Genomic DNA, 288358 nt, shown 5'->3' on the forward strand with positions numbered 1-288358 from the left:
GAGCCTGCAGCAACAGGGCAAACCTCACACCAGCAGGGTGGAGGCTCGGTAGGCAAATAGTGACTAGACTGCCTCCTAGCTGGGCAGGATAGCGCAATGGACACTCAGAAAGAAAGCCCCAACCCCCCTGAGACAGAGCATCTAAGAAAAAAAGGGTTTTTTTTAATGAGTTCTGCTGCAGCAGAATTAAACATAGCAGCCTAACATCCCTGAATGAAGAACAGAGCTCACAGATCAGCACTTGAGCTCCTATAAAGTACAGACTGTCTCCTCAAGCAGCTCCCTGACCCCTCTATATCCAGAAGACTGACATTTGGCAGGCATCATTCTGGGACAAAGATAGCAGAAAAAGAAACTGGTAGCATCCCTCACTGTTCCACAGCTGCTATAGGTGCACCCCAGACAAGCAGGGCCTGGAGTGGATCTCAGCAGTCATACAGTGGAGGGGCTAGACTGGTAGAAGAAAAACTAAATAACAGAAATACTTCATCATCAACAATCTGGCCATCCACTCAGAGACCCAATCGGAAAATCAGCAACCACTCAGAAGACAGGTGGATAAATCCACAAAGATGGGAAGAAACCAGCGCAAAAAGGAGGAAAACACCCGAAACCAGAACACCTCGCCTCCTACAAAGGACCAAAACTCCTCACCAGCAAGGGAACAAAGCTGGACAGAGAATGACTGTGATGAAATGATGGAATTAGACTTCAGAAGGTGGATAATGAGAAACTTTTGTGAGCTAAAAGAACACGTTTTAAATCAATGCAAAGAAACTAAGAACTTTGAAAAAAGATTCGAGGAAATGATAAAAAGAATGGATAACTTAGAGAGGAATATGAAAGAATTAAAGGAGCTGAAAAACACAATACGAGAACTTCGCGAAGCATGCACAAGTTTCAACAGCCGAATTGACCAAGCAGAAGAAAGAATATCAGAAGTTGAAGATCAACTCAATGAAATAAAATGAGAAACCAAGATCAGAGAAAAAAGCGCAAAAAGGAATGAACAAAGTCTCCAAGAAATGTGCGACTATGTGAAGAGACCTAACCTACGTTTGATAGGTGTACCAGAATGTGACGAAGAGAATGAATCCAAGCTGGAAAATACTCCTCAGGATATTATCCAGGAAAATTTCCCCCACTTAGCAAGACAGGCCAACACTCAAATGCAGGAAATACAGAGAACACCACAAAGATATTCTGCAAGAAGAGCAACCCCAAGGCACATAATCGTCAGATTCACCAGAGTTGAAATAAAGGAGAAAATACTAAGGGTAGCCAGAGAGAAAGGTCGGGTCACTCACAAAGGGAAGCCCATCAGACTCACAGCAGATCTCTCGGCAGAAACCCTACAAGCCAGACGAGAGTGGGGGCCAATATTCAACATCCTTAAAGAAAAGAACTTTCAACCCAGAATTTCATATCCAGCCAAACTGAGCTGCATAAGTGAAGGAAAAATAAAATCCTTTGCAAACAAGCAAGTACTCAGATATTTTGTCACCACCAGGCCTGCTTTACAAGAGTTCCTGAAAGAGGCACTACACATAGAAAGGAACAACCAGTACCAGCCATTCCCAAATCACACTAAATGCTAAAGAGCATCAACATAATAAAGAATCTACATCAACTAATGGACAAAACAGCCAGCTAGCATCAAAATGGCAGTGTCAAATTCACACATAACAATATTAACCCTAAATGTAAATGGGCTAAATGCACCAATCAAAAGACACAGACTGGCAAATTGGATAAAAAACCAAAACCCATCAGTGTGCTGTATCCAGGAAACCCATCTCACATGCAAGGATACACAAAGGCTCAAAATAAAGGGATGGAGGAAGATTTACCAAGCAAATGGAGAGCAAAAAAAAAGCAGGAGTTGCAATTCTCATCTCTGATAAAATAGACTTTAAAGCAACAAAGATCAAAAGAGACAAATAAGGCCATTACATAATGATAAAAGTATCAATACAACAAGAAGAGCTAACAATCCTAAACATATATGGACCTAATACAGGAGCACCCAGATACATAAGACAAGTTCTTAATGACTTACAAAGAGACTTAGACTCCCACACAATAATAGTGGGAGACTTTAACACTCCTCTGTCAATATTAGACAGATCAACCAGACAGAAAATCAACAAGGATATCCAGGGCTTGAACTCAGACCTGGAGGAAGCAAACCTGATAGACATCTACAGAACTCTCCACCCCAAATCCACAGAATACACATTCTTCTCAGCACCACATCACACCTACTCTAAAATTGACCACATAATTGGAAGTAAAGCACTGCTCAGAAAATGCAAAACAACTGAAATCATAACAAACAGTCTCTCAGACCACAGTGCAATCAAGTTAGAACTCAGAATTCAGAAACCAACCCAGAACCGCACAGCTTCATGGAAACTGAACAACCGGCTCTTGAATGTTGACTGGATAAACAATGAAATGAAGGCAGAAATAAAGAAGTTCTTTGAAACCAATGAGAACAAAGACACAACATGCCAGAATCTCAGGGACACATTTAAAGCAGTCTCTAGAGGAAAATATATAGCGATAAGCGCCCATATGAGAATGGAGAGATCCAAAATTGACACCCTATCGTCAAAATTGAAAGAGCTAGAGGAGCAAGATCAAAAAAACTCAAAACCCAGAAGAAGACAAGAAATAACTAAGATCAGAGCTGAGCTGAAGGAGATTGAGACACGAAAAACCCTTCAAAAAATCAATAAATCCAAGAGCTGGTTTTTTGAAAAGATCAACAAAATAGGCAGACCACTAGCCAGACTGATAAAAAAGAAAAGAGAGAATAACCAAATAGATGCAATAAAAAATGATAAAGGGGAAATCACCACAGATTCCACAGAAATTCAAATCATCATCAGGGAATATTACAAACCACTCTATGCACATAAACTAGTAAACCTGGAAGAAATGGATAAATTCCTGGACTCCTGTGTCCTCCCAAGCCTAAACCAGGAGGAAGCTGAAATAAAAAACTTCAGGCCAATATCCATGATGAACATAGATGAAAAAATCTTCAATAAAATATTGGCAAGCCGATTGCAACAGCAAATCAAAAAACTTATTTATCATGATCAAGTAGGATTCATCCCGGGAATGCAAGGCTGGTTCAACATACGCAAGTCTATAAACGTCATTCACCACATAAACAGAACCAAAAACAAAAACCACAGGATTATCTCAATTGACACAGAGAAGGCATTTGACAAAATTCAACAGCCCTTTATGCTGAAAACCCTCAATAAACTCGGTATCGATGGAACGTATCTCAAAGTAATAAAAGCTATTTATGACAAACCAACAGCCAATATCATACTGAATGGGCAAAAACTGGAAGCATTCCCTTTGAAATCCGGCACTAGACAAGGATGCCCTCTCTCACCACTCCTATTCAATATAGTACTGGAAGTTCTAGCCAGAGCAATCAGGCAAGAAAAAGAAATAAAGGGTATTCAAATAGGAAAGGTGGAAGCCAAATTGTCTCTATTTGCAGATGACATGATAGTATACCTAGAAGACCCCATCACCTCAGCCCAAAAACTCCTGAAACTGATAAGCAACTTCAGCAAAGTCTCAGGATATATAATCAATGTGCAAAAATCACAAGCATTCATCTACACCAATAACAGACTTAAAGAAAGCCAAATCAAGAACGAACTGCCATTCACAATTGCTACAAAAAGAATAAAATACCTTGGAATACAACTCACAAGGAACGTAAGGGACCTCTTCAAGGAAAACTACAAACCACTGCTCAACGAAATCAGAGAGGACACAAACAGATGGAGAAACATTCCATGTTCATGGTTAGGAAGAATTAATATCGTGAAAATGGCTATACTGCCCAAAGTAATTTACAGAATCAATGCTATACCCATCAAGCTACCATTGACTTTCTTCACAGAACTGGAAAAAACCACCATGAACTTCATATGGAACCAAAAGAGAGCCCGCATAGCCAAGTCAATTCTAAGCAAAAAGAACTCAGCGGGGGGCATCACACTACCGGATTTCAAACTATACTACAAGGCTACAGTAATCAAAACAGCATGGTACTGGTACCAAAACAGAGATATAGACCAATGGAACAAAACAGAGACATCAGAGGCAACACAACATATCTACAACCATACAATCTTTGATAAACCTGACAAAAGCAAGCAATGGGGAAAGGATTCCCTGTTTAACAAATGGTGTTGGGAAAACTGGCTAGCCATGTGCAGAAAGCAGAAACTGGACCCCTTCCTGACACCTTACACTAAAATTAACTCCAGATGGATTAAAGACTTAAACATAAGACCTGGCACCATAAAAACCCTAGAAGGAAATCTAGGCAAAACCATCCAAGACATAGGAGTAGGCAAGGACTTCATGAACAAAACACCAAAAGCATTGGCAACAAAAGCCAAAATAGACAAATGGGACCTAATGAAACTCCACAGCTTCTGCACGGCAAAAGAAACAGTCACTAGAGTGGATCGGCAACCAACAGAATGGGAAAAAATTTTTGCAATTTACCCATCTGACAAAGGGCTGATATCCAGAATTTACAAAGAACTCAAACAGATTTACAGGAAAAAAACAACAAGCCCATTCAAAAATGGGCAAAGGATATGAACAGACACTTTACAAAAGAAGACATATATGAGGCCAACAATCATATGAAAAAATGCTCATCATCACTGGTCATTAGAGAGATGCAAATCAAAACCACATTGAGATACTATCTCACGCCAGTTAGAATGGCGATTATTAAAAAATCTGGAGACAACAGATGCTGGAGAGGATGTGGAGAAAAAGGAACACTTTTACACTGTTGGTGGGAGTGTAAAATTGTGGAAGACAGTGTGGCAATTCCTCAAGGCCTTAGAAATAGAAATTCCATTTGACCCAGCAATCCCATTACTGGGTATATATCCAAAAGACTATAAATCGTTCTACTATAAGGACACATGCACACGAATGTTCATTGCAGCACTGTTTACAATAGCAAAGACCTGGAACCAACCCAAATGCCCATTGATGATAGACTGGATTGGGAAAATGTGGCACATATACACCATGGAATATTATGCAGCAATCAGAAATGATGAGTTCGTGTCATTTGTAGGGACATGGATGAATCTGGAGAACATCATTCTCAGCAAACTGACACTAGAACAGAAAATGAAATACCGCATATTCTCACTCATAGGTGGGTGATGAATAATGAGAACACATGGACACAGGGAGGAGAGTACTAAACACTGGGGTCTATTGGGGGGAAAAGGGGAGGGCCAGCGGGGGGTGGGGGAGCTGGGGAGGGATAGCCTGGGGAGAAATGCCAAATGTGGGTGAAGGGGAGAAAGGAAGCAAAACACACTGCCATGTGTGTACCTATGCAACTGTCTTGCATGTTCTGCACATGTACCCCAAAACCTAAAATGCAATAAAAAATTAAAAACAAAAGAAAAGTACAATAACTACAAAGAAAAACTGCTAGAGGGACTCAATGGTAGATTTGAGCTGGCAGAAGAAAGAATCAGCAAACATAGACAGATCAACAGAGTACACAATCTGAAGAGCAGGGTGAATGAAGAATGAAGAAAAGTGAGCAGAACCTCAGAGAAATGTGGGACACCATTATTCGCAGAAACATATGTGTAAGGGTACTGCCAGGAAAGTATAGGAGAGAAAGAAGAAGAAGAAAATATATTTGAAGAAATAATAGCTGAAAAGTCAAAAATCTGATGGAAAGCATCAATCTATATACCCAAAAATGTCAACTAACTGCAAGTAAGATAACACACAGGGATACATACCCAGAAACAACATAGAATATTCAAGCTAAATACAAAAAGAAAAACTTGAAAGCAGCAAAAGAAAAATTAATCTGATGAGATTAATAGTTGACTTGTAGACCATTATAGGAAGTCCCAAAAGACTAACAGTTTATTTCTTATCAGAAGTAATGGAGGCCAGAAGGCCATGAAATGAAAAATTCAAAATGCTGAAGGAAAAATCCTGACAAATCATATTCCCATATCCAGCAAAACTATCTCTCAAAAATTAAAGAGAAATAAATACATTTCAGCTACCCCAAAATGAAGAGAATTTGTTGGTGGCAAACCAGCTTTAAAAGAGATACTGTAGAAAGTTCTTTCCTCTGAAAAAAATGTGATGCCACACAGTAATTTAAATCCACACAGAAAAACAGAGAGTTCCAGTAAAGTAACTATGTAAGTAATTAATTACAAAAGACAGTATAACTGTAGAGTCCTTCTCCTTCATTCTCTGAACTGATTTATAAAGCAATTACATAAAACAATATATATATAATTGTGTTATTGGGTTTATAACATATAGAAATAAAATATATTTGAGAAAACAGTAGTCCCCCCATATCAGGAGGGAGGGGATACATTCCAAGACTACCAGTGGATGCCTGAAATCAGACATAGCACCAACCCATATGTCATGTTTTTTGATGTGATAACCAAGATGGCTACTAAGTGACTAATGGGTGTCTTGCCTATACAACATGGATATGCTAGACAAAGGGATGATGTGAGTTTTCATTACACTGTTGAGAATTGAATTGTTTATTTCTAGAATTTTCCATTTAATATTTTTGGACCATGTTTGACCATGGGTAACCATGGGTAACCAAAAACACAGAAAGCAAAATTGCAGATATTGAGGGACTTCTGTAGTATCACAAAGGTGTGTGGGAACAGAACTTTATTGGAATAAGGAAATAACACTAGTTGGTAATTTGAAGTCAAAAGAAGAAATAAGGAGAACCAAAATTTAAAAATAAATAGGTTGATTTTTAAAAACCCTCCATAATACCTGTGCTTTTTTTTCCCTTGAGCTTATTTAAAAGGCATAAAATTATACGAAGTAAGGATTATAACTGTGTATTTCTGAGTTTTAACATAAATACTACACACACACACACACACACACACACACACACATATATATATATATATATATATACATACAGGGAAGGGCAAAGAGTTATATAGGGGTAGCATTTCTATAAGTCATTAGAATTTAGTGAAAACATGAAGTAAATTCTAATAAATTAAAACATATACTGTAAGCCCTAGAGCAACCACTAAGGAAATAGCTTTTAAAATATCACATAAAAATTAGGTGAATTAACATGTTAACTAGAAAGTATTCACTTACTGCAAACAACAACAACAACAAAGGAGGAACACAGGGAAAACAAACATGAGATATGTAGAAAACAAAATATTAGATAGCAGAGGTAAATCTAACATCAATAATATTAAGTGTAAACACAAATCAAACAATTTAATCAAAAGGCAGAGACAGACTGAGTGTGATAAAATGATCCATCTATATGCTATCTACTGAATACACTTTAGATTTTAAAATGTAATAGATTGGCCAAGGCAGGTGGACTACCTGTGGTCAGGAGTTTGAGACCAGCCTGGCCAACATGGCAAAATCCCATCTCTACTAAAAATGCAAAAAATTAGTTAGGTGTGGTGGCAGGCACCTGTAATCCCAGCTACTCTGGAAGCTGAGGCAGGAGAATGGCTTGAACCCAGGAGGCAGAGATGCAGTGAGCTGAGATCGTGCCACTGCACTCCAACCTAGGCAACAAAAGCGAAACTCTGTCTCAAAAAATATATATATATAAAATAATATATATGTAACATTGTGTATATATATATATATATATGTTGAGAATGAAGGCAAAAAGACTGAAATAATATATTATGCAAAGAGCAACCATCACAGAACTTGAATAACTGTAAAATATCAGACAACATAGACATTAAAACAAAAAATGCTACCAGAGGCCAAGAGAGAAATTTTATAATTATAAAGGAATTATAAACATATACACACCCCCCAAGAATGGAGCCCTAAAATATATAAGGCAGAAACTGATGGATGTGGAGTGAGAAATGCACAATTCAATAATAATAGTTGGAGACTTCAATATTCCACTTTCAATAATGGATAGAACAAGTGGCAGTAGACAAGGAAACACAAAATCTGAATAACACTATAAATCAAGAAGACATAACTGACATCTATAGAACACTCCACACAAAAGCAGTTTAATACACAGTGTCTTCAAGTGCACACGGAAGATAATTCAGGATAGACAAAGTGTTGGGCCATGACACAAACCTCGATCGATTATTTATTTATTTAGTTTTCTTTTTTATTATATTTTAAGTTCTGAGGTACATGTGCAGATCGTGCAGGATTGTTACATAGGTATACACATGCCACGGTGCTTTGCTGCATCCATCCCCCTGTCATCTACATTAGGTATCTCTCCTAATGTTATCCCTCCCCAATCCCCGCCCCCCAGATTTTTTAAAGGTTTAAATTGTATAAAGTATGTTCTCTACCCACAATGAAAATAAATTAGAGATTAGTAATAGAAGGAAGTTTAGGAAATTCAAAACTATGTGAAAATTAAATATGATTATTTATTGATTACTCCTGAATAATCAATAGGGCAAAGAAGAAATCACAAGGGAAATTAGAAAATGTCTGGAGATAAATGTAAGAGAAAACACAATATATTAAAATTTGTGATATGCAGCTAAGGCAATAAAGGGAATTTTAAAAATTTATTTAGTAGAGGAAAATTTACAGCTACAGGCATTTAGATTTAAGTAAAAAAAAAACTTAAATAAATACCATAATATTTCATTTTAAGAAACTGTAAAAGGGGAGAGAAAACTAAATCCAAAGTGAGCAGAATGAAGGAACTAATAAAGATCACAATGGAAATAAATGAAATAGAGAATAGAACAACAGTAGAGAAAAGCAACAAAATCAAAAGTTGGTTCTTACAAATATCAACGAAATTGGCATAATTGCAGCTTGACCCCATTGTCTTCAGAGAAATTAACTGATCACAGCATAGTTATAACTATTCTTAAAATGAGCATTTTACTTCTACTTTAATAAGCCATAGCATTAACTTTTTTTGCATTAATTTTTAAGGAGTCACATTTGTACTGGCTTTTATTAACTTGTCATCTATTGGAATGTCTAGGTCATTTTTCCCTTTGAATGTTAACCTCTGTTACTTACTTGAGGTTAAGCTATGTAAGCAAAAATAAGCTTAAATATTGTATATTTATTGAAAGCAAAAAGGAATCACATTTATGTATATTTATAGGTGTGTGTATATATACATACAAATACACATTGTGTGTATATATAATTATATATGCATTTCTGCTGTTACCTATAATTATTAGTCCTCCAAAGCTCCTTATCTCATATGCATGGGGAATCTCTCCTCAGGTTCCCCTAACCAGCCTCTTGTACTCTCCACTTTTGCAAATGCAAAGGACTCTGGGCTGCAACTGGGACCCAGTGCCCCCTTCCTTCTCAGTTGGCCTCAAAATCCCTGGATTATATCTGAAAATGTTAAACAAAATGCTTCCAATCTGGAGAGAGCTTGTACTGATTTTGAGAGGGACACATTAATTTCATGGTATTATTTATTTATTTATTTAATTTATACAGAAGAGTACATACAGATTCAGTAATAATAGACCAAACCATTACACCATAAGAAAATTCACTGAAGGAAATGATGAGCAGACTATTAAAAAAGTAGGGCTATGAAGAAAATGTCAATCCATATTAAAACAGCACATTACAGTCTGACTTACCTCTCAGCATGTCTGAGTTTCAGCATTATATCATTTTAACGATGATATCATTTCAGGAAATAATATTTCACATGCTGTGCTTACAAGTACCAATCTGGATAAACCTCCCTTACTTAACAAATGCTGTGGTACTGAGCCAAGAAACATAGACAAGCACAGTAAAGAGATAATAGTAATAAGTAAGAATTTTGCTCAAAACTATTGGCCTTTCTACTGTAAGAGTTTTTTTTTTTTTTTTTTTTTTTTTGAGATGGAGTTTCGCTCTTGTTTCCCAGGCTGGAGTGCAATGGTGCGATCTCGGCTCACCGCAACCTCCGCCTCCTGGGTTCAGGCAATTCCCCTGCCTCAGCTTCCTGAGTAGCTGGGATTACAGGCACGCACCACCATGCCCAGCTAATTTTTTTTTGTATTTTTAGTAGAGACGGGGTTTCACCATGTTGACCACGATGGTTCCAATCTCTTGACCTCGTGATGCACCTGCCTCGGCCTCCCAAAGTGCTGGGATTACAGGCGTGAGAGAGATTTTATTTTATAAGGCTGCATGCTTTACAAAAGAGCAAACCAAGATTCACTAACTTGTTTCCAAAGTTATCACCATAGCTAGCACACAAAGGTGCATAATTCACTTCAGTAACAAACTAGAAAAGACCATTTATAGTAATGTGTAAAACCAAAGTAATGCTACAAATTCGGAAAATAGATAAGAGTGTTAGAGGACCCAGCCTATGATCCTAGGGAATCAAAGCAAGCAGCATAATAAAAATGCACAAACTCTACCAGGGGAAAAAAAAACAAAACAGCTGGGCACAGTGGCTCACACCTGTAATCCCAGCACTTTGGGAGGCTGAGGTAGGAGGACTGCTTGAACCTAGGAGTTTGAGACCAGACTGGGCGACATAGGAAGACCCCATCTGTACAAAAATTTTTAAAAATTAGCTGAGCATAATGGCATGCACCTATGGTCCCAGTTACTGAGGAGGCTGAGGAGGGAAGACAGCTTGAGCCCAGGAGGTCAAGGCTACAGTGAGCCATGATCGCACCACTGCACTCCAGGCTGGGTGACACAGTGAGACCCTGTCTCAAAAAAATAATTAAAAAGAACATTGAAATGCATTTGAAAGGGACCAGTATAAAATAATTTGATAGAGTAGTATAATAATCATATATTTAAATTAGGTTCACAAAACTCAGAAGAACGATTTGTTAGTCTTCAGAATTGGGTCACAAACTCATACCTATTACACAAGAAATGCAACTTTGAGCATAGCCTTTAGGGAGCTAAGGAGACTTCATTAAAGACCATAGCAAGGATTTATAAGAAAATAGAAAGACAGGAAAGAGAAAAGTAGCAGATTCTTATGATAGTGTTATTGTAAAATATTAATATATTTCAAGTACCTGAATTCATCATTTCAAATAATTTTTGAAGAAATAACTGTTTAGGAATCATAATTGACTTCAAAGCCAGTAGCTTCCACTTATATTCCTTTTTTCTTCTTTTACTGTTCCAGGGTGAATCACTTATAGTCACTGTAGCCAATATTTGTAGAGTGTCAGCTGGAAGTTTTCTTTATATCATTAACACTTTCAGTTGATTCCAATCTGTTTTAGTAGCTGATATTATTATCAGAACATATTTAATTAATTCATTATGCCCACTGGTTGCTAAACTGTAATAGGGGAGAGGAACTCTAACCGTAATATACTAAAGATCAAAAAGATAACACCTGCTTCTTTTGAAACTATAGCTTATGAACTTCAGAACGGATCCTCATGTCAATTCCCTGCTCCTACTTCCAACAGAAAGTTGTGTGATGTCTCAGATGAACCAAAGAAAAGACAGAGTTCTGGTGGTGCTTGGAATTTCAAAATAGGATTTATATACAAGAAATTTTAGATTTAAATTACTCAGAGGGTTAACAATTCTTTTTTCACAAACACCCTTACTTTAGCAGGAGTAGGTGTTTTATATTAAACATCATATTTGAAAGCTGAGAACTCTTTTTCAGGAGATTTCCTTGTCATCCAAGGAAGAATATGGTTGGTATAGATTCATATATTGTGTTTACATTAGACAATCTCTACCATAGCAACAGGCTATTAAATATTTATATCAAGCAATTAGAATCTCATTTAATACAACAAATGTTCTTGAATATTACCAAAACAAAAATCTTTTCTTTGAAATTTTAATATAGGATGCAGATGCTTTCTCCTTCCTTTACATAATGATGGTCCCATTATACTTACCATATAATTGTCCCTTTAAATGTTCTGTAATTAATGGTAAAAGGCAAGTATAGCATACCTTTAGTCAAACATGGAAATATTGTATTACATACTTCATTCCTGCTTCTCTCATGCTCCCTTCTCACATACTGCCCTCCACACATAACATGTGTTAAGTGCATATAACAGTAACACTCAGCTCTTTGTCAGCTCTTCTAGGTGAATAAAGTTAACATGATGACCTCGTGCTAATAAGGTCATTGAGTCACCTAACAAAGATAAATTTTTCATGTTCATGAAAAAGGACAATTTTTTGCATATTAATCTTTAAAATACTTATAAAAGTATTTTACTTTAAGTTATTAATTTTTAACCAATCCTTAATGTCTTAAACTAGATGAATGAAACTGAAGGCTTTAAAAATCAAACTAAAGTGAATATATAGCATGAAATTATAGCAAAATATCAGTGTGCTACTGATTAAACAAAACCTAAATCAGAGCACTTTCCTATATCACTGTAGTCATACTGAATAGTGACTACATAAAATGAGAAACTGTCTACATCATATGAATACTATTAATGACAAGCCTTTTTTATTAAAATGGCAAGAACACAAATAGCTTATATCAGTAAAATACAGTCATATTCAGGCTCTAATATGAACATTACACCAAAGCCTATGGATAGATAAGGTAAAAGATTTAGGGAATTGGGGGAGGAAAGAAACATCACTTGTCTTGTTACACCACATTACAGACAGCTGCCACAGACCATAAAATAAAATGGCAATTAAGTTGATTGCAGTACTTGAAGGGACACTTATTAAAAATACAGATTTTAAAAAAAATCTTACATTCTTGACAGATATATCATCACCTACCTTTCTAAAAATAGTAGTAGTAAACACAATTGTAGAAAATGTATGTTACTTAGTCTTTGAGTGGTACAATACTATAGATTTTAAAACCCTGACAACACTCCTACTTTCTGCTGCTTCAATATCAGATTATGGCATGGAATTTATGTAAGGTTGGTTCTGAAATGGAATATCAGATCCCAGGCCAGTATCAGTAAATTGTTGTACAAACTTTCCAGCCATGAAAGCACAAATCACAAAGAAAAATATTAACCAACCAATTATTTGAGATACCAAGAAAGGAAAGGAAATCAGTTTTGTAAAAACACTTTGCCCTGTTTTAATAAACTTCTTTATTTACTCCGGATAGTGAACATAACAGTGTTCAATAGTGACGTAAGCAGATTTTACACTCACCATTACTGCATGGATAGAAAGAGCCATGTGCATTTTTGTTTTTATAAGTTTTCTCAGATCATTGCAACATGGCACATCAGAACAGAGATTCAGACACACAAAGTTAATAAATACATTTAACATCGCCAAGCATTTAAAAGATAAATGCAATCATGTAGCACAAAAAAAAATCAGTTTGTTACTTTGACCTTTCTCAGGGATGTGAAGAATCATTTCACGTCAGAAATCTCTGTAGCAAAGATTCCTATAAGAGAACAAATTATGCTGATTAATATTTTCAATTCAACTTTTTCAATATATGTAACAAATGTATTCTCATAAGTGTATCACTTTTGCTACATATAAGAGTTTTCTTCAGTTTCTATGAAGGAAAACAAAACACAATGTATTTTTTTCACTCAGTTTTCACAAACTGTGGTATATTCATACTATAGAATACTATTCAACAATTAAAAGGGATGAACGATTGATACTTACAGCAGCTTAGACGGATCTCATGGGCATTATGCTAAATGAGAAAAGTCAATCGCAAAAAGTTACCTCAAAATGACAGAATTATAGAGATGAAGAAGAAAGTAGGAGACAGGGAGATGAAGTGTGGGCATACAACTATAAATAGGCATAATGAGGGAGCAAATTCTTTGGTGCTGATGGAACAATTTTGCATCTTTATCATACTGGTGCTGTGTGTGGAGTGTAAAAAAAAGTACACATATAAACATTGTGTACAGTGCACCTAAAACTAGGGAAATCTGAATAAGGCCTGTAGACTAGCTAATCACATTGTGCCAATGTCAGTATCCCAGTTTGCAAGACATTTCATTATAGAAACTGGGGCAAGGATATGTGGAACTGTCTGTACTATTTTTGCAACTACTTATAAGACTATAGTCATTTTGCTTTTTATGTTTTAATTATTATTATCTTTTCAGACAGAGTCACTCTGTCACCCAGGCTGGAGTTCAATGGTCCAATCTCAGCTTGCTGCATCTTCTGCCTTCCAGGTTCAAGCAAATCTCATGCCTCACCCTCCTGAGTAGCTGGGACTACAGGCATATGCCACCACACCCAGCTAATTTCTGCATTTTTAGTACAGATGGGTTTTATCATGTTGGCCAGGCTGGTCTCAAACTCCTGGCCCCAAATGATCCACCTGCCTCAGCCTCCCGAAGTGCTGGGATGCAATCAGGAGCCACTGCATTCAGCCATGACAGTGCATCTAAAACTAGTGAAATCTGAATAAGGCCTGTAGACTAGTTAATCACATTGTGCCAATGTCAATATCCCAGTTTGCAAGATATTTCATTATAGAAACTGGGGTAAGGATATGTGGAACTGTCTGTACTATTTTTGCAACTACTTATAAGACTATAGTCATTTTGTTTTTTATGTTTTAATTATTATTACCTTTTGAGACAGAGTCACTCTGTCACCCAGAATGGAGTTCAATGGTCATAATCATTTTTTAGAAGTACCTGCGGTACATATATATTATGGAATACCACTCAGCAGTTAAAAGGAATATGTGACAACTACGAATACATGCAACAACCTGGATAAATTTGAAATATATTGTGCTGGGTAAGGTCAACCACTAGAGGCTGCATACTGTATGATTCTATTTATATGACAGCTTGGGAAAGGCAAAACTAGAGGGATGGGGAACAGAGCAGTGATTAGATGAAAGTAAATTCAGTGTGACATCTGTTGTCTAGACAATAAGTGGCAGTCAAAGGACACCATTTGAAACTGAAAGTAAAAGGTTAAGTAAGAAGAAATGTGATTAAGAGCACTGTTAAAAGTATTAATTGAAGGTAACAACTGAAATAAAATAAAATCTTCCTAAATGCCAAAAGAAATTGGTTAAGAAGCAAAGAAGACTGACCAAATGAAGAAATACAACAAATATCACATAATACAGACAGTAATTATAAGATAACTGGGTTGAGACCATTACTATTGATGTGACATAACAGTCATATCAATAACATAAAAGAGTTTAACTCATCTATTTTGTTTATACTATTCTATTCTATTTTTAAGACAGGGTTTCACCCTGTTGCCCAGGCTAGAGTGCAGTGGCATGATCATGGCTCACTGCAGCCACAACCTTCCAGGCTCAGGCGATCCTCTCACCTCAGCCTACCAAGTAGCTGGAAATATAGGCCCATGCCACCAAATCTGGCCAATTGTTTTTGTATTTTTTTATAGAGATGGGGTTTCACCATTGCCCAGGCTGGTCTCTAACTCCTGGGCTCCAGCGATCTGTCTGCCTCAGCCTCCCAAAGTGCTAGCATTACAGGAGTGAGCAACCATGCCCAGTTTAACTCACCTGTTTTTAAAAAAGATTTTCAAAATGGCTGGGTGCAGTGGCTCATGCCTATAATCCCAGCATTTTGGGAGGCTGATACAGGTGGATCACCTGAGGTCAGGAGTTTGAGACCAGCCTGACCAACATGGTAAAACCCTGTCTCTACTAAAAATAGAAAAACTAGGCTAGGCATGGTGGTTCACACCTGTAATCCCAGTACTTTGGGAGGCCCAGGCAGGTGGATCACCTGAGGTCTGGAGTTCAAGAACACTCTGCCCAACATGGCGAAACCCTGTCTCTACTAAAAAAACAAAAATTAGCTGGGTATGGTCACGGACACCTCTAATACCAGCTACTTGGTAGTCTGAGGCAGGAGAATCATTTGAACTTGGGAGGCAAAGGTTGCAGTGAGCCAAGATCGCACTATTACACTCCAGTCTGGGCAGCAAGAGTGAAACTCTGACTCAAAAAAAAAAAAAAAAATCACAATGACTCATGAAGCAAAACTCAAATCCACACTGTATATAAGAGATATACTTAAAATGTAGTTACTCAAAAAAGCTAAAAATAAAAATATTTACAAGGTAAATAGAAACAATAAGAAAATAGAAGTTGCAACTCTTATACCAAAGTAGAGTCAAGCAAAAGAAAAACATCTAAATGCATCTGAAAAGGATATGTTATAAAAGCCACATTCCATGATGAAGAGTGACAGTTCAGAATATCAATGCAACAAATAAAACAGCAAACCACCTATATAAAGCAAAATTTAGAGGATATGCAAAAATAAATAAAAACATACTAATAACCGGAGACTTTAGAACACCACTGTCAATATAAAAACAGATCAGATACCTTCTTCATGAACTAGAAAAAAGCACCTTAAACATCATATGGAACCAAAAAAGAGACCACATAGCCAAGACAATCCTAAGCAAAAGGAACAAAGCTGGAAGCATCATGCTACCTGACTTCAAACTATACTACAAGGCTACAGTAATCAAAACAGCATGGTGCTGGTACCAAAATAGAGATAGAGACCAATGGAACAGAACAGAGGCCTCAGAAGTAATGCGACACATCTACAACCATCTGATCTTTGACAAACCTGACAAAAACCAGCAATGGGGAAAGGATTCCCTGTTTAATAAATGGTGTTGGGAAAACTGGCTAGCCATGTGCAGAAAGCAGAAACTGGACCCCTTCTTTACACCTTGTGCAAAAATGAACTCCAGATGGATTAAAGATTTAAACATAAGACCTAACACCATAAAAACCCTAGAAGAAAACCTAGGCAATACAATTCAGGACATAGACATAGGCAGGGACTTCATGACTAAAACACCAAAAGCAATGGCAACAAAAGCCAAAATAGACAAACGGGATCTATTTACACTAAAGAGCTTCTGCACAACAAAAGAAACAATAATCAGAGTGAACTGGCAACCAACAGAATGGGAAAAAATTTTTAAGAGCTACCCATCTGACAATGGGCTAATATCCAGAATTTACAAAGAACTAAAACAAATTTACAAGAAAAAAATAACCCCATCAAAAAGTGGGTGAAGGATATGAACAGACACTTTTCAAAAGAAGACATTTATGCGGTCAACAAACATATGAAAAAATGCTTATCATCACTGGTCATTAGAGAAATGCAAATCAAAACCACATTGAGATAACAGCTCATGCCAGTTAGAATGGCAATCATTAAAAAATCTAGAGACAACAGATGCTGGAGAGGATGTGGAGAAATAGGAACACTTTTACACTGTTGGTGTGAGTGTAAATTAGTTCAACCATTGTGGAAGACAGTGTGGCAATTCCTCAAGGATCTAGAAATAGAAATACCATTTGACCCAGCAATCCCATTACTGGGTATATATCCAAAGGATTATAAATAATTCCATTATAAAGATATAACAATAGCCCTTAAACCTATGAAAAGATATTCAACCTTACTCATAATATGAGAAATGCAAATTAAAACCACAGTGAAACACCATTTCTTATCTGCTATAGTGGCACAAATTCAAAAGCTTGACAGTGTGTTCTGTTAGTCAGGCAGCTGTGGGGAAACAGTACTTTCACACATTGCTGAAGGGATTGCGGAATGGAGGGGAAAGTGGCACTGTCCAACAAAACTACATGTGTATTTACCCACTGACCCAGCAATCCCACTTCTAGGAATTCATTCTGAAGATACACCAACAACATGAAAATATATCTGGACAAGATTATTCATTACAGCCTTGTTTGTATTTGCAAATTATTGGAAACTACCTAAATGTCCAAGTTTAGGTGGTGGGTTACATAACTATGGTACATCCATATACTGGAGTAGCATGCACCTGAAAAAAGGAATAAGGAGAATCTCTATGAATCAGTATGGAGAGATTTCCAGGAGATAGTGTTAAGTGAGAAAAGCAAAGTACAGAGAAGCATGCTATTTTTTGCATAAACAAAAAAAGACACATATTCTGTGTATCATTAGCATAAAACCACAAAGAAAGGGGGTGGAGGCATGATGATGGGATGGAAGACATAAAGAGAAAGTGACACTTCTCTAAGTATTAGCTTTTGCAGAGTTTTGACCTTGACAAGCATACTAACCTAGATATTCAAAAATAAAATCAAGTTGGAAAAAAACTAGGAAGTGGAAAAATGAAAAATGAAAGCAAACTGAAACAAATGAATCCAATATTATTTCAAATGAATAGTATGACCAAAGTAAAAGATGTAAAAAAAAAATTAATCCAAGTAAGTTACAAACTCAGTGTTTAACTGTATGCCCTTAAGACTTAGGCAAGGTAGCGTAACAGGTGTAAGAAGGAAGAACTACAGATTCTGAATTTTTAAAAAGTTGGCCTGTTTACTGTGGTGACATTGGTGAAGAAATTTTTAAACCACTGTAGATGCATTCTGGGATTGACCAAATTAGTAACTACATTGATATTGTTGAGTAAACATGTTAATGTTGAGCCAGGGTTCTCACTGTAGAAAGAACATATATATCAGGAATGGAAGAAAGCATGCATGAAACCTGTGGGCATCGTTTGGACCTGGAGTTTTGGTTATATTTTTAAATGTGCCTCTATGAGTGTGTGAGAGTGTGCAAGTGTGTGTATGTGTGTGAGTGCGTGTGCAGTGAGGGAGAAGAAAGATGCAAGTGTGTGAGCACATGAGCCACCACATGTGTATATAAGAAAACAAATGGGGTAAAATTTTTAAAATAGTGGATACGGGTAAAAGGCATGTAGATGTTCTTTGTATTCTTATCTTTGTAACTTTTTGTAAAGTTGAAATTGTTTCCAAATAAAAAGTTTTTTTATAAAATTTGTGACATATAGAAATATATCTAAAATATTTCCCTCTGAAAAACTAGTTGATTACTTTCCTAGAACATATAAATTTTATGGTGCTATGATAACCAACATTTTGTAATTAAACGAAAGCAGTTTATGTTGTAGAAATAAAGAGAAAATCAAACTTTCAAAATACAATTTATGGGGCAGAGAGGAGAGGGGGCTAATGTGCAGCTCCATGTGGAAGGACAGAACAGTGTTAGAGACCGCAGGAATCTCCCAGGAAAACCAAAAGAATTCACAGATCCTTTGAAAGAAGTGGTATGCTGCTGCCAATTCCATGAAACAGGTGAAAAACTGTGAGTTCTCAAACTGTGAGAGCGAAGAAAACCTACCTCTGAACACAGGTCCCCATTAGGGAATCTGAAAATCCAGATTATGGGGGAAAAACAGAACCTTACCTACAGATGAAAGGGATTTATGGAGTCATGCAAAATATAAAAGTAGAAGCAGCAGCAGGAAGTGCCTTGCATGCACTCCCAGTCTCCAGCTCAAGCCCAGGGAAGCCAGCAAAGACTATCTCACAGGGGTCCTTGGGAAGGCAACCAGTGGAATTGGGAGGTGTCAGAGTGAAAGAAGCTCCCAAATGAAATTGGTAGTGGTTTTGACTGGGCACAGATTTTCCTGAGCAGAGTGCAGGAGATGACCATAAGCCACTGCAGATAGGAGCCAGAGCAGGATAGCTAGACAAGGAAGGTTCAAATGCTGTGCTTGCTTTTTCAGCAGGGTACCTCATGGCCTGGGGCAAAATCTGAGCAAGGCACTGCAGGAGTGAGGCCAGCCTTGCCAACTGAATGGGAGTTGGGTGAGGCCTCTTGTTACTGGCTATCCCCCACTTCTCTGACGAACTATATGATGCAGGAGAGGTGGTCAAGATCCCCTCTATAACATAACCCCATTGGCCTGAGAACAATCTTCCATCCCCCAAGGTGGCTGTGGCAAGCCTTGCCCAAGGAGAGTCTGAGCCCAGACCCACCTAACACTGCCCCCACCTAATGGTGTTATATTATCCTACCCACCCTGGTTGTCGAATGCAAAACACAGAAACTCTTGAAAGCTTTATGGCCCTGCTCACCCCTTGAAAAACCAAAATATTTACCCTGGCCATCTTAGGGCAAGTTTAGAGCCCCCTGCTACTACCACAGCTGGTGATCTCTTAAAACACCACCTCCTGTCTGGAGGCCAATCAATGCAGGCCATTACGACAACTCATGAGAGAATAACCCTGATCTCAGGAAGAAGACAATGCCTAATTCCACTGCCTGCAAGGTCCTGGCTGACCAGAGGTCCTGAGTCTGTTTACATGACAACTTCATCACTAGTATAACCAGCATTCAAGAAAGCAAGTGCACTAAATGTCTACAACCAAGGACTCTTACAGAGTCTGTGTCACTATCCCATCACCTCTATTACTGCAGGTACTGGTATCCATGCTGGGAGGCCTGAGGACAGATCACATCACCAGACTCTTTGCAGACATTCCCCCAGCACCAGCCTGGAGCCTGGTAGCTCCGCTGGGTGGCAAGACCCAGAAGAGCAATAACAATCTACTGCAGTGAGGTGCAGTCTGGCTCTCAGGAAGCCCCATCCCTAGGAAAAGGGGGAGAACACCACATCAAGAGATCACTCCATGGGACACAACTTAAAGAAATTTTTAAAATACAGAGTATGGATGAAAAAATCCCTAGAGAAATAGATAACATGAATAAAAAACAATAATAACTTCTGGAAATGAAATATACACTTAGAGAAATACAAAATGCAGTGGAAAGTTTCAACAGACTAGAACAAGTAGAAGAAAGAACTTCAGAGCTTGAAGACAAGTCTTTTTTTTTTTTTTTTTTGAGATGGAGTCTTGCTCTATTGCCCAGGCTGGAGTACACTGGCATGATCTCGACTCAATGCAACCTCTGCTACCCAGGTTCAAGGAATTCTCCTGCCTCAGCCTCTTGACGTTATAGGCTGGGGTTACAGTCATGTGCCACCACACCTGGATAATTTTTGTATTTTTAGTAGAGACAAGGTTTTGCCATGTTGGCCAGGCTGGTCTTGAACTCCTGACTTCAAGTGATCCACTCACCTTAGCCTCCCAAAGTGTTGGATCACAGACACAAGCCACTATGCCTAGCCAAAGACAAGTATTTAGAATTAGCCCAATCAGGCTGGGTGTGGTGGCTCATGCCTGTAACCTCAGCACTTTGGGAGGTCGAGGTGGGTGGATCACAAGGTCAGGAGTTCAAGACCAGCCTGACCAACATGGTGAAACCCTGTTTTTAGTAAAAATACAAAAAATTAACCAGGGTGGTGGCGCATGCCTGTAGTCCCAGCTACTTGGGAGGCTGAGGCAGGAGAATCACTTGAACCTGGGAGGCAGAGGTTGTAGTGAGCCAAGATTGAGTCATCATACTTCAGCCTGGCCAACAGAGCAAGACTCTGTCTCAAAATAAATAAATAAATAAATAAAAATTTAAAAACAGCCCAATCAGACAAAGATAAAGAAAAAAGAATTTTAAAAAATAAGCAAACCCTTCAAGAAATTTGAGATTATGTTAAATGGCCAAACCCAAGAATAATTGGTTTCCCTGAGGAAGGGGTGAAATCTAAAAGTTTAAAAAACTTATTTGAGGGAATAATTGAAGAAGACTTCTCTCACCTTGCTAGAGATCTAGACATCCAAACACAAGAAGCTCAGAGAACACCTGGGAAATTCATTGTAATAAGATCATCTCCTAGGCACACAGTAATCAGGATATCTAAAATCAAGATGAAGGAAAGAATCTTAAAGACTTATGAGACAAAAGCATCAGATAACCTATAAAGGAAAATCTACCACATTAGTGGCAGATTTCTCAGCAGAAACCCTACAGCCAGAAGAAATTGGAGTCCCATCTTTAGCCTCTTGAAACAAAATAATTGTCAGCCAAGAATTTTGTATCCAGCAAAACTAAGCTATGTAAATGAAGGAAATATCAAGTCATTTTCAGACAAACAAATGCTGAGAGAAGTTGCCACTACTAAGCCAGCACTACAAGAAATGTTTAAATGAGCTCTAAGTCTTGAAACAAAACCTTAATACATCAAAATAGAAGCTCCTTACAACATAAATCTCACAGGGCCCATAAAACAATAACAAAATGGGGGAAAACCCACTAAAACAAGGTATTAAGGCAACAACTAATGTGATAAATAGAACAGTACCTAACATCATTTTTTGTAGTTGCCATTGTTCTTTTGGAGACAGAGTCTCACTCTGTCACCCAGGCTGGTGTGCAGTGATGCAATCCCGACTCACTGTGACCTCCAACTCCCAAGTTCAAGTGATTCTCCTGCCTCAGCCTCCTGAGTAGCTAGGGCTACAGGTGTATGCCACCACACCTCGCTAATTTTTTGTATTTTTAGTAGAGATGAGGTTTCACTGTGTTAGCCAGGATGGTCTCAATCTCCTGACCTTGTGATCTGCCTGCCTAGGCCTTCCAAAATGCTGGGATTACAGGCATGCACCACTGTGCCTGGCCTTACCCAACATCTTAATACTAATGTTGAACATTCCACTTAAAATTTTCCACTTAAAAGATACAGAATGGCAGAAGGAATAAAAATTCACTGACTAAGTATCGGCTATCTTCAATAGACTCACCTAACACCATGAGGACTCACATAAACTTAAGGTTAAGAGACGGAAAAAGATATTCCATGCAAATGTAAAGTGAGCAAGAGTAGCTATTCTTATATCAGACAAAACAGACTTTAAAGTAAAAACAGTAAAAAAAAAAGAGAGAGAGAGAAAGAAATTATACAATGATAAAAGGAATAATACAGAAGGAAAAGATCACAATTCCAAATATATATGCACCTAACACTGGAGCTCCAAAATTTAGAAAACAATTACCATTAGACCTAAGAAATGAGACAGACAGCAACACAATAATAGTGGGGGACTTCAATACTCCACTGACAGTACTAGACAGGTAATCAATACAGAAAGTCAAGAATGAAACAATGAACTGAAACTACACTGTAGAACAAATGGACTTAACAGGTATCTACAGAACATTCTACCCAACAACTGCAGAATATACATTCTTTTATTCAGCACATGGAACAATCCCCAAGATAGAACATATGATAGGACACAAAACACATCTCAATAAATTTAAGAAAGTCAGATTTATATGAAGTATCTTCAAACTACAGTGGAATAAAACTGGAAATTACCTCCAAAAGAAACCCTCAAAACTATAAAAATACATGGGTCTGCTCTTGAGGCTGAGTGTGGTGGTTCATGCCTGTAATCCCAGCACTTTGGAGGCAAAGACTGGCAGATCACTTGAGGTCAGAAGTTCAAAATCAGCCTGGCCAATATGTTGAAATCCTGTCTCTACTAAAAATACAAAAATTAAGACTGGGTGCAGTGTCTCGAGCCTGTTTGAGGCTGGGCAGATCACCTGAGGTCAGGAGTTCAAAACCAGCCTGGACAACACAGTGAAACCCTATCTTTACTACAAATACAAAAACAACTAGCTGGGCATGGTAGAGCACATCTGTAATCCCAGCTACTTGGGAGCCTGAAGCACAAGAATCACTTGAACCTGAGAGGTGGGGGTTGCAGTGAACCGAGATTGTGCCATTGCACCCAAGCCTGGGCGACACAGCAAGATCCCATCTCAAAAAGAAAAAACGAGCCTGACATTGCAGCACATGCCTCTATTCCCAGCTACTTGGGAGGTTGAGGCAGGAGAATCATTTGAACCCAGAGGGCAGAAGTTGCAGTGAGCCAATATCATGCCACTGTACTCCATCTCAAATCATCACCATCATCATCATCATCATCATCTTCATCTGATCTTGAATGATCTTTGGGTCCACAGTGAAATCAAGATGGAAATTTAAAACTTCTTTGAACTGAGATATAATAGTAAAACAACTTATCAAAACCTCTGGGATACAGCAAAAGTGGTGCTAAGAGAAAAGTTTATAACATTAAATACCTACATCAGAAAGTTTAAAATAGCACAAACAGACAACCTAAGGTCACACCTCAAGGAACTAGAGAAACAAGAACAAATGAAACCTAAATCCAGCAGAAGAAAAGAAATAACAAAGATCAGAGTGGAACTAAATAAAAATGAAACTAAAAATTACAAAAGATAAATCAACCAAAAAGCTGGTTCTTTGAAAAGATAAACAAAATTGATAGACCACTAGTGACATAAACCAAAAAGAGAGATCCAAATAAGCTCAATGAGAAATGAAACGGGAGATACTACAACCAATACCACAGAAATACAAAAGATCACTTAAGGCTACTATGAACACGTTTACACATACAAACTGGAAAATCTAGAGGAGATGGATAAATTCCTGGAAAAATACAACCCTCCCAGATTAAATCAGGAAGACATAGAAACTCTGAACAGACCAGTAAGAAGTAGAGAGATTAAAACAGCAATAAAAAAAATTGCCAACAAAAAAAGCTCATGACCAGATGGATTCACAGCTGAATTCCATTAGACATATGCAAGTCAACAAATGTGATAGACCATATAAACAAAAATTTCTAAAAATCATGTGATTATGTCAACAGATGCAGAAAAAGCATTTGACAAAATCCAGCATCTCTTTATGGTTAAAACCCTCAGCAAAATTGGCATAGGAAGGACACACACTTCAAAATAATAAAAGCTATCTATGACAAACCCACAGCCAACCTTACACTGAATGGGGACAGTTGAAAGCATTCCTCCTGAGAACTGGAACAAGACAAGGATGCCCACTTTCATCACTTCTATTCAACATAATACCTGAAGTCCTAGCCAGAGCAATCAGACAAGAGAAAGAAGTTAATGGCATTTAAATCAGTAAAAAGAAAGTCAGACTGTCAAGGTTCACTGATGATATGATCATATACCTAGAAAACCCTAAAGACTCATCCAAAAAGCTCCCAGATCTGACTAATAAATTCAGTAAAGTTTCAGGATACAAAATTAATGTACCCAAATCAGTAGTGCTGCTATACATGAATAGCAAGCAAGCTGAGAAACAAATCAAGAACTCAACTCCTTTTACAACAGTGGAAAAAACCAAACAAACAAAAAACTTAGTACTATACCGAACCAGAGTGGTGAAAGAGCTCTACAAGGAAAACTACAAAACACTGCTGAAAGAAGTCATTGATGACACAAACAAATGGAAACACATCCTAAGCTCGTGGAGAATCAATACTGTAAAAATGACTATACTGTCAAAAGCAATATAAAAATTCAATGCTGTTCCAATCAAAGTACCAGAATCATCCTTCACAGAACTAGAAAAAACAATCCTAAAATTCATATGGAACCTCAAAAGACCCCACATAACAAGATTAAGCAAAAATAACAAATCTGGGAAGAGCTGGCAAGATGGTGAAACAGGAACAGTTCCAGTTGCAGCTCCCAGCGAGACAGACGCAGAAGGCGGGTGATTCCTGTTTCCAACTGAGGCACCTGGTTCATCTCATTGGGACTGGTTGGACAGTGGGTACAGACCATGGAGAGGGAGCTAAGCAGGGTGGGGGCATCGCCCTGCTTGGGAAGTGCAAGGGGTTGGGGGATTTCCCTTTCATAGTTAAGGGAAGCCTTGAGAGATTGTACTGGGAGAAATGGTGCATTCTGGCCCAGATATTGTGCTTTTACTATGGTTTTCACAACCAGCAGACCAGGAGATACTCTCCAGTGCCTGGCTCAGTGTGTCCCACTCCCACAGAGCCCAGCAAGCTAAGATCCACTGGCTTGAAATTCTTGCTGCTAGCACAGCAGTCTGAGGTCAACCTGGGACACTCAAATTTGGTGGGGGGAGGGGCATTTGGCATTTTTCAGGCTTGAGTAGGTGGTTTCACCCTCAGTGCAAACAAATCCACCAGGAAGTTTGAAGTGGGCACAATTCCCTGGGACAGAGCACCTGGGGGAAAGGGTAACTGTGAGCGCAGTTTCAGCTGACATAACCATCCCTGCCTGACAGCTCTGAAGAGAGCAGTGGTTCTCCCAGCATAGTGTTTAAGCTCTGATAAAGGACAGACTGCCTCTTCGAGTAGATCCCTGACCCCTACCTGCCATGTATCCAGACTGGGAGACATTTCCCAATAGGGGCCAACAGACACTTCATATAGGAGAGCTCTTACTGGCATCTGGTGGGTACCCCTCTGGGACAAAGCTTCCAGAGATAGGAACAGGCAGCAGTCTTTGTTGTTCTGCAGCCCCTGCTGGTGATATCCAAGCAAACAGGGTCTGGAGTGGACCTCTAGCAAACTCCACCAGACCTGCAGCAGAAGGGTCTGACTGCCAGAAGGAAAACTAACTAAGGAAAACAAAAAGGAATAGTATCAACATCACCAACATCAAAGACCAGAGGTAGATAAATCCACAAAGAGAAACCAGTGCAAAAAGACTGAAAATTCTAAACACCAGAATGACTCTTCTTCTCCAAAGGATCACAACTCCTCACCAGCAAGGGAACAAAACTGGATGAAGAATGAATTTGATGAAGTGACAAAAGTAGGCTTCAGAAGGTGGGTAATAACAACTTATTCTGAGCTAAAGGAGCATGCTCTAACCCAAGGCAAGGAAACTAAGAACATTGAAAAAAAAGTGAGAGGAATTGCTAACTAGAATAACCAGTTTAAAGAAGAACATAAATGACCTGATAGAACTGAAAAACACAGCACAAGAACTTCATGAAGCATAGACAACTATCAATAGCTGAATCAATAACTTCATGAAGCACACACAACTATCAATAGCCAAATCAATCAAGCAGAAGAAAAGATACCAGAGATTGAAAATCAACTCAATGAAATGAAGAAAACAAGTTTAGAGAAAAACAGAGTGAAAAGAAATGAACAAAGTCTCTAAGAAAATAGGACTATGTGAAAAGACCAAATCTACGTTTGATTGGTGTACCTGAAAGTGACAAGGGGAATGGAACCAAATTGGAAAACACTCTTCAGAATATTATCCAGGAGAACTTCCCCAACCTAGCAAATGTTAAGGGCACTCAGAAAGAGGGGTCAGGTTACCCACAAAGGGAAGCCCATCAGACTAACAGCAGATCTCTCTGCAGAAACCCTACAAGCCAGAAGACAGTGGGGGCCAATATTCAACATTCTTAAAGAAAAGAATTTTCAACCAAGAATTTCATATCCAGCCAAACTAAGCTTCATAAGTGAGGGAGAAATAAAATCCTTTACACACAAGCAAATGCTGAGAGATTTTGTCACCATCAGGCCTGCCTTACAAGAGCTCCTGAAGGAAGCACTAAACATGGAAACCAGTACCAGTCACTGCAAAAACATTCCAAATTGTAAAGACCATTGATGCCATGAAGAAACTTTATCAACTAACAGGCAAAATAGCCAGCTAGCATCATAATGACAGGATCAAATTCACACATAACAATATTAACCTTAAATGTAAATGGGCCAAATGCCCCAATTGAAAGACACAGGGTGGAAAATTGGATAAAGAGTCAAGACCAATTAGTATGCTGTATTCAGGAGACCCATATCATGTGCAAAGACACAGGCTTAAAATAAAGGGATGGAGGAATATTTACCAAGAAAAAAAACAGGGGTTGCAATCTTAGTCTCTGATAAAACAGACTTTAAACCACAAAGATCAAAAGAGAAAAAGAAGGGCATTAAATAATGGTAAATGGATCAATGCAACAAGAGGAGCTAACTATCCTAAATATATATGCACCCAATACAGGATAACCCAGATTTATAAAGCAATTTCAAAAAGACCTACAAAGAGACTTAGACTTCCACTCAATAATAGTGGGAGACTTTAATACCCCACTGTTGATATCAGACAGATAAACGAGACAGAAAATTAACAAGGATATCCAGGACGTGAACTCAGCTCTGGACCAAGCAGACCTAATATCTACAGAACTCTCCACCCCAAATCCACAGACTATACATTCTTCTCAGCACCACATCACATTTATTCTAAAACTGACTACATAATTGGAAGTCAAACACTCCTCTGCAAGTGCAAAAGAAAGGAAATCATAACAAACAGTCCTAGAAAACAGTGCAATCAAATTAGAACTCAGGATTAAGAAACTCACTAAAAATCACACAACTACATGGAAACTAAACCACTTGCTCCTGAATGACTACTGGCTAAATAACAAAATGAAGGCAGAAATAATGATGTTCTTTGAAACCAATGAGAACAAAGACACAACATACCAGAATCTCTGGGACACACTTAAAGCAGTGTTTAGAGGGAAATTTATAGCACTAAAGGCCCACAAGAGAAAGCAAGAATGATCTGAAATAGACACCCTAACATCACAATGAGAAGAACTAGAGACACAAGAGCAAACAAATTCAAAAGCTAGCAGAAGGTAAGAAATAACGAAGATTAGAGCAGAACTGAAGGTGACAGAGACAGGAAAAACCCTTCAAAAACTCAATGAATCCAGGAGCTGGTTTTTGTTTTTGAAAAGATCAACAAAATAGACCACTAGCCAGATTAATAAAGAAAAAAAGAGAGAAGAATCAAATAGACACAATAAAAAATGATAAAGGAAATACTGCCACTGATCCCACAGAAATACAAACTACCATCAGAGAATACTGCAAACACCTCTATGCAAATAAACCACTAAATCTAGAAGAAATGGATTAATTCCTGGACACATATGCCCTCCCAAGACTAAACCAGAAAGAGTTGAATCCCTGAATAGACCAATAACAAGTTCTGAAATTGAGGCAGCAACTAATAGCCTACCAACCAAGTCCAGGACTGGACAGATTCACAGCCGAATTCTACCAGATGTACAAAGAGGAGCCGGTACCATTCCTTCTGAAACTATTCCAAATGATACAAAAAGAGGCAATCCTCCCTAACTCATTTTACAAGGCCAGCATTATTCTGATACCAAAACTAGGCAGAGACACAATAAAAAGAAAATTTTAGGCCAATATCCCTGGTGAACATTGATGCGAAAATCCTCAATAAAATACTGGCAAACAATCCAGCAGCACATCAAAAAGCTTGTCCAAACCAACACCAAAACAGATATATAAATGAATGGAACAGAACAGAGGCCTCAGAAATAATACCACACATCTACAACCATCTGATCTTTGACAAACCTAACAAAAACAAGCAATGGAGAAAAGATACCTTATTTAATAAATAGTGTTGGGAAAACTGGCTAGCCATATGCAGAAAGCTAAAACTGAATCCCTTCCTTACACCCACTTTGTGTAAGGAAGTGGGTGAAGGATATTAACATATACTTCTCAAAAGAAGACATTATCAGTGGTCATTAGAGAAATGCAAATCAAAACCACATTGAGATACCATCTCATGCCCATTAGAATGGTGGTCATTAAAAAAAAAAATCAGGAAACAACAGATGCTAGAGAGGATGTGGAGAAATAGGAATGCTTTTACACTGAATGGGAGTGTAAATTAGGTCAACCATTGTGGAAGACATTGTGGTGATTCCTCAAGGATCTAGAACTAGAAATACATTTGACCCAGCAATCCCATTACTGGGTATATATCCAAAGGATTATAAATCATTTTAATATAAAGACGCATGCACACATATGTTTATTGTAGCACTGTTCACAATAGCAAAGATTTGGAACCAACCCAAACGCCCATCAATGATAGACTGGATTAAAAAAATGTGGTACATATACACCATGGAATACTATGCAGCCATAAAAAAGATGAGTTCGTGTCCTTTGCAGGGACATGGATGAAGCTGGAAACCATCATTCTTAGCAAACTAACACAAGAACAGAAAACCAAACACTACATATTCTCACTTATAAGTGGGAGCTGAACAATGAGAATACATGGACACAGGGAGGGGAACATCACACACCAGGGCCTGCTGGTGGGTGGGGAGATAGGGGAGAGATAGAATTAGGAGAAATACCGAATGTAGATGATGGGTTGATGGGTGCAGCAAACCACCATGGCACATGTAACAAACTTGCACATACTGCACATGTACCCCAGAACTTAAAGTATAATAATAATAATAATAAAAGAACAAATCTGGAGGCATCACATTACCTGACTTCAAACCATGCTACAAAACTATAGTTATCAAAACAGCATGGTACTCAATAAAAATAGGCATATAGACTAAGGGAACATAATGAAACAGAATAGATAACCCAGAAATAAAGCCAAATAATCACAGCCAACTCATCTTTTACAAAGTAAACAAACACTAAAGTGGGGAAAGGACACCTTAGTCAACAAATAGTGCTGGGATAATTGGCAAGTCACATGTAGAAGAATGAAACTGGATCTTCATCTCTCACCTTATGATCAAATACTTAGAAATCTAACACCTGAAACTGTAAAAGTTCTAGAAGATAACATTGGTAAAGCTCTTCTGGACACTAGCTTAGGCAAAGACTTCATGACCAAGAATCCAAAAGCAAATGAAACAAAAACAAATTATATTACATATATTATCTATTTATGATGGAACTTAATTAAACTAAAAAGCTTCTGCACAGCAAAAGAAATAATCAGCATAGTAAACAGACAACCCAGAGAGTGGGAGAAAATCTTTCCAAACATGCATCCAACAAAAGACTAATATCCAGAATATACAAGGAAGTCAAAGAAATCAGCAAGGAAAAAAACATAATCCCATCAAAAAGTGGGCTAAGAACATGAACAATTCTCAAAAGAATATATACAAATTGCCAATGAAAAAATGCTCAACATCACTAATTATCAGAGAAATGCAAATTAATACCACAATGGGATACCTACCTTACTCCTGCAAGAATGGCCATAATTAAAAAATAAAAAAATCATAGATGTTGGTGTGGATGTGGTGAAAGGGAATGTTTTCTTTTATACTGCTGGTGGGAATGTAAACTAGTACAACCACTAAGGAAAATAGTATAGAGATTCCTTTTAGAACTAAAAGTATAACTACCATTTGACCCAGCAATCCAACTACTGGGTATCTACTCAGAGGAAAAGAAGTCATTATATGAAAAAGATATTTGCACACGTGTTTGTAGCAGCACAAGTTGCATTTGCAAAAACATGGAACCAGCCTAAATGCCCATCAACCAACAAGTGGTTAAAGAAAATGTAGTATAAATAAACCAGGGAATACTACTCAGCCATAAAAAGGCATAAAATGATGCCATTCATAGCAACCTGGATGGAGTTGGAGACCATTATTCTAAGGGGAGTAACTCAGGAATGGAAAACCAAATATCACATGTTCTTCATGTTAAGTGAGAGCTAAGGTATGAGGATGAAAGGCCTAAGAATGATACAATGAATTCTGGGGATTCAGGGGGAAGGATCCCAAAGTTCCTTCCCCAGTGGGACAAGGGTAAGGAATATAGGAGTACACATTGGGTGCAGTGCACACTGCTTGGGTATTGAATGCACCAAAATCTCAGAAATTACCACTAAAAGACTCGTCTGTGCAACAAAAAACCACCTGTTCCCCCTAAACTATGGAAATAAAAAATGTATAATTTATGGAAACAGATAAACTATTAGACCTTTTTCTTTAGTATAATACATAATTCTAATTTAATTATCAAAATCCTTTATTTTTATATCACTATATCTTGGTAATCATGTTTATATATCACTATTGAAGATAGACTATTGAGTTTCCTTATTACCCTAAATATTCACTATACTAGATATTGCTGTTTGGTCTCAAGAGAATGGATCCTTAAACAGACTCACTCTTCTAATGATCGATCTAGTCCTCGGTCAGGAGATCGATGGTGAGCACGTTCTGGTGAATGACATTTTGTATTTGGCTTCATTGTAGAACTCATATGATAAGCAGTACTTGAGTAATTTTGGCGGCGAAGTTCTTGCACGGCCCTCTCCCTAAAGCAAAATAGTGATGCTTTAAAATTTTATATCCAGCAAAATTATTAAAAGTATAATAAAACTGTAGCTCAATTTATACTTTAAAATCTAACATCACAATTAAACTAAAACCTAAGAAATAATGCTTTCCATGCTGGAAAGGATTGTTTTTGAGCTTGCATCAAGATAAATTTACCTTTCAAAGCGCTCTGTTCCTAGTTGTCTTTTGGTAATGTCTAAATCAGCTTCCAATTGTGTGACAGCATTTCTGAACTGGGCCACATCTCTACTCTGGATGGCCCTATTTAAAAGAAGACAAGAGTTACAGTTGACTAAACTTAAAGTGTGGCTATGATTCCTGGGGTACACGAAACCATATTTACAGTGGTTTCTCAGCTGGTTCCAAATCACAATGTGATTTTCATGGCCAGATTTATTAGTGCATCTAAAATATGCCAATGTTAGAGATATGGTAAGTATGCAAAGTAGACTACTTGAAAAGCCTAAGCAATCCCAGTCTCATGCAATTAAACCTTCTCTGTTTCAGTTTCCCTGTGGGATCACATTATATATCATCTATCTATACTATTTACTATAAATAGCTTTTATCACATTATATATCATCTATCTATACTATTTACTATAAATAGCTTTTTATGTAAGTACTTAGAGGTATTATATAAAGTAGTAGTATGATCGAATAATTAACACTGGAATTCACTAGCTCCATGATTAATATGATGTGTTTTATATATATCTATTCAACCAAGTGCCTTATAATAAAATCTGATATACATACACAATATTCAATTTAATAGGAACTTCCTTAAGGCTAAACAATGGCTCAAAAACCCTTTGATAAGGCACAATATCATAAGAGAGATAAACATTGATGAATGTCATTCACACAGAACATTCTATCCTCTTTGCTTGCTTTCAGGATAGTATCATAGGCTGCTGAAATCTAAACTTTAAAGATTAATAACATAAACATTTCTCATGTTAATTCTACATGTTAGTATTTACCAATCAGTCTAAAACAGAGCATAGCTGTTAGGGTGGAAGTTTTGGCACATTTCACTAAGGTAGATTTCCACCTACCACCTTGAGAAAGTAATCCTGCAAAACCAGTTGAAGTAATCATAATAGTCTAGCTGTCATAATGGAAAAGAATGACTCAGTCACTGCCACCATAACCTGAAAAAGAGGAAACTGGCCCTGGCTCTGAGGCCCTTGCCTAGTCAGCGGTTCCTAGGAATGGCTGACTGCAGAGACCATGTTTCTTATCCTTCCCCATATCCTGAGCTCTTATGCGAAGACAAAGTGGAGGCTGGATGGAAAGTGTTATAGATGGGATAGGTAAGGACAGATGTTAAGGGTCCCCTATCAGTTTTTGTGAGAGGTGACCAAGTTTAATAGAAAAAAAATCACTATAAAGGCAGGCATTTCAACCCAATTCTCCAGCCAAAGGTCTTCTATAAGGTGCTAGGAGTGCTAGAGATCCAAAAAAAAGAAGCCAAAATCAATGTCCTGGGAAGTCTTCTGTATTTTGTGAATGCAGGTGTTCTTCTAGGTACCCAGTACACATTATAGGTACAAAAGAAAATATGGCACAGCAAATGCAAACATTGGCTTGCAATATCTTGGTCTAAATATGAACATTCTTCTGGTTTCAGACTGCTTATTTTTTTCTTATTTTGTTATATTTCCTAAAGGCAATATTTTAGATCAGATGTTCTATTATACTCAAAACTCTGTTGGAAAGAATAGAGATCATTAAATTTAGATAAGAAAAATACAATAGCAAAAGCACTAACTCTTAGGCAAATCATAATATTTCTGATCCTCTGTTTAATTAATGGCATATGAGAGGCAAATTCTCTAAATTCTAGTTTTAAAAATCTACTAATCTATAAAGACCAGAAATTTAAGATGTATAATTTTACATTGCTAAACAACTCACATTTTATTTTCTGCAAAACAAAGGTGTTCCTTAAGAAGCTGAATTTCAGATTCTTTTTCTTGAAGTGCTATCTGAGACTGATATTCTTTGTCTCGATTGGCCACCAGCAAAGCTTCTAGATTCTGCATGGAGATTCTCTCATTTGTCATCTGACTCCTCAGGAGTTCAATTTCAGAACGAGCAGAATCTAACTCATTCTCCATCTGTACAATAATAAAAAGATATCTATACTTGTTCCCATTACTTTACTTAACTATTATATTATCAGGGACTCACAAAATTTTCATAATCTGTTATAAACTGGCAAATACTTTTAATGTGATTCGAAATTGTGTCCCTCCTTCTCACCAAATAAACACACCACACATGTATGTATAGTATCACTTTCTCCATCTCTTTGATCACATCAGAAAATTCCTTAAGAAAAGGCTTATTAATTTCAAACTGCAACCAGTTTCTACTACCAGCTTTGATATTTCTTTATATACTCCTGCAAGACTGACAGGATGATGTCTATGAGTACTGCTTTGTCCTGAGTCAGGTGAGCTACATGCTTATTAGAATGTCATTGGACTCCATAATTAAGGAATATAAGGAGTAATTATACATTCCTTCCTTGTATAAACTTGTGGAAAGCTTCCTTTTTTGAAAGTTATCTTGATAGTCCCAGCTACTTAGGAGGCTGACACAGGAGAATTGCTTGAACCAGGGAGGCAGAGGTTGCAGTGGGCTGAGATCGTGCCACTGCACTCTTGCCAGGGTGACAGAGTGAGACTTCGTCTCAAAAAAAAAAAGAAAGTTATGTTGAGCCTTAAAATATTCCTTGTGACACAATTGGTTTTTCAAAAGGAGGAAGAACAATCACTAGTAAAAAAAATATTCCTTATCTTGTAATGTACATAATAAATCTTATATGCATTTAAAAAGTTAAATGTGAAAAGGTAAACTTTAAATTCCAGTAAAAGAAATAAAAGTGAAATTACAGGGAAAGGAGATAGGCAAGCAGGGAAATAATTTTCTAAGCTAGATACAATGCAAAAAAAAAGTGTGGTCACATTAAAAAAAAAACCAACACATTTTGATAGTCAATATGAACTTAACGAAAATTTGAAAGGAAACAACTGGAAGACAAATAAACTTAGTAAATAAGGTTAATTGTTTATATCTCTACTAACGTAAAGAACTCATATGAACTGATGAGAAATATGAGCTAAATGATAATGATCAGAAAATTTACTAAAGAAGAAATAAAATTGAATTGTAAACATATGGGGAAATTTTACCCTTAATAGTAATAAAATAAATTAGAACAAGATGCCATTACTAGTTCGGGGTTCACCTCCTCCCAGCCCCTGCCCAGGGACGGAGTCTTGCCCTGTCGCCTAGGCTGGAGTGCAGTGGTGCGATCTTGGCTCACTGTAACCTCTACCTCCTGAGTTCAAGCAATTCTGCCTCAGCCTCCTGAGTAGCTGGGATTAGAGGCATGCACCACTACACCCAGCTAATTTTTATATTTTTAGTAGACGGGGTTTCACTGGGTTAGCCAGGATGGTCTGGAACTCCTGATCTCGAGATCCACCCATCTCAGCCTCCCAAAGTGCTGTGATTACAGCGTGAGCAACTGAGCCCGGCCCAGGGTTTTTTTTACCTTGACATTACTGATCTTTTGGGTTGGATCATTACTTGGAGTGGGGGCAGCACTATGCGTTACAGGATGCTTAGCAGTATTCCTGGCCTCTGCCCAATCGATGCCACCAGCATTCCCTACTCTAGTCATGACCATTAAAAAGGTCATTATTAAATGCACACTGGGAGCAAAATCTCTTTCAGCTGAACCAGAAAAAACTCTACCAAAGACACTGTTCTAATCTATCTAGTGGAAAAATGTGTTAGTTTGTGTTAACGAACATTACATTGGGCAATGGCAATCTCATATACTTTGCTGGCAGGAGTAGAAAATGAACCATGATTTTTTTTTGATAATAGCTTTTTTGATGTAATTCACATGGCATCAATTATTTTTAGCATATTAACACAGTTGTACAATCATTACCACAATCTAATGTTAGAACTTTTTCATCATCTCAAAAAGAAACTCAGTGTCAAGCATGGTGGCTAAAACCTGTAATCCCAGCACTCTGGGAGGCCAATGTAGGCAAATTGCTTCAGTTCAGGAGTTCGAGACCAGTCTGGGCAACATGGTGAAACCCCATCACTACAAAAAATACAAAAACTTAGCCAGCCATGGTGACATAGGCCTGTAGTCCCAACTAGTCAGGAGGCTGAGGTGAGAAATCACCTGAGCCCGGGAGGTCGAGGCTACAGTGAGCCAAGATAGCACCACTGCATTCCAGCCAGGGCTACTGGAGGAGACCATTATCTCAAAAAAACAAAAACTAAAACAAAACAAAAAAACAACACAGAACACTCTGTGGCCCTAGGCAACCCCTAAACTATTTTCTACTATTTGCCTCATTCTGGATATTTCATATACACAGAAACAAACAATGTGTATGTGGTCATTTGTGACTGGATTCCTTTATTAGCATAATGTTTTTAAGAATTGTCAATGTTTTAGCAAGTATCAAAATTTCGTTACTTGTATTGCCTAGTAACACTCCATTGCATAGATAAACCACAGATCTATTCATGAGTTAAACATATTTGGCTTATTATACCTTGGGACTAATATAAATAATATTGCCATAAAGATTTGTATACAAGTTTTTGCATGGACATGTTTTCCATTACTCTTTAACACACAGAAGTGACATTTATGAGCTGTATGGTAATCTAATTTTTAACATTTTGAGGAACTGCCAAAATGATTTCCAAAGTTGCCTCAATATTTTACATTTCCACCAGCAATATATGAAGGTTTCACTTTTTCCACATTTTTGTCAACATTTTTTATCTTCTCTGTGACTATAGCCATCCTAGTTGTTGTGAAATAGTATGATTTTGATTTGCATTTTTCTATTAATGATGTTCAGCATCTTTTCATTGTTAAGATGGCGTTACTCCCAAAATTGATCCACACATTTAAGGCAGTGCTTTATCAGAATCCCAGGTGTCTTCTTTGTAGAAACTGTTAAACTGATCTAAAACTCATATGGAAGTGCAAGTGACCCAGAATTGCCAAAATCTTGAAAAAGAAAAACTTGAGAGAATCACACTTCCTGATTTCAAAGCTGGCTGCAAAACTAAAGTAATCAGCATGATACTAGTATAAGGAAAGACATAGAGTTTGATGGAACAGAATTCAGAGTCCAGAAATGGTTTATACATTCGTGTTCTGACCCACGAACATGGGATGTGTTTCCATTTATTTAGGTCTCCTTTAATCTCTGTTAAAATGTTCTGTAGTTTTGTAACTTCTTTTGTTAAATTAATTCCTAAGTGTTTGTCCCTTTTTTCTTTTTTCTTGGAGACAGAGTCTTATTCAGTCACCAGGCTGGAGTGCCGTGGAATGATCTCTGCTCACTGCAACCTCCGATTTCCTGGTTCAAGCAATTCTCCTGCCTCGGCTTCCTGAGTAGCTGGGATTATAGGCATCCACGCCCAACTAATTTTTGCATTTTTAGTAGAGACAGTTTCGCCATGTTGGCCACAATGGTCTCAATCTCCTGACCTCGTGATCTGCCCGCCTTGGCCTCCCAAAGTGTTGGGTTTACAGTGAGCCACAGCACCCGGCTGTATTTATTCTTTTTTAATGCTACCCTTTTTGATGCAATTCAATTTGATAGAATTGTTTTCTTATTTTCATTTTCAGATTGTTCATTGTTATTGTATAGAAATAAAAAATACAATAATTGGATATTGATCTTGTATCCTACAACCCTGATGCTCATTTATTATTTCTAGTAGTTTTTTCATTGATTCTTAGGATTTTCTGTATTTCAGATCATGTCACCTGCAAACAGAGATAGTTTTACTTATTTTCCATTCTGGATGCCTTTTATTTCTTTTTCTTGCCTAATTGCCCTGCCTAGAACCTCTGCTACAATGTTAAATAGAAAAGGCAAGGTTGGTATTCTTGTCTTGAAACTGATCTTAGGGCAAAAGCATTCTACCAGGCTTGCTGTGCGGTTTTCACAGGTGCCCTTTATGAGGTCAAGAAAGTTTCTTTCAATTCATAGTTTGTTTATACACTGTTTTTATAAAGGCAAGAATGTTGGATTTTACCAAATGCTTTTTCTGCATCCATTGAGGCCGTGTGGTTTTCATTCTTGATTCTATTGATATGATGATATATTAATTGATTTTCAGGTATTACACTAACCCAGCATTCATGGAATAAACCCTACTTGAGGGTGTAGATTTCTTTTTTTTTTTTTTTTTTTTTGCATTTTAGGTTTTGGGGTACATGTGCAGAACAGGCAAGATAGTTGCATAGGTACACACATGGCAGTGTATTTTGCTGCCTTCCTCCCCTTCACCCACATTTGGCATTTCTCCCCAGGCTATCCCTCCCCAGCTTCCCGCCCCCACTGTCCCTCCCCTATTCCCCCCAATAGACCCCAGTGTGTAGTACCCCCTTCCCTGTGTACATGTGTTCTCATTTTTCCTCACCCGCCTATGAGTGAGAATATGCGGTATTTGTCAGTTTGTTGAGAATGATGTTCTCCAGATTCATCCATGTCCCTACAAAGGACACAAACTCATCATTTTTGATTGCTGCATAATATTCCATGGTGTATATGAGGGTGTAGACTTCATTTTATGTGTTGTTGGATTCAGTTTTATAGTATTTTCTTGAGAATTTTTCATCTGTATTCATAAGAGATACTGGTCTGCAGTTTTATTTTTCCTGTGAGGTCTTTGTCTGGTTTTGGCCTCACGGCAATAATGGCTTCATAGAATGCATTGGGAAATGTTCTCTGCTACTTTTGGAAGTTTGCAAAAATTTTGGATAAATGCATCTTGAATCATTTGGAAGAATTCACAACTGAAGCCATCTGGGCCTTGATATTACTTTATGGAAATTTAAAATTTTCTATTTTGACCTCTTAAGTTGTAGGTTTATTCAGATTTTCTACTTTTCTTTCAGTCAGATTTAATAGTCTGTGTTTTTTTGGAAACTTGTGGATTTCATCCAAGCATTTAATTTTTGGCATTCAATTCTTCATAATATTCCCCTATGACACTTTTTTACTAGGATAGTAGTGATGTCTCTTCTCTTATTCCCGATTTTAGTAATTTGACTCTGTCACTTTGCTAAAGATTTGTCAATTGTGTTGATATTCTGAAAGAACAAGCTTGTGACTTCTTTGATTATCAGTTGTTCTCTCAACTTAGTTTTTGTTCTAATCTTGATTATTATTTTCATTCTTCTTACTGTGGGTTTAGTTTGTTCCCTTTTTTCAGTGTTCTGAGTGGAAGGCTAGGTAAGTGACTTAAGATCTTTCTTCTTCTTTTTTTTTAATATAGATAGGAATTTATAGCTATAAATTTCCCTGTAAGTACTGCTTTAACTGCATCCTGTATGTTTTGACACAATACATACTCATTTTCGCTAATCTCAGAGTATTTTCTATTTTTCCTTTGTGATTTCTTCTTTGACTCACCACTGCTTGGGAATGTACTGCTCAATTTTTATATACTTGTAAATTTACAAAATTTCCTTCTTTTATCAATCCCTAACAATTCCATTGTGGTGGGAGAACATACTTTGCATAAGTTCAATCCTTTTAAATCTATTAAGGCTTGTTTTATGGCCTAATGTATGATCAGTTCTGGAGGATCTTCCATGTTGAGAAGACTATGTATTCCACTGTTGTTGAAAGAGTGTTTTATATGTTTATGTTAATGCAAATTTGGTTTCAGTGTTGTTGAAATCCTGTATTTCCTTGTTGATGCTCTGCCTAGCTGCTCTCTTCATTATTGAAAGTGAGGTACTGATGTCTGCAATTATTACTGTTGAATTATTTCCAGCTCAACACAGAAATGCTATTTCTACATAGCTGTATTTACTCCTTCTCTCATTAGGGATATTACTGCTTACATTTACATCTCTATATGTCACAAGTCCAATGATATATTATTACAATTATTACTTTTAAATTTTATAGCTTTTAAAGAAATTGTTAGAAGGACAGCAAACATACATAGTCAGACTTAGCAAATACCTCAAAGCAGCCCTTTTAAATATGTTCAAAGAAACAAAGGAAATCATACTTAAGGAAGTAAAGTAAGGCCATAAATAGATGAATGGATAAAGAAAATGTGGTATATATACAAAATAGAATACTATGCAGCAACAATCTCCAACCTTTTTGTCACCATGGACTGGTTTCATGGAAGAAAATTTTTCCATGGACAGCAGTGGGGGTGGGGATGGTTTGGGGATGAAACTGTTCTACCTCAGATCATCAGGCATTAGTTAGATTCTCACAAGGAGTGTGCAACCTAGATCCCTCACATGTGCAGTTCACAATATGGTGCATGCTCCTATGACAATCTAATGCCACTTATGATCTGACAGGAGGCAGAGCTCAGGCAGTAATGCTCACTAACCCACCTACCGCTCACCTCCTCCTGCTGTGCGGGTGAGACTGGTACCAGTTTGTGGTAACAGGCCATGGACCCATGCAGGTCTGTGGCCCAGGGGTAGAAACAGAGAGTAGAATGGTGAAAGGAGGAAGGACTGAAAAAGGGAAGATGTTGATCAAAGAGTTCAAAGTTTTAGTTTGACTGGAGAAATAAGTTTTGGTGATTTATTACACTGCATGGTGACCACAGTTAATAATAATCTACTGTATAATTCAAAATTTCAAAAAGAATAAAATTTTAATATCACTCCAAAAAATAATTTGATAATTTGATATGTTAATTAGCTTAATTAAACCTGTCTACCATACATACATCAAATCTTTCTACACACATAGACCAAAACATCACACTGTACTCCATAAATATACACAATTATTTGTCAATTAAAAAGATAAGAAAAAGTAAAAGAAGGCATAATAACAATGTCTCATCAAATAACTAATAATAAAGAAATAATAAGCTGCTCTAAAAAGCAGTTTCTTTTGTTTGCTTTATTTTCCTATGGATGGGTGGCATTTTCTTGGATTTTTGAAGGTAAAATTTTTTTGTTGTTGAAAATTAGAAATTTTAAAAAATACATTGTAGCACCTCTAAATACTGATCCTCCCCATCTTGGGTCTTGTTATGGTTGGTTTGTTTTCTTATTATTTCTCTGGACTGTTTCTCTGATGTCTATTTCCCTTGCAGTACATAGCCTCTGATGTTGCTCCTCAGGGTATACACATAGTTACTCTGATCCCCTTCCATGGGCATGCACAGTCACCCTAGTTCCTACCCCTAGGATGACAATGGATTTACTCAGGCTCTCTTTGACTGTCTCTTAAGCGTCTGGCTGGTCTGGCCCTACTGGTATCAAATCCAACTATTAGCCTCTATTAATTGTTAGCTGAATGTTCTATTGATTTTGACAATCACTGTGGGTTAACTTGCTTCACAGTCTGATCCAATTACATTTGATCCCTTTGCAGGGGTACTACTTCCCAACGCAAGCATTGTTGAGGTATGATTGACAAATAAAAATTATATATACTTAAGGTATATAACATGATGTTTTGATACACACATACATTGTAAAATGATTACCACAATTAAGCTAACTAACATATTCATCACCTCTCTCTCATCTAGTTACTACTGTATGTGTGTGATAAGAACACAAGATCTATTCACAGCAAATTTCAACTATACAGTATATTAACTATAGTTACCATGCTGTACATTAGATCTCCCAAACTTACTCACTTTGTAACTGAAAATTTGTACACCCTGACCAATGTCTCTCTTCTTACCCTACTCCCTTCACCCTCAGCCCCTCATCACCACCATCCACTCTCAGTCAAACTCACAGAAGAAGGGGTAGTTTTGAGGCAAGTTATTGAGGCTTGCTCTGACCCCAGAAGGGCTCGTGTTAGCTGCCGCTGTCCATGGTTCTCTATTCAACTTCTAAGTGTTTTCATGAAGTTTCCTCTTAATTGTGAAGCAGTGGCTTTTTGAAAGCTCATTGGCTGTATGTGCCAAAATTTCCACTTGTGGGAATCGATCTTAAGGATATAATGCAAAATGTGATAAAAGTTTTATGTAAAAAAAAAGTTCATGTTAAAAATTTTTAAATTTTTATACAGAAATGGTAAAAAGTAGAATAATCCATTTAATACATTATATTACAAATATGCAAAAGAACACAAAAATCTGGCTAGGAAAAGAAAAGGGCCAGAAGGAAATGTAACAAAACGTCTATAGTGGGAGAAAGTACCTTATTCTAGTTTTAGGTTCTGAAATTCATTTTGGCCTAAGATGATGACCACACTTTAAAAATCCTTTGCTTTCTTCAAAAATTATTTGAGATTCTCCAAAGCACTTCTTATGCCTAAAGAAATCATCTATAACATAAGTATTAATTAAAGGACATTAAAGGAAGAATATTTGGAATTCATGTTCTCAAAATTCCTCTTGAGAAGAGTTAGTTCATAGATATATGATTATTTTAGAAATAGAAAATCAAGACCCGAGTGTACTGTACATTATGTGAATTATATCCCAATAAATATATCTCAGTAAATATTATTTTTTTAAAAAGAAAAGCAAAGAAAACTAAGACTGAAAAAAGGTCCAGACAGTGCTTTAAACTATTTTTGTAGGAGAATGAAGGTAGTAATATAGATATTTTTGACCCTAACTTCTCCTTTCTTATTTAAAATTATGAGTGATCTCAGGGATGGAAGGTTAATTCAATATTCAAAAACAATCAACATGATCTATCATATTAATAGGTTAAAGAAGAAAGATAATTGGATCTGATAATTAGATGCTGAAAAAGCAGTTGACAAAATTCAACATCTATCTATGATAAAAAAAAAAACTCTTAGAAATATGGGAATAGAGGGGAACTCTCTCTACTTCATAAGAGCAACTAGAAAATACTACAGATAACAGTAAACTTAGTCGTGAAACACTGAATGCTTTCTGCCTAATACTGGAAAGAAGGCAACATGCCTTATTTGCACCACTCTTATTTGACAGTGCTTAATTATGAAAGAGTGCGAAAAGGTACACAGATCAGAAAGAATTAAAACTGTTCTTATTTTCAGATACAATGGTTGTTTACCTAGAAAACCCCAGGGAATCTGCAGGAAAACTCCTAGAAGTAATAACTAGATTTGGCAAGTTCACAGGAGACAAGATAAACATTCAGAAATTAAAATTGTTGACCAGGCAAAGTGGCTCATGCCTTTAATCCCAGGAGGCCTTGGAAGGTGGATAACATGAGGTCAGAAGTTCAAGACCAGCCTGGCAAACATGATGAAACCCTGTCCCTACTAAAAATACAAAAATTAGCTGGGTGTGGTGGTGTGTGCTGGTAATCCCAGCTTCTCGGGAGGCTAAGGCAGGAGAATCGCTTGAACCCAGGAGGTGGAGGTTACAGTGAGCCAAGATCATGCCACTGTACTCCAACCTGGACAACAGAGCGAGACTCCATGATAAAAAAAAATTAAAAGTGTTAGCTGGGCATGCTGGCTAATGCCTGTAATCCCAGCACTTTGGGAGGCTGAGGCAGGAGGATTGATTGAGGCCAGAAGTTCGAGACCAGCCTGGGCAACCTAGCAAGACCCCATCTCTACAAAAATTAAAATGTTAGCCAGGCACGGTAGCACATGCCTGTAGTGTCGCCCAGCTACTTGGGAGGCTTAGGTGAAAGGATCACTTGAGCCCAGGGGCTCAAGGCTGCACTAATCTATGTGCCACTGCACTCCAGCCTGGGTGACAGAGTGAAATCTAATTTCTAAAACCAAACCAAAAGAAAACAGAAGAATAAAAATCAACTGTACTTCTACATACTAGCAAGAAACACATTGACAATGACATTAAAACTAAATTACCATTTATAATAGCTCAAAAAATAATACTTTTTATTTTATAGGTAGAAATCTAAACATGTGCAGAACTTGCATGCTGAAAACTACACAAAGTTAACAAAAGAAATCAAGGAAGATCTAAGTAAGACATATCACATTCACGAACTGAAAGCTTTAGCATAGTAAACATGTTAATTCTCCTCAAGATAATGGAATTTTAATGCAATTCCTATCAAAATCCAAATAGGATTTTTGTTGATATAAAAAGATTATTCTTAAAACATATGTGAAAAATCAAAGAGACTAGAATACCTAAAATAATTTTGAAAAAAAAGAGAATAAAGCAGATAAACCTGAATTAAAGACAATATATAACTAGACTAATCAAAATTGTGTGGTATTGGTGAAAAGACAGCTATATAGGTCAATGTGAAAGAAGAGAAAACCAAGAAATAGGCCCACACAAATATGCCCAACTGATTTTTCATGAAATCTTTTCAGTGGCAGAAAGAAAGGTTTTTAAGCAAATAGTACTGAAGCAGTTGGATAATCACAGAGAGAGAGAGAGAGAGAGAGAGAGAGAGAGAGAGAGAGAGACCTCTATGTAAACCTCATACTTCATGCAGAATTAACTCAAAATAGGTCATGGAACTACATGTGAAAAATAAAATTATAAAACATTTAGAATAAGAAGTAGGAAAATCTTTGGGATTTAGAGCTATAGCAAATAATATTTAGACTTAAGCCAAAAGCACAATCCATAAAGGGAAAATTTATAAATGTGACTTCATCAAAACTGAAAACTTTTTATCTGAGAAAGACCCTGTTAAGAGGATAAAAACCACAAGCCACATACTTAGTGAAAGAACATATTTGCAAACCACATGTCTGATGAAGGAGTCCCCAGCCCCCAGGCCACAGACTGCTACCAGTCCGTGGTCTGTTAGGAACTGGGCTACACAGCAGGAGGTGAGTGCAGGCAAGCCAGTAAAGCTTCATCTGTATTTACAGCTGCTCCCCATCACTTGCATTACTGCCTGAGCTCTGCCTCCTGTCAGATCAGCAGCAGCATTAGATTCTCATAGGAGCAGAACCCTATTGTGAACTGCACAGGCAAGGGATCTCAGTTGCGCACTCTTTAAAAGAATCTAATACCTGATGATCTGAGGTGGAGATGAGGCACTGATGTTAGCTCTGGGGGAGCAGCTGCAAATATAGATTAACATTAGCAGAAAGGTTTGACAGCACAGAGACCATAATAAATCAATTACTTGCAGACTAATATCAAAACCCTATCACTGAGTGGCAAGTGACAATTAAGATGCATTTGGTGGTAGGCTTTATAGTGGCAAGTGAGTTGATGTGCTTCAATTGTATAGCCCGCCCATTCTTTTATTTACCACTTCCATTCAGGTCTCTTTCCTGCATTTGAGTACTTATCTCATTCACAGTTTTGGTAAGCCCACAAGCTAACCCTAGCCAAAATGAGTAAAAAACAAACATCCTTAGAAAACTTCTTTGAAAAGGGCAAAAGACCCAATGATGAGACAGCCGAAGACTCTAAGACTGCCAAAAAAGGAAAGCTGCATTTAAAAGAAAATACCAAGCCCTACTTAAATTACGGGTTCACTGCAACAGGTGACTCACATTCTCCAAGTCTGCTTTGTATATCCAATGAAATCATGAAACCTTCAAAACTGCTTTGCCATATGGTGACCAAGCACCCTGCATTAAAAGACAAGCCTTCGGAGTTTTTCAAAAGAAAAAAAAATGTGAACACAAAGAACAGAAGCCATTATTAAAGACTACCACTTCATCAAATGCATTTCCACTAAGAGCATCATTCTTAGTGGCTAAACGCATTGCTAATGCTAGGAAGCCCTTTGCTATTGTGAAGAGTTGCTCCTGCCTACTGATAAGGATATCTGTCATAAAATTTTAGGAGAGGCTGAAGTTCAAAAGGTGGCACATGTTCCTCTTTCAGCTAGTATCATAACTAGATGAATAACTAGATGAAATAACAGACAATATTTAGAAACAATTGTTAGAGAGGATTAATGAGTCACTGTGGTATGCAATCCAGGTTGATGAGTCTACCGATGTTGACAGCAAGGCAACAATGCTTGTTTCTATGTCATATTTTGCAGGAGCAAGTGCATGAGGATATATTTTTTTGTTTTGTACTTTTTCTTTTTTTTTATTGTACTTTAGGTTCCGGGGTACATGTGCAGATCATGCAAGATTGTTGCATCGTTACACACATGGCAAGGTGGTTTGCTGCCTTCATCCCCCCATCACCTACATCTGGCATTTCTCCCCCTGTTATCCCTCTCTGATCTCCCCATCTCCCTCCCCACTGTCCCTCCCTTGTCACCCCCAACAGACCCCAGTGTGTGATGCTCTCTCTCTGTGTCCATGTGTTCTCATTGTTCAATACCCACCTATGAGTGAGAACATGCAGTGTTTTATTTTCTGTTCTTGTGTCAGTTTGCTGAGAATTATGGTTTCCAGATTCATCCATATCCCTACAAAGGACATGAACTCATCGTGTCTTATGGCTGCATAGTATTCCATGTGAATATGTGCCATATTTTCCCAGTCCAGTCTATCGTCGATGGGCATTTGGGTTGGTTCCAGGTCTTTGATATTGTAAACAGTGCCACAATGAACATACATGTGCATGTGTCCTTATAATAGAATGATTTATAATCCTTTGGGTATATCAGTAATGGGATTGCTGGGTCAAATGGAATTTCTATTTCTAGGTCCTTGAGGAAGTGCCACACTGTCTTCCACAATGGTTGAACTAGTTTACACTCCCACCAACAGTGTAAAAAATGTTCCTGTTTCTCCACATTCTCTCCAGCATCTGGTATCTCCAGATTTTTTAATGATCGCCATTCAAACTGGACTGAGATGGTATCTCCATATGGTTTTGATCTGCATTTCTCTAATAATCAGTGATGGTGAGCATTTTTTCATGTGTTTTTTGGCCTCATATATGTATTCTTTTGTTTTTTTTTTTAATTTTTTATTGCATTTTAGGTTTTGGGGTACATGAGCAGAGCATGCAAGACAGTTGCGTAGGTACACACATGGCAGTGTGTTTTGCTTCCTTTCTCCCCTTCACCCACATTTGGCATTTCTCCCCAGGTTATCTCTCCCCACCTCCACCTCCCACTGGCCCTCCCCTTTTCCCCCCTATAGACCCCAGTGTTTACTACTCCCCTCCCTGTGTCCATGTGTTCTCATTTTTCATCACCCGCCTATGAGTGAGAATATGCGGTGTTTCATTTTCTGTTCTTGTGTCAGTTTGCTGACAATGATGTTCTCCAGATTCATCCATGTCCCTACAAAGGACACAAACTCATCATTTCTGATTGCTGCATAATATTCCATGGTGTATATGTGCCACATTTTCCCAATCCAGTCTATCATCAGTGGGCATTTGGGTTGATTCCAGGTCTTTGCTATTGTAAACAGTGCTGCAATGAACATTCGTGTGCATGTGTCCTTATAGTAGAACGATTTACAGTCTTTTGGATATATACCCAGTGATGGGATTGCTGGGTCAAATGGAATTTCTATTTCTAAGGCCTTGAGGAATCGCCACACTGTCTTCCACAATGGTTGAACTAATTTACACTCCCACCAACAGTGTAAAAGTGTTCCTTTTTCTCCACATCCTCTCCAGCATCTGTTGTCTCCAGATTTTTTAATGATCGCCATTCTAACTGGTGTCAGATGGTATCTCAATGTGGTTTTGATTTGCATCTCTGATGACTAGTGACGATGAGCATTTTTTCATATGATTGTTGGCCTCATATATGTCTTCTTTAGTAAAGTGTCTGCTCATATACTTTTCCCACTTTTGAATGGGCTTGTTTGCTTTTTTCCTGTAAATCTGTTTGAGTTCTTTGTAAATTCTGGATATCAGCCCTTTGTCAGATGGGTAAACTGCAAAAATTTTTTCCCATTCTGTTGGTTGCAGATTCACTCTAGTGACTGTTTCTTTTGCCGTGCAGAAGCTGTGGAGTTTCATTAGGTCCCATTTGTCTATTTTGGCTTTTGTTGCCAATGCTTTTGGTGTTTTGTTCATGAAGTCCTTGCCTACTCCTATGTCTTGGATAGTTTTGCCTAGGTTTCCTTCCAGGGTTTTTATCGTGCCAGGTCTTATGTTTAAGTCTTTAATCCATCTGGAGTTAATTTTAGTGTAAGGTGTCAAGAAGGGGTCCAGTTTCTGCTTTCTGCACATGGCTAGCCAGTTTTCCCAACACCATTTGTTAAACAGGGAATTCTTTCCCCATTGCTTGTTTTTGTCAGGTTTATCAAAGATTCTATGGTTGTAGATATGTTGTGTTGCCCCTGATGTCTCTGTTTTGTTCCATTGGTCTATATCTCTGTTTTGGTACCAGTACCATGCTGTTTTGATTACTGTAGCCTTGTAGTATAGTTTGAAATCTGGTAGTGTGAGCCCCCCGTTGTGTTTTTTTTGCTTAGAATTGACTTGGCTATGCGGGCTCTCTTTTGGTTCCATATGAAGTTCATGGTGGTTTTTTCCAGTTCTGTGAAGAAAGTCAATGGTAGCTTGATGGGTATAGCATTGATTCTGTAAATTACTTTGGGCAGTATAGCCATTTTCACGATATTAATTCTTCCTAACCATGAACATGGAATGTTTATCCATCTGTTTGTGTCCTCTCTGATTTCATTGAGCAGTGGTTTGTAGTTCTCCTTGAAGAGGTCCCTTACGTTCCTTGTGAGTTGTATTCCAAGGTATTTTATTCTTTTTGTAGCAATTGTGAATGGCAGTTTGTTCTTGATTTGGCTTTAAGTCTGTTATTGGTGTAGATGAATGCTTGTGATTTTTGCACATTGATTTTATATCCTGAGACTTTGCTGAAGTTGCTTATCAGTTTCAGGAGTTTTTGGGCTGAGGCAATGGGGTCTTCTAGGTATACTATCATGTCGTCTGCAAATAGAGACAATTTGGCTTCCACCTTTCCTATTTGAATACCCTTTATTTCTTTTTTTTTTTTTTTAAATCCATTTATTATACTTTAAGTTCTGGGGTACATGCGCAGAACGTGCAGACTTGTTCCATAGGTATACACATGCCATGGTGATTTGCTGCCTTTATTTCTTTTTCTTGCCTGATTGCTCTGGCTAGAACTTCCAGTACTATATTGAATAGGAGTGGTGAGAGAGGGCATCCTTGTCTAGTGCTGGATTTCAAAGGGAATGCTTCCAGTTTTTGCCCATTCAGTATGATATTGGCTGTTGGTTTGTCATAAATAGCTTTTATTACTTTGAGATACGTTCCATCGATACCTAGTTTATTGAGGGTTTTTAGCATAAGGGCTGTTGAATTTTGTCAATGCCTTCTCTGCGTCAATTGAGATAATCATGTGGTTTTTGTTTTTGGTTCTGTTTATGTGGTGAATTACGTTGATAGACTTGCATATGTTGAACCAGCCTTGCATCCCTGGGATGAATCCTACTTGGTCATGATGAATAAGTTTTTTGATTTGCGGTTGCAATCGGTTTGCCAATATTTTATTGAAGATTTTTTCATCTATGTTCATCATGGATATTGGTCTGAAGTTTTCTTTTCTTGTTGGGTCTCTGCCAGGTTCTGGTATCAGGATGATGTTGGTCTCATAAAATGATTTGGGAAGGATTCCCTCTTTTTGGATTATTTGGAATAGTTTTAGAAGGAATGGTACCAGCTCCTCTTTGTGTGTCTGGTAGAATTCGGCTGTGAACCCATCTGGACCTGGGCTTTTTTTGTGTGGTAGGCTCTTAATTGCTGCCTCGACTTCTGCTCTTGTTATTGGTCTATTCATAGTTTCAGCTTCCTCCTGGTTTAGGCTTGGGAGGACACAGGAGTCCAGGAATTTATCCATTTCTTTCAGGTTTACTAGTTTATGTGCATATAGTTGTTTGTAATATTCTCTGATGATGGTTTGAATTTCTGTGGAATCTGTGGTGATTTCCCCTTTATCATTTTTTATTGCATCTATTTGGTTGTTCTCTCTTTTCTTTTTTATCAGTCTGGCTAGTGGTCTGTCTATTTTGTTGATCTTTTCAAAAAACCAGCTCTTGGATTTATTGATTTTTTGAAGGATTTTTCGTGTCTCAATCTGCTTCAGCTCAGCTCTGATCTTAGTTATTTCTTGTCTTCTGCTGGGTTTTGAGTTTTTTTGATCTTGCTCCTCTAGCTCTTTCAATTTTGACGATAGGGTGTCAATTTTGGATCTCTCCATTCTCCTCATATGGGCACTTATTGCTATATACTTTCCTCTAGAGACTGCTTTAAATGTGTCCCAGAGGAAGATCGATCCAAGATGGCCGACCACTAACAGCTCAGGATTGTAGCTCCCAGTGAAAGCCCAGAGAACGAGACGATGCCACACTTTTAGACGAATTTTCGTCACTCACCGATCAGCCGATTCCCAGTGGAGGAGCCCCACGGGTCGCCAGCGCGACTCTTGTGGCCGCCGCAGTGGTTTTGCCGGCATCTCGGCGCAGCAGCTCTTCACGCAGAGCCAACGGGACTGCTTCCCCTACTGACCGGAGTTTGGAGCTCCGGGAAGTCAGAGCCGCTTGTTGCGGACTCAAGAAGGAAACCAGACCAGAGATTCCCGGGCAGAAGAGCACCATCAGTCTTACCGCTGCTATTTAGGCTGCCACAGTGGGTTGCTCGGATCCCAACACTGGGAATCAATAAGTCGGACGTCGACTCAGAAAACTAATTAGAAAGGCGGTTCATCTACAATGAAGGGGAAAAAACAGCCTAAGAAGGCCGAGTATACTCAAAATCAGAACCCATCAGCAACAGAACAAGCCCTGATGGAAAAGGACTCATCAGCAGCAGAACAAGCCCTGATGGAAAAGGACTCATCAGTAACGGAACAAGCCCTGATGGAAAAGGACTGTGTTCCATTATCTGAAGTAGGCTTTAAAAGGTGGATGATAAGAAACTTCTGGGAGTTAAAGGAACTTGTTCTAACCCAATGTAAAGAAACTAAGAACTTGGAAAAAAGATTAGATGAAATGTTGAAAAGAATAGACAATATAGAGAGGAATACAAATGAACTTATGGAGTTGAAAAATACAACACGAGAACTTAGTGAAACATGTACAAGCTTAAACAGCCGAATGGATCAAGCAGAAGAAAGGGTATCAGAGGTCGAAGATCAACTTAATGAAACAACACAACAAGACAAGAATAGAGAAAAAAGGATAAAAAGGAATGAGCAAAGTCTCCAAGCAATATGGGACTATGTGAAAAGACCTAATATACGCTTGATTGGTGTACCTGAATGTGACGGAGAGAATGAATTCAAGCTGGAAAATACTCTCCAGGACATTATCCAGGAAAATTTTCCTAATTTAGCAAAGCAGGACATTATTCAACCCCAGGCAATACAGAGAACACCACAAAGATATTCCTCAAGAAGACCAACCCCAAGGCACATAATCGTTAGATTCACCAAGATCGAAACGAAGGAGAAAATATTAAGGGCAGCCAGAGAGAAAGATCAAGTTACCCATAAAGGTAAGCCTATTAGGCTTACAGCAGATCTCTCAACGGAAACCCTACAAGCTAGAAGAGAGTGGGGGCCAATATTCAATATACTTAATCAACAGAACTTTCAGCCCAGAATTTCATATCCTGCCAATTTAGGCTTTACATTTGAAGGAAAAATAAAATTTTTTAGGAACAAGCAAGTACTCAGAGATTTTATTACCACCAGGCCTGCTTTACAAGAACTTCTAAAAGAAGCACTATACACAGAAAGGAACAACCAGTATGACCCTTTCTAAAAATACACCAAAAAGTAAAGAGCATTAACATAAAGAAGAATTTTTATCAATGAAAGGACAAAATAGCCAGTTAATATCAAACGGCAGCAACCCTAAATTTAAATCGACCAAATCTCCCAATCAAAAGATACAGACAAAATCTAACGGTATATCCAAAGATATACATAGACTCAAAATAAAGGGTTGGAAAAAAAAAAAAAACGTACCAACCAAATGGAGAGCAAAAATAAATAAATAAGCAGGAGTTGCAATTTTCACATTTGACAAAATAGATTTCAAAGCTACAAGGATACAAGGATAAAAGGATTAATGTAATAATAAGAGATCTTAACACCCAGATACATAAGACCCATAATGAGATTTAGATTCAACGAGACAGAAAATTGATAACGAAAGCCGGGACTGGAACTAAGATCCAGAACAAATAAACTCAATAGGGCTCTCCATTTTAAACACACAAAATATTCATTATCCACAAAATCTAATGATATATCTAAAGATATACAAAGACTCAAAACAAGGGGATGGAAAAAAGCTCACCAACCAAATGGAGAGCAAAAATAAATAAATAAAAAGCAGGAGTTGCAATTCTCACACTTAATAAAATAGATTTCAAAGCTACAAGGATGCAAGGGTAAAAGGATTAATACAACAATAAGAGATCTTAACACCCAGATACATAAGACACATAATGAGATTTAGATTCAACGAGACAACAAATTGATAAGATATCCAGGACTTGAACTCAGAACCAGAACAAATAAACACAACAGAGGTCTCCATTTTAAACACATGAAATATGCATTAACCACTTTAAACACTCAAAATATTGATCGGCCATTATTGAAACCCATTTTAGGAATGAAGTAATATTCCTTTTTCCCTCTTTTTCTTTTTTTCCCCTTCTTTTTCTCTTTTTCCCTAAAAAAAAAAAAAAAAAAAAAAAAAAAAAATACTTCCACACACATACAAAAAGATTCCAGATCCAGATGGCTTCACTGGAGGATTATACCAAACATTTAAGGAAAAAAAATAACACCAATGTTATACAAAAAAATAAATAAATAAAAAATAAAAATAAAAAAATAAATGTGTCCCAGAGATTCTGGCATGTTGTGTTTTCGTTCTCACTGGTTTCGAAGAACTTCTTTATTTCTGTCTTCATTTCATTGTTGACCCAGTCAACATTCAAGAGCAAGTTGTTCAGTTTCCATGAAGCTGTGCGGTTCTAGGTTGGTTTCTGAATTCTGAGTTCTAACTTGATTGCACTATGGTCTGAGAGGCTGTTTGTTATGATTTCAGTTGTTTTGAAGTTTCTGAGCAGTGCTTTACTTCCAATTATGTGGTCAATTTTAGAGTAGGTGTGATGTGGTGTTGAGAAGAATGTGTATTCTTTGGATTTGGGGTGGAGAGTTCTGTAAATGTCTATCAGGTTTGCTTGCTCCAGGTCTGAGTTCAAGCCCTGGATATCCTTGTTGATTTTCTGTCTGGTTGATCTGTCTAATATTGACAGTGGAGTGTTAAAGTCTCCCACTATTATTGTGTGGGAGTCTAAGTCTCTTTGTAAGTCATTAAGAGCTTGCCTTATGTATCTGGGTGCTCCTGCATTGGGTCCATATATGTACAGGATCGTTAGCTCTTCTTGTTGTATCGATCCTTTTACCATTATGTAATGGCCTTCTTTGTCTCTTTTGATCTTTGTTGCTTTAAAGTCTATTTTATTGGAGATGAGAATTGCAACTCCTGCTTTTTTTTGCTCTCCATTTGCTTGGTAAATCTTCCTCTATCCCTTTATTTTGAGCCTTTGTGTATCCTTGCATGTGAGATGGGTTTCCTGGATACAGCACACTGATGGGTTTTGGATTTTTATCCAATTTGCCAGTCTGTGTCTTTTGATTGGTGCATTTAGTCCATTTACATTTAGGGTTAATATTGTTATGTGTGAATTTGATACTGCCATTTTGATGCTAAGTGGCTGTTTTGCCTGTTAGTTGTTGTAGATTCTTCATTATGTCGATGCTCTTTAGCATTTAGTGTGATTTTGGAATGGCTGGTACTGATTGTTCCTTTCTATGTGTAGTGCCTCTTTTAGGAGCTCTTATAAAGCAGGCCTGGTGGTGACAAAATCTCTGAGTACTTGCTTGTTCGCAAAGGATTTTATTTTTCCTTCACTTCTGAAGCTCAGTTTGGCTGGATATGAAATTCTGGGTTGAAAGTTCTTTTCTTTAAGAATGTTGAATATTGGCCCCCACTCTCTTCTGGCTTGTAGTGTTTCTGCCGAGAGATCTGCTGTGAGTCTGATGGGCTTCCCTTTGTGGGTGACCCGACCTTTCTCTCTGGCTGCCCTTAGTATTTTCTCCTTTATTTCAACCTTGTTGAATCTGACGATTATGTGCCTTGGGGTTGCTCTTCTTGCGGAATATCTTTGTGGTGTTCTCTGTATTTCCTGCATTTGAGTGTTGGCCTGTCTTGCTAGGTGGGGGAAATTTTCCTGGATGATGTCCTGAAGAGTGTTTTCCAGCTTGGATTCATTCTCTTCATCCCCTTCTGGTACACCTATGAAATGTAGGTTAGGTCTTTTCACATAGTTCCACATTTCTTGGAGACTTTGTTCATTCCTTTTTGTGCTTTTTTCTCTAATCTTGGTTTCTCATTTTATTTCATTGAGTTGATCTTCGACTTCAGATATTCTTTCTTCTGCTTGGTCAATTCGGCTATTGAAACTTGTGCATGCTTCACGAAGTTCTCGTATTGTGTTTTTCAGCTCCTTTAATTCACTCATATTCCTCTCTAAGTTATCCATTCTTTTTATCATTTCCTCGAATCTTTTTTCAAAGTTCTTAGTTTCTTTGCATTGATTTAATACATGTTCTTTTAGCTCACAAAAGTTTCTCATTATCCACTTTCTGAAGTCTAATTCCATCATTTCATCACAGTCATTCTCTGTCCAGCTTTGTTCCCTTGCTGCTGAGGAGTTTTGGTCCTTTCTAGGAGGCGAGGTGTTCTGGTTTCGGGTGTTTTCCTCCTTTTCACGCTGGTTTCTTCCCATCTTTGTGGATTTATCCACTTGTCGTCTGCGTAGTTGCTGACTTTTCGATTGGGTCTCTGAGTGGACACCCAGATTGTTGGTGATGAAGTATTTCTGTTACTTGGTTTTCCTTCTACCAGTCTAGCCCCTTCGCTGTACAACTGCTGAGGTCCACTCCAGGCCCTGCTTGTCTGGGGTGCACCTATAGCAGCTGCAGAACAGTGAGGGATGCTACCAGTTTCTTTTTCTGCTATCTTTGTCCCAGGATGATCCTTGCCAAATGTCAGTCTTTTGGATATAGAGGGGTCAGGGAACTGCTTGAGGAGACAGTCTGTACCTTATAGGAGCTCAATAGCTGAGCTGTGAGCTCTGTTGTTCATTCAGGGGTGTTAGGCTGCTATGTTTGGTTTTGCTGCAACAGAGCTCATTAAAAACACCCTTTTTTTCTCAAATGCTCTGTCTTGGGGGGTTTGGGCTTTATATTTGGATGTCCGTTGAGGTGTCCTGCCCAGCTAGGAGGCAGTCTAGTCACTATTTTCCTGCCGAGGCTCCGCCCTGCTGTCGTATGGTTCGCCCTGTTGCTGCAGACTCTGCTCTTCTGCTGTGGTCTCTGCCACCGGCTGCACCCTGTGGCGGAGTCTCTCTGTTGTAGCAGGTTGCCTCGGCAACAGCAGGCTGCGTCAGCAGTGGGCGTGTATCTCAGTTGTGGCGGGTTGCCTCGGCAACGGCAGGCCGCGTCAGCAGTGGGCGTGTATCTCAGTAGGGGCAGGTTGCCTCGGTAATGGTGGACGCCCCTCCCCCACAGAGCATCTCAGGGACCGTCTGCATGGGGAGTGTTTGGAATCGTGGTTTTGTCCGTCCCACTGGGCTACCGCAAACGCTGTGTTCCTGCAATCCCCTGGGCTGGCCCACTGTCCAAGTCCCATTCAGTCTCAAGTCCAGCCCTCTCAAGTCTCAGGTTGCCAGTTCAACAGGGCACCTAGACAAGCGCACCCTGTGGGGAGCGCTGGGTAGGGCCGGCCGCCACCACCCCGGCTGCCGGCTTCGCCGGGCAGTACCTCTGCCTGGTGTCCCGTGTCTCCTTTATACTTGGGAATTTCCCCGTTCTGTGGGCAACAAAGATCAGTCTGGAAATGCAGCTGTGACTCACCTCTCCGCGGATTCACCGAGAGCTTCAATCCTGGGTTGTTCTCACAGCGCCATCTTGAGTCCTCCCCCCATATGTATTCTTTTGAAAAGTGTCTATTCATATCCTTCTCTCACTTTTGGATGGGTTTGTTTTTTTCTTGTAAATCTGTTTTAGTTCTTCGTAGATTCTGAATACTAGCCCTTTGTCAGATAGGTAGATTGCAAAAACTTTTCTCATTCTGTTGGTTGCTGCTTCACACTAATGATTGTTTCTTTTGCTGTACAAAAGCGCTGGAGTTTAATTGAGTCCCATTGTCTATTTTGGCTTTTGTTGCCAATGCTCTTGGTGTTTTGGTCATGAAGTCCTTGCCTATGCCTATGTCCTGAATGGTTTTGCCTAGGTTTTCTTCTAGGGTTTTTATGGTGTTAGGTCTTATGTTTAAGTCTTTTATCCATCTGGAGTTAATTTTAGTGTAAGGTGTCAGAAAGGGGTCCAGTTTCTGCCTTCTGCACACTGCTAGCCAGTTTTCCCAACACCATTTATTAAACAGGGAATCATTTCCCTATTGCTTGTTTTTATCAGGTTTGTAGATGTGTGGCATTGCCTCCAAGGCCTCTGTTCTGTTCCATTGGTCTATATCTCTGTTTTGGTACCAGTACCATGCTGTTTTGATTACTGTAGCCTTGTAGTATAGTTTGAAGTCAGGTAGCATGATACCTCCATCTTTGTTCTTTTTGATTAGGATTTTCTTGGCTATGCAGGCTCTCTTTTGGTTCCAATATGAAGTTTAAGGTGGTTTTTTTCCAGTTCTGTGAAGGTCATTGGTAGCTTGATGGGGATAGTGTTAAATCTATAGATTACTTCGGGCAGTGTGGCCATTTTCACGGTATTGATTCTTCCTAACCATAAGCATAAAAACCCTAGACGAAAATCTAGGTAAAACCATTCAGGACATAGGAGTAGGCAAGGTCTTCATGAACAAAACACCAAAAGCATTGGCAACAAAAGCCAAAATAGACAAATGGGACCTAATGAAACTCCACAGCTTCTGCACAGCAAAAGAAACAGTCATTAGAGTGAATCGGCAACCAACAGAATGGGAAAAAATTTTTGCAGTTTACCCATCTGACAAAGGGCTGATATCCAGAATTTACAAAGAACTAAAACCGATTTACAAGAAAAAAACAAACAAGCCAATTCAAAAGTGGGAGAAGGATATGAACAGACACTTTCCAAAAGAAGACATACATGAGGCCAACAAACATATGAAAAAATGCTCATCATCACTGGTCATTAGAGAAATGCAAATCAAAACTACATTGAGGTACCATCTGACGCCAGTTAGAATGGCGATCATTAAAAAATCTGGAGACAACAGATGCTGAAGAGGATGTGGAGAATAGGAACACTTTTACACTGCTGGGGGGAGTGTAAATTAGTTCAACCATTGTGTAAGACAGTGTGGTTATTCCTCAAGGCCTTAGAAATAGAAATTCCATTTGACCCAGCAATCCCATTACTGGGTATATATCCAAAGGACTATAAATCATTCTACTATAAGGGCACATGCACAGGAATGTTCATTGTAGCACTGTTTACACTAGCAAAGACCTGGAATCAACCCAAATGCCCATCGATGATAGACTGGACAGGGAAAATGTGGCACATATCTACCATGGAATATTATGCAGCAATCAGAAATGATGAGTTCGTGTCGTTTGTAGGGACAGGGATGAACCTGGAGAACATCACTCTCAGCAAACTGACACAAGAACAGAAAATGAAATACCGCATATTCTCACTCATCGGCGGGTGATGAACATTGACAACACATGGACACAGGGAGGAGAGCACTAGACACTGGGGTCTGTTGGGGGGGAATAGGGGAGGGACAGCAGGGGGTGGGGAGTTGGGGAGAGATAGCATGGGGAGAAATGCCAAATATAGGTGAAGGGGAAGAAGGCAGAAAATCACTGCCACGAGTATACCTATGCAACCATCTTGCATGTTCTTCACATGTACCCCAAAACCTAAAATGCAATAAAAATAAATAAATAAATAAAATACAAAAATCAGCCAGGTGTGGCAGCAGCATCTGTAATCTCAGCTACTCGGGAGGCTGAGGAATCACTTGAACTCAGGAGGTAGAAGTTGCAGTGAGCCGAGATCGCGCCACTGCACTCCAGCCTGGGCAACAAAGCGAAAACAAAACAAAAACAAAGCCAAGCTGGAATTTTGGGGGTGACTGGGATTTTTAACATGTTTCAAACATTAGCAGAGATTTTGAAAGAGGCTGAGCCAGGGCCTTCTTTCTCCCAGCTGGTGCATGATCAACTATCTCAGCTTTCAAAAGAGTTTGAGCATTACTTCCTAATCACAAAAGACCCCAAACTTGGAAAGAATGGATCCCCAATCCATTTGTGAGTATGTCAGGTGAATTGATTTTTGTCCATGCTAGAAGAGGATGAACTGCCTGAGATGCAAATGATGACAGCTTTAAAAGTATATTTGAGATAACTTCAAATCTCCAGACGTTCTGGATTAAAGTCAAGCCTGACTATCCTGATATTGCCACAAAAGCACTGAAAAGGCTTCTTCCATTTCCAGCATCCTACCTTTGTGAAGCAGAGTTTTCTTCAGTGACAGCAACCAAGGTAAGATTATAGACTGGACATAAGCAACAGCTTTCGGGTGTCACTGTTTCCCAACACCTGCAGATGGGACTGTCTAGTTGCAGGAAAACAATCTTAGGGTTCCCAGTAATTTTACATTATGGTGAGTTGCAAAATGATTTCATTATATATCATAATGTAATAATAACAGAAATCAAGTGCACAATATATGTAATGCTCTTGAATCATCCCAAAACCATCCCCTGCCTGCCCCCACACCCAGTCTGTAGAAAAACTGTCTTCCATGAAACTGGTCCCTGGTGCCAATAAAGTTGAGGGCCACTGTGATAAAGAACTAGTATCTAGAATATATAAAGAACTCTCCATACTGTACATCAAGAAAAACATCTATCCAATGAGAACATGGACAAAAGACAAAGAGATGTTTCACTGTAGAAGATACAGAGATGACAACCACACAAAGAGAATTTCAAGTTCATTAGTCATTAAGGAAATTACATATTAAAACTACCACAGTAAAGTATTATACACATTTCAGAATGGCTAAATTAAAAAATAGTGGCAACAACAAATGCTGGAGAAACTAGGTCATTCATACACTTGGTGAAAATGCAAAATGGTATAGACACTTGGGAAGACAGGTTGGCACTTGGTTAAAATATTAATCATGCACCTAATATAAGAACCCAAAATTATGCTCTTGGACAGTTACAGAGAAATGAAAACTTATGCTCATACAAAAACCTAAACACAAATGTTTATAATAGCTTTATTTGTACTATCCAAAAACTGGAAATAACTCCAACATTCTTCAGTGGGCAAATGGTTAAACCAACTGTGTTACACCAATAGGATGAACATTACTCTGTAATAAAAAGGAATTATTGTAATACTCTGTACATTACTCTGTAATAAAAAGGAACTATTGATACATTAAACAACCTAGATTAATCTTTAGAGAACTATGCTGAGTGGAAAAAGTCAATTCCCAAAAGGTTACATATTGTATTATTTCATTTATATAATATTCATGAAATGGCAAAATTATAGAAATGGAAAACAGATTAATGGTTGCTGGGGATTATGGAGGGTTTGGGAATAGGAGAGAAGTAGATAGGGCTACAAAAGGGCATCACAATGGTTCCTGTGATGGAAATGGTCTGCATCTTCCTGAATCAATGTCAAATATCCAATATATTATAGTCTTGCAACATATATAATTCTGCAAGATATTACCATTGGGCAAAACCAGGTAAAGGTTACACAGGATCTCTCTATATTGTTTCTTATGATTGCATGCAAATCTACCATTATCTCAAAATCAAGAGTTTAATGTAGAAAAAAATTATGAGTGCCTCCTATATACAAAATATAGCTTAAGAAATACAAAAATAAATAGGATGGCTGAGATTGTTGCTTTGAGGAGATAAAGATACAAACATAAATAACCAAATTCCAAAGTAAAAAAAAAAATATTAACGTCAGGGTAACTTAAAGCCCTTTGGGAACAGGAAATAAGCCACAAAACTTGGAGTAAACATCTTTAATTTTTTTAATTAATATAAATCATTATCAAGATTTATATACTAAGGGCAATGATTTCAAAACTTTAAGAGGATTACCAGAATATACCCTACCTGGTCTTAGTGTATTTTTAAATAAGCTTTGGTGTATGTTCTGATATTTCTACTTCATATTGTGTCAGTTTGAGTAACATGTAAGACTTCCAATTTAAATACATCAGTAAAAATGTTTACAGGATGTATTGTTTGAATTTTTATAGAGACCACCTATTCTTGGGTTACTTTCATCATTAAAAGGTTCTTATTTAAATAAAAAATAATTTGAAGAGTGAGAATTCCAGCACACACCACTTCATTAAAACATTAACAGTGGTTCTGACAGAAACAAATTAGACACATGATTCTCAGATGCGTCATCCAACTGCAGACTAACAGAAGGTTTGGCCGGGCACGGTGGCTCATGTCTGTAATCCCAGCACTTTGGGAGGCTGAGGTGGGTGGATAACAAAGTCAGGAGATTGAGACCATGGTCAAACCCCTGGCCAACATGGTGATAACCCGTCTCTACTGAAAATACAAAAATTAGCTAGGCGTGGTGGTGCAAGCCTGTAATCCCAGCTACTTGGGAGACTGAGGCAGTGAGCTGAGATCATGCCACTGCACTCCAGCCTGGCGACAGAAAGAGACTCCATCTCTAAACAAATAGATAAAATAAAAGGTTCAATAGGGTTTGGTAATAATAGAAATTTAAACATGACCAAAATTTGCCACTATTTCAAATAGACTATCCATCTTCTATACATGCCCCTTTAGGATTCCAGCTCTATCTCTCCAGTCACTTCCTCCCGTGCACGCTACACTAGCCATTACAAAGTACTTGTTATTCACTCAAGAATCTATATATACTTCCATACCCTTGCCTATGTTGTTCTTCCTGATTGGGATGCCTCATTCCCTTAGAGCTCAGCAGTACCTCCTTGTGTACTCCTCCCTGATATTCCTGGGCTGAATAGAAATTTCCTCTATAAAGCTTTTAGTATCTCTTATTAACATATCATTCATTACAAATTATTTGCATGTCAATGAGAAATCCCTGAGGACAGAAACTTGTATCTTTTGAAAATTATACTCCCAGTGGCAAGTACAGTGTCAGGCACAAAGTAGATGCAATCAACTGAATTACAGTTAAAAGAATCTGGCCCATTAGTAAATAAATTTAGTGTAAAAGAGTATCATTAAAATTAAAGTTTAGCTGAATAAACCTCAACCTCATGGTTCTTTGCTGATTGCTATGTCAATGTATTTTATGATATTTCTGGCTAAAAGTAAATGCAAATTACATGCTAAAAGGAAGGGTTTCTGTTACAGTCTTAAGTTGTTTGGAATACAGCTGTCATAAACTAATCTCTTAGACTTCTAAAACAAAATCTAAGTTCAAAGAGATGGCTTGATGTAATATTACATAAAAAAGAATTTATTTTCCCAAAATTTTGCTAACTTCACAGTAATAGCAATTTTTAAAAAATGTATTACATACCATTTCTATTTCTTGATCTTTAGCAACCAGCTGTCGATTAAGAAGTTCTTTGCTTGAGTCAAGTTTAATGCAAAGTTCCCTAGTAGAAGACAAATCTGCAAGAGCAGACACTTTTTCAAACTGAACCTTCTGAAGCTCCTCTTCCATTTTTACAACAGACTTATGTAAGGTAGAAATCTGGGACTTGTAAGACCTTTCTGCATTTAAGTGCTACAAAAATAAAATTATATATTTTATAGATATATAATTTAAATTTAATCTAATTAAAATTATATATAGATATGTATACATATATATTAAACTGGAAGAAAACTACAACATGGAAAACAAAATGGGGCAAATCCCAGAGTAGTGCACTCGAGATTGTATGAAGTTTTGCACTTTGGGAGGCCTAGGCGGGTGGATCACGAGGTCAAGAGATCGAGACCATCCTGGTCAACATGGTGAAACCCCGTCTCTACTAAAAATACAAAAAATTAGCTGGGCATGGTGGCACGTGCCTGTAATCCCAGCTACTCAGGAGGCTGAGGTGGGAGAATTGCTTGAACCCAGGAGGCGGAGGTTGCGGTGAACCGAGACCACGCCATTGCACTCCAGCCTGGGTAACAAGAGCGAAACTCCGTCTCAAAAAAAAAAAAAAAGATTGTATGAAGTTTTTAGATAATATAGGTGGTAACAATATATACAAAACACTCTAAGAAAGATAAATTCAAGTTTCAATTTTTTTGGTTTACATAAAATCCATGAGCGGGGTGGTCAACTGGTCATTCTTTTTAACGTCCTCAGGAAAAAAAAACGAAAACAAAAACAAAAAACAACTTTTCCACTTAAAAGTCTCCAGTCCCAAAGCTTTTGAGATATATCGTTTGACCAACAGTTCTACCTATATTAGCCACAGTTTCAGTCATTCTATAATACAAATGCTATCGTTGTTGTTAAAAACAAAAATGCTAGCCACTGTTTTATTCACAACACCTGTTTCCAAATTCTTGACAGGCATGTCAATTTCAATCATAATGTTATAAAATGAGAACTGATAACTGTTTAACACTTACTAATACCTCAGAGAGAAAAAGACTAAGGGCAAGTATAAATTATGTATACATCCACATTATAGGAAATAAGAGCATGGTTCTTAAAACTATGAGATACAAGTTACATAAATGCTTTCAAATGTTCAAGATAATTCCACCCCCACCCTTTTCTTTCAGAAAAAAATGTCTTATATAAGTACACTGCCACCTACAGAGAAGTATTTGTTTACTATAATGTGAAGACAAGGAGAACTGAGAAGCAAAGAAATTTATGTGTTTTTACAAGTTATTTTATAAGTGTAAAGTACTACAATTTGCTCCCATTCTAAGTTATTTGACCATAATTCACTCCTACTTTTTCTCTACCTCTTCTCTTCCTTCCTCACTCACTCTTTCTTACTTATTCTTCAAGCCAACTTTTTATCCATCTTTCCATCTACCCACCCATTCATCACCTATTTATTGAAATATACTCTATGTTCCAGTCACTAAGCCTAGGTACACATTCAATGGTAAGTGGTATCTGCTCTAATAAAACCCCTAGACTACTAGAGGAGTCATATATTAATCATATAATGATACAGATAACTATATAAATACATATAAAGAAAATATTTCAGGAGAAAAAGTTATAACAAAGGAAACTGAACCAGACACAGTGGTTTATGCCTGTAATGCCAACACTTTGCAAGCCTGAAGTTAGAGGATCACTTAGGGTCAGGAGTTCGAGACCAGCCTGGGTAACACAGCAAGACCCATCTCTAAAAAAAAGCAAAAAATTAGTCACAGAGGGTCGCACATGCCTGTAGTCCTACCGATTCAGGAGGCTAAGGCAAAAGGATTGCTTGAGCCCAGGAGTTCAAGACTGCAGTGAGCAATGATGGCACTACCACACTCCAGCCTGGGCAACAAAGCAAGACCTTGTCTCGATGAAAGAAAGAAAGAAAGAGAGAGAAAAGAAAGAAAGAAAGAAAGAAAGAAAGAAAGAAAGAAAGAAAGAAAGAAAGAAAGAAAGAAAGAGGAAAGAAAGAAAGAAAGAGAAAGAAAGAAAGAAAAAAGGAAGGAAAGAAAGAGAAAGAAAGAAAGAAAAACAAACTGACCTAAACTGTGTCTTGGAAGTCAGGAAAGGCTTCCCTGAGTAAATAACACTTGAGTTGAAATCTGAACAGTAAGTGGATATATAGTCTGGTAGGAGCGGAGCTTCTCAAATCAAAGGAATGCTAAGTGCAAGGGTCCTAGGGAGGCAGGAAGAATGACATGCTCCAAGAACTGAGAGAAGGCTAGTGTGGCTGGAGCTCAGAGTCTAAATAGAAGAGTGAAAAAAGACGCAGTTGAAAAGATACACAAAACTTACAAGACAGGGCCTAGTGAGGCATGTTAAAATTTTGGTCTTTATCCTGTGTATTCTTTCTTTTTTTTTTTTTTTTTTTTTTTTTTTTCAAAACAAGTTCTTGCTTTGTTGCCCAGGCTGGAGGGCGGTGGCACCATCATTGCTCACTGCAGCCTTGAACTCCTAGGCTCAAGCAATTCTCTTGCCTTAGCCTCCTACAGGCATGTGTGACCCTCTGTGGCTAATTTTTTGGTGTTTTTAGAGATGGGTCTTTCTATGTGCAATGAAGACCCACTGAAAGATCTTAAATAGGAAGGTGATATGGTCAGGTTTGCTTTGAAATAATCACTCTGGATGTTTAAGGTTCTAGTAAGATGGATGCTTACGCTAAGGGGAAAATCACCTGGATAAAATAGAATTTTTTTTTGGTTTTGTTTTTGCAATTCAAAGCTGAGCTTGCAGGGAAGTAAAAGAAATTCTCACTGCCCAAAACAGGGGAAATAAAACCAGAGCAGGAAGCAAATAAGCAGCCCTGAAGCTAAGGCTGAGGATAGGAAGACCTAGTATCAATGAATGGCTTCTGCTTCAACATTCAAGCAAGGATAAGAGATAAGAATTTAGGACTAATGGAGAGCTAGAAATGAGACCTTTACATAATCTGGGATCCTTGAAGGCTATATACTAAATGAATGGAGGCTCTAGTAGAAAAATTCACTTACCCCCACAGAGAGACTGCAAAAACTTATCTTCACCCAGACTCTAGATAGGAAAAAAATTTCTTCTGTAAGAAACTGAAACCTTAGGTGTGACTTCACTCAATTTTAGAGTCTGACTTTACACTACCTATTCTCAATTCTAAACTTTAACATGAGGTTTGACCCGAGTCCATGAGAATACTTAGTAGAAATAACCCATCCTCCTGGAGGGACATTACCACACCCAGGCCACACAAGATCCCCCCAGAAGGAGAAAACATTTGCTTAAGAAGAGCTCATAATCAGCTGGGCGTGATGGCTCACACCTATAATTTCAGCACTTTAGGAGGCTGAGGCATGCGGATCACTAGGTTACGAGTGGGAGACCAGCCTGACCAACATAGTGAAACCCTGTCTACTAAAAATACAAAAATTAGCTGGGTGTGGTGGTGTGCACCTGTAATCCCAGCTACTCAGACGGCTGAGGCAGGAGAATCGCTTGAACCCAGGAGGCAGAGGTTGTGGTGAGCTGAGATTATGCCACTGCACTCCAGCCTGGGCAACAGAGTGAGACTCTGTCTCAAGAAAAAAAAAAAAAAAAAAAGAAGAGCTTATAATCAAAAACATTTTCTATTAAGTGATAAATTTGATCCATTTGAATTTGTACTACTGGTACATTTCTTTATGTACACATGGAACACAGAGAACACAGAGCAAGATGACCATATGCTGGCCATAACACAAGTTTCAGTAAAGGTAAAAGACTGGCAAATCAATAACTATGAAGAGCCATTTTCAAAATGCTCCAAATATTGACAATTAAGCAATAGTAGCATTTAAAAGTATTTTGACATAAAATAAAATGAAAACACAACATATCAAATGTGTAGAATGGGAATTCCATTTCTGGTATGGCAATATGAGAAACTCCATGAAACCATTCCCTAATGAAGCTAGTGTAACAGAAATAAAGAATGCCTTAGGTGAGCTCATCAGCAGACTGAATACGGCCTATGAAACAATCAGTGAGTTTGAAAATAAGTCAACAGAAACTACAAACTTACCAAACTGAAAAGCAGAAGAAAAAAAATGGTGTTATCTTGCTCTCTTCACAGTCTTTGTGAGCCAAGACAGGTTTTTGAGTTAAGGTGTGCTGGTGCGTGGGGCTTATGTGAAACCACATTCTAGAATAGAAATAACTGGGTGCATTTTGTGGGCCCTGGGACATCCTAAAATGGCCCCTTGGTAGGGGAGGAAGCCCTGTAGACAGGACGGACGTAAGACGACATGGCCAGGTTATCCAGCAAAGAGAGCCCAGCAGGCAGCCCAGAGAAGGCTGGTCAGCTGTCTGGGACTCCAACCAGACTTGAGATTTGCCTCATCTCGGTCAGGCTGCTCTTTGGCCACTGTGCTACATGGCCTGAGACCAGCTGCTTCAGTAACGGTCTCTACCATCAAGCCTGGGGGTGGAACAGGAGCGGATCTCTTACAACATTTGGGGCATAGACTTCCAAACTTCTGTCTGTGCTATACTGACTATACATACATACGTATATGTGCAAAAGTACGTATTTACCCAAAAAAGGTAGTATCTGCATTGTTTTGTGAGCTTTATTTATTTAAGTTCTGGGATACATGTGCAGAACATGCAGGTTTTTTTCATATGTATACACATTGTCAGGGTGGTTTGCTGTACCCATCAACCTGTCATTTACATTATGTATTTCTCCTAATGCTATCCCCCTCCCCTAGCCCCCCTGCCCACTGCCTGACAGGCCCCAGTGTGTGATGTTCCCCTCGCTGTGTCCATGTGTTCTCATTGTTCAACTCCCACTTATGAGTGAGAACACATATGGTGTTTGGTTTTCTGCTCTTGTGTTAGTTTGCTAAGAATGACAGTTTCCAGCTTCATCCATGTCCCTGCAAAGGACATGAACTCATCCTTTTTTATGGCTGCACAGTATTCCATGGTGTATATGTGCCACATTTTCTTTATCTAGTCTATAAAGAGGGTGGGCATTTGAGTTGGTTCCAAGTCTTTGCTATTGTAAATAATGCTTAAATAAACATGTGTGTGCATATGTCTTTATATTAGAATGGTTTATAATCCTTTGGGTATATATCCAGTAATGGGATTGGTGGGTCAAATGGTATTTCTAGTTCTAGATCTTTGAGGAATCACCAGATTGTATTCCACAATGGTTGAACTAATTTACACTCACACCAACAGTGTAAAAACGTTCCTATTTCTCCACATCCTCTCCTGCATCTGTTTCCTGACTTTTTAATAATTGCCATTCCAACTGGCATGAGATGGTATCTCATTGTGGTTTTGATTTGCATTTCTCTAATGACCAGTAATGATGAGCATTTTTTTTGTATGTTTGTTGGCAGCATAAATGTCCTCTTTTGAGAAGTGTGTTCATATCCTTTGCCCAATTTTTGATGTTTTTTTTTTCTTGTAAATCTGCTTAAATTCCTTGTAGATTCTGGATATTAGCCCTTTGTCAGATGGATAGATTGCAAAATTTTTCTCCTACTCTGAGGTTACCTGTTCATTCTGATGTTGTTTCTTTGCTATGTAGAAGCTCTTTAGGTTAATTAGATCCCATTTGTCAATTTTGGCTTTTGTTGCCATTGCTTTTGGTGTTTTAGTCATAAAATCTTTGTCCATGACTATGTCTTAGGATTGTCTTGGCTATATGGGCTCTTTTTTGGTTCCATATGAAATTTAAAGTAGTTTTTTCTAATTCTGTGAAGAAACTCAATGATAGCTTGATGGAGATAGCACTGAATCTATAAATTACTTTGGGCACTACGTCCATTTTCATGATTTGATTCTTCCTATCCATGAGCATGGAATGTTTTTCCATTTGTTTGTGTCCTTATTGCCTTGAGCAGTGGTTTGTAGCTCTCCTTGAAGAGGTCCTTCACATCCCTTGTTATTTGTATTCCTACATATTTTATTCTCTTTGTAGCAATTTTGAATGGTAGTTAACTCATGATTTGGCTCTCTGTCATTGGTGTAGAAATGCTTGTGATTTTTGCACACTGATTTTGTATCCTGAGACTTTGCTGAAGTTGCTTATCAGCTTAAGATTTTGGGCTGGGATGATGGGGTTTTCTAAATATATAAGCATGTCATCTGCAAAAAGAGACAATCTCTCTTCCTCCCTTCCTATTTGAATATCCTTTTTTTCTTCTCTTGCTTGATTACCCTGGCCAGAACTTCCAATACTATGTTGAATAGGAGTGGTGAGAGAGGGCATCCTTGGCTAGTGCCAGTTTTCAAAGGGAATACTTCCAGCTTTTGCCCATCCAGTATGATCATTGGCTGTGGGTTTGTCATAAATAGCTCTTATTATTTTGAGATATGTTCCATCAATACCTAGTTTGTTGACAATTTTTAGCATGAAGGGGTGCTGAATTATATCAAAGGCTTTTTCTGCATCTATTGAGATAATCATGTGGTTTTTGTCATTGGTTCTGTTTATATGATGGATTACATTTATTGATTTGCAAATGTTGAACCAGCCTTACATCCCAGGGATGAAGCTCACTTGATTGTGATGAATAAGCTTTTTGGTGTGCTGCTGGATTCGGTTTCCCGGTATTTTATTGAGGATTTTCACATCGATGTTCATCAGGGATATTGGCCTAAAATTTTTTGTTGTGTCTCTGCCAGGTTTTGGTATCGGGATGATGCTGACATCATAAAATAAGCTAGGGAGGAGTCCTTCTTTTTCTGCTGTCTGGAATAGTTTCAGAAGGAACAGTATCAGCTCCTCTTTGTACCTCTGGTAGAATTCAGCTGTGAATCATCTGGTCCTGGGCTTATTTTGGATGGTAGGCTATTAATTACTGCCTCAATTTCAGAACTTGTTATTGGTCTATTCAAGGATGTGACTACTGCCTGCTTTAGTCTTGGGAGGCTGTATGTGTCCAGGAATTTATCCATTTCTTCTAGATTTTCTAGTTTATTTGCCTAGAGGTGTTTACAGTATTCTCTGAAGGGAGTTTGTATTCCTGGGGGATAAATGGTGATATTCCCTTTATCATTTTTATTGTGTCTATTTGATTCTTCTCTCTTTTCTTCATTAATCTGGCTAGCAGCCTATTTTATTAATCTTTTCCAAAAAACAGCTCATGGATACATTGACTTTTTTGAAAGGTTTTTCATGTCTCTATCTCCTTCAGTTCCACTCTGATCTTAGTTATTAGTTCTACTAGCTTTTGAATGTGTTTTCTCTTGCTTCTCTAGTTCTTTTCATTTTGATGCTAGGGTGTTGATTTTAGTTCTTTCCCACTTTCTCTTGTGGGAATTTAGTGCTATCAATTTCCTTCTAAACACTGCTTTAATTGTGTCCCAGAGATTCTGGTCTGTTGTGTTTTTGTTATCATTGGTTTCAAAGAACTTATTTATTTCTGCCTTAATTTCATTATTTATCCAGTAGTCTTCAGGAGCAGGTTGTTTAGTTTCTATGTAGGTGTGCAGTTTTGAGTGGATTTCTTAATCCTGAGTTCTAATTTGATTGCACTGTGGTCCGAGAGACTGTTTGTTATGGTTTCCATTTTTTTACATTTCCTTAGAAGTGTTTAACTTGCAATTATGTAATCAATTTTAGAATAAGCGCCATGTGGTGCTGAAAAGAATGTATATGCTGTTGATTAGAAGTACAGAATTCTGTAGATGTCTATTAGATCTGTTTGGTCCAGGGCTGACTTCAAGTCCTGGATATCCTTATTACTTTTCTGTCTCATTGATCTATCTAATATTGACAGTGGGGTGTTAAAATCTCCCACTATTATTGTGTGGGAGTCTCAGTCTCTTTAGTAGGTCTCCAAGAAGTTCCTTTATGAACCTGGATGCTCCTATATTGAATACATATATGTTTAGGATAGTTAGCTCTTCTTGTTGCATTGATCCCTTTACCATTATGTAATGTCCTTCTTTGTCTCTTCTTATCTTTGTTGGTTTAAAGTCTGTTTTATCAGAACTAGGACTGCAACCCCTGTTTTTTTTTTTTTTTTCGGTTTTTTGGCTTTCCAGTTGCTTGGTAAATATTCCTCCATCCCTTCATTTTGAGCCTATGTGTGTGTTTGCACATGAGAAGCATCTCCTGAATACAGAATACTAATTGGTCTTGACTCTTTATCCAATTTGCCAGCCTGTGTCTTTTAATTGGGGCATTTAGCCCATTTGCATTTAAGTTTAATACTGTTATGTATAAATTTGATCCTGCCATTAAGATGCTGGTTGGTTATTTTTCCTGTCAGTTGATGCAGTTCCTTCGTAGTGTCAATGGTCTTTACAATTTTGTATGTTTTTGCAGTGGCTGGTACCAGTTGTTCCTTTCCATATTTAGTGCTTCCTTTAGGAGCTCTTGTAAGGCAGGCCTGGTGATGACAAAATCTCTAAGCATTTGCTTGTGTGTAAAGGATTTTATTTCTCCTTTACTTATGAAGTTTAGTTTGGCTGGATATGAAATTCTGGGTTGAAAATTCTTTTCTTTAAGAATGTTAAATATTGGCCACCACTCTCTTCTGGCTTATATATAGCATTTCTGCAGAGAGACCCACTGTTAGTTTGATGGCTCTCCTTTGTGGGTAATCCGACCTTTCTCTCTGGCTGCCTTTAACATATTTTCCTTCATTTCAATCTTGGTGAATCTGATGATTATGTGTCTTGGGGTTGCTCTTCTCAAGAAGTATCTTCGTAGTGTTCTCTGTATTTCCTGAATTTGAATGTTGACCTGTCTTGCTAGGTTGGCGAAGTTTTGTTGGATAATATCCTGGAGACTGTTTTCCAACTTGGTTCCATTCTCCCTGTCACTTTCATGTACACCAATCAAACGTAGGTTTATTCTTTTCATAGTTTCATATTTCTTGGAGGCTTTGTTCATTCCTTTTCATTCTTTTTTCTCTATTCTTGTCTGCTCTCTTTATTTCATTAAGTTGATCTTCAACCTCTGATATCCTTTCTTCCACTTGATTGATTCAGCTATTGATACTTGTGTATGCTTCACGAAGTTCTTGTGCTATGTTTTTCAGCTCCATCAGGTAATTCATGTTCTTCTCTAAACTGGTTATTCTAGTTAGCAATTCCTCTAACCTTTTTTCAAGGTTCTTTGCTTCCTTGCATTGTGTTAGAACATGCTCCTTTAGCTCAGAGGAGTTTATGATCCACCTTCTGAAGCCTACTTCTGTCACTTCATCAAACTCATTCTCCATCCAGTTTTGTTCCCTTGCTGGTGAGTTATGATCCTTTGGAGGAAAAGAGGCATTCTGTTTTTTGGAATTTTCAGCCTTTTTGTGCTGGTTTGTCCTCATCTTCATTGATTTAGCTACCTTTGGTCTTTGATGTTGGTGACCTTCAGATGTGGTTTATGTGTGGATGTCCTTTTAGTTGATGTTGATGTCATTTCTTTCTGTTTGTTTTCCTTCTATCCCTTCCTTTGTTAGTTTTCCTTCTATCCCTATTTCCTTCTATATTCCTCTGCTGCAGGTCTGTGGGAGTTTACTGGAGTTCCACTCCAAACCAAGTTTGCCTGGTTATCACCAGTGGAGGCTGCAGAATAGCAAGACTGGTGCCTGTTCCTACCTCTGGAAGCTTCATCCCATAGGGGCACCTGCCAAGTGCCAGCTGCAGTCCTCCTGTATGACATCTCTGCTGTCCCCTGCTGGAAGGTGTCTCCCAGGCAGGAGGAACGGGGGTCAGGGACCCAACTGAGTAGGTAGTCTGTCCCTTAGAAGAGCTCACACACTATGCTGGGAAACCCACTGCTCTCTTCAGAGCTGGCATGCAGGAACATTAAAGACTGCTAAAGCTGCACCCACAGCTGCTCCTTCCCCCAGGTGCTCTGTCCCAGGAAGATGGGAATTTGATTTATAAACCCCTGACTAGGGCTGCTGCCTTTCTTTCAGAGATGTCCTGCCCAGAGAGGAGGAATTTAGAGAGGCAGTCTGGCTACAGCAGCTTTGTGGAGCTGAGGTAGGCTCTGTCCAGTTCCAACTTCCCTGTGGCTTTGTTTACATACTGAGGGAAAAACCACCTACTCAAGCCTCAGTAATTATGGATGCCCCTTCCCCCACCAAGCTTTAGCATCCCAGGTTGACTTCAGACAGCTGTCCTGGAAGCAATTATTTCAAGCCGGTGGATCTTAGCTTGCTGGGCTCTGTGGGGGTGGGATCTGCTGAGCTAGACCACTTGGCTCCCTGGCTTCAGCCCCTTTTCTGGAGGAATGAACAGTTCTATCTCTCTCTGGCATTCCAGACACCACTGGGGTATGAAGAAACTCCTGCAGCTAGCTCCATGTCTGCCCAAACAGCCACCCAGTTATGTGCTTGAAACCCAGGGCCCTGGTGGTGTAGACACCCAAGGTGGAATCTCCTGGTCTGCAGGTTGTGAAGACCATGGGAAAAGCATAGTATCTGGGCTGGAGTGCACGGATCCTCATGGCACAGTCTCTCACAGCTTTTCTTGGCTAGGGGAGGGAGTTCCCTGACTCATTTCACTTCCCAGGTGAAGAGATCCCCCAGCGTACTTCTGCTCACCCTCCGTGGGCTGCACCCACTGTCTAACCAGTCCCAGTGAGATGAGCTGGGTACCTCAGTTGGAAATGCAAAAATCACTCACCTCCTGCATTGATCTTGCTGGGACGTGCAGACTGGAGCTGTTCTTATTCGGCCATCTTGCCAGACACCTTTCTTTTCTTTTCTTTTTTTTTTTTTTTGGAGACAGAGTCTTGCTTTGTCACCCAGGCTGAAGTGCAGAGGCACAATCTCAGCTCATTGCAACCTCCACCTCCCAAGTTCAAGTGATTCTCCTGCCTCAGCCTCTTGAGTAGCTGGGATTACAGACATGCACCACCATGCCCAGCTAATTTTTTTTTTTTTTGTATTTTTAGTAGAGACAGGGCTTCACCATGTTGGCCAGGCTGGTCTTAAACTCCTGACCTCAGGTGATCCACCCTCCTTGGCCTCCCAAAGTGCTGGGATTACAGGCATGAGCCACTATGCCTGGCTACATTCTTTACTTTGGAAGATTGAGAATAACACATTTTCTAGCATCCAGATGTCATATTTAACAACTAAAACTTCAAAGTAGGCATTAAAAATATGTTCAAGGACCTAAATGATACATGGTTAATTAAGTAAAGAAAGACATAATGACAATGTCTCATCAAATAAAGACTATAAAAAAGATACAGAAACCATTTTTTAAAAATTGAATGTCTAAAACTTGAAATTACAATAATTGAAATGAAAAAATTTCCCAGAGGGTCTCAGCAGTAGATTCTGAACTGGCAGAGGAAACACTCTGTAAATCTGAAAAAGATTGATGGAGATTATGCAATTTGATGAAGAAAGAAGAGCAGAATGAAGAAAAATGAACAAACCTCGGAAAAATGTAGGACACCAACTTACATATAATGATAGTACTAGAAGTAGAGGATATATATAGAGAAAGGGGTAGAAGAAATAATTGAAAAAATAGTGGCTGGAAATTTCATGGAAAATTCGAATCTTCACATTTAGGATGCTAAATAAATAAGTAGGATAAAGGCTAAGAGAGCTACAATCAGATATGTAATTATAATAATGCTGAAAGCAAGAAAATATCTTGAAAGAAGCAGGGGAAAATGCCTTGTCAATTGTACAGGAACTCCAATAATATTAACAGCTGACTTCCAAGCGGAAACAGTGGAATCCAGAAAGCAGTGATCTAACATATTCAGAGAGTCCAAAAAATAAAACAATCCAATATACCAAGAATTCTTGTCAACCAAGAAGCCTACACCCAGGAAAGCTACCTTTCAGAATGAAGGAAAAATACATTCCTAGAGAAACAAAAAGTGAGAGCATACCTTGTTAGTAGATCCACCATATAAGAAACACTAAAGGAAGTTCTTCAAACTGATCACAGATGATAATTCAAAACCACACAGAAAAAGCAAAGAGCAATAATAAAATAATTATGTAATTATAAAAGACAGTATAAATGCATATCTCTTTTCCATCTGATTTTAAAATCAATTATATAATATTATATAAGAGAATACAAATATAATTGTACTATTGATCCTATAGCATATAAAATATAATATATTTCCCAAAAAAAGCACAAAGAATGTGGGTGAGAGCAAAGCTTTATTGTACTAAGGAAATGAAAAGAGACTAATGCAAAGCCAAAGTAACAATGAAGACTCCCAGAAACAAGAGGGCAGAGGAAAGCTAACATAACAAAAATCTATAAATATATAGTTGCTCTCATTTTCCCTCTCAGCTTTTTAAAAAGATACACAATTGTATAAAGTTAGAATAGCAACAATGCATTGTTGTGTAGTAAACAGAAGTACAGGTTGAGCATCCTAATATGAAAATCCAAAATAATCCAAAATCTGAAACTTTTTGAGTACTGACATGATATTAAAAGGAAATGCTCATTAAAGCATTTCAAATTTCAGATTTTCATATGTATTTGGAAATGCCCAACTAGTAAGTAAAATCCAAATATTCTATAATCAGAAAAAAAACCAAAATCTGAAATATTTCTGGTCCCTAGCATTCTGGATAAGGGATACTCACCTTGTAAAATGTATAACAGTAATAAAACAAGATGGAGGAAAACGGAATAGAACTATATAAGAGTAATAGTTCCATATTTCATCAGAATTAGATTCTGGTAAGTTAAATGCATATGGCAAACAAAAATAATTCACAAAATGTGGGGATAAGAAAAATCACAATTTTTTTTTAGCTAGAGTCTCACTCTGTTGCCCAGGCTGGAGTGTAGTGGCATGATCTCAGCTCACCACAACCTCTGCCTCCTGGGTTCAAGCAATTCTCGTGCCTCAGCCACCTGAGTATCTGGGACTACAGGTGCATGCCACCATGCCCAGCTAATTTTTGTATTTTTAGTATAGATGGGGTTTCACCATGCTGGCCAGGCTGGTCTTGAACTCTTGACCTTGTGATTCACCCATCTTAGCCTCCCAAAGTGCTGGGATTATAGGCATGAGCCACCGTGCCTGGCCAAAAGAATTTTTCTAATGTTTTATTAGACAATATACACTTAATGCAAAAGAAAACAGTAAATGAAGAACAGAGGAACAAAAAGGCATAAGTCATATAGAAAAAGTAAAATGGCAGATGTAAATTCAACTACAGTCTTGTGACACATATAGCATTTTGGTCAATGATGAACCAGCACACATGATGGTGGGCCCATAGATTATATCATATTTTTACTGTACCTTTTCTATGTTTAGATACACAAACACGTATCATTGTATTACTATTGCCTATGTATTCAGTACAGTAACATGCTGTACAGGTTTGTAGCCTAGGCACAAGGGGCTATTCCATACCTTTAATATATCATATAGGTTTCCTATTATACCATCTAGGTTTCCGGAAGTACACTCTATGATGTTCATAATTGCCTAATGTCACATTTCTCAGAATATATTCCCATCATTAAGAGACACATGACTGTATATCAATAATATTAAATGTAAACTGATGAAGCAATTTAATCACAGAAAGTGAAGGACTAAGTAAATAAACAAGGTTCAACTATGTGCTGTCTACAAGAGGCATACTTTAGTTTTCAAAGTCAAATAGATTGACACTAAAAGGATAAAAAATATATCATGCAAAGAACAACATAGGAAAGCTGAAGTGGTTGTGATAATATCAGAGAAAACAGACTTTTGAAAAATGTTACTAAAGATAAAGAAGGACATTTTACCGTGATAAAGGGTCAATCCATCAGAAGTGCATAACAATATATGTATATATGAACTCAGTAACAAAGCACTAAGTAAACAAACAAAAAACTGACAGAAATGAAGAGAAAATGATAAAATTCAAAGCTAATATTCAGATTTTAATACCTCATTTACAATAATGTTACCAAAATAGGCAGAAGAGAACAGGTAAGTAGAAGACTTAAACAATGTTATAAAGCAATTAAACCTAGAAAACATCTATATATCACTTCATCAAACAAAGTAGAATACACATTTTTTTTTTCAAGTATACATGAAACATTCTCTAGAATAGACACCACATTGGGCTACAACACAAAATTAAGAAATTTTTTTAAAACTAAAAATATAAACTATGTTTTCCAACCATAATAATAGAATAAAATTATAAACAAGTAACAGAAAAGGCAACTCACAAATAGGTAGAAATAAAAAATATAGTCTGAAATAACCATGGGACAAAGAAGAAATCAAAAGGAAAATTGGAAAATACTTTGAGATAACTTAAAATGAACATACAACATATCTAAACTTATGAGATGCCTCTAAAGCAGTGCTTAGAAGAAAAGATACAGGTAAGTATCTATCTTTAAAAAGAACAAAAATCTTAAATAAAAAACCTAACGTCTTAAGACACTAAAAAAGAAATGCAAACAAAATCTAAAGCAAGTGGAAAGAAGAAAAATAAAAATATAAAGTTTAGAGCAGAAATTATAATAACAGACTAGAAAAATAGTAGAAAATATCAATGAAAATGAGTTGATTTCTGAAAAGATAAACAAAACTAACAAAACTTTAGCAAGACTAAGAAAAAAAGTCTCAAATAAATACAATTATAAATGAAAGAAGAGATACTATAAGAAATGCAAAGGATCATAAGTGACTATTTTGAATAATTATATGTCAACAAATTTGCTATCCTAAAAGAAATGGATAATTCCTAGAAATATACAACCTACCAAGACTGAATCATAATTTTTTTTTTTTTAGTCTGAAGAGACCAAAGCAAGTAAGGAGATTTAATCAGTAAGATAAATCTGGCCAGATGCAGTGGCTCATACATTTAATCCCAACACTTTGGGAGGCTGAGGCAGGTGGATCTTTTGAGCTCAGGAGTTCAAGACCAGCCTTGGCAACATGGCCATCAAAAATTAGCTGAGCATGGTGGCACACACTTGTAGTCCCAGCTACCTGAGAGGCTGAGGTGGGAAAATGGTTTGAGCCTGAGCGGTGGAGATTGCAGTGAGCCTCAATGGCGCCACTGCACTCCAGCCTGGGTGACAGAACCAGACCTTGTCTCAAAGATTAAATAAATAAATAACGAAGTACATTCCTGATAGTTTTTTAAAATAAAAAAATCTTACATCAAAGAAAATCTCAAGACCAGATGGCTTAATGGGTGAATTCTACTACACATTTAAAGAATTACTATCAATCCTCAAATTCTTCAAAAAAATTAAAAAGAAGGGAAGCCTTCCAAATTCATTTTACAGGTTAGCATTATCATGATACCAAAGCAAGATGATATTTTCTACAAGAAAACTACATGCCTATATTCTTTCTAAATACAAATTCAAAAATTTGCAAAAAAAAAAAAATACTAGCAAACAAAATTAAACAACACATTAAAAGGATCATACACCAGCTGCGCACAGTGGCTCATGCCTATAACCCCAGCACTTAGGGAAGCCAAGGTAAGTGGACACAGGTCAGGAGTTCAAGACCAGCCTGGCCAACATGGTGAAACCCCATCTCTACTAAAAATACAAAAATTAGCTGGGTGTGGTGGTGGGCGCCTATAATACTAGCTACTTGGGAAGGAGTACCTAGTGGGAACCCACTTCCTGGGTTCAATCAATACTAGCTGAGGCAGGAGAATTGATTGAACCCAGGAAGTGGAGGTTGCAGTGAGCTGAGATCTCACCACTGCACTCCAGCCTAGATAACAGAACAAGAGTCCATCTTGGACCATAATGTAGGATTTATCCCTGAGATACAAGGATGATTCAACATACGTAAATCAATCCACGTGAAAGACCACATTGACAGAATGAAGGATAAAAGTCATATAATAATCTCAACACATGCAGAAAATACATTTGACAAACATAAACATTCTTTCATAATAAACATTTAAAAACTCTAAAGAAAGTACGTATAGAAAGTATTTGCCTCAACACGATAAAGACCATATACAACAAGCCCACAGCTAATGTCATACTCAGTGGTGAAAAGCTCCAACAAAAAACAGTTAAAACTAAAAAATTTGGTAAATTTTAGGATACAAAATTAACATACAAAGATTGATAATGTTTACTGACAGAATGGGAATCAGTAAAACAATCCTATTTATAATAGCATAAAAAGATGATACTTGTTCACTGTAAAGTATAAAACATTGATAAAAAAATTGAAGAAGACACAAATAAATGGAAACATTTCATGCTTACAGATCAAAGGAATTAATATTGTATTATAATATTGTATTCTATACCATATTATTTTACTACACAATAATATTGTAACATTGTATAGTATGAACATTAGTTCATACTACCCAAAGCAATCTACAGATTCAATGTAATCCCTATCAAAATTCCAAGACCATTTTTACCAAAATCGAAAAAACAATCCTAAAATCCATTTGGAACCAGAATACATCCTTAATAGACAAAGCAATCTTGAGAAAACAGAATAAATTTGGAGGTATCACACTACCTGATTTCAAAATGTACTACAAAACAATAATAATCAAAACAGAATGGTAGTGCCATAAAAAAACAGACATAGAGACGAATGGAACCAGAATAGAGAGCCCAGAAATAAATCCATTCATTTACAATCAATTGACCTTTGATAAAGGGGAAAACAACATGCAGTGGAGAAAGGGCAGTCTCCACAAATGATACTGGGGATGCTGCCTATGGACGAGAATGAGATTGGACCCTTATCTCACCATATATAAAAATCAACTCATAATGGATTAAAGACTTAAATTTAAGACCTAAAATGGTAAAACTGCTAGAAGAAAATGGAGAGGAAGTGCTTCTTGACATTGACCAGTGTGGTGATTTTTTTGGATATGATGCCAAAAGCATAGGCTTCAAAAGAGAAAACAGAGAAATGGGGTTGGATCAAAGTAAAAAGCTTCTGCACAACAAAGGAAAAGTGTGAAGAGAAAATCTACAAAATGAGAAAAAAATTATAAATGATACATCTGATAAGGGCTTACTATTCAAAATATACAAGGAACTCAATAGCAAGAAAACAAATAACCCAAATTAAAAATGGGCAAAGAGCTTAAATTGACAGTTCTCAAAAGAAGTCATACAACTGGCCATCAGGTATGTGAAAAAACACTCGACATTGGTAGTCATTAGGGAAGCACTGCTAATTATTAGAGAAATGCAAAGTAAAACCACCACAAAAGACAAATGTTGGTAAGGATATGGAGAAAAGGAACCCCTTGTACACCATTGGTAAGAAAGTAAATTAGTATAGCCATTATGGAAAACAGTATAAAAGTGTCTTTTAAAATTAAAAACAGAACTACTATATAATCCAGCAATCGTACTTCTGAGTGCACATTCAAAGGAAATAAAATCAGTATGTCAAAGAGATAGCTGCATTCCGATGTTCACTGCATTATTTTGAGTATGACTTCTTTTAAGCCTATGCAACTGTATTGCATGCTCTGCATATGTACCTCAAAACCTAAAATGCAATAAAAAATAAAAATAAAAATAAATAAATAAATAAAAAGAAATGTCTATTCAGGCTCTTTGCCTATTTTTAAATTGCCAAGATTCGGAATCAACCTAAGTGTTCATCAATGGCTGAATGGATAGCAAACTTGTGGCATAGAGATATAAAATGAAATGCTATTCAGCCTTAAATATAAGGAAGTCATGCCATTTGTGACTACATGGATGACCCTATAGTTTCATTATGCTAAGTGAAATAAGCCAGGCACAGTAAGACAAACACTGTTTGATCTCACATATATGTGCAATCTAAAAAAGTTGAACTCATAGAAGCAGAGAGTAGAATGGTGATTACCTGGAGCTGATAGGGTAAGGTGAGGTGGGAGAAAATTATAGTTAGACAGAAAGAATAAATTTTGGGGATAATAGTTAATAATAATGTACTGTACATTTAAAAATTAGTAAGAGGGTAGATCTTAAATGTTCTTACCACAAAATAATGACAAGCACATGAAATGCTGGATATGTTAATTAGCTTGATTTAATCATTTCACAATTTATACATATATTAAAATATCACATTGTACACTGCAAATACATACGGTTTTTTATTTGGTACATTATACCTCAATTATACCTTAATAGAACTGGCAGGGGAATAAAGCCAGGCAGAGTTCCTACTGCCAGAAAGAGAGAAAGAGAGAGAGAGAGAGAAGGAAATCAATGAAATAGTCAGGCATAGTAGTTCACACCTGTAATCCGAACACTTTGAAAGGCTGAGGTGGGAAGACACTTGAGCCCAGGAGGTCAAGGCTGCAGTGAGCCATTACTGCCCACTGCGTTCCGGCCTGGACAACAGCCAAGACCCTGTCTACAATTACCAAAAATAAAAAAAGAAAGAAAAGAAATTACTGAAAAAAATAACAATAGTCAACACAACCAAGTTAGTTTTTTAAAAGATCAACTAAATTGACAAGTCTGTAGCTAGACTGATCTAGAAAAAAGTCAATTAATAGAATGAGAAATGAAATAATGTAGTAATGCAATGCTTACATACTGCATTAGTAGTAGTGTGACCTTACTGAAATGAAAAGATCATAAAAATATACTATAAACAACTGTATGTCAATAAATTAAGTATCTTAAATGGACAAATTCCTAGAAAGCACAAAATAGCAAAACTGTCTCATGAAATATAGATTATCGGTATTAACAACAAAGAAAGTGATTAGTAATTTTAACACTTCCCATAAAGTAATTTTAAAACTTCCTGGCCAGGCCTAGGGGTTCACAGCTATAATCCCAGCACTTTAGGAGGCTGAGGCGGGTGGCTCACAAGGTCAAGAGATCTAGACCAACAAGGTCAAGAGATCTAGACCATCCTGGCCAAAATGGTGAAACCCTGTCTCTACTAAAAATATAAAAATTAGCTGGGTGTGGTGGCGCGCACCTGTAGTCCCAGCTACTTGGGAGGCTGAGGTGGAAGAATCACTTGAACCAGGGAGGCGGAGGTTGCAGTGAGCTGAGATCGTACCACTGCACTCCAGCCTAGTGACAGCCAGACTCCATCTCAAACAAAAACAAAAACAAAGAAATCTTCCCATAAATCTTCTCTACCAGATGGCTTTACTGGTAAAATTTTACCAAACCTTTAAAAAAGAATCAATGCCAATTATATACAAACTCTTGTGAGAAACAGAAGAGGAGGAAACATTTCCTAACTCATTCTATGAGGCCCATCTCACTCAGATATCAAAAACAGACATGTTATATGAAAAGAAAATTACAGACACTCCTAAAAATACATACACAAACTCCTTCACAAAAAAACTAGAAAACCAAATTCAGCAACATAAAAAATAATGATGTACCGTGACCAAGTGGGATTTATCTAAAAATGCAGAGTTGACTTAGCATATGAAGGTCAGTTAAGATAATATACCACATCAATAAAATAAAGAAAAACTACCTGATCATCTCAATAGACACAGAAAAAGTATTTGACAAATTTCAACACCCTTTTTGATAAATACACTCTCCAAAGTAGAAATAGAAGGGAATTTCTTCAAACTCATAAAGGTTATCTCTTTAAAAACTAACAGGTAACATCATACTTGATGGTAAAAGATGAAATGTTTTCCCTCTAAAATCAGGAACAAGATAAAAATGCTCCTTCTGGTCCTTTCTATTCAACACTGTACTAGAAGTTCTTGCCTAGGGTAATTAGGCAAGAAAATACAATAAAAGCCATCCAGATTGGAAAAGAAAAAGTAAAAACTATCTCTATTCACAGATGACATGATCTTAGATATAGAAACCCCTAAAGCATTTGCTAAAATTGTTTAGAATTAATAAATAAATTAAGCAAGGTTGCAGGATAGAAGATCAATATACAAAAATCATTGTAACTTTAAACACTTGCAATGGATAATCTGAAAATAAAAATAAGAAAACAATTCCATTTACAGTTGCATTAAAAATAATAAAATACTTAAGAATAAAATTAACACAAGAAGACCTAACTTACACTCTGAAAACAACAAAATATTGTTGAAAGAAATTAAAGATCTAATGAATGAAACTACACCTTTGTTCATGGATCAGAATAATTAATATTGTTAAAAGACAACTATATTTCCCAAATTGATCTACCAGTTCAGCATAGTCTCTATCCGAATTCCAGTTGGCTTCTTTGTAGAAATTGACAAGTTTATCCTAAAATGTATATGAAAATTCAAGAGACTCAGAATAGCCAAACAATCTTGAAAAATGAAAACAAAGCAGGAGAACTTTCACTTTTCCATTTCAAAACCTACTAGAAAGCAATAGTAATTATGCCAGTGTGGTACTGACATAAGGATAGACATATAGATCAATGAAATAGAATTAAGAGTCTAGAAGAAGCCCATGTTTCTATGATCTATTGATTTTTGATAGAGGTGCCAAGACCATTCAAAGGGGAGGTGGGGGCTGGAGGAGAAACAGTCTTTTCAACAAATGTTACTAAAATAACTAGATAGACACATGCAAAAGAATGAATTTGGACACTTACTTCACACCATGCGAAAGAAAATAAACTAAAAATGCATCAAAGATCTAAAGGGAGGATTTGGTGGTGATAAAGGGTACAGTGATTCTTTTCAAAGTGATGAAAAAAATTTTTAATTGTATTTTAAGCTCTGGGGTACATGTGCACATCCCATAAGGTTTTTGCATAGGTACACACATGCCATGGTGGTTTGCAGTCTCCGTCCCCCAACGGCTACATCAGGCATTTCTCCCAGTGTTTTCCATCCCCAGCCTCCCTGCCTCACACTATCCCTCCCCTAGGCCCCCACCCCCTAACCTACCCCAGTGTGTGATATTCCCCTCCCTATGCCCACATGTTCTCATTGTTCAACACCTGCCCATGAGTGAGAAAATGCGGTGCTTGGTTTTCAGTTCTTGTGTCAGTTTGCTGAGAATGATGATTTCCAGATTCATCCATGTCCCTACAAAGACACAGACTTGTCATTTTTAATGGCTGCATAGTATTCCATGGTGTATATGTACCATATTTTCTTTGTCCAGTCTAACACTGATGGGCATTTGGGTTGTTCCAGATATTTGCTATTGTAAACAGCACCTCAATGAACATACGTATGCATGTGTCTTTATAATATAAAGATTTACAATCCTTTGAGTATATACCCAGTAATGGGATTGTTGGGTCAAATGGCATTTCTATTTCTGGATCCTTGAGGAATGGCCACGTTGTCTTCCATGATGGTTGAAATAATTTACACTCCCACCAACAGTGTAAAAGTGTTCCTTTTTCTCCACGTCCTCTCCAGCATCTGTTGTCTCCAGGTTTTTAAATGAACATCATTCTAACTGGTGTGAGATGGTATCTCAATGCTGTTTTAATTTGCATTTCTCTAATCACCAGTGATGATAAGCAATTTTTCATATGTTTGTTAACTGCATAAATGTCTTCTTTTCAAAAGTGTTCATATCCTTCGCCCACTTTTTGATGGGGTTGTGTGTTTTTTTCTTGTAAATCTGCTTTACTTCTTTGTAGATTCCGGATAGTAGCCCTTTGTCTGATGGATAGATTAAAAAAATTTTTCCCATTCTCTTGGTTGCCAGTTCACTCTAATGATTTGTTTCTTTTGCTGTGCAGAAGCTCTTAAGTTTAATTAGATCCCATTTGTCTATTTTGGCTTTTGTTGCCATTGCTTTTGTGTTTTCATCATGAAGTCCTTGCCTATGCCTATGTCCTGAATGGTATTATGGTATTGCCTAGGTTTTCTTCTAGGGTTTTTATGGGGTTAGGTCTTATGTTTAAATCTTTAATCCATTTGGAGTTAACTTTAGTGGAAGGGGTAAGGAAGGGGTCCAGTTTCTGCTTTCTGCACATGGCTAGCCAGTTTTCCCAACACCATTCATTGAACAGGGAATTCTTTCCCCATTGCTTGTTTTTCTCAGTTTTATCAGAGACATAAATAAAAAAGAAAACTTCAGGCCAATACTCATGATGAACATCGATGCAAAAATCTTCAAAAAATACTGGCAAACCAAATGCAACAGCACATCAAAAAGCTTACCCAACACATTCAAGTAGGCTTCATCCCGGGGATGCAAGCCTGGTTCAACATACACAAATCTATAAATGTAATCCATCACATAAACAGAACCAAAGAAAAAATACCAAATGATTATCTCAATAGATGCAGAGAAGGCTTTGAACAAAATTCAACAGCCCTTTATGCTAAATCCCTCAATAAACTATGTATTGATATAATGTATCTCAAATGATAAAAGTTATTTATGACAAACCCATAGCCAATATCATATTGAACAGGCAAAAATTGGAAGTATTTCCTTTGAAAACTGGCATTAGACAAGGATGTCCTCTCTCACCACTACTATTCAATATAGTATTGGAAGTTCTAGCCAGAGCAATTAGGCAAGAAAAAGAAAGTCAAATTGTCTCTATTTGCATATGATGTGATAATACATTTAGAGGACCCCATCATCTCAGCCCAAAACCTCCTTAAGGTGATAAGCAACTTCAGCAGAGTCTCAGGATACAAAATCAATGTGCAAAAATCACAAGCATTCCTATACATTAATAATAGACAAACAGAGAGCCAAATCAAGAGCAATTCACAACTCCTACAAAGAGAATAAAATACCTAGGAATACAACTAACAAAGGTTGTAAAAGACCTCTTCAGAAGGAGAATAAAATACCTAAGAATACAACTAACAAAGGTTGTAAAAGACCTCTTCGAGAAGAGCTACAAACCACTGCTCAAGGAAATGAGAGGATATAAACAGATGGAAAAACATGGCATGCTCATGGTTAGGAAGAATCAGCATCATGAAAATGGCCATACTGTCCAAAGTAATTTACAGATTCAATGCTATCCCCTCAAGCTACCATTGATCTTCTTCACAGAACTTAAAAAAAAATTAAACTTCATATGGAACCAAAAGAGAGCCTGCATAGCCAAGACAATCCTAAGCAAAAGGAACAAGGCTGGAGGCAACATGCTACCAGACTTCAAATTACACTACAAGGCTACAATAATCAAAACAGCATGGTACTGGTACCAAAACAGAGATACAGACCAATGGAACAGAACAGAGGTCCTGGAAGTAATGCCACACATCTACAACCATCTGATCTTTGAAAATGTTTTAAAATGTATTGTGGTGTTCATTGCACAACTCCATGAACAGACTAAATACTATTACGCACTTTAAGTAGATAAACTGTATGGCATGTTAATTGTTATCAATAAAGTTGTTACAAAAAAATAGTAACACAAAAATATGTAGGATACAGTGAAAGCCCTGCATCCTACACAATTGATACAGAAAAATCAATGATATTAATACTCCTTCTTTGGAAAGATAAACAAATTATAAACTTCCAGCTAGACTGATGAAGAGAATAGAAAAATGCTACAAATTACCAATAACAAGTATGCAAAAAGAATGAATCTACAAAGTAAGAACAAATTTCCTTACAAATTTGACAACTTAGATGAAATGAACAAATCCTAGCAAAACACAAATTACCAAAATGACTTAAGAAATCAGAAATCCAAATAGCTCTATACCAATTTTTAATTCTTAATTAAAATTTTCCCATAAAAATTCCAGATACATAGGGCTTTACTTGTGAATTCTGTCAATATTTAAAAAGATAATATTAACATACAAACTAATATAAAATACACAGAAGGGAATAATTCCAAACTCATTCTATGAGGCCAGCATTAACCTTATTTTTTAAAAATCTGACAATCAATAGATGCAGAGAAGGCCATCAACAAAATTCAACAGCCCTTTATGCTAAAAATTCTCAATAAACAAGGTATCAATGAAACACATCTCAAAATAATAAAAACTATCTATGACAAACCCACAGTCAATAGCATACTGAATAGGCAAAAACTGGAAGCATTCCCTTTGAAAACTGGCACTAGACAAGGGTGCTCTCTCTCACCATTCCTATCCAACATAGTATTGGAAGTTCTAGCCAGAGCAATCAGGCAAGAAAATGAAATAAAGGGTGTTCAATTAGGAAAAGAGGAAGTCAAAATTGTCTCTATTTGCAGATGACATGATTGTATATTTAGAAGACCCCCTCGTCTCAGCCCAAAATCTCCTTAAGATGATAAGCAACTTTGGCAAAGTCTCAGTATACAAAATCACTGTGCAAAACTCACAAGCATTCCTATACACCAATAACAGACAAACAGAGAGGCAAATCATGAGCAAACTCCTATTCACAATTGCTACAAAAATAAAATACCTAGGAATACAAATAACAAGGGATATGAAGGACCTCTTCAAGGACAACTACAAACCACTGCTCAAGGAAATAAGAGAGGCCACAAACAGATGGGAAAACATGCCATGCTCATGGTTAGGAAGAATCAATATTTTGAAAATGGCCATACTGCCCAAAGTGATTTATAGATTCAATGCTATAAATGCTATAGATTCAATTGGTAGCCCCATCAAGCTACCAATGACCTTATTCACAGAAATGAAAAAAACCACCTTAAACTTCATATGGAACCAAAAAAGAGACCGCATAACCAAGACAATCCCAAGCAAAAAGAACAAAGTTGGAGGCATCACGCTACCTGACTTCAAACTATACTACAAGGCTACAGTAATCAAAACAGCATAGTACTGGTACCAAAACAGAGATATAGAACAATGGAACAGAGCAGAGGCCTTGGAAGTAATGCCACACATCTACAACCATCTGATCTCTGACAAACTGACAAAAATAAGCAATGGGGAAAGGATTTCCTGTTTAATAAATGGTGTTGGGAAAACTGGCTAGCCATGTGCAGAAAGCTGAAATTGGACCCCTTCCTTACACCTTATACAAAAATTAACTCCAGATGGATTAAAGATTTAAACACAAGACGTAACTTCATAAAAACCCTAGAAGAAAACCTAGGCAATACCATTCAGGACATAGGCATAGGCAAGGACTTCATGTCTAAAACACCAAAAGCAATAGCAACAAAAGTGAAAATTGATAAGAAAAAAACACACAACCCCATCAAAAAGTGGGCAAAGGATATGAACAGACACTTTCAAAAGAAGACATATATGAGGCCAACAATATGGAAAAATGCTCATCATCACTGGTCATTAGAGAAATTAAAATCAAAACCACATTAAGATACCATCTCAGGCCAGTCAGAATGGCGATCATTAAAAAACCTGGAGACAACAGATGCTGGAGAGGATGTGGAGAAACAGGAACACTTTTACACTGTTGGTGGGAGTGTAAATTGGTGCAATCGTTGTGGAAGACAGTGTGGCGATTCCTCAAGGATCTAGAAATAGAAATTCCATTTGACTCAGCAATCCCATTACTGAGTATATACCCAAAGGATTATAAATCTTTCTATTATAAAAACACATGCATATGTATGCTCATTGTGGCACTGTACACAATAGCAAAGATTTGGAACCAACCCAAATGCCCATCAATGACAGACTGGATAAGGAAAATGTGGCACATATACACCATAGAATACTATGCAGCCATAAAAAAGGATGAGTTCATGTCCTTTGCAGGAACACAGATAAAGGAAGAAACCTTCATTCTCAGCAAGCTGACACAGAAAAGAAAACCAAACACTGCCTGTTCTCACTCATAAGTGGGTATTGAACAATGAGAATACATGGACACATGGAGGGGAACATTACACACTGGGACTGTTGGTGGGTAGGGGGCTAAGGGAGGGATAGCAGGGGGTGGGGAGGTTGGAGAGGGATAGCATTAGGAGAAATACCTAATGTAGGTGACAGGGGGATGGAGGCAGCAAACGACCACAGCATGTGTATACCAATAACAATCCTGCAAAATCTGCACATGTACCCTAGAACTTAAAGTATAATTTTTTAAAAATTATATATTTTTAAAATTATATTAAGTTCTAGGGTACATGTGCAGATCTGACAATCACTTTATAAGACAACTATATACTTCATAAATATAGAAGCAATAATTCTCAAAAAAAAGATTAGCAATCTATTTATTTAAAAATATTATCAATCTAGGCCAGGTGTGGTGGCTCAGGTGTGTAATCCCAGCACTTTGGGAGGCCCAGGTGGGCAGATCATAAGGTCAGGAGTTCGAGACCAGCCTGACCAACATGGTGAAATCCTGTCTGTATTAAAATTACAAAAATTAGCTGGGCATGGTGGCTACTTCCAGCTACTCGGGAGGCTAAGGCAGGAGAATTACTTGAACCCAGGAGACAGAGGTTGCAGTGAGCCATAATCACCAGTGCACTCCAGCCTGGGTGACAGAGTGAGACTCCATCTCAAAAAAAAAAAAATATATATATATATATACACACACGTGTGTGAATATATATATACACACAAACATATATGCAATCCAATAATATATTTTTAAAAATACATTATTAGATTGCTAATATATATTTCTAAATCTGTTATATATTTTAAATGTATATTATATATATTTCTATAAATATATATATATATATTAGCAATCTAATAATGTATTTTTAAAAATACATTGTGACCTTGCACCACTGCACTCCAGCCTGGGCAACAGAGCTAGAACCTGTCTCAACAAAAACAAAACCACCATGACCTACTAGGAAAACCAGCATGACCTACTAGAGTTATTACAGGAATATATATATATATTTATGGTTTTTTTTTTTTTTTGAGACGGAGTTTTGCTCTTGTTACCCAGGATGGAGTGCAATGGCGCAATCTCGGCTCACTGCAATCTCCGCCTCCTGGGTTCAGGCAATTCTCCTGCCTCAGCCTCCCGAGTAGCTGGGATTACAGGCACGCGCCACCATACCCAGCTAATTTTTTGTATTTTTAGTAGAGATGGAGTTTCACCATGTTGACCAGGATGGTCTCGATCTCCTGACCTCGTGATCCACCTGCCTCGGCCTCCCAAAGTGCTGGGATTACAGGCTTGAGCCACCACGCCCGGCCAAGGGAATATATTTTTTAAGCAATATATTAACCAGTTTAACAAACTGAAAAATGAAAGTGATATGACCATCTCAATAGCTCAGAAAGCATTTGCTAGAATTTTATACCCATTCACGATACAAACTCAAAGTAAACCCAGGCCGGGCACAGTGGCTCACACCTGTAATCTCAGCATTTTGGGAGGCTGAGGTGTGGGGACTACCTGAGGTGAGGAGTTCAAGACCAGCCTGGCCAACATGGTGAAACACTGTCTCTATTAAAAATACAAAAAATTAGCTGGGCATGGTGGCGGGGGGCTGTAACCCCAGCTACTTGGAAGGCTGAGGCAGGAGAATTGCTTGAACCCAGGAGGCAGAGGTTACAGTGAGCCAAGATCGTGCCACTGCACTCCAGCCTGGGTGACAGAGCAAGACTCTATCTTGGGGACAAACACACACACACACACAGACACACACAGACACACCCCTAAGTAAACATGTAAGAAAAGGGAATGTTTCAACCTGAAAAAATGCTCCTACAAGCCTGGCCAACATGATGAAACCCTGTCTCTACAAAAATGCAAAAATTAGCCCAGTGTGGTGGCACACCCTTGCAAATCCCAGCTACTCAGGAAGCTGAAGTGGGAGAATCCCTTGAACCCAGGAGGTGGAGGCTGCAGTGAGCCAAGATCATGCCACTGCACTCCAGCCTGGGTGACAGTGAGACCGCATCTCAAAAAAAAAAAAAAAATTAAAAAGCCACTACCAAAAAACCTGCAGCTAATATCATATTCAAAGATGAAACACTGAGTCCTATTCCCTTATGGCTATAAATGAAGCAAAAACATCCACTCTCAACACTTTTATTCAATACTGGTATTTGAAGTACTAGGCAGAAGTAAAGGACATTCTGAGAAGAATAAAAGAGAAGTAAAACTATACATTTAAGTCATAATTGCATATGCAGAAAATCCTTTTAAAATCTACAAAAACCTACTGGGACTGAAAAGTTGAATTTAAGCAATGTTACAGAATAAAAGGTCACAAAATTCTATTCTACTTTTGTGTATAGGCTATCAAAACCCGTAATGTAAAATTCAAGAATAAAGTGTTTTCACAATGGCATTGTAAAAATCCATGAGATATTCTACAAGGGTCATTAAAAAAACCTCGTTAAATAATATGGCATATATTTAACAAAATATATTTAATATCTGCATACTGAAAAGTACAAAACATTGTTGAGAGAAATAAAAGACCTATACCTAAAATAAATAAATGGGTGAATACACCATGTTTATGGATGGGAAGACTCAATATTGTTAAAATCTCAACTCTTTCCAGACTGATCTGTATTTTCAAAATGATGCTAATCAAACTCCAAGAAGGTTTTTTTTCTATAGAAAATGATATGCTCATTCTAAATTTATGTGGAAATACAGAGGACCCATAGCAGCCAAACATTTGGGGAAAGAACACATTTAGAGAACTTACACTAACTCATTTCAAGATCTACCATAAAGATATATTAATCAAGTCACTGGGTTACTGGCTAAGAATAGATGTATACACAGAAGAGAGTACAGAAACAGAACCAAACATATATGATCATTTGATTTTTGGAAAAAATTCTTAGATAATTCGTTGATGAAATAAGTCTTTTCAATAAATGGTGCTGAGTAACTTCAAATCCACATGGGAAAAAAATGAACCTTGACCCTTATCTTATATACTAGTATTAGTTCAATTGCAGCACAGATCTAAATATAAAATCTAAAAGTATACAATTCCTAAAAGAAAGTCTATGCATCTTGGTGCATGCAAAGATTTATAAGTATAAAAGAAAATGAGTAAACTGGACTTAATAAAAAATGTAAGACTTCTGCTCTTAGAATGATTTTATCATGCACATGAATGTTCACTGCAGCACTGTTTACAATAGCAAAGACCTGGAACCAACCCAAATGCCCATTGATGATAGACTGGACAGGGAAAATGTGGCACATATACACCATGGAATATTATGCAGCCATCAAAAACGATGAGTTTGTGTCCTTTGTAGGGACATGGATGAACCTGGAAACCATAATTCTCAGCAAACAGAAAATGAAATACCGCATGTTCTCACTCATAGGCGGGTGTTGAACAATGAGAACACATGGACACAGGGAGGGGAGCATCATACACTGGGGTCTGTTGGGGGGAAAGAGGGGAGGGACAATGGGGGTGGGGAGTTGGGGAGAGATGGCATAGGGAGAAATGCCAGATATAGGTGATGGGGAACAAGGCAGCAAATCACACTGCCATGTGTGTAGCTATGCAATTATATTGCATGTTCTTCACATATACCCCAAAACCTAAAATGCAATTTAAAAAAAGAAGCCTTTTTCCAAAAATAAATGTTGGTTTTTAATGTTTGCCAAGAAGCAAACAGGAAGAATAAATTCATGTTTAATGTGAAAAACATAAAATAAAATAAAGAGCTTTGACAATCAAAAAAAAAGAAAGAAAAAAGAAAACTGAAAGGTAAGATAATGACTGGGAGAAAGTATCCAAACCCCAAAATGTTCAAAAATTGTCTACAACTTAATAACAAGAAGATAAACATGCCAACAAAAAGATGACAACAGATTTGAATAGATACTTCCCAAAGAAGACAGATTAATGACCAATAAGCCAATGAAAAGGTGTTCAACATCATTGATCATGAGGGAAATGTCAACTAAAATACTAATGTGATAACCTTACCCATTTGATAACAACACCAAGTGTGGGAAAAGAAGATTTAGAGCAACTACAACTATCACCCAGTATAAGAGAGTGTAAAGTGATACAACCATTTTGGTTTTTTGTTTGTCTCCAACTATTTTGCTTTTGTGTTACAAACAATACAATTATACTCTTCTAGTTATTTTCAAATGTACAATAAATTACTGTTGATTACAGTCACCTTGTTGTACTATCAAATACCAGATATTATTTATTCCATTTGTCAGGTTTTTACACAGTTAAGCATACTTACCATATAATCCAGCAATTCCACTCCTAGTTATTTATCCAAGAAAAATGAAAACTTACATGCACACAAAGACTTGAACACAATGTTCACAAAAATTATAATCCTAATGGCCAAAAACTAGAAACAACCTGTTATAGACTAAACTGTGTCCCCTCCAAATTTGCATGTTGAACCCTAACCTCCCAGAGTGACTGTGTTTGGAAACAGGACCTTTAAAGAGATAATAAAGATTAAATGGAGTTATAAGGGTAGGGTCCTAACTCAAAATGACTGGTGTCCTTGTAAGAATAGGGAGAAGCACCAGGAATGTGCATGCACAGAAAAAAAACCACGTGAGGATGTAGCAAGAAGGCAGATGTTTGCAGACCAAGAACACAGGCCCCAGAAGAAACCATACCTTCTGACACTGCGATCTTAGACTTCCAGTCTCCAGAACTGTGAGAAAATCATTCAGAGGAAAATAAAAAAGTCCACAATTACAGAGGAAGACCTCAACATGTCTTTCAATAATGAGAGATCAAGAATACAAATTTAGTAAGGATGTATAAGACTTGACTGACACTATTAACAAGCATAATCTAATATGTAAATATATATACTATATAACACATATATATGCTTCCACCAAGAAGTGAGCACAGATGCTTTTCAAGCTCATGTAGGATATTATCAAATATTGATTACATACTCTGCTACTAAGCAATTCATAGCAGATAGCAAAGAATTAATGTCACAAGCCATTTTTTCTGATCACAACATTAGAAATATTAGACAATAAGATATTAGACACAACAAAGTAAAAACAGAAAACTCAAGTCTCCTGTATATTGGAAAGTTTCTTAAAACTTCAAGCCAAGTGCGGTGGCTCATGCCTCTAATCCCAGCACTTTGGGAGTTTGAGGTGGGAGGATCACTTGAGGCCAGGAGTTCAAGACCAGCCTGGGCAATATAGTAAGACTCCACTGCTACCAAAAAAAAAAAAAAATTGAAAGTTAGCTGGGTGTGGTGGCTTACACTTGTAGTGTTAGCCACTTGGAGGCTGAGACAGGTGGATCACTTGTGCCCAGGAACTGGAGGCTGTGGTGAGCTATAATTGTACCACCGCACTCCAGCCTGGGAACAGAGTGAGACTCTGTCTCAAACAAACAAAAAACTTTAGTAATTAAAAATAAATCATAATGAAACTAGATGATATAAAAACCTGAATGGCAATGAAAGCATTACCTCAAAACTTGTGGCTGCACCCAAAAAAAAACAGAAATTTCCAGTCTTAAATGCATAAAAAAGAAAAAAGACGTAAAATCATGAAATGTGATACATTTATTCAAAAATTCATTTAAGACAGTTTAATAAAGACTAAGTCCAGTCAAAACAATTTGAGGGAACATTAATTCTCCTAGATATCAAGACTCAACATAAAATTAGAGTAGCTAAAAGAGTGTATTACTGGCAAGGGGATAGATCAATGGAACAGAATGTATGGGAACTTATTTTTATGACAAAGTAGACTTGACTTATATTTCAGAGAAGAAAGAAGAATGGATATCTATTCACAAAAATAAAAATCATATGTCTACTTCAAATTACACAAAATCAATCTAAAGTAGGTTAAAGTCCTAAATGTAAAGGGCAAGATTTCACATACTTTCAAACATTTAGAAGAACTTTTAAATGAAAATATAGGAAAATATCTCTCTGGCCTTGGGATTGTAAAGGATCTCTTAAAGAAGACATAAAAGTACAAAACTATATAGGAAAAGATCAATAATTCCGAGTACATCAGAATTTAACATGTCTGCTTATATTGCAAGGAAAGTGAAAAAACAAGCCACAGATAAGAACAAGATAATTGTAATATCTTTAAAGGATTATTATCAAGAATATATAGAGAATACCTTTAAAAATCCATATGAAAAAGATAAGCTACTCAATTGAAAAATGGGCAAAGTTTACAAAACTTTCATTCAAGAGAAACTCAAGAAAACATTGATAGAGTAAGAATTCTACATGGAGAGGGACTCAAGATGGCGCTGTGAGAACAACCCAGGATTGGAGCCCGCGTTGAATCCGCAAACGGTGAGTCAGTGCTGCATTTCCAGACTGATCTTTGTTGCCCACAGAACGGGGAAACTCCCAAGTATAAAAAGACACGGGACGCCAGGCAGTAGGTCTGCCCGGCGAAGCCGGCAGCCGGGGCGGCGGCGGCCGGCCCTACCCAGCAATCCACACAGGGCGCGCTTGTCCGGGTGCCTTGTTGAACCGGCAACCTGAGACTTGAGAGGGCTGGACTTGAGACTGAACGAGACTTGCACAGTAGCCCAGCCCAGGGGATTGCAGGGACAGATCGTTTGGGATACCCAGTGGGACGAACAAAACCGTGATTTCAAACTATCCCGGGCAGACGGTCCGAGACGCTCTGTGGGGGAGGGGCGTCCACCACTACGGAGGCAACCTGCCCCAACTGATATACACGCCCACTGCTGAGGCAGCCAGCCGTTGCCGAGGCAACCCGCCCCAACTGAGATACACGCCCACTGCTGACGCAGCCAGCTGTTGCCGAGGCAACCCGTCCCTACTGAGATACACGCCCACTGCTGATGCAGCCAGCTGTTGCCGAGGCAACCCGTCCCTACTGAGATACACGCCCACTGCTGACGCAGCCTGCCGTTGCTGAGGCAACACGCTACAACGAAGAGACTCCGCCGCACGGCGTGGCGGAGACCACAGCAGAGCCGGCAGGAACAGCGCGAATCACACAACAGCAGGGCGGAGCCTCGGCAGCCAAACAGTGGCTAGTCTGCCTTTGAGCTGGGCAGGACACCTGATCGGACATCCAAAAATAAAGCCCAAACCCCTCAACACAGAGCATTTGAGAAAAAAAAAAGGGTTGTTTAATGAGCTGTGTTGCAGCAGAATCAAACATAGCAGCCTAACAGCCCTGAATGAACAACAGAGTGCACAGCTCAGCAATTAAACCCCTATAAAGTACAAACTGTATCCTCAAGCAGCTCCCTGACCCCTCTATATCCAAAAGACTGTCATTAGGCAGGCATCATCCTGGGACAAAGAGAGCAGAAAAAGAAACTGGTAGCATCCCTCGCTGTGCCACGGCTACTAGAGGTGCACCCCAGACAAGCAGGGTCTGGAGCGGACCTCAACAGTCGTACAGCGAAGGGGCTAGACTGGTAGAAGGAAAACCAAGCAACAGAAATACTTCATCATCAACATTCTGGGTGTCCACTCAGAGACCCAAACGAAAAGTCAGCAACTACGCAGACGACCAGCGGACAAATCCACAAAGATGGGAAGAAACCAGCGCAAAAAGGAGGAAAACACCCGAAACCAGAACACATCGCCTCCTAGAAAGGACCAAAACTCCTCACCAGCAAGGGAACAAAGCTGGACGGAGAATGACTGTGACGAAATGACGGAATTAGACTTCAGAAGATGGATAATGAGAAACTTTTGTGAGCTAAAAGATCATGTATTAAATCAATGCAAAGAAACTAAGAACCTTGAAAAAAGATTTGAAAAAAGATTCGAGGAAATGATAACAAGAATGGATACCTTAGAGAGGAATATGAATGAATTAAAGGAGCTGAAAAACACAATACGAGAACTTCGCGAAGCAAACGCAAGTTTCAATAGCCGAATTGACCAAGCAGAAGAAAGAATATCTGAAGTCGAAGACCAACTCAATGAAATAAAACGAGAAACCAAGATCAGAGAAAAAAGCGCAAAAAGGAATGAACAAAGTCTCCAAGAAATGTGGGACTATGTGAAAAGACCTAACCTACGTTTGATAGGTGTACCAGAAGGGGACGAAGAGAATGAATCCCAGCTGGAAAATACTCTTCAGGACATCATCCAGGAAAATTTCCCCCACCTAGCAAGACAAGCCAACACTCAATTGCAGGAAATACAGAGAACACCACAAAGATATTCCGCAAGAAGAGCAACCCCAAGGCACATAATCGTCAGATTCAACAGGGTTGAAATAAAGGAGAGAATACTAAGGGCAGCCAGAGAGAAAGGTCGGGTCACCCACAAAGGGAAGCCCATCAGACTCACAGCAGATCTCTCGGCAGAAACACTACAAGCCAGAAGAGAGTGGGGGCCAATATTCAACATTCTTAAAGAAAAGAACTTTCAACCCAGAATTTCATATCCAGCCAAACTGAGCTTCAGAAGTGAAGGAAGAATAAAATCCTTTGCGAACAAGCAAGTACTCAGAGATTTTGTCACCACCAGGCCTGCTTTACAAGAGCTCCTAAAAGAGGCACTACACATAGAAAGGATCAATCAGTACCAGCCATTCCAAAATCACACTGAATGCTAAAGAGCTTCAACATAATGAAAAATCTACAACAACTAACAGGCAAAACAGCCACTTAGAATCAAAATGGCAGTATCAAATTCACACATAACAATATTAACCCTAAATGTAAATGGACTAAATGCACCAATCAAAAGACACAGACTGGCAAATTGGATAAAAATCCAAAACCCATCAGTGTGCTGTATCCAGGAAACCCATCTCACATGCAAGGATACACAAAGGCTCAAAATAAAGGGATGGAGGAAGATTTACCAAGCTAATGGAAAGCAAAAAAAAGCAGGAGTTGCAATTCTCATCTCTGATAAAATAGACTTTAAAGCAACAAAGATCAAAAGAGACAAAGAAGGCCATTACATAATGGTAAAAGGATCGATACAACAAGAAGAGCTAACGATCCTAAACATATATGGACCCAACACAGGAGCACCCAGATACATAAGGCAAGTTCTTAATGACTTACAAAAGGACTTAGACTCCCACACAATAATAGTGGGAGACTTTAACACTCCACTGTCAATACTAGACAGATCAACCAGACAGAAAATCAACAAGGATATCCAGGGCTTGAACTCAGACCTGGAGCAAGCAAACCTGGTGGACATTTACAGAACTCTCCACCCCAAATCCACAGAATATACATTCTTCTCAGCACCACATCACACCTACTCTAAAATTGACCACATAATTGGAAGTAAAGCACTGCTCAACAAATGCAAAACAACTGAAATCATAACAAACAGCCTCTCAGACCATAGTGCAATCAAGTTAGAACTCAGAATTCAGAAACCGACCCAGAACCGCACAGCTTCATGGAAACTGAACAACTGGCTCTCGAATGTTGACTGGGTAAACAACGAAATGAAGGCAGAAATAAAGAAGTTCTTCGAAACCAATGAGAATGAAGACACAACGTGCCAGAACCTCTGGGACACATTTAAAGCAGTCTCTAGAGGAAAGTATATAGCAATAAGTGCCCATATGAGGAGAATGGAGAGATCCAAAATTGACACCCTATCGTCAAAATTGAAAGAGCTAGAGGAGCAAGATCAAAAAAACTCAAAACCCAGCAGAAGACAAGAAATTACTAAGATCAGAGCTGAGCTGAAGGAGATTGAGACACGAAAAACCCTTCAAAAAATCAATAAATCCAAGAGCTGGTTTTTTGAAAAGATCAACAAAATAGACAGACCACTAGCCAGATTGATTAAAAATAAAAGAGAGAACAACCAAATAGATGCAATAAAAAATGATAAAGGGGAAATCACCACAGATGCCACAGAAATTCAAACCATCATCAGAGAATATTACAAACAACTCTATGCACATAAACTAGTAAACCTGGAAGAAATGGATAAATTCCTGGACTCCTGTGTCCTCCCAAGCCTAAACCAGGAGGAAGCTGAAACTATGAATAGACCAATAACAAGGTCTGAAGTTGAGGCAGCAATTAAGAGCCTACCTCACAAAAAAAGCCCAGGTCCAGATGGGTTCACAGCCGAATTCTACCAGACACACAAGGAGGAGCTGGTACCATTCCTTCTAAAACTATTTCAAACAATCCAAAAAGAGGGAATCCTTCCCAAATCATTTTATGAGACCAACATCATCCTGATACCAAAACCCGGCAGAGACCCAACGAGAAAAGAAAACTTCAGGCCAATATCCATGATGAACATAGATGCAAAAATCTTCAATAAAATATTGGCAAGCCGATTGCAACAGCAAATCAAAAAACTTATTCATCATGATCAAGTAGGATTCATCCCAGGGATGCAAGGCTGGTTCAACATACGCAAGTCTATCAACGTAATTCACCACATAAACAGAACCAAAAACAAAAACCACATGATTATCTCAATTGACGCAGAGAAGGCATTTGACAAAATTCAACAGCCCTTTATGCTAAAAACCCTCAATAAACTCGGTATCGATGGAACGTATCTCAAAGTAATAAAAGCTATTTATGACAAACCAACAGCCAATATCATACTGAATGGGCAAAAACTGGAAGCATTCCCTTTGAAATCTGGCACTAGACAAGGATGCCCTCTCTCACCACTCCTATTCAATATAGTACTGGAAGTTCTAGCCAGAGCAATCAGGCAAGAAAAAGAAATAAAGGGTATTCAAATAGGAAAGGTGGAAGCCAAATTGTCTCTATTTGCAGACGACATGATAGTATACCTAGAAGACCCCATCGCCTCAGCCCAAAAACTCCTGAAACTGATAAACAAGTTCAGCAAAGTCTCAGGATATAAAATCAATGTGCAAAAATCACAAGCATTCATCTACACCAATAACAGACTTAAAGAAAGCCAAATCAAGAGCGAACTGCCATTCGCAATTGCTACAAAAAGAATAAAATACCTTGGAATACAACTCACAAGGAACGTAAGGGACCTCTTCAAGGAGAACTACAAACCACTGCTCAACGAAATCAGAGAGGACACAAACAGATGGAGAAACATTCCATGTTCATGGTTAGGAAGAATTAATATCGTGAAAATGGCTATACTGCCCAAAGTAATTTACAGAATCAACGCTATCCCCATCAAGCTACCATTGACTTTCTTCACAGAACTGGAAAAAACCACCATGAACTTCATATGGAACCAAAAGAGAGCCCGCATAGCCAAGTCAATTCTAAGCAAAAAGAACACAGCGGGGGGCATCACACTACCGGATTTCAAACTATACTACAAGGCTACAGTAATCAAAACAGCATGGTACTGGTACCAAAACAGAGATATAGACCAATGGAACAAAACAGAGGCACCGGAGGCAACACAACATACATACAACTATACAATCTTTGATAAACCTGACAAAAACAAGCAATGGGGCAAGGATTCCATGTTTAACAAATGGTGTTGGGAAAATTGGCTAGCCACGTGCAGAAAGCAGAAACTGGACCCCTTCCTGACACCTTACACTAAAATTAACTCCAGATGGATTAAAGACTTAAACATAAGACCTGGCACCATAAAAACCCTAGAAGGAAATCTAGGCAAAACTATCCAGGACATAGGAGTAGGCAAGGACTTCATGAACAAAACACCAAGAGCATTGGCAACAAAAGCCAAAATAGACAAATGGGACCTAATGAAACTCCACAGCTTCTGCACGGCAAAAGAAACAGTCACTAGAGTGGATTGGCAACCAACAGAATGGGAAAAAATTTTCGCAGTCTACCCATCTGACAAAGGGCTGATATCCAGAATTTACAAACAACTCAAGCAGATTTACAGGAAAAAAACAAACAAGCCCATTCAAAAGTGGGCAAAGGATATGAACAGATACTTTACGAAAGAAGACATATATGAGGCCAACAATCATATGAAAAAATGCTCATCGTCACTGGTCATCAGAGAGATGCAAATCAAAACCACATTGAGATACCATCTCACGCCAGTTAGAATGGCGATCATTAAAAAATCTGGAGACAACAGATGCTGGAGAGGATGTGGAGAAAAAGGAACACTTTTACACTGTTGGTGGGAGTGTAAATTAGTTCAACCATTGTGGAAGACAGTGTGGCGATTCCTCAAGGCCTTAGAAATAGAAATTCCATTTGACCCAGCAATCCCATTACTGGGTATATATCCAAAAGACTATAAATCGTTCTACTATAAGGACACATGTACACGAATGTTCATTGCAGCACTGTTTACAATAGCAAAGACCTGGAATCAACCCAAATGCCCATTGATAATAGACTGGATTGGAAAAATGTGGCACATATACACCATGGAATATTATGCAGCAATCAGAAATGATGAGTTCGTGTCGTTTGTAGGGACATGGATGAATCTGGAAAACATCATCCTCAGCAAACTGACACAAGAACAGAAAATGAAACACCGCATATTCTCACTCATAGGTGGGTGATGAAAAATGAGAACACATGGACACAGAAAGGGGAGTACTAAACACTGGGGTCTATTGGGGGGAAAAGGGGAGGGCCAGTGGGAGGGGGAGGTGGGGAGGGATAGCCTGGGGAGAAATGCCAAATGTGGGTGAAGGGGAGAAGAAAAGCAAAGCACACTGCCATGTGTGTACCTACGCAACTGTCTTGCATGCTCTGCTCATGTACCCCAAAACCTATAATCCAATAAAAAATTAAAAAAAAAAAAAAAAAGAATTCTACATGGCTAAGAAACATGAAAAGATCCTCAATTTCACTTGTAATCAAGGAAGCACAAGACAAAAAGCATGAAAATAATTGTCTGACAATAGCAAATGCTGATTCGTGTTTGAGAAAATAACACATGACTTCTAATGGGAGAATGACACTTTAGAGAGCAATTTGACAATACTTAGAAGAGTTGAAATTGCACATATCTTGGATCTATTCCAGGCATATAGCTTTTTAAAATTAATTTCCAGGCATAAACCTAGGGAAATATGTAGTCAAGGAGAAATGTAAAAGGTTCATTGCAGTGTTTTATCACAGAAAAAAGTGAAAAAAAAATAAATTTCCTTCAACATGGGAATGAATTTAAACAAGAAAATATATATACAATGAATGTATGCAACTGTTTGAGTAAAGCAGTACACTATACATATCAAAATAGATGTGTCAAAATTGTAATATTGAGCAAAGAGGGAAAGTTGCAAATGAACATCTCCAAGTATGTTATCACTTAAATAAAAACCAAAACATACAAAACAACATTATACATTATTTGTGGGTGATGGGATTTAAAAAAAAAACAAAACTATAAACACATGCAAAAGAGTTACTTACACACACTGACAGGAACGTTATGCACACCAGCAATTAGGGAAGCAGGAGGGAAAAGGATAAGAGAAGTTGTATCTGTAATGTTTTATTTCTTTAAACAAGGAGACATTTGAAGCCAATATGGCAAAATGTTAGTATCCTTACATGTGAGAGGTGGGGATATGTTTATCTGTTTTGTTACTTTTTTTTTTTTTACCACTTTTTTGGGTATGTTTGAAATAGTTTCTAATTTTAACAAATGCTAATGATTGTTCTGGATGTTGGGTAGATAAGAAATTATAGAAGAATCAAAGTATGGAGAATGATCCAAGATGGCCGATCGCTAACAGCCCAGGATTGCAGCTCTCAGTGAAGGCACGGAGAACTAGAGGACGCCACACTTTCAGACAAATTCTGGTCGCTCACGGCGCAAAGATCCCCAGTGGAGGAAACACATGGGTCGCCAGCGCGACTCTTGTGGCCGGCGCAGCGGTTCTGCCAGCACCTCAGTGCGGCAGCTCTGGGAGCAGAGTAAACAGGTTTAGAGGACCCGCATGGGCCCCCAGCACAACACCAGAGCCCGGCACAGCGGCTGTGACGGCACCTCGGTACGGCAGCGCTCAGCGCAGAGTAAAGGGGACCGGTTCCCCTTCTGACCGAGGTTTGGAGCCCCGGGAAGGCAGAGTAGCCTACTACAGACACAAGAAGGAAGCCTGACAGGAGAATCCTGGGAAGGAAAGCACCATCAGTTTTAACGAGGCTGCTTTGGCCCTGGGAACTAACAATGTGGACGCCCACTCAAGAGACCTAATCTGAAAGTTGGTAAATTCAAAGACGACAGGAGGATAAATTTACAATGACGGGAAGAAACCAGCGTAAAAAAGCTGAGAATACTCAAAGTCAGAATGCCTCTCCCTCTAAAGATGATCACAGTTCCACATCAACAATGGAACAAGGCTTGATGGAGAACGAGTGCATCCCAATGACAGAAGTACTCTTCAAGGAATGGATAATAACAAACTTCGGTGAGTTAGAACATGTTGTAGCCCAACGTAAAAAAACTAGGAACTTTGAAAAAAGGTTTGATGAAATCCTATTGAGAATAGACAACTTAGAGAGGAGTATGAGTGAATTAATGGAACTGAAGAATACAATACAGGAACTCCGAGAAGTATGCACAGGTTTAAACACTCAAATTGTTCAAGCAGAAGAAGGGATATCAGAGGTCAAAGTCCAACTTAATGAAATAAAATGTGAAGAAAATATTAGAGAAAAAAGGATAAAAATGAATGAGCAAAGTCTCCAAGAAATGTGGGACTATGTGAAAAGACCAAATTTACGTTTGATAGGTATACCTGAATGCAATGGAGAGAATGAATCCAAGCTGGAAAATACTCTTCAGGATATTATTCAGGAAAATTTTCCTGAACTAGCAAAGCAGTTCAATATTCAACCCCAGGTAATACAGAGAACACCACAAAGATATTCCTCAAGAAGAGCAACCCCAAGGCACATAATCGTTAGATTCACCAGGGTTGAAACGAAGGAGAAAATACTAAAGGCAGCCAGAGAGAAAGGTCAGGTTACCCACAAAGGCAAGCCTATCAGACTTACAGCAGATCTCTCGGCAGAAACTCTACAAGCCAGAAGAGAGTGGGGGCCAATATTCAACATCCTCAAAGAACAGAACCTTCAGCCCAGAATTTCATATCCAGCCAAACTAAACTTCACAACTGAAGGAAAAATAAAACCTTTTATGAACAAGCAAGAACTCAGAGATTTTATTACCACCAGGCCTGCTTTACAAGAGCTTCGGAAAGAAGCATTACACACAGAAAGAAACAACCAGTATTAGCCTTTCTAAAAATATACCAAAAAGTAAAGAGCACCAACATAAAGAAGAATTTACACCAACAAATGGATAAAACAGCCAGTTAACATCAAATGGCAGTAACCCTAAATTTAAATTGACTAAATCCCCCAATCAAAAGACACAGCCAAAACCCAACAGCATGTTACATCCAGACCTGTTTCACATGCAAGGATACACAAAGACTCAAAACAAAGGGATGGAGAAAGATTTACCAACCAAATGGAGAGCAAAAATAAATAATAAATAAATAAAAAGGAGTTGCAAATCTCGTATCGGATAAAATGGATTTTAAAGCAACAAAGATACAGTGGTAAAAGGATCAATGCAACAACAAGAGCTAACGATCCTAACACCCAGATACATAAAGACTTAGACTCAATGAGACAGAAAATTAATAAGGATATCAAGGACTCGAACTCAGATCCAGAACAAGTAAACATAATAAATATTTATAGAGCTCTCCACTTCAAATACACAAAATATACATTCTTGTCAATACCTACTCATAAGTTTAAATGAAACATTGATTGGCCATTATTAATACCCAATTTTTTTCAGAATAAAGCAATATTTCCATTTACTCTCCCTCTTTCTTTTCCTCTTTCTTCCTCTCCTTTACTTATTTTTTTTTTCTTTCCTTCTCTCAAAAAAAGAAATCAACTTGTAAACCTCTAGATCCAGGTCAGCAATGTCTCTCTCATTACTTGATTTCCTTCCTTCCCTTCCCTCCCTCCCCCCTTCTTCCCTTCCTTCCTTCCTTCATCCCTTCCTTCCTCCCAAAGTATAAGGAGAATGGTTAGCATGCTACAATTCAGTGTATTTAAATAAGTGTTTGTTCATACATTTAATTTAATTGATGGAAGGCCAAACAAAACTCTTTTAAATATAATGCAGAATGTATTATAAGATATTTTCCCAAACTTACTTGCTCAACCTCTCTGTTGAGGGAATCTACTTTTTCTTTTAATCTGTTACCCTCTCCCTCAGCAGTGATAAGTTCCAATTTTAGGGTATTGTTATCTGCCTCTGATTGACGGGCTTTACTTTCCCAGTTTTCAGCATCTTCATTGGCTTTTCGTAGTTGTTCCATCATTTGCCGGTTCTCAGATTCCTGAAAAGCAAACTTTAGCTATTATTTTAAAACGTTTAAAATGTTCAATATATAATAAAAATTAAACATTATTTTCCAGGTCATTGGGAATTCACTTGCCATGAGAAGCATTTATAATAGAACACTGAGGAAATGTATCTATAATCTTAGTTTAGAAAACAGGTCATCCTGTAATTAACAAAAACAGAGCAATCAGGATCTGCCCTGGATCCTGAGTAACACTCAGTGAACACTAATAAACAGTAAAATTAAGTAAATTACTCTTTTCTTCAAGATCTGAATGAATTTGTTTTTATATTTAATTTTGTTCAAAGTCCTCCACAGCCTGCTTTTCCCATATGTCTGCTTACTGACTACTTGCTGGGCTGGCTTCTGAGCCTCTGACCTTTTGTATTGCTGTATTCTCTTCTTCCTGACCAATTTACTGTGTAGTGCTGGCTATAGAGCTTCTGAGTACTTGCATATTTTAAGTGTCAACTTCTGATAATTTCTTGTCTGGCTTTACATCCATACCTAGCACCACAAAGCCATAAGGCAGTTTTAATTGAATGACATGGACAGTAAGCCTCCCCTTTTTATATTAAATTTAGTTTTGTGACCAGGGAGTACATTGTTCAAAGTGAAAAACGATTCCTTAGAATGTCTCTCCTGTACTCCAGCCATGCAGTAGTGCTCCCTCCTTCTTGGCAAACAGAAACCTATTTTACCACTTTTCATATCCTCCCATAGAGGCCAGAGCAGTGTTGAGCCTGAGAGGCAACACTATAAAGAAAGTGAGACTGTTCTTTGGTATTCTCTATTTCCTGCTTTCGGGATCTCTGCACTTCTATATGGTGCCTCCCCTGTATCCACAGCTCCCTCTGGCCACCCACAAGGCTCACTGCAACATTCCATAGGCCTCAGCTGGAATCCTTTGCATTTCTTGTCTAAATTATGGTTACAACCTCTTCTAGCTGTTATCTCCACTTCTGATTTTGTTACCCTTCTGGTTTATTCTTGACATCTCCAAAATAAACTTCCTAAAAGGCAATCCTTAAATAACTTCTATGCTTTAGTTCTAACAAAAGCTTCTAAAAATAGGGTTCAAAGAAAGTCCTTCTTACCTGTCATCTACTTGTACACTCTATCTACTGGACCTATTTTTCTCCCCTACACCTCTGCTCATGTTGTTCCCACTGCCCAGGAGCCATTCTGTTTCCTCTCCGTTTTTCATCTCTGGCACTCCATCACCTAGCACACTGCATGAATGCATGAGTGAATGAAGTACTCCACACTTCTTGATGGTCTATCCCTATCAAAATGGATCCATGGTGCATTCTCTCAGCACCTGCATTCACCCGGTGTTATGCAATCTCATAAACAAACTCATACTAGGATGCTAAAATCCCCAGCACTTTAGAAAGCCAAAGTGAGAGGATCACTTGAGCCTAAGAAGTATGATGAGTGATGTCTGAAAATATCATTCTAGAATCTAAAAGTTCTAATCCCTAAAGGTGGAATTTCAGGTAATGTGACTTTACAGAATAGGGAGATAAAAGGAAGTTTGAAACAGTGGCTAAAAGCTTACTATGTTAAATGTTGCTCTGGGCTGGGTACGGTGGCTCATGCCTGTAATCCCAGCACTTTGGGAGGCCAAGGCAGGCAGATCACTTGAGGTCAGGAGTTTGAGATCAGCCAGGGCAACATGGTGAAACCCCAGTCTCTACTAAAAATACAGAAATTAGCCAGGCATGGTGGCATGCACCTGTAATCCCAGCTACTCAGGAGACAAGAAAATCACTTGAACCTGGGAAGCAAAGGTCGCAGTGAGCTGAGATTGTACCACTGCACTCCAACCTGGCAACACAGTGAGCCTGTCTCAAAAAAAAAAAATGTTGCTCTAGATATTCATTTATTTATTTCTGCCCTATTCCAGAATAGATGCAGATGGCTCACTGTGCTCGGTGTTTTAAATTATCTCACTTACTTGGGTGTTGTTCCCATATACAGATGGGAAGAATCAGAGAGGTTGAGTAGCCTGCATAAATAAAAAGCCTTCTGCTCATTTATGGTATTACACTGCTGGAACCTTAAAATCAAGAAGTGTAGGAAACCACATTCTTTTCCTACACAGGCTGCTTGCTGCCCAAAAGCAGGGATTGCAATTTAGGAATCCTTAGAATCTCTTCTGTGTCAAAGTCCTTAAGAATATTATGCATACGGTAAATAAATGTTCAAGATATATTTGTGAACTGATATAAGATGATAAAATAGTGTAGGTGGATTGATTATTATAATAGGTATGGTGTTACAAACATACCACTCAAACCATTAATGGGAACATCCTCCCTCAGTATCAGATAATATTTTACCTAATAGACGTATCTAAAATCCTCAGTCAAGCTGCTTGTTTATTCCTGAGTTGACACACGTGCGCCACATTTATTTGGCGTCATCTGATCTCACATACAAGTGCCTGGTCAAATGACTGCTAACAGAGAAGTGTGAGGAGAACCATCTGTCCTGAGGTCCTAAAAAATAGATGGCCCCATAACAGGGTAATCAATTCTGATGTGATACATAATTAGGTGGAACCTCTTTTGTCAGAGGTTTGTAATTGAAAACCCCACCACTTTCAATTAATTATAAGTGAGGTCAAGTTGATTCTGGCCCTTTATCTATCATTCAGTCAGGAAGATTCTGTTGTCTAGAGTGGATGAGTCACAAAACAAGAAGGGCATATTCTTGAGGCATCTTTCGGACCATTCTAAATATGTAGTTAATCCACGATTGTCACAACTAAAGAAGAATCCGATTCACCTATCCCTCTGAGTATACTCAATTCTAAATTAACTCTAGTGAAAACTAAGTATAATGAGCAAAAAGAAAAAAACATACATACTTCAGACTTTAATATATTCTTCAGCTTGTTAACCTCCAAATTAGTGTCCTGAACCTTCTGTTTTATGTCATTAAGTTCATTATGAGTGTCATTCAATTTTTTGGACAGTGCCTATGAAAAAAGATAGGTATATTTGACTATGAAAAAAAATTTCTACATCTCAAAAATACCATAAATTTTTAGATACTTGGAACAAATAAAATTAACATACCTAATACGTAAACTCATATAAAAACAGAAAACACATGAGCCCGACAGCAAGTGGGCAAATGACCCAAACAAGCAATTCAAAAAAAGGAAGCATAAGTAGGTAAGACCTGAAAAAAACTAAACTAGCAATCAAAGATATGCTACTTTGAAACAATGAATTACTATTCTGCTTATCAAATTCATAAAGATTTAAAGCTATTCAGCTATGGCAAAGAATGGGCGTTTCCATGTACTGTTGGAGTAAATGTAGATTCGCAGAGAGCAAATCTGTGATCATGTATCTGGTGTATCAAGAGACCATTTTTAAATGCTTATAAAAACAAAGACAAAAATGTTAACTATTGTTGAGGGTGGGAGATGGCACATGGGGATTCAATATATTTGAAAATGTCCATTTACTTTTTTTTTAATTTAAATTAGAAACCTCAGCTGGGTGTGGTGGCTCATTCCTGGCCACCTGGCACTTTGAGAGGATCACTTGAGCCTAAGAATTTGAGACCAGCCTGAGCAACATAGTGGGAACCCATTTCTACAAAAAGAATAATAATAATTAAAAAGAAAACTCACATGCTGTGATTCAGTCTGAAATGAAATCTAATAAAATTTAATGAGATACTGTCATTAAAGCATTTTGTTACACTGACAATATTTATTCCCATTAAGGAATCGTGCACTAAATAATAGTATATCTACATAGTGGCATAACCACATAATGAAATATTACATTATTTATGAGAAACATTTGGAATGGATTTTTAATAATACAAGAAAATGTTCACCTATGTTAAGTGAAAAAAATCATGCTAAAACACAAAAATACCTCATTATCCCAATTTGTTAAAAATTGTGGTATCAAGGATAAAAATTTTTAAAGTTTCCACTTTCTAGTTTTCTGCTATACTAGTTCTTAACCTATGGTCCAGAGAGAGAGACCTCTCTTCTACCTTGGGCCTATGACCATAATGAAGGAAAAAAACTACTCTTGAACATATGTAAATTGTTATGACAATAGTTTTCTTCTGTTTATTAAAGAAAGATTACAAAGTTTGAACAAGGCAGGAAAGTGCTTGTAATATTACAGTAAGCTAACAATAGCTAGAAAATATTTATTGAGTGATGTATTGGACAGTATGTAAGTATTTTCCAGGTATAGTCTCATTTACTATCCATTTTTACAGATGATACACTGAGATTCAAAGAGGTTGGTTTATATGATCACACAGCAGACAGCGAGATTCAACCTATATGAATCTTACTCAACTCTACTGCCACTTCACATAGAAAAATGCATGATATAAAGTGATACGTGATTTTATCCTACTACATTAGAAAGTGTGTATAAAAATAGTGTTAAAAATTTTAAGTGCACTGAATAGCAATAAAAAAACATGTCAAATGTAACAGTGACCAACTGGGTGTTAAAAACTTGAGGGCTTTTTAAAACTTTCTTAACTTTTTGTTTACAAAAGGACTTTCTATAATAAGCTTCTATTTCTAAAACAGAAACTAAATTTCTAGGTTTTCATAAGTAAGATATATTCACCTTTAGCCCATATGCTCTAACTGTAAAGAGTACACAAAGGCAGACCCTATAAATTCTCATCTTTTGGTTTTTATTGCTATTCGTTAATTTTTTAAATAAACTTTATTTTAGAATAGTATTAGATTTACAGAAAAGTTGTAAACACAGTACAAAGAGCACTTCTATTGTTAACATTTTACATTAGTATGGTACATATATCACAATTAATAAACCTATAGTGATACATTATCTAAAGTTCACACTTTATTCAAATTTCCTTCATTTTAAAATAATGTCCTTTTTTTATTCCAGGATTCCATTATTAATTAACTTTTAAACAGAGTACTTTAACATCCCAGATAACTTTTTATGATTAACAAAGCATTACATCTTTATAGCTGTTTAAGCAAATTAATAATCTAACAGTTAAAGAATATAGACTTTCATGATGCAAACTAAATGCACTATAAGTGATATCAAAGTGGGGAAAATCATTTGGACTAAAAAATTCTGAGAAGGGATGGAATTTTCCAAATAGGATTTTTAAATGTTCAAGTTAAAATAAATATTATTGAAAATGAGAACTGTGGGTTAGACTTAAATATATTGCCTTAGGGAAAAGAGTAATTATAAGAGGAATTTTCCTAAAGACAATCACAGTGCTAATGAGGACCAAAACACAAGTCACAGTCCATACAGTCATACTTAAAACAGAATAATACGTAGTCCATTAAAAAATATATATTCTTCTAAGGTTTATCAAGGTTTTTATTCTCGTTTGTTGATTTATTCAAATATTTATCCTTCAGTAAAGAAGTACTAACGTTTAATACAAATATAGCCCTGTTCTCTCTTTTCTTTAATATTTAATCCTTTATGCCTAAGAATTCCATTTAAAAATTATGTGGCCGGCCGGGCACGGTGGCTCACGCCTGTAATCCCAGGAGTTTGGGAGGCTGAGACGGGTGGATCACAAGGTCAAGAGATCGAGACCGTCCTGGTCAACATGGTGAAACCCCGTCTCTATTAAAAGTACAAAAAAAATTAGCTGGGCACGGTGGCACGTGCCTGTAATCTTAGCTACTCAGGGGGCTGAGGCAGGAGAATTGCCTGAACCCAGGAGGAGGAGGTTGCGGTGAGCCGAGATCGCGCCATTGCACTCCAGCCTGGGTAACAAGAGCGAAACTCAGTCTCAAATAATAATAATAATAATAATAATAATAATAATAATAATAAAATAAATAAAATAAAAATTATGTGGCCTATTTTGTTATATTTTTTTAAAAAGTCTAGTTCCAGTGTCTGAACTCTTTACAAAATGAAATAAGGGCTGTTCCTCAGAAGAAATTCATATTTTTTTCCTTGGAGAAAATGATTCTAGGAACAAGTGTACCTGGTTTTCTTGTTTAGCTTTACCAAACTGTTCTTGGAGATTGTCATTGTCATGAGCCAAGATATCTCTTTCACTGGCGATCTGGGCCAGTTCATCATTTTTCTCATCCAATTGCCGACGCATTCTGGAAATGTCTTGTTCACACATAATTAGGGCCTCAGTAGACTGTCTATTTCACAAATCAAAGAGTACATAAGAAGAGACATTTTACTGAAACAGAGCAACCAATTCTCACAAGACATAAGATGGACAGTTAGTATGAAAACATTTGGAGAGATTTGAAACACGTTTGAATTTATAGGAATAAATACTGGAAAGACAGTGCATTAGAGTTACTCTATGTTGCCATCATTTCACTATGAAAAGGATACTAAATATACATAATAGTCAATGATCTGCCAAGTATTTCAAAACTTCTGACATTAAGTATTAGGAAGGCTTTCATCCTACCTCTTTTTGTTAGGGTTGTCTCCTTTACATATTCTTCTTCTTCTGCATGCTTAAAAATTAATGCTTTCCAGGGCTCAAGTCCTAGCCTCCCAATTCTTCTCCCTCTAGCCCTTCTCTTAGACAAACAATATTCATATCCACAGTTCCCAACCCCATCTATACCCAATGACTCCAAAATAATTATCTGCAGCCTTAGCTCCTATTATACCCCAGGCTTATATTTCACTGCTTACTAGACATGTCTACAATAAGGTCCCAAAGGTTCTTCAAATTCAGAGGTAAAATCACCTTTTCTCCTCATACTTTCTTCATGTTCAGTATTTGTCCCTGGCCAGAAACTTGGAGTTTTCCTATTGTCTCCCCTTAATATAAAAGCACCTCACTCCTTCTGTCCCACAACTCTTAAACCCCAGATTTATCATCACCTCTTCTGCTTGGTTATCTTTCTGACACAAAAATCTCCTCAGAATTCTTTAATGACTTCTTAATGCCAAAAGGATATAACTAATACTCATTTGTCTATAACACAAGCCTCTGCCTGCTTATTTAGCCTCCTCCCTTCACTTCTCCCCTCACTGTCTAGATTTCAACAACACTCACCTACTTGTAGATCAAGAGGCTTGTGAACATGATCTGTGGTACTTTGCTATTCTTTCTACTTTGAATGCCCTTCCCTTCTCCTTATTTTACATGGCAAACACCATCCCCTCTTTTAGTTCCCTAGACAGACTCAGGCCCCTCTTTGATGAGAGCGTTAGCACCTTATACATATCACTAAGCCCCTTGTTTCTTACTATCTTTGGACCCAACATGGTATTTGCCCCCTCCATAAGTGCTCAAATATTTGTTGAATGACTGATTTACCTTGATGCCTGTTCCATCTCAGCAATGATATTCTTCATGCCTGAAATGGTCTTTTCCTTGAAAAGTAATATAAGTATTAAATAAAAAATTATCTTAAGTTGTTATTTCTGTTAAAACTGAATTAACAAAAAAAATCTGCTTCCCTTTAGGTTTCCATTTGGTTTTAAACATGTATGTCCTATTCTTTTCCACACTTTAAAACCTAGTATATCAATGTGAATATTTACACTGGGTAAAAATAGATTATGTCCATTAAAGTAAAGAGTATACTTAGGTGTAATTATATGAGATCAGTAATCAAATTCTTTGTTAAAAGATATTTTGTGCATTCACCTAGCAACACAAGAACCCCATAACCACCTGTTTTTGGAGGCAAATTAACGATTTGGCATTGGAGTACTGGTATTCTATGCTGGGATTAGAACTGGTTTGCTTGCTCACATTCTTTATGCTATAAAACCCAGAGAAGTCCATCATATATAACTAAATTTCGTTTTTAAGAATAATTTTGATTAAGTATATTATTTATATTAGCCAGCAACAGACTCTTCAAAAAGCTGTTCCAATACAATTATTTTTAAAAGTATACTACTGATATTTAGGTATGAGCTAATAAGGAGATAAGCATTAGGCCTAGAGAAAGGATAAGAAAAATAAACTGTATTCTCCTTTTTCAAAGGTGAGGTAAGGGAGTAGAATTAGTGGAGTCAGTCAAGGCAGAAATGGGTTTGAATATCTTAATGCCCTAATACCATTCTTACACCTCTTTTTAAAACTTCCATTGAGCCTGAACTAGTCCAACTATAAACAGATAATTACAGCTAACATTATCCCTAAAAAAGTAAGAAAATTATTTCACTAAGTAATAACTAGATTTCACCTTGCCCTCTGAATTTTCAAATCTTAAGTAACCAAGTAAAAATATTTTTTAAAACTTAAACCTATATTTTCCAACCAATTCTGTTCTTCTCTTTACTGTTAGTTTTGCACACACTTGCGTGTGTTTGACTGTGTGTGTGCATGCTATCTTCCTTTATTCATGTGCTCTTCTCTGGGGTATTTTTAGTTACAGTTTCCCATTCTGCTTTTTCATAGAATGGTACAAATTCCACAACTGGCAGTACTGCTGTGTTGTTAAAATAGCCATTTAAAAAAAAAAAAGTTAAACCCCTTCAAGAAGGACAAGCCAACAAAGGAAAAACTAAAAGACAAAATACTGCTTAAAATGGAAGGTTTACATGTTTTTGAAATATAATTTAATACATTTCTAAACAAATTCTGAAAACTTAAAATAGTGCTTTTGAAAGTTCCTCACTCAATCTTAAAATATGTTTCATAAGCCTAAAAAAGGGCTTCCTTTTATCAACATAAGTGCATCTCAAAGAAAAAGATTCACTAGAAACATTGTAAAGTATCCAAGGCAACAAAATTTCTGGATTGAATCCAATAATATATCTTCTTAGCCTATTTTTCTCTTAATAAGACCCTAACACCACCATTTCTCAAATGTACCATCATTCCTTGTGCAACCTCAGTATGTTCTAAGATATATTCCTTGTACAACTTCAATGTTTAGCAATTTTTAAAATAATATTTAATATTCCTTGTTTAACCTCATATGTTGTCCAACTAGGGATGTGGATTCACGTTAACTGTCAAAATTCAGTCTGGACAGATGGAGCTAAGTATATTTAGAAAAAATAAACAAACTATAACTTTATTCAAATAATTCTGGCTTTTCTTACCCAAAAATCTATGAATTTGCTATTGAATTTTCTAATTTTAATTGGTAGTGAGTAGTAAAACATTTTTTTAAACCATGAATACCAGAAAAAAAATCACTTTATTAACTATAATGTAGATTTTTCCACACTAATTTATTTCTGTAATCTCCATATAAACAGTTTTCAATGAGTGACCTTTGTTAGTTTAGCTCTGAAATATCATTGTAGAAAACATTTCCTCTTTTGATTGCCTAACACTGCCTTACAAGTTACTTTCCGTACAGAGGATGGATGTGCTTACTTTCATAAAGTCTTATATGAAGTTCTTGATTCTGAAGTAGACTTGTAACTCAGTATTCCTTGTGAAGGAAAGATAACACTGGTAGAGTTAGCAGAATGGAAAAATGTGAAATATTAGATATAGCACAAGAAAATGAGATTTTGAAAGATGTGAAGAATTTTGTTTCTAAATGTTAGTGTTTTGAAAATGTTTTAAATATAATGAGAAGCAAAATTCCACCTAAAAAAACCTAAAATTTCAAAAATAATGAGCCAGCATTTTCCACAAGTATTTACTATCTCATGCCCTTTGATGACCTCAATTATGTTCGTAATTCCCAAATCTGTTAATTCAATTTTCCTCTAAACCTAAAAATCCAAGAGCCTTTGAATATTTCATCTACATATCTCGAAAAAAAAATTCAAACTCAACATGCCAGTAACTTTCCTTTTTTTTTTTTTGAGACGGAGTCTTGCTCTGTCACCATGTTGGAGTGCAGTGACCCAATCTTGGCTCACTGCAACCTCTGCCTCCCAGGTTCAAGCAATTCTTCTGCCTCAGACTCCCTAGTAGTTGGGACTACAGGTGTGCGCTACCACACCCAGATAATTTTTGTATTTTTAGTAGAAACGGGGTTTCACCATGTTGGCCAGGATGGTCTTGATCTCTTGACCTCATGATCCACTCACCTTGGCCTCCCAAATTGCTGAGATTACAGGCGTGAGCCATGGCGCCCAGCAAATAACTTTCCTTTCTAAGCCTGTTCTAGTTTCTGTTTCTTCCTCCATACATAGGAACTATCCATGTGATTCTTAAGCAAGAAACAACACCTTGTCAATTTTACTTCCTTAATAGATCTATTTCTCTCATTGATACTCCTACTATCCTAATATAGGCCTCAACACTGTTCTCTTAACTAGTGTCCCTGTCACTATTCTACTTTCTCTATAATCCATCTTTTACATGAATTTACAAATGCCAGAATGTTTGTTATAAAGACCTAATTGTAACATTTCATCATCATTATTTCAGTGACCCTCTATATCCATAATGATAGAGCTCACATTCAACATCACATGTGCTTTCATGATTTTTTGCTTATCTATCCCATTTCTTCATATATCTATATGTTATTCATATATGTAGATATAGAATACACACACACACACACACACACACACACACACGCACACAGAGTATGCAACGAGCATCACAGCAGAGAAAGGACTGTCTGCCTATCCCATCTTTTCTTTGCCCTCCTACATCTCTCTACAACCTGTTCTCTGGTCATACTAAACTATCAGGAAGTCTTATGAAATTCTCTCATGAAAGCCACTGGACTCTCACTTAAGCTGTTCAACCTGTCTGGATCACCCTTTCTCACTGTCTTCTTCCCCTAAATATTCTCCTGACTACTAACTAGTCATTTTTCAGGGTAGTCCAGGAAGGTTTTCCAGACCTTCCTCCTCCCTTAACCCAATTCCCAGGGTGAATCAGGTGTGTTTTTGCCAAACTCCAACTTAATACATTCTATCATAATAGTATCTTTATTTCTCTCCTTATTACACTACAGGCTTTGAGAAGGCAGATCATTCACCCCCCACCCCCTTTTTTTTTTGAGACAAAGTCTTGCTCTGTCATGCAGGCTGGAGTAGGATGGCGCAATCTCAGCTCACTGCAACCTCCACCTCCCAGGCTCAAACAATATTCCTGCCTCAGCCTCCCAAGTAGCTGGGACTACAGGCATGTGCCACCATGTTCAGTTAATTTTTGTATTTTTCGTAGAGACAGGGTTTCACCATATTGCTCAGACTGGTCTTGAACTCCTGAACTAAAGTGATCCTCCCGCTTCCCAAAGTGCTGGGATTAAAGGCATGAGCCACCACGCCCAGCTTCAACCTCAACTTCTAACATAACACCTGGTACATGTCAACAAATGTTTGTTTAAAGAATGAATGGATGGGTGGAGACATAAATTAACAAATCAGTTACCTTAGAGCAGGAAAGGCCCTTATTCCAATGATGCTGCTTTTGCTTAAGATATTTGTGAAAACAGCTTAGGAAATGCTTTCAGAATCAATTTATAAGCTAGAATATAATATCAATATCTCTCTACCTTGTTGGCAACATCTTTTTTCAAAAACAAAAAAAAATGTGGGATGGAGGTTATCATCTAGCTTTATTCACCAGCCCTACATAATCTATTCTCAAAGCCTGAGGATGATGTAAAAACGTACTCCTAGTTCTAAACGCAATTACAAAAAGGCAGTTTTAATGAAACAGACATATTGTCTCCCAAGGTTAACAACCTGAAAATATGCTTTTAAGAAGAAATTAGTCTCACTACTTTATTATCATGCTTTATATTTTGATATTTAAATGAGTTTTTATCAGTTAATTCATAACAGAAAAATCAATTTAAAGTATTAGCTATGGGATTTGTACACATACATCCTTAGGCTATCTTAAAATATTTCAAAGTCAGATTTTGAACTTCCAACTCTCTAGAAAAGAATTTGAGAAAATCTGAATATTTTATTCAGATTCTAGTTCTTTTAAACCATAGTTTAATATTTAACATTTTATTTAAACATTTCTTATAAACCACAGTTCTCAGAACATACTTTCATTGCCAAACTCTCTCCAAGGGATGCAATATTCTCAGATTTTTTATCCAAACATGCTTGCAGGCATTCCTTTTCTTTAGCCAGATCATTGAGTGTTGCACCAAGAATGCTGATTTCTTCTCGCTGCGCAATATTTTGCCTTGTAAAATTATCTAAATATGTAGTCATAAAAGGGTTATTTTAATCAAAATAAAATCTTTTTTCTATTTCAAGCAGATTATCATACTTTTTGAAGTAAGGTCTCCTTACTTCTAATATATATTATATTTAATTACTAAAAATGAGTACTATATCCCAAATTTAAAAATTTTTAAATTAAAAACTACAATGAATCACATCACTCTAAATGATGCATAAACACAAAAGCACATTACCACTGAATCAGAATAGTAAAGGGAACCTCTACATTGCTCTCAAAGTAGATGTATACGTATGGTAGGGGAAGAGCGGGTGAAATAAGTGGAATAGTGAAACAATCTGTGGCATTTCTTCTCTCTAGTTTCCCCTCCCCTCCCTCTAGCCTGAAGTTGGTAAGTAACATATCTTAATAAAATATTGAATTAAGTCATCTTTAAAATCAAATGTCTTCTAATATTCTGAAATTTCTAAAGTAGTGTTATAAAAACTCCTAGGAAAAAAATCATCCCAGGAAGTATGATACAATTTGTGAGAACTCTTGCAAGTCAATCTCAATGTTGAAGGCCTGAATAATTAGTATAGAAGAATAGTTTTCAAATTGTGGTTTCTCAACCAGCACTATCAGCGTCACCTGGGAAACATACATTCTTAGACCTCCACTCCAGACCTACTGAATCAGAAATTCTAGGGGTGGGCACAACAATTTATGTTTTAAAAGCTCTTCTTTCCCCAGTGATTCTAATGTATAATGAGGAGTGAGAACCACTCATCTAGAGTAGAGGTTCTAAGGTACTATATTTACCTACAGAAACTGATAGAGGATAGGGGTTCGGTATTAGATTTACCTAGAGAAACATCTAGAGTAGGGGGTCTAAGGTATTAGATTTACCTACAGAAACTGATAGAGACACAAAAGCTCTGGTCCTCGCATACTTCAAGGAGGCTGGCTCCAATGATCTTTATTAGCTCTCAAGGTGATTCTGACACAGATAACAGTTTGAGAACCACTGATCTAGAGCTCTACAAGGAAAGCTCTGTTAGACTAGACTTGTTGGTTAATCCCTATTAGGTTAATACTTGTGAGGGCCATCCCGGAGCAGTGCTAAGGGAGGTAATACCATATTTTCATATGCCAAGGCCATGATCTATATAGCACTGGAGAATACACCATGTCTCTTCTTGCAGGCAGTATTGCCTTTAAGGCAACCCACGTTTTGTGTATCCTGATATCTGAGTTCACTCCCACTGGCAATCAAACAATCAATACATCTCTAAAACAGCTCTAGTATCTCCTAGGTTAAAAAAAATTCAAGCTAACAGCCCCCTCAAACTATTGCCCTATTTTCTTGCTACCCTTAAATAGCCAAACTTGAGACTTATTTTCTGTCTGCACTTCACTTCCCATTTATGTCCCAACCCACTCTATGTTCCACAACCAACACTTCATTCAAACTTTTTTTGGTGTTACAAAACCTTCCAATGTGCCAAATCCAATCAATAATTTTTTTAGCCTCATTTATTTCACTTCTCACAAGTGTCTGACAATTGATCATACCCTCCCTTTAAAAAACACTTTGCTTTCTGGCCTTCCAAAATAACACTAACTTCTGGGTCTTCTTCCTACTTCTTTGGCTTCTTCTTACTCAGTCCTGGATCCTCTTCTCCTCATTCTCTACATTTCCCTAGGTAATTTCATGGTTTTAAATATCATTTATATGCTGATTTGTCCCAAATATGTATCTTTCTCTTCTGAGACACAAACTTAAATATTCAACTACTTACCTTAGATCTTTATTTGGACTTAAAAATATCCAAATGAGAGTTCTCCTTCAATATTAGCTTTTATATTTCTGTTTTAATATTTCCTGGTTTGATAAATACCTACCTAGTTGTTTATACCAAACATTCTTGAACTATATAATAGCAAGTGTTAACAATATTTCCTCTGCTTTAAAATAGGTTCTTTTATAGCCCTGACCAAAATCATACCTTATAAGATTAAGTTATGACCATATTGTCATACTAATCACAAATAAGAAACATAAAGAGGAGACTTTAAAAAAGTAACTTTCTCTATAAACCCCAGTAATACAGTAGACATAGCCAAACATATGTATACTTTCCACCAAAAGTAATAGGTACTATATTTCATTATAGCAGCTATGGACAAGCTACAATAGTACACAAAATGTTTCAAATTTAAAAGTTATCATCATATGTTGACAAACTGTTGCTGCTTAGTTTAGCTATTACTTCACTGACAAATTTTAACTTATCACTAAGTACTTACGGGTGCTAAGTCTAAAAAATTTTTGCTGTCAAAGAAAAATCCATTTTTCTATTCTTTTTTATTCATAAACTTAGTTAAGGGTTTGTTTCCAAGTTTATCCATATTATACTAAAGAGAAGAAAACATATATTTGCTACCAGACTTAAGAAAAAATAAAAGAAATATCAGGAGAAAAAAAAAACTCACCAATTTTTTCATCCAAGCACATAATTTTCTCCTGAGTAAGCTGTAGCTCATATTTCTTCTTAGCAAGGTGTCGTTGAGTATCAGAAAGATCTTTTTCTGTGTTTTCATATAACAGTCTACAAATATAATAAAACGAATTCTGAAATTTTTGTTTTGTCATCTTGTAGTGTGTTTAAATCTAAAAACTTTTAAGGACACTAGTATACTTATTTCCTCTTAATATTTTAATACAGTTTTAATATTTTCATTAAAAAAACAGGAAGTTTAAAAAATAAAGGAAAAGAAGGGATCTTCAATCCATCACTCCAATATAAGCTACTATTAGGTTATATTTTGTCAATAGTACCTTCCCTAAGTTCCCTAAGGCCAAATCAGAGCAATCATTTTAGGAACTGTTATATTAGCTATGGCTGGGGTTTGTCTGTCTCAATAGTCTAAGGTCTTATGTTTTAATTCAGACAATAAGATGAAGCCATAGAGATGTCTACAGCATGAAGAATAGAACTAAGGTGTCCCAAGTAAATATGGAGAGATATACAATTAGTGAGAAGATCAGACTAGAGAAAAACACCTTGTCAATTGTTGATACGCTCAGGAAAATAATAGCAACAGAGAGTCTTAATCTCAATCTAAGACATCAAAATAAAATGTGATTCCTGATTCATATAATCAGGAACTCCTGACAAAACTCTAGAGGCATGCTGTCAACCCAAGCAGAGAACTAAACTCCAGACAAAAGCCTACAGAAAATGATCTCATAATACAAAATTTAAAAACACATTAAGAAACAATCCAACCTTAGTGGGAGCCAAGAGACACACAAACTAAATGAGATCCCTAAGAACTTCAGACTACAGCACTATCAAATAGAAACTTAAAAATACATGTGTTTACAGCAAAAGAAACTATCATCAGAGTGAACAGGCAAGCTAGAGAATGGAAGAAAATTTTCTCAATCTATCCATTGACAAAGGGCTAACATCCAGAATCTACAAAGAACGCAAACTAATTTACAAGAAAAAAAAACAAACAACCCCATCAAAAAGAGGGCAAAGGCTATGAATACATACTTCTCAAAAGAAGACATTAATGCAGCCAACAAACATGAAGAAAAAAAACTCATCATCACTGGTCATTAGAGAAAAGCAAATCAGGCTGGGCATAGTGGCTCATCCCACCATGGTAGAACTTTGGGAGGCCAAGACCGGCAGATCACCTAAGGTCAGGAGTTTGAGACCAGCCTGATCAACATGGTGAAACCCTGTCTCTAGTAAAAATATAAAAATTAGCTGGGTGTGGTGGTACATGTCTATTATCCCACCTACTCAGGAGGCTGAGGCAGGAGAATCACTTCAACCTGGGAGGCAGAAGTCGTGGTGAGTCAAGATTGTACCATTGCATTCCAGCCTGGGTGACAGAATGAGACTCAAAAAAAAAAAAAAATGCAAAGCAAAACCGCACTGAGATACCATCTCATGCCAGTTAGAATGGCGATCATTAATAAGTCAGGAAACAACAGATGCTGGAGAGGATGTGGAGAAATAGGAACACTTTTACACTGTTGGTGGGAGTGTATATTCAACCATTGTGGAAGAGAGTGTGGTGATTCCTCAAGGATCTAGAAATAGAAATACCATGTGACCCAGCAATCCCATTACTGGGTATATACCCAAAGGAGTATAAATCATCCTACTATAAAGACACATGCACACATATGTTTATTGCAGCACTGTACCCAATAACAAAGACCTGGAACCAACCCAAATGCCCATCAATGACAGACTGGATAAAGAAAATGTGGCACATTATACACCATGGAATACTATGTAGCCATAAAAAAGGATGAGTTCATGTCCTTTGCAGGGACATGGATGAAGCTGGAAACCATCATTCTCATCAAACTAACACAAGAACAGAAAACCAAACAGTGCATGTTCTCACTCATAAGTGGGAGTAGAACAATGAGAACACATACACACAGGGAGGGGAACATCAGACACTGGGGCCTATTGGCAGGTGGGGGGACTAGGGGAGAGATAGCATTAGGAGAAATATCTAATGTAGATGATGGGTTGATGGGTATAGTAAGCCACCATGGCACGTGTATACCTAAGTAACAAACCTTTACATTCTGCACATGTACCCCCAGAATTTAAAGTATAATAAAAAAAATTGATTTAAAAAATAAATACATGTGTTTAAATACAAAGACATAAAATAATCGTATATGTAAAGAAAAAATAACCAATAAATTTGGAAAAGAATCAAATAGAACTTCACAAAATTAAACTAATATCAAAAATTTAAAAATTACAAAACTCAGTGGACAAGTTAAGAACACAGAATAGACACTGCCAAAGAGATAACTGGTAAACTGTAGGAAAAAAAGTAGAGGTCTTATATGAGAGCACAGATAAAACAATGAAAAAATACAAAACAGAGGCTAACAGACATAAAAGACAGTATAAGAAGGTCCAATATTTACCTAATCAAAATCCCAGTAGGGAAGAGTAAAGAAAATATTCAACAAAATAATAGCTAATAAAAGATGAAATCCCAGACTAAAGAAGTTTTAATCTGTATCTATTAAGACAATTATAAATGGGGGAGGATAAAAGGACTTAAAAGGAGGCAAGATCTATACTTTATTCAAAGTAATAAAATGTGACACCAGAGGATCGTGGTTAAGTGCAATTCACAGAACAACCACTGAAAAATCTATAGATACTCAAAATACTACAAAAATACTATAGATATAAAAAATGGGATTCTAAAAAATGTCAAGTAATTTATGAAAAGGCAGGAAAACAAAAATAGAGACATGAGTATCAGAGGAAAGAAATAAACAAAAAACACCCCAAAAAATAACATGGAGGATTAAGCCCTACCAATAATTATATTAAATGCATATGGTCTACCTTATTTTCAACAGCCAAAACCTGGAAGCAATCAAAATGTCCATCACCAGGTTAATAGCTGAACAAATTATAGTACATTCATACTATAAAATGTTACTCAACATTAAAAAGTAGCAAAATTTCATACTTGGCTGGATCTCAATGGCATTATTCTGAGTTTTCAAGCCAATCTCGAAAATCATATCTGTATGATTCTATTTCTAGAACATTCTTGAAATTACAAACTTGCAGAGTTGGAAAACAGATTAGTGTCGATTTAGGGATTGTGATGGGGGAAGAGATGTGACTATAAACGAGAAGCATGAGGGATATTCTTGTGCTAATAGACTTTTTGTGTCTTGAATGTGGTGGTTGTTACATGAAACTACATTGTGATAAAATGACAGAACTATGCAGAGCTATGCACACACATTGTACCAATGACAATTTTCTGGCTTTGATCTTGTACTACAGTTATATAAAATGTAATCACTGTGGGAAAGTGAGTGGAGGGTATACATCAACTTCTCTGTATATTTTTGCAACCTCCTACAAATTACGAAATTATTTTCAAACAGTGAAACCAAAAAAAAGTACTAGATCTAGGCTGCAAAATTACAACAATTAAATGTCTGGGAATGAGAATCAACATCACTATTTTTTTTTAAAGCTCCTCATTTGATTCCAATAAGCAACCAAGGTTGCTAAGGAATGATATGGTTTGGATATTTGTCCTCTCCAAATCTCATGTTGAAATATGATTCCCAGTGTTGGAAGAGGGGCCTGCGAGGAGATGATTGGATCATGGGGGCAGGTCTTTCATGAAGGGTTTAACACTCTCCCCTTGGTGATCAGTGAGTTTTTGCTAGTTAGTTCACATGAGATCTGGTTGTTCAAAGAAGTCTGGAACGTCCCCTTTTCTCTTGCTCCGCCCTTGTCATGTGATGCACTGGCTCCCTCTTTGCCTTCCACCAAGATGGCAAGCTGCCTCAGGCCCTCACCAAAAGCAAATGCCAGCACCACACTTCCTGTACAGCCTGCAGAACTGTGAGCTAAAATAAATCTCTTTTCTTTTAAAATTATCCACACTCAGGTATTTCTTTATAGCAACACAAGAATAGACTAATAGAGCCTCCTGGTGCTCTTCACTCAGGGGAGCAAAGAGTGAAAAATTGACAAAGCAGCTATATATGAGGCAGAAAGTGATAGTGGTTTTGTGACATCAGAGTCTCTCCCATCCCCCCAATACCATGAACTCAAAGAGGCTGACATTGTTCTTCACCCAAAAGCATCACTTTACATGATAACTTATACCTTCATGGAAAAATGTGTTCCAGGGCCAAAATCATAAGACATTTGAGAAGGCCAGTCATTAAAAAACAAAACAAAACAAAACACACTGATTACAAAATCAAGCAGAAGCAGGTATATTAGAATAAATGTATCCAAAAAATTAGCCCCCCCCCCAAAAAAAACACAAAAATAAAGGAGAAGCCAGGCATGGTGGCTCATGCCTGTAATCCCAGCACTTTGGGAGGCCAATGTGGTCTGGGAGAGGCCAATTTGAGGCTGGGAGATCAAGACCAGCCTGGGCAACATAGGGAGACTCTGTCTCTACAAAAAATTTGTTAAAAATTAGCCTGGCAAAGTGGCACATATCTGTGGTCCCAGCTGCTTTGGAGGCTGAGGCAAGAGAATCACTTGTACCTGGGAGGTCAAAGCTGCAGTGAGCTGTGATTGTGCCACTATACTCCAGCTTGGGCAACAGTGCGATCCGTCTCAAATAAAAAATTTTTAAAAAGTAGTATTTTTTTCTGGAGGTTCTAGAAAACAATTCTTAAAACTAAAAGACAGTGCTAGATATTAACAATATGAAAAAAGACAAGGAAAAAGGCACAAATAACAGTCTTGAGAAATGTAGATGAAGTTAAAAAAATGGTGTAAATAGTACAATGGATACACTTGATAAATGAATTAGCACACTGACAATCAAATTGAAGAAATTTCAGAAGAAAATGAGACATTAAATAAATAGAAATAAAAACATGAAATAAATTTAGAGGACTTACCAAGCTGACTTTGAGACTTAATACAGTATTCAAGATGGTATGACATTAGTGTAAATATCAACACATTAGACTAATAAAGCAGAATACAAAGAACAGAAATAGACCACAGATATATGGTCATTTTTCAATAAATACATCAAAATAATCCAATGGGGAAAGGAAACAATTAATGCTAAAACAACTGCATTGCCCGGAGTAACAAAATATTCTGTACAACAAACACCCATGACAGGGTTTCACCTACATAACAAACCTATACATGTACCCCTGAACTTAAAAGTTGAAAAGTAAAATAAGCTGAACAACAACAAAAAAAACAAAATAAATATTTTGTTGTGTAGACAAAAAAAAAAAAGAACTCTGACCACTACATGACATCATACATGAAACCTAACCATAATGTAAAATTACAATGCTTTTGGAGAAAGCATGAACATATATGCTAAAAGTTTTAACCAATCCTAGTAATCAAATCCAACAAAATCAGAATCTACTATGACCACGTGGTGTTTACCCAGGAATGCCAGGTTGGTTTGAAAATTAATCAATAACTCATCATATTAACAGACTGGAAAAGAAAAAAATTAGGATCACATTAACAGATGCAGTATAAACATTTGACAAATTACACTTTGACAAAGAACACTCAGCAAATTACAAATAGAAGACACCTTTTCCAATCTCATAATAGGCATCTACGAAAAGCCTATAGCTAACATTACAAAGACAAAAGGCTGAATTGCTTTCCTTCTAAAATCAGGAACAAAACAAGGATGACTGTTGTCATTCTGCTGTTCAGCACTGTACCAGAGGTTCTATCAAGTAAATAAGGAAATAAAAAGAAACACAAGGCATAAAGATTAGAAAAGAAGCGAAACTCTTTGTTCACAGATGACATAATAATCTACATAGGAAATCTTATAAAACCTACCAAAACTGAGGCTAGATGTTCAAGACCACCCTGGGCAACATAGCAAGACTCTGTATCTACAAACAGCACACACAAAAAGCACTCAACATCATTAGGAATCAAGAAAATACAGATTAAAACCACACAATGATACCTCCTCACATCCAGCAAAATGGCTAAAATCAGAGACTGAAAACACTAAATGTTGCCAAGGACATGGGTGGAACAATTTAAACTCTTATACAACCTTTCTCAAGTGGGGTTCTTTAGGGAAAAAACTAGATAAAATTAATTCAGTGACTATTTTCTCAATTCTCTCAAGCATAGCCCAAAGCTAGTACAATTCTAGATTCCTGTGAATCTAGAAGAGATGATAATTCAGTGTACCTGTCTTATCTGTGTTATCTGTGTTTTCTCTTTCTGTGGTTTCAGTTACCCATAACAGTCAACTGAAAAGAAGAGACCACATTCATATAACGCTCACAATATGTGGTTATAATTGCCCTATTTTATTATTAGTTATTGTTGTTAATCTCCTACTGCACCTAGTTTATAAATTAAACATTATCATAGGTATATATATTTAGGAAAAAAGACGTAGTACATATAGGGTTCAGTACTATTAATATCTGCAGTTTCAGGCATCCACTGTGGATCTTGGAACATATCCCCATTGATAAGAGGGGACTACTATATACGAAGGTATCTTAGCAAATTACAACTCAATTCTCTCTCAGAGGCCTGATTTTAAGGGCTACATTATAAATTGTTACTGGGACTGTAAAATCACACAATCACAGTGGAAAACTGATCATTCCTTATGAAATTAAACACATGCTTACCGTGTAACCCAACAATTCTACTCTTATTTATTCAAGAGAATAAAAGCATATGTCCATAAAAAGGCATATGCAAAAATTTTACAGCAGTCTTACTCATTAATTACAGCTAAAAGTGGGTAACTAATCCAAATATCTATCAACAAAATATTAATAAAAACAGGTTGTTTATCTATACTATGGACTACTACTTTACAATTAAAAAAAAAAGATTGGGGGTAGGAAAATGGTGGATAGGAGGCAGGACTAATTTAAAGCTCCCACTCAGACAAACAGAGCAGTGTGTGGAGATAAACACTGTGAACTTTTGCTCCGAGAACTACTGCAGGAACATACCAGGGAAGCCAAGAGAATCCACAGACCCTTTGAAGAAAGGGGATTGCTCCTGCAGGACCCGAGAGACAGCCCAAATACTTTGAGTGCCCAAAGTGTGAAAGTGGGAAAGGAGGATCATGCACTCCCAAACACACACCTTCACTGGGGAACCTGAAGGTCCAGGCCATGGGAGAAGGATTTTACCTTACTTGAAGCTCATGAAAATGAATACCAAAAGAAACTGGTATAGCTATGTTAATATCACACAAAAGAGGTAAGAAAACATGAGTAGAGATAAAGAAAGTCACTTAGTAATAGAAAAATTCTAAATTTATATGCACCTAATAACATACTATCAAAATATATAATGAAAAAGTTGACAGTTCTACAAAAAAATCTACAATCATAGCAGAAAACTTTAATACAGATCAGTAATAGATATAAAACACAGTATGAATACAGAATATTTGAATAACATAGTTACAAATATAATAAACAAAAAACACTGCTCCCAATGACTTCATAATTTCTCAAAAATGCACAGATCATTGCCAGAAACTGAACATATAATAAAGATCACCAAATGTCAGAAAAATGAAATATAACATTATGTTCTCCAAAACAATGTAAATAAGCAAAATAACAGTCACAAAAAGATAATTAGAAATTGATTATAGTTTTAAACATTTAAAATCATAATAAATAACCAATAGATCAAAATAACCAATAGAAAAACTTTTATACATAAAATAGTAAATATTAAAATCTTTAGAATATACCTGAAGAAGTATTTTGAGGATAATTTACGGCTTTACAGGTTTCTATTAGAAAAAAAAAATGTGGAAAAAGTAAAAATGTATGCATTCAACTGAAGAAAATTCAGGAAAAAAAGACATCTAAAGAAAATAGAAGAAAGAAAAGAATAAAATAAAAGTTAATGAAATAATTTTTAAAAAATAGAGATGATCATAACCAAAGCAAAATGTTGGTCTTTGGAAAAAACTAATGATAACCACTAACTCCAGAGAAGAAAAACAGGCAATAAACACAGACTCTATGTACATTAAAATGTTTCTAGGATATTATAAATAACACAAACATCTTTTTAAATTCAGACAAAATAATAAATGCTTACATACTTACTGGCATAAGAAGAAAAGTCTAATTTTTTAAATTAAACAAATGAAATAAAACCTTCCCTGAAAAGATGAGATCTAAATGACTTTATTGGTAACTTCTACAACTCCAATCTTATATAAAGTGTTCCACAAAATGACAGAAGACAAAATCAATTAAAAAGAGGATTATAGTGTGGGTTTACATTACCTTGCTATAAAAATCTGATTTTAAAAAGCCATAAATTATGCAATGTCAATTATAAAAAATAGATATAAATATACAAAGCAAAAATATTAGTTAATGTAGACCAATAATAAGTAACAAGCATAATATAGCATGACAAATCTGTATTTATTCTACTCTGTAAGGTTGGTTTAGTATTACCAGTGTAAGTCCACATTTTAACAAAATAAAGGAGAAAAAGAATGTGACCATTTCAATACATGAATAAAAATTATCAGATCAATTTCAACATTCATGTATGATTTTTTAATACCTAGGCAAAATAAAAATAGAAGAAAATGTTGTTGAATCTAACATTACATAGTTATCAAAAAAACCCACAAAATATATTTAATAATTAGAATTCACAATATAACAAGGCAAGAAAAATAAAATGTGTAAGAATTACAGAGGCTGAAAAAATAATACTTGCAGATAACATGATTCTATGTAAACAAATGAAAAAAATGGGTTATTAACATTAATGAAAAGTTAGCAAGACTGTTGGATGCCACACTAAAATATAAAAATCAATATACCAGCCACAAATTTTAAAAACAATTAAAATCATCTCAAAATATTGAATACCTATGAATTTAACAAAATAAATGTAAGACCTCTCTTCACACACAAAAATAGGAAACATTAAGAGAAACTTAAAAATATATAAATATATTGGGAGATATACAATGTTTATGGCCCAGAAGACTCAAATAACATAAATATAAATTATTTCAAAATTCATCTATTGATTCAACTCAATGCCAATTAATTTTTTTTTTAATTGTACTTTAGGTTCTAGGGTACATGTGCAGATCATGCAGGATTGTTGCATGGGTACATACATGGCAAGGTGGTTTGCTGCCTTCATCCCCCCCATCACCTATATCTGGTATTTCTCCCCTAGTTAACCCTCTCCACCCTCCCCTAGCCCCACCACCAACTGACCAAAGTGTGTGATGCTCCCCTCCCTGTGTCCACGTGTTCTAATTGTTCAATACCCATCTATGAGTGATAACATTCGGTGTTTGGTTTTCTGTTCTTGTGTCAGTTTGCTGAAAATGATAGCTTCCAGATTCATCCATGTCCCTATGAAGGACATAAACTCATCCTTTTTTATGGCTGCATAGTATTCTGTGGTGTGTATGTGCCACATTTTCTTTATCCAGTCTATCACTGATGGACATTTGGGTTGGTTCAAGGTCTTTGCTATTGTAAACAGTTCCACAATGAACATACATGTGCATGTCTTTATAATAGAACAATTTATAATTCTTTGGGTATATACCCAGTAATGGGATTGCTGGGTCAAATGGTATTTCTATTTCTAGATCCTTGAGGAATTGCCACACTGTCTTCCACAATGGTTGAACTAATTTGCACTCCCACCAACAGTGTAAAAGTGTTCCTATTTCTCCACATCCTCTCCAGCATCTGTTGTCTCCAACTGGTGTGAGATGGTATCTTAATGTCACTTTGACTTGCATTTCTCTAATGACCAGTGATGGATGAGCATTTTTTCATACATTTTTTGGCCTCATGGATGTCTTCTTTTGTAAAGTGTCTGTTCACATCCTTCATCCACTTTTGAATGGTTTTTTTTTTTTCTTGTAAATGTCTTAGTTCTTTGTAGATTCTGGATATTAGCCCTTTGTCAGATGGGTAGATTGCAAAAATTTTTTCCCATTCTGTTGGTTGTTGGTTCACTCTAATGATTGTTTCTTTTGCTGTACAGAAGCTCTAGAGATTAATTAGATCCCACTTGTCTACTTTGGCTTTTGTTGCCAATGCTTTTGGTGTTTTAGCCATGAAGTCCTTGCCTATGCCTATGTGCTGAATGGTTTTGCCTAGGTTTTCTCCTAGGGTTTTTATGGTGTTAGGTCTTATTTTTAGATCTTTAATCTATCTGGAGTTAATTTTAGTGTAAGGAGCCAGAAAGTGGTCCAGTTTCAGCTTTCTGCACATTGCTAGCCAGTTTTCCCAACACCATTTATTAAATAGGGAATCCTTTCCCCACTGCTTGGTTTTCTCAGGTTTGTCAAAGATTGGATGTTTGTAGATGTGTGGTGTTGCTTCTGAGGCCTCTATTCTGTTCCATTGGTCTATGTCTCTGTTTTGGTACCAGTACCATGCTGTTTTGATTACTGTAGCCTTGTAGTATAGTCTGAAGTCAAGCAGCATGACTTTGTTCCTTTTGCTTAGGATTGTTATGGCTATGTGGGCTCTCTTTTGGTTCCATATGAAGTTTGAAGTGGTTTTTTCCAGTTCTGTGAAGAAGGTCATTGGTAACTTGATGGGGATAGCGCTGAATCTATAAATTACTTTGGGCACTATGGCCATTTTCATGATGTTGATTCTTCCTAACCATAACCATGGAATGTTCTTCCATCTGTTTGTGTCCTCTCCTATTTCCTTAAATAAGTGGTTTGTAGTTCTCCTTGAAGAGGTCCTTTACATCCTTTGATACTGGAATTCCTAGGTCTTTGTAGCAATTGTGATTGGGAGTTCACTTTTGATTTGGCTGTTTGTTACTGGTGTATAGAAATGCTTGTGATTTCTGCACATTGATTTTGTGCCGAGGCTTTGCTGAAGTTGCTTATCAGTTTCAGGAGATTTTGGGCTGAGATGATGGGGTCTTCTAAATATACAATCATGTCATCTGCAAATAGAGACAATTTGACTTCCTCTTTTCCTAATTGAATACACTTTATTTCTTTTTTTTGCCTGACTGCTCTGGCTAGAGGTTCCAATACTATATTGAACAGGAGTAGTGAGAGAGGGCATCCTTGTCTTGCGCCACATGTCAAAGGGAACACTTCCAGTTTTTGCCCACTCAGTTTGATACTGGCTGTGAGTTTGTCGTAAATAGCTTTTATTATTTTGTGATGCATACCATCAATACCTAGTTTATTGAGGGTTTTTAGCATAAAGGGCTGTTGAATTTTGTCAAAGGCCTTCTCCGCATCTATTGAGATAATCACGTGGTTTTGTCTTTGGTTCTGTTTATGTGATGGATTACTTTAATTTACTTGCATATGTTGAACCAGCCTTGCATTCCCAGGAAGAAGCCTACTTGATCATGATGAATAAGCTTTTTGATTTGCTGTTGCATTCTGTTTGCCAGTATTTTATTGAAGATTTTTGCATCGATGTTAATCATGGCCATTGGCCTGAAGTTTTCTTTTTTAGTTGAGTGTCTGCTCGGTTTTGGTATCAGGATGATGTTGGTCTCATGAGTTTGGGAGGATTCCCTCTTTTTGTATTGTTTGGAATAGTTTCAGAAGGAATGGTACCAGCTCCTCTTTGTACATCTCATAGAAATAGGCTGTAAACCTGTCTGCACTTGGGCTTTTTTTAGTTGGTAGGCTATTAATTGCTGCCTCAACTTCAGCCCTTGTTATTGGTCTATTCAGGGATTCAAATTCTTCCTTGGAGAGAGTTGTTAAAGTCTTGGGAGAGTTGTTAAAGAAAAAGAAGAAGAAAGAAAGGAGCAAAAGAAATACAGCAGTCTCCCCTTAATGGCAGTTTTGCTTTCTACAGTTTGAGTTACCTGCAGTCAACCACAGTCCAAAAGTATTAAATGAGAAATTCCAGAAATAAACAATTCACAAGTTTTAAACTATACACCATTCTGAGTAATATAATAAAAATTTGTTCCTTCCACTCTGTCTCACCTAAGACATATATGAATCATCTCTTTGTCTAATATACATTATATACACTACCTGCTCATTAATCATTTAGTAGCCATCTTGGTTATCAGATCAATTGTCATGGTATCACAATGCTTGTGTTCAATTACCCCTTATTTTACTTAAAAATTGCTCCAAAGCACAAGAGTAGTGATGTTGGCAACTGGGAGATGCCAAAGAGTGGCAGTAAAGTGTTTCCTTTATGTGAAAAGCAGAGTGTAAAGTGAAACTTTTTTGACTTAATAAGGAAAGAAAATAAATCACATGCTGAGGTTGCCAAGATCTATAGTAAGAATGAATCTTCTGTCCATGAAACTGTGAAGACAGAAAAAGAAATTCAAGCTAGTTTTGCTGTCACACCCCAAACTTTATCACAGGCATGCACATAAGGGGAAAACTACAGCATATATAGGGTTTGTTACTATTTGCAAGTTCAGGCATCCATTGGGGCTTTGGAATATATTCCCCACATATCAGGGGGAACTACTGTAAAGGCTGAAAACTTTCCATATCTGGAGAAACATATGAACATTGAGGTATATGAAGCTCAAAGGTCTGTAATCAGGTTCAACCCAAAGAAGACTTCTCTAAGATGCATTATAATTAAACTGTCAATAATCAAAGAGAGAATCTTTACAACTGCAACAGAAAAGAGTTTCCTCATATATAAGGGAAACACCATAATGGTATCATCAAATTTCTCAAGAGATATATTCCATGTCAGCAGACAGTGAAATGATACATTCAAGTTGCTGAAAGAAAAAGGAAAAGCAGTGTCAGCCAAGAATACTTTACCCAGCAAAGCTGTCCTTCAAAAATAAGGGAGAAATAAAGACTTTCCCCAGATAAGCAAACTCTGAAATAGTTCATCACACTAAATGAGACTTATGAGAAATGTTAAAGAGAATTCTTTGAACTGAAACTAAATGCTAATAACGTGAAAACATATCTAAAACTCAGTGGTAAAAATAAATATATAGATAAATTCAGAATACTCTAATACTGTAATGGTGGTACAAATCACTTATAGCTTGAGTAAAAAGGGTAAAATACCAAACTAGTGTGTGTGTGTGTGTGTGTGTGTGTGCATATGTGTGTGTGTGCATATATAGATATAGATATAGAGCTACAATAATTTGTTGATGAATACACAATATAAAAACATGGAATTTCTGGCATCAAAAAATAAAAAGGAAATTTTCAAAAAAATATAAAAAGGCTTGGCACAGTGGCTCATGTCTGTAATCCCAGCACTTTCATAGGCTGAAGTGGGAGGATCCCCTGTGGCCAGAAGTTTGAGATCAGCCTGGGCTACATAATGAGACCCCATCTCTGCAAAAAAAAAAAAGTTTTTAAATTAGCCAAGCATGGTGGTGTACACCTCTGGTTATAGCTACTTGGGAGGCTGAGGCAAGAGGATCACTTAAGCCCAGGAGGTCAAACCCAGGAGCACTGAATACAGTACTGTATTCACACCAGTGCACTCCAGCCTGGTTGAGAAAGTGAGACCCTGTCTCAAAAAACCCCCACAAAAACATTAAAAGTGGAAGGGGAATAAAAGTGTAGTGTTATGTAATTGAAGTAAAGTTGTTACCAGCTTAAAATAGACTTTTCTAAGTATCAGATATTGTACGAAGCCCTCATGGTAACCATAAAGTAAACACCTATAGTAGATATACAAAAGATAAAGGAATCAAAACCTACCACTATAGAAAATCATAACATCATAAAGGAAGGTAGCAAGAGAGAAAGAAAAGGAAAAAAGGTTATCTACAAAACAGCCAGGAAACAATTAACAAATGGCAATAGTAAGTTCTTATCTGTCAATAATTACCATGGTGTAAATTCTCCAATCAAAATACATAAAGTGACTGAATGGAGAAAAACAAGACCCAAAAATATGCTGCCTACAAGAGACCCACTTCACCTGTAAGGTCACACAGACTGAAAGTGAAGGGATGAGAAAAGGCATTACATGCAAATGGAAACCAAAAGAGAGCAGGCTAGGTATATCTATATCCAACAAAACAAACTTTAAATTAAAAACTGTAAAATAAGACAAAAATCATTACATAATGATAAAGGAGTCAATTCATCAAGAGAATATAATAATTGTAAACACACATCCAACACTGGAGCACCTAAGTAATATAAAGCAAATATTAATAGATATGAAAGGAGAGATAGACATCTATAAAAAACAGGAAACTTCAATACCCCATTTTTAACAATGGATAGATTTAGGCAGAAAATCAATAAGAAGCACTGTATTTGAACTATACCGCATAGACCTAATAAACATATACAGAATACCCATCCAACAGCAGCAGAATACACATTCAAATCAAGCACATACAGAACATTCTCCTGGATGGATCACAGCTAGACCACAAAACAAGTCTTAACAAATTTAAGAATACTGAGATCATATCAGGCATCATTTCTGACCATAATGGTATGAAACTAGAAATCAGTAACATGAGAAAAACTAGATATTAACAAATGTGTGGGAATTAAATAACATGATCTGGAAAACTCAATGGGTCAAAGTAGAAATCAAAAAGAAAATTAAAAAAATATCTTTATACTAACAGAAATGGAAACACAACACAGTAAATTTATGAGATGTAGCAAAAGCAGCCCTAAGAGGGCAGTTTATACTAATAAACATCTATATTAAAAAAGGAAAAAGACTTCAAGTCACCTAACTTTGCACTCCAAGGAACTAGTAAAGAAGGAGAAACTAAACCTAAAGTTAGTAGAAGGAAATAACAAAAATCAGAGCAAAAATAAACGCCATGTGTCACAAGCCCACAGGTAACACAATAGTGAAAAGCTAAAATCTTTTCCTCTAAGATCAGGAACAAGACAAGGATGTCCACTCTAATTACTTTTATTCAATATAGTACTGGAAGTCCTAGCAAGAGCACTTAGGCAAGAAAAAGAAATAAAATGTGTCCTAAAAAAAAAAAGAAGTAAAATTGTCTCTGCTGGCAGGTGATATGCTCTTATACATAGACAACTCTAAAGGCAGCACCAAAAGATTATACAACTAAGAAACAAATTCAGTAAAGATTCAAAATACAAAATCAGCATACAGAAATCAGTCACATTTCTATATAATAACAGCAAACTATATGAGAAAGAAATTAAGAAAAAATCCCATTTATAACAGAATCAAAAAAAAAAAAAACAAAATACCTAGGAATTTAACCTAAAAGGTAAAAGATCTGGACACTGAAAACTATATAAACTATTGATGAAAGAAACTGAAGACACAAATAAATAGAAAGGCATTCCAATCTTTAATCAGACAAATCAGTATTGTTAAAATGTACAAACTACCCAAAGCAATCTAAAAATTCAGTGCAATTTCCATTAAAATTCCAATGGAATTTTTCACAGAAACAGAAAAAAGCATTAATTCATATGGAACCACAAAATATCCCGTATAGTAAACACAATCTTGGGCAGAAAGAACAAGGCTACAGACATCACACTTCCTGATTTCAAATTTTATTAACAAAGCTAAAATAATCAAAACAGCATAGTTTTGCACCGGCACTGCATTAGTGTTTCAATAGTTACATAGTCTTACCAACACTTGGTATGTGGTATCTTTTGAATTTTAGGACAAATGCAGCTGGAAAAGCTGGAAGAAGAAGAAAGAAGAAAGAAGAAGGAGGAGGAGGAGGAGGGAGGAAGAAGGAGGGAGGAAGGAGGAAGGAAAAAGAAGAAAGAAGAAGAAATAATAATTAGATCCTTAACCATACACACAAAAGTCCATCCAAAATGGATTAACAAATTAAATGTAAGACCTAAAACTATAAAACACCAAAAACAAAATAGAAGGAAAGCTCCATGACACTGATCTTGGCAATATTTTTTTTTGTATATGATACCAAAAGCATAAGCAACAAAAGCAAAAATAAACAAGGAGGAGGCCTACATTAAACTAAAAGGTTTCTGTATTGCAATGGAAACAGCAAATGAAAAGATGGCCCACAAATGGAAGAAAATATTTACAAAATGGATTTCTGATAAGAGGTTAATACAAAAAATATATGAAGAATTCATACAATTTAGTATGAATACAAATTACCTGATTAAAAAATGCACAAAGGACCTGAATAGATATTTTTCCAAGGAAGACATTCAAACTGCTAACAGGTATATCAAAAGATGTTCAACATCACTAAACACCAGGGAAATGAAAATCAAAACCACAAAGAGATATCACCACATACCTTTAAGGATAGCTATTATCAAAAAGACAAAAGAGAACAAATATTAACAAGGATGTGGCAAAAAGGAAACCTTTATGCACTGTTGGTAGGAATGTAAATTTTAGGTGCGGTCATTATGGAGAATGGTAAGGAAGTTCCTCAAAAAATTAAAACTAGAACTGCCATATGATCTAGCAACCCCACTTCTGGGTATATATGCAAAAGAAATAAAATCACTATCTCAAAGAGATATCTGCACTCCCATGTTCATTGTAGCATTATTCACAGCAGGCAAGATATGGAAGCAACCTATAACTATCAATGGATAAATGAATAAATAAATTGTGGCATATACACAACTGAATATTATTAGTCATAAAATAGGGGAAATATTGCCATCTGTGACACATGGATGAACTTGGAGGAAGTGAAATAAGCCAGACATGGAAAGACAAATACTGCATGATATCCACTTATATGTGGAATCTAACAAGTCAAACTCACAGAAACATAGTCGAAGGGTGGTTGCTACATGTCAGGATGGTAGGGAAAATGGGGAAAGGTTGGCAAAAGAACACAAACTTGCAGTTATAAGAGAAATAAATTCTAGAGACCTGATGTACAGTTAATAATAATGTACTGTACACTTGAAATTTTCTGAGAGTAGATTTTATTTTAAATATTATCACACAAAAAAAGTAACTATAAAGTGATGGATGTAACAATTAGCTTGCTTGTGGTAATCATTTCACTATATATACATATATCAAAATATAATGTTGTACATCTTGAATACATATAATTATTATTCATCAATTCTATCTTGAAAAGCTAAATAAAAAACTTTAAAAAAAATTAAAAACGGAATTATCACATGATCCAGCAATCCCACTGCTGGGTATTTATCCAAAGAGAGATCTGCACTCCCATGTTCACTGTAGCATTATTCATAATTGCCACGAGATGGAAACAAATGTCTATAAACACATGAAGATATAAAGAAAATGTTATACAAATACAATGAAATATTATTCATCCTCAAGAAAGGAAGAAATTCTGTCATATGCTACAACATGGACCAACATTGGCATTATGCTAAGTGAAATAACACAACCAGAGAAGGACAAATACTACTCAGTACTCCACTTATGTCTCTAAATAGTTAAATTCAGAAACAGAAAGTAAAATGGTAGATGCCAGAGGCAGAATGGAGGGGGAAATAGGGAATGCTGTTCAAAGGATACAGAGGTTCAGTTATGTAATATAAAAAACTCCAGAGATCTGCTTTACAACACTGTTCTTACACTTAACAATACCAGATTATACACTTAAAAATTTGTTAAGAGAGGCCAGGCCCGGTGGTTCATACCCATACTCTCAGCATTAATATAAATGTGAACTACCATTTTTGTTTTTCCTTTAAGTTCCAGGGTACAAGTGTAGGATCTGCAGGTTTGTTACATGGGTAAACATGTGCCATGGTGGTTTGCTGCACAGATCAACCTATCACCCAGGTATTAAGCTATTATTATTTTTCCATGTTCATAGATGTAATGAAATTCAACCTTACTGAATCTGTAGAACCTCTGTTTCTCACATCAACAGATACTAAAAGTAAAACCACTAACAGAGGTCTTCAAAAACTCATTCTCCCAAGCTTACTGCTGTAGGTTGCTTCAACTGATATCTTCGGCTACCAAGTAAGTACATAGGAAAGGCTAAGTATAGTACTAAGCATTCAATTACCAGATGTTCCACCACATGCTCCTATTTCTCTGTTATGGTCTTTCATTATATTCAAAATCACCCTTTTTCTAAGCAACTGCCAAACCTGTGCTTTGTGTTTTCTTATACTGTTCATATCCCAGAATAGAATTTGAAGTTATAAAGGTAAATCAAAGTCAAGTATATTCCATACCCAGAAGAGCTTTGTAAAAGCTATTTCAGTTAAAAGTTGAAGTTTTTTTGCACATGTAAGGTAAGATTACTAAAAGTGTGATTCCTAGTTAAGTGTAGCATTGCCAGTCTGTGACTGAACTCAGGAAAATTGTTCACTGCATGTTGAGGTTCCTACAACTGCTTTTCAATAATCCTCTCAGAAACTGAACTTAACATATCATTTTCATTATAAAATACACTATAAGAAGCAGAGCTATAGTTATAATAAACTGTTGGTTGTTTAAAGGTAATTTAGTTTACCTCAAAGAGTTATTCTCTGCTTTTTGTCTGCCAAGTTCACTTTCAGTATCCATTGCCTTTCTTGCTAGTGATTTCATTTCTTTTTCCACAGTGCTTATGGTTTCCCTCATCAAACTCATATTTGACATTTGCTCCATACGTTCATCATCAAGCTATACAAGTAGAATGACAAGGTTACTGACATCACTAAAAACGCCTTAGTAATCTTCCTAAAGGGACATACTCCCTCTGTACAAATTGGTTTATGGCAAGATTGACGTGATGAGATGATCAGGTTAGACCTGACTGCTGTAGAAGATTTTATGGATAAGGTGTTATGAAGCAGGACCAAGAAGAAGCCACTGCAAAGCTTTTCTATAAAGCTTATCACAATATATCAGTCTATATTTTTCAATCTGGTTCAATTTGACTATAGTATACATATCCTATTTGCGAAAGGATTTTTTTGCTCAACATCAATAAATTATGTAGGATTAGATAATTGTACATATCATATAGGATTATAAAAATAAAAAATATTTTCTCTTCTCTAGGATTTTTTTTTTTTGAAATGGAGTCTTGCTCTCTCGCCCAGGCTAGAGTGCAGCGGCACAATCTTGGCCCACTGCAACCTCCACCTCCCAAGTTCAAGCAATTCTGTCTCAGCCTCCCAAGTAGCTGGGACTACAGGCACACGCCACTATGCCTGGCTAATTTTCATATTTTTAGTAAAGACAGGATATCACCATATTAGTCAGGCTGGTTTCAAACTCTTGACCATAGGTGATCCACCTGTCCCAGCTTTCCCTAAGTGCTGGGATTACAGGCGTGAGCCACCACGTCCAGTCCTTGTCTAGTGCTTTTTATTCATTATAAATAGAATAAATGGTTAATTTATAAGTGTATTCTATTTGGTAATAGAAAGTTAAATTCCCTTAATTATGTTTATATAGTGACAATATCATCAATACATATTCATAGCATATCAAATATTTAGGGAAAATGTGATGTTTCACATTTAAACTCAGTTTAAATATATTTTACTTATAATTTTTACTTCATCATAATTTTCTCTACCTTATCCACTCTTTAGGTAGAAAAACCCATTTTCTTTACATCTGGCAATATAATCTTTAACAAAATATGGAGATGAGAAGGTTGCTAAGATCCCTGAAAATTAATGCCTAATGATTTTTTTAAGTACATACTTTGCAACCTAATAACAAAAAAAAATTTACTCACATTTTTAGAAGGAAATAAGCAAGTAAAAAAGTGACAATTTACACCATAAAATACCTTAAGTATTTTAGGACTATAAACACTATCTTAGAAAAATAAAAATACTTCTCTGAACACAGAAAAAGGGGAAAGGGGAAAGCCATTGAGTGTTTATAGCCAGAAGAGTTTTTTTTTTTTTTTTTTACATTATGAATTGTACACTCCAGCTCCTCTATCCTTTGTTCCAGGTGAGCCTTCTCATGCACTGCTGTATCTTGAGCAATCTGTTTAAAAAGCCAAAATAAAGTGAATTCAATATCCCTGCATTTGTGTTTTGCATATGTTCACATAAATAAAATTCTTTCCAACCTTTAGCCTTTCCTTTAGACTATCTCGTTCTGTGGTCATTCTTCGTAAATCAGTGAAGGCTACATCTCTTTCAGTCTCCACTCGCCGAAGAATAGCATGTGCTGTTGTTGATTTAGGACTCTTACAGCTTTTCATCATTTCTCGTCGAAGTCGGGCAATTTCTTCCTGTGCCTATTATTTAAATCACAGAATTTGATTCAACAAGCTTTAGAAAACATAAATATAGCTATCTTATATCTAGCCAGTAAAAAGGCAAACCTACATCAACATGCATGCAGCAGGGTAATGGTATAACTTTTATTTTAAAATGAGTTTATACAAATAAATGAAAATGGATATATTTAAATATAACATAAATAGAAGTTCATGTTACAATATCTTTGCCAAAAGTTTAAACTAAAATTAATTTGGAGGAAGTCATTGCAACAGAGAATGTTTTGCTAAGAAATATATCTTTGGGAGGCCGAGGCAGTGATCCACTCACAAGGTCAAGAGATCGAGACCATCCTGGTTAACATGGTGCAACCCCGTCTCTACTAAAAATACAAAAAATTAGCTGGGCATGGTGGCACGTGCCTGTAATCCCAGATACTCAGGAGGCTGAGGCAGGAGAATTGGCTGAACCCAAGAGGCAGAGGTTGTGGTGAGCTGAGATCGCGCCATTGCACTCCAGCCTGGGTGACAAGAGCGAAACTCCGTCTCAAAAAAAAAAAAAAAAAAAAAAAAAAAGAAAGAAAGAAATATATTTGGTATGCTCTATTTATTCATTTTGTAGTATAAATTTAAATTCAGCACAATTTAAGCTGACTACGGGTTTAATGAATATTATCATAGTGTTTCAGTCTTTCTAAATATACCATTTCTATGTCTTGATTACTTTTACCCTGACAGAAAGGCCCACCAATTCTTACTGATAACCTAGCATACTCTCTGCACATCTGTTCAACCATCCTTGGGTCCCAAATCTATTCCACATCTGCAGATTATTTAATATCCTAGTTTGCTGCACACGTCTCCTTATCTTCCTTCCTCTTGATTTTGATCACTGCCTATTGAGATAGTCTCCAAGCCTCAGAGGAAAATACATTACTTCTCAATTTACATAGCTAAGCCTTCACCAGAACCCCAAGCCTCATATCCAAAAATGTCTTCTATAAGCTCCGACTCAATTATAATTATTTCTTCTCATCTTGAATAGTGCCCTCTACACTGGACTTTCTCCCCTGCCTTCTGTCATGTACAGGGCTCTCTTATCTTGAAAACCTGTCACTTGACCTGCTGACCCATTTACCATCCTATGAGACATTCTTCTTTTGATATATTTTTTAAAAGTCCCATGGTCTGTAACTATTGCCAATAGTTCCTTACCATCTACTCTATCATCCCAGAATAACATGGCTCCCAATCTCCCACCCTCTGTGGAACTTCAACTAAAGACCTAACCAAATATAATGGCCTTTTTTCAGTTCCTGTTCTCCTTGAGATTTCAGTGTATCTACTGCTATTTACAAAATCCTTCTTGAGATTCCTTCCTCTCTTATAACACTGTTTCTCCCTAGCTCTCTGTCATCTTTGTCTCTTTCAAAGTTTCCCTCTGCCTCTTGAATATTCTATATTGACTTTTCTGCTCTTCTATATACAGCTTTTTCATTCAGAGACTTCATCCACTCTGAATGCTCAAAACTCACCTCTAAGCAGATGACTTTCAAAGCTACCTATTTAACTCTTGCCTCTCTCTACTCCAGTCCCACCTTTCTTACTGCCTGATGGCAATTATCACCTGAATGTGCTACCATCATCTTACTCTGTCTGAAAACAACTCACATCTCCTCCTTCAAACCACCAATGACTCAGTCCTATATCTCCTTTTATTACCACAATGCTAAGTGATTCAAGACAGAATTTTAGTCACTGCCATTCAATCCTCCTTCTTCCTAAAATAAATTCATGTCAAATCTTCCTTCACAGTGTCTTTTGCATCTGTCCCTATATTTATTTCCATTGAAAGCACCCTTGCTTAGTTCCTTAATGCCTTATATGTACACTACTGTAACAGCCTTCTAAGGAGGAGTCCTTGGTCTCACTCTCCTCCAATTATCTCAAAGGAGAAATTGTTATATAAAAAGATAATATAGAAAGATGTGAGAAATAAAAAATTGCCACAAGGTTAAAATTGTAAAAATGCTACTTTGGTCATATTTCTTCTGCCTTAAAAAAAAAAGATTTATAAAGCAAAATATAAACCCCATATAAGGCCCACAGAACAGGCTCTACCATTTAGTCCAGAAGTCGGAAAACTATGTATAACTCACAGGCCATCTCTAACCCGCCTCCTGACTTTGTAGGTTTGTAAGTGGAGAAATATTTTTGTGTTTTTAAATGGCTGGGGAAAATATCAAAAGAATATTTTATAACAAGTAAAAATAATGTGAAATTCAAATTTCAGTATCCACAAGGTTTTATTGTAATACAGTCAAAGTTATTCATTCACATATTACAACAATTGCACTGTATAGTCACAATAGAGACCACGTGGCCGGCAAAGAAGAAGATATTTTTTGTCTGGGTGTTACAGAAAAAGTATATTGATTCCTGCTCTAGTGCAATCTACCTTTCAAGTCTTAGTTAGCTCTCTCCTACTCCACTGACACATACCCTCTATTCTAGTCTTAAACCAATTTATTTATCTGCTGATGTTCCTGCGTTTATCCTTTGCCTCATATCATTCCTTTAGTCTGGAATGTTCCTTTTAGCCCCTTCCAGGATAATAGAAACTTCATTGGTTTTTCAGGGCTCAAACTTCATATCTTCTAACAAAGATTTCCTTGATCACCATATCTAAAAATGGCCACTTCTTTTGTTTCTTACAATATATTCTAGACCACTTTAGTAATAAAAATCAATAAATACAGTATACTTTATCTTCCCAACTAGACTGTAAATTTATAGAAAAACATGATCAGCATCTTATCATTTTTCTATTCCTTAGAGTAGTAAGCCTAGAACCCTGTATATAGCAGCTACAATTCATTAAAAACTTGTGATACTTTTTAAAGAAGTTATATGGGTGATTTATAGGATTTAATACTTGTTAGGTGAAGAAGATATTTGATTAATAAAATCTATAAAGTTTTAAGCTAGAAAGCAGAGATAAACTACACATTTATTTTATTCTCAAAAATTAAGTTCCCAAAGTGATAAGGTGCTGTGAGTTTTTGAACTCACCACGCCCTATCATGTAATACTTTGTCCATATTTTATTCCAAAAATAAGACTATTCTTATGCATGTGTGGTGATCTTTTTTTGGTTATGGGGACAACAAATGTGTGTACTCACATACCTCCTGTATTGGAAATGTATTACATTTCATTAAGAATATCTTAAAAACATACATAATTCCCAAATGTTAGACTAATTTGATTGGCAGATTTAAGCACTCTCATAGATCTCAAAGAAGAATTACATACCTCTAGAATTCAATGTTATTACTTACATAATTTGTTTATTATAAGTTTACCTGTTCATAAAGAAGGAAGTTCTTGTCTCTCTCAGATGTAAGAACCTTGACATTACCCTGAATTTCTGCCAAATGGCGCTTATATTTTTCCAGCATGCATTTAAGTTCTTCACGATCTCTTGTTGTCTTCAAAAGTTCTACATCACAGTTTGCACCCTACAATTATGTAAGGATTTGAAATTCTTCTTTGATATATAGTATTGATAGGTGCTGATATAGAAAGGTGCACTGACAGAAAGGTGAACTGATGGCAATGCACAATTTCTACTTAAGAAAACAAGACTATATAATGAAGGGAAATTATAAAAAATAAGCTTAAAAACCATATCTTTTTAAAACAGTTTCATTTCAAATTTGTCTGATTACCTCCCAAGCACTACTTATGCTGAGGATAAAGAACCATTATCAGTAGTCTACTGTGCCTTCAAAGAGATCTCTGTCCCTCAACTCCTTTGATATAGCAATTCACACCAAATCAAAACAAATTATTTCCAGATTAGGTAAAACAAAGAATAAAAGCCAGTGTCTGAGCATCAAACTCCAAAATATTTTTAAGTTTCTAAAACCTACCCGGGCAGTTGGTGACAGGCGTCTTGGACTTTTAGACCTACTTCTCATCATCTTTCTCAAATTTTGAGCTTCACTTCTATAGTAATCTCTGTCTGCTTCCAAAGTCTTGACAAAGGAATCAAGTCTAGAAGGAGATTTATTTTGCGCTTTTTCAGTCTCTAAAATTATCTTGCAAGGAGGAAAAAATTAGGCCATTATTTGAAGCTAAATTATAGCATCATTTTCTAAATGAAATTGAAAACAAACAGGATCCTTAAAAACATTTAATTTGGTATTTTTTTAATAGAACATTTAAAAAATTATATATCCATAATTTTTAAAAAACACTTATGATATCTTTCTTTCCCAGCATTTCTGAGTATGCTATATTTTAACTAAAAGCACCCACCCTTAAATTTGCTCAATAATTTTGGAGAAAAAAATGGTAAAGATATTTTAGAGAGGCCAGAAATGTCCATAGACCTAGCAAACATCCTACAAATGGAATGGATTTGCTTTTGAAAAACATATGCTATTATTAAAGTATCTGTTATAGCATCAAAGTTTTGTCTAATATTGTTTGATGAATGAATAAATTAACTGAATGCTGGATATTCCATACTTGTAAGAATTCCCACGAATTTCCATTCACTTTAATATATTTAGAAACACTTCTTTAAAAAGATTTACAGAGGATGATAAATCAAAGATGGCACTGTAGGACCAACTCAGGATTGCAGCTCCCAGTCAATCCGCAGAGGGTGAGTGGATGCCGCATTTCCATACGGATCTTTACTGTCCACAGACTAGGAAATTCCCAGGTGTAAGAGACCCACAGGCCGCCAGCCCAGCAGTTTGGGCCGGCGCGGCTGTTTGGGCTGGCACAGCTGTTTGGGCCGAGGCCGCAGTGCAGCGACACTCCGCACAAAATACACTGGTTTGGTTGCCTTGTTAAACCAGCAATTGGAGATTTCGGAAGGCATATTAGCACATTCATCTGATTAAATGGGACTTAAACAGAAAGCCAGGCCAGGAGATTCCCAGGCAGCAACATGGTTTGAGCCGGCGCAGTGGGTTGCTGCACGGGAAATCACACAGATCTCGGCGCCCTTGCAGCAGGCAACTGGAACACCTGGAAGAGAGTCAACCGTTCAACTTAAAAAAAAAAAAGGGGGGGCTCTGAGGCAGGAAGGCAGGTGATCGGGCTCGGCGGGTCCAACCCCCACAAAAAAAACAAAACAGCAACTGGAAACGCAGAGTTGTGAGTTTCACGGCAGGCACAGCTGAACAGTGCAGCTTGGTGGGGGAGGGGCATCTGCCACTACTGAGGCATGCGACCCCTACGGAGGTACTCAGCCATTGCTGACGCACCCTGCCATTGCCGAGGCAACCCGCCATAACAGAGAGAGTCCGCCACTACAGAGGCAGGCCACCATCACCACTGCAATTCTAACCACACCCATATAAACAAGATTACAGGGAATTACACATGGCAGAAGGGTGGAGCCCACCGCAGTTCATCATACCCACTACAGGCAGGCAGTGACTAGACTGCCACCTCGCTGGGCAGGAAAGTGCAATGGATACTCATAAATAAAGCCCTAACTCCCCAAGACAGAGCACCTGAGGAAAAAAAAAGGGGGCTTTATGAGTTCTGCTGCAGCAGACTTAAACATACCTGCCTAGCAGCCCTGAATGAACAATAGAGCTCACAGCTCAGCACTAGAGCTCCTATAAAGTACAGACTGTCTCCTCAAGCAGCTCCCTGACCCCCATATATCCAAAGAGTCCCCTCACAAAGGACTGATCAGACTGACATTTGGCGGGCATCATTCAGGGACAAAGATAGCAGAAGAAGAATCCGGTAGCAACCCTCACAGTTCTGCAGCTGCTACAGGAGTTCCCCAGGCAAACAGGGCCTGCAGTGGACCTCAGCAGTCCTACAGCAGTGGGGCCAGACTGTTAGCAAAGAAACTAAGAAACAGAAATACTTCATCATCAACAATCTGGACGTCCACTCAGAGACCCAATCGGAAAATCAGCAACCACTCAGAAGACAGGTGGATAAACCCACAAAGATGGGAAGAAACCAGCGCAAAAAGGAGGAAAACACCCAAAACCAGAACACCTCGCCTCCTACAAAGGACCAAAACTCCTCACCAGCAAGGGAACAAAACTGGACGGAGAATGACTGTGACGAAATGACGGAATTAGACTTCAGAAGGTGGGTAATGAGAAACTTCTGTGGGCTAAAAGAACATGTTCTAAATCAATGCAAAGAAACTAAGAACCTTAAAAAAAGATTTGAAAAAATATTCGAGGAAATGATAACAAGAATGGACAACTTAGAGAGGAATATGAATGAATTGAAGGAGCTGAAAAACACAACACAATAACTTCGCGAAGCATGCACAAGTTTCAACAGCTGAATTGACCAAGCAGAAGAAAGAATATCAGAAGTCGAAGATCAACTCAATGAAATGAAACGAGAAACCAAGATTAGAGAAAAAAATGCAAAAAGGAATGAACAAAGTCTCCAATAAATGTGGGACTACGTGAAGAGACCTAACCTATGTTTGATACGTGTACCAGAATGTGATGAAGAGAATGAATCCAAGCTGAAAAATACTCTTCAGGACATCATCCAGGAAAATTTCCCCAACCTAGCAAGGCAGGCCAACACTCAAATCCAGGAAATATAGAGAACACCACCAAGATATTCCGCAAGAAGCACAACCCCAAGGCACAAAATCGTCAGATTCACCAGGGTCGAAATGAAGGAGAAAATGCTAAGGGCAGCCAGAGAGAAAGGTCAGATCACCCACAAAGGGAAGCCCATCAGACTCACAGCAGATCTCTCGGCAGAAACCCTACAAGCCAGAAGAGAGTGGGGGCCAATATTCAACATTCCTAAAGAAAAGAACTTTCAACCCAGAATTTCATATCCAGCCAAACTGAGCTGCATAAGTAAAGGAAAAATAAAATCCTTTGCGAACAAGCAAGTACTCAGAGATTTTGTCACCACCAGGCCTGCTTTACAAGAGCTCCTGAAAGAGGCACTACACATAGAAAGGAACAACCAGTACCAGCCATTCCAAAATCACAGGAAATGCTAAAGAGCATCAACAAAATGAAGAATCTGATCAACTAATGGGCAAAACAGCCAGCTAGCATCAAAATGGCAGTATCAAATTCATACATAACAATATTAACCCTAAATGTAAATGGGCTAAATGCACCAATCAAAAGACACAGACTGGCAAATTGGATAAAAAGCCAAAACCCATCACTGTGCTGCATCCAGGAAACCCATCTCACATGCAAGGATACACAAAGGCTCAACATAAAGGGATAAAGGAAGATTTACCAAGCAAATGGAGAGCAAAAAAAAAGCAGGAGTTGCAATTCTTATCTCTGATAAAATAGACTTTAAAGCAACAAAGATCAAAAGAGACAAAGAAGGACATTACATAATGGTTAAAGGATCAATACAGCCAGAAGAGCTAATGTTACTAAATATATATGGACCCAATACAGGAGCACCCAGATATGTAAGGCAAGTGCTTAATGACTTACAAAGAGACTTAGACTCCCACACAATAGTGGGAGACTTTAACACTCCACTGTCAATATTAGACAGATCACACAGACAGAAAATTAACAAGAATATCCAGGGCTTGAACTCAGACCTGGAAAAAGCAAACCTGATAGACATTTACAGAACTCTCCACCCCAAATCCACAGAACATACATTCTTCTCAACACCACATCACACCTACTCAAAAATTGACCACATAACTGGAAGTAAAGCACTCCTCAGCAAATGTAAAACAACTGAAATCATAACAAACAGTCTCTCAGACCATAGTGCAATCAAGTTAGAACTCAGAATTCAGAAACCAACCTAGAACCTCACAGTTTCATGGAAACTGAACAACTGGCTCTTGAATGTTGACTGGATAAACAATGAAATGAAGGCAGAAATAAAGAAGTTCTTCGAAACCAACGAGAATGAAGGCACGACATACCAGAATCTCTGGGACACATTTAAAGCAGTCTCTAGAGGAAAATATATAGCAATAAGTGCCCACATGAGAAGAGTGGAGAGAGCCAAAATTGACACCCTATCATCAAAATTGAAAGAGCTAGAGGAGCAAGATCAAAAAAACTCAAAACCCAGCAGAAGACAAGAAATTACTAAGATCAGAGCAGAACTGAAGGAGATAGAGACACGAAAAACCCTTCAAAAAATCAATAAATCCAAGAGCTGGTTTTTTGAAAAGATCAACAAAATAGACAGACCACTAGCCAGATTGATTAAAAAGAAAAGAGAGAATAACCAAATAGATGCAATAAAAAATGATAAAGGGGAATTCACCACAGATTCCACAGAAATTCAAACCATCATCAGAGAATATTACAAACAACTCTATGCACATAAACTAGTAAACCTGGAAGAAATGGATAAATTCCTGGACACTTGTGTCCTCCCAAGCCTAAACGAGGAGGAAGCCAAAACTATGAATAGACCAATAACAAGGTCTGAAGTTGAGGCAACAATTAAGAGCCTACCACACAAAAAAAGCCCAGGTCCAGATGAGTTCACAGCCGAATTCTACCAGACACACAAAGAGGAGCTGGTACCATTCCCTCTGAAACTATTCCAAATAATTCAAAAAGAGGGAATCCTTCCCAAATCATTTTATGAGACCAACATCATCCTGATGCCAAAACCCGGCAGAGACTCAACAAGAAAAGAAAACTTCAGGCCAATATCCATGATGAACATAGATGAAAAAATCTTCAATAAAATACTGGCAAGCCAATTGCAACAGCATATCAAAAAGCTTATCCACCATGATCAAGTAGGATTCATCCCGGGGATGCAAGGCTGGTTCAACATACTCAAGTCTATAAATGTAATTCACCACATAAACAGAACCAAAAACAAAAACCACATGATTATCTCAATTGACGCAGAGAAGGCCTTTGACAAAATTCAACAGCCCTTTTTATGCTAAAAACCCTCAATAAACTCAGAATTGATGGGACGTATCTCAAAATAATAAAAGCTATTTATGACAAACCAACAGCCAATATCATACTGAATGGGCAAAACCTGGAAGCATTCCCTTTGAAATCCGGCACTAGACAAGGATGCCCTCTCTCACCATTCCTACTCAATATAGTACTGGAAGTTCTAGCCAGAGCAATCAGGCAAGAAAAAGAAATAGAGGGTATTCAAATAGGAAAGAAGGAAGCCAAATTGTCTCTATTTGCAGACGACATGATAGTATATCTAGAAGACCCCATTGTCTCAGCCCAAAAATTCCTGAAACTGAGAAGCAACTTCAGCAAAGTCTCAGGATATAAAATCAATATGCAAAAATCACAAGCATTCCTATACACCAATAACAGACTTAAAGAGAGCCAAATCAAGAAAGAACTGCCATTCACAATTGCTACAAAGAGAATAAAATACCTAGGAATACAACTTACAAGGAACGTAAGGGACCTCTTCAAGGAAAACTACAAACCACTGCTCAACAAAATAAGAGGGGACACAAACAGATGGAGAAACATTCGTTTATGCTTAGGAAGAATCAACATCGTGAAAATGGCCATACTGCACAAAGTAATTTACAGACTCAATGCTATCCCCATCAAGTTACCATTGACTTTCTTCATAGAACTGGAAAAAGCCACCATGAACTTCATATGGAACCAAAAGAGAGCCCGCATAGCCAAGTCAATTCTAAGCAAAAAGAACACAGCAGGAAGCATCACACTACCGGACTTCAAACTAAACTACAAGGCTACAGTAATCAAAACAGCATGGTACTGGTACCAAAACACAGATATAGACCAATGGAACAGAACAGAGGCATCGGAGGCAACACAACATATCTACAACCATACAATCTTTGATAAACCTGACAAAAACAAGCCATGGGGAAAGGACTCCCTGTTTAATAAATGGTGTCAGGAAAACTGGCTAGCCATGTGCAGAAAGCAGAAACTGGACCCCTTCCTGACACCTTACACTAAAATTAACTCCGGATGGATTAAAGACTTAAACATAAGACCTGGAACCATAAAAACCCTAGAAGGAAATCTAGGCAAAACCATTCAGGACATAGGAGTAGGCAAGGACTTCATGACCAAAACACCAAAAGCATTGGCAACAAAAGCCAAAATAGACAAATGGGACCTAATGAAACTCCACAGCTTCTGCACGGCAAAAGAAACAGTCACTAGAGTGAATTAGCAACCAACAGAATGGGAAAAAATTTTTGCAGTCTACCCATCTGACAAAGGGCTGATATCCAGAATTTACAAAGAACTAAAACAGATTTACAAGAAGAAAACACACAAGCCCATTCAAAAATGGGCAGAGGATATGAACAGACACTTTACAAAAGAAGACATACATGAGGCCAACAAACATATGAAAAAATGCTCATCATCACTGGTCATTAGAGAAATGCAATTCAAAATCACATTGAGATATACCATCTCACGCCAGTTAGAATGGTGATCATTAAAAAATCTGGAGACAACAGATGCTGGAGAGGATGTGGAGAATAGGAACACTTTTACACTGCCGGTGGGAGTGTAAATTAGTTCAACCATTGTGGAAGACAGTGTGGCGATTCCTCAAGGACCTAGAAATAGAAATTCCATTTAACCAAGCAATGCCATTACTGGGTATATATCCAAAAGACTATAAATTGGTCAACCATAAGAACACATGTACACGAATGTTCATTGCAGCACTGTTTACAATAGCAAAGACCTGGAACCAACCCAAATGCCCATCAATGATAGACTGGACTGGGAAAATGTGGCACATATACACCATGGAATATTATGCAGCAGTCAAAAATGATGAGTTTTTGTCCTTTGTAGGAACATGGATGAATCTGGAGAACATCATTCTCAGCAAACTGACACAAGAACAGAAAATGAAATACCGCATGTTCTCACTCATAGGCGGGTGATGAACAATAAGAACACATGGACACAGGGAAGGGAGCACTACACACTGGGGTCTATTGGGGGAAATAGGGGAGGGGTAGCGGGGGGGGAGCTAGGGAGGGATAGCATGGGGAGAAATGCCAAATGTGGGTGAAGGGGAGGAAGGTAGCAAAACACACTGCCACGTGTGTACCTACGCAACTATCTTGCATGTTCTGCACATGTACCTCAAAACCTAAAATGCAATAAAATAAATAAAAATAAAAATAAACTTCCGTATTACAAAAAGAAAAAGAAAACATTTACTTAACAGTACTTTATTGGGAGAAAATTATAGATATACTTACAAAGGGTTTTAAATATTTTAAATAACATTAAAATGTTTAAACAGAGCACTTTTCATTTCACATTGTTAGATAAATAAAACATTGTTTCAAATTATGTAATAAAATGTATAGCTTAAAAATATTTATTACTAAGGGGGATAAAATTTAATGTGTAAACAAATATATTTTATATTTTGAGAATTATTCAGTCATCATTTTACGTCAATTAACAGATAAGGACATTAATAAAGCCAACCAAAAGTTGTTCTCTGCCTCTAGGGAAAAAAAGAATAGTGATGAAAGAAGCAAAAAAAGTCACTCTTACAGATGGGGGTTCCCCTGTGTCCCTACAGCTGGTGCAGATTTTAGAAAACAAACACATTTTATTCCTCACAAGAAGACACAATTTCTAATACTTTACTGATCAAATAAAAAAAATTCCTCAACATGTATTTATGGAAAATGTACTTACAGATTTAAGTTTTTTTATTGTATCTTCCAATACTATAATATTATTTTGCTGGCAAATGAGTTCAATCTGAAGAAAAAGTAAAAAAAAAAGTATTTAAGATGCTTAAACTAACTGGGGAAGGAACATTAAAAAAAAGAAACCATTCAAGATGAAAACATGAAGACAATGAATTTTAAAGAAGAATTTAAAGAAGAAATGACCTATCTCTTATGTTTAGCTACCTTCAATGGTAAAAGATAAAATATGATTTACCCAGGATGAAATAATAGCAATTCCCTTAAATTACCCAAAGTTTTGTATAAAATATTGATGTTTTACCAAATTATCCCCTGTAAACTGGAACAAAATATTAATACTAATTATAATTCTGAAGATAATAGGAAAGCAATAAAATGACTAGAATATAATAAATTGACCCAAATTATCCCATTCAGAAAAGATTGCTTCTTCTTCTGAACTCATTTAATAGTTTAGTTCAATTTAGGCCACAAGATACTTTTTGTACCAACTTACGACAGTGAATATACCCAGTTTTATAGGATTGCTACCTATAGTCATACATTTAGCATATGACATTTTATGTTCTATAGGAGAATGACTAAGTTTTTATTCAAAGCAGTAAATTTCCTTGCCAATAACATATTCACTTAATATATTTTGCAACTCATCAACCTTTCCTTCATTATTCTAAACTTCATCCTGATCTTGCCTACTACATTTTAAATTTGAATTTTCTGGAATTATTATACTTCATTTGTTCTTCAGACCAAAGTTCTCTTGTACAATTTTTCTGGGAATCATATTTTAAGTTTATGAAAAATTAAGGGGTGCTTCATTTGGAACATTTTTCTCATAAATAAAATACTTAGTAATAGAATATAACTTATGTACAGTTTGGATAACTATAGTTTTGAATAGACAATTTTCAATGTTTTAATATATACTGGTAAGTAGACACTAAAAAGACATGGTTCTACTTTGAATGTATTAAGATTCCCACATTAAGTATAAAAATTCACTCTGAAAAACAGAGTATCTAGTATGACACATTCTCATAAAAAAATAAATTTATACACAGACATCCTACATATAAACATAACCAATAATACATAAACTGAAGATTATGTTTAGGTATAACAAGGTATGATTAGGGTAGATGTTATTTTCTTCATTTACTTTTATATATGGACTAAAATTTTACATAATAAACAGGTATTAATTTTACAAAGATAAAAAAAATGTTGATTCCACTCTGAAAAACAAAATAACTGGCCCAAATGAAAAACTGCTAACCCAGTGTTTTCATTTACTTAACAATTAATGAATGCCTACTACATGCCTGACATTGTGTTATGTGCTGGGTAAAGCAATGAATAAAATAGACAAAAATCTCTGCCCCCATGGAGTTTACATTCTAGCTTAAAAAAAAAAGATAATAGTCTAAATATATGTTAGTGATTGCACCCCTAAAAAAATAATATAATGAGCACTCACGTTCTAGGCACTTGAGGTAAGTAAACAAAATAGATAAAGATTTCTGCCTTTGGGGAATCTTACATTCCAGCTAGAATAAACAATAATAAACCTAACAAATAAACTATATAGTATGCTAGAAAAAGAAGAGCAGAGTTAAGGATACTGGGAATATTTATGTAGGAACAGGTTGGAATTTTACATAGGGTAGTCAAGAAGTCCTCATTGAAAGGTGACCTTTGACCAAAAACTTCAGAGGAAAGGAAGTCAAACATGAAAATTTGGGAGAACACTACTGCAGGCAAAAGTTACAGCTGCAACAAAGGTCCTAAGGCAAAAGAATGTCTGGCAGGTTCTATGTATGGAGACTGGTATGGCTGGAACATAGGGAGGAAAGGAGAAAGGAACAGCAAAGTACTACAGAGAAAAATAAAGCAAGGGAGAAAGATAGGGAATGTGTGCAGAAAATGTGGGGGGATGGGAGTGGGGGACAAAAAAAGACTTTACACAATGTCTTCCACACAGCAGGCTCTGAAATATTTTTTATTGAATCACATACAAAAGTAACAATAATAAGGACTACCAGAGATTCAGTCCAATGATATAGCCCCTATGTCAATTAAAAATATAAATTGTATGAAGAAACTAATAATGGTAAAATTGTAATTCTGCTTCACATTTCAAAATATCACATTCAATTATCTGGCAAACACCGTAGTAAAGCATGAAAGATAATTCAAGATGAGAGAATAATCAGAGGCATATAGTTGAGGGGGTTTTAATGTATGTCCACAAATTCTAATACTACTTCCTTCAAAAGCTGGAGCTTAATTTCCCTCCCCTAGAATGTGGGTTATACTTATTGACTCACTTTTAAAGATGAGAATATGGAGGAACTGATGAGATATAACTTTTGAGGCTGGGTCATACTAAGCACTACAGATCCTCCTTATTATCTCTTGGATTTTTGGCTGGGAGACAAGGCAAGGTGGAGGGAGAACAAGCTTCCACAAAGAATACATGGAGCAACCCTAGAGAGAGATCTACCTAGCAAGGAACAGGCCTGCTTCCAATAGCCAAAAGCCACCTGAGTGAGCCATCTCAGAAGTAAATCCTCCAGTAGCAGTCAAGCCATGCTGTGGCCATTATCTTTTTTGTTTTCTGAGTCTCACTTTGTCACATAGGCTGGAGTGTAGTGATGTGATCTCTGCTCACTGCAACCTCTGCCTCCCGGGATCAAGCAATTATCCTGCCTCAGCCTCCCAGATAGCTGTGATTACAGGTGCCCTCCACCATGCTCAGCTAATTTTTTGTATTTTTAGTAGAGACAGGGTTTCATCATATTGGCCAGGCTGATCTTGAACTCCTGACCTGAAGTGATCTGCCCACCTCAGCCTTCCAAAGTACTGGAATTACAGGAGTAAGCCACCAGTCCTGGCCAATTTCCTGATAAATAGTTAACCAGAACAACCCAGCTAGGCCACTCTTGAATTCCCAACCCAAGAGCCTGTGAGATATCAGTATTTGTTGTTTGACGCCATTAAGGTTTTGAAGTAATTTATTACATAGCAATAGCCAACAGTTAATAATGAAAACGTTTTAATGAAGTAAATGATGGAAGTTACTGTTGACCTTTAAAAATAAGACTAAAAGTAACTAATTCCCAGTGAATACAGTTAATACTATCTCAATTCCAGACAAACTAACAGTACCTTTAGCCTCAGACTCTACCTCTGCATATCTAGAGTATAATCTCAAACACTAAAAACCCATTCTTTTCTCAGCAACCAAATTAGAAATCTCATTTCAAGTGCTACCCCAGAAATAGGCAAGGAATCTCTCCCCCATAAATATAAACCTAAAATGCATTCTTAGGATGATTACAACACTCATTGGAGTTCATATCCCCAGTGTTGGTTATGCATCTTTCTATTCTATTCCCTATTCTACTCTGGGACATTCACCGAGGTTGGTGATTTCCTCATTTCAGAGCATTCTACCATCCCAAAGGCCTTATTTCCATTTTGTTCTCTCATTAATAAGTTTCCCATGTTTTCTCTGTGTCAACAATGGTATCTCCACTCCAAGACTGCTGCTTACCTCTTTTTTACCAAATAGCTTTCTAATCCTCAAATACACCCAACATTCCACATTATTTATGGATATCTATTTCTAAATACTCTGCTAAACTGGGAAAAATTCCATCTGTAAATTTAATACAGTTTTAGGCAAATCCTCGCTCTTATATTTTAGAAGTTTTCCATTTCCCAAATTCTCCCTTTTGATAGCAGAGAATTCACCCTGACATAGTACTTACTCTCTCTAGAAGATAAACCCTAACAACCCTTTAAAAGTGATGACTTCTAAACAAGGCTTGATTTCCATCAGTCTAGAAAGGAGTGCAGTTAATTTTTAATTTGAAGAAAAAAACAAGGAAGACATAAAATTCTTCAATTTTGATAATTTCTTTTTTTTTTTGAGACAGAGTCTCACTCTTTTACCCAGGCTGGAGTGTGACACAATTTCAGCTAACTGCAACCTCTGCCTCTTGATTCTTGTGTCTCAGCCTCCCAAGTAGTTGGAATTACAGGTGTATGACACTATGCCCAGCTATTTTTTTGTATTTTAGTAGAGATTGGGTTTTGTCATGTTCACTAGGCTGGTCTTGAACTACTGACCTCAATTGATCCACCTGCCTGGACCTGCCAAAGTGCTGGGATTACAGGCATAAGCCACCATGCCTTGCCCAATTTTGATAATTTTTATAATTAAGACATTGAGCTCAATTTATGATTAAAATACAAATGAAGGATAATTATTCTTTTAAAAAAATTACAATACATTCCACCTGAAGTAGCATTAAAAAATAACTTAAAAATTTTTTTAAAGAAATTAACAATATGAAGTTGTAGTGAAAAATGTTTAAAATATTCAAGCTACTTTTCAATATCCTTCAAATACTTTAACAGCATCCATTTGAAGATAAATAATTCAAAAGTTAAAAACAAACCATTCTTTTTTTTTTTTAATTTTTTATTGGATTATAGGTTTTGGGGTACATGAGCAGAGCATGCAAGACAGTTGCGTAGGTACAAACATGGCAGTGTGCTTTGCTTTTCTTCTCCCCTTCACCCACATTTGGCATTTCTCCCCAGGCTATCCCTCCCCACCTCCCCCTCCCACTGGCCCTCCCCTTTTCCCCCCAATAGACCCCACTGTTTAGTACTCCCCTTTCTGTGTCCATGTGTTCTCATTTTTCATCACCCACCTATGAGTGAGAATATGCAGTGTTTCATTTTCTGTTCTTGTGTCAGTTTGCTGAGGATGATGTTTTCCAGATTCATCCATGTCCCTACAAACGACACAAACTCATCATTTCTGATTGCTGCATAATATTCCATGGTGTATATGTGCCACATTTTTCCAATCCAGTCTATTATCAATGGGCATTTGGGTTGATTCCAGGTCTTTGCTATTGTAAACAGTGCTGCAATGAACATTCGTGTACATGTGTCCTTATAGTAGAACGATTTACAGACTTTTGAATATATACCCAGTAATGGGATTGCTGGGTCAAATAGAATTTCTATTTCTAAGGCCTTGAGGAATCGCCACACTGTCTTCCACAATGGTTGAACTAATTTACACTCCCACTAACAGTGTAAAAGTGTTCCTTTTTCTCCACATCCTCTCCAGCATCTGTTGTCTCCAGATTTTTTAATGATCGCCATTCTAACTGGTGCGAGATGGTATCTCAATGTGGTTTTGATTTGCATCTCTCTGATGACCAGTGACAATGAGCATTTTTTCATATGATTGTTCGCCTCATATATGTCTTCTTTCGTAAAGTATCTGTTCATATCCTTTGCCCACTTTTGAATGGGCTTGTTTTTTTCCTGTAAATCTGTTTGAGTTCTTTGTAAATTCTGGATATCAGCCCTTTGTCAGATGGGTAGACTGCGAAAATTTTTTGCCATTCTGTTGGTTGCCGATCCACTCTAGTGACTGTTTCTTTTGCCGTGCAGAAGCTGTGGAGTTTCATTAGGTCCCATTTGTCTATTTTGGCTTTTGTTGCCAATGCTTTTGGTGTTTTGTTCATGAAGTCCTTGCCTACTCCTATGTCCTGGATGGTTTTGCCTAGATTTCCTTCTAGGGTTTTTATGGTGCCAGGTCTTATGTTTAAGTCTTTAATCCATCTGGAGTTAATTTTAGTGTAAGGTGTCAGGAAGGGGTCCAGTTTCTGCTTTCTGCACATGGCTAGCCAGTTTTCCCAACACCATTTGTTAAACATGGAATCCTTTCCCCATTGCTTGTTTTTGTCGGGTTTATCAAAGATTGTATAGTTGTATGTATGTTGTGTTGCCTCCGGTGCCTCTGTTTTGTTCCATTGGTCTATATCTCTGTTTTGGTACCAGTACCATGCTGTTTTGATTACTGTAGCCTTGTAGTATAGTTTGAAATCCGGTAGTGTGATGCCCCCTGCTGTGTTCTTTTTGCTTAGAATTGACTTGGCTATGCGGGCTCTCTTTTGGTTCCATATGAAGTTCATAGTGGTTTTTTCCAGTTCTGTGAAGAAAGTCAATGGTAGCTTGATGGGTATAGCATTGATTCTGTAAATTACTTTGGGCAGTATAGCCATTTTCACGATATTAATTCTTCCTAACCATGAACATGGAATGTTTCTCCATCTGTTTGTGTCCTCTCTGATATCGCTGAGCAGTGGTTTGTAGTTCTCCTTGAAGAGGTCCCTTACGTTCCTTGTGAGTTGTATTCCAAGGTATTTGATTCTTTTTGTAGCAATTGCGAATGGCAGTTCGCTCTTGATTTGGCTTTCTTTAAGTCTGTTATTGGTGTAGACGAATGCTTGTGATTTTTGCACATTGATTTTATATCCTGAGACTTTGCTGAAGTTGCTTATCAGTTTCAGGAGTTTCTGGGCTGAGGCAATGGGGTCTTCTAGGTATACTATCATGTCGTCTGCAAATAGAGACAATTTGGCTTCCACCTTTCCTATTTGAATACCCTTTATTTCTTTTTCTTGCCTGATTGCTCTGGCTAGAACTTCCAGTACTATATTGAATAGGAGTGGTGAGAGAGGGCATCCTTGTCTAGTGCCATATTTAAAAGGGAATGCTTCCAGTTTTTGCCCATTCAGTATATTGGCTGTTGGTTTGTCATAAATAGCTTTTATTACTTTGAGATACGTTTCATCAATACCGAGTTTATTGAGGGTTTTTAGCATAAAGGGCTGTTGAATTTTGTCAAATGCCTTCTCTGCGTCAATTGAGATAATCATGTGGTTTTTGTTTTTGGTTCTGTTTATGTGGTGAATTACGTTGATAGACTTGCGTATGTTGAACCAGCCTTGCATCCCCGGGATGAATCCTACTTGATCATGATGAATAAGTTTTTTGATTTGCTGTTGCAATCAGCTTGCCAATATTTTATTGAAGATTTTTGCATCTATGTTCATCATGGATATTGGCCTGAAGTTTTCTTTTCTCATTGGGTCTCTGCCGGGTTTTGGTATCAGAATGATGTTGGTCTCATAAAATGATTTGGGAAGGATTCCCTCTTTTTTGATTGTTTGAAATAGTTTTAGAAGGAATGGTACCAGCTCCTCCTTGTGTGTCTGGTAGAATTCGGCTGTGAACCCGTCTGGACCTGGGCTTTTTTTGTGTGGTAGGCTCTTAATTGCTGCCTCAACTTCAGACCTTGTTATTGGTCTATTCATAGTTTCTGCTTCCTCCTGGTTTAGGCTTGGGAGGACACAGGAGTCCAGGAATTTATCCATTTCTTCCAGGTTTACTAGTTTATGCACATAGAGTTGTTTGTAATATTCTCTGATGATGGTTTGAATTTCTGTGGAATCTGTGGTGATTTCCCCTTTATCATTTTTTATTGCATCTATTTGGTTGTTCTCTCTTTTATTGTTAATCAATCTGGCTAGTGGTCTGTCTATTTTGTTGATCTTTTCAAAAAACCAGCTCTTGGATTTATTGATTTTTTGAAGGGTTTTTTGTGTCTCTATCTCCTTCAGCTCAGCTCTGATCTTAGTTATTTCTTGTCTTCTGCTGGGTTTTGAGTTTTTTTGATCTTGCTCCTCTAGCTCTTTCAATTTTGATGATAGGGTGTCAATTTTGGATCTCTCCATTCTCCTCATATGGGCACTTATTGATATATACTTTCCTTTAGAGACTGTTTTAAATGTGTCCCAGAGGTTCTGGCACGTTGTGTCTTCGTTCTCGTTGGTTTCGAAGAACTTCTTTATTTCTGCCTTCATTTCGTTGTTTACCCAGTCAACATTCAAGAGCCAGTTGTTCAGTTTCCATGAAGCTGTGCGGTTCTGGGTTGGTTTCTGAATTCTGAGTTCTAGCTTGATTGCACAATGGTCTGAGAGGCTGTTTGTTATGATTTCAGTTGTTTTGCATTTGTTGAGCAGTGCTTTACTTCCAATTATGTGGTCAATTTTAGAGTAGGTGTGATGTGGTGCTGAGAAGAATGTGTATTCTGTGGATTTGGGGTGGAGAGTTCTGTAAATGTCTATCAGGTTTGCTTGCTCCAGGTCTGAGTTCAAGCCCTGGATATCCTTGTTTATTATCTGTCTGGTTGATCTGTCTAGTATTGACAGTGGAGTGTTAAAGTCTCCCACTATTATTGTGTGGGAGTCTAAGTCCTTTTGTAAGTCATTAAGAACTTGCCTTATGTATCTGGGTGCTCCTGCATTGGGTCCATATATGTTTAGGATCATTAGCTCTTCTTGTTTTAGCAATCCTTTTACCATTATGTAATGGCCTTCTTTGTCTCTTTTGATCTTTGTTGCTTTAAAGTCTATTTTATCAGAGATGAGAATTGCAACTCCTGCTTTTTTTTGCTTTCCATTAGCTTGGTATATCTTCCTCCATCCCTTTATTTTGAGCCTTTGTGTATCCTTGCATGTGAGATGGGTTTCCTGGATACAGCACACTGATGGGTTTTGGATTTTTATCCAATTTGCCAGTCTGTGTCTTTTGATTGGTGCATTTAGTCCATTTACATTTAGGGTTAATATTGTTATGTGTGAGTTTGATACTGCCATTTTGATGCTAAGTGGCTGTTTTGCCTGTTAGTTTTTGTAGATTCTTCATTATGTTGAAGCTCTTTAGCATTCAGTGTGATTTTGGAATGGCTGGTACTGGTTGATCCTTTCTATGTGTAGTGCCTCTTTTAGGAGCTCTTGTAAAGCAGGCCTGGTGGTGACAAAATCTCTGAGTACTTGCTTGTTCGCAAAGGGTTTTATTTTTCCTTCACTTCTGAAGCTCAGTTTGGCTGGATATGAAATTCTGGGTTGAAATTTCTTTTCTTTAAGAATGTTGAATATTGGCCCCCACTCTCTTCTGGCTTGTAGTGTTTCTGCCGAGAGATCTGCTGTGAGTCTGATGGGCTTCCCTTTGTGGGTGACCCGACCTTTCTCTCTGGCTGCCCTTAGTATTCTCTCCTTTATTTCGACCCTGTTGAATCTGACGATTATGTGCCTAGGGGTTGCTCTTCTTGTGGAATATCTTTGTGGTGTTCTCTGTATTTCCTGCAATTGAGTGTTGGCCTGTCTTGCTAGGTGGGGGAAATTTTCCTGGATGATGTCCTGAAGAGTATTTTCCAGCTTGGATTCATTCTCTTCGTCCCCTTCTGGTACACCTATCAAACGTAGGTTAGGTCTTTTCACATAGTCCCACATTTCTTGGAGACTTTGTTCATTCCTTTTTGCGCTTTTTTCTCTGATCTTGGTTTCTCGTTTTATTTCATTGAGTTGGTCTTCGACTTCAGATATTCTTTCTTCTGCTTGGTCCATTCGGCTATTGAAACTTGTGTTTGCTTCGCGAAGTTCTCGTATTGTGTTTTTCAGCTCCTTTAATTCATTCATGTTCCTAAGTTATCCATTCTTGTTATCATTTCCTCGAATCTTTTTTCAAATCTTTTTTCAAGGTTCTTAGTTTCTTTGCATTGATTTAATACATGATCTTTTAGCTCACAAAAGTTTCTCATTATCCATCTTCTGAAGTCTAATTCCGTCATTTCGTCACAGTCATTCTCCGTCCAGCTTTGTTCCCTTGCTGGTGAGGAGTTTTAGTCCTTTCTAGGAGGCGAGGTGTTCTGGTTTCGGGTGTTTTCCTCCTTTTTGCGCTGGTTTCTTCCCATCTTTGTGGATTTGTCCCCTGGTCATTTGCGTAGTTGCTGACTTTTCGATTGGGTCTCTGAGTGGACACCCGGAGTGTTGATGATGAAGTATTTCTGTTGCTTGGTTTTCCTTCTACCAGTCTAGCCCCTTTGCTGTACGACTGCTGAGGTCCGCTCCAGACCCTGCTTGTCTGGGGTGCACCTCTAGCAGCTGTGGCACAGCGAGGGATGCTACCAGTTTCTTTTTCTGCTATCTTTGTCCCCGGATGATGCCTGCCTAATGTCAGTCTTTTGGATATAGAGGGGTCAGGGAGCTGCTTGAGGAGACAGTTTGTACTTTATACGGGCTTAATTGCTGAGCTGTGCGCTCTGTTGTTCATTCAGGGCTGTTAGGCTGCTATGTTTGATTCTGCTGCAACAGAGCTCATTAAAAAAAACCCCTTTTTTTTTTTTTCTCAAATGCTCTGTGTTGAGGGGTTTGGGCTTTATTTTTGGATGTTCGATGAGGTGTCCTGCCCAGCTAGAAGGCAGACTAGCCACTGTTTGGCTGCCAAGGCTCCGCCCTGCTGTTGTGATTCACCCTGTTCCTGCAGGCTGTGTTGTGGTCTCCACCACGCCCTGCGGCGGAGTCTCTTCGTTGTAGCGTGTTGCCTCAGCAACGGCAGGCTGCGTCAGCAGTGGGCGTGTATCTCAGTAGGGACGGGTTGCCTCGGCAACGGCTGGCTGCGTCAGCAGTGGGCGTGTATCTCAGTTGGGGAGGGTTGCCTCGGCAACAGCTGGCTGCGTCAGCAGTGGGCGTGTATCTCAGTTGGGGTGGGTTGCCTCAGCAACGGCTGGCTGCGTCAGCAGTGGGCATGTATCTCAGATGGGGCGGGTTGCCTCGGCAACGGCTGGCTGCGTCAGCAGTGGGCGTGTATCTCAGATGGGGCGGGTTGCCTCGGCAACGGCTGGCTGCGTCAGCAGTGGGCGTGTATCTCAGTTGGGGCAGGTTGCCTCGGTAGTGGTGGATGCCCCTCCCCCACAGAGCTTCTCGGACCGTCTGCTCGGGATAGTTTGAAATCGCGGTTTTGTTTGTCCCACTGGGTATCCCAAACGATCTGTCCCTGCAATCCCCTGGGCTGGGCTACTGTCTAAGTCTCGTTCAGTCTCAAGTCCAGCCCTCTCAAGTCTCAGGTTGCCGGTTCAGCAGGGCACCCAGACACATGCGCCCTGTGGGGATTGCTGGTTAGGGCCGGCCGCCGCCGCCCCGGCTGCCGGCTTCGCCAGGCAGACCTACTGCCTGGCGTCCCGTGTCTTTTTATACTTGGGAGTTTCCCCGTTCTGTGGGCAACAAAGATCAGTCTGTAAATGCAGCTCAGACTCACCGTTTGCGGATTCAATGCGAGCTCCAATCCTGGGTTGTTCTCACAGCGCCATCTTGAGTCCTCCCAGAATAAAAAAACTAACCATTCTTATCTAGCATTTCAGGTAGTTCTAAGGACCTGTTCCAGTCAACTTAGTTAGAGAAGACTATATCCTTAAAGTAATAAACTCACGTATTTAAATACTGTATGACTATGGCCAGGCACGGTGGCTCATGCCTGTAATCTCAGCACTCTGGGAGGCCAAGACCAGCAGATCACTTCAGGTCAGGAGTCCGAGACCAGCCTGGACAACATGGTGAAACCTTGTCTCTACTAAAAATATGAAAATTAGCTGGGCATGGTGGTGGGTGCCTGTAATCCCAGCTACTAATGAGACTGAGACAAGAAATTGCTTTAGGAGGTAGAGGTTGCAGTGAGCCGCGATCATGCCACTGCACTCCAGACTGAGTAACAGAGGGAAACTCTGTCTCAACAACAACAAAAAAAGTTGCATTATTTGACTTTCCACTAATTTGAATTTAACCTTTAAGAGTCTAAATGAGAGGTTACTGCATAAAAATACATACACTCCTAGAGTTCATCAATTGGACTCAAATTTCAAATTACTCTAACAATGCCTTCAGTAACATTCTCGTTCTGATCATTTATTGAATTGTTTTATTACACGTTACAGGAGTCTTGTTACATTAAAAGAATATTTAAGAAACAACATGTAGGCTGCGCAAGATGGCTCACACCTGTAATCCCAGCACTTTGGGAGGCCAAGGCAGGTAGATCACAAGGTCAAGAGATCGAGACCATCCTGGCCAACATGATAAAACACTGTCTCTACTAAAAATACAAAAAATAGAACTTCCGCTAAGAAAGCTGAATAGGAACAGCTCCAGAGCACAGTTCCCAGCTAGAGCGATGCAGAAGGCAAGTGATTTCCACATTTCCAACTGAGGTACCAGGTTCATCTCAATGGGACTGGTTGGACAGTGGGTGTAGCCCAAGGAGGGCAAACCAAGGCAGGGTGGGGTGCTGCCTCACCCAGGAAGTGCAACAGGCTAGAGGGCCCTCCCTCCTACCCAATGGAGGCCATCAGGGACATTTCGGGCCACTCCAGAGCTCCAGTTCAGATGCTGTACTTCTCCCGCACCTTTGCAGCACACAGACCAGGAGATCCCTGCATATTGACAGGCACCGCGGGTTTCCAGGGCAAATTGGGGTGGCCAATTCAGCCAGTGCCATGAGTTCCCAGCACAAATCCGAGCAGCAGTTTTGACTGGCACCTAGAGTGCCTGCAAGACAAAATTGCCCATACCTCTAAGAGAAAGGGGGCTGAAGGCAGGGAGCCAGGAGATGTGGCCCCGTGGGTCCCACCCCTACGGAGACCAGCAAACTGAAACCCACTGGCCTGAAATTTTCACAGCCAACACAGCAGTTTGAGCCGGACCCTGGATGGTCTAGCTCGGTGTGGGGAGGGGTCAGTCCGCCATTACTGAGGCAGCTCTAACCTTACCTGTGTAAACAAAAGCACAAAGAAGTTTACACAGCAGCTGGGGGGAGCCTGCAGTAGCTCAACAACACCTCTGCAGGCACACTGTGACTAGACTCCCTCCTTGTTGGAGAGGGAATCTCTGAAAAAGGCAGTAGCCCATCAGGGACTTAAAAATAAAGCCACAGCTTCCTGGAACAGAGCACCTGGAAAAGGAGTCATTTTGAGTTCCACTGCAACAGACTTAAACGTCCCTGCCCAGCAGCTCTGAAGCTCCCAGCACAACACTTGAGCTCTAACAAGGGACAGGCGGCCTCAAGAGGCTCCCTGACCCCTGTATATACAAAGAGTCACCCCACACGGGAGAGCTCTGGCTGACATCTGGCAGATAACTCTTCTGGGATGAAGCTACCACAGGAAGGAAAAGGCAGCAATCCTCGCTGTTCTGCAGCCCCCACAGGTGATTCCCAGGCAAGCAGGGTCTGGAGTGGACCTCCAGCAGTCCTGCAGCAGAGAGGCCTGTTAGAAAACTAAAAAAACAGAAATAGTCTCAACATCAACAAAAAGGAAGTCCGCTCAGAGACTGCATCCAAAAATCCCCAACTTCAAAGATCAAAGGCAGATAAATTCACGAAGATGGGAAGAAACCAGCACAAAAGGGACAAAACACCAAAAACCAGAATGTCTCTCCTCCTGCAAGGGATTACAACTCCTCACCAGCAAGGGAACAAAACTGGATGGTGAATGAATTTGACAAATTGACAGAAGCAGGCTTCAGAAGGTGGGTGATAACAAACTTATCTGAGCTAAAGGAACATGTTCTAACCCAATGCCAAGAAATCTAAGAACCTTGAAAAAAGGTTAAACAAAATGCTAACTAGATTAACCAGCTTAGAGAAGAACGTAAATAACTGATGAAGCTGAAAAAAACAGCACAAGAACTTTGTGAGGCATACACAAGTTTCAATAGCCAAATCAGTCAAGCAGAAGAAAGGATGTCAGAGATTGAAGATCAACTCAATGAAATAAAACGAGGAGGCAAGACTGGAGAAAAAAGAGAGAAAATAAATGAACAAAGCCTCCAAGAAATATGTGATTATGTGAAAAGACCTAATCTATGTTTGATGGTTGTACCTAAATGTGAAAATGAGAATGAATCCAAGCTGGAAAACACTCTTCGGATATTATCCAGGAGAACTTCCACAACCTAGCAAGGCAGGCCAATATTCAAATCCAGGAAATACAGAAAACACCACAGAAATGCTCCTCAAGAAAGGCAACACCAAGACACATAATCATCAGATTCACCAGGATTGAAATGGATGAAAAAATACTAAGGGCAGCCAGAGAGAAAAGTCGAGTTACCCACAAAGGGAAGCCCATCAGACTCATAGCAGATCTCTCAGCAGAAACCCTACAACCCAGAAGAGAGAGGGGGCAACATTTAACAACCTTAAAGAAAAGAACTTTCAACCTAGCATTTCACATCCAAGCAAAGTAAGCTTCATAAGCCAAGAAGAAATAAAATCCTTTATGGACAAGCAATTGCTGAGAGATTTTGTCACCACCAGGACTGCCTTACAAGGGCTACTGAGCTTCTGAAAGAAGCACAAAACATGGAAAAAAATACCAGTACCAGCCACTGCAAATGGTAAAGACCATCAACACAATGAAGAAACTGTGTCAACTAATGGGCAAAACAACCAGGTAGTATCAAAATGGCAGGATCAAATTCACACATAACAATATTAACTGTAAATATAAAAGGGTTAAATGCCCCAATCAGAAGACACAGACTAGCACATAGGATAAACAATGAAGACCCATCAGTGTGCTGTATACAGGAGACCCATCTATGTCCAAAGACACACAGACTCAAAATAAAGGAATGAAGGAAGATTTTCCAAGCAAATGGAGAGCAAAAAAAAAGCAGGAGTTGCAATCCTAGTCTCTGATAAAATGGACTTTAAACCAACAAAGATCAAAAGAGACACAGGAGGGCATTACATAATGATAAAGGGATCAATGCCACAAGAAGAGCTAACTATCTGAAATATATATGCACCCAATACAGGAGCATCTGGATACATAAAGCAAGTTCTTAATGACCTACAAAGAGACTTAAGCACAATAATAGTGGGAGACTTTAACACCCCACTGTCAATATAAGACAGATCAAGGAGACAGAAAATTAACAACGATATCCAGGACGTGAACCCAGATCTGGACCAAACAGACCTAATAGACATCTACATAACTCTCCACCCCAAATCCACAGAATATACATTCTTCTCAGTACCACACTGCACTTAGTCTAAAATCGATCACATAATTAGAAGAAAATCACTCCTCAGCAAACACAAAAGAAAGGAAATCTAACAACCAGTCTCCCAGACCACAGTGCAATCAAATTAGAACTCAGGAATAAGAAACTCACTCAAAACCGCACAACTATAAGGAAACTGAACAACCTGCTCCTGAACGACTACTGGATAAATAATGAAATGAAGGCAGAAATAAAGATGTTCTTCAAAACCAACAAGAATGAAGACACAACATACCAGAATCTCTGGAACACATTTAAAGCAGTGTCTAGAGGAAATTTTATAGCACTAAATGTCCTCATGAGAAGTCAGGAAAGATCTAAAATCAACACCTTATCATCAAAATTAAAAGAACTGAGGAGCAAGATCAAACAAATTCAAAAGCTAGCAGAAGACAAGAAATAACTAAGATCAGCACACAACTGAAGGAGATAGACACACAAAAAAACCCTCGAAAAATCAATAAATCAGAGAGCTGGTTTTTTGAAAATATCAACGAAATAGCCTGATAGCCAGACTAACAAAAAAGAAAAGAAAGAATAGAATAGATGCAATAAAAATGGTAAAGGGGATATCATTACCGATTCCACAGAAATACAAACATCAGAAATTATTACAAACAACTGTATGCAACATAAACCAGTAAATCTAGAAGAAATGGTTAAATTCCTGGAAACTTACACCCTTCCAAGTCTAAACCAGGAAGAAGCTGAATCCCTGAAGAGACCAATAACAAGGTCTGAAGTTGAGGCAGCAATTAAAGGCCTACCAATCAAAAAAAGTCAAGGTCCAGAGGGGTTCACAGCCAAATTTTACCAGACATACAATGAGGAGCTGGTACCATTCCTTCTGAAACTATTCCAAACAATACAAAAAGAGGGAAGAATCCCTCACCCATTTTATGAGACCAACATCATCCTGATAACAAAACCTGGCAGAGACACAACTAAAAACGAAAATTTCAGACCAATATCCATGATGATCATTGATGTAAAAATCTTCAATAAAATATAGGCAAACCAAATGCAACAGCACACCAAAAAGCTTATTCATCATCATCAAGTAGGCTTCATCCCAGGGATGCAAGGTTGGTTCAACATATGCAAATCTATAAACGTAATCCACCACATAAACAGAACCAAAGACGAAAACCACATGATTATCTCAATAGATGCAGAGAAGGCCTTTGACAAAATTCAACAAAGCTTTATGCTAAAAACTCTCAATAAACTAGGCATCAATGGAATGTATCTCAAAATAATAAGACCTCTTTATGACAAACCCACAGTTTTATCATACTGAATGGGCAAAAACTGGAAGCATTCCCTTTGAAATCTGGCACTAGACAAGGGTGCCCTCTCTCACCATTCCTATTCAACACAGTATTGGAAGTTCTAGCCACAGCAATCAGGCAAGAAAAAGAAATAAAGGGTATTCAATAAGGAAAAGAGGAAGTCAAATTGTCTCTATTTGCAGATGTCATGATTGTATATTTAGAAGACCCCATTGTCTCAGCTCAAAATCTCCTGAAGCTGATAAGCAACTTCAGCAAAGTCTGAGAATACAAAATCAGTGTGCAAAAATCACAAGCATTCCTATACATCAATAACAGACAGAGAGCCAAATCATGAGTGAATTCCCATTTATAACTGCCACAAAGAGAACAAAATGCCTAGGAATACAACTAACAAGGGATATGAAGGACCCCTTCAAGAAGAACTACAAACCACTGCTCAAGGAAATAACAGAGGACACAAATAGATGGGAAAACATTCCATGCTCATGGTTAAAAAGAATCAATATTGTGAAAATGGCCATATTACTCAAAGTAATTTATAGGGTTAATGCTATCCCCATCAAGCTACCACCGATCTTCTTTACAGAACTGGAAAAAACCACCTTAAACTTCATATGGAACCAAAAAGAGACTGCTTAGCCAGGACAATCCTAAGCAAAAAGAACAAAGCTGGAGGCATCATGCTACCTGACTTCAAACTATACTACAAGGCTACAGTAATCAAAACAGCATGGTACTGGTACCAAAACAGAGATATAGAACAATGGAACAGAACAGAGGCCTCGAAAGTAACACTACACACCTACAACCATCCAATCTTTGACAAACCTGAGAAAAGCAATGGGGAAAGGATTCCCTGTTTAATATATGGTTTTGGGAAAACTGGCTAGCCATGTGCAGAAAAGTGAAACTGGACTCATTCCTTACACCTTACACTAAAATTAACTCCAGATGGATTAAAGATTTAAACATAAGACCTAACACCATAAAATCCCTAGAAGAAAACCTAGGCAATTCCATTCAGGACATAAGCGTAGGCAAGGACTTCATGACTAAAACACCAAAAGCAATGGCAACAAAAGCCAAAATAGACAAATGGGATCTAATTAAACTTAAGAGCTTTTGCACAACAAAGAAACAATCATCAGAGTGAACTGGTAACCAACAGAATGGGAACAAATTTTTGCAAGCTACCAATCTGACAAAGGGCTAATATCCAGAATCTACAAAGAACTAAAACAGATTTACAAGAAAAAACAAACAAAACCATCAAAAAGTGGGCAAAAGGATATGAACAGGCACTTTTCAAAAGAAGACATCTATGTAGCCAACAAACATGAAAAAATGCTCATTGTCACTGGTCATTAGAGAAATGCAAATCGAAACCACAATGAGATACCATCTCATGCCAGTTAGAATGCAATCATTAAAAAATCTGGAGACAACAGATGCTGGAGAGGATGTGGAGAAATAGGAACACTTTTACACTGTTGGTGGGAGTGTAAATTAGTACAACCATTGTGGAAGACAGTGTGGTGATTCCTCAAGGATCTAGAACTAGAAATATCATTTGACCCAGCAATCCCATTACTGGATATATACCCAAAGGATTATAAGTTGTTCTATTATAAAGACACATGCACACATATGTTTACTGCAGCACTGTACACAATAGCAAAGACTTGGAACCAACACAAATGCCCACCAATGATGGACCAGATAAAGAATATGTGGCATATATACACCATGAAATACTATGCAGCCATAAAAAAGGATGAGTTCATGTCCTTTGCAGGGACATGGATGAAGCTGAAAATCATCATTCTCAACACACTGACACAAGAACAGAAAACCAAACACCAAATGTTCTCACTCGTAAGTGGGAGTTGAACAATGAGAACACATGAACACAGGGAGGGAGGGAAGGGAACATAACACACTGGGGTCTGTTAGGGGGTGGGGTGCTAGGGGAGGGATAGCAGGGGGTAGGGAGTTTGGGGAGAGATAATCTTAGGAGAAATACCTAACGTAGGTGACAGGGAGATGGAGGCAGCAAACCACCATGGCATTTGTATATCTATGTAACAATCCTGCAAGATCTGCACATATATCCCAAAACTTAAAGTATAATAAAAAACAAAAGAAGAAAAAAATAAAAATACTTTTAAAAAAATAGCTGGGTGTGGTGGCATGTGCCTGTAGTCCCAGCTACTCGGGAGGTTGAGGCAGGAGAATCACTTGAACCCAGAAGGTGGGAGGTTTCAGTGAGCTAAAATTGAGCCACTGCACTCCAACCTGGTGAAAGAGCGAGACTCCACCCAAAAAAAAAAAAAGAAAAGAAAAAGAAAGAACGAAAAGAAATAACATGTAGTAACAATTAGCTTTGGGAAATTACTTTATTACAGAAACAATTTACTAATTTGGTGATTAATAAAATCAAGACAAGTAAGCATGTTCAAAGGCTATCATTTTAGAAGTCAACAGGTTGTTTTTGGCCTTTAAATATGCTCTATCTTGCTTATAAGCCATTAGGCAGCAATAAGAAGTGAAATTGTCATTTTATAATTGTGCGTAAATCTCTAGTTTCTAAATTTCATAACAGTATTTAAACAAGAAATAATATGTTGATCAAAAGATCACAAAGCTACAGTAACTAAAACGACCTGGTGGTGGCACAGGAAAAGGCAAATGAATCAATGACAACAAATCGTCCAGAAATATACATCGTTACATTGGCAAATTTTAAACTAAAATTTAAAAAAAAACTTTTAAAATTGACTTCTTGATATACAATAACTGGACATATTTATGTGGTACATGTGATATTTTAAAACATGCACACAATGTATAATGATCAAATTAGGGTAATGGGAATATCCATTACCTTACAGATTTCTTTGTTCTGAAAATATTCCAAATATCTTAGAATTTAGTATCTGTTAAAATGATACTTCAAATCAGTGGAGAAAGAACGGACTAGGCAACCCTATCTCCTATTAGAACAAAAAGAAACTCCGGCAGTATTAAAAGTAGCAAAACTTAAAAAACTACTAAAAGAAAACTTTAGAAAGCGTATCTGTAATTCTTGAGGTGAAAAAAACCTTCCTGAACAAGAACCAAAACTCAGAAATCAGTAAGAAATAAAAAAGGATTGGCAAATTTTAGTTTAAAAAAAAACTTTCAAAATTGACTTCTTGATATACAATAATTGGACATATTTATGTGGTACATGTGATATTTTAAAACATGCACACAATGTATAATAATCAAATTAGGGTAATGGGAATATCCATTACCTTACAGATTTCTTTGTTCTGAAAATATTCCAAATCTTCTCTTTTAGCTATTTTGAAATATGCAATAAATTGTTAACAACAGTCACCCATGCTATCAAAGACTAGAATTTATACCCTCTCTCTAACTGTATTTTTGTACCAATTAACCAGTCTCTCTTCATCCTCTCCTGCCTGCTTCCTTTTAGCCTCTAGTAACCATCAATCTATACTCTATCTCCATGAGATCGATTTCTTCATATTCCACATATGAGTGAGAACATGCAATATTTGTCTTCCTGTGTCTGGCTTACTTCACTTAACACAATGTCCTCCAGGCTCATTAATGTTGCTGCAATGACAGAGTTTTATCCTTATTTATGGCTGAATGACATTCTACTGTGTATATATAGTACATTTTCTTTATTCACTCATAGGTTAGTGGACACTTAGATTGATTCATATCTTGGCTGTTAACAGTGCTGCCATAAACACAGAAGTGCAGATTCTTCTGTGACATACTGATTTCCTTGCTTTTGGATGTACACCTGGCTGTGGGATTGCTAGATCATATGGCAGTTCTGCTTTTAGTTTGGTAAAACGTCTTTTTAAAAGGGTACTGATATCAATCACATATGTGAAAAATAGATGAAAACAAATGTATCTATTAGTTTGTAAATATCTCTGCAGAGTAGAGACGAAATGGGAAGGGGAAACAGCATTCGGATCATAGAACATTTCTGTTGCTTTGAAATTTTTTTTTACAATGACTACGTACTACTTACAAAATGTTTTGAGTAAAATTTTTTTAAAGAAGTAAAATGTGAGAAAAAATTTAATCCTTAGAACATATCAATATACATACTGTCAAATATAAAAAGCTTCCAAATTATACAAATGAGAATGCTACGTTTTCCATTGTATTTAAGAATTATGTGATATTTAAAGTAGAATTAAAATCCTGATCAGTGGTAAATCTGGTACCTTGGCTTCTTCAAGTTCCTTGTTAGTGATATCCAATACAAAATTTTTCTCTTTTTGTAGTTGCTCTGCAAGTTGGTCAATTTTAATCAATTCTTTACAAAGACGCTCATTGTGGCTGGTTAAATCATCTACTTGACTGCTTACCACCTCCTTACTATCCAAGAGTTTCCTAACATATTCTTCCAAGCCATGATTTGTCTGTTTGAGATCTTCAATCTGTTATGATTAGAAAGAAAATAATCAGTATGTAAATGCAATTAGGAAGGAAGATTTGCTTCCCTGGCAAGGAAATGTAATTGTATACCTTTTTGTGCCTTATGAATTTCATACCATGTGAATGTTCTACCTTTTTGAAAAAAATATATTAAATATTTAAATTTTATAGCAATATCTTTCAATTTATAGTTTTTTTAAAAGAACTTAATTACTGTTGATTTTTAACCAGTCTATTAGAAAAATGCAATAAAGAAATTTCAATACTTTTGAAATTCGTTTTACTACCATTAAGAGTTCTTTATAATTAAATTTCCAATCATTGTTATTAAAATATATTAACTCTTTTAAGCCAGGCATGGTGACTCACACCTGTAATCCCAGCACTTTGGGAGGCCAAGGCGGGTGGATCACGAGGTCGGGAGTTCAAGACCAGCCTGGCCAAGATGGTAAAACCCCATCTCTACTAAAAATACAAAATTCAGCCTGGCATGTAATCTCAGCTATTCAGGAGGCTGAGGCAGGGAATTGACTGAACCCGGCAGGTGGAGGTTGCAGTGAACCGACATCGTGCCACTGCACTCCAGTGTGGGTGACAGAACAAGACTCTGTCTCAAAAAAAAAAAAAAAAAGTCATGAATCATTTTTAAAATGCTAAAATGCCATTTATTGTATGCAGTAAATAACACATTGAGAGGCATAATTAAAGTTGTTATTTTAATACAGTATCTCCTATTCTCTTCTTCTCTTGGCCTTTTCCCATCTACTCTTAAAAATTCTTTGAAAACTCAAATTTGAGGTCATTCCTATAATCTTATGCTGTCTCATGACACTAAGAATAAAATTTTAAAATGCCATTTATGATCCCAACTTTACTTACCTGTCCGGCCTAACTTCCCACCACAAGACACACTATAAAAACAATCTCATTAAAAACTTATCTTAAGGGACTTACTGAAATGTACACATTTGAAATTGAAAGGTTATCACAGAACCCTCTGAGAATCTTCAAGGAAAACCCTGCTTAGGCTTAAATTTCAGGAAAATATATGGCTTTTTTGGATACCTGGTTTGTTCTTACCCTAATGCTCATTAATTATTTAACTAATGTTTCTATTTGTCTTTGCCTTTAGAAAGTTTAAAGATAAATCTAAGGCCCACCTCTAGTAACTTGTACCGAAACTATGTACAATGATGTTTGTTGTCATCGCAGGCCTTCACTGTTTCCTTGTTTTATCCTACCCTTTTTATTTCAGTTACCTTCTTTTAAAACAAACTAGAGGATGTGAAGCAAACGCATAAAGTCCAAGTTATGTTTTTCACCTTTGTTCACGGCTTCTCCTATGCCATGTTTCTCAGCAACAAGAGCACATTAAAAATGTCTGTTAACTCCCCAAGCATCAGGAGATGTTAAATGCTTCTCCTTTCCAGTATGTGTGCCCATAAAGCCTTTTATATAAGTTTATCTCAATATTTATAAGATGCATTAAAATCATTTATTTCCCTTTCCCTTCCACTAAATTCTAAACAACTTAAAGGACTGTCTCATTTATGTATCAACATATCACTCGTTTCTACATCCTTTATTATGTAGCTCACATAATCCTCAAATCTTTAAGCAAATAAACAAATTATCAGTAATATAAATGAACACTCCCCTCACTTCTCTCATGAAACTCTGCTTTTACTCAATTCCAAGACAAAGGAACTTTAGAAGAGGCGGTCTAGAGTAATACAAAAGATGTGGGCATTGGACTTCGGCAGAGTTAGGTTTAAATCCTGTTGTAGTGCTTTACCAGTTATGTAATTGGGCAATTTACCATATTTTCGTGATCCTAGGAAATGCATTTGACTCTAGGAAAAAAAAAAATGGGAGTCTCTCGAGTTTCTTCTGTTAAATGGACAGAATGCCTACAAATTGCAGAATTGTCATTAGACATTATATAAAAGCTTAAGTACAATTTCCAGTATAAGTACTCAGTATTTTTTTAAATTTTTAAGTAAGAGTCACAAGAAGCAAATGTAGTACACAGAAGTCTCATACATCCTTTACTCAGTTTCCACTGATAGTTGGGTCATAAACAACATAATACAGTATTGAACCCAGATACAGCATGTGCATGGTGTTCTATATCATTTTTCTCAAACTTGCAGATTTCTGTAACTACCACCTCAAGGTGCAGAACTGTTCCATTACCACAAGACTAATCTCTTGCTGCTCCTTTATGTTCTCATTCCCCACCTCAATTCTTAGCAACCAATGCATACAATTTTGTCATTTTGAGAATGTTATCTAAATAAAAGCATACAGCATGTAATCTTGTAAGATTTTTTTTTTTCACTCAGCACAACATCCTTTAGATCCACCCAAGTTGTTATTTGAATAGGTTCATTCCTATTTATCGCTGAAAAATACATGGAATGCCACAGTTTAGGTTGTTTACAGTTTGGGAATATAACAAAGCTGCTATGAACTGAGTAGGATGTAAGTTTTGAGTAGATATAAGTTTTCATTCCTCTGGAACAAATGCCCAGGAGTGCAACTGCTGGGTTATATGGTAAATGTATGCTTAGTCTTACCAAAAAGTGCCAAATTATTTTCCAACTGGCTATACCATTTCATATTCTTATGAAATGAATGGAATGAATGGGTGATCCAGTTTCTCCTCATCCTTACCAGCATTTGCTATTGTCACTATTTTTTTAGTCGTTCTTAGAACTGTATTATTTCATCATGGCCTTAATGTGCATTCCCCTGATGTTTATAGAGGCTGAACAACTTTTTCTATACCACGCATCCTTCTGTGAAGTATCTCTTAATGTCTTTTGCTCATTTTCTAATTGAATTTTTTTACTATTAAATTTTAAGCATTCTTCATTTGATACAAGATATGAATCCTTTAGCAAACGTATGGTTTGCAGCTTGTCTTTTCATCATCTTAGCAGGGTTTTCTACAAAGCAAAAACTTCAATTTTTTTTTTAAACAGAGTGTCACTTTTACCCAGGCTGGAGTGCAGTGGTGCAATCTCAGCTCACTGCAACCTCTGCCTCCCAGGTTCAAGTGATCCTCCCAACTCAGCCTCTTGAGTAGCTGGGACTACAGGCATGCACCACCATGCCTAGCTAATTTCTGTAATATTTAGTAGAGATGGGTCTTAAACTCCTGGACTCATGTGATCTACCCGCCTACCAAAGTGCATGGATTATAGCCATGAGCCACCACAGCCAGCCAAAAACTTCAATTTTGATTAAGTCCATATTACCAATTTCTCCTTTTATGAGTCATCCTTTTGTATCATACCTAAGAACCCTCCACCCAAGCCTAACATCCTGCAAATTTTCTCCTATGTTACCTCCTAAAAGTCTCAGTCTTAAGTTTTACATTTAAATCTGTGGTCCATTTAGTTAATTTTTTATGACATGTGAGGTTTAAGTGGAGGGTAACTGTTTTCCCTATATCTAATTGTTCCAACACAACTTGTTGAAGACTACCTTATAATGGGTGCGGTGGCTCACACCTGTAATCCTAGCACTTTGGGAGGCGAGGTGGGTAGATCATGAGGTCAGGAGATCGAGACCATCCTGGCCAACATGGTGAGACCCCATCTCTACTAAAATACAACAACAACAAAAAAATTAGTCAGACACGGTGACACATGCCTGTAGTCCCAGCTACTCGGGAGGCTGAGGCAGAAGAACTGCTTGAACCCAGGAGGCAGAGGTTGCAGTGAGCTGAGATCACACCACTGCACACCAGCCAGGCATCAGACCAACACTCTGTCTCAAAAAATAATTAATTAATTAAAAAAAAAAAAAAAACAGGCCGGGCACGGTGGCTCACACCTGTAATCCTAGTACTTTGGGAGGCCAAGGCGGGTGGATCACGAGGTCAAGAGATCAAGACCATCCTGGTCAACATGGTGAAACCCCGTCTCTACTAAAAATACAAAAAAAAATTAGCTGGGCATGGTGACGCGTGCCTGTAATCCCAGCTACTCAGGAGGCTGAGGCAGGAGAAATGCCTGATCCCAGGAGGCGGAGGTTGAGGTGAGCCGAGATCACGCCATTGCACTCCAGCCTGGGTAACAAGAGCGAAACTCCATCTCAAAAAAAAAAAGAAAAAGAAAAAAGAAAAGACTATCTTCCATTGAACTGCTTCTTGATCTCTCTCAAAAAATCATTTGGCTGTACTTGTATAGGACTATCTGTAGATTCTCTCTTCGGTACCATTCATGCATGTATCTATCCCTCTATCAATATCACAGTCTTATTACTACAGTTTTAAGTGTTGAAATAATGGAGAGTTTTGTTTTCGCTGCCTTCCTGTGGATTACCCCAACATTTTTTTTAGAATTCTATGTTGATTTATAGTGTTTTTGTATGTAATTATTGATCTTTTTCTACTGGTTGTCCTAGGCATTACATTATATATACATAACTTATCATAGCCTATATCTTAACAGTTCCAGTGAAAGTACAGAAACTTTACCTCTTTTAGATCGCTTTACTCTCCCTATCAATAAAATAATTGTCTAAAATATTTCCTCTACATGCATTTAGAACCACATTCAACAATTAAATATAATTCTGAAATCTTAAAAAAAAATTTGGCTGGGAGTAGTGGCTCAAGTCTGTAATCTCAGGACTCTGGGAGGCTCAGGCAGGTGGATCACTTGAGTCTGGGAGTTCAAGACCAGCCTGGGAAACATGGCAAAACCCCATCTCTACAAAAAAATGCAAAAATCAGCCTGGGATGGTTGCATATGCCTGCAGTCCCAGCTACTTGAAAGGCTGAGGCAGGAGGACTGCTTGAGCCCAGGAGGCCAAGGCTGCAGTAAGCAGAGATCACACCACTGAACTACAGCAAGGATGATGAAGCAAGACCCTGTCTCCAAAAAAAAGAAAAAGAAAGAAAAAAAAAAAAAGAAAATCTATTTCATTTACCTATATTTTTTGCTCCATATATTGTTCTTCCTTCCTACTACTCCAAGATTACTTCTTTTATCATTTCCTTTTTGGTTAGAAAAATTCTTTTAGCTGGCAACACATTATCTTAGTTTTCCTTTATCTGAGAACGTCTTTATTTTCCCTTCACCCTTCAAGGATACTTTCTCTGGATATAAAATTCTGGGTTGACAGGTTTGTTTGTTTCTAGTACTTGAAAAATGTTGTGCCACTTCCTTACCTCCAATCTTTCAGATAAAAACATCTGCTGTTATTTGAATTGGTGTTCCTCTATAGACAATGCACGGTTTCTTTCAGGATTTTTTTTTTTTATCTTACTTTTCAAAAGCCTAATTATGAAGTGTCTTGGCATGGATTTTTTTTTTTTTTTGGTGACTCCTGTTAGGTATTCTCTCACATTCTTTAATCTGCTTTATGTCTTTGTGCCAAATTTGTGGGATATTCAGCCATTATCTCTTCAAATATTTTTTCAGTACCACCTTCTCTCACTTTTTTGCAAACAGTTTTACCTGTCTCTGAAGCTCTATTCACATTTTTGTCAATCTATTTTCTCTCTGATGCTCACATCAGGTAATTATTTTCCTATTCTCATATTCATTGATTCATTTCTCTCCTCCATTCTATTGAGAGCACTGAGTTTTTATTCTCAGTTACTCCATTTTGAAAAGTTGTTCTGTCATAAAATATATATACATAATTTTCATTTTAAGTATGTAATTCAGTGGCATTAAGTATATTCACAATGTCGCACAACCATTACTACTATCTATTTAAAGAATTTTTTCATTCCCCTCAACCAAAAGAACTATACTGATTAAACAATAAGTCTGTCTCCTTGAATTTGCCTATTCTAGGTATAGGCAGAATCAAACATTAGTTGTCTTCCCATGTCTGGCTTATTGTACTTAGCATAATCTTCCTGAGGTTCATTCATTTTGCAGCATTTATCAGAAGTGATTCCTTTTTGAATCTGAATAATATTACACTATAAGCACATACCATAATTTGTTTATCCATTCATTTGTTGATAGACATTTGGGTTTTTTCTACCTCTTGGCTATTGTAAATAATGCTGCTATGAACATTTATATATAAGTATCTACTGGAGTCCATGTTTTCAATTCTTTAGGGTATATACCTGGGAATGGAATTGCTGATTCGTATGGTTAGTCTGTCTTTAAAATTCTAAGAAACCATCAAAAGATTTTTCACCATGGTGGCACCGTTTTACATTCCCATCAGCAATGCACAAGTTTTCCAGTTTCTTCACATCCTCACCAGCACTTGTTATTTTCCATTATAACAACCATCCTAATGGCAATGAAGTGGTATCTCATGGTTTTGATTTGCATTTCTAAATGGTTGGTGATGTTGAGCATCTTTTTCATGTATTTACTGACATTTGTATATCTTCTTTGGAGAAATGTCTGTTCAAGTTCTTTGCCCATTTTTTAATTACAGTTTTTTGGGGAAAAGGGGCTAGTTGTAGAAGTCCTTTGTATATTCTGGATATTAAGCCCTTTTCAGATAGGTAATTTGGAAACATTTGCTCTCATGTAGTTAATAGACTAAGTTTTTAGAGTAGTTTTAGGTTTACAAAAAATTGATTAGGAAGTACAGAGAGTTCCCACATACTTCCTCTCTCCCTCAACAAAGAGTTTCCTCTATTATTTACATTTTGTATTAATGTGGTATATGTGTTACAACTGATCAAACAATATTGTTACATTATTAATAACGAATGTCTATAGTTCACATTAGGATTCACTCTTGGTGTTATTCATTCTGTGAGTTTTGACATACATAGGGTCACATGTATCCACTATTAGTGTATCATACAGAATAGTTTCATTGCCCTAAACATCCTGTACTCTACCTAGTCATCCCCTCCCCCTCCAATTCCTGGTAACTACTGCTCTTTTTATGGTTTCTATAGTTGTATAACCTTCATGTAGTTGCAATCATACATTTCACAGCTTTTACAACTTTGCAACATGATTTCAAGGTTCCACTGTGTCTTTTCATGGCTACATTGCTCATTTTTAAAAGACACTGAATAGTACTCCATTGTATGGGTGTACAACAATTTGCTTATCCATTCACCTATTGAAGGACATCTTGGTTGCTTCTAAGTTTTTGGCAATTATAATAAAGTTGCTATAAACATTCATATGCTGATTTTTATGTGAACCAGTTATTTTTTAGTTCCAAAATTTCCATTTGATTCTTCCTTGTATCTATTTTTTCCTGAGACGACTTTTCTTCATTCATTTCTAGCATGATCATAATTGCTTACAGAAGCATTTTTATGACTGCTTTAAAGTCCTTGCCAGATAATTGTAACGTCCATTCCATTTCAGTGTTGGCTTATCTTAACTGTCTTTTCTCAGATCTTCCTGATTCTTCTGATGACAATGTCTTCTTTAAAAATTGAGACCTGGCATTATAAGACTCTGGATCTTATGTTTTAGTAGACCTCCTGTGACACTGCTCCAACTAAAAAGGAGGGGGGGACGTTGGCTTATTTCTGGTAGGTCAAAGTAGAAGTCCAGTTCCTCTATTTGTCATCCGTTGATACCTGGAAAGGGTGGTGTTTCTAGATAGTGCTAAGCAAGAGCGTTCAGGCTCCCCACTGGGCCTCTGCCATTATCATCAGCCTGGGAGGAATCCCAGAGGCACCTCATTAATGTTCCCCATGTGTCTCCCACTGACAGCATGGGTGGTAAAAGTTCAGGTCTCTCTGACACCACCACAGCAAGAACGAGTACAATAAGGTGGGAGTAGATGGCCTGGCTTCTCATGTTATCTCTGCTGACATCATAGGGTTCAGGACCTCCTTATCCCCTGGTGAGGATAAAAGTCCTAGTTTCCCACTTAGCCTTCTCTGATATCACCCTGGTGTGGGACAAGTGAGGAGAGAAGAAAAGGGGTTGAGGCACAAGTGGGGCTCCTTGTTACAGTCTGTTAAAGTGGAAAGCCTAGGCACTTTATTTGGCCTGTGCTATAAAGAAATGTGAAATGGGGCTGTAGCTTCTTCTGCAGTATTTGTTCGGAGTAGATAGTTATTGTTTTAAAAGTTGTCTGTCGAGGCCAGGTGCAGTGGTTCCCACCAATAATCCCAACACTTTGGGAGGCCAAGGCAAGTGGATCGCCTGAGTTCAGAAGTTCAAGACCAGCCTGGCCAACATGGTGAAACCCCGTCTCTACTAAAAATACAAAAATCAGCCGGCCATGGTGGCATGCGCCTGTAATCCCAGCTACTCAGGAGGCTGAGGCAGGAGAATCACTTGAACCCAGGAGGCAGAGGTTGTAATGAGCTGAGATCATGCCACTATACTCCAGCCTGGCAACACTCTGTACCAAAAAAAAAAAAAAAGTTGTCTGCCTTAATAGGCACTCCTATCCTGGTCCTTCACCTAGGGAGGGGATGGCTTTTCTTGGATCTTTCTTTTGTACCCATTGTTAATTCCAGTTGCCAGTCTCCACCTTTCAAAGTCTTAAATTGTTTTATACATAATGTTCAGAGTTTTTCACTGTACTTAGCAGGAGGACTAAGAAAAATTAAGTCTATTTTCCTGGAAAAAGAAATCTTTTTATTAATAGCTATACCACATGTCAGGCATTAGGAGAACAGGAACAATACTAAACTTGGAGTTCAGAGAATTGAGTTCAAATCCTAGCTAACATGGGAGTTTGGAGAAATCCTAGTTCTGTCACTTATTACTCAGGTGTCATAATTATTTAACCTCTTAGAACGTCAGCTTCCACATCTATAAATGGAGACAGCATCACTTTTTCACAAGTTGGGGATGATTAAGTAAAAATTGTGTACCTGAAAACATCTGACATAACACTTGGCACGTAGTTTGTACTCACTGACTCTGACTCATGTTTATCAAAATGGTTAAGATAAAAATTGAATGATTTTAGACCCATAACATTTAAATGAGCTCTGAATTAGTAGTTATTTATTCTCTATCTTCTTGTTTCAAAATAGGTTCCCATCCCAAACTGACTCAGGAAAACATGTTGTAACTAAATGTAACCTGTAATTTCAGTGTCCAGATGAATCTGTCTTGGTTTCTCGCTTCTTGTTCTAGCTGGAGAGTATTCTGGTAGTTTTCACCTTCAGAAACTGGAGCCCCTAGACCAAAATCATGTTCTTTGGTGGTAACCTAGTAGAAAGAATGGGAAATAATATGGAGGCATTTGATTTAAAACAGCTCTGTGATTTCCCACATCAGTAAATTTTGAAAATTAATAATATTCCTAGATAGGTTTTTAACTATTTCCCATCAGCTAAGAGGATTTCATCAAACTTTACCTTCTTAAAATTTATAAAGCTTTTTCTGTGTGTTGTCCAAATGGTACTGAACACGTTTTCAAAGACATTCTCTGCCCTATCCTTTTGGTAATCATGGTTCTACAGAAATATGGGTCAGTAGCAAATTAAGCAGTCTACCTCTAGAGGCTTGTGTTGTCCAAAATAGCTACCAGTTAGCTACATTTGCTGTTGCTACTCTATATAAGAAAAAAAAAAAAAAAATCACAAAATTTCCCTAACGTATAAATAATTTCTAGAAATAAAAAAGATAAAGAAATACTCTAATAGGAAAATTGGCAAAGAATGTGAACATTTACAGAAATGGCTCTTAAATATATTTTAAGATATTCAATCTCAATCTCTAGTGACATAAATTATAATAACACTGAGATACCCCCTTTTAACCATCACACGGCAAAGATCAGTAAGTTGCATACCTAACATAGCATCCTTATGCATCACCAGTGCATAAATTGATACAATATTTATGGAGAACAATTATAAAAAAATCTATCAACATGACAAATGCACATAGCTTCTGTTGAAATAATCTCATTTCTAGGAATTTATACTACAGATATATATACAAACACATATGCAAAATAACAAATGTTAGAGACTTTTCACTTTCGCGTACTACACATACTACTCTGCATCATGCTGTTTTACTTGACAACCTATCTTAGAGATTGTGTAACTTAGGGAAATAATTTTTTCTTTCCTTAAATCAAGGCTATCATGTTAAGAAAATTTGTTATGAGCATCTTAGATCTTTCCTCAAAACACAGCTTTTGTTCTCCAAAGTCCCACCTAGGGAATTACAGAATCAGGATCTCCCCAGTCACTGACCTTATGTTGCACTCTGTGTAACCCAGCACCTAAACAGGTGGGTACATTTATTTCCTTTTTTTTCTCTTCCCTAAATAAGACCCAACTGTTCATTGCAGCAGTTACTGCCCCACCTGGAACCTCAGCATTAGATCTCACAGAATATTTCAAATTATGAAGCATTTAAACCCCTAGCAGCTGGGGTTTAAATTCTTCATAATTACCTAACTACCATTTCTTACATAATTTCTGTTGAAAAATGTGTTCCTAGTTAAAATCATTTGATTTAGAATAACAGAGTGAAATGACTCCTTACTAGAGCAGTACTTTCCAATTCTTATTGAATGTTAAGAATCATCTGGGAATGCTGTGTGAATGCAGATTCTGAGATTCGACATTTCTAAAAAGCTGCTTGGAGATTCCTATTTGGTTAGTACAGAGACTACATGCTGAATCATGCTTTGCTGTAAATTCTGATTTATTTAAATAGCAAGAATCTATTTAATTAAAGTCTAAACTCATTCAGAGTACTTTTGTAATTTTGTCCCTTCCTACTTGTCCAAACTTATCTCTTACTGGACACCTCCAAGAACCCCTCTATGAAAAACAAACTATGCAACACATTTTTTTTAGAGGGTCTCACTCTGTCACCCAGGTTGCCATAATCACATTACACTGCAGCCTCGACCTCCCAGGCTCAAGCAATCCTCCCACCTTAGCCTCCCAAATAGCTGGAACCACAGGCATGTCCCACCATAATTGGCTAATTGTTTTAAATTTTGTAGAAACAGGGTCTCCATATGTTGCCCTGGCTGGTCTTGAACTCTTGGGCTCAAGAGATCCTCCCACCTAGGTCTCCCTGGGATTACAGGCATGAGCCACCACACCCAGCCAACACATTATTAACACATATACTCAAAAGTATTTTATCATCTGCTCAATAAGCCCTCAGTCTTTTCTCCATTTAACTTAAGACATTCCCAAGGCTCAGTTTGAATTCCACATTCTCTAGGTTTTCTGTCTTCTCCATTGCATAATGATCATGCCTTCACTGATATTCATATACAGAGAACAATTCATGTTCTGAATTTTTCTGGATGTCTTCCTCACACATTTATCAGAATCTTAAGAACAAGCAATGTCCAAAAACTCTCTATATCTTCATTAAACCTGCAGTTATTTATGTAATAAAAAGTGTCAATAAAAATTTGTTGAGATTGGTAATAAAGCAGTGTGATAAAGCAGAAAAAAATTAAACTTTCTTCCTTCTCAATGGTAAACCGAATAAAGTGAGGCTTTTGCAAAATTACCTATCAGGCCTGGCTAGGAACTGAAAATAGAGAGAGACCATGAGTCCACCTGACAACCCTAAGCAATCATGTTGGAGTTGCTACCCTCCTTCTACCAGCTTTGGAGGCAGTATTACTGGGGGAAAGAAACATCAGTGTTATTTAAAATTCCTATGCCTAGCCTGCCAGTTTCGCCACCTCAGGCCACCTGAATATCTTCCACCTTGCTGCAATCTCTAACATCAATTAGAATGAAACCTGTGTTCCTATATAGTTCTTAGAGAAAGCGAGTAAAAGAACTTTCCTTTTTTAAAAAATTATTTTTAATTTACTATTTTTTATTTTTTTCAAGGTAAAGTCTAAAATAAGGAAGAACCTTCCTTCTCAATTAGGAAGTCACACAGCAGAGTGGTTAACAGCATGTATTTTGGCATCAGCCCACCTACATTCATTATCCTGGTTCTGCCACATCTTAGCTGCGTGACGTTGGGTGACCTGGTTACTTTTCTACGGCTTCCTCATTTATAAAACAGGGATGATAATAACTGTCTGCACCACAGAGTTATATAAGGATTAGATGAACTAATATATGTTTTAACTTTAGCACTTAGAATGGTGCTTGGCACATTATAAGCACTACATATATTATTTACTATTATTACTAATTCCTCTCACTGAGTCAACATATTTAATTGGCTATCAAGTCCTACTGATCTTTTCAATTCTCTTAGCTACATTTCTTCCATCCCTACTATCACTGTTTTAGCTCATGTTTTCAGACTGTAGCAGTCACATGTATTCACTTTACAAGTAAACTTATAAATAGCTAGAATAAAAATAAACCAGATACATGTTTCTGGGTATAAAAAGGTGTAAAACAAATAGAACTCTACAATTTCAACCCTAAATGAATCTAGGAAAGTCCACAACAAATCAGAAATCACAGCACAGCATGATTACTGCTACATCAGAGTAATACATATAGATGCTAAGGTAACACTGAGAAAGAGGCTACAAAAAAAGTATTTCTGACTTCAACTTCTTCAAAAAAGACTTAGGATCTACTCCCCAGAATTATGAACATATCCTTACTGGAGCACTAAACACATTATATTACTTTTATGGGATGTCCACGTCATGGCTACTTTAACATGTCTAAAACAGACTTCTTAATTTCCCCACCTGCACCTTTGATCTCTATTCTGCCTCCACTGTGTTCCTTCCCTGCCTTCATCATGTCAAATGGCACCATCTTTTGTGTAGGCACTTGCCCCAGGTAAAAAGCTGAGGAGTTGTTTTTGAGTTTTCTCTTTCCCTGATTCCCATCTAATTGATTAGCAAATCTTGTTGGTTCTACCTCCAAATATATATCCTAAATCCATCAACTTCTCTATATTTTTGTTATCACCTCCCTAGTCCAAGTCACCATCATTTCCCACCTAGAATACTGCAACCATTCCCTACTGTCTTTCTGCTTCTACTATTGCTCCCTACAACCTATTCTCCACACTGAAATCAAATCAATCATTTCAAAATAATGAATCCTGTGGGAGTGGAGAAGAAAAGAGAGGGAAGAAAACAAACAAACAAAAAACGAAATTACAGTAAGATGATACTGGCTCAAAAATATGCCAGCGGCTTCCCACTGCAATTAAGAATAAAATCCAAACTTTGCAAGGCTTTACATGATTTGGCCCTTGTCTTCACTGTAAAGATCTAGTACTCCCTTCTTTGTTCACCCACTAACTTTTTCTTTCTGTTCCTCTAATGTGCTGCTTCAGTCTGAATGTCTGTGTCCTCAAAAAATTCTTAAGTTGAAGTCCTATCCCCTAAAGTGATCACATTAAGAGGCACAGTCTTGACCGGGCATGGTGGCTTACACCTATAATCCCAGAACTGTGGGAGGCCAAGGTGGGTGGATCACCTGAGGTCAGGAGTTTGAGACTAGCCTGGCTAACATGGTGAAACACCCCCTCTACTAAAAATACAAAAATTAGCTGGGCACGGTGGTGGGCCTATAATCCCAGCTACTTGGAAGGCTGAGACAGGAGAACAGCTTGAGCCCAGGAGGCAAAGGTTGCAGCGAGCCGAGATCACGCCACTGCACTCCAGCCTGGGAGACAGAGTGAAACTCCATCCCCGCCCCCCCCCAAAAAAAAAAAACAGAGGCATAGTCTTTAGAAGGTGATTAGGTCATGATGAGTTGCCCGTATATTATAGTACCCAGAAAGCTTCCTCACCCCTTCTAATGTATGAGGACACAGTCTGAAAGTATCATCTATGAACAAAAACACAGGCCCTCACCAGACACTGATTCTACTGGCAACTTACTTTAGAATTCCTAGTCTTCAGAACTATAAGAATTAAATTAATGTTGCTTATATATTTCACTATAGCACCCTGAATGGACTAAGATATGTGCCAATAGCATTCGACTTCAAGTCCCCTGCTCTTGCTTTCCCTCTCTCAGGAACCCTTTTTACCCAGCCCTTCACATGGCTATCTTCAACTCTTTGGCTGAAATGTCAGGTCTTCCCTGACTTCTTACCTAAAGTAGCCTCTATCCCAGTCACTCTCTCAAATAAGTGATAAGCTATTTGCACTTATCACTTCTTGAAATGATATCATTTATTTGCTCACTTGTTTACTGTCTGGCTCCCCCTACTGGCATATAAAATTCAAGAGCCCTAGGCTTTTTGTCTTTTGTTATATCCCTATTGCTTTAAAAGTGCCCAGCACAAAGTTGAAACTCAGTAAAACATTTCCAAAATAAATTTTAATGATTCAAACAAAGCAGTTTCAATGATGGGTGAAAACAAGTCTGAAGAGGACTAATTTATTAATAAATGTAAACTTCTTTTAGGAAGCATGATTGTGAGAGGAAGACAGGTATAGCAAAAGGTGGAAGACGACCAAGGTTACGGAAAGGTCATTACAAAAGGAGAAAAACTTGCTCCTTAAATCTCTTTACATAAGGATCCTCTTTCAGAATTAAAGATGTATTGCCCTGAGACAAGAAAAAGCAAGGATACATGAAGATTTAGACACTCGTAATCTCAATAATCTCAGCACCTTGGGAGGCCAAGGCCAGAGAATCACTTGAGCCCAGGAATTTGAGACCAGCCTGGACAACATAGTGAGTCCCTGTCTCCACAAAAAATGAAAATGAAATTAGCCAGGCCTGGTGGCACCCGCCTGTGGTCCCAGCTACTTGGGAGGCTGAGGTAGGAGAATAACTTGAGCCCAGGAGATCAAGGTTGCAGTGAATCATAATCGCACCACTGCACTCCAGCCTGGGCAACAGAGTGAGATATTTTGGGAAACAATCAGCAAACTAAATACTGCAAGCAGCAATAAAGATTAACCTTAACAAAATGTTGAGTAAAGAAGCAAGATGTAAATGAATACTTAGTACAAATTCTATTTAGAGGAAGTTCAAAAACAAGCCAAACTATAATGTGCATGTTCACATACAATGATGTGAAACATTAAGGAAAATCAAGGAAGTGGCTATCTCTGGGGAGAGAAAGGAACATGTAATCTGAAAAGGTGATATACAGTAATACCTCTAACTGCCTCGGTGTACGGAGGACTTCAAAACCAAATTGTCCTAAACAAACTAGTCTAAGCAACTGAAAAAGAAGACAGAAAAGAGCCCCCAGTGAATCTCTACACCTGATTATATTCTGGGCTACAAGCAGTGATTTTTCTTCAGAAGGTAAACAATGCGTGAAATATTTTGGAAGCTGCCATTAAATAATGCCGAAGTTTATTATTTAAAATTAATATTTCATTAATATACCTTCCTAGTTATCACTAATTAAGACTGAAGAGTTTGGCTAATTAATCAATTAAAATACAAACAAGAATTTGTTTTATCCTGGAGGCAGATTCGAAAGAGGCATTCTACTTACATATTTATAGCTAACCTGTTTTTTTCCTACTTACAAACCGATTGTTATTCTATTTATGTCCTCACACGTAAACAAAGCATATTTGAAATGCTGAAAACCAGTAGAGAACATTTTAAACAAGGAAATTTCCTAGGATAAAAGGGACTGGAATGGAAGAAGGAAAACGCTGGGACACTGTCATCTATGCAAACTTTCCTGAAGCCTCGGGAAAAAAATGTGAAAAAATGTACTTATTTCTGTGAGTTTTTAGGTATCAAGTCCATGATCATCTAGTTATTCAATTTAAGTCTCAAATATGTTTTCAACAAAAGCCAGCTTTCCCTGCCTTTACTGTGTACAACTCTTGCTGAAATTTATCTGAGATTTCCATGCAAATGCCTACGTAATCTCGGTCTTTTACCACCCCAAGTCTAGAAATAGGCTCAGAAGTGAGCGATTGGGAGTCAGGTTTGACTCCCAAATCTATGACTTCCAAATTCCTCGCTCCACCAGAGCGTTTCTAAATAAAACAGTACCCCCAACAATCAAGCGGAAAGCTGCGGCAGGACGCAAAGCGGTGACCATAGGAACTGGGCTTCAGCCTAACTTCCCAAGAAACAGGGACAACGCGTGCTGCTGAGCTTCCGGCCCGCAGCAGTGCCCGCTGCCGCCCCTCACAGCGGCTCCCCCGGCTCCTGCCCACCTCCTCCCGCCACGGCCCACCACCCGCCACTCCCGCCCGCTTGCAGCTGGCTTTTCGGAGACCTTCCGGAGCAGGAGCAGCTCTCCCCACCCTGCGTATCTCCGCAGCTTCTACCTGGAGCTCCGGGTCCCTCCCCGAGCTCCTTGGCCCGATGTCCTCCCCAGAGCTCATCCCCGCGACTGCCACCTCTCGGCCTCCGCCGGGGATACGAGAACCGCCCCATCTCCATCCTCCGCCCCTTTTTCCTCCCTTCCCACCCCCAAATCGTCCTGGCCCCGCCCCAGCGGAGTCGGAGGAAAGAGGGAGCCTGCGCGAAGGAGGCGGGGGCGGTTAGCGCCATCCGGCGCCGCCGTGGCCCCGCCCTCACGATCTGTACCGAGTGGGGCTCGTCTTCTACCTCCCCGGCGCCCCAGCTTTGCTTCCGTCCCACGCGCCCCTAGGCTCCGTGCGCACGCGTACCTGGCTCGACCTTCCCTCTCGCGCTGGCTACAAGCCGTGTGCGCGCACCTACGCACAGAGCGACGCGTACTTCCACCTGCCTGCCTTACAAGGCGCCTTGGAGGGGCTTCTTCTTGGCCTGTTCGCGCCGCGCAGGCGCACGCCCACGCAGCGCCTAGACGCCCGACCCGAGCGTTCCGTCTCCTAGTAACCAGCCGCGAGCCCCCTTTTCCAAGATTCATTTTTTATTTCCTGCTCGTGGCGGCCGCACGTGTATAAAACGCGCATGCGCAAGGCTGTCTGTCGCCGCGCCTCCTACCTGCAGCTTGGAACACCTTCGCGGCGGTGGCTTTGTGCCACTTTTCTCAGGGCTTGGACGTCATTCTGGACTCACGTTCAGTGAACCGGTTACTCCCAGAGTTGCAGCCAGGGCCCATTTTGAGGGAGCCTTCCAGGTCCAGTCCTCCCGCTGCAGCCTGCTGGTAGCAAGCCAACCTGTCCGGGTGAGCACGGGCAGACTGCAATTAGGGGAGCCTGGGGACCACCGTCTCAGTCAGCTCTGCTCGATCTGGGCTGAATCAGAAAGTGGCAGAACTAGCAAAGAAAGTCCAGATTCCTGACCGATATTCCTTTTCCACATGCCAGTCCTTTTCCAAATTCCCTTACCTTAAAGTGGACAAATGAGCTTTTTGGTGAAAAAGAATGAGGGCTGCATTCTACCATTTTTTTGGAGCCCAGCATGGAAAAAGTCTTCTTAATATCTACCATATCCCTTCTTAAATAACCCAAGAGTTTTTGGATGATAATGGTGACTTTATCACCTTTTCCTACAGATGACGTAGATACTGGGTTTTTACAGCAATTCTCTGATGACCTTGATATGGTAGAACGCTGTGTATTTCAAAAGTAAGCTCTCATTTGAGGAGACTAACCCTGTTTTTGCCAGGTGAGTACTCATTTTTTTTTCCCCGACAAGATATTAGCAGGGATAAACAACTTTTATGTTAGAACAAATTTAGTCATAAAAATACATTTAATATAAGTGCTTTGTTTTTTAATCTCTCTTCATCGTTATTATATAGTCATATATTTTGTCACATTTATTTTCAGATATCATATACTTTGTAAGTTTAATTAGATACCAAAAAAATTAAGTGTCCCTGTTACTTTAGATTAAGAGGTTGGAGGACACAAGGAACACATATCCTCTGAAATATTATTTTTAGTTGGGAAAATAACAAACTGAGAAGTTGCGTTACAGGGAATAACATCTCATTTCCTCTTCAGATACTAAGATTATTTTGAATACATTATCTAGCATTATTAAAAACAAATAGGAAAGAATGTTCTAAGTTTAAAACTATCAGTTGGAGTTGAAGACTTGGGGAGGTGGGGAGATTATTAATACAGGAAGTAGGAAAGTACTTCCCTTACGGAAAGAATAAGAAAATTTTAAGCACTTATGTATGCCACCTAGATGGTACTGAAGATTCTTTGGAATATAGGGAAATGATCATTTTAAGGTGAAGAGGGTGAAAAGACTTTCCTTTTTTTCCTACCAGGAACTGTTGACTTTCTGCCCTAACCAGAGAAAGTAAAAATTTCCTTCTCTCTGTGGCACGGTAGCTCATGCCTATAATCTTAGCACTTTGGGAGACCTGAGGTCGGGAGTTCAAAACCAGCCTGGCCAACATGGTGAAAGCCCATCTCTACTTAAAATACAGAAATTGGGCGGGGCGCGATGGCTCAAGCCTGTAATCCCAGCACTTTGGGAGGCCGAGGCGGGTGGATCACGAGGTCAAGAGATCGAGACCATCCTGGTTAACATGGTGAAACCACGTCTCTACTAAAAATACAAAAAATTAGCTGGGCATGGTGGCGCGTGCCTGTAGTCCTAGCTACTCAGGAGGCTGAGGCAGGAAAATTGCCTGAACCCAGGAGGCGGAGGTTGCGGTGAGCCGAGATCGCGCCATTGCACTCCAGCCTGGGTAACAAGAGCGAAACTCCGTCCCCCCGCCCAAAAAAAAAAAAATTAGCCGGGTGCTACTGGGAAGTAATCCTAGCTACTGGGAAGGCGGAGGCAGAGAATCCCTTGAATGTGGGACGCGGAAGTTGCAGTGAGCCGAGATCACGCCACTGTTTATATTGTTTTCATTGAATAAATTCTCAATTATGAGTAATCAAACTCACCTGTTTTCCCCCCTTATTGTTTAAGCTTTTTAGGTCTTGTTCAAGAAATCCTTCTTCACCCCAAGGTAACAGATACTGTCCTTCATTTTCTTCTATTGCATTTACAGTTCTGCCATTCACATTTAGGTCTTAAATGCATTTGCACTCTACTTCTGTATTTAAGATACTGCTTTACTTTTGTCTGCATAGTGAGCCAATGTTCACAATACTATCATACTAAACTTAGTCTGTTCTATCTCCTTTGCCTTATAGTGCCACCTGTAACATATGTGAAGTTCCTGAAATACCTAAGTCCAAGTTGCAGTTCTGTCATATTCTACTGATAATTTGTTCCTGTACCTGTACAAGGTTATTTTTATTACTTTCATTTGCAGCATATTTTTAAAAAAATTTTTTTCTGATAGAGACAAGGTCTCCCTATGTTGCCCAGGCTGGTCTCAAACTGCTGGACTCAAGAGATCCTCCCAACTTGGCCTCCCACGGTGCTGAAATTACAGGTGTAAGCCATTGTGCCCAGCTGTGTAGCATATCTTTTTTTGTTTTTTTCATTTCAGTAGCACAGAAGCATATCTTAATATCTAGTAAAGAAAGCCTCTTTGTTCTTTTTGTCCAGATTGATTTGTCTCCGTATGTACCTTTATTGTTTTATATATATATATATTCCAGATTTCTTCTTGAGTGGCAACCTAAATGCCAAAGAAGGCCCAATAGACTTGTTCACCCTTCATGTCCTCAACTCTGAGGAAGTAAAGGTGGAACTCACAGGGCGCCAAGTCTCCTTACTGTATTTTGTTCCTCCTCAGTCCCTTTATCCAAATGAAGTTTAATATGCAAATTGATAATTATGTAAGTTATTATTTTACATTTGCTGATTTTCAAATGCAATGTTTAATAGAGTTTTGTTGTGTAAAAACTTTTTTCAATTTTGTTTTTCAAAAAAGTTTTAAACCTACAGAAATGTAATAAGGTAGATCAAGCTCTAATTACTTACTGAACATTTCTAAAGAATCATCTAAAAAATAGGTAGAACCATTTTTTTATGCTTTACATCCTAGATTTATCAGTTGTTAGCATTTTGCATATTTTAACTCTCTTTCTGCATCTATCTAGCTACCTGTGTATCTACCTGTCTATTGCTAAACAATTTGAGGGCATATTGCAGATATGATTTTTTCACCCCTATTTCAGTATGTATTTCCTAAGAACAAGGACATTGACTTATATAACCCCAATACAATTATCAAATTCAAGGCATTTATCACATTGATCCAATATTAGTATCTAATAAATCTCCCATAGCCAAATGTTCCAGTTATCAAAGTAGTGATCTTTGTAGTACATTCCATCCCCTTCCCAATTCAAGAGCATTGGTTGCATTTGAAATCATATATCTTTAGCCTCCTTTAATCTGAAACAGTTGCTCAGCCTCCCTGTGTCTTTCATAACATTGACATTTTTAGGTAGAAGCTATTTGTTTCATAGAAGATGCCTCTGTTTGGGTTTCTCTGATTGTTTCCTCATGTTTAGATTCAAGTTATGCACTGGACAGTAGTAGTTCCTTTCTAACAAAAAGAGAAACCAAAGAATAGAATAAACTCAATTTTATTAATTTGAAGGCAGTATTAGATATTCCTTTGATAAGGAAGAAAAATTCATCTTCAGGTTCCAAATCTAAGAAACAAGTATACCCATATTTCAGAATTTCATCAGAGATCTTAAAAAATTTAGCTACATTGTATTTGATTCCCAGAAAGCCAAATATATACTATCTACCTAATTGCTATATTAACATTTGAGTAACTACTATATTTAGGCTACTACAGTAGGCCTAGGAAGCTGTTTTATTACAAACACTGATATTCAATCACAAATATGGATAAACAGGGTTTCAAGATGATTCTTTAGAAATGGTCAGTAAGTAATTAGAGCTTGATGAGTATGAATTGTAAATTACCAAAGATACACAGTAGCTAAATATGAAAGACATAACACATTCTAAAATGTGGGTGAGGTTGGGTGAGGTGGCTGACACCTATAATCCTAACACTTTGGGAGGCTGAATCACCTGAGGTCAGGAGTTCGAGACCAGCCTGGCCAACATGGCGAAACCCTGTCTCTACTAAAAATACAAAAATTAGCTGAGCATGACCGCACGCATCTGTAATTCCAGCTGCTTGAGAGGCTGAGGCAGGAGAATTGCTTGAACCTGGGGTACAGAGGTTGCAGTGAGCTGAGATTGCGTCACTGCACTCTAGCCTGGGCAACAGAGCTAGACCTTGTCTCAAAAAAAAAGCAAACATTAGCAGGGCATGGTGGCAGGCATCTATTCCAGCTACTCCAGAAGCTGAGGCAAGAGAATCACTTGAATCTGGAGGGCAGAGGTTGCAGTCAGCCGAGATCGCGGCACGTCACACCCCCCTGGGCGAAAAGAGCAAAACTCTGTCTCAAAAAAAAAAATAGTGGGTGAGTGCTTTCATTCAAAGCTGTGGAATCTGCTCCAGATCTCAGGTTGCTACTAGAGCATCCTGGGTAGATCACTCTTCTCCAGTAAGCCCTGGGCTTTCCCTAACCTGTACTGCTCAAGAAGCCTGTCCCTTCTGCTATCCTGGTCAACTCTGCCTACCAAATTCCTGCCAATCTTTGAAAGCGCAACCCTGACCTAGGCTCCCTTCCTTTGGGAAACTTCCCAAGGCCTCCCTCCATGCTGTATGATCATCTCTCTTAACAGACTGGGCATTCTTAATCACAAGTATCTTTTTCTTCTTTTTCTTTTTTTTTTTTTTTTTGAGACAGAGTCTCACTTGTCACCCAGGCTGGAGTGCAATGGCACGATCTCGGCTCTCTGCAACCTCTGTCATCCAGGTTCAAGTGATTCTCTTGCCTCAGCCTCCTGAGTAGCTGGGATTACATGTATAGGCCACTATGCCCAGCTAATTTTTGTATTTTTACTAGAGACGGGATTTTACCATGTTGGCCAGGCTGGTCTCAAAAACCTGTCCTTCGGTGATCCACCCGCTTCAGCCTCCTAAAGTGCTGGATTACAGGCCTGAGCCATTGCACCCAGCCAATCACAAGTATCTTTATAGGACAGCTTTATTTTTTGCAGAACACCTACCAGAGTACTTGTCCTTCAGTAGTTATTTCTTTAGCCCATTAGTAATGAATTAAAAAGTTTTGCTAGGAAGAATGAAAGGATTAAGAGAAGTTCTACTAATTTCTGAAAGGTAATAAAACAAAATCTGATTCCTTTTTAAAGACTTTCAAAGAAATCTTTAGAACCTACAAACCCTCCCACAAAGAAAATGTAAACACGGAAAGATGGGAGGCAATTTTACTCTATATAATCTAATATCACCATGGCATTTCATTCAAACAAACATTGCCATGAAGTTAGGAAAATTCCTGCTGCATTCACTTGTCACATTTTTTTTCAGCAATCAAGTTGAAGAAACATTTCCACTACTTAAAAAGGTACCTCCAAATTACTTTCATATTTGTTCAGCTATCCCAATGGGATTTTTACTTAGTAAATCTGCTACTCAGCTATCTGCTATGCGTATGGATTCAAAAGACGATGATCACCTAATATGAGGGACTGAAAAAAGCAGGCTGGAACCAATGACTCAGTTATTTCAAAACACCAAGAAAATAAGTTTAGAAGACACAAATGAAGAAAACGTTACAAGGATTGAAGGGACTGGCACAGGATCTCTTTCTGAGAAAGCCTTGGGTTCAGTAGTATACATCAAAGGAAGTGATGGACTAGAAGTGACAGATGTGGAATGAAGCAATTTGTACATATTACCAATTTGTACCATATTGCCTTTGATTAACAGGGGGTATTGAAAGAGAACTTAACCTTATTAGGAGACCCTAACAAAATGATGGAAGACTATTGCTTTATTTTACACTATGTATGAATCATCTTACACTGCATTTTTTGATGATGCCTATTTAAAAGGCAGTTGTTTAGGGAGAAAAAGCCTTCCAAATTCAAAGCAGATTTCTCTGATATTATATCTTTCTTAAAAATGGGAGTTTTTTTTAGTAACAGTATTTGAATGGCACCAAAACATTTTCATTTGAATGTATTTCTTTAACAAGTGGTTTTAAAAAAGTGTCCAAGCAGCCAGGCACGGTGGCACACACCTGTAATCCCAGCACTTTTGGAGGCTGAGGCGGGTGGATCACCTGAGGTCAGGAGTTCACGACCAGCCTGGCCAACATGGTGAAACCCCACCTCTACTAAAAATACAAAAAATTAGCCAGGCATGGTGGCAGGCACCTATAATCCCAGCTACTTAGGAGGCTGAGGCAGGAGAATCAGTTGAACCCGGGAGACAAAGGTTGCAGTGAGCCAAGATTGCACCATTGCACTCCAGCCTGGACAACAAGAGCGAAACTCTGTCTCAAAAAACAAACAAAAAAGTGCCAAGCAATGTGACCTCCGTTTTTCACACTATTTCTGATGTACCAGTTTTGTATATTACATTTCCATTTTGGGATTCTGTTTCAGGATACTTTACTTTCTTCATTTTGCATTTCTGTTCTGTAAAAGATCACTGCAGATAAACTGCAAAAGACCAATAAATTGCTTATCTTCGGAAGCATCACACACTTTAAATTGTGTCTTTAAAACTGCTTTTTCCCCCCACATATAATCCATTTTAGAGTTAGAAAAGAGTTCTTTCCAAGTGTTAATAGTTATCTTGCACATAGTACCATTTTATGTCACCAATATTTAATATGAGAAAAACCACCTGGAGTTTAAATATCAGCTATTAAAATATCTGGTAGTTGGAAATCTCTTTAATATTCATTTTAAAAGAGGAAAGGGCATCTTTTCCAGAGGGAAGCTATATTTTATTAATCAGAAAAATACTAAACAAATGTGTTTCTAGGGAATATTAAGAGTGAAAAAAACGTTGAATGGGACATAAGCAAGAAGACAATGCTTTTTATCATCTAAGAAACATAATTCTTTGGGAGGCGGAAAAAAAAATACACAAATTATTCATTTGTTCACCCAGCCTGGCACTGTGCTTGGCGCTGGAGATACGGTAGTAAATACAATAGTCACTGCCATACAGAGTTTTGTGCCTGTCTACTAGGAAAGACAGGACATGATACAGTAGTTATCTAAGATACAAATTGTGATATGACATGAAGAAAAAGTATAGCATGCAGAGAGACAGCACACCCAAGACATACCACATAAAGCTGGGTGTTTTTGTTTTGTTTTAAGATGGTCTCACTCTGTTGCCCAGGCTGGAGGGCAGTGGAGCGATAATAGCTCAATGCAGTGTCGAATTCCTGTTTGTTTTTTTTTTTTAATTGCATTTTAGGTTTTGGGGTACATGTGCAGAACATGCAAGATAGTTGCATAGGTACACACGAATTCCTGTTCTTCAGTGGAATTCCTGCCTCAGCCTCCTAGTAGTTAGGATTGCAGGCATGTGCCACCACATCCAGCATGTTTTTCTATTTTTTTTAGAGGCAGAGCCTCACAATGTTACCCAGACTAGTCTCAAACTCTTGGCCTCAGATGATCCCCCTGCTGGGCCATAAACTTGATTTTAACTGTGGGAAATGGGAAAACGTATGTCAGGACATTTTTGAAAGCAAGTTTATTAAGGAAAGAAACAACAGAATGGCTACTCCACAGACAGAGCAGCCTCAGAGGACATTTATAGCTTTTGCAGTGACATGGTTGTCTAAGTGAATGATGGTGGTAGTCATAAAAATGGAGAGAAGGGGACAGAGTCCAGGTGAAGTTTGACAGAATGTAGTCACAGTTTGGAAGTGGAAAGTGAGGAAGAAGAAAGGGTTTCTAGCAAAAAAAAAAAAAAAAAAAAAAAGGCTAGATGCATGCAGGATCGCTGAGGAAAAAGAGTGAGTTCAGGACCATGGTTTTTCGACTTACCAGGTTTACAAGGTAGTTGTATCTATGGAACTAAAACGTGTAAATTTTGAAGTTGTATACAGAAATGGTACTTAAAGCCATAGAATGAATGAAATTGCTTAAGGAGAATGTAGTATGAGATAAACATCTGAGAACTACAACATTTAGGGGCTGACTAGATCAGGGTAGCTGGCAAAGGGGACTGAGGAGTTTACAGGGTAATGTCATAGTTGTCCACAGGAATCTTTCCAGATTGAGGTAGTCAAATGAACAGTTAGATGAGGACTGAAAAGTCCACTGGATCTAGCAATATGAAAGTCACCAATGACCTTAGCAAAAGCACTTTTGCTGGAATAATGGGGTAAGCCATTTTGGCGTATGTTGAAACAATGAATGGGAAGTGAAGAAGTAGATTCTGGATGTGTAGCAGTTTTTCCAAGAAGCTTGGCTCAGAAGGGTAGCAGACAGGATGAAAAGTGGAAAGAGATGGCCGGGCATGGTGGCTCACGCCTCTAATCCCAGCACTTTTGGGAGGCCAAGGTGGGTGGATCATGAGATAAAGAGATCGAGACCATCCTGGTCAACAAGGTGAAACCCCATCTCTACTAAAAATACAAAAATTAGCTGGGCATGGTGGTGCGCTCCTGTAGTCCCAGCTACTCGGGAGGCTGAGGCAGGAGAATTGCTTGAACCCAAAAGGCGGAGGTTGCGGTGAGCCGAGATCGCGCCACTGCACTCCAGCCTGGGTAACAAGAGCGAAACTCCGTCTCAAAAAAAAAGAAAAGAAAAGTGGAAAGAGAAGTGAGGTCACTGGAGGATTGTTAAAGAGTACAACATGTTTGAATGTTTGAGTGTCACTGGAATGTTCCAGTGGAGAAGCTAAAGAAGTAGGTAAAGGTAAGAATAACCAAGGGACAGAAGTCTTGGAGCAGGGAGGAGGCAATGGGATTATTAATAAAAACCTCTTCAGCAAGAAACTAGGGGGAAAAAAAACAAAACTGTACCATCTCAGATTTCAGAGAAAGAGAATTTAGAAGGAAGTATATAAGTAAAGAGCAACAATATTCTGTGACTATTTTTTAATAATAACAAGGAAAATTCCTACTGCAAATTAACTCTGAACAGAATTCATTCCCACCTGCATAATATAAGTTAGACTAACTCAGAGTGACCTTGGTAAAAGGTGTAATCATAGAGAAATGAGATACCATTATGTCTTCATTGTAGCGTTATATGAAGCCCTGGTCATTTACCGAATCAGTGTCACCAAACTGAACACTTAATGATTCTTACTCCAAGAGGCAAGTCTTAGTGGTTTCTATTTTAACTGAAGGAGAGATTAGTTCCTGTGCAAGAATGAAAAAGGTGACCATAATTCTTTGGGCTTCTCTCATCAAGAGGTTAAGTCCAGTACCCCTTAACTCTGGGCTGGCTTTATTGTTCTGACCAACAGAATGTGGCTGAGACCCTGCTTCCAAGATTAGGCTTGAATTGAGGTCCCTCAGCAGCCAGGCACCACCTGCCAGAGCATGAATAAAGCTATCTTGGTCCACCTAGCATAGCCAACCTGTGTTGAATGAAGCCGCATGAATAAGCCTAAGCGAAATTAGCAGAGGAATCTCCGACCTTGCCCACAAGTTAGAGATACAGATCACTGTTTGAGGCAGTTCGTCATGTGGCAGTACTTAGCTGAAACTATAACCTTGCTACCTTGGCTACTGGGGTAATTTCTCATCTCACGGAGCCACAGGGTTTTCTTGCCAACTCATGGGAATGATGATCACTAGCCTCAGTGTGTTTTCTGATCCACTCCATCCTCTGTTGTCATCTCTATACTGCGAATACCGTTTATTCTTTCAAAACTGACTTGAATGTCCTCACGTTTCAAGTCGAGTTACCTGCAATTTTGAGTCACTTATTTGGAGGAGATAGGTAAAGACCCAGCGTAATGCCTGTATCCTCAGTAAAAAGTATTTGCTGGTACCTCTTCCTCCCCGGCCTGTGATCTGGCTGCTCTGGGCTTCTGGGGGCTCCCCCTAAACTCGCTCCACGAAATGCCCTCTCCAACCTGGCACACGCGTTCTCCTACCTTCACCCAGGGATGGCCTTTATCTCTGTGCGTCACGAGGATAACTCCCATCAGAACTGGGAACTGGGGCCTTATGATTTTCGGTACTTTTATTTGAACGTGGGCTACCTCCGTGCATGGAATACGGTTCCCGCCTTGAAGGACCCTTACTTAACACCTCTGCAGGCTGCTTGGACTCCACGACCCCGCAGACGAAGGAACCCAGCGCGATGCCTGCGCGCCCCGCTTTCTCCGGCGCTTCCGGGTGCCGGCTCTCAGGAGGTGGGACACGGTCACGCGCAAGGCCTGCCGGGTGCTCGGGATCGGAAGCGCCCGTTCCAGCTTGAGCCATCGCGAGGCCGTGAGCAAGACCGGAAACAGCCGGTGGGTGAAGCGGAAGCGCTTCTAATCGGGGTGCTGCGGCCCGTGGCGCGCGGGCGGGTGTGGGCCCTGGTGCGCGCGCGCGCGGGGTCTCTGGCGGTGGGCCAGGACCTGCAGGTCGCGTCCGCTGGTGTTGAAGGCTCTTGTCTGCACACTTTCCCCTCAGCCTTTGGGACGACCTAATTTCACTGTTAGGAACTGTTGATCCTCAACACAGGAAGAGGGACTCGCCAGCTGTGTGCACATCCCCTGAGAGCCAAAAGGGCGAAATAAAACGTGAACACGATCATAATGAGATTCTGAGTAAGTTGTATATTATCAGAGAGTGGGCAAAATAATAGGTTCTTGGCAACGTTTTAAGAAGAAGCTGTGCCTGCCTAGAAAGATAAATGAGATGGTGCTGTTTTCACTTTCAGTTCAGTGATGGGGAGGCGTGTTTGGCAGTGCACAGGTAGCGAAGTGTCCCAAGAACGTGGAAGTTAAGGAAGTCTTCTGAGGAAAAACTTTATAAAATTAGTCATTAAAGCGTGAGAGTCGAGAGATGCAAAGTGATCTTGAAGGAACAAAATTTACCCAGACCTTCAAAGGCTTGACACTATCCCGACGACTGTGAAATATCCTGAAATACTGTGGGTTTTTTTGAGACTGAGTCGCTCTGTTGCCCAGGCTGGAATGCAGTGGCTCGATCTAGGCTCACTACAACCTCCGAGTTCAAGCGATTCTTCTGCCTCAGCCTCCCGAGTAGCTGGAATTACTGGCCCCCACCACCAGGCCCAGCTAGTTTTTGTATTTTTGGTAGAGATGGGATTTCACCATGTTGGCCAGGCGAGTCTCCAACTCCTGACCTTGTGATCCGCCTCTGCTTCCCGAAGTGCTGGGATTACTGGCGTGAGCCACAGCGCCCAGTCGTCTACTTTTTTTAATAGCCCTTTTTAACAGCTTTATTCGTTTGACTCACTGATGAATGCTAAGAATGTCTGTCATGTAATTGAAGAAAACTTTGTTGAATTAATACCTTTGTTGTGTTTCATTCACACTGTATATAAATACCTGATGACTAGAGATATTTTGAGCACTATTAAAATACATGCATTGGATCAATACATGAATTGGATCAAATCTGCAGCCTTAACAAGATCGTATTTTGGCTAAAGTCAAAATCTTGGACTACAGTTAATTTATCAAGGTAAATGCCACTTTGATGTGTTTTGGTTAGGAATCCTTGTTCAATTGAGGGAATACATGTTATATGATAGGAACAGTAAGCACAGAAATAGAGATGGGAAAGGGGCAACCCTGTCATGTGTTTGCCAAACATGAATGGCTTATGCATATGAACACATTCTCTCAACCATTTGATTAGGTCTGAGGCCATCGAAGCAGCTAGAGGGTTAAACCACTTCCTAAAGTCATTCAGTTAAGTGTCAGAGCCAGGATAAAAAATGTAAGTTCTTAACTACTTTGTTATCCTGCCACACTCTGCATATGCAGACAAGAGTGAGAGCCTTAACCTTAGGAAAAGATATTTCACAAGATCTTTGACAATCTCCATATCCACAGACACCATCCAGTGTATTAGTGTACACCACTCCTATTTGTTACTTTCTCCTTTAAGGCTCCCCGCTACCTGAACTCTGGATCCCAACACTACCACTTTGCCAAGGAAACTCCCTTCTCCAGTGTTGCCCTCTCTCGACTCCCCTACCAGCATCTGAACTTGCTCAGATCTTTTGCACCTTAAATCCTCTCCTGACTCCACATTCCTTTCTAACTACTGCCCTAGCTTTTCCACTTCACAACTAGAATACATTCATTGTATCCACCTTGGGCCTCCTGTTTGCTCAGTACATATGATTCTTACCAAGATCACTGATAACCTTGATACTGTTAAGTGTAATAGATCCTTTTCAACCCTCATCTTATTCGCTCAATCTTTGGCATTTGGCGCCGTTAACCATCTTGTCTCCTTGAAACTTTCATAATAACATATTTTAAAATTTTCTCCCTTTTTTTCTATCCTCAGCTTCCTTTGGCAGCTCTCCCTCCATCTTCTGTATATCCCTTAAATGTTGCTGCTCTTCAGGGTTATGTCACAGGCCCTTAAATCTTCTCACTGAACCATCTTCCTATGGCTTCAGTTACCATCCATTGAGCTTTATGCCATTTGACTGTTCAACACAGTCAAAATGAACCAATTATCTTAACCCCATACTTCCTCTTCCCATAAAATCTGTTCTAGGAAATTTCACCTCTTTCCACCTTTTTCCCAGGCCAGAAATCAGGGCATAATATTAATAAAATAGTTAACACATATTGTGTACTTTCTTCATTGCCAGGCACTCTTCTAACCACTTTGTATGTATTAGCTCATCAGAGTCAGCCTGATAATATGAGATGAATACTGTCATTATCCATATATTAAATAACACATCTGAGGCACAGAAAAGTAATCTGCCTTAGGTCATTCAACTGACAAAGGATAGAGTTGGGATTTCAATAAGGGCAGTCTGGTTTGAGCTTGTAATCATTATATCATAAAGGACATGATCCTTGACTTCTCTTTCTCTTAGCCCAATTCAACCAATGACCAAGTATTGTATATTCTCCATGCTTAAATCTCTGGGAAACATCTCTGAAGTATAAATCCAATCTTCCATTTGTTTAAAATTTTAGCACATGGCTAAGCCCTCATGCCTGTAATCCCAGCCCTTTGGGATGCCAAGGGGGAGGGCTATTTGAGCCCAGGAGTTTGAGACCAGCCTGGACAACAAAGTGAGACTTCATCTCGACCAGATAAAAAAAAAAAGCCAGGCATGGTGGCACATGCTGGGTAAGGTGGGAGGATTGCTTGAAGCCAGGAGGTCGACTTTAGTCTGGGCAAAAGCGTGAAACAAAAAACAAAACAAAACAAAACTTCAACACCTCCCCCATGATTCTCAGGGTAAAATTCAAGCATTTAACGTGGATTTAAGGCTCTTTATAATCTTCTTTTGCCTTGTTTTTAACTCCCCATTTTTGTATTCCTAAGTAAGAGCAAGTAGAATTAAATACTTGCATGGGTCCTATCTCCTTTTCCGCTAAGTATTACACATTGTTAGAATTCTTTACCCATTTATGTCTCAGCTTCAATGTCACATCCAGACATTAGAGCGTTAGATGGCCCCTAATGTACTTAACACCTATCACAGCATTTTGGACACTGTATTTTAATTATTGCCTTGTTTTTTAGTATCTTCCACTAGATTGTGGAGATATTTGTTTCTTGAAGGCAAGGACCAGTTCACCTTCTTAATATCACTCATATCCATCCCCCTTCCTCCCTCCCTCCCTCCCTCCTTCCCTCCTTCTCTCTCTGTCTCTCTCTCTCTCTCTCTCTCTCTCTCTCTCTCTCTCTCTCTCTCCCCCCCGCTGCTGTACTTTAGGCCCCCATTATCTCTAGCTTGGACAACTGCCTTAGTCTGTTAACTGTTCTTCCTGTCCCTAGTCCATCCTTTCTTTAATCCATGCTCAGCCCTGCAGAGGCAGATTTGTATAATGGCTGACTGAACAATTCCTGCTTAAAACTGCAGTGGAGCTTAGCTGCCTTTTAAAAAGTCCAAATAGTGTAGTTATTTACATGAATTGATCTCCCATTTTCTATCTCCTTATTTCCTTGTACCAAGTAGGCACTCCATAAATATTTGTTGAATGAATGTGGTACTGTATCAAAGTCAATCAAACAGAACCAAGAACAAAGAGGTTAACCAAAGTAATGCAGTCTCCATGCAGAGGCTTCCTGGGACAGTATAGCCACAGGCTTTAGTGGAACTCGAAGACTAGTAGTGGAACTCTTTATCTTAGGAGGGAATCCCCAAAACCTTACTATTAGATGACTCTGGGTCTTTGCCTATGCCTGGAATCTGCTCCTCCCACTGCACTCCAGCCTGGGCAACAAGAGTGAAACTCCATCTCAAAAAAAAAAGAAGATATGCGTAATGTGGCTGAGTGCAGTGCCTAACGCCTGTAATCCCAGCACTTTGGAGGCCAAGGTAGGAGGATCACTTGAGCCCAGGAGTTCAAGATCAGCCTGGACAACATGGTGAAATCCTGTCTCTAAGAGAAAAAATATATATATATTACATAATATATTTGCAGCAGACTTACTGTTTGAAAACTGTGAAACTATTTCAACTGAAATTATTTGAAATTTGTCTTTATTTGTTTATTTTGAATACTCGGTTATAGCATTGTTAAAGACTAACTATAAAACTAAAAGCCAAAAGCAACTGCACTGGATACTTAGAGATAAGTTTGGATTGAATAACCAATAATTGATAGCTAGAAGATAGAATTTAATGTTCCTTTTTTCGATGAATTAATTTGTTTGTCTTCCATTTTTAAAAGCATGCTGATCCCATATTCAATGAAGAATTGCTTCCAGTTACTTTATAACCGCCAGGTCCCAACAGCTGGTTTTAAAAAAAAAGTAAAAAATGGACTCATTATACATTCAGTTTCCAATGATGTCTATCAAAATCTGGCTGCAGAAGACTGGATCCATGACCATATGAATCTAGAAGACAAACCAATTCTATTCTTTTGGCGGAATTCTCCCTCTGTTGTAATTGGTAGGCATCAAAATCCTTGGCAGGAATGTAACCTGAATCTAATAAGAGAAGAAGGTATAAAATTGGCTCGGAGAAGAAGTGGAGGAGGAGCAGTCTACCATGATATGGGTAATATCAATTTGACTTTCTTTACAACCAAAAAAAAGTATGATAGAATGGAAAATCTGAAACTAATTGTGAGAGCTCTGAATGCTGTCCAACCTCAGCTGGATGTGCAGGCTACCAAAAGGTTTGACCTTTTACTTGATGGACAGTTTAAAATCTCAGGAACAGCTTCTAAGATTGGTCGGACTACTGCCTATCACCATTGCACTTTATTATGTAGTACTGATGGGACGTTCTTGTCTTCTTTGCTAAAGAGCCCTTACCAAGGGATCAGGAGCAATGCCACTGCTAGCATACCTTCCTTAGTGAAAAATCTTTTGGAAAAGGATCCCACTCTGACCTGTGAAGTACTAATGAATGCTGTCGCTAAAGAGTATGCTGCTTATCATCAAACTGATAATCACATTCACCTAATAAACCCAACGGATGAGACACTGTTTCCTGGGATAAATAGCAAAGCCAAGGAACTACAAACCTGGGAGTGGATATACGGCAAAACTCCAAAGTTTAATATAAATACTTCCTTTAATGTGTTATATGAGCAGTCACACTTGAACATTAAAGTATTCATAGACATAAAGAATGGAAGAATTGAAATCTGTAATATTGAAGCACCTGATCATTGGTTGCCATTAGAAATACTTGACAAATTAAATTCAAGTCTTGTTGGCAGTAAGTTTTGTCCATCTGAAACTACCATGCTAACAAATATATTACTTAGAACATGTCCACAAGACCACAAACTACACAGTAAATGGAATATTCTCTGTGAAAAAATTAAAGGAATAATGTGATTCCAAGTAAATTTCTTAATACAGTTAAGTTAGAAAATAAAATGTCTCATACATACACATTGTTATGTCTCTTAAAAAAAAAAAGAAAGCCTAGTCTCTCAGTAACTTCTCTCCATCTGAAATTATTTATAACCTATCTCTGTCTCTGTATTTCTTTTGATCTCTAGGATCCTCTTTCTTCTTTCTTTTTTCATTGATTTTATTTTATTTATTTTGAGACGGAGTCTCACTGTCACCCAGGCTGGAGTACAATGGTGCAATCTTGGCCCACTGCAACCTTTATCTCCTGAGTTCAAATGAGTCTCATGCCTCAGCCTCCTGAGTAGTTGGGACTACAGGCTTGTGCCACCACACCCAACTAATTTTTTTATATTTTTTAGTAGAGATAGGGTTTCCCTGTATTGGCCAGGCTGCTCTCGAACTCCTGGCCTCAAATGATCTGACAGCCTCAGCAAGTGCTGGGATTACAGGCATGAACCACCATGCTGTCTGTTCATTGATTTTAATATCTGGCACATATTTATATTTTCTGAGACAAAGTCTCACTCTGTCACCTAGGCTGGAGCGCAGAAATGTGATCTCAGCTCATCGCAACCTCTGCCTCCCAGGTTCAAGTGATCTTCCCACCTCAGCCTCCTAAGTAGCTAGGACTACAGGCCTGCACCACCATGCCCGGCTGATTTTTGTATTTTGAGTAAAGATGGGTTTTACTATGTTGGTCAGGCTGTTCTTGAACTCCTGACCTCAGGTGATCTGCCTGCCTCAGCTTCCCAAAGTGCTAGGATTACAGGCGTGAGCCACTGCACTCGGCCTTTATGTCTAGATTTCTTATTTGAGATGGATGGGAGTATACATGGGGAGTAGGGATGTATATAAAAAAGTTCAACTGGGGTGTATTATATTTGAAATGTTTGTGTGCTTCTGAGATGTCATATAGGCAGTTGAACTCCAAGGAGAAGTCTTGGCTTAATTTGTAAATCTGAGGGCTGACGGCATATAAAAAGTACTTGAAGTCATGAGAATAAATAATTTTGGACTTTCATAATCTACAGTTTAATTTTAAACTAAATATTCAGCAAGAGTCCCCTTATATGTTTGGGGACTTCTCTACCTTATAAGACCTTGTAGGAGGTAGAGCCTATTTCCTTCCATGGAAACAAAAGATTACTATACTCTTTCCTGGCCTTGCTTGAAGCACAGGTGTGGGCACAAATGACTTACTCTGCCAATCAGATGCACCTGCTCCATACTTTGAATTAGACACTAATGATGCAGAAAATCTGGAATGGTAAGAACCCTTCTCTGGAAGTAGCGACAGGAGCCTGAATTTCTGGGGTAACAAAGGCAATGAGGCTGGCAGTGGTAGTGTCTGTGCCCGTGATGTCAGTGATGTAGACTGCTGCATCCAGCCCTTGCATCAGTGTCAGCAGGGGTGTCATCTGATCTATTCTGGGTAGTGATTCTAGATGTGATTTTTCACTGCAAAACCTCTGTGTCTCAGTCTATAGCTCAACTACCTACTATTCTTATAATAAATCCCTTTTTTGCTTATATCAGGTAGGAACAGTTTTTGTTGCTTTTTCTAGGAACACTTACTGTGTAATCACTTAGGGAAAGAGTGTGAATTAAAAAGAAAGAAAAAAAGAGGTTACTACCTAATACCTAGCTTGGGAGAACTTCAGTATTTAAAAGGTAAGAAGAATGGAGGGAGAAAGTATGTTTCATGAAAGTCAGGAGTTTCAAGAAGGGAGTAGCCAACTGGGTCAAATGCTTCTTAAAGGTCACATAATACAAAAAATTAAAAGTGCCCATTGGATATGATGGTATAGAGATCACTGTTGACCTTAGCAAAAATGATTTCAGTGGAGTGATTGGGGCAGTAGACAGACTGAAGTGAGTTAAAGTGAATAGGTGGTAAGGAAATTAAAAAAATAAAAAACGCATACAGAGAGCACTCTTTCAAGAAGTTCATTCATGAAGAACGAAAAAATAGGGTGGTATCTGGCTCAAGATGTGTGTACTGATAGGAATGATGCAGTACAGCAGGAGAGATTGCTCTAAGGACCAAGTCTTTGTGGGAGGCTAAACGAGGTCAGGTCAAGGTCACTGCCAAAAATGTGGCCACCATCCTTATATATTAGGAATACTGACTCTTTCTGATTTTACAATTTGATCTCTCATTTTTTTTTAACTTAGTTTATGGTTCCTTTCACTCAAGTTTTATATATTTAAATGATCAAGTCTTTTGCTCTTTCCTTAATAGTTCTGGGGATTTCTGTTATACTCAGTTCATTAAGTGGGATTTTAATATGTATATATTACACTAATTCGCTCTATAATACATTTAGAATTATTTCTTTATATGTCAACATCATTATAGAAAAATTTCTGTATGTGGAGTGAGATTGAGGACTTAATGTTATTTTTTCCAACCATTTAATATCTCCACTAATTTGAAATGTCACCTTTATTATATATTAAATATCCATTCATACACATTTACGTTCTCTCTTTCAAATGTGTTTCTGGATTCTTTTATTCTATCCCACTGATTTATTTGCCCATGCCTATGCCCATACATTTTTAAGAAAATTCTTGTAGCTGTGTCTTTACAGCTGGTCAAGCAAGCCTCCTAGTGTTAGTGTCTTTTGTCATTTAATTTATAAATTAAGTTAGAGAGAACTGACATTAAGTCTTCCCATTCAGAAATACAATTTATCTTTCTAGTTACCCTAATTTTCTTTTATATCCTTCCATAAAGCTTATAGTTGTTCATACAGTTCTTATACATTTCTCGATATATTTAAACTGCACCTGGTAGGTTTCTGGTGCTCTAATTAGATCTGGGGATAGAACTCCAAATATCTAGAACAGATAGCATATCTGTAGACTCTTTTATTTAAATATCACTGTCTTAGCCAGGACTTTTATAGGAGTTGGATAAAAGTTAATTATACGGGGTTGTGGATTGCTAATTCTCCATAGTAACAGATTCATATGCTTTAGATCAGAATTGTTATTTCAACATGAAGGTAAAGAGGCCTAACACTTGTTCTCACCTTAATTAATAGCTACTCCATTTCCACATGGCATTGGGTACCAGGCAGATAAGCTAAGATACTCCACAGAAAGGAACTTTGGATCAGGCCAACACTTGTTCAAGTGTTTTCCTGAGACCCTGAATTTCCATATGATAAAGCTTAGCAAGAAACTAAAACTTTTCAGATTCAGTATTATCAGCACCTAAACCTGAAAACATAAAAACACAAAATCAGGAACTGTTCTGGAAGCCCTTCCTATCCTTTCATGCCAGCTCTATCTTGTACCTACCAGCTGTCCCACAAAAGCAAAACAGTGTCCAAGGCTTGCACAAGACCACTCTGTCCAACCTTATTCTCATGGTCTCTATCTTTGGTCCTCCACACTGTTTAACTCTGCTGAATAGTCCTCAGATGTGACATTTATACGTGCATTCTCCAATACCGAACACTGGTACTGTAATTTTCCTCTTACATATGGTTAACTTAGCTTTTTCTTTAAGCTGTGGACTGCCCACTATCTCTAGGATACATCCCCTCTTCCAGCTTGTCTCCATGGAATCTAATCTGTCTCCAACCACACAACTGGCATCTGGATGAAAAGCTTATCCAGAACAGTTGATTCTCCACCACAGGGCTTTAAAAATGTGCCAGCCAAAGTGAGTAAGCTGCAAAATACATTTAGATAACTGAATGGGTTGATTTGCCTTTATGGAGGGTAACTGCAAGATGGTAACTGTTTACTAAAGACAATTATCTTAGTTGTAACAAAATTAACATTTTATTTTTTTCCTGTTTATTAGACCCCAAGCCCATCTGGTTTTTTTTTTATTTGTTTGTTTGATTCTGTTTTTTTCCTTTTTCTTTTTTGAGACAGGGTCTGGCTCTATCACCCAGGCTAGAGTGTAGTGGTGTAATCTCAGCTTGCTGCAGCCTCAACCTCCTAGGTTCAAGTGATCCTTCCGCCTCAGCCTTCCAAGTAGCTGAGACACAGTTTGATTTTTTTTTGCAGAAACAGGTTGCCCAGGCTCCATTTGTCTCTTTAAAAGCACCCTAATACATGGTATCTTTCCCTCCTGGACTCAAAACTCCCATAGGCAAAGTTAAGAACTAATTTATCTTCCTAATAGTTGCTCATAATTTGTTGACATGATCCCACAGCCAAATAACAGAAAAGCTGGTAAAATGTTTAAATTAGCTGTACTACTTGAAAGAAACATTGTAAATCTACTGAGTAATCTATTTACAAAAATATTTAGGATTGTTCCCACAACTGAACAATGGATTTATAAATTAGTAGAAATATAAAAGTTTATTGTTAAATTCATACTTTATAAAGTGATCTGTTAAAAAAAATCCAATATTTACTTAAAGTAGAAATAATATAAATTAGGCTACTGCCCATCATATATTTTTTGTATGCTTCTTATGAAAAATGTCCACCGTTGTTTCATGACATGGTCTTAAATCAAAATCACAATATCCAAGAGAAAAACGACTCTAAGAGAAGAAAAGAGTATCGTTAAAAATGATACAAAACAGTGCTACACATTTACTCATAAGATTAAATCCTACCTGTGGTTTCTTAAAATAATCAAGCCCCCTTCCAATCTTAATCATCCATCCATTGTTGAACCTGTTGAAATTAGTATATAGCATTATATTCAAGACATTTAAGCAAGACTATTAATAAAGCTGCGGTGTATTAACAGTCAGCAAAATTCCCCCTAACAAAGTAAACCACTTCCTCCAGTGGCATGAATTGAATCAAAGCTGGGGTTCATTATGAGCTGTGTTCACAATGAAAACAAGTCATAGAAACAATCAGTTGATTTAATTATGTGACAGTTTAACAATTAAAATTTAATCTTGAATTTCAGCTTGTTGACAAAACTTTTTCATGTTCTGCTAACAAGTGGTGGCAAAGTGTATTCAGTGAAACTGGTGGTGTTTCAAGAGTTCCCGCACCTAGAGATGGGGAATGTGCAGGAGGAGCTCTGGACCCTGACCTCTGCTATAGCAGCTGCATTTTCATCTGTTTTGCATACTTAGTTTGTGATTTTTTAAATTAAAACTGAGTTCCCTTGCTAGAAACATATATCCACTGTGCTAAACAAAAGGAAGACATCGCTAAAATAACTGCATATACTGTTTTTTATAGACTCAAATTGTCATGCCTACTAGAATATTTAATAACCTATAAAAAGTAAAACCACATTAGGTAAATATTAAGTTCACTAAAAAATAAATTATCCTAATATCATAACACTATATATACAGTTGAGTAGACAGAAAACTATTCTCTTTCTACACGACACAGAACATGTAAATATTATTCCATTAGGAAATATTAAACTCACACACAAAATACTTGGCTTAGTTTTGGACAAAGTAAAGCAACTGTTTTTTTTCTTCTCAAGAGTGAAAAATTACTAAATGGAGTTTTATTTAAATTTAAAATATTTATAAATAAATATTAAATATATGAAATTATATAAAACATTAAGAGACATTTTTAAAGTATATATCAAAGACTGAATAAAAATTAAAACATTATTGTAGACTAACCTAATTTCTCGGTCATGTATTGAAGAAGAGTATTGTACTTCCAGCAGCACTCCATGACTTCTGAGTGACTCTTCTATTTCTTTCAGGCCCCTACTTTGCTGCACTTGCTCACTGCCCTGTTAATAACAAAATTACGATTATCTGCCTCAGTTATTATTGATATCTTAAATTATCCCTAAGCTATACAATGAATATCATAGGTGGATTAAGATGGAAATGTTCTACACTAGTTTCAATCTCTATTATCTCAAAGAAGCAACCAATGTGAGATAGTTTAAAGAGCAACTGTTTTTATCAAGATGATTGTTTTTTTTTTTTTTCTAATGTGAATGTAACTCCATCCTGTCTCCTTAAATGTAGTTTAGAATAGTTTGTCATCCAGGTGGAGCAGGCTTCTTTGGAAATCAATCATAGAAATCATAATTATTTAGAAGCATTCCTATTTTAAGTCAAAACCAAGATAGAGATGGCCACTACTATATTGTGCTACCATCCCCCAGATAAAATAATTGGTAAAGAAACAAAATTATCCGTAGTGCAGACAGTGCAACTGCCTCCTAGAACACCCAAGAGACTAAACTAACAAACTATTTGAATAAGAGCATTTAGCAAAGTGGCCAAATGCAAAATCAGCATCCTAAAATGAATAACTTTTTTTTCATGACATGCTATGCATACTGTTAGATAATAAATTAATTCCCAAGGAAATAAATCTAGCTTAAGCTAGATTTTATGAAAACTGTATCTGTGTTTTCCTTGACTGAACTACATCTTGTAAGTGAATAAAGTTATTAAGAAAGAGTAAGTGCTTTCAGATACCTACTTCATCCAGAGAGGTGAGAAGGTGAATAGTTTTTACTTTACATGGTCTCTTCATAAGCATCTCACAAAATCGAAGAAAGTTATACAGCTAAAAGACATTAGAATGAATTGTTACTAACTTAGTACACTGACATTAATATTTCACTATATTTTAGTACATTCACATACCTGATGAGTATGTCTAATATAAGGATCTTCTATCCAAACTTCTGTAACTGTCTCATTAAGGTATTCGCGAAAAAGTGACCCATAACTGAAACCTGTTGCATTCTCTTCTATTTTAATTTGCTTGTGATATTTTCCATCTATAAAACACAAGCTTCAACAATAAAACCAGTGACCATTTTTTACACATTTTGTATTTTATATATAGTGATTAATCAGCATCAGATACATATTAATTTTTTAATTTATTCATTGAGCAAATATTTATCGAATGCCTACTAAATATCATACACATTGCAGGATGTTACACATGCAAAGGTATTTAAGGCAAACCACTGCATTAGTGATTTCTGCCTTCACAGAGGCTAGGCAATGGGGAAAATCCAATGAGGTTTCCTAGAACAGGTCCTTGAGCCAGATCCTATAGACCAGGCACTTTGTTGAAGGGAGTAGTGCATGCATAAAGGTATCTGATAACTTCCTGTCACCATGGGTAGCACCACATGCTATATAACTCAGTAGCGATCTGGCCCTTCTCTTCAGACTTGTTTTTTTATGTCTTGCAATCTAATTACTGAAGTGAATAATACACATGAATGCAGGGCCAGGCACAGTGGCTCACGCCTGTAATTCCAACATTTTTGGAGGCCAAGGTGGGTAGATCATTTGAGGTCAGGAGTTTTGAGTCCAGCCTGGCCAACATGGTGAAACCCCACCTCTACTAAAAATACAAAAATTAGTCGGGCGTGTTGCCGAGCACCTGTAGTCCCAGGTACTTGGGAGGCTAAGGCAGGAGAATCACTTGAACCTGAGAGGTGGAGGTTCCAGTGAGCTAAGATTGCGCCACTGCACTCCAGCCTGGGTAACAGAGTGAGACTATGCCTCAAAAAAAAAAAAAAAGAAAGAAAACATGAATACAGTATAATATGGAGCTCTGAAGTCTTTCTTGGCACATGTAGAGTTTTAAACAGAAATTTATAGTACTTCTTAATAACCCAAGCTAAAGACTGGGATGTCACAGGGTGAATAGAATAGATCTATTGCTTTTGTTAATTCAAAATGAATACTGAATAAGTTATCAGAAACCTTTAAGGTCTTAAAAAAATATGACCCCTAATGGTAGTCCCTAAATTATATGGTATCCCTAAATTATACTACACACTTTGTTTAAAAATCAGTAGTTTGGATTCTGTTCCAAATAGTTCCACAGAGATAATGTTGGCAACAATGCCTTATTTTTTAAGCTAAGCTAGCCACACAGAGGTTAATTTAATTCCATGTATTCACACCACAATGCTGATGGTACTATATTTCATCAATGTTTTGGAGTAAAATTTCATTCTATATTTCAAATTGGAGTGAAGGAAACATAATGTTATTCCCACGGAACAAAAGAGCTCAGTGGCGGTCCCCAGGGCATGTATTGATAGAGAATAGTGGGAAGAGAGGGGAAAAGGGGTGTAGAAAGTATAGAGAAGAACAGCTAGGGCCTGGGGGCACTGGCTTTTGAGGGCAGCAGTACCTTTGGCCATAGACAAGCAGCAGTAGTGTGCACTCAGGTAAGAGTGGAAATGGCCATTTACAGACATTTGTAAGCTGGATGCTTAGGAGAGTAGGGAACTAATAATCAATAGGGAACAATACCTACCTCACCTCTAATCATTAGGAATACTTAACTCTTGAGGTGTTTTGATTCACAACAAAATCTGAGAGAAATCCCAAGAGTTTCTTTAGCTTCTTTCATGATTTTGTTCATTTCATAAAGGGAAATATAAATAAAATACACAATTTATATTCAGTATTCCTCTGTAGTATTTCTTAACATAGGGTACACATAAGCATCACAGGGATCTGTGAACTTAAAAATGGCATGTAACATTCTGCAGTATGTATAGCTTTCATCAAACATTCAAAGGGGTTCTGACATCCCGCCCTCAAGAAAAAAAAAAAAAAAAAAGATTAAAAACAACTCCTGTATGGGAGTGGAAGAGCAGAGTAAATCCTGTAAGCTCCCAGGGACGACTGGTCCAGACCACACAGAGCTCCAAAGGGCAGGAGCCAGAAACACTCGGTGAATGGTAGTTTATGGACGTGTTTTCTAAAACAGCCTCTTTACCCTCTTTTTCTTGGTCCAAGTACTTCTTTATGTTTTCTGCTCTGTCCATGTATTTGGAAATTCTTTCTCTGAGATTACATCTCTTAGTATTATCTTTGGTACCTGTAAGTTAAAAATATATATATTATCAGGTATCAAAACAGTTTTTCTGTTTAATTCAGGCATTATTTTCAGTTTCTCAAGTTTTCTACAAATTGCCTATCCTTTAGTATGGTTTGCCAGTCAAATACACACAGTAAGTTCAAATTTGTCTTGAACATACAAGACCTTCATTTTTACACTAAGCATGCGATGTAGCTTAGTTTAGGAGTGGGAACTCCTGACACTGTGTCTCATTTCTGGGACACCAAATCTGTTGGGATTAGAAGTGGCTTATTACATGTTAAATTCATGTCTGAGCACTATTTTATCCTAATTACCCACAAGTTTGAAGTTTTAGCATAACTAAAAGATAGCAAAGAATATTTATCTTCCACAAAACCAGCTTTTCTTCCAGACCTCTCCATTATAATTAATGCAGTCATTTTTCCAGCTACCCCAAAAGTGTTATTTTTGAATACATATGATCATAAAGTTTTACCCCAACTCCTCCTTCCAAATCAGTCACCAAATCACTTCTTGTTCCTTCCCTTCCTTTCGACATCGCTTATATTTTCCACAATAATTTCATTTTAATTTCTCATTTTAAAAAGCATTTCGAGTTAATGTTACATTTACAGAAAAGTTGCAAAAATGGCACAGATAACTTCCTTCACCTAGATTCCCCTAATGTTAACATATTACAAACCATAATATAAGTATCAGAGCTAGGAAATTAACACTGATACAATACTATGAACTCGTCTACAAACCTTATCTGAATTTCACCAATTTTCCCATTAATGAAAGTTTGTTTTCTGGTCCAGGATCTCACATTGCATTTAGTTTTGTCTCCTTAGTCTCCTCCAAGCTGTGATAGTTCCTTAATCTTTCTCTGCTGTCTATGACCTTGACCTTTAAGAATAATATTGGTCAGTTATTTTTGTAAAACATCTCTCATTTTGGATGGTCTGATGTTTTCTCATGATTAGACTTGGTTTATGCATTTTTGGTAAGAAAATCACAGAAGTGATGTGCCTTGCTCAGTGGGTACATGATGTTGATATGTCTTACTACTAAGGACATTAACTTTGACCACTTAGTAAAGGTATAGTTCAGATTTCTCCACTGTAAAATCACTATTTTCTTTTTTGTAATTTGTAAGTACCTTATAGAAAGATATCCTGCTTCTTATTACTCTTTCTCCCACTAATTTTAACATTTATTGATGGTCCTTGCCTGCAACAACTATGACTGTGATGTTTGCAAAATGGTGGTTTTCTATTTCTATCATTCCTTCTCAATCTGTTTATTCAACTAAAGAGTATGGGCTCATGAATATTCATTTTATTCTATGAGTCATAATCCAATAATACATTTTCCTGCTCAAATTGTATCAGCTTTGGCTTTGATATCTCCTTCATGTTGGTTCCTGTGTCCTTTTGTCAAAATCCCATTGCTATTGAGTATGTCCTTACATTTTGATGCAAGATTTTTTTGTTTTTATTTTGTTTTGTTGAGATAGGGTCTGGCTCTGTCGCCCAGGCTGGAGTACAGTGGCGTGATCTCGGCTCACTGCAACTTCTGCCTTCCAAGCACAAGGAATCCTCCCACCTCAGCCTCCCAAGTAGCTGAGACTACAGGCACACACTACCATGCCTGGGTAATTTTTGTATTTCTTTTCTATTTCCTGTAGAGACAGAGTATCATCATGTTGCCCAGGCTGGTCTCTAACTCCTGGGCTCAGGCAATCCACCTGCCTTGGCCTCCCAAAGTGCTGGGATTACAGGCATGAGCCACCATGCACAGCCACAAGATATTTTAAACCAAACTTGTTCAACCCTTGCATGCGGCCCAGGACAGCTTTGAACAAGGCCCAACACAAATTCGTAAACTCTATGAAAACATGAGGGTGTGTGTGTGTGTGTGTGTGTGTGTGTGTGTGTTAGCTCATCAGCTGTCATTTGTGTTAGTGTATGTTATATGTAGCCCACAACAATTCTTTTTCCAATGTGGCCCAAGGAAGCCAAAAGATTTGTTAAAACTCATCTTGTTTATTTTTTCCCCCAACCCTGAAATATACTTTTCCAAGCAGCCTCAGTCACATTTATTGAAGAGTGGTATTGAGAAACCAAAATCTGAGTGCCAGGTGTGTTCATTGCTACTGGGGAAGTCCCACCACTACTCCTAGACCCTCTCAGTCAATACAGCTAGGAAGTATATGTAGGCTTACTCATACATACATCTATATTTGTTTCTGTCCATCTGTATAAATATTAAAAACCATAAGTTCATGCTGATAACTTTGATTCCACAGAGCTCATTCTAGCTTTCCCTAATCCCTCTCCTGCCCAAATAAAAGCAAAATACAACCTTTCCTCAACCTTGCTAGGCTTTAAACTATGTAGTAGTCTTAGTCATTGTCCTTATCAGCTGGCAATGTCTCACGCATATACCCATCCTTCAATCATTATGCCACATTTTCTCAGGCTTGGAACCTTACAGCCATCTTTGATTCCCATTAACCTTACTCCCATATCTAATCATATGCCAGTGCCCCCTCCTTATCTTAATATTGGTATCATCTCTCTGGTTCAATCAGGCCTTTATCACATCTCATCTTTTTTTTTAAAAGTTTTATGTAATTTTAATTGGCACATGATAATTATACATATTAATGGGGTACGATGTGATATTTTGATACATGTAAACATTGTGTAATGATCAAATCAGGGTAATTAGCATTTCTATTATCTCAAATATTTACTGTTTCTTTGTGGTAAGAACACTGAAAATCATTCTAGCTATGTTGAAACATACAACACATTATTAACTATAGTCACCCTATTGTCTAATAGGACACGAGAATTTATTCCTCCTATTTAACTAATTTTTTTTTTAGAGAGAGACAGGGTTTCACCATGTTAGCCAGGCTGGTCTCAAACTCCTGACCTCAAGTAATCTACCCACTTCAGCCTCCTAAAGTACTGGGATTACAGGTGTGAACCACTGTAACTGGCCTCTAACTGTAATTTTATACCCTTTGACCAACCTCTCCCCATTCCTCTTACCCCCCCAACCCTTCACAGCTTCTGGTAACCATTATTCTACTCTCTACTTCTATGATATCAACTTTTTTAGATTCCACATATGAGTGAGATCATATGGCATTAGTCTTTCTGTGTCTGGTTTGTTTCACTTAACAATTTCCTACAAGTTCATCCATATCTCAAATTACAGGATTTCATTTTATATAGCTGAACAGTATTCCACTATGTATATGTACCACATTTTCTTTATCCATTCATCTGTTGATGGACACTTGGGTTGATTCCACATATTGGCTATTACGAATAGTGCTGTAGTAAACATGGGAGTACAAATATCTCCTTGACATAATGATTTCATTTCCTTTGGATATATACCCAGTAATGGGATTGATGGTAGTTCTCTTTTTAGTTTTTTGAGGAATCTCCATACATTTTCTATACTGGCTATACTCACCTCTTATTTTGATCCCAGCAGGAGCTCCTTAATTGATCTGCTTAACTTCAGTCTCTACAGGTTAATGTCTACTTTACATCCTTGCCATATTCAGTCCTTTATTCAAGAAATACTTATTGAGAACTAACAACATGTCAAGCATTGTTCTAAGTGCTGCAGATACAGCAGTTAATAAAACAGACACAATTGTTTTCTATTGTTCAAGTAGGAAGAAAGAGAACAATAAAAATAAATTGATGAAACATGTATATTAGATTGAAATAAGTGCTATTATATAAAGTAATGAAAGATGTCAGGGAGTGCTGGGATGGGGTTATAATTTTACACTGGAGATCTGGAAAGGCTTCACAAAGAAGGTGATATTTGTGTAAAGGCCTGAAGTAGGAGAGAGAGTATGTCATGCAAATATTTGTGAGAAAGAGCATATTCCTGAAAGAGACCAGCCCTGAAAGGCAACTCCAATTACGTTACTCCTGTGTAAAAACCTTAAATGGTTTCTCCTTACCTGTGGAATAAGTTAAAATCTCCTGGTAGTCAAGGCCATCCACAATGGGACCCAAGCCCTTACCTACCTTTAAACTTTACTTCTCATTCTTCCTCTTCAGACACATGCTCAACCAAACTTAACTACTTATTTGGTAAGACAGGCAGAATTTGAAGACTCTTAGATGAATTTCTGACTTCTGAAATTCTTCTTCCTCCAAAGCCCCAATCAAACTCCACCTCTACCTTTCCACCCTCACATGACCTTTAACTGTTTAAATCCTCATTGCACTTACCTATAGATATCTCTCTCCTGGCACTTATGTATTAGCGCTATTTGCATTTTGGGTCTTAACCTATCTATGTCATGTCACTGTCTCTGTAACCTCTATAGGACCAGTGAAGCACACTGGAGCAGAACTGATTCTCCTGCTTGAGATTCCTAGAGCAGCCAAAACTTGAGCAGTGTTCTGCCTGACCAACACAGTACACCATCTCTCTTTGGGGATTCAGTATACCAGTCATTGAGGCCTTGGGCTCCAACTAAGACTCTACCACCTGCTCCAACTGTGACTCTACCACCTCCTAGTGGCAGAACTTGAAAGCTTAAAATACTTTTTATGCTGTAAAATGAGAATACCATCAACTCCTACTTGATAGGGCAGTTGGTACGGATGAAATGAGATCCTGCTTTTAATGTTCTCTGCAATGCCTAGCACTTAGCACTGAAATGTGATACCTACGCTTATTGCTGTTGTCATCATTATCATCAAATAATGCCCCAGGCAACGTTTATAGTACTGACTAAAGCACCAAACCATGAAGGACTCCCTCTGCTGCCTCAAAGCTTCTGTAACACTTTAATTATAACAAGCTTAAACTAGAAAGCACAGAGGAAGTGATCTTAGTCCAGACCAGGAGTGCCAGGGCGTCTTATCAATTTAATACATTAATACTGAGCATCTACTGTGAGCCAAGGTTGTACTGGATATTAAGGATGTTTGGGTATTTCTCAACACTGAATAACTACATATCAGGAAAAGTCTCAGTGTCCCCTCCACAACCCTGCGCATTTTTCACAACGAACTTCATCCATTAAAGAAAAACTTTTCTTCTTCTATTGCTATATTTTACTTTGGCTTGCTTTAAATGCAAATGTTAACACAGAAAATTAAAAATAATCTTATAATAAAAATCCTTATCCCCCATCACCTAGATTTTTTAAATTAGCATTTTTGCTCTATTTTCTTTGATTTTTAAAAATTTTTTGCTTAAGGAAAATTAACTAAAAACATCATGGCATCTCTTTCCAAAATACTTTGGTCTGTATCTCTAAAAATTAAAGATAGTTTTCAAAAAAAAAAAACCATATTGCCTAAAAAATGACATCAATCTGTTAAAGATCTAAAAGAGCCAAGAAGGCAGAATAGGAACAGCTCTGAAGTGCAGTTCCCAGCAAGAACACAGAGGTCACCGCAGGTGATCCCCATGCAAGCAGGATGTGGAGTGGATCTCCAGCAGTCCTACAGCAGAGGGGCCTGGCTGTTAGAAGGAAAACTAAAAAACAGAAAGAAATAACTTCATCATGAACAAAAAGAGCGTCCACTCAGAGACCCCCATCTGAAAATCACCAACTACAAAGACCACAGGTAGATAAATTCACAAAGATGTGAAGAAACCAGTGCAAAAAGGATGAAAACAACCAAAACCAGAATGCCTCCCCTCCTCCAACAGATCACAACTCCTCACCAACAAGGGAACAAGGCTGGATGCAGAATGAGTCTGATGAATTGACAGAAACAGGCTTCAGAAAGTGAGTAATAACAAACTTCTTTGAGCTAACAGAACATATCTTACTGTAATGCAAAGAAACTAAGAACCTTGAAAAAAGGTTCTAACTCAATGCAAAGAAACTAAGAACCTTGAAAAAAGGTTTGACGAAATGCTAACGAGAATAAACAGCCTAGGGAAGAATATAAATGAATTGATGGAGCTGAAAAACACAACATGAAAACTTCATGAAGCATACACAAGCTTCAAAAGCCGAATTGACCAAGCAGAAGAAAGAATATCAGAGATTGAAGATCAACTCAATGAAATAAAACAAGAAGGCAAGATTAGAGAAAAAAGAGTAAAAAGAAATGAACAAAGCCTCCAAGAAATATGGGATTATGTGAAAAGACCTAATCTACATTTGATAGGTGTACTTGAATGTGATGGAGAGAATAAATCCAAGCTGGAAAATACTCTTCAGGATATTATCCAGGAGAACTTCCCCACCTAGCAAGGCAGGCCAATATTCAAGTCCAGGAAATACAGAGAACACCACAGAGATATTCCTCAAGAAGAGCAACCCTAAGGCACATAAGTGTCAGATTTACCAGGGTTGAAATGAAGGAAAAAATGCTAAGGGCAGCCAGACAGAAAGGCTGGGTTACCCACAAAGGGAAGCCCATCAGACTCACAGCAGATCAGTCAGTAGAAACCCTGCAAGCCAGGAGAGTGGGGGCCAATATTCAACATCCTTAAAGAAAAGAACTTGCAACCTAGAATTGCATATCCAGCCAAACTAAGCTTCATAACTGAAGGAGAAATAAAATCCTTTACAAACAAGCTATTACTCAGAGAGTTCATCACCACCAGGCCTGCCTTACAAGAGCTCCTGAAAGAACCACTAAACAGAAAGGAACGACCAGCACCAGCCACTCCAAAAACGTACCAAATGGTAAACAGCATCGACACAATCAAGAAACTGCGTCAATTAACAGGCAAAACAACCAGCTGGCATCAAAATGGCAGTATCAAATTCACACATAACAATATTAACCTTAAATGCAAATGGAAGGAATGCCCCAATCAAAAGACACACACGGGGAAATTGGATAAAAAGTCAAAACCCATCGGTGTGCTGTATCCGGGAAACCCATCTCACATGCAAGGATAGACTCAAAATAAAGAGATGGAAGAAGATTTACCAAGGAAATGGAGAACAACAAAGAGCTGGAGTTGCATTCCTAGTCTCTGATAAAATAGACTTTAAACCAACAAAGATCAAAAGAAACACAGAAGGGCATTACATAATGGTAAGAGGATCAATGCAACAAGAAGAGCTATGGATCCTAAATATAAATGCACCCAATACAGGAGCACCCAGATACATAAAGCAAGCTCTTAACGACCTACAAAGAGACTTAGACTCCCACACAATAATAGTGGGAGACTTTAACACTCCACTGTCGATATTAGACAGATTGAGGAGACAGAAAATTAACAAGGATATCCAGGACTTGAACTCAGATCTGAACTAAGCAGACCTAATAGAAATTTACAGAACTCTCCACCCCAACTCCACAGAATATACATGCTTCTCAGCACCACATCACACCTACTCTAAAACTGACCACATAATTGGAAGTAAATCACTCCTCAGCAAATGCAAAAGAACAGAAATCATAACAGTCTCTCAGACCAGAGTGCAATCAGATTAGAACTCCAGATTAAGAAACTAACTCAGAACTGCACAACTTCATGGAAACTGAATACTGGCTCTTGAATGCTGACTGGATAAACAATGAAATGAAGGCAGAAATAAAGATGTTCTTCGAAACCAACAAGAACGAAGACATAATGCACCAGAATCTATGGGACACATTTAAAGCAGTGTCTAGAGGAAAATTTCTAGCAATAAATGCCCACAAAAAAAGAAAGAAAATATCTAAAATTGACACACTATCATCAAAATTGAAAGAGCTATAGGAGCAAGATCAAAAAGACTCAAAAGCTAACAGAAAACAAGAAATAAGTAAAATCAGAGCAGAACCGAAAGAGAGAAAGAAGAGATACAAAAAACCCTTAAAAAATTAATAAATCCAGGAGCTGGCTTTATGAAAAGATCAACAAAATAGACCACTAGCGAGATTAATAGAAAAGAGAGAAGAATCAAGTAGATGCAATAAAAAATGATAAAGGGGATATCACTATCAATTCCACAGAAATACAAACTACCCTCAGAGATAATACAAACAATTCTATGCACATAAACCAGTAAACCTGGAAGAAATGGATAAATTCCTGGTCACTTGCACCCTCCCAAGTCTAAACCAGGAAGAAGTTGAAACCCTAAATAGACCAATAACAAGGGCTGATGTTGAGGCAGCAATTAATAGCCTACCAACCAAAAAAAACCCCAGGACCAGATGGGTTCACAGCCGAATTCTACCAGACATACAAAGAAGAGCTGATACCACTCCTTCTGAAACTATTCCAAACAATCCAAAAAGAGGGAATCCTTCCCAAATCATTTTATGAGACCAACATCATCCTGATGCCAAAACCTGGCAGAGACTCAGTAAGAAAAGAAAACTTCAGGCCAATATCCATGATGAACAGAGACGCAAAAATCTTCAATAAAAACTGGCAAGCCAATTGCAACAGCACATCAAAAAGCTTATCCACCATGATCAAGTAGGCTTCATCCCGGAGATGCAAGGCTGGTTCAACATACGCAAGTCTATAAACGCAATTCACCACATAAACAGTTGGTTCTTTGTCTTTGGTTAGACAAAAACCACAATTATCTCGGTGGATGCAGAAAAGGCCTTCGGCAAAATTCAACAGCGCTTTATGCTAAAAACTCTCAAAAAACTAGGTATTGATAAAACATATCTCAAAATAATAAAAGCTATTTATGACAAACCCACAGCCAATATCATACTGAATGGGCAAAAACTGGAAGTGCCTTTTGAAATCTGGCACTAGAAAAGAATGCCCTCCCTCACCACTCCTATTCAATATAGTATTGGAAGTTCTAGCCAGAACAAACAGGCAAGAAAAAGAAATAAAGCGTATTCAATTAGGAAAGGAGGAAGTCAAATTGTCTCTATTTGCAGACAACATGATTGCATATTTAGAAGACCCCATCTTCTCAGCCCAAAATCCCCTGAAAGTGATAAGAAACTTCAGTGAAGTCTCAGGATACAAAATCAATGTGCAGAAATCACAAGCATTCCTATACACCAGTAACAGACTTAAAGAGAGCCAAATCAAGAACGAACTGCCATTCACAATTGCTACAAAGAGAATAAAATACCTAGGAATACAACTAACAAAGGATGTAAAGGTCCTTTTTAAGGAGAACCACAAACCACTGCTCAAGGAAATAAGAGAGGACACAAACAGACGGGAAAACATTCCATGCTCTTGGTTATGAAGAATCAATATTGTGAAAATGGCCATACTGCCCAAAGTTATTTATAGATTCAGCAGCATCTCCATCAAGCTACCTATGACCCTCTTCACAGAACTGGAAAAAGCCATGTTAAACTTCATATGGAACCAAAAGAGAGCCTGCATAGCCAAGTCAGTTCTAAGCAAAAAGAACAAAGATGGAGGCATCACACTATCTGACTTCAAACTATACTACAAGGGTACAGTAATCAAAACAGCATGGTACTGGTACCAAAACAGAGATATAGACCAATGGAACAGAACAGAGGCCTTGGAAGCAAAACCACACATCTACAACCAACTGGTCTTTGACAAACCTAACAAAAACAAGCAATGGGGAAAGGATTCCCTGTTTAATAAATGGTGTTGGGAAAACTGGCTAGCCATGTGCAGAAAGGAGAAACTGGACCCCTTCCTGACACCTTATACTAAAATTAACTCCAGATGGATTAAAGACTTAAGCATAAGACCTAACATCATAAAAACCCTAGAAGATAATCTAGGTAAAACCATTCAGGACATAAGCATAAGCAAGGACTTCATGACTAAAACACCAAAAGCATTGGCAACAAAAATCAAAACAGACAAATGGGGTCTAATTAAACTCCAGAGCTTCGGCACAGCAAAAGAAACAATCATTAGAGTGAAGTGGCAACCAACAGAATGGGAAAAAATTTTTGCAATCTACCCATCTGACAAAGGGCTGATATCCAGAATCTACAAAGAACTAAAACACATTTACAAGAAAAAAACAAACCCATTCAAAAGTGGGTGAAGGATATGAACAGACATTTTTCAAAAGAAGACATACATGAGGCCAACAAACACATGAAGAAATGATCATCATCACTGGTCATTAGAGAAATGCTAATCAAAACCACATTGAGATACCATCTCACACCAGTTAGAATGGCAATCATTAAAAAATCTGGAGACAACAGATGCTGGAGAGAATGTGGAGAAATAGGAACACTTTTACATTGTTGGTGGGAGTGTAAATTAGTTCAAACATTGTGGAAGACAGTGTGGCAATTCCTCAAGGATCTAGATATAGAAATACCATTTGACCCAGCAATCCCATTACTGGGTGTATATCCAAAGGATTATAAATTGTTCTGTTATAAAGACACATGCACACATATGTTCATTGAAGCACTGTTTACAATAGCAAAGACCTGGAACCAACCCAAATGCCCACTGATTATAGACTGGACAGGGAAAATGTGGCACATATACACCATGGAATACTACACAGCCATAAAGAATGATGAGTTCATGTCCTTTGTAGGGACATGGATCAATCTGGAAACCATCATTCTCAGCAAACTGACACAAGAACACAAAATCAAACACTGCATGTCCTCACTCATAGGTGGGTGTTGAACAATGAGAACACATGGACACAGGGAGGGGGAGCATCACACACTGGGGTCTGTTGGGGGGACTACAGGAGGGACAGTGGGGCAGATAGGGAGTTGGGGAGGGATAACATGGGGAGAAATGCCAGATATAGGTGATGGGGATGGAGGCAGCAAATCACATTGCCATGCATGTACCTTTTTATGTGCATACATATATTATATATATGTATGCACATAAAAAGAAAGAGACGGAGTTATCCTGTAGAATATCCCACCTTCTGCATTTAACAGCTCCTTTGTGGTGTGGAAGAATTGGTTTTGTTTTGTTTTGTTTTGTTTTTGTTTTGTTTTTTGAGATGGAGTTTCGCTCTTGTTACCCAGGCTGGAGTGCAATGGCGCGGTCTTGGCTCACCGCAACCTCCGCCTCCTGGGTTCAGGCAATTCTCCTGCCTCAGCCTCCTGAGTAGCTGGGATTACAGGCACGCGCCACCATGCCCAACTAATTTTCTGTATTTTTAGTAGAGACGGGATTTCACCATGTTGACCAGGATGGTCTCGATCTCTTGACCTCGTGATCCACCCGCCTCGGCCTCCCAAAGTGCTGGGATTACAGGAGTCAGCCACCGCGCCCGGCCCCGGAAGAATTGTTTTTAACTCATTCACTTCCCAGACACAGCAGGAACCAGCTCCTTTTCCTCAGGTCCTCCCCGCCTTGCCTCATTGCTCACCTTTCAGAACCTGCAGGAGCAGATCAATCCCCTCTTGGTAACACAACAGAGCCTGCGGATACCGCGACTCGGAATCTAGTTCCACCGCCCGCTTTAGCACAGTGACTGCAGCTGTGCTCTCCGGATCCTGCCCCAGCCCGGACTTCGCCATAATTCCAGTGACTCTTCTCCTCCACCCAGGCTGAAGTTAGGCGGGTCTGTTGCGCTTCCGGGAAGTGGTCATGTGACACCCACGCGCCTGCGCTCTCTTTCTAGGGCGTTTCCTGAGAGGGAGGGATTTCGCCGGAACAAAATTGCTCTGGTTTGCAGGTGCGCTGACTGCAACGGCAGGCTTTGGGTGTAGCACTTGGTAGTTCTTCCTCTGCTCTACTTCCCTTTGGTGGAAAACTTCAGGGCTGAACGTTTAGTAGGTGCTGGTGAGTGGGGAATGAGTGGCCGAAAGTACTGCATTCTTCGCCAGGTGTATGTATCCAGGAACCCTCTGCAGATCCTAATTGATTTTCCCTATTGCGTTCTGAATTGGCAGGTTACGGCGACCTAAATGGGTCTGCGCCTGATCCCGTCACATTGGCTCCCGAAAGGCCATTGGTCTGCAGTATGCTGTTTCCCAATTCGCAGAATCCAGGGCCACGCGGCTTCTTGTGCCTAGATTCTTGGAGCTCAAGGACTGAGCCGCCGAGGCTGGACAGCTTGGGAAAGGGAACCCAAGCAGCATTTTTCTGTGCTTCTGCTTTATTCATAACTTAGGGTTGCCACTGGAAATTAGGATTACTTTTCCTTTTTTAATGAAGACAGAAAATTGCCTTTCTATTTTTGTATTGCTTCATTTTATAATGCAAACATTCCAGAGTTGGCAGAATAGTTGCCATTTTATTAAAAACTGATTTGTTACCATTTTGATGGAGACCTACCGAAAGCTATTTGTTCTACCCTTTTGGCCAAGAGGCAGTAATGAGGACTGCCTACTACTTGTTAGGGACTAGTTCAGAGAAGAGACACGCTTCCAGCCTTCAGAGATTTCTGGTGTCTCTGCAAGAGTGATTCTATGTTTTGCATTTCAGAAGTGTTTTTCCCCCTTTAATAATTACATACATTGTCAGTTTAGAGAAAGAAATCGCTTTTTAGCATTCCTGTTGCATGCATGGTCATTGTAAAAAGACAAAAAGAACTACCTGTCGGTGGAGGGGGAGAGGAAAAACTCCTTTTTTCATAACCCCAGGGGTGAGTTAATTTTATTCTGACGACCTTCCAGAGTTTTTCTGTGAATACACACATTCGCAAACATTTAAAAAAATAGAAATGGGATCATACTTCTCATGTGATGCCTGATATTTTCCTATTTTTACAGTAGGAGACACTAATTGCTTCAATGTCTAAGAGTCAGGTGCCTAATTAATAATAACTTTTACTTTATTAAAACGTATTCCTTGAGTCAAACGTGGTGACACACACCTAGCTCTAATTACTGGGAAAATTGAGGATTGCTTGAGGCTAAGAGTTCAATACCAGGAATATAGTGAGACTCTGTCTCTAAAAACTTGTAACTTTTGATTGTCACACCTTCTAAAGTTTGTCAATATTTAAACTTCTGTTATTCTGCAAAAATATATTATGTGGCGACTATAGGGTAGACAACGATGCTTGGGTTACTTCTGTGAATATAACAGACCAAAAACGACGGGATCTAAAAACACTTGTCCTATGGAATTAGCATGCTATTGAACGGACATGCACTAAACAACAAACCTAACAGATAATTAAGTTAGGTTAGAAGATAACACAATAGAAAGAAAAGTAAGGTGGAGTTAGGAGTGTTGACAGTTGTGGTGTGGGTGAAAATGTTCAATGAAGTGAGCTGGGTAAACCTCATTCAAAAGGTGAGATTTGAGCCAGATTACAGATCTGGCTCTGGGTATGCTCATTGCCACTAACTGCTATTGCTTTACATCCTCTCAGCTAACAGAGTTAGCCCATGTATACATGCATATCTATAATTATTTCTATACCCCTCAATATCTATATTAAGCTAAACAAGAGTTCCAATGCCAATCTAGTGTATAAGGATCGCTGTAGGCTTTCCCTTTTGCTTATGTGTAACCTCCCACTTCAACAGCGAGAATCCTGGCTCTCTGGAATATTTTTGAGTAGAATGAGATAATCTGAGATTTAATAAGAAGATTTATTGCTGATACACAAAAGAGATATTCAGGGAATTGGGATAAAAGCAGAAGTCGTTAGGATTTTGTTGAGACCTAAGTGATAAGAGATTTTTTAGAGTGTGAAGCTAAATAAGTTGGATTAATACGTAATGCTAACCTTGAGAGGAGGAAATATGGCAAAATAATTTAGCATTAGATAGGTTCAGTTGCTGAGGAATGTTTCTGAGGTCTGGCTCTTTACAGAAAACATCTTGCATTGATTCTCAGAGTTCCCATTGCTTTTCCACATCACAGGAAAGACTTGCAGAACTTGAATGAGCTAGAATCTGTGAAACACTGAATTACAACACTTAACCTACTTTAATGTGTTAGAGCAGAAGTCTCCAAACCCCCAGGCCTCACACCCAGACCAGTTGGTGGCCCCTTAGGAACCAGGTGGCACAGCAGCCAGCAAGCTGAGGTTGAGTGAGCATTACCACCTGAGCTCCCCCTCTTGTCAGAGCAGTGCAGCATTAGATTCTCATAGGAACATGAATGCTATTGTGTACTATGCATGCAAGGGATCTAGGTTGCATGCTGCTTATGAGAATCTAATGCCTGATGATCTGAGGTGGAACAGTTTCATCCTGAATGCTTCCCCACCACCCCTCCCTATTCAAGGAAAAATTGTCTTCCACAAAACTGGTCCATTGCCAAAAAAGTTTGGGGACCACAGTGTTAAGAGTATTCTTATTAGCTTTGTAATAATCTAATAATAAAGTTGCCATTCATTGAGGGCTTCCCACATACCAGGAACTGTTTTAGGTGTTTTATAGAATAACTTAGTTGCAAGACAGGTATTTTCTTTCTTTTCTGAGGGAAAAGTTGTAACACAAATTAATTAACCTGTCCGAGATATACATGTAGTTCATGAACTTAATCTTTCTGCTTTCAGTATAAGTCAGTATAGAAGGCTATAGTTTTTTCGTGTCTAATTAAATAAATATGACTTTTCTAGGTTTTAGATGCAATGCATGTGCATTGAGAATAGTTAAAAAAATATAAATAAGCAAAAAAGTTCTATTTTTTTAAAATGCACTTGCCTAGGAATTAGGAGAATGGGATTCTAGACTACTTACTCTATTGATAACTGGTTGCTCTTGGGTAAATTATTGAACTTTCTGGAATTCATGATCCTCATTCATAAAGTAAGGGTATGGGCAGTCCTAATTATAGGAGTTGGAATTTCTTCAGTCCTTTCTAGGTCTTTAATTTTCTGTGATTCTATGACAAAGTATTCTTTATCTGCCTTCATTGTTGAAGAAGACACTTTAAATGATAGTAAACTCTCATTTCCTGGTTTTGTGGAATCAATCTAGGTCTGACTCATTTGATGAAAATGGGATGTGGTTAATGTTGTGTATAATTACGACCTGTGGTCGAATAAAACATTTCTAAATCAATTCTTGCCCTTATTAAAATAAGGGCATTATTAATTTACTGTTAAACTTCAGTCACATTTACAATTAATTTGCTGCTTAGCTTTTTAATACTAGAGAAGGGGAAACCTGTTTATTTCCAAGACTGATGGGTCTGCTTCTTATTTCTTATAGCCTCTAAAGAGAGCAATCACTACACTTATGGCTGGGATTTTGCGCTTAGTTGCTCAGAGGCCCCCAGGCAGACTACAGGTAAGTATTTCTCTTCATGACTTCTTTTTTTTCTACCCCTTATGAATTTTTTTCTTTGTCATTACAAAACATATAGGCAAGTTAACTTCTACCAGTTCCTTTTTGAAATTTTTGACATTTTGGAAGTAAATCTTGCTTATTTATGGTTTATCTGCTGTTTTATCCTTGAAGATCTAGAATCAAAAAAGATCTTTTTCTGGAAAACCTGCCAATAAAAAATGGCTGTCATTGATTCCCCTTGGTCTGTCTTAAAGTTTTGTTTTTTTTCCCTTCGATTATGGAAGGAATGCATTTTCAATAAGAAAATGTTAGAAAATTGTAGAAAATCAGAAGGAAGATAAATAATCTCTAAGAGACCATCAGTGTTAGTACTTTCATGTATCTCCTTCTACACTTGCTTTTAAAAAGGGCACTGGTGCAGTCTAATCTACTCATAAAGGCCAGAGCCTAGATGTGCCTATAGATCTGCTCCTGGCTATACAGATGACAGTAATGGAAGGGGCTTTATATATATTACCTTAACCTTAGATTAATCCTGTGAGGTCAATATTATTACTTTTTAGAGTTGAGGAAACTGACCCTCTGAGAGGGTAAGTGTCTCATGTCTCACAGCTAGTAGACAGCTGAACTAAGCCCAGTGCTTCTCTTCTAGCGGTTTATGCCATCTCTGCAATGCAGGAAAGGCTGGGAGGGAATGAGGGGAATGACTTACCCATTCCTGGAACAGTATCCTGGTATGAAAGGTTGGCAGTGAATCCTTTTTCTTCAGTAACCTGAGAGAAATGGGACTGGAGGAATGTAGAGCAGGAACAAGCGATGGGAACTGGGAGTGATGACGTTAGGACTAGAAAGGAAACTAGAAACTCATTTTGGATTTCTTTTATATTGTCTTGTTAAATGTGAATTATTGCACATTGTCTAGAGCAAGAGTTGATAAACTGTGGCCTCTAGGCCAAATTCAGCCTGCCACCTATTTTTTGTAAATATAATTTTACTGAAAAATAGCCACACCGGCTGGGCGCGGTGACTCATGCCTGTAATCCCAGCACTTTGGGAGGCCGAGGTGGCTGATCACGAGGTCAAGAGATCAAGACCATCCTGGCTAACAGGGTGAAACCTCATCTCTACTAATAATACAAAAATTAGCTGGGCGTGGTGGTGCACGCCTGTAATCCCAGCTATTCGGGAGACTGAGGCAGGAGAATTGCTTGAACCCAGGAGGCGGAGGTTGCAGTGAGCCGAGATTGTGCCACTGCATTCCAGCCTGGCACCTGGTGATGGAGTGAGACTCTGTCTCAAAAAAAAAAAAAAGAAAAATAGCCACACCTGTTTGCATATTGTCTGACTGCTTTTACCCTATAATGGCGAAGCTGAGTTTTGGCAATGGAGACTACATAGCTTTAGAGCTGGAAATATTTACTATCTGGTCCTTTACAGAAAACAGTTACCAATTCATGGTCTAAAAGTCTAAATTTATATGCCTTTAGCTTTATATTATGTTAGTGCTTAGATGGGATGCATTCACTCAGCTAGGGAGCTACGATATACCTTTAATAATTATAGGGTAGGTTGGAACTGATTTCTGCTCCTTAAAGATTGGTGGGTATGGATTTCTGTACTAGACAGAATTCTTAAAAAGCAAATGATTTATATCATATTTTAGACCGTGACAAAAGGTGTGGAGTCTCTTATTTGTACAGATTGGATTCGTCACAAATTCACCAAATCAAGAATTCCAGATAAAGTAAGAACAGAGATTTTTGTTTTTAATGTTAGCATTGTTTTAAAAAAATATGTTTTAAGTGGTACCTATTTTCATAATATTGAAAGATGTTAACGTTAAATTATATGTGGATGTAGGTGGTGGTACAGTTTAAAGCATAGTGGGATTTATGTAAATGGTGATTATTAAAAATAAAATTGTTCTGTCACTTGTGTCACTGGCCTTCACAGTAGTGGGCTTTTATTATTTCTATCTTTATTACTGCTTATGGTTTGTATATGTGTGTTTGTACCTCACCATTGTCCTGAGAAAACAGTGGGTCTTCCTACTCAGGCTCTCACTATGTCAGTCTTCATTTTCACTTTCTGTATTAATCATTGCTACTTTGGGTCTTTCAGTTTTCTCTGTTTGATTTATGTGTACCTATCGTTCTTTTAGATAATACTAAGCCCTCCATTGACTTTTGTTTAAAATTTTTTTTTAAAGAGAGTCTCGCTTTGTTGCCCAGACTGGAGTGCAGTGGTGCAATTTCAGCTCACTGCAACCTCCATCTCCCGGGTTCAAACAATTATTGTGCCTCAGCCTCCTGAGTAGCTGGGATGACAGGCCCGTGCCACCACACCTGGCTAATTTTTTTATTTTTAGTAGAGATGAGATTTCATCATGTTGTCCAGACTAGTCTTAAATTCCTGGTCTCAAGTGATCCACCCAGCTTGGCCTCCCAAAGTACTAGGATTACAGGCACCCAGTCTATTTTTGTTTGTTTTTTAATTAATAGACTTTATTTCTTCGAGCAGTTTAGGTTTGCAGAAACATTGATTCTGAAGTATAGAAAGTTCCTATATGCTCCTTCCTCCCAACATACACAGTGTCTCCCACAACTGATGAACCAACAGGGCACATTATTATTAACTAAAAACCATAGTTTACACTAACTTTCACTCTTCATGTTGTGAAATTCTGTAGGTTTTGACAAATGGATAATGTCATGTATCCACTCTTACAGTATTATACAGAATAGTTTCACTGCCCTAAGTATCACCTGTGCTTCACCTATTTATCCTCCTACCTCCAAGCTTCTGGGCACCACCGATCTTTTTACTGTCTCTATAGTTTTCCTTTTCCAGAAATCATATGATATATAGCCCTTTCAAACTGGCTTCTTTCTCTTAGCAATATACCTATGAGGTTCCTTCATGTCTTTTCGTGGCTTGCTAGCTTATTTTTATTGCTCAATAAAATCTCATTGTACAGGCATACAGTTTATTTCTGCATTCACCTATGGAAAAACATCTTGATTGCTTCCAGTTTGGGGCAGTAATGAACAAAGCTTCTATAAACATTCATGTATAGATTTTTGTGTGAATATAAATTTCCAACTCATAGGTAAATACCTAAGAGCACAATTGCTGGATTGTATGGTAAAGACTATGTTTAGCTTTGTAAAGCCTGGGTTTTTTGTTTATTTGTTTTGGGCAGGGCTAACCTAATATTTTTTATTTGTGGTATTTTACCACAAATAAAAAATATTAGGATTCCATCTTAACCACTTTGAAGTGTACTATTCAGTGGCATTAAGTACATTGACATTGCTGTGCAACTGTCATCACGACCAGCCATCTCCAGAACTTTCATCTTGCAAAACTGAAACTCTATATCCACTAAATAATAATTGCCAACTTAGAGAACATAGGGAGACCCAGTCTAAAAAAAAAAATTAGGTGGGTGTTGTGGTACACACCTGTAGTCCTAGCTACTCAGGAGGCTGAGTCGGGGGGACTACTTAATGTCAGATGGTTAAAGCTGCAGTGACCTATAATTGTGCCACTGCACTCCAGCCTGGGCAGCAGAGCAAGATCCCCATTTTCCCCTCTCCCTAGCTCTTGGGGACTGTCATTCTCCACTGATTTTCTTAAAAGATAAAACAGTATTACCATTGACTACTTTGATACCTTTAATGTGGTTAGTGTTCTTTTATAAGAAATCTCATCCAGTTACAATGGCTCATGCCTGTATTGCTAGCACTTTAGGAGGCTGGGGCTGGAGGATCCTTTGAGCCCATGAATTCAGGACCAGCCTGGGCAGCATAGTATGACTCCATATCTACAAAAAAAATTTAAAGATTAGCTAGGTGTGGTGGTGCATGCCTGTGGTCCCAACTACTCGGGGGTCTGAGATGAGAGGATCACTTTAGCCCAAGAGGTCAAGGCTGTAGTGAGCCATGGTGGCATTGGTGCACTTCAGACTGGGCAACACTGTGAGACCCTGTCTCAAAACAAACTAATGAAATCTTTTTATTTTTCAAGTCATTGTAAAGGCTCACCATAGTTGTGAATAGTTTAACTTGATTCCCCCATGACTTTTCATGCTTTTTTCTATATTAGCCACCCTGAACCACTTGCTTTTCCAAAATATTTTGTGTTCTTTCATATTGTTCCTTTAAATAGTCTCACCATTCTTTAATGCACCTACCCATTCCTCCGATCTCCACCATCTTTCTCATCCTAATCTCTTCAAAATCCCTAGAAAAATATAAACAAGCTAAACTAATTTACATTCCCACCAACAGTGTAAAACCATAAAAACCTTAGAAGAAAACTTAGGCAATACTGTTCAGGACATAGGCATGGGCAAAGACTTCATGACTAAAACACCAAAAGCAATTGCAACAAAAGCCAAAAATGACAAATGGGATCTGCTTAAACTAAAGAGCTTCTGCACAGCAAAAGAAACTAGCATCAGAGTGAACAGACAACCTACAGATTGGGAGAAAAATTTTGCAGACTACTCATCCGACAAAGGGCTAATATCCAGAATCTACAAGGAACTTAAACAAATTTACAAGAAAAAAACAACCCTATCAGAAAGTGAGCAAAGGATATGAACAGACACTTCTCAAAAGAAGACATTTATGTGGCCAACAAACATGAAAAATAGCTCATCATCACTGATCATTAGAGAAATGAAAATCAAAACCACAATCAGATACCATCTCATGCCAGTCAGAATGGTGATTATTAAAAAGTCAAGAAACGATAGATGCTGATGAGGCTGTGGAGAAATAGGAATACTTTACACTGTATACATTTCTACAATACTATTTTTAATCTTTGAATAATATTCTTTTTTATTAAAAATACCATCTTTTGGGGGGTCTATTTTTTTTCTCAATCTGATTCCTCAGAAGTATGACTTTTGATCTAACGTCTTTGAGACCTTTATATGTATATGAGTCTTAGAAACAGTATTTATAGAATATATTACATATGCACACTCACATTTTGTACAGATGCACATAACATCTTACAACACATAATCATGTGGACATTTCTTTTCGTTTTTTGCCTAAGAATATATTATGGCCATCATTCAATGTGAGGACCTGCAAAGATAATAAAACCTCATTCATTTTAATGGTAATATTGTATCCTATAGGATATATTAGAATTTGTGTATTTGCAGCAGGTGTGGTGGCTAATGCCTGTACTCCCAGCACTTTGGGAGGCCGAGGCAGGTGGATCACTTGAGGTCAGTAGTTTGAGACCCTGGCCAACATGGTGAAATCCTGTCTGTACTAAAAATACAAAAATTAGCTGGGCATGGTGGCATGTGCCTGTAATCCCAGCTACTTGGGAGGCTGAAGCAGGAGAATCACTTGAACCTGAGAAGCAGAGGTTGCAGTGAGCCGAGATTGCACCATTGAACTCCAGCCTGTGCCACAGAGTCAGACTCTGTCTCAAAAAAAAAAAAGAATTTGTGTATTTGCATCATTTCACTTAGTTTTATTAATCATTTTATTTAGAATGGAGGCACCATAATGTAGTTACCCTAGTGAGGAGCATGGGTTGCCTTTAAATTTTTGAGTATTACAAATAGTGTTACAATACACATTCTTATTTGGTACATTTTGTATACTTAGAGGAGTGTTTCTGTGAGATAGCTTCTTAGAACCTTTTGATTCTTAGATAATTAATTCAAATATTAGCTCTGTGGCACTATTTCTGATACATCATAGTCAGTTCATTAGTCATTTGTATTCTCATAATACTTTGTAGATTGTTTTTATAATACGTTTTATTTTCATTTTTAACTTACATGTTTGTTCTCCAATTTGACAGTCAGCCCTTCACCTGAGAATAGGGAGGGAAGAGGATGTAGCCCAGTGCCCAGCTCACAGCTGCTTACAGATTCTCCTGGCGTTTACATTATTTAATGTCATCTGTTTGCTCCTGCTTTGTTCTACAGGTTAAACTCCATCTATTTGAGTAATCAGACTGATAGAAATGTTCTATTTGAGGTTGAGGATTACATAATGATTAAGGATGAGATAATTATGTAGTTGTGTATGTGTATGCATCTTTTAAGAAAAAATGGGAGGTACATAGAAACTGTGTAAGTTGACAATTCACCATTTATAATTCTTCCTGTCTAGGTGTTTCAGGCCTCACCTGAAGATCATGAAAAATATGGTGGGGATCCACAGAACCCTCACAAACTGCATATTGTTACCAGAATAAAAAGTACAAAAAGACGTCCATATTGGGAAAAAGATGTAATAAAGATGCTTAAATTAGAAAAAGTATGCAATTATTTTAATAATCTTTAATGTTGTTTATATTTGCTTTAAATTTTATACTTTTAAAACTTTAAGATATTATTTCTTGTATATTACTTAGAGTAACATATTTATAAATTTGACTTAGAATGAGCCTTCAATTTAACATTTTACTGAAACATGGAGCTATCTGCTTTTCAGATTGATTTATAACATTGATTTGTTGTTGTTGTTCACAGGCACATACCCCTCAGGTTCACAAGAATATCCCTTCAGTGAATGCAAAATTGAAAGTGGTTAAGCATTTGATAAGGTTTGTTGTTTCTTCTTAGCTGTTTTTAAAATGTATTGCCTAGTGTAATTCTTTTTTTTTTTTTTTTTGAGACAGAGTGTTGCTTTGTTGCCAAGGCTGGAGTGCAGTGGTGTGATCTCAGCTCACTGCAGCCTCTGCCTCCTGGGTTCAAGTGATTCTCCTGCCTCAGCCTCCCGACTAGCTGGGATTACAGGCCTCTGCCACCGTGCCCAGCTAATTTTTTATATTTTTAGTACAGACAGGGTTTCACCATGTTGGTCAGACTGGTCTCGAACTCCTGACATCAGATGATCTGCCCACCTCGGCCTCCCAAAGTGCTGAGATTCCCGGCCAAAAACTTTTTTAAAAACTAAAATTTTGTTTTTTTAATTGACAGGTAATAATCTTACATATTTATGGGGTGCATAGTGACGTTTCAATATATAATAAAGTACGGTGATCCAATCAGGGTAATTGGCATATCAGTGGTCTCAGACATTGATCATTTCTTCGTGTTGGGAGCATTCAATGTCCTCCTTCTAGCTCTTTGAAACTATGTGTTATTGTTAACTGTAGTTATCTTGCAGGGTATAGAACACCAGAACTTATTCTTCCTATCTAAACACATTTTCTTGTGTCACAGAATCAAGCCCTTGAAGTTGCCACAAGGACTTCCAACAGAGGAGAACATGTCTAACACGTGCCTCAAAAGCACTGGGGAATTAGTAGTGCAGTGGCATCTGAAACCTGTGGAGCAGAAAGCAGATGAGGCCTAGAGCAGCTTCGAATTGTAAAATCCAAATTGTTTTTATTTAAAGATAGTGAGAAAGTGTTTTCATTAAAATATGTTTTAAAAACCATTTTCAGTGACTAAACCTGCTACAATTCTTTTTTACTACAGACTTGGAGATTTTAGTGTAATTTGGTTTAATTCTCTGTCCTTTCCCTTTCACTTTTTCACTCCAAAACTGGGATTGTTTGAACATCTAGCTTCAGGTCTACTGCCACCTTAGCAAGTGTCATTAACTATTTTATAAAAATTGTGGTGGTGCTGTTGTTTTTGAGACAGGGTCTTGCTCTGTCACCCAAACTGGAATACAGTGTCATGATTTTAGTTCCCTGCAGCCTCGACCTCCCAAGCTCAAGTGATCCTCCCACCTCAGCCTCCAGAGTAGCTGGGACTACAGGCAGTGTGCCACCACACCCAGATAATTTTTTTAAGTTTTTTTATAGACAGGGACTCATTGTGTTGCCCAAGCTGGTCTCAAACTCCTGGGTTCAAGCCATCCTCCTGCCTCAGCCTCCCGAAGTGCTGGGATTTCAGGCATGAGCCACTGTACTCAGCCAAAATTGTTTTTTTAAGTGAATTCAACAATTTCTGTGAGTGACTCTTTGTGTGAACACTGTGCTATGTGTTGGAGAAATGCAAAGCTGACCAAAACATGGTCCCCACCTTTTGGAACTTATAGTCTGTTCTGGGGAACAGAGATTCAGCCAAAGTTGAGAAACACTGGATGCCAGCTAGATTATCTGTTTTGTGCTTTAATGTCTATGTACTTGTAGATACATGTGAATATGGGTTCATTTTATCCCTAAATTTAATACTAAAACCAGCATGTATTTTCTAATGCTAAATCTAATTTGGCCTGAACTTTATTATTGCACACTGCCTGAACAAAACATATTCATCTCTATGTAAATTTTTTCCTCATGGAACAAGGGTATGAAATGAAAATATATTAGGATTTATTCAAAAACAGACTATTCTGTTTTCAGCTTCAAAATTATTCTTTGAATCCTAAGGAACCTCTGTCAACAGTTGAGGTTGCTATTGAAAAGAAAAAAGAAGGAGGCAGAAATCTCTCAGACAGAATTATTTTATTTCCTTTTTTTGTTTATTTCAGATACCTGGAGGTGGGGGAGAAGTAAGAATTTTAAGGGAGGTTTAATAGTGGGAAATCTTGTGACAGCTGATTGAAGAAGATGTTGAAAGTAGCTCTGCATTCTAGTCACCCTTTGCTTTCCTTTGCCTCTTAATAAAATTTGGCTTGGCAACAATGACATTGTCATGCTTATTGTCCCAATATCCATCCTGTCATAGATCTTAATGGTTTTGATCATTGCATTAAAATGGAAGTAGCACTCGCAGTGAAACCAGATCTATTAATAAATAAGCTTAAAGGCAATTGTGGTTTTAATTCCATAGTTACTGAATATCCAGCGTGTATAAGGCCTGGAGGGGATATAAAGCCAAAGGACATTAACTTCTAAGAGCGCAGTCTAGTTGGAAAGAAACCTGTATGCCACAACATACGGTGTCCTTGCCTGTGTGGGTTTGAAGTCGTCTGTGTAAATAAAAGTAGCCTCTGCTAATTTAGTGCCATCTCTTTTGCTGTGCTTATTTTTTTTCCCTTTGGAGACAGGGTCTCACTCTGTCATCCAGGCTGGAGGGCGTCAGTGTGATCACAGCTCACTGTAACCTTAGGCCCAAGTGATACTCCCCCCTAAGGCTCCTGAATAGCTAGGACTACAGGTGCATGCCACCACTTCCAGGCAGTACTTAAAAATTTTTTTTTGTAGAGGCAAGGTCTTGCTGTGTTGCCCATGCTGATCTAGCACTCCTAATCTCAAATGATTCTCCTGCCTCAGCTTCCCAAAGTGCTGGGAATAAAGGTATGAGCCACTTTGCCTAGCCTTACTGTACTAATATTAACATCATGTAAATTGGGGAAAATACCATGGTCAATTTTTACTCAAACAGTAAGAAAGGTTGAGTAACATTTTAACCTCAACAGCCCATAGCTAGAAGAGGGGATCTAAACGTTAAGTATTTAGAAATGAAATTGTCTACAAGAAGGAAAGTCTTTTGTGAGAATACGGGCATAGGCCAGTGGCATTAGTTTTCTATTGCTGCAGAACAAATTACCACAAATTTAGCTGCTTAAAACAACACACACTTACTGTCTCACAATGTCTGGGTCAGAAGTCTGGGCGTGGCTTTAGCTGGGTAGTCTGCTTAGGATCTCAGTGCTGGAAAACATGTCTGCCCAAGCCAGGTGCATATCATATCCTTGACACGGAAAGGATCTACTCCCAAGCACTCTCGGGTTGTTGGCAGAATTTCTTTCCTTATTGCTGTAGGTATGGGGGATTGATCAGGGTTGCTGGCAAAACTATAAACATTATAGAATAATCACAAACCTTCTTGGAAGACCGGGAGGTTTTGTAAAACCAGGAAAGAATGGGTGGAAGGCAGCTAGTTGTTTTATCTTGAGACTTGAAGCATAGGGCAGTTAAAAGGAGAACGCAAAGGAATTTATCTAAATGGCTTGTCCTAAGACCAACCTTTGCCCATCTGCACTTCACTGCCTCCTACTTGGGGGTTGGCAGAAGTTTATTACCTGCAAAAGGTGTTTACTTTAGGCCTCAGAACCTGGCCTTTAACCAGTATTCACAAGTGTGTTGACTCAGAGCCTCTGTTGTTAAATCTATACTGAATAAATGCGTGGTTGGACTGTGGCTGCTATCTCTCTCAGGAGTGTCAGTGAGTGGCCACAGATGGCCCTAGCCCACTCTCTCGCTGGAGATTTGTGTTTGAGTGAATTTGTTCATCCATTGCTGGGTCAGACCCCTACATGTAGGATTCATGGCAAGTTGCTTCTTCAAAACCAGCATTGGAGAGAGACTAGCAAGATGGGCACTACACTCTTAGGTCATCACATAAATGCAATCATGTATCTCACATCACCTTTTTTGCATTCCATTTATTAAGAACAAGTCACAGTTCCTACCTACACTCAAGGAAGGGAGGAATTACACAAAGTTGTGACCACCAGGAGGCAGGGCTCATGGAGGCCTCCTTAAAGTCAGCCAGCCAAGCCTGATAAATTGATCCGAGAGCTTATCATAGTGACTGTGTAGTTTAGAAAGTTTCTTCAGATTGGCATTCCTTTGCCTCATATCATCATTTCAAAACCTTATAAGGGTGTATTCCTCAGTCTTGACTTTGTGTCTCTGAATATTGCTTTGTTTATTGTCACCTGCCTTCTTTCAGGAGGTTTTGCCTGGGATCTGGTGGCCTTTGGTCAAGCCCAACAATACAAGTTACCCAAACACTACCCTTAAGGACCACTGCAATTCTCTTAGGTTCTCCTCAATCTAAAATTGAACCTGTTTCAGCCCAAATGCCTGTTTTCTTCATTTTTTTCCTCATAAGAATATTAACTTGTATGCCAATTATCTAACTGGCACCATTTCACCAAGGACAATCTGGAGTCGCACAGGCCATTTTAGGGAGCTTTTGACATGAACAGATTGCTTCTTTGGGAGGTACCTTAGAAAGCTAAGAAATCTCTATGAGGAGATTGTCTTGTTTTTCTCAAAATAAGATAGTTTTGTTTAACATAGGTAATATCCCTTCCTTCCTTTCCATACTTTGAGGATTAATAAGTGCTGGCTTTTTCTTATCATACAGCTTGTTAAAATTTTCAAGGGTCCAAATTACTGTCTGAACCATTTGCCACTCTTCATGTATATCTATCAAAATCTGCTTTTCTACATCAAAATTTTTCTCTCAATTAAGACCTGAGGTAAATAATTAATAAGGAATCCTTGGAAGACTGGAAATTCTAAAATAAGAGTCAGATACAAAACACTGGTCACTAAAATTCTTACCTCAATTAAGACCTGAGGTAAATAATTAATAAGGAATCCTTGGAAGACTGGAAATTCTAAAATAAGAGTCAGATACAAAACACTGGTCACTAAAATTCTTACCTTAATTCTTAATGTGTTAGAATGGTAATCAATTAACAAACTATGAAAATGTATTTGGATATTATTTTTTGCCTCAAAATTGTTAAAAAAAAAAAACATGAAATGTGCTCAAGAAGAAAAACAATTTATTTCCTGTTCTCTAGTTTTATTTATTATCTGAGAAAAAGAAAATTTGTTGATCACTTTAAAGATAATATAAACAGCAGGGAATTGTGCCCCCCTCCCCTGCCCCACTCCCATTCCTGTAATCCTAGCGCTTTGGGATGCCAAGATAGAAGGATCGTGATCCAATAGCCAAGACATATTCACCTCATCTGAGAACTATGGCAGCAGCAACAAAAGCAAAAACTTCAGTTGATTTAGTTCCAGGATTCCCACTAAACTTGATGGCTTCCCATGGTGTGCTGTACACAGTCTTCTACTGACAATAAACTCTCGGCACTTTTCAGCTGTTTGCCTAGTCTCTCATGAATTATTGTTGCTTTGCTTTATTGTTGCTGGCCTATATTGCAACACTCTAAAACCAGCCACTTTCTTCCTTTACTGAAAAAAGCAACAGCCCATAACTGCTTATCCTTCATAGGGAACTATCCATACCCTGCACAAGATTCCCTTAAATAACTGATTTAATTGTGGTTGTAGATTATTAGCACTTAAAAAGTGAAACTAAAAATTGTCAAGTATAGTCAGGCATGATGGCTCATGCCTGTAACCCCAGCAACTTGGGAGACTGAGGCAGGGAGATAGCTTGAGGCCAGGAGTTTGAGACCAGCCTGGGCAACATAGAGAGACTCCACGTCTAAAACGAACAAAAAGTTTTTAACGGCCGGGCGCGGTGGCTCACGCCTATAATCCCAGCACTTTGGGAGGCCGAGGCGGGTGGATCACGAGGTCAACAGATCGAGACCATCTTGGTCAACATGGTGAAACCCCGTCTCTACTAAAATTACAAAAAATTAGCTGGGCATGGTGGTGCGTGCCTGTAATCCCAGCTGCTTGGGAGGCTGAGGCAGGAGAATTGCCTGAACCCAGGAGGCGGAGATTGCGGTGAGCCGAGATCGCGCCATTGCACTCCAGCCTGGGTAACAAGAGCGAAACTCCGTCTCAAAAAAAAAAAAAAAAGTTTTTAACTTAGCTTGGTGTGGTGGCGCATGCCTGTAGTCCCAGCTGCTCAGGAGACTGAGATGGGAAGAGTGCTTCAGCCTGGGAGTTCAAGGCTGCAGCTAGCTGTGATTGTAGCACTGCACTACAGCCTGGGCGACAGACTCCACTAAAAAAAAAAAAAGGCTTTTTAGGCTATATTATCATAGTCAAAGCTTTTCTAAGAAATTGTATTCATTTAGTTGGGCTAAATTAATTGTTCCCTCCCAGATCTGCCAAGCTACAAAAGTAAATATTTATATTGAGACAACAGGAAGGTATTTGATGTGGGGTAGTGAATGACTTTGCAATGCTTTAGAAACAACAACAAAAATATCACCTGATTACTACAGGAACCCCTGTAGAATTGACAATTAAAGAATCTTGACATGCTTTGCTATTATGGAAGGAGGTGGCCATAAATATAAATGGAAATTAACAGAACTATTTTGTGATATTACCCACAATAGCAAAGAAGAACTGGCAAGTGTTGAACCAACGTTGATAGGGTAATTTAAGGATATTACTGATAGACACTTAAGTTGATTCCAAATTTGGCTACTGCGCAGTGTAAATGTAAATCTGCACTCCATGCAATAATCATGAAGTGCAGAGATCTCTTCAATATACTGGTCTTTCTTTTGGATATGTGCTTAACAATGATGTTACTGGATAATAGAGTAGCTCTACTTTTAGTTTTCTGAGGAACCCATGTTCTCCGTCGTGGCTGTACTAATTTACATTCCTGCCAACAGTGTACAAGGGCTCCTCTTCCTCCACATCTTTGCCATCATTCATTATTGCCTGTCTTTTGGATAAAAGTTATTTTAACTAGAGTGAGCTATTATCTCATTGTAGTTTTAATTTGTATTTTTCTGATAATTAATGATGTTGAACATTTTTTCATCTATCTGTTGGCCATTCATGTGTGCTTTTTTTTTTTTTTTTTGGAGAAATGTCTAATCAAATATTTTGCCCATTTTAAAATTGGATTATTTTATTTTTTCCCATTGGGTTGTTTAAGCTCTCTATATATTCTGGTTATTAATCACTTTTCAGATGGGTAGTTTAAAAATATTTTCTCCCATTCTGTGGGTTTTCTCTTCACTTTCTCAATTGTTTCTTTTGCTGTGCAGAAGCTTTTTAGCTTGAAGTGATCCCAATTATCCATATTTGTTTTAGTTGCCTGTGCTTTTGAGGTACTACACAAGAAGTCTTTGCCCAGACATTTCCCTAATATCTTGTCTTTTCTCTTCTCTTCTCTTTTATTTATTTATTATTCTTTTTCTTTCTTTCAACAAGGTCTCCCTCCATCTCCCAGGCTGGAGTACAGTGGTGCATTCATACCTCACTGTAACCTTGGACTCCTGGGCTCAAGTGATTTTCCCATCTCAGCCACCTGAGTAGCTGGGACTATAAGTGTTAGACACCATACCTGCCTATTTTTATTTTATTTCTGTAGAGACAAGAAATAAAAATACTATGTTTCCCAGGCTGGTCTTGAATTCCCAATGTTCTCTTTTAGTAGTTTTATAGTTTCATGTATCAGATTTAAGTCTTTAATCCACTTTGATTTTATTTTTGTATATGGCAAGAGATAGGGGTCTAGTTTCATTCTTCTGCATATAAATATCCAGTTTTCCCCGCACCATTTATTGAAAAGACTGTTCTTTCCCCAGTGTATATTCTTGGTAACTTTGTAAAAAATGAGTTCATTGTAGATGCATGGATTTATTTCTGGATTCTCTACTGTTACATTGGTCTATGTGTCTGTTTTGATGCCAGTACTATGCTGTTGCAGTTACTATAGTTTTACAGTAAACTTCAAAGTCAGATAATTCCAGTTTCATTCAGGATAGATTTGAATCTTTTGTGGTTCCATATAAATTTTAGGATTATTTTTTCTATTTCTGTGAAGAATGTTATTGGTTTTTTGATAGGGATTGCATTGTATCTATAGATTACTTTAGGTAACATGAACTTTGATTCTTTCAATCAATGGACTTGGAATATCTTTCCTTTTTTTTTTTTTTTTTGAGACAGAGTTTCTCTCTTGTTGCCCAGGCTGGAGTGCAATGGCACGATCTCAGCTCACTGCAACCTCCTCCACCTCCTGGGTTCAAGCGACTCTCCTGCCTCAGCCTCCAGAGGTAGCTGGGATTACAGGCACGTGTCACCATGCCTGGCTAATATTTTGTATTTTTAATAGAGATGGGGTTTCCCCATGTGAGTCAGACTGGCCTCTAACTCCTGACATCAGGTGATCAACCCAACTCAGCCTTCCAAAGTTCTGGGATTACAGGCATGAGCCACCATGCTCGGCCTATCTTTTCATTTTTTTGTGTGTCTTCTTCCATTTCTTTCATAAGTGTTTTATAGTTTTTACTGTAGAAAACTTTCATATGTTGAGCCATCCTGGCATCCCTGGGATAAATTTCACTTGCTCATGGTGAATGGCCACTTTAATGTGTTGTTGAATTCAGTTTGCTTGTGTTAATTGAGAATTTTTTCATCTATGTTTGTCAGAGGTATTGCCCTGTAGTTTTCTTTTTTGGTGTGTCTTGTCTGGTTTTGGTATCAGGGTAACACTGGCCTTATAGAATTCATTTGGAAGTATCCTCTCTTCCTTGATTTTTTTAGAATAGTTTGAGTAGGATTCATTTTAGTTATTTAAATGTTTGGTAGGTTTTAGCAGCAAAGAAATCAGATCCAGGGCTTTTCTTTGCTGAAAAACTTTGTTTTTCTAGACAGAGTCTTGCTCTGTCACTCAGGATGGAAGGTAATGGTGCAATTTCAGCTAACTATAACCTCCACCTCCCAGGTTCAAGCAATTCTCCTGGTTCAGCCTCCCAAGTAGCTGTGACCACAGGTGCATACCACCGTGCCTGGCTGTTTTTTGTATTTTTAGTAGAAATGGGGTTTCACCATGTTGACCAGGCTGGTCTTGAACTTCTGACCTCAAATGATCTGTCTGTCTTGGGCTCCCAAAATGCTGGGATTACAGGTGTGAGCCACTGCACCCAGCCTGGAAAACTTTTTATTATGGCTTTGATCTCGTTACTTGTTATTGGTCTATTCAGGTTTGGATTACTTCATGTTTCAATCTTGTATGTATCTAGGAATTTATCCATTTCTTCTAGGTTTTCCAATTTATTGGCATATAGTTGCTCAAAGTAGTTTCTAATGATCCTTTGAATTTATGTGGTATCAGTTTAACATCTCTTTTTAAAATCTCTGCTTTTATTTATTTTAGTTTTCTTCATTTATTTGTTCATTTATTCTTCTTCCTTCTTTTTTTTTTTTTTTTTAAAGACTGAGACTTGCTCTGTCTCTGTCACCCAGGCTGGACTGCCATGGCACAATCGAAGCTCACTCTAACCTCTGCCTTCTGGGTTCAAGTGATTCTCATGCCTCTGCCTCTTAAATAGCTGGGATTACAGGTGCACACCACCATCCCCAGCTAATTCTTGCCTTTTTAGTAGAGATTATCTTTCACCACATTGGCCAGGCTGGTCTCAAACTCCTGAGCTGAAGTGATCAGCCCTCATCGACCTCCCAAAGTGCTAGGATTACACGCATAAGCCACCATGCCCAGCCTGTATTTTTTTTTTTTTAGTTTCAATTTTAGTTATTTATACTCTGATTTTTATATTTTCTTTCTACTAATTTTGAGTTTGGTTTGCTCTTGCTTTTCTAATTCTTTAAGATGTGTTATTAATATATTAGTTTGTTCTCACACTGCTATAAAGATACTACCTGTGACTGAGTAATTTATAAACAAAAGTTTAATTGACTCACAGTTGCACATGGCTGGGGAGACCTCAAGAAACTTACAATCAGGGTGGAAGGTGAAGGGAAAGCAAGGCACATCTTACACAGCAGCACGCGAGAAAGAGTGTTCAGGGGTTCTGTCATAAGAACAGCAAGGGGTTAAGACCACCCCCATGATTCAATCACCTCCCGCCAGGCCACTCCTCCAACATGAGGGGATTACAATTCAAGTTGAGATTTGGATGGGGGCACAGAGCCAAACCATATAATTTAGATTGTTTGATTTGAAGTTTTTCTACTTCTTTTTTTTTTTTTTATGTAGGTGCTTATTGCTATAAACTTTCCCCTTATTACTGCTTTTCTTGTATCTTGTATGGGTATGTTTTGTTTCCATTTTCATTTGTTTCAAAAAACTTTCAAATTTCCTTCCTAATTTCTTGATTGAACTGCTGGTCATTCAGGAGCAAACTGCTTAATTTCCATGTGTTTGTATAGTTTCCAAAGTTCTTTCTATTGATTTCTAGTTTTATTTCATTAGAATCTGAGAAGATACTTGATATAATTTTAATTAAAATTTTTTAAGACTTTGTGGCCTAACATATGATTCATTCTTTTTTTTTTTTTTTTTTTTTTTTTGAGATGGAGTCTCTCTGTTGCCAGGCTGGAGTGCAATGGTGCAACCTCCGCCTCCCAGGTTCAAGCAATTCTCCTGCCTCAGCTTCCTGAGTAGCTGGGACTACAGGCACGCGCCACCATGCCCAGCTAATTTTTGTATTTTTAGTAGAGATGGGGTTTCACCATTTTGGCCAGGATGGTCTTGATCTCTTGACCTCATAATCTGCCCACCTCGGCCTCCCAAAGTGCTGGGATTACAGGCATGAGCCACAGTGCCCAGCTATGTCTATTCTTTAGAATGATCCACGTGCTGAGAAGAATGTGTATTCTGCAGCTGTTGAATGAAATGTAAATATCTGCTGTGTCCATTTGGTCTATAGTGCAGATTAATCTGATGTTTCTTTGTTGATTTTCTTTTTGGATGGTTTGTCCAATGCTGAAAGTGGGACACTGAGGTCGCTAGCTAATATTATATTGAGATCTCTCTCTCTCTCTAGCTCTAATAATATTTGCTTTGTAAATCTGGGTGCTCCAGTGTTGGGTACATATATATTTACAGTTGTTATATCCTCTTGCTCTATTGACCCCTTCATCACAATTAAATGATAGTTGGGATAATATAACAACTTTTTGTTATTTCTGTTAATATCTTTTTATACTATCGTACTATTGATCTTTTTTTTTTTTTGAGATGGAGTCTCGCTGTGTTGTTCAGGCTGGAGTGCAATTGTGTGATCTCTTTTTTGTCTCTTTATAATTTTTGTCTTGAAATATATTTTTTTCTGATATAAGTATAGCTACTCTTGCACTTTTTTGTTTCCATTAGCATATAATATCTTTGTTCAACCCTTTGTTTTCAGTCTGTATCTTTATAGGTAAAGTGAGTTTCTTGTAGCCAGCATATAGTTGGGTCTTGTTTCTTAAGTCCTTTAGTCATTCTACTTCTTTTAATTAGAAATTTTAGGCCATTTACATTCTATGTTGGTATTGATAGGTAAGGACTTACTATTGCCATTTGTTTCTGGTTGTTTTTTCAGCCTCTCTTATCTCCTTCCTTCAGTCTTCCTTTGTGTAAAAGTGATTTTTCCTGAGAGTATGTTTTAATTTCTTGATTTTTATTTTTCATGTATTTCTGTAGGTTTTTTTTATTTGAGGATACTATGCAGCTTGCAAATAACCTCTTATAACTTGTTATTTTAAACTGATAACAACTTAATTCTGATCACAAAAAACAACAAACAAGCAAAGAGAAAACTAAAAACTACACTTTATCCCCATTTTAAAACTTTTTGTTATTTCTATTTATGTCTTTTTATATTGTCATACTATAGATCTCTTTTTTCTTTCTTTTTTTTTTTTGAGATGGAGTCTGGCTCTGTCATTCAGGATGGAGTGCAGTGGCATGATCTCAGCTTACTGCAACCTCCACCCCCAGGGTTCAAGTAATTCTCCTGCCTCAGCCTTCCAAGTAGCTGGAACTATAGGCACATGCCACCACACCTGGCAAATTTTTTGTATTTTGAGTAAAGACAAGGTTTCACCATGTTAGCTAGGATGGTCTTGATCTCCTGACCTCATGATCTGCTTACCTCGACCTCTCAAAGTGCTGGGATTACAGGTGTGAGACACCACACTCAGCCTACCATCTATCTCTTTAAAAGTCATCATAGTTATTATTTTTTATAGGTTTGTCTTTTAGTCTTCCTGCTCAGTATATGAATATATAACCAATGTATGTGATTTATACACCACAATTACAGTGTTGGGGTATTCTGTATGTGTCTGTGTACCCTCCATTACCAGTAAATTTTAGATGATTGCTTATTGCTTTTTTTTTTTTTAATTTTTTATTGGATTTTAGGTTTTGGGGTACATGAGCAGAGCATGCAAGACAGTTGCATAGGAACACACATGGCAGTGTGCTTTTCTTTCCTTCTCCCCTTCACCCACATTTGGCATTTCTCCCCAGGCTATCCCTCCCCACCTCCCCCTCCCACTGGCCCTCCCCTTTTCCCCCCAATAGACCCCAATGTTTAGTACTCCCCTTTCTGTGTCCATGTGTTCTCATTTTTCATCACCCACCTATGAGTGAGAATATGCGGTGTTTCATTTTCTGTTCTTGTGTCAGTTTGCTGAGGATGACGTTCTCCAGATTCATCCATGTCCCTACAAACGACACAAACTCATCATTTCTGATTGCTGCATAATATTCCATGGTGTATATGTGCCACATTTTTCCAATCCAGTCTATTATCAATGGGCATTTGGGTTGATTCCAGGTCTTTGCTATTGTAAACAGTGCTGCAATGAACATTCATGTACATTTGTCCTTATAGTAGAACGATTTATAGTCTTTTGGATATATACCCAGTAATGGGATTGCTGGGTCAAATGGAATTTCTATTTCTAAGGCCTTGAGGAATTGCCACACTGTCTTCCACAATGGTTGAACTAATTTACACTCCCACCAACAGTGTAAAAGTGTTCCTTTTTCTCCACATCCTCTCCAGCATCTGTTGTCTCCAGATTTTTTAATGATCGCCATTCTAACTGGCGTGAGATGGTATCTCAATGTGGTTTTGATTTGCATCTCTCTGATGACCAGTGACGATGAGCATTTTTTCATATGATTGTTGGCCTCATATATGTCTTCTTTAGTAAAGTGTCTGTTCAAATCCTTTGCCCACTTTTGAATGGGCTTGTTTGTTTTTTTCCTGTAAATCCATTTGAGTTCTTTGTAAATTCTGGTTATCAGCCCTTTGTCAGATCGGTAAACTGCAAAAATTTTTTCCCATTCTGTTGGTTGCCGATCCACTCTAGTGACTGTTTCTTTTGCCGTGCAGAAGCTGTGGAGTTTCATTAGGTCCCATTTGTCTATTTTGGCTTTTGTTGCCAATGCTTTTGGTGTTTTGTTCATAAAGTCCTTGCCTACTCCTATGTCCTGGATAGTTTTGCCTAGATTTCCTTCTAGGGTTTTTATGGTGCCAGGTCTTATGTTTAAGTCTTTAATCCATCTGGAGTTAATTTTAGTGTAAGGTGTCAGGAAGGGGTCCAGTTTCTGCTTTCTGCACATGGCTAGCCAGTTTTCCCAACACCATTTGTTAAACAGGGAATCCTTTCCCCCTTGCTTGTTTTTGTCAGGTTTATCAAAGATTGTATAGTTGTAGATATGTTGTGTTGCCTCCGGTGCCTCTGTTTTGTTCCATTGGTCTATATCTCTGTTTTGGTACCAGTACCATGCTGTTTTGATTACTGTAGCCTTGTAGTATAGTTTGAAATCTGGTAGTGTGATGCCCCCCGCTGTGTTCTTTTTGCTTAGAATTGACTTGGCTATGCAGGCTCTCTTTTGGTTCCATATGAAGTTCATGGTGGTTTTTTCCAATTCTATGAAGAAAGTCAATGGTAGCTTGATGGGGATAGCATTGATTCTGTAAATTACTTTGGGCAGTATAGCCATTTTCACGATATTAATTCTTCCTAACCATGAACATGGAATGTTTCTCCATCTGTTTGTGTCCCCTCTGATTTCATTGAGCAGTGGTTTGTAGTTCTCCTTGAAGAGGTCCCTTACGTTCCTTGTGAGTTGTATTCCAAGGTATTTTATTCTTTTTGTAGCAATTGCGAATGGCAGTTCGCTCTTGATTTGGCTTTCTTTAAGTCTGTTATTGGTGTAGACGAATGCTTGTGATTTTTGCACATTGATTTTATATCCTGAGACTTTGCTGAAGTTGCTTATCAGTTTCAGGAGTTTTTGGGCTGAGGCGATGGGGTCTTCTAGGTATACTATCATGTCGTCTGCAAATAGAGACAATTTGGCTTCCACCTTTCCTATTTGAATACCCTTTATTTCTTTTTCTTGCCTGATTGCTCTGGCTAGAACTTCCAGTACTATATTGAATAGGAGTGGTGAAAGAGGGCATCCTTGTCTAGTGCCAGATTTCAAAGGGAATGCTTCCAGTTTTTGCCCATTCAGTATGATATTGGCTGTTGGTTTGTCATAAATAGCTTTTATTACTTTGAGATACGTTCCATCGATACCGAGTTTATTGAGGGTTTTTAGCATAAAGGGCTGTTGAATTTTGTCAAATGCCTTCTCTGCGTCAATTGAGATGATCATGTGGTTTTTGTTTTTGGTTCTGTTTATGTGGTAAATTATATTTATAGACTTGTGTATGTTGAACCAGCCTTGCATCTCCGGGATGAATCCTACTTGATCATGGTGAATAAGTTTTTTGATTTGCTGTTGCATTCGGCTTGCCAATATTTTATTGAAGATTTTTGCATCTATGTTCATCATGGATATTGGCCTGAAGTTTTCTTTTCTTGTTGGGTCTCTGCCGGGTTTTGGTATCAGGATGATGTTGGTCTCATAAAATGATTTGGGAAGGATTCCCTCTTTTTGGATTGTTTGAAATAGTTTTAGAAGGAATGGTACCAGCTCCTCTTTGTGTGTCTGGTAGAATTCGGCTGTGAACCCGTCTGGACCTGGGCTTTTTTTGTGTGGTAGGCTCTTAATTGCTGCCTCGACTTCTGACCTTGTTATTGGTCTATTCATAGTTTCTGCTTCCTCCTGGTTTAGGCTTGGGAGGACACAGGAGTCCAGGAATTTATCCATTTCTTCCAGGTTTACTAGTTTATGTGCATAGAGTTGTTTGTAATATTCTCTGATGATGGTTTGAATTTCTGTGGAATCTGTGGTGATTTCCCCTTTATCATTTTTTATTGCATCTATTTGGTTGTTCTCTCTTTTATTTTTAATCAATCTGGCTAGTGGTCTGTCTATTTTGTTGATCTTTTCAAAGAACCAGCTCTTGGATTTATTGATTTTTTGAAGGATTTTTCGTATCTCAATCTCCTTCAGTTCAGCTCTGATCTTAGTTATTTCTTGTCTTCTGCTGGGTTTTGAGTTTTTTTGATCTTGCTCCTCTAGCTCTTTCAATTTTGACGATAGGGTGTCAATTTTGGATCTCTCCATTCTCCTCATATGGGCACTTATTGCTATATACTTTCCTTTAGAGACTGCTTTAAATGTGTCCCAGAGGTTCTGGCATGTTGTGTCTTCGTTCTCATTGGTTTTGAAGAACTTCTTTATTTCTGACTTCATTTCATTGTTTACCCAGTCAACATTCAAGAGCCAGTTGTTCAGTTTCCATGAAGCTGTGCGGTTCTGGGTTGGTTTCTGTATTCTGAGTTCTAACTTGATTGCACTATGGTCTGAGAGGCCGTTTGTTATGATTTCAGTTGTTTTGCATTTGTTGAGCAGTGCTTTACTTCCAATTATGTGGTCAATTTTTGAGTAGGTGTGATGCGGTGCTGAGAAGAATGTATATTCTATGGATTTGGGGTGGAGAGTTCTGTAAATGTCTATCAGGTTTGCTTGCTCCAGGTCTGAGTTCAAGCGCTGGATATTCTTGTTGATTTTTTGTCTGGTTTATCTGTCTAATATTGACAGTGGAGTGTTAAAGTCTCCCACTATTATTGTGTTGGAGTCTAAGTCTCTTTGTAAGTCATTAAGAACTTGCCTTATGTATCTGGGTGCTCCTGCATTGGGTCCATATATGTTTAGGATCGTTAGCTCTTCTTGTTTTATTGATTCTTTTACCAGTATGTAATGGCCTTCTTTGTCTCTTTTGATCTTTGTTGCTTTAAAGTCTATTTTATTGGAGATGAGAATTGCAACTCCTGCTTTTTTTTTTTGCTCTCCATTTGCTTGGTAAATCTTCCTCCATCCCTTTATTTTGAGCCTTTGTGTATCCTTGCATGTGAGATGGGTTTCCTGGATACAGCACACTGATGGGTTTTGGATTTTTATCCAATTTGCCAGTCTGTGTCTTTTGATTGGTGCATTTAGTCCATTAACATTTAGGGTTAATATTGTTATGTGTGAATTTGATACTGCCATTTTGATGCTAAGTGGCTGTTTTGCCTGTTAGTTGTTGTAGAATCTTCATTATGTTGATGCTCTTTAACTTTTAGTGTGATTTTAGAATGGCTGGTACTGGTTGTTCCTTTCTATGTGTAGTGCCTCTTTTAGGAGCTCTTGTAAAGCAGGCCTGGTGGTGACAAAATCTCTGAGTACTTGCTTGTTCGCAAAGGATTTTATTTTTCCTTCACTTCTGAAGCTCAGTTTGGCTGGATATGAAATTCTGGGTTGAAAGTTCTTTTCTTTAAGAATGTTGAATATTGGCCCCCACTCTCTTCTGGCTTGTAGTGTTTCTGCCGAGAGATCTGCTGTGAGTCTGATGGGCTTCCCTTTGTGGGTAACTCGACCTTTCTCTCTGGCTGCCCTTAGTATTTTCTCCTTTATTTCAACCTTGTTGAATCTGATGATTATGTGCCTTGGGGTTGCTCTTCTTGCAGAATATCTTTGTGGTGTTCTCTGTATTTCCTGCATTTGAGTGTTGGCCTGTCTTGCTAGGTGGGGGAAGTTTTCCTGGATGATGTCCTGAAGAGTATTTTCCAGCTTGGATTCATTCTCTTCATCCCCTTCTGGTACACCTATCAAACGTAGGTTAGGTCTTTTCACATAGTCCCACATTTCTTGGAGACTTTGTTCATTCCTTTTTGTGCTTTTTTCTCTAATCTTGGTTTCTCGTTTAATTTCATTGAGTTGGTCTTCGACTTCAGATATTCTTTCTTCTGCTTGGTCAATTCGGCTATTGAAACTTGTGCATGCTTCGTGAAGTTCTTGTATTGTGTTTTTCAGCTCCTTTAATTCATTCATATTCCTCTCTAAGTTATCCATTCTTGTTATCATTTCCTCATATCTTTTTTTAAGTTCCTTAGTTTCTTTGCATTGATTTAATACATGTTCTTTTAGCTCACAAAAGTTTCTCATTATCCACCTTCTGAAGTCTAATTCCGTCATTTCGTCACAGTCATTCTCCGTCCAGCTTTGTTCCCTTGCTGGTGAGGAGTTTTGGTCCTTTCTAGGAGGCGAGGTGTTCTGGTTTCGGGTGTTTTCCTCCTTTTTTCGCTGGTTTCTTCCCATCTTTGTGGGTTTATCCGCTTGTCGTCTGCGTAGTTGCTGACTTTTCGATTGGGTCTCTGAGTGGACACCCAGATTGTTGATGATGAAGTATTTCTGTTACTTGGTTTTCCTTCTACCGGCCTAGCCCCTTCGCTGTACGACTGCTGAGGTCCACTCCAGGCCCTGCTTGTCTGGGGTGCACCTCTAGCAGCTGTGGCACAGTGAGGGATGCTACCCGTTTCTTTTTCTGCTATCTTTGTCCCAGGATGATGCCTGCCAAATGTCAGTCTTTTGGATATAGAGGGGTCAGGGAGCTGCTTGAGGAGACAGTCTGTACTTTTTTGGAGCTCAATTGCTGAGCTGTGAGCTCTGTTGTTCATTTAGGGCTGTTAGGCTGCTATGTTTGATTCTGCTGCAACAGAGCTCATTAAAAAAAACCCTTTTTTTCTCAAATGCTCTGTGTTGGGGGGTTCGGGCTTTATTTTTCGATGTCCGATGAGGTGTTCTGCCCAGCTAAAAGGCAGACTAGCCACTGTTTGGCTGCCGAGGCTCCGCCCTGCTGTTGTGTGATTCGCCCTGTTCCTGCAGGCTCTGCTGTGGTCTCTGCCACGCCCTGCGGCGGGGTCTCTTCGTTGTAGTGTGTTGCCTCAGCAAGGGCAGGCTGCGTCAGCAGTGGGCGTGTATCTCAGTAGGGACGGGTTGCCTTGGCAACGGCCGGCTGCGTCAGCAGTGGGTGTGTATCTCAGTTCCCGCGGGTTGCCTCGGTAGTGGTGGACGCCCCTCCCCCACAGAGCGTCTCGGACCGTCTGCTCGGGATAGTTTGAAATCGCGGTTTTGTTCGTCCCACTGGGTGTCCCAAACGATCTGTCACTGCAATCCCCTGGGCTGGCCTACTGTCCACGTCTCGTTCAGTCTCAAGTCCAGCCCTCTCAAGTCTCAGGTTGCTGGTTCAACAGGGCACCCGGACAAGCACGCCCTGTGGGGATTGCTGGGTAGGGCCGGCCGCCGCCGCCCCGGCTGCCGGCTTCGCCAGGCAGACCTACTGCCTGGCATCCCATGTCTTTTTTATACTTGGGAGTTTCCCCGTTCTGTGGGCAACAAAGATCAGTCTGGTAATGCAGCTCTGACTCACCATTTGCGGATTCAACGAGAGCTCCAATCCTGGGTTGTTCTCACAGCGCCATCTTAATAGTAAAAATTCTGCTTATTGCTTTTTAGCATTCGTTTCTTTCAGATTGAGGAACTCCCTTTAACATTTCCTGAAGGACAGGTATTATAGTGACAAGCTCTTCCCTTAGCTTTTGTTTGTGTGGAAGAATCTTAATCTCTTCCTCATATTTGAAGGGTATTTTTGCTGGATACAATATTCTAGAATAAAAGTTTTTTTCTTTCATCATTTTGAATCTGTCATGCCACTCTCTCCTGATCTTTAAGTTTTCCGCTAAGAAGTCTGCTGCCACTCCTTTATATGTTATTTGTTTCTTTTCTCTTGCTGATATTAGGACTCTTTCTTTATCCTTGGCCTTTGGGAGTTTGATGATTAAATACCTTAAGGTTTTATTTGGGTTAAATCTGCTCGGTGTTCTATAACCTTCTGGTACTTGGATATTGATATATTTCTCTAGGTTTGAAAAGTTCCATTTTTATTTATTTGAATAAACTTTCTACCCTCACCTCTCTCTCTACCTCCTGTTTAAAGCCAATAATGCTTATATTTGCCTATTGAGGCTATTTTCTAGATCTTGTTGGTGTGCTTCATTCTTTTTCATTTTGTTTATTTTTTTCTCTTCTGACTGTATTTTCATATAGCTTGTCTTCAAGCTCACTAATTCTTTCTTCTGCTTGATCAAGTCTGCTATTGAGAGACTCTGATGCATTTTTCAGTTTGCCAATTGCATTTTTCAGCCATAAAATTTCTGCTTGAGTTTTTGAAATTATTCCAATCTTTTTGTTAAATTTCTCTAATAGGGTTTTGAATTTCTTCTCTGTGTTGTCTTGAACCTCCAAACAGCTATTTTGAATTTTGTGTTTGAAAAGTCACATATCTTTGTCACTCTGAGGTCTTTTTTTATTCATTTGCTGAGATAACATTTTCCTGGATGCTATTGATGCTTCTGAATATTTGTTTATGTCTAGGCATTGATGAGTGTATTAGTCTGTTCTCACACTGCTATAAAGAAATACCTGAGACTTGGTAATTTATTAAGAAGAGGGGTTAAATTGACTCACAATTCTGCAGGTTGTACAGGGAGCATGTCTGGGAAAGCCTCAGTAAACTTACAATCATGGTGAAAGGGGGAAGGAAAAGCAAGCGCATCTTCATATGGTGGCAGGAAAGAGAGAGAGAGCAAAGGGGGAAGTGCCACACACTTTTAAACCATCAGATCTCATGAGAACTCACTCACTTTCATGAGAACAGCAAGAGGGAAATCTGCTCCCATGATCCAATCATCTCCCACCAAGTCCCTCCCCAAACAGTGGGAATTACAATTCAACATGAGATTTGGGCGGAAACACAGAGCCAAACCATATCAATGAGTTAGTTGTTTATTCTAACCTTTGCAGTCTGGGCTTGTTTGTACCCATCCTTCTTGAGAAGGCTTTTCAGGTTCAAAGGGAATTGAATGTTGTGATCTAAGTCTTTGATAACTGTAGTCTTATCTGTACTAGAAGGTATCCCAAGCCTTTTAAGTATACTAGAAATGGTGGATGGATGGATAGATACGAGTCTCTTGAAGACTCATAGACATACTACTTTGGTGGACTTGTGTGAGATCTGGAAGAATTCCCTGGATCATCAGGCAGAGTCTTTCATTCTCTTTCCTCACATTCCCTAAAACATAAGGTGGGTCTTTCTCTGTGCTGGGCTGCCTAGAGTTGGAGAATGGGTGATATAAGCCCTACAATGGCCACCATCTGTAGGACTGTACTGGGCCCTTGGCAACTACTGCCTGGTTCCTGCTGATGTTTATTTGAGGCCCAGAGGCTCTTTCTTCAGCAGGTGGTGAATTTTTCCAAGACTAGATTCTTTTCTTCAGGGCAGCATCATTTCTTCTAGCTTCGGGTGAGTCTAGAAATGCCATCCAGGAGATAAAGCCTGAATTCAAAGTCTTCAGGAATCTGCTAAATGCCTTATTTTACTGTGGCTGTGCTAGTACCCAAGTTGCAGGACAAGGTCCTTTTTACTCTTCTCTCTCTATTTTTTCAAGTGGATGAAGTCCCTCCCAGAGCTGCACTGCCTGGAATTTGGAGAGAGGTGATGCAAGCCCTCCGTTGGCCAATACAACTGGTGTCTCACTGGGTCACATGCACCACAAGTTCACTGGTTCTGAGCCTAGTTCAGTACCAGGACTTGCCCAAGGACTACAGTCTTTGTGACTGAGACTGCCTTTCAAATATATTTAGGACCCCAGTCCACTTTAGTCAGCAGGCTGTGAAGCTAGCCAGAACTCAGTTTCCTATTGCTAGGGTGGAGGATTCCTCTCTGGCCAAAACTGATCTAAATGCTCCCTCCACAGGCATTAGCAGCATTCTGCTCTGTGTTGCTTTTGGCTGTGGCAGGGCAGCAGTGAGCTCCAGTGCAGAGTCCCATGATCACTTCATCCTCTCTCCTCTGAGCACACAAATTGTCTTTTGGCACATGACCCTGCCAGGGAATGGGGAAGGGATAGTTTAGGCCAGTGGTCCCCAGCCATTTTGGCACCAGGAACCAGTTTCATAAAAGACAATTTTTCCGCAGACTGAGGGTAAAAGGGATGGGGATGGTTTCGTGATAAATCGAAAATTTAAGTGCATTACATTTACTGTGCAGTTTATTTCTATTTTTATTACATTGTAATATACAATGAAATAATTATACAACTCCCCATAATTTAGAATCAGTGGGAGCCCTGGGCTTGTCTTCCTGCAACTAGACAGTGCTATTTTCTGGAGACAGTGACAGATAATCAGGCAATAGATTCTCGTAAGGAGCACATAAGGTAGATACCTTGCATGCACAGTTCACAATAGGGTTCACACTCCTATGAATGCAGAATGCCGCTGTTGATCTGACAGGATGCATGCTCAGGTGGGAATGCTCATTAGTCCACTGCTATGTGGCCCAGTTTCTAACAGGCCATGGCCCAATATGGTCTCCCCTCCCCCCCCGCGGGGTGGAGGGTTAATTGTTTTATTTTACATTTTTGAATTTAAATTGTTTAATATTAAATTAAGATGGCCACATTAAAAACATTGAAAAATAAAGGAAACAAAGGTACTAAATGCTAACCTATTTCTACTTTAGCATATCTTTTTTTACATAATGTATATTCAAATAAATATATACTGTATAAGCAGTGTTATAACTCAACAATGTATTAGGAGCATTTGTGTGTTATAATAAAGCCTTCATAACCACTGTTTTAATAGCTGCATTAAATTCTATTGGTTAAATATATCAAAATGTCTTAACAGTCTTAAGACTATAGACTTCAATAGTCTCCTATGGAATATATATGTATGTGATCTGGGGGTTGGGGACCCCTGGTTTGGGCAATTCAAGACTATTTTTCCTGCCCTCTTCATGATATTAAAACCAGTACTATGATCACTCACCTGATTTTGAGTTCTTACGAAAGGACTTTCTTGCATGGATAGTTGTTCACTTTGGTGTTCCTGCAGAGGGATGATTGCTGGAGTGTTTTATCTAGCCATCTTGCGCGGTTAGATAGAATGCTATCTAGGTTCAAAAAATTCCTACCTCTTCTCAACTTCTCCCTTCCTCACCATCAATGCTAGGCTTCTTTCTGTTACCTGAGTTCTGTTTGCCCCTAGATCCTACAGTCTTAGTGGACCACCTTCCAATCTTCACCCCCACCAGAACACACTCCGATAATGAGTCATGTTTCTCAACTAGAACCCCCCACCTCTTCTCTAGACCAATCTGCCTTACCAGATCCCACCCTCTCCCAGGAAATCAACCTCTCATCCAAGTTGATTCCCCCATGAATTCTACTGTATCATTTGCCTGGCACCCCACCCCCATCAATCCTCTTGCTATGGTCTGGCTGTGTCCCCACCCAAATCTCATCTTGAATTCCCACATGTTGTGGGAGGGACCTGGTGGGAGGTTATTGAATCACAGGGGCAGGGCTTTCCCATGTTGTTCTCATGATAGCAAATAAGTCTCACAAGATCTGATGGTATTATAAGGGGGAGTTTCCCTGCACAAGCTCTCTGTTTGCCTGCCACCATCCATGTAAAATGTGACTTGCTCCTCCTTGCCTTCCACCATGATTGGGAGGCCTCCCCAGCCATGTGGAACTGTAAGTTAATTAAACCTCTTTCTTTTGTAAATTGGTCGGTCTCAGGTCTGTCTTTATCAGCATCATGAAAACCGACTAATATTGGCTGGGTGCGGTGGCTCACATCTGTAATCCCAGTGCTTTGGGAGGCCCAGGTTTGGGGATTACTTAAGGTCAGGAGTTCAACACCAGCCTAGGCAGCATGGTGAAACCCCATCTCTACTAAAAATACAAAAAAATTTAGATGGGTGTGGTAGGGCATGCCTGTAGTCCCAGCTACCTGGGAGGCTGAGGCTGGAGAATGGCTTGAACCCAGGAGGTGGAGGTTGTAGCGAGCAGAGATGGCACCATTGCATTCCAACCTGGGTGACAGAGCAAGACTTTGTCTCAAAAAAAAAAAAAAAAATGAACGAATACATCTCTACTGCATGACTATCAGACTCCTCCATAACTCTGACTCAATCTGACTTAATTCTAATCCAACTGTATATTGTCCTGGTGAACTCATGTCAAGATAACACCTGTTGGTTGGCCTCTTCTGTCCCCACAATCTCATGCTTCAACCACTCAAGTCTGCCCAGTTCATTCTTCTTCTGGTAACAAGCAACTGCTCAGGACTTGGTCCTCCCCACCTCATCACACTGCAATTTCTAGCAGGAGCTTCTTTTCTTCCATCCATAAGGGGATTCTCTCTGAGGAAATCTTGAAATAGTCGTGTGAAGACCAGTAGCTTCTTTCTCCCCAGTCATGAAACCCAGTAACTCCTGGAGACACAAGTCACAATGAGAGAGTAGTTCACAACATCCACTAGTAGTAGTACCAACTGACTATCAGAATATGTCAAAGCTCAATGGACTTTTTTGACTCACCAATTACCAATGATGTGATAATTCACATAAGCATTTTTTTTTTTGAGAGAGAGAGTCTCACTCTGTCCAGGCTGGAGTGCAGTGGCATGGTCACAGGTCACTGCAGCCTTGACTTCCCCATCCTCCTGTCTCAGCCTTCCTTGACCTCCTCAGGCTCAGGTAGTCCTCCTGTCTCAGCTTCCAAGTATCTGGGACTACAAGAGCATGCCCCCACACCTGGCTAACTCTTTAAATATTTTGTAGAGATGGGGTGTATTAGTCCATTTTCATGCTGCTGAAAAAGACATACCCAAGACTGTGTAATTTATAAAGAAAAAGAGGTTTAGGCCAGGTGTGGTAGCTCACACCTATAATCCCAGCACTTTGGGAGGCTGAGGCAGGTGGATCACCAGGTCAAGAGATTGAGACCATTCTGGTCAACAAGGTGAAACCCCATCTCTGCTAAAAATACAAAAATTAGCTGGGCATGGTGGTGCATGCCTGTAGTCCCAGCTACTCAGGAGGCTGAGGCAGGAGAATTGCTTGAACCAGGAGGCGGAGGTTGTGGTGAGCCGAGGTTGCACCATTGCACTCCAGCCTGGGTAACAAGAGCGAAACTCCATCTCAAAAAAAAAAAAAAAAAAGAAAAGAAAAAAAAAAAGAGATTTAATGGACTCACAGTTCCATGTGGCTGGGGAGGCTTCACAAACATGGTAGAAGGTGAAAGCCACGTCTTACATGGCAGCAGAAAAGAAAGAGAGTCAAGCAAAAAGGGAAACCCCTTATAAAACCATCTGATCTCATGAGACTTATTCACTACCAATAGAATAGTATGGGAGAACCCACCCCCATGATTCAGTTATCTCCCAACAATTCCCTCCCAAACCATGTGGGAATTATGGGAGCTACAATTCAACATGAGATTTGGAGATTTGGATGGGGACGCAGCTAACCCGTATCACAGGGTTTCACCATGTTGCCCAGGCTGGTCTCCTGGTCTCAAGCTATCTGCCCATCTCAGCCTCCAAAGTGCTGGAATTATAGGCATGAGCCACTAGCAGCCAGCCTGCAAAAGCATTTTTTAAGTAACTAAGAAGAGAAACTCTTGCACCCCCATAAAATCAAGAGCATTTGAGGGAATATGGTTGGGACTTCTGGGGCCTTCCATCCTCACAGCTGGGGGATGAATCCCAGACTTGGGATAAAATACTTCTTCCCAAAGAGATGACTCTGGCAGCAGCCATCTTTGCTCCTCCCCTCTGCTGTCCAGCTCAGCCTGGGGCCTGAGGTTGAGCTTGTGAGACTAACCTTTACTCACTGGCAAGGACAAATACAGCCCTGTTGGGTAGGGGTCCCCCAATTCCATCCAGCTCAGCCCACTCCCCACAGGCTTCAAAGCAGGTAAACTTCTATCCAGGAGCAGGTGAAATGGACAGAAAACAGGAGCAAGTGACTGTTACTACATGTTACATTGCAAGACACCTTTTCTGAACTTAGGGTTTCAGGCTGTCTGCTCACCACCCCTTCTGGCTAATGTGCTGTTTAAATAAATGGATGAATGAACAGATAGATGGATGAGTGGATGGATAGATGGATTGATATATGGATGGATAGATGGATGGATGGATCGATGGATGATGGATGAGTAGGTGAACAGATAGATAAATGGGTGGGTGGATGGATGGATGAATGGAAGGATGGATGCATGGTGTGATATACTTTTTAAGTGCTGTCTGGAACCAGTTTTGAGACCAGGACTACGGACCAGTAAGTTCCTGTTCTTGAGCAGGTGAATTAGTTCACACTCCCAACAACCTCCCTTGTTAGGCTCTCATACTTGGGGCCATTATCCACCTGTCCTAATCAGTCCATGGCCAGATATCACACAACCAAAGATAGTCCTATACACAGAGCCCACTGAACTTATTCAAATGAGCCAATCCTAAGACTGCTTACACTGCTTCTCCCACTCCTTTCTGCAGAAACCACAACAAGGTGCTTGCCCATGGTTCCTCCCTTCCCTTTGCCTCATGACTGAGGCCAGTGATTCCCTGTGTGGCCCCCCATGGTATGACATGTACTCCCTCTCTGGGGATCTGTGTATAGAAAAGTATCTTTTCATTGGGAGTCATCTCCTGATGTGTTGGCTTTATCCTACCTAAACAATAATAAAAGCGACTCAAACAGATGGATAGGCTTGATGGATGGATGGAGAGAGAGAGAGAGAGATGAGAGACTAAATAAACACTTAAGAAAAAAAAAACAAGCAGCTACAGTGACTGCTTGTATGACACAGTCTGGCCCTAACAGCAGCCACAGAGCACACCCCTCTTCCCAATGCACCTATATCCCCATTACCCCAGCATTTCACCCTCATGCTGGGGCTCTGGCCCAGACTCATTGGGATGTAGAAACAAAATGATAGGTTCTTACAAAAGGAAATTTTTCCTCCTGAAATGAATGCCTCCCTAGGCTCAATCAGAGCAGGACTTGCAGGAAGGGAGGTAAAGTGCAGCTGGGTCTTCTCACCTGGCTTGGGGCCCTGCAGGAAGACAGGAGCACAGCACACCTCTCAGCCTTTGTTTTGTCCACTTGAGAAATTTCTAGCTGATGAGTTTAACCTATTCAATCAGAATCTTGGTGCATTGATAAATATGTTTTCCACGGTTCCATGTTCCCATGGGTTTATGACATCATATGCAACCTTAGAAATATAGATCTGGGCATGGTGGCTCATGCCTGTAGTCCCAGCACTTTGGGAGGCCAAGGTGGGCAGATCACTTGAGGTCAGGAGTTCAAGACCAGCCTGGGCAACATGGTGAAATGCTGTCTCTACTAAAAATACAAAAATTAGCTGAATGCGGTAACAGGTGCCTGTAGTCCCAGCTATTTGGGAGGCTGAGGCATGAGAATTACTTGAATTCAAGAGGCAGAGGTTGCAGTGAGCCAAGATCACACCACTGCATGCACTCCAGCCTAGGTGACAGAGCAAGACCCTGTCTAAAAAAAAAAAAAAAAGAAAAATAGAAAAGAAAAATTCAGACAAGAGGGTATATAATTTCCCAGGGATAATTCAATCCTTCTGAAAGAGTGAACCATAAATTCCAGGATCCTATCGGAATGTTAAATCAAGTATTTTTCACTGTATTTTGTTAAGTTCTCCTCCTTTAGTCTGCATTCATGCTGGCTGAATTTTTTTTTGAACATTAAATAAATTCTGTGTTTGTCTTGCTCAGTCAGCCTTCTGCTCTGCAGAGTTGTTACTTTAGTTACAGTTGTCCCTGGGACACTTTGTCACATATACTCATCTCATTTATTGCTTTCTCACACCCTCTAGTTCAGAAATTTGGGGAGCCACTGGCAGGGGGTGGTGCTTTTATTAAGTCATTTTCTTTATTTACAATCTTAATTTGGTAAAATCTGTCTGAATGTAGAGACTTGACTTAGCACAATTGCAAGAAACTGCCTTCCCAATGATCGAGTATAGAATAGAACTCGGAAAGGCCCCTTGCCCAAAACATCTCCCTATCATTCTGCTGAGGGGTGACAGTCTACGACCAGAAGTATAGTCATTTAAAGAAGTTTTATGAGATCTATTGTACAGCATGGCGACAATAGCTAATAATAATGTACTGTATATTTCAAAATGCTGACAGCAGATTTTAAATGTTTGTAGTACAAGAGTGTTAAGTATACAAGGTGATGGATATGTTAATTAGCCTGATTTAATCATTCAATAATATATACGTATGTCAAAATGTCACATTGTACCACGTAAGTAGATACAATTACTATTTGTCAATTAAAAATAAAATGAAATATACCAAGTAAAACATAAGGCAGAGATGAGTAAGGATCTTTTTCGTGCTATAAGATAAACAATCTCTGAATCTCTTCTCATAGTTTACAGCCAGTCTTCACCACTCTGCTGTCACAGTCCAAATCCATTTCCTGTACTTCTCCAGTCATTTCAGAGAACCACGCTGTGCCATGAGATAACAACTGCACACAGCAATGGCATTTATACCTACACGAACCTACAGGATGAGGCTTCCTTTACAAGTCCAATTCACACATAACATATTAGCCTCGTTCCTGATTTGATTTTAGGAGAAAATATTGAGTAGTTCAACATAAAGTATGAGGTTAGCTGACATTTTTTGTTGGTGTCCTTTATCAGATAGAGTGGTTATTTCTTTCTGGATTGCTGAAAAGTTTATTTATTTATTTAAATCATAGATGCATATTGGATTTTGCCAAATGCTTTTTCTGCATCTAATGAAATTATATTTTTCTCTGTTATTCTGTTAATGTGGTAGCTTACATTATGAATTTTAAGTCAACCTTAAATTACTAAACTCCACTTGGTTTATATATAATAATTACCTTTCTTATATATTGCTAGATTTGGCTTGCTAATATTTTAAGAATTCTGATGGATATTGTTCTTAGATTTTCTTTTCTTTTTTCTTTTCTTGCAATTTTTATCAGATTTTGGTGTCGGGGCCTAGTGTGCACTCTTAAAAGAAGCTGGAAAGCATTCTTCCTGTTTTCCAAGTTTTGTAATATTGGTATTAATTCTTAGGTAAAGTTTGATAGAAAAATCACCAGTGCGGTGGCTCACGCCTGTAATCCTAGCACTGTGGGAGGCTAAGGAGAGAGAATTGCTTGAGCTCAAAAGTTCGAGATCAGCCTGGGCAACTTGGCAAGACCTCACTGAAAGAAAGAAGAGAAAGAGGAAAGAAAGAAAGAGAGAGAAGGAGAGGAAGGAAGGAAGGGAGGGAGGGAAGGAGGGACGGAAGGAAAGAAGGGAGGGAGGAAGGAAGGAAGAAAAAAAGAAAAATCATCACTGGAAGCATTTATGCCTGAACTATGTTATATTGTGTTATGAATCTATATATAGATATATATAATTGCTCATATTTTCTTTTTCTAAGAGAGATTTTTTATTTAATTTCAATTTTGGTAATTTGCATTTTTCACAAATTAGTCTATTTCATCTAAGTTGGTGAATTTATTTCCTTAAAGTTGTTTATAATATTTCTTTTTTATCTTTTTAATATCTTTAGGAAATCTAGTACTATAGCTCCATGCCTTCATCCTTAATATAAGTAATTTGTGCTTGCTTTCTTGATCAGTTTGCAACCAACTTAATCAATTTTATTAATGTTTTGAAAGAACCAACTTTTGGTTTTAATATTCTCTATTTTCTCTGCTCTCTGTCTCATTTATTTCCACTATAATTATCATTGTTTTCTTTCTTCTGCTTCATTTTGGTTTAATTTGCTTATCTTTTTCTAGTCTCTTAAAATACAAACTTAGATAATTGTTAAAAAATGTTTTTATTTTTATGTTTAAGCTTCTGTTGGATTTGATAGGCCATAATTTTAAGCCTTTCTTTTTTTCAAAGAATAGCATTTAAAGCTGTAAACTTCCCACTAAGCACTACTTTAGCCACATCCCACTAATTTAGTATATTATGTTTTCATTATTACACAATTTGAAATCTTTTCAGCCAGACTTGGTGGCTCATGCTTGTACTCCCAGCACTTTGGGAGGATGAGGTGGGTGGATCACCTAAGGTCAGGAGTTCAAGACCAGCCTGGCCAAGGTGGCAAAAACCTATCTCTACAAAAAAAAAAAAAATTAGCCGGGCATGACGGTGGGTGCCTGTAATCCCAACTACTCAGGAGGCTGAGGTGAGAGAATTGCTTGAACCTGGGAGGTGGAGGTTGCAGTGAGCCGAGATCACACCCCAGCACTCCAGTCTGGGTGACAGAACGAGACTCCATCTCCAAAAAAAGAAAAAAGAAAGAAAGAAAAGAAATACTATATTTTGCTTTGTGATTCCTTCTCTGACCCAGGGGTTATTTCAAAGTATGTTGTTTTGTTTTCAAATATTTCAGATTTTATAGGTATTTTAATGTTTTTACTCTATTTATTATTATTATTTTTTGAGACAGTGTGTCGTACTCTGCTGCCCAGGCTGGAGTGCAGTGGTATAATCCTAGCTTACTGCAACCTCAAATTCCTGGGCTCAAGCAATCTCCTGCCTCCAGGTGGCTACTGAAAACTTTTTTTTTTTTTTTGTAGAGATGGGGTCTCATTATGTTGCTCAGGCTGGTCTGAAACTCCCAGCCTCAAGCAATCCTCCCATCTCAGCATACCAAAGGGGTGGGATTATAGACATGAGCCAATGTGACTGGCCATTTGCTTTCTGATTTAACACTATTGTGGTTAGTGAACATTGCTTGTAAGATTTTAATCTTTGAAATTTATTGCAACTTGTTTGATGGCCCGGATTTGGTCTATCTGAGGGAACTTTTCATGTATTCATGCACAGAATGTCTATTCTTCTGTTATTTGCTTGAGTGTCTATAAATGTCAATTAGGTCAAGATGCTTGACAGTGTCTTACAGGTTTTCTAGATCAGCACTATCCAAAAGAAAAGTAATGTGAGCCAAATATGCAATTTTAAATTTTCTGGTAGCCACAGTAAATGAAGAAAAAAGAAACAGGTGAAATTAATTGTGATAATATGTTTTATTTAAGCCCAAATATAAAATAGCATTTTAACATGTAATCAACATAAAATTATTTGTTTTATTTATTTATTTATTTAATTTATTAAATAGAGTCTTATTCTGTCACCCAAGCTGGAGTGCAGTGGTGCGATCTTGGCTCACTGTAACCTCTGCCTCCCGGATTCAATCAATTCTCGTGCCTCAGCCTCCCGTGTAGCTGGAATTACAGATGTGCACCACCATGCCCGGCTAATTTTTTGTATTTTTAATAGAGGCGGGGTTTCATCATGTTGCCCAGGCTGGTCTTGAACTCCTGAGCTCAGGCAATCCACCCTTTTTGGCCTCCCAAAGTGCTAGGATTACAGGTATGAGCCACCATGCCCAGCCTGTAATTAACATAAAATTATTAATAAAAATATTTTACATTATTGTTTTCATTTTAAATCTTTGAAATTCAGTGTGAAGTTTATACCTCCTATCAAACCTCAATTGAAACTAACCACATTTCAAGAGCGCAATAGCCACTTGTGGCTCTAGTGGCTATTGTATCAACAGCAGAGTTCTAGACCCTCACCAGTTTTTTTCCTTTTATTTTATTCCATCAATTGCTTAAAGAGGTTTGTTAAAATCTTCAGCTATGATTATGGATTTGCCCATTTATCCCTTTATTTTTGTCAGTTTTGCCTCATTTATTTTGAAACACTGTTACTAGGTACATACACGATCAAGTAGGCTTCCTCCCTGGAATGCAATGTTAGTTCAACACACAAAAATCAATAAACATGATTTGTCATGTCACAAAAATAAAGACAAAAACCACCTTATTATCTCAATAGATGCAGAAAAGGCTTTCAATAAAATTATAATTCATTCATGTTTTAAAAAACTCTCAATAAACTAGGTATTGAAGAAACATACCTCAAAATAGTAAGAGCCATCAGTGGCAAACCCACAGCCAACATCATACTGACTGGGCAAAAGCCAGAAGCATTCCCTTTGAAAACTGACACGAGACAAGGACGCCCTCTCTTGCTGCTATTCAACATGGTATTGGAAGTTCTGGCCAGGGCAAATAGGCATGAGAAAGAAATAAAGGGCATCTAAATAAACAGAGAGGAAGTCAAACTATTCCTGTTTGTAGATAGCATGATCCTATTCTACAAAACCTCATAGTCTCAGCCCAAAAGCTTCTTAAGCCAATTAACAACTTCAGCAGAGTCTCAGGATACAAGATCAGTGTGCAAAAACCACTGCTTGATCGTGGTGAATAGGCTTTTTGATGTGCTGATGGATTTGGTTGGCTAGAATTTTGTTGAGGATACTTGCATTGATGTTCTTCAAGGATATTGGCCTGAAGTTTTCTTATTTTGTTGTGTCTCTGCCAGGCTTTGATATCAAGTTAATATTAGCCTTATAGAATGAGTTAGGGAAGAGTCCGTTCTCCTCAGTTACATTCGAATATGCACAGGAGCACCAAGATATGCCCTAGTGGGTCTTCTGAGCCCCAGACATACTTATCTATGCCCCTATTAGTGAAAGGAACTCTTGTTTCCCTGAATCTTCTCTAAAGGGTTACTGGAATAAGATCTCATCTTCGCCTGCTATTCCAACAGCAGAAAAGCCCCCATGTTTTAGGTTCAATGAGTTACTGGGTCTCTTGAAAGATAGTTCTCCACCATCATCCTCCATGCCTCTGCCCCAAGAAACCAAATCCTTCAGACCAACCGAACTTAGTGTTGTAGGAACTGGAAACACAAATACCTTCTGTGAGTCACTGGGAGTGATGCTGAGAGATGCCACAACTATTTCCAATACTTCATTTCTGGAACCATATACTCTACCTATTGAGGACCTACCATAAAATGGCCATTGATTTTAATTGTGGAAACAAACAACGATTCCCCAAATGAGAACAAACAGAAGCTATTTCCTCAAAGCTTCTATAGCAAAGGAGTTGGCCACCATCCCTTGCATTTATTAAAACCCAAATGTGGGTAGGGCAGTGGGAAGTATTCACAGCGAAAGAAATAAAATGCTTCACATTTAGTGTCGGAGGTATAATTTCTGAATATGTGAGCCTTTCAAATACTCATTCATAAAGGATAAGTGATGTGTGCCTGCGGGAGGGACCATATGGCCCTAAGAACTAAAGGGAGTACCTTTGGTCAAGGGTGCTTAACAGTTTTGAAAGTTTTGTGAACTTTAATCTAAGGATGCCATTGGTTTTTTCTATTTTCCAGAAGATTGTGGGTGGTAAGGACAATGTAGTTTTTGATAAAGGGTAATGCCTTATAGTGTCCTTTTATAATGGTTCCAGTAAGGTGTTTGGCTTCGTTGCTTGATATAAAAGTTGATATATCTCAGGTTGAAAATACGAAGTCAGGCTTTTTGGCAAGGAAATGTTTCAACTCATTCAAAACATAGACACACAATAACTAACACATATTCAAATTCCATGTAGGATGGAAGTTGAGTAAAAATCACCTCCTTCAGATAGATGAATTTCAGATGACCCTAAGGGGTCAAATGGCCCTTGAGGCTCCAGTTGCTGGCCATGTCTTACCATTACAGATTTTCCAGGATTGTATTATTGGCTGGTGACACTGGACTGCAAAATAACCTCAAATATCTTTTCAAAGTTTCTCAAACAATGTTAATTTAAAATAGTAACCAAGTTTGGGAGGCAATACAATGAGTAGTTTCATAGAGAAATTTAGCTCATATTTATTTGATCTCTGGTGCCACCCAACAGCCATTTTAGGAGCACCTGGGATTATTTGAATGAAGAGTACAACCAGATTTCCCCTGATTATTCCTTTTCAGAGTAAAGAGCTAAATATAAATATTTTATAATGGTTTCTTTGAATCCATAAAGTAAGTTCTCCTTTGAGGATTAGTACAGTATCTTTAGTTAAGGCTTCTTGTTGGCAAAGTGATCTGCGAGAGCATTTCCTTTTGCTTTCATATGAACTATTTTTGTGTGGCTCTCAATCTTGGTTATAACCACCTCTCTAGGAAGTAAGACTACCTCTAACACTTCCCTAACTAACTTGTCTTTTTTGTTTTCTTATTTAGACAGAGTCTCACTCTGTAGCCCAGGGAATACAATGGCATGATCTTGGCTCATCGCAACCTTGCCTCCTGGATCAAGCAATTCTCCTGCCTCAGCCTCCCAAGTAGCTGGGATTGCAAGCATCTGCCACCACGCCTGGGTAATTTTTGTATTTTTAGTAGAGTCAGGGTTTCACCATATTGGCCAGGCTGGTCTCGAACTACTGACCTCAGGTCATTCACCTGCCTCAGCTTCCCAAAGTGCTGGGATTACAGGGGTGAGCCACACGCCCAGCCCCAACTTGTCCATTTTTTATGGAAATTCAAGAAAAGATAAGAAACATCCTTTGTTTCTGAAGCATTCCAAAGTCACAGACTACTCCAAAAGCATACCTGACCTCTGTATATGTGTTTACCCTTTAGTCTTTGACAGGTTGGCATGATCTTAACTAAGTGCAACAAGTTCTGCTATCTGGGGTGGTTTTGCCACATAATGATAGCATATTGTGCTTGATAAACCCAGTATGGGTTTGAGGTATAATCCACCAATAAATTGTATTAGATCAAGGTTCTCGATGGGAGTAAGGTACAGAAAGGTTCCTAACTGAGGTGAGACAATCATGAGGTTTCCCTTAATCTGATAGTGGTCAGAGAGTGGTAGAATTCAGGAGCTTGCAGCAATAAATAGTTATGTGAGAGGGAGAAAGTAGCAAAATCTCTTAAGATGTTAATTGGGTGGCTGGAAAGTATTGTGTGTTCTCAGTCAGTAGTAGTGTTTGGACTGCATGAGAAATCATAAGACCAAGAGCCTAGAATTACTTCAGTAAAAGCATTAACAAGTTTCTTAGTGACAGGCATTGCTCTAAGACAAGAAGGATAAGCCTTTGTAACCACGTTGAAGGTGAGGCTGAAATAAGTGATGTCTTTTTCTTTTTTTTTGAGACAAAGTCTCTCACTCTCGCCCGGACTGGAGTGCAATGGCATGATCTCAGCTCACCACAAGCTATGCTTCCTGGGTTCATGCGATTCTTCTGCCTCAGGCTCCCAAACAGCTGGGATTACAGGCACACTTCACCATATCCGGCTAATTTTTTGTATTTTTTTTTTTTAGTAGAAATGAGATTTCACTATGTTGGCCAGACTAGTATCAAACTTCTGACCTTGTGATCCTGCCTAGGCCTCCCACAGTGCTGGGATTACAGGTGTGAGCCACTGTGCCCAGCCCAGTGATGCTTTTTTAAATGGTTCCCATGAAGTCGAGTTAAAACCCCAAGGGCTTTTTCAGATAGCTCATGCACAAAAAGATAAAAGAGATTTTCTTGTAGTTAAGGATAGAAAGAAAAAGAATTGTTGAATAACATTCTCCAGATTACAGAAAACCTGTTTATGTTTGGGTTCCTAGCAGTCTCACAATCTCAGGCATACATGGAGTGGCATCCATTGTCTGCAATAGAAAATCAAGCCTAGAAGTCCTCAGTTGTCATTTTGTCAGGGATCTAGGATACATTTAGATAATCCTTAAGAGTCTGTTAACTTTGAGAGGCAGTAAGTGGAATCCTTTTTACAGGGTTTTAACTTCCCTGAGCAAAGTAGGGGAGGCTTCAGTGAAACCTTAAGGCATGATTAGGCTGGGTGTGGTGGTTCACACCTGTAATTCAAGTGCTTTGGGAGGCCAAGATAGGAGGACTGCTTAAGACCATATTTGAGACCAGCCTGGGCAACATAAGCAGGACCTCATCTCTACAAAGATAAAAATATTAGCTGAGTGTGGTGGCACATAACCATAGTCTCAGCTACTTGGGAGGCTGAAGTGGGAAGATTGAGCACAGAAGTGGGAAGATTGAGCACAGAAGTGAGCCGTGACCATCCCACTGCACTTCATCCTGGGTGACAGAGTGAGACCTTGTCTCACACAAACACAAAAAAGCATAACTATGTTGATCCCTGCAGCATGAATATATCTAGGTATATTGTTGACCTCTCCAAGAGAAGATATTGACTATCTTGGTCTAGAGGCACACTGAAAAAGGCAGAGCAAAGATCCATTACAGTGAAGCAAATGGCTTCAGACTAGGATAGTATTGATGACAGGATATTTGGGTTAGGTACTACTGGGCAATAGGGGATTTTGTTGATGGTCCTGAGGTCTTGAACACATCTATAATCTCATTCATTCTGTGTCTTCATAGGCAGGACAGGAGTATTATAAAAGCTAGTGCAGAATGAGAGAAGAAATTTGGCTGTAAGGTCCTCAGCTGTATATTTGAGTCCTTCCTTTTCTTCTGGCTTCAAAAAATGTTGGCAAAGTTTGGGAAAACTTTAATAGATTCTGCTCCAATTATTTTTCTCAAGTCAGTGAAATTTTTCATTTACAAAATGTCAAGTATGGTGTCAAGATCTTTATTTGGGATATACATCAAATATAATGATGATGGCAAGGTATCTGTAGAGCAGACAAAACTTTGTTATGAACTGAGGAGTGTATTAGTTTCCTGTGACTGTCATAACAAATATCACAAGCAGGATAACTGAAAACACAGAAATGTATTATTTCACAATTTGGAGGTCAGAAGTCCAAAATCAAGGTGTTGGCAAGGGTTGGTTAATTCCTAATGCTTTCAGGGTGAATCTGTTTCATGCCTATCTCATAGCTTCTGGGGCTGCCAGAAATCCTTGGCATTCCTTGGCTTGTAAACACACTAATCCCATCTCTGCATCCATCATTACATGGTATTCTTCCCTGTGTCTCTGTATCTAATATTCCCTATTTTTGATGACTATCCAAGTCATTAAATGAGGGCTCACTCTAATTTGACATACCTCATCTTAATTGATTATATCTGCAAAGATATACTATTTGGCTAGAAAAGATACTTTACATGATATCAAGCATCTTTGAGACTTGTTTTGTCTTATCATCTATCCTGGAGAATACTTTATGAGCAATTGAGAAGAACATGTATTCTACAACTGAGGGTTCTATAAAATATATGTGTTAGATCTAGTTCATTTATAGTGTTGTTCTTGTCCTCTATTTTCATATTGATCTTTTATCTAGAGGTTCTATCAATTACTGCAAGTAGGGTATTGAAATCTCTACCTTACTGTAGATTTATTGTAGAATGGACTATTTTTTTTCCCAATTCTTTCAATGTTTGCTTCATCTTCGGGGCCTTGTTGTTTGGTACATATATGTTTATAATTGTTATATTACCTAGACTAATTGACCCTTTGATCATTATATAATGACATTGTTATCTTTTGTAACATGCTTAAAGTCTGTTTTGTCTGATATTACTATAGCCACCCCAGCTCTTTTTTGGTTATTATTTGCATGGAATGTTCTTTTTCATCCTTTCACTTTTAATTTGTTTATCTATGGATCTAAAGTGACTCTCTTACAGACAACATATAATTTATTCATACTATTTATTCCTTTATCAGTCTCTGTCTTTTAATTGATGAGTTTAATTCACTTGCATTTAAACTGATTACTGGAAAGGAAAGACATGTATTAGAGAATTTTCATACTGTCAACAAAAACATATCTGAGACTGGGCAATTTACAAAAGAAAGAGGTTTAACTGGGCTCACAGTTCCATATGGTGTGGGAAGCCTTATAATCATGGCAGAAGGCAAGGAGGAGCAAGTCACATCTTATGTGGGTGGTGGCAAGCAAAAAGAGAGAGTTTGTGCAGGGGAACTCCTCTTTTTAAAGCCACTAGATCATGTGGGACTCATTCACTATCATGAAAACAGTGCAGCAAAATCCTGTGCCCCCATAATTCAATCACCTCTAACCAGGTTCTTCCAATGACATGTGAAAATTGTGGGAATTCCAATTCAAAATGAGATTTAGGTGGGGACACAGCCAAACCATATCATTCTCCCCTGGCCCCTCCCAGATCTCATGACCTCACATTTCAAAACCAATCATGCCTTCCTAACAGTCCCCCAAAGTCTTAACTCATTTCAGCAGTAACTCAAAAGATCACAGTCCCATGTCTTATCTGAGACAAGGCAAGTCCGTTCCACTCATGAGCCTGTAAAGTCAAAAGCAAATTAGTTACTTCCTAGATACAATGGAGGTACAGACATTGGGTCAATGCAGCTGCTCCAAATGGGAGAAAATGGCCAAAAAAAGAGGGGGATACAGGCCCCATGCAAGTCTGAAATCCAGCAGCGCAGTCAACTCTTAAATCTCCAAAATGACCTTTTTTGACTCCATGTCTCACATCCAGGCCATGCTGATGCAAGAGGTGGGTTCCCATGGTCTTGCTCACCTCCTCCCCTGTGGCTCTGCAAAGTACAGCCTCCCTCCTGGCTGCTTTCACATGCTGGTGTTGAGCATCTGTGGCTTTTTCAGGTGCACAGTGCAAGCTGTCAGTGGATCTATCATTCTGGGGCCTAGAGGACCATGGCCTTCTTCTCACAGCTCCACTAGAAAGTACCCCAGTAAGGACTCTGTGTGGGGCCTCCAACCCCACATTTTCCTTCCACACTGACTTAGCAGAAGTTCTCCATGAGGGCCCTGACCCTGCAGCAAACTTCTGCCTGGGCATCCAGGTGTTTTTCATACATCTTCTGAAATCTAGGTGGAGGTTCTCAAACCTCAGTCCTTGATTTCTGTGCACCCACAGGCTCACCCCCAAGGTTTGGGGCTTCTGCCCTCTGAAGCCACAGCCCAAGCTATGCATTGGCCCTTTTCAGCCACAGCTGGAGCAGCTGAGACATAGGACACCAAGTCCCTAGGCTGCACACAGCACAAGGACCCTTGGCCCAGTCCATGAAACCATTTTTTCCTCCTGAGCCTCCAGGCCTGTGATGGTAGGGGCTGCCATGAAGGTCTCTAACATGGCCTGAAGACATTTTCCCTATAGTCTTGGGGACTAACATTAGGCTCCTTTCTACTTACCCAAATTTCTGCAACTGGCTTGAATTTTCCCCCAGAAAATGGGTTTTTCTTTTCTATGTCATAGTAAGGCTGCAAATTTTCCAAACTTTAATGCTCTGCTTCCCTTATAAAATGGAATGCCTTTAACAGAACCCAAGTCACCTCTTGAATGCTTTGCTGCTTAGAAATTTCTTCTGCCAGATATCCTAAATCATCTTTCCCAAGTTCAAAGTTCCACACATCTCTATGTCAGTGGCAAAATGCCACCAGTCTCTTTGCTAGAACATAACAAGAGTCACATTTACTCCAGTTCCCAACAAGTTCCTCATCTCCATCTGAGACCACCTCAGCCTGGACTTGATTGTCCATTTGGCTATCAGCATTTTGGGCAAAGCCATTCAACAAGGCTCTAGGAGGTTCCAAACGTTCCCACATTTTCCTGTCTTCTTCTGAGGCTTCCGAACTCTTCCAACCTCTGCCTGTTACCTAGATACAAAATTTTCAGGTATCTTTTCAGCAATACCCCACTCTACTGGTATCAACTTACTATATTAGTCTGTTTTCACACTGCTGATAAAGACATACGCAAGACTGGGCAACTTACAAAAGAAAGAGGTTTAACGGGACTCACAGTTCCACATGAGGCTGGAAAAGGCCTCACAGTCATAATGGAAGGCAAGGAGAAGAAAGTCACCTCTTATGTGGATGGTGGCAGGCAAAAAAAGAGAGTTTGTGCAGGGAAACTCCTCTTTTTAAAACCATTAGATCGCCCAGGTGTGGTGGCTCACACCTGTAATCCCAGCACTTTGGGTGTCTGAGGCAGGTGGATCACCTGAGGTCAGGAGTTTGAAAGCAGCCTGGCCAACATGGTGATACCCCATCTCTACTAAAAAAATACAAAATTAGCCAGGTGTGGTGGTGGGCACCTGTACTCTCAGCTACTCTGGAGGCTGAGGCAGGAGAATTGCTGGAACCCAGGAGGCAGAGGTTACAGTGAGCTGAGATCATGCCATAGTATTTCAGCCCAGGCCAACATATCATAACAATAGTGCAGAAAAGACCCACTTCCATAATTCAATCATCTCCCACTGGGTACCTTCCACAACACGTGGAAATTGTGGGAGTTACAATTCAAGATGAATTGTGGGTGGGGACCACAGCCAAACCATATCAACTTACTTCTGCAATGTTGTCATTTGTTATCTATATGTCTACATTATTTTTGTTACTCAATTCTTCCAATGCTACTTTCTTTTGTGTTTGATTCTTCTCTAGTGTACATTTTTGACAACATTTTCATTTGTTTTTCTGCATATTTTCTTAGTGGTTGCCATGGGGCTTACAATTAATGTCCTAAGTTTATGGTAATCTTTTTCAAATGGATACCAACGTAGCCTCACTATTTTATAAAACCTCTGCTCCTATACAGATTCATTCCCCTTTTATGCTGTTATATTCTCACAAATCACATCTTTGTATAAAGTTTGTACCCATCAATGCTGATTTATAATTATTGTTTTATGCATTTATCTTTTAAATCATGTAAGAAAAAAAGAGAATTTAAAAACTAAAAATTCAGTAATACTGGATTTTCTATTTACCTATGTAATTGTCTTTACTGGAGTTCTTTATTTCTTCATATAGCTTTGAATTTCTGTCTAGTGTGCTTTCATATCAGCCTGAAATACTCAGATAGGTCAAAACATAGAATCATAGCATTTTAGGACAAGGTATGCTAGCTCCCTGACACTAGCAAGACACACCTAGAATGCAGGCCGCTGTTCTCATGGTGTTGGAGAATAGGGGATAGTAGGTAAATAAGTGAAATTGCCAGAATGCCTTCTTGTCAAAATTCAGCCACTTTTTTTTAATAGCACCCTTGATTTGGAATGGAACAGCTACCTTTACCTTCATTAAACACTCCCTCGTTTGGCATAACTATTTTTAAAATTAGATTACAGAGTTCTGGAAAATTTGCTTTTTTAACTTTTTGCCAGCTTAGTGCTTGTTTCAGTCAAAGGACCAATTCTCTGTGCTCCCTACTCTGCCACTTTCTGTGGTGTCACTTGCAATCAACTTTTATTGTAATGTCACTCTCAATTTTTATTGTGATGTCACTCTCAATCAATTTTTATTGGAAATGTTTCAGGTGTGAGTTTTAAAAGACTTTGCTCTACTTTTTCAGGCTTACCCTTGTCCTCAAATTTATTGTTGAAGAATGGACCTCTGGGTCTCTTTCTGGATCAGTCTAATCAGTTTTTGCCATGCAGGACTTAGTACCTTAGGTTAAAATCAATATGTGTACAAGTTGATAGAGGATCAGGTCACCCTATGTCATATGCAGCTAAAGGAATTATAAACTCATCTATGAATAGTTGCTGGTCTTGTCTGGGTTTAGGAACATTCCTAATTTAGTTCATTTCCAAGTTTTAAATTCTACAGTTATCTGCATGTCTGGCTCAGAAAGGGGATTTGAACAATAGAAAGAGGAGGAAGGAGTTGGTGGAGGTACAGGAGAAGAGAAAAGGGAAGGATGAGGGGGTAGAGGGGGAGCTGAATGTAGGGAAGTCACTGGAAGACAAGGAGATGGGGGATTTGTTAGGGAAAGGAGTCCATTTGGTTGTTAGGTTTGTCAGATTGTTCGTTAGCTTTGGCTAAAGAATTCCTTAGTATAATAATTTTTCGAATAAGAATTTCATTTGGAGTTTCCTGCATTCTAATACAAAACTTACTGCTCATTGAGCCCAGTAAATCTTATTCCCTTTCTTTCCTAAGGTGCCTCCCAAATGAACAATTTTCAAATAAAATTTCCTCAGAGTTTCATTGAAGGCTCAAAACATCCTTGGTGAAGTTATGCCAAGTAGAGAGCCTGGCACAAAGTTAAGAGTATAATGAGTGGGCATATAAGAAGCAAGGGTTTTTCAGGAGGAAGAGATTTGAACTTAGACAACCCCATGAGAGGTGGCAATAGTCAGTCACAGTAATGCTTGTGCAATTTATATACTGGGTCCTCACTCTCACAGTTGGCTGCATCTAAATGCAGAGCTGACTATGTGTCCCTCAGGTAGCCATAATATTAGAGAGAATCTCTCTGGATCAAAGCCAAACTCTCAGGATGAAAAACTGTAATAGAAAGAGAACCTCATTGGATTTTCTTGGTGGCCCACAGCAAAGTTTCTCCTAATGATGCCAGTCCAGTGACCATTGCAAACTCGCCAGTCTCTAAGGCCAGTTCAAACTATAGTCTTATGGGGCCTATGACTTTTTACCCTTTTTACCCTGTGATTCTTCTTACGACATACAACACTTTTAGACAGCACAATACCAAACAGAAAAGAGCAGAAAGTGGAGAAAAGGAATGTTCCGATTCAACTAAGGATGCCAAACAAATGGGAACCAATAACAAAATCTGGGTACCAAAGTTAGAATACATAACAGAGGAACTTAATGCAAAGAGAATGGATTTCAGACCCAGTGTTGACTTACTATGTTGGTATAGACTCAAAAAACTACATGCAGCAAGGCATAAGAGGTCTCTGTGGTTTGCAATGATGGGCAGTACAAACCAATCTTCTTGGTGAACCTCCGGAAAACCATAGAAATAAATGAACCACACAAATGAGAGCAAGAAGAGGTCATTTATTGACAGTTAACTATAGCGAGGGAATAAGCCACCATCACTTGCATTTGGTAGATGCTAAAAGGCAGGTAGGCAAATAGGAAAGATTACTAGTGAAAAAAAGGTGAAGTCTGCAGGTTTTTTTGTTTTTGTTGTTGTTTTTTAATCTTATTGGTGGTCAGCTGGGCATGGTGGCTCATGCCTGTAATTCCAGCACTTTGGGAGGCTAAGGAAGGCAAATCACTTGAGGTCAGGGGTTCAAGATCAGCCTGGCCAACATGGTGAAACCTCATCTCTACTAAAAATACAAATATTAACTGGGCATCGTGGTGGGTGCCTGTAATCTCAGCTACTACAGAGGCTGAGGCAGGAGAATTGCTGGAACCCAGGAGGCAGAGGTTGCAGTGAGCCAAGATCATACCACTACGCTTTAGCCTGAACGACAGAGCTAGACCCCATCTCAAAAATAAATAAATAAATAAATAAAAAATAAAATGGATAAATAAATCTTATTGAAGGTTGTTGGCTTGGAGACTTTGGAAGCAGTTTGGGTCTCTGACCAGAAACCAACGAATTCAGCAAATGTGGTATGTCTGGTGCCACAGTGTCAGGAGAACAGAGAGAGTAAAAGAACAATGGGGTTTGTTTCCTCTCTCTTAGAGCTGCAGCTCTATAAAATTAAAAGGGAATTCCCTTACTCCAGTGATTTTGTTTTTGCTGACTGCTTTTGCTATTGCCATCACCCCTGCCAAAGGGTTTTCTATGGACCAGGGCATGAGAGAATGGAGGAAAAGTAGAACAAAAATATGTGGGATATTTATCTGTGGCATTTTTCTATTTGGCCCCTCAATTCAGAACTAGAAAGTTTTTCCTCAATGTTTCTCTGTCTCTACTCAGTTCTTACTTCTGGGGTTTGAGCAGCTTAGAGTACATGCAGGGGGATACTAGAGGGAAGAATAAGGGCAAACTCATCACCAGTTTAGTGGTAGTCTCATATCAAATTCTGATGCTCTTCCCTGATAATCCTGCTGATATTAATCTGTTGGAGGTTTTAAATAGCTGCCCATGCATTTGTCCAGATTTTATAATGGTATTCAGTGCAAGAGAAAAGTGTTTGCTCCATGTTAGCCAGAATCAGAACTCTTCCCTTAATATGATAACTTCGAAATATAGAAAGCAAAACTTACCAGAACTAAATGGGGGAATAGAAACTTTAAAAATTATAGTTGGAAACCTTAATACCCTCCTCTCATCAAATGTTAGACAAACATTTAGTAAAAATAAAAGATGAGGATGATATAATTAGTCGACTGTCCTATTTTTACTTACACAGGGCACTACATCCAGCAACCACAGAATGTACATTCATTTCAAGTGCACATGCAAGATAAAAAGCAAATCACAGGCTGGGAAAAGATAGTTACAAGGTGTGTAACTTATTAGGTAAGGAATTCATATCCAGAATATATAAAGTAATCCTAAAAAGCAATTGGAAAAAGACAAATAAACCACTAAACTTGGTAAAAGATTTTAAAGGTACAAAACAAAAGAGGATCTCCAAATGGGCAATAACCGAAACTAATAACTAAAACTAAGACTAAGACTAATAGCTAAATAAATAAAACTAGCAACTAAAACTAAGACTGACAATAGCAACTGTTGGAGAAGTATGAAGCAACTGGAACTCTTCATACTTTGTTAGTAGGAGTGTAAACTGCTAAGACCACATAGGAAAACTTTTTGGTTGTTTCTTTTTTAAAATTATTTTGAGATGGATCTCATTCTGTCACCCAGGCTGGAGCGCAGTGGCATGACCTCAGTGAGCTACAACCTCTGCCTCCTGGGCTCAAGCAATTCTCCTGCCTCAGCCTCCCAAGTAGCTGGGAATACAGGCAACCACCACCATGCCTGCCTAATTTTTGTATTTTTAGTAGAGACAGGGTTTCACCATGTTGACCAGGCTGGTCTCAAACTCCTGACCTTAGGTGAGCCACCTACCTAGGCCTCCCAAACTGCTGGGAATATAGGCATGAACCACTGTGCCCAGTCTGACAGTTAAACAGACATCTACCCTATGACCCAACAACTATTCCTGCAAATTTACTCAAGAGAAATAAAAGCATGTATCTACAAAAAGACATGTAATAGAAAGGTTCATACTGGCTTTATTCTAAAAACAGAAAGTCTCAACCTAAGGGATAAAAACAAAAAAATGTCTGTCAACCTAAGGGATAAACAAATTGTACTGTGTTCATGCAATGGAATACTACTCAATCATGAAAATGAACCAACCACTGATCCATCCAAAAGCATGCATCTCACAGGTATTATGTTAAACAAAAGAAGCCAGGCCCAAAACAGCATAAACTGTATGACTGTATTTATATAACAGGCAAAACTAACAAAGAAATTCTGGACTTAAAACTGCACTTGACCAATTGGACCTAACAACAATCTAGAGAATACTCTGTCCCAAAATCACAGAGTATACATTTTTCTTATTTACACACAGAACATACTCTTAAAATCAACCACATCAACCATAAAGCAAGCCTCACAAAATTAAAAAAGAATCAAAATCTGTCCAGGTGTGGTGGCTCACACTTGTAATTCCAGGACTTTGGGAGGCTGAGGTGAGTGGATCACATAAGGCCAGGAGTTTGAGAACTGTCTGGCCAATATGGCAAGATCCCATCTCTACTAAAAATACAAAAATTAGCTGGGTGTGGTGCCACATGCCTGGAGTCCCAGGTACTTGGGAGGCTGAGGCACAAGAATCACTTGAACCCAGAAGGTGGAGGTTGCAGTGAACCAAGATTATACCACTGCACTCCAGCCTGGGTGATAGAATCTTTAAAAAAATAACAATAATAATCAAAATCACATGAAGCACACTCTCACAGTGGAATAAAAATAGAAATCAATACCAAAAAGATCTCAAAACCACACAGTTACATGGAAATTAAATAACTGCTCCTAAATGACTTTGGGGTAGATAACGAAATTAAGGCAGAAATAAAACAAATTCTTTGAAATTAATGAAAACAGAGATACAACATACCAAAATCTCTAGGAGGCAGCAAAAGCAGTTTAAGAGGGAAAATCACAGTGCTAAGTGCCTACATAAAGTGGTTAGAAAGCTCTCCAATTAATAATCTAACATCACACCTAGAGGAACTAGAGATAAAAGAACAAACTAACCCCAAAGCTAGCACAAATCACTAAAACCAGAGCAGAACAGAATGAAATTGAGACTGAATAATCCATACAAAGCATCAATGAAAACTCGAAAGTTTGAAACCTTGAAAGGAAATCTTGGTTCCTTGAAAGGATAAACATGATTGATGAACAACTAGCTAGATTAACAAAGAAACCAAAAGATCCAAATGAGCACAATCAGAAATAAAAAAGGTGACATTACTACTGATCCCACAGAAATACAAAATTACTGCTGATCCCACAGAAATACAAAATTACCGCTGATCCCACAGAAATACAAAATTACCGCTGATCCCACAGAAATACAAAATTACCGCTGATCCCACAGAAATACAAAATTACCGCTGATCCCACAGAAATACAAAATTACCGCTGATCCCACAGAAATACAAAATTACCGCTGATCCCACAGAAATACAAAATTACTACTGATCCCACAGAAATACAAAATTACCGCTGATCCCACAGAAATACAAAAGATACTTAGAGACCATTATGAACAAATCTATGCGCATAATTTAGAACATCTAGAGGAAATAGATAAATTCCTGGAAACACTGCCTCCCAAGATTGAATTGGAAAGAAATTGAAACCCTGAACAGACCAATAATGAGTTCTGAAACTGAATCAGTTTAAAAAAAAATCCCTGGCCCAGATGGACTCACCACCAAATTCTACCAGACACACTGGGCAGGCATACCACAAAATAATAAGAGCATATCTCAAAATAGTAAGAGCCATCAATGATGAACTCACAGCCAACATTATACTGAACAGGCAAAAGTGGGAAGCATTCCCTTTGAGAACTGGATCAAGAAAAGAGTGCCCACTCTCACCACTCCTAGTCAACATAGTACTGGAAGTCCTAGCCAGAGCAATCAGGCAAAATAAAAAAAGTGAAAGGCACCCAAATAGGAAAAGAAGAAGCCAAACTATCTCTCTTCATGATAATATAATTCTGTATCTAGGAAACCCTAAATTAGAAGACAGCTCAAACTGATAACTTAATTGACGTTTCAATATACAAAATCAATGTACAAAAATCAGTAGTATTTCTATACAAACAATAACATTCAAACTGAGAGCCAAATCAAGAATACAATCCCAGTTAGGATAGCCACAAAAATATTTAAAAACCAAGGAATACACTTAATAAAGGAGGAGAAAGATCTCTACAAGGAGAAATACAAAACACTGCTGAAAGAAATCATAGATGATGCAATCACATGGAAAAACATCTGTGCTTTTGGATTGGAAGAATCAATATTGTTAAAATGGCCATTCTGCCTAAAGCAGTCTATGAATTTAATACTATTCCTATCAAACTGCCAATATCATTTTCCACATAATTAGAAAAAAAACGATTGTAACCCAAACAGAGGCTGAATAGCCAAAGTAATCCTAAGCAAAGAACAAAGCCAGAGGCATCACATTACTTGATTTCAAACTATTTTACAAGGCTACAATAATCAAAACAACATAGCACTGGTACAAAAACAGATACATAGATCAATGGTACAGAATAGAGAATCCAGAAATAAAGCCACACATCTGCAATCATCTGGTCTTTGACAAGGTAACAAAAATAAGCAGTTATGAGGGGACTCCTTATTCAATTATTGGTGCTGGGATAAATGGCTAGCCATATGCAGAAGAATAAAATGGACCCCTACCTCTCACTGTATACAAAAATGAACTCAAGATGAATTAAAAACTTAAATGTAAGACCTCAAACTATAAAAATCCTAGAAGAAAACCTAGAAAATACCCTTCTTGACAGTGGCTTTGGCAAAGAATTTGTGGTTAAGTCCTCAAAAGCAATTGCAACAAAAACAAAACTTGGCAAATGGGACCTAATTAAATTCAAGAGGTTCTGAACAACAAAAGAAACTATTAACAGAGTAAACAGACAAAAGAATGGGAAAAGTATAGCAAAGGTCTAATATCCAGAATCTATAAGGAACTTAAGCAAACCAACAAGCAAAACACAAATAACCCCATTAAAAAGTAGTAGGCAACATGAACAGACACTTCTCAAAAGAAGACTTACAAGAAACCAACAAACATTTTAAAAATGCTCATCATCACTAATCATCAGAGAAATGCAAATCAAAACCTCAGTAAGATACCATCTCACACTATGGCTATTATTTAAAAATTGTAAAAATAAATGCTGGCAAGGCTGTGGAAAAAATGGAATGCTTATACACTATTGGTGGGAATGTAAATTAGCTCAGCCACTAGGGAAAACAATGTGGAGATTTCACAAAGAACCAAAAATAGGACCACCATTCAACCCAGCAAACCCATTACTAGATATGCACCCCAAAAAATAAGTAAATCATTCTACCAAAAAGACACATGCACCCATATGTTTATCACAGCACTATTCACAATAACAAAGACATGGAATCAACCTAGGTGTCCATTAATGGTGGATTGGGTAAAGAATATGTGATGTATATATACCATGGAATATTATGTGGCTATAAAAAAAGAGAAAAAAAATAATGTCCTTTTCAGCAGCGTGGCTGCAATGGGAGGCCATAATTCTAAGAGAACTAATGCAGAAACAGAAAACCAAATACTGCATGTTCTCACTTATAAGTAAGAGCGAAACACTGGGTACACATGGACATAAAGATGGGAACAAGAGACACAGGAGACTATAAGAGGGGGGAAGTAGAGAGGAGGGCAAGGGTTGAAAAACTACCTACTGAGTATTATGCTCACTACATAGATGATGGGTTCAATCTTACTACAAACCTCAACATCATGCAATATACTCTGTACAAGTCTGCACAAGTACCCATTGAATCTAAAATAAAAGTTAAAAAAAAAAACAGGTTAATTAAGAAGAGAATGGAGAAAAACAAAGGGCAGATCTTAGCGTGGTAGAAAATTTTAAACAGCAATTAAGAAATAAGGTGCTTGACCAGGTGTGGTGGCTCATATCTGTAATTCCAACAACTTTGGGAGGCCGAGGTGGGTAGATCACCTGAGGTCAGGAGTTCGAGACCAGCCTGACCAACATGGTGAAACCTCATCTCTACTTAAAAAAAAACAAAATGCTGGGCGTGGAGGTACGTGCCTATAGTCCCAGCTCCTCAGGTGGCTGAGGCAAGAGAATCACTTGAACCTGGAAGACAGAGGTTGCAGTGAGTCGAGATCACATGATTGCACTCCAGCCTGGGCAACAAGAGTGAAGCTCTGTCTCAAAAAAAAAGAAAAAGAAAGAAGGTGTTTAAAGAAAATACTGACAGGAGATAAACAAAGAAGAAAAAGAGGAGAGTTGTGGGACTTGTCCAGCAGGGTAGAAAGCCTTAGATGGTTATTAAGGAATGGGATGAATAAAACGGACAGTAACGGATTAAAACAAACTATTTAACACAGCACCACCAAAGGTTGAGCAAGCCCAAGGGGCCCCCTGCCGGTCCCTCAACATTAAAGGGTTCCAAACAAGCCTGCTCTATTTACTCCAATTTGGAAAAATTTAGAAAGCCAGGAGGCAAAGTTTACCAGGAGAAACCTGACCAGCCATCACTGTGACAGTGGTTAGCAGGTTCATCAAGATAAAGATTGACAAAAGGGACACAGTTCCTTGGTTCTACCCCTCCTCAGTGGGGACGTAAAGCCTTATCTACATCAGTAGGTAAAATGGTCGAGGGTGTGGAGAAAAGGTTACTGGGACTGGATATAGAAGTACCCACACTGTTGTACCAAAACCCATTGATGAAGCCCTGAGGCAGACACTTTTTTTTTTTGAGACAGAGTCTCACTCTGTTGCCCATGCTGGAGTGCAGGGGCACCATCTCAACTCAATGCAACTTCTGCCTCCTGGATTCAAGAGTTTACTACCTCAGCCTCCCCAGTAGCTGAGATTACAGGTGTGTGCCACCAAGCCCAGCTAATTTTTGTATTTTTAGTAGAGACCTGGTTTCACCATGTTGGCCAGGCTAATCTTGAACTCCTGACCTCCGGTTATCAGCCAGCCTCCAAAAGCGCTGAGATTACAGGCATGAGCCACCATGCCCAGCCTAACGCTTCTTAATACCTAGTATTGTAAAACTAAAACCTGCTAATTAAGTCCTAATGGAGGCCACAGTTAGGAATGTAGTGGTTGGTGGAATTAAAGTTTGTAGGTGAGCTAGTGTTTTTCAACAGGCTTCATAATAAGTGCTTGCTGCATCTCTTACCTGGTTATATTATGGGACTGGACATTGTGTCTGCCTGGGGAATGTTTCCCCTACCTAGTATTGTAAAATACCCTAGTATTGTAAAATAGAAGGCATCACAGCACACAGCACTTCAATCATCAGTGTGGAGAGCTTTCTTAGAGGTCACAGATGTGGAAGCAGAGACTTCCTCCCCTTGCTTCCCCTGCGCCACGCTGCAGAGATCAAACATGTATTTCTTATTGTCACAGTTCTCTTAGCAAGTGAGGAATTAATGGCCGAGAAAAAGAAAGGATGAGAATATAATTGTAAGTCCAGCAAAGAAAATATTTTTAGGTTTTTGGTTTTTTTTTGCTTTGAAAATTGTTAGTTCAAATTGTACCATTTTGTAGGCCCCCCTCCCTGTCCCTGTCATGTCATAGACCTTAGTCAAAGTAAAACATTCCACAGGGGTTCAGGTTGTAAGAAACAGCCTGCCCAACCTCCTGACTCTCTTATTATATTCTGCTGGAAGAAACTTTAAGGAACATCACAATCCACCAGAACAAGCACCAAAGTGCCTAATCATGGGAACATGTTATCAACATTTTCCCAGGCAGCAGGCCATGCCCCACCCCTTCCAGACCACTCTCGCCCAGCCTATAATTGCCCCAGACTGTAAGCAGCGGTGGGCACTGGGATTAAGCTGGTCCCCACCTCTGAAGGGCTTATGCTGGACATAAAGCCTGCACTTGCTGTAGAGCCACCACTCTCTCTCTCTCTCTGTGTCTTTCTTTAACCCTCGCCTTCCCTTCAAAACCTAAAAAAAAAACTATTTCTAGGACAATTTTTCTTCGTCCTGCAGTAAGAACCTAGTTTGTTTGTTTGTTTGTTTTAGTTTTGGAATTTTTTGTTTGAGACAAGGTTTTACTTTGTTGTCTGGGCTGAAATGAAGTGCTGCAATCATGACTCCCTGCATGCAGCCTCAACCTCCCCGGGCTCAGGTGATTCTCCAGCCTCAACCTCCCATGCAGCTGGGACTGCAGGCATGTGCTGTCAGGCCTGGATAATTTTTGTATTTTTTTGTAGCGATAGGGTTTTGCCATGTGGCCCAGGCTGGTCTTGAACTCCTGGGCTCAAGTGGCTTCTGGGCTCAAGTAATCCTCCTGCAATGGCCTTCCAAAGTGCTGGGATTACAGGCATGAGTCACCACACCTGGCCTAAGAACCTAGTTTTGGACAGCTATAAAAGAAGTGCTATTTTACATAATATAATGTAGACACATAATAATTCAGGCCCCTTTTTTGCCTGAAAGGGGCACAGGCAAAAAATATAAAGAAAATTGAGGATGACTGGATATCATATCTAATGGTGCCACATTTGCATCTAACATCTTTGACACTGTTCTCAGCAAATCCCTGGGAATCAGCTGTTGAGCTAGATGGAGATGGGAAGAGGATAAGGACTGGGATAGCTGTATTATGTCTAATTATGAATTCTAAAGGGTCGTGGAGAATCTTGGCATGAAAATCACCAGATATAACAAAACTTGCTATGTGTTACTTTCAGACTGTTCTTACCATATTGTTAAGTCATAGATGAAAACAAGCAATATTTGAAGGATATTCCCAACCTCCAGGTGTACCTAACCCTGTTAAAGTCAATGCTGTTAGCACCCTCCCACATCCCTAGGTCCTTTAGAATTTTCAGTTGATTTCCAACTGCCAGTATTTGTACCTCTGTGCCTGCAGCCCCTTTTCCTTGGAAATTCAGAAATGTGTGCTGCTTTTTTGCAAGGCAAACCAGAGTACCAAAGAATTAACACTTTCCCCCAAAGCCCTCCAGGCAGATCCCTCACGCAATGGCTGTCAGGAGTTGATGTAAATACCCCAGCTCCTTGTACCTTGGGCAGAATAATTCTGTGGTGTGGGCGCCACACCATTCCTAGCAGTTTTCCTGCAAGGCTGAGCTCAGGTGCCTGCTATGGTGGTTGGCTTGCTGACATGTTTTATTGGCTGTCCTACTGCTCCTGTATCATCGAGCCACCTCATACCAGTGTTCCAAAACCAACTGGCCACACTTGAATCCTTGCCTTAAGTTCTGCTTCTGGGAAACCAAACTAAGACAACTTGAATGTGAGGTCTCCCATGGGACATCTCTTGGCATCCTAGTCATCAAGAGAATACTAGGGGAATACACTTGGGAAACACGTGAGCGTACTATTTCTTGTTTTTCAAATTACTTGAAAGTGATCTCATCTAGATGTACTTTATTGTTGAAGTGGTGACATTGAAGGGGCTACTGATTAGATGAAATTCATGCATATGAGAGAAAGCCCAAAAGAAATCATTCCTGAGCAAAGTGAACATCTGAAGAACATCCTGGATGACCCACATGCAGGGAGGATAATAAAAATACTTAACACCTGGTACAGCATGGACCTCAAACTGTCATAGAAGCTATCGGCCTACATGCTGAGGGCCTGCCGCACCAACTGACCGTTGCCCTGTCCAGTGAAACGAGGATTTCTGGTTCTGCCTGGGTCAAATCTTCAGGCTAGGTTGAGAGATCAGTGGGAAAAGAAGGATTTACTTGGCTTTCTCCAATGGGGCTCAGAGGCAGATGCGTATGATTTTGAATCCTTTTCAGAAACAAAAGTGACGGGCTGAAACATTCATTGAACATCTCCAAAGGGAGTTAAAGGCCCAAAAGGGCCACACCATCACACATCCACTTTACCCTCCAACATGTTAGTGCTTGTGTCCTCTCCTCAAGCTTTCATCCTTTTGGGACGAAAGGACTGTGGAAGTAAAGGCCACAAACAGCACACAGTTTCCTTCTAGAGAGTTGTCTCTTCTCCACTGGGGGTAGTGTGGGCAAAATAGCCAAGGGGTAGGTGTGTATGTGACCAAGATAAACAGCTCCGAACCTCTCCTGGCACTATGAAAGTGACGCAGAATGAAGAAATAATCAGAAAAAGATGTTTGGAGTACATATATGAGTATTGGTGAGGGTGCTAATTCATTCACTTACTGGGGATGCTGTAAAATACGGTTAACCCATTCCTGCTGTCCAGACCCCAAAGCTGCCTGGTGTCTTTTCACCTCCTTGACCTTCTCACTTGGCTTTGTTAGCTTTCCAGTAATTTCCTTTTATTGCTTAAAATTTCTATAAGTGGTTACTTTGCTTGGAACCAAAGAACCATAATTAATTTGGGTCCTACATGCTTATCTTCAGTCATGTTTTGTGAGGGGAGGACCCCATGAAAGAAAGTGTGAGGCAGCAACTGCTGAAAAGAAAAGCCAGTCCCTGGATCTTCACAAACAATAGAAAGCACAGGAGGCTGCTGTGGGTTTGAAGGACTTGGAGCACCTAATTTGAATGACAGCTTCACCTCACTTGGCTCTCAGTTTCCTATGAAACTAGAATTCCATCCCTATTTCCTTCATTGTCCCATGAGTTGGCTGGCTTACGAGCCAGGAATTTCTCATAAGCAAAGCCCGAGTAGTTTGGGAAGATACTGGGAAAAATGAAAGCTTGAGTAAGGCTTATTTAACTTGTTAGCAATTCCGGTAGACAGGGAGTAGGTGGGCATTGGAATCGTGGGCTAAAATGAAGCCTCGCTGGAATATGTAGATGCCACTTGCCATGATATTCACATTTACTACAAAGTAATTTTATGTGTGTGTGTGTGTGTGTGTGTGCATGTGCGTGTGCGTGTATGTGTATATGTATATGTATATGTATATGTATATGTATATGTATATGTATATGTATATGTATACGTATATGTACATTTCCTGGGAACCATATTATGAACTGAGTGGGTTTCTTTTATTTTTCTTTCCTTTTCTCAATTCTTACTTTCATTTAGAAAATCAGAAAATGAATTTTCTTTTATGATTTTAATCATTTCTTTGCCAGTGTTGAGTACAACACATTCATATAAAACTCCCAAATGTGGCCATCTGAGCACTCTGCCAACCTGGCCCACCTGCAGAGCTTTGCCTAGAAGCTTTGTCTTTTATAGAACTTAGCTCGGGCAACGATATCATTGACGAAGTCATTGTCTATGTCTGCTGGGGTGGCAATTGCTTCAACTCCTGACTTAAAAGCTGAGAGACCACCTGAAATGAAACACAGAGAGTTAGGCTCAAATGTTAACTTCCTGCAGAAATAAGCAATGAGCATTGCCAAGATGTTAGCTCCCCAGGCAAATCTTCCAAAGCAGGCAATCCAAAATCCTCCTCCCTTTCTCATTTTCTGAAAGGAAACGCTACCCCAAGAATCACTGGGAAAATTTCAGATTGTTTTCTTTCTCTTTTTCCAAAGTCTCTTTTTGTTGTTGTTGCAAAAATCAGATTTGCTTTTTTACATAATCCAGACCTGGCAGAACTAGACCCCCAGTTATCGTCTGCTGAGAATGCTTGTAACAGTCTCTCATTTATTCAATAATTCACTCATCTATTCACTCACTCATTCATTCAGGAAATGTTTTCAAGCCACCTACTGTGTGCCAGGAAAAGTGCCACACTGACTGCAAGGTACCCAAGACACACTTATTTCTTAGGGTATGTGTACATATGCATGTGTGTGCTATTTTACCCTAGAATTTTATCTTTAGTAGTTATGTATGTGTTTAACATAATTGTGCTCTGCTCCCATATCCAGAGAAAAAGATGCCTGGTCCTGATCCCTGCCTTCAAGGACCTTGAAACAGAGAATAGAAACAGTTCTTTTTTTTTTTTTTGAGACGGAGTTTCGCTCTTGTTACCCAGGCTGGAGTGCAATGGCACAATCTCAGCTCACCGCAACCTCCGCCTCCTGGGTTCAGGCAATTCTCCTGCCTCAGCCTCCTGAGTAGCTGGGATTACAGGCACGTGCCACCATGCCCAGCTAATTTTTTGTATTTTTAGTAGAGACGGGGTTTCACCATGTTGACCAGGATGGTCTCGATCTCTTGACCTCATGATCCACCTGCCTCGGCCTCCCAAAGTGCTGGGATTACAGGCGTGAGCCACCGCACCTGGCCGACAGTTTATTATAACAGGAAAAAACCTATGAGAGGTAGGCAAACATATTCTTTTTTTTTTTTTTTTTTTTTTTGAGAGGGTCTCTCTCTGTCTTCCGGGATGGAGTGCAGTAATATAATCAATGCTCACTGCAATCTCTCAACCTCCCAGGCACAAGCAATCCTCCTGCCTCAGCCTCCTGAGTAGCTGGAACTACTGGAGTGTGTCACCATGCCCAGCTAATTTTTTTTTTATTTTGGTAGAAACAGGGTCTCACTATGTTTCAAGGTATCATTCAATGGCTCAATAAACAATGAATAAGAACCCCAACATTCTGCAGAAGGGGAAATGGAAGTTGGGGGTGGAGGGCCACTCAAAGTAACTCAGTGGTTCAGAGAATGCAAATGCAGCCTCTAGACACCTCCTCCCAGGCCCACTGCTGACCCTGTGGAAATGCTCCCAAGGAGTCTCAGGTCACACTTCAGCGGTCTCATTCATTGCTCATTTAAACAGAGTACTTAGAATACAGCCTACCTTTGAGGTGCTGAGCAACACTCCACGTGGGGAATTTTTTCTGGATTGCCTTAATTCCATCTGTTAGAATCCCAGCAGCCTGTGAAAGGTGTTCTTTGCTGTCCCAGGCACCAAGCGGGGGGTACTTTTGTTTGTCAAGCTAGAAAATTCAGATAATAAAGTCAGCAACTGGATGAGGTAACACATTTTTCTGCCATTTCTAATTTCCTCTCCTTGTATTCAAGTCATAGATACCAGCCTTTATTCCCAAAGAGTTAATTCTACTGTTCTTTCTTTCATAGAAATGAGTCAGAGAAATGAAGTAAGGTTTGGGAGAAATGGACATGGCACAGTTTTAACTGAACATTCTAATATACAAAAAAAGAACTAAAAAGTTGTTTTGAAACAAATAACACCCAAAGTCTAGACATTTATGACTTTTATAGTAAGAAATAATTATCCAGCTAATTCAGTGAAAAATTTGTTTCTAACTGGGCAGACTAGAAGTCGGTATTTCTACAGACAATTTAAGATCCATCCTGGAAGCAAATATCCAGATAATTTGGATCCCTT

The 288358-nt window shown here is 38.3% G+C and overlaps 6 protein-coding genes and 1 long non-coding RNA gene across 36 annotated transcripts in view; 3 read left to right on the forward strand and 4 right to left on the reverse strand.

The window, feature by feature from the left end:
* Window positions 1-13104: 13104 nt before the first annotated feature.
* TSGA10 (testis specific 10) lies at window positions 13105-197308 on the reverse strand. 25 transcript variants are annotated; one of them, XM_078348755.1, is made up of 21 exons: window positions 197191-197308; window positions 187179-187354; window positions 179431-179559; window positions 170206-170421; window positions 149858-149923; window positions 142103-142226; window positions 141533-141688; window positions 138015-138185; window positions 137852-137929; window positions 136449-136600; window positions 117961-118076; window positions 115344-115498; window positions 110716-110771; window positions 109402-109570; window positions 106277-106387; window positions 103210-103395; window positions 61309-61518; window positions 33724-33926; window positions 31957-32061; window positions 31629-31778; window positions 13105-13450 (listed from the first exon to the last, which is right to left on the reverse strand). In XM_078348755.1, exons 6-21 carry the CDS (start codon window positions 142151-142153, stop codon window positions 13426-13428), a joined length of 2094 nt encoding a protein of 697 aa, XP_078204881.1. In that variant the 5' UTR covers window positions 142154-142226; window positions 149858-149923; window positions 170206-170421; window positions 179431-179559; window positions 187179-187354; window positions 197191-197308; the 3' UTR covers window positions 13105-13425. The 25 variants fall into 25 exon arrangements, with proteins under 25 accessions (XP_078204881.1, XP_035127598.1, XP_078204880.1 ...); XM_035271707.3 differs by having other exon boundaries at window positions 142103-142270; XM_078348754.1 differs by having other exon boundaries at window positions 197041-197308.
* On the forward strand, window positions 187158-193206 carry C14H2orf15 (chromosome 14 C2orf15 homolog). Its single transcript, XM_078348762.1, is given in 3 exon segments — window positions 187158-187362; window positions 187693-187805; window positions 192484-193206. A coding segment is annotated over 1 exon segment (276 nt). The 5' UTR covers window positions 187158-187362; window positions 187693-187805; window positions 192484-192559; the 3' UTR covers window positions 192836-193206.
* LOC103787774 (uncharacterized) lies at window positions 197053-202961 on the forward strand. The gene is made up of 2 exons (XM_054244568.2): window positions 197053-198586; window positions 201784-202961. The coding sequence occupies exon 1, from the start codon at window positions 197053-197055 to the stop codon at window positions 197581-197583; it is 531 nt and encodes a 176-aa protein (XP_054100543.2). The 3' UTR covers window positions 197584-198586; window positions 201784-202961.
* MITD1 (microtubule interacting and trafficking domain containing 1) lies at window positions 201577-223194 on the reverse strand. 2 transcript variants are annotated; one of them, XM_078348761.1, is made up of 7 exons: window positions 222996-223194; window positions 211616-211717; window positions 209503-209639; window positions 209336-209422; window positions 208513-208628; window positions 207520-207580; window positions 201577-202045 (listed from the first exon to the last, which is right to left on the reverse strand). In XM_078348761.1, exons 1-7 carry the CDS (start codon window positions 223144-223146, stop codon window positions 201971-201973), a joined length of 729 nt encoding a protein of 242 aa, XP_078204887.1. In that variant the 5' UTR covers window positions 223147-223194; the 3' UTR covers window positions 201577-201970. The 2 variants fall into 2 exon arrangements, with proteins under 2 accessions (XP_078204887.1, XP_017819582.2); XM_017964093.4 differs by lacking the exon at window positions 201577-202045 and adding an exon at window positions 207238-207444.
* A 48-nt stretch (window positions 223195-223242) lies between these two features.
* On the forward strand, window positions 223243-235452 carry MRPL30 (mitochondrial ribosomal protein L30). Of its 5 annotated transcripts, XM_008980119.5 has the most exons (7): window positions 223344-223411; window positions 223522-224216; window positions 226747-226824; window positions 228488-228568; window positions 232980-233126; window positions 233342-233415; window positions 234038-235452. In XM_008980119.5, the coding sequence occupies exons 2-7, from the start codon at window positions 224133-224135 to the stop codon at window positions 234168-234170; spliced, it is 597 nt and encodes a 198-aa protein (XP_008978367.1). In that variant the 5' UTR covers window positions 223344-223411; window positions 223522-224132; the 3' UTR covers window positions 234171-235452. The 5 variants fall into 5 exon arrangements, with proteins under 5 accessions (XP_035127609.1, XP_008978367.1, XP_008978369.1 ...); XM_035271718.3 differs by lacking the exons at window positions 223344-223411; window positions 223522-224216 and adding an exon at window positions 223243-223304; XM_008980121.5 differs by lacking the exon at window positions 223522-224216 and having other exon boundaries at window positions 223344-223457.
* Window positions 235453-250707: 15255 nt separating this feature from the next.
* LOC118147205 (uncharacterized) lies at window positions 250708-259422 on the reverse strand. Its single transcript, XR_004733381.3, has 4 exons — window positions 259329-259422; window positions 256584-256715; window positions 255263-255322; window positions 250708-253736 (listed from the first exon to the last, which is right to left on the reverse strand). It is a non-coding gene; the product is annotated as an uncharacterized LOC118147205 (long non-coding RNA).
* Window positions 259423-286150: 26728 nt separating this feature from the next.
* The window catches only part of LYG2 (lysozyme g2), an 11570-nt gene continuing 9362 nt past the window's right edge, over window positions 286151-288358 (reverse strand). The window contains exons 6-7 of the mRNA XM_002757412.6: window positions 287807-287945; window positions 286151-286387 (exon numbers count right to left, since the gene is read on the reverse strand). Coding sequence (XP_002757458.3) covers window positions 286269-286387; window positions 287807-287945 — 258 coding nt within the window. The 3' untranslated portion in view covers window positions 286151-286268. The remainder of the gene's footprint in view (window positions 286388-287806; window positions 287946-288358) is intronic.

This window comes from Callithrix jacchus, chromosome 14 (genome assembly GCF_049354715.1).
Source record: "Callithrix jacchus isolate 240 chromosome 14, calJac240_pri, whole genome shotgun sequence".
In the NCBI taxonomy this organism is placed as follows: Eukaryota; Metazoa; Chordata; class Mammalia; order Primates; family Cebidae; genus Callithrix; species Callithrix jacchus.

What these genes read in the sequence shown, in the direction of transcription:
- TSGA10 (XM_035271694.3), bottom strand. Translation starts at nt 186,592, where the DNA reads ATGAGCTCTGGGGAGGACATCGGGCCAAGGAGCTCGGGGAGGGACCCG. An exon ending in AGAATATATTAAAGTCTGAA is followed by an intron (nt 103,396 to 106,276) that starts GTATGTATGTTT and finishes TTTGCTTTTCAG; the next exon opens with GAATCTGAGAACCGGCAAAT. An exon ending in CTAGATCGATCATTAGAAGA is followed by an intron (nt 13,451 to 31,628) that starts GTGAGTCTGTTT and finishes GTTCTCTTATAG; the next exon opens with GAATCTTTGCTACAGAGATT.
- LOC103787774 (XM_054244568.2), top strand. Translation starts at nt 197,053, where the DNA reads ATGGCCTTTATCTCTGTGCGTCACGAGGATAACTCCCATCAGAACTGG.
- MITD1 (XM_017964093.4), bottom strand. Translation starts at nt 223,146, where the DNA reads ATGGCGAAGTCCGGGCTGGGGCAGGATCCGGAGAGCACAGCTGCAGTC. An exon ending in GCTCCTGCAGGTTCTGAAAG is followed by an intron (nt 211,718 to 222,995) that starts GTGAGCAATGAG and finishes TTTAACTTACAG; the next exon opens with GTACCAAAGATAATACTAAG. An exon ending in ATACATGACCGAGAAATTAG is followed by an intron (nt 207,581 to 208,512) that starts GTTAGTCTACAA and finishes TAATTTCAACAG; the next exon opens with GTTCAACAATGGATGGATGA.
- MRPL30 (XM_008980119.5), top strand. Translation starts at nt 224,133, where the DNA reads ATGCATGGTCATTGTAAAAAGACAAAAAGAACTACCTGTCGGTGGAGG. An exon ending in CTTTTTTCATAACCCCAGGG is followed by an intron (nt 224,217 to 226,746) that starts GTGAGTTAATTT and finishes TATTTCTTATAG; the next exon opens with CCTCTAAAGAGAGCAATCAC. An exon ending in GTGGTTAAGCATTTGATAAG is followed by an intron (nt 233,416 to 234,037) that starts GTTTGTTGTTTC and finishes CTTGTGTCACAG; the next exon opens with AATCAAGCCCTTGAAGTTGC.